The 288,358-nt window shown below is 43.7% G+C and overlaps 1 long non-coding RNA gene across 1 annotated transcript; it reads left to right on the top strand.

Annotated features, from left to right (window-relative positions):
* The first annotated feature begins 145,502 nt into the window (after positions 1-145,502).
* Positions 145,503-266,095, top strand: LOC142287816 (uncharacterized). The gene is made up of 2 exons (XR_012748725.1): positions 145,503-146,580; positions 264,358-266,095. It is a non-coding gene; the product is annotated as an uncharacterized LOC142287816 (long non-coding RNA).
* Positions 266,096-288,358: the final 22,263 nt, after the last annotated feature.

Below are 288,358 nucleotides of genomic sequence, written 5' to 3'. Positions count from 1 at the left end.
TGACCCGCCTCCGCTCCTGAGTGTGCGCAGGGCGAGGGTACCAGAGTGGTTCTCACCTGATGCGGCTCCTGGTCCTCAGCGGCGCCGTAGGAGCTACTCCGGGTACCCTCCTCGCATGAAGACTCCAGCTGTGTCTGCCCCCGATATGGAACCCTGCAGGGCCAAGCACAGCGGGGTTCGATATCGGTAGCCTCAGCAACGTGCTAGGGGGTGTACGGGATTTGTTAGACAGGGCGAGTTGGGGGGTGGTCTGGTCTCCCGTCCCGGCATGGGTACAGAGTTCTGTGGTGGCAGCATCGGCTGTTGTTCCGGTAGAGAGTGAGGTGGTTTCTAGGCATGGAGTGGCGGCACCCATGCAGAAGGAGAAGGAGAAGGAAGGAGATAGGATCATTTTGGATGATAGGGCCAGAGGGGAGGTTTACGTTTGCTTTGAGGGCCCTCTGGGGGCGCATTTGAAGAAGGAAGTGAAAGAAAAGTTCTGGAAGGATGAGTATGTGGAGATCGTTTCCCTCCTTCCTTTGGAGAACTTAAATTTAGATAAGAAGAAAAAGGACGATACCAAAAAGGAGGAGGAAGAGAAGCGGAGGTGGCAACTGATCCCTCAGACGTTCGTTAACTGGCTGCAAGCTTTCGCGATCCACTTCCCTGCCTGACCCCCCACCTAGGGGTCAGGCAGGGAAGTGGGAGGTGACAAGTCAGTTCTGTGGTAGGCCCTCGAGCAGTGAGGAGCTAGGAGGAAGCTGGGAGTTGGAGCTCCCAGGGGAGAAGTAGATTGGGTTGCAGACGTTGGTCTGGACCCGGAGGAGTCGGAGACCTGGTCGCGGGATATTGGGACTGGGTGCCTGGCCTGGTCTAGAAGGACGGTCGGCAGCTGCAGTCCAATAGCCGGTCTGGGGTCAAAAGCACGTCGGCATACTGGACCCTAGGTCGGGAAGAGGCTTCAAGCAACCCGGCAATTAACCTGCGGAGGATAGGGCCTTTATGGACTGTCCCCACAAAGCTCAGAGATCAAGGGCACTAGCGCAACGAGGGGGATAGGGCTTTCCAAGCAAAGCAGCCCACTGAAATTCCAAGCATGAGCTCCTGAGAGCAAGCCCCTCTACTACCCATAGTAGGGAGCGGGGCCCGGACAGCTTCAAGCTTACGGGCCACTTGGACACTACTAAAATTCTCTGCATGGAGGCAGGCTTCGGACCATCAGGCAGTACTGCAGGGGACAGAACCCGGACGAGCTCCCCCAAGAGGGCAGCGGCACCCAGAGACTTGGTTTACCACGTCATCAGCGGCTGCTTTCCTTCTGAGTGAGTACCTGATCAGCCCCTGCTACTAGCAAGCCTGCACTCCCCCTGCAATCCATCCCACCATCCAGAGTCCCAGGATCTTCCCCTACCTGTGGAGGGTAACATCATCTGGCTGCCTCACTCCATCACCCCGGGTACTCCCAACGGCAGCGGCGGTACTCCCCATTACCGCACACCACGGGTGGCGTCACGAACTATCTAATTCCCCTGTAAATAGTCCCCCATTCCGTTTTAGAGTGACCCTGAGCCCCCAGGTCCGGAGACCCTCGAGCCACGAGTAGCAACACCCGCATCTGAGCGGTTCGACCGCTGCTGGGGCGGTACACTGGCGCTGGAAGCGGAGTCCTCCGGCAGCATCTGACCGGCGGATCTCTTGGATTTGGTGTTCGAGAGGCGAGCTCGTTGATTAGAGCGTCATTAGCTCCTGGTACGTGGGCTGCATATGAAGCGGCTTGAAAGGAATGGACAAATTGGAGACAGGAGTTTGGGGCAGGGGAGTCTGAGGAGGATTCTGTAGGTGCCTTGCTTTGTAGGGTGGCTTCGGATCAGTGGTCATTTTCTAGGGTTAATCGGTTCATGGCGGGGGTTGCGTTTGGCAGTAAGTTCCGGGGTTTTGTTTATATAACAAAGAATTTTTTGGTTCGGCAAGCTTTTAGGGGCTTGAGGAAGGGGCTCCATAGTCTGGATAGTCATTCCAGTTGCTAGAGGAGCTGGGAGCTCAGCTGGAGCAAGTGTGCGTCTCATATTTTCAAATGGTTCTGTTTCAGCTGGCATTTTCATGGGCGTTCTTTGGAGCTACAAGACTAGGTGAATTGGTGTCGCCTGCGTCATCCAGGGAGAGGGGTGTTTTGGGACAGGACACAGTTGATTTAAGATATTCTGTTGAATTTTGGATTCGGCAGTCTAAAGGGGGCTTTACACACAGCGATATCGCTAGCGATATCGCTGGTGAAAGCACCTGCCCCCGTCGTTTGTGCGTCACGGGCAAATCGCTGCCTGTGGCGCACAAAATCATTCAGAGCCATCACACGGACTTACCTGCCTAGCGACGTCGCTATTGCCGGCAAACCGCCTCCTTTCTAAGGGGGCGGTTCATGCGGCGTCACAGCGGCGTCACTAAGTGGCCACCCAATAGATGCGAAGGGGTGGAGATGAGCGGCCGTAACATCCCGCCCACCTCCTTCCTTCCGCATTGCCGGCGGCCGCAGGTAAGCTGTAGTTCATCATTTCCGAGGTATCACACGTAGCGATGTGTGCTGCCTCGGAAACGACGAACAACCTGCGTCCTCAACAATCAACGATTATTTGAAAATGAACGACGTGTCAACGATCAACGATGAGGTGAGTATTTTTGATCGTTAACGGATGTTCGTTGGTGTCACACGCAACGACGTTGCTAACGATGCCGGATGTGCGTCACGGAATCCATGACCCCAGTGATATATCATTAGATACATCGTTGCGTGTAACGGGGCCTTAAGACGGATCAATTTGGTCGCAGGAGAAGGGTCATTTTATGTGCTTTGAGGGGGTCCTTGATGTGCCCAGTATCTTGTTTTAAACAGTATTTAGAGTTGGGGGTGGTCTGCTCGGGCCCGTTGTTGAAGCATAAGGATGGATCGTTTTTCTCTAGGTATCAGTTTGTGGCGTTTTTTTGCAAATGCCTGGAAAGGTTGGGGCTGGAGGTGGACAAGTTTTCGGCCCACTCGTTTCGGATTGTTGCTGCGACTGAGGCCGACAGGTGGGGGCTCCCGGTGGAGGCAGTGAAGAGGATAGGCAGGTGGGAGTTGAGGTGGTTCAGGCTGTATGTTGTATTTGTTGTAGAAGCCGAGGCATTTTTTCTTGGTCTGGGGGTGTATTTATATTAAAAAAGAAAAAAAATGCGGTAATGTTGTTTAAAGTAATAAAAGATCTATTGGTGCGTGTCAGATTTTCGGTTGTTACACCCTTCCCCCCATTGTTTTTTTTGTTTCCTTTTATAGGTGGCACGGCTCTGGTGTGGATTTTCGGCCATTCCTTTGTTTATTGGGGGGCACTGAGAGCTGAGGTGCGGAGCAATGATCGGCAGTTGGGTTTGTCCAGAGACGAGGTAATCGTACGTTGGATCGGGGTACGGGGCATGCACTGGCGGCAGGTGTTGGTTGATTTTCACCTGTTCGCTCGGTTAGATCGCCCCCCTGACCTGCTGGTGTTGCACGTCAGGGGAAATGATTTGGGGGCCCGTCCCTGCCGGGAGTTGATCAGGGATATCTGGCACGATCTGCTTCGCCTCTGGTCAATTTGCCCTAAACTGAAGGTAGTTTGTTCCGACATCGTCCCCAGGAAGGTATGGCGGGGAGCTCGGTCACTGGAGATGATCGACAAGTCCAGGATAAAGGTCAACAGGGTGGTTGGGAACTTTGTGGCCAGGAATGGAGGTGTTGTGGTTCGGCACAGGGACTTGTAGTCGGGGGAGGGGAATTTTTGGCGGCCAGATGGCGTACATTTGACCGCTGGGGGTATTGATTTGTGGGCCTTGAGTATTCAGGAAGGAGTGGAGCGGGCACTGGTTTTGGTGGGGTGACTCGCATTATGAGGTGTCAGGTAATGCTCGTGGTGGAGGAGGCGAGGGGGGTTCTTGGAGGCGGTGGATATGTTGGGGTGGGGGGTGGTACATCGGATAGATGGGGACCAATCCTTTCGTTTATTCTGTTATGGTAATTGCCTGGCGGACTTGGGAGGCTCTACAGGAGTGCGGGTCTCCTGAGAGTCAGTTATGGACAAGGTTTTCCGGCAAAGGTGGTGCCCCCGAGCTTGGGGTCGCGGCTGGGGGCAAATATGCTGGATGGTTTGTTAACAATATTTGATGTCCATCAGGTTTTGGGGCTCCAAGAACCCCCCTTGCATCTGTTTACAAATGGTTATTTATCCAAATAATGGTGTCACATGTTTATTAATGGTTGGGAAAGGGGATTCGAGTTTTGGGGTTTACTGAGCCGATGAAGGAAGCCTCTGCAGTAGGGCAGTCATGGCAAATGGATGAATGATTATCCGTTTTTTACATATGGCCATTCTCAACGTGGCCAAGACTGGAGAGAATCTGTAAGTGAGCAATTACATTTTCACAGCGTGATATTGAAAAAGTTTAATGTAATCCATTTCAGAAAAAGAGCAGACTAATTACATACAGACTAAGGGTACCTTCTCACTTAGCGATGCAGCAGCGATCCGACCAGCGATCTGACCTGGTCAGGATCGCTGCTGCATCGCTACATGGTCGCTGGTGAGCTGTCAAACAGGCAGATCTCACCAGCGACCAGTGAACAGCCCCCAGCCAGCAGCGACGTGCAAGCGACGCTGCGCTTGCACGGAGCCGCCGTCTGGAAGCTGCGGAGACTGGTAACTAAGGTAAACATCGGGTATGGTTACCCGATGTTTACATTAGTTACCAGCGCACACCGCTTAGCTGTGTGTGCAGGGAGCAGGGAGCCGCGCACACTGAGCGCTGGCTCCTTGCTCTCCTAGCTGCTGTACACATCGGGTTAATTAACCCGATGTGTAATGCAGCTACATGTGCAGAGAGCCGGAGCCGGCAGCACAGGCAGCGTGAGAGCTGCGGAGGCTGGTAACTAAGGTAAATATCGGGTAACCACCTTGGTTACCCGATGTTTATCTTGGTTACAAGCTTACCTCAGCTGTCAGACGCCGGCTCCTGCTCCCTGCTCGCTTCATTTGTCGCTCTCTCGCTGTCACACACAGCGATCTGTGTGTCACAGTGGGAGAGCGCCTTTGAAGAAAACGAACCAGCACTGTGTGTAACGAGCAGCGATCTCGCAGCAGGGGCCAGATCGCTGCTCAGTGTCACACACAGCGAGATCGCTAATGAGGTCACTGCTGCGTCACAAAAAGCGTGACTCAGCAGCGATCTCGGCAGCGAGCTCGCTGTGTGTGAAGCACCCCTTACACCGAATTCTCACAATATCATTCATGAAAGACGGTTATCTAACTTCACTAGTGTTAGAGTCTATTAAAATATACAAAAAGGAAGCTCATAACAGCTGCAAAGAAGCTTCTCATTACACCATTCTTTTGTACTACTAAATTAGATCAATCCTTTGTCTAGAATCATGACAGTACAAACCCTTCTGAGTCATCTGTTTGATTTCCTATTATGTAGGATCAGCGCACAATAATGAATCACTGCAAAGTAATGAGATGCTTAGAGCACCGCACCCGTATCCGGCTCACCAGAATATAAAGGCAGGATACCTCGGGCACACCAGTATATGGCATCCTGCTGGTTTCTACTTACGACAGTCGTGAGCGTGTCTTGGTCTAGCCTTTGATGCTGCAAAATTTAGCATCCGGGTACATGATGGGGAATTGCAAAATTTATATGCATATATACTATATAAGGCTCCTTTTAGACTGTGGTTTGCCTGTGAACGGAAGGCAAAACGCAGTCTGAAAGGAGCCTAAGCAGCTGCAATCCGTTTGCAAATAAGTTGTGGAAACACAACTTTGTTGTATGTTTTTAAATAACTTATTCCAGCTCCATCAATTTTCTTTTAACATTTTAGTCTATAGAAAATGGATCTGTTAATTAGCCATGCATTTTTCTTTAATTTATAAAAGATGTTTTTTGCTTACTGGATCAGTTTCAAATGGAAGATAAATAGCAATCCGTTAATGCAGGGATGGGGAACCTTTTTACTGCCAGGGGCCGCTTGGGCTTTTCTATCAACCTTTGGGGGCCGCACAAAATTATCAACTTGAATATTACCCTGCAATGTTTGGTCAAACAATTATTTTACTCACCCCTAATGTGGTGGCTGGAGCTGCTTCTCTTTGCTGCAGCTGTGATGTTATGTGGTATTGATCATATTGCTTCTCACAACTGCTTTTCCAGGTTTGTCTCTGTCTGGAGAAGCTGAGGGCATAGCCATCATAGGAGACACTGGGACATATATATGACAGGAGAAGCTGGGGCGCCTAATTTACAGGAGACGCTAGGATTAAATTATAGGAGACACTGGGGGTAGACACATCACAGGAGAGGCTGGGGGCATATATATCACAGGAGTGGCTGAGGGCATTTACATTACAGGAGGGGCTGGGGCATATACATCACAGGAGGGGCATATACATCACAGGATCGGCTGGGGGCATATACATCACAGGAAAGGCTAGGGCACAGACATCACTGGGGGGGCACAGATAGCACTGGCAGAGCACGGACAGCACTGCCGGGCATGGACAGCACTGGCGGGCACAGACAGTACTGGCGGGCACAGAAAGCACTGGTGGTGGCATGAACAGCACTAGGAATGGAACAGACAGGACTGTGGGACAAGGACAGCATTGGTGGCGGCACAGACAGAAATAGTGGCTGCACAAACAGCACTGGTGGCGGCAAAGACAGGGCTGGAGCAGCATAGACATCACCTGCGGGCATGGACAACAGTGGCGAGTACACAGAACTGGGTGGCACACAGCACAGGGGGGTAGTACACATCACTGGGTGGCATGGACAGCAATAGTGGGACAGAGATAGGACAGACCATGGCATGGACAGCACTGGCGGTGGCACGGACAGCATTAGGTGGTGCAGACAGCACTAGGGGTCACAGACAGGACTGTGTGTCACGGACAATACTTGGGAACATAGGCATCACCAGGGGGGCCCAGACAGCACCAGGGGGGTGTAGACAACAGTGGGGGTCACACAGCACTAAGGGGGTACACAGCACTTGGGGGCACACAGCACTGGGGGTGGCACACACACTACTAGGGGTACACAGCACTGGTTTGTGGCCTCACAGCACTGGGGGGGATGTATCACACAGCACAGGTCTGGGAGATCTGTGCAGCAGAAAGGCCAGTAAAGCTGCTGCTCTTCTAGTTCTTCTGTGGAACAGAAGTGCAAGTTGCACTTACCCTGTCCACAAGGTAAGCCCTGAGCATGCTGTTACAGGGAAATGTGAGGACCTCTTGGTATGCACACACAGGTGTCACTAGTCACATCACCATTTGGATTTAAAGTGCTGGCAGCCAGTAAGACTGTGGCTGCCGCACAAGCACTGCGGTCCCTCTGAATGTGCCCAGGGGCTGAAGGAAAAGTCATCGCGGGCTGCAAATGGCCCGCGGGCTGGAGGTTCCCCGCCCCTGCGTTAATGGATCCGTTTTCCATAAACTCCAATGTTAAAGCCTCAGTCCAGCGTTTTATTTTTTTATTTACACCCTGGAGTTGTGCTTTAAATCTAAATCCCCTGCCCCTAGTCTTATACTCACCTGCCACCGTCTTTTTCTGTTATCACCACCGCTCCCGTCGGTCTTCAGCAGTTTGTGATCTGCCGGATTGCTCCAGTGTTTCATGGAGCGTGCCGGAGGTCACTTTTCAATACAAGTCTATGAGATCTTTCTTCTGGCTATCACAGACTTGTATTGAGTGCTTTTGACGTAACTTCTGACTTCCGGCCAGTCAAATGTTACAGGCACAAGAAGGCGCCGCAGGCCCAGAGCGATGCTGAAAAAAGGTGAGGGTGTGTATATGAAAGGGGGTAGTGGACTTAAATTTAAAGCACCACTCAGCATTGAAGAAACCCTGAAAACAATGGAGTGGTGCTTTAAATAAAATGATCCAGCTGAAATCAATTATTTGAAAATGGACAAAACAATTGTGCCTGCAGCACTTTTAGCAACCGGATTGCTGTAAGATCTGTTCTAACTGATGATTACTGGACATGTGAACATAGCCTAACCATGCATGGGTCATACAAAAGCGCTTAATGACCTTAAAGTATACCTGACAGCTGATATGTGCTGCCAAATACATGGACAGCAGGTATCAGGTGCTGGCTGTAGGATCTCAGCCATGTATACAGTATTTTATTCTGAAACACTACGAAAGTTTAAAGACAATCATGCTTTAAAAGCTGCAAGGGATTGAGCCGCACTGGAGACAGCCCAGATAGGAGGTTTCCTGGTCTGCAGGGACAAGTCTCCGCCTATGTGCATATATAGGGGAGACCAATCCTTCATTGACAGTGTGCAGGGAGAAGCTGTTGAGCACCCGCCTCTCCAACTTTACAGTATGGTTTTAGGGGTACTTTGCACGCTGCGACATCGCTAGCCGATGCTAGCGATGCTGAGCGTGATAGTACCTGCCCCCGTCGCAGCTTCGATATCTTCTGATAGCTGCCGTAGCGAACATTATCGCTACGGCAGCTTCACACGCACTTGTCCTGCGACGTCACTCTGGCCGGCGACCCGCCTCCTTCCTAAGGGGGCAGGTCGTGCGGCGTCACAGCGACGTCAGACGGCAGCCATCCAATAGAAGCGGAGGGGCGGAGATGAGCGGGACGTAAACATCCCGCCCACCTCCTTCCTTCCGCATAGCCGGTGGAGGCAGGTAAGGAGATGTTCCTCGCTCCTGCGGCTTCACACACAGCGATGTGTGCTACCGCAGGAAAGAGGAACAACATCGTATCTCCTATTGGTGCGACATGAAAATGTCCGACGCTACACAGAACACCGATTTACAACGCTTTTGCGATCGTTTATCAGCGCATCTAGGCTTTACACGTTGCGACGTCGTTACCGGCGCCGATGTGCGTCACAATTTGACCCCGACAATATCGCAGTAGCGATGTGACAACGTGCAAAGTACCCCTAAGTCTTGAATTGCTGCTGTGTTTCAGAGACAACCAATCTTGCTTAGTTCATAAATCCAGAGCCTGATACATGCTGGATTGGGCAGCATATATTGTATTCACTTTAAACATGGAACTATCCATGGCCAGCTTTACCTATGTGCGAGTGGTGCACAGGGCGTCAGCCGGCAGATAGCAGAGTAGGGAGCAGCAATTCACTCTCACTTGCTGCACCTGCAGTGCCCAGGATCCAGCAGGGGGCACCCTCCCCTCCTCTGTGCTCTGCATCTTGTCTTCTTCCGTCTTCACTAGAGAGAGAGAGGGGAGGGGCGCCTGCTCTTCTCTGGCTTGAGAAGCTGCTGTCCTAAGATGCAACACTATAGAAACAGTTATAGACTTTCCCAATCAGATTCCTAGATCACCAACAAAGCGGTCACCAATTGGAGGTAGGTACACTGCTAAATATCTACTCATAAGATGGCCATATTGGAGTCATAAAACATTTATTAATCAAAGCAATACTCCAAATATAAAATATAACCTTTCATAATCATGTTTAAAATACACCTTCACAGGGGTGTGGCGTGAAAAGTCAAATTGTCAACACTGATATATTCTCAAAGTGACAGCCAGGGTTAACTCTTGCTGCTCTTATAGGGTTAAACAATGATAAAACCAAGTAGCAAATGTCCCTCAATAATGGAGTAGGGAAATCTACTAATATTTATTCAAAACAGCAATAAGATCCGAAAAAATGCAACCCCTGTGGGCTTTTTTATCTTATTGGATGAATGCAGAAAAAAAACGGGATTAGAGGTAAAAGATATATACATCAGTAGATAATAGCCGCTGATGGAATGTAACCCATCAAATGCACAAGACTACATCTGAGTTGAATAATCAACACCGATATATTCTCAAAGTAGTGGTCAGGATCCCCCCCATCTCTGTGAAGGGATTGACGGACTTATAACGTTCCCATATCTAATAATAGACTAATAGACCTTTTAGAGATATAGGGCTGAATAGGGTAAGACAAGGGAAGCCGCCGTTGAGTGGGGGGACAAATATAGTCACCTCCGCTGTCAGGAAGACATCTTTGCTAGGAGTTTATAAGGAGAGGCGGAACTGTGGATTTTTTTAGATAAACATGTATATGTATATACAGTATATATATATATATATATATATATATATATATATATATATAGATATTGTGACAAGGCGACCAGCCTGATTGTGAATGGTCGGTAAGTACCACGGAAGTGGTGTGATTCTGGAACTCCATGCTGGTACCTGTAGTGCCACAGGTTCTTATTATGCTGTTCATATGGCCCAGTATCATGAATGGCAGGACAGGAGAGATGGGTGGGTCTGGCCATCCACATACCCCGCCCATGGGTGTGTTGGAGGTGTCACTGCTGACTTCTAAAATGGAGTCTAATGTTTGGCACATGGCAGAGAGTGTGTATGTCTATAAATAATCGCACACACACCGGCACTACAGCCCCCATCATCATCGCACACACCCCGGCACTACTGCACCCATCATCACCGCACACACCCCGGCACTACCGCCCCCATCATCACCGCACACACGTCGGCACTACAGCCTCCATCATCACTGCACACACCCCGGCACTACTGCACCCATCATCACCGCACACAACCCAGCACTACTGCACCCATCATCACCGCGCATACGCAGGCACTACCGCACCCATCATCACCGCACACACGCAGGCACTACAGCCTCCATCATCGCCGCACACGAGAGAGTGAGAGTGAGAGAGAGAGAGAGAGATCGCAAGAGCTGACTCTGAGTCAGTGGGATACTCTTGGAGAAAGTGTAATTATATATATATATATATATATATATATAAAACATATCCATAGTCCATTATGTTATGGTTGGGTTTTCTACATTAAATCACTTTGGTGTATTTTAAATTTGATTATTAATGGTTATATTTTATATTTGGAGTATTACTTTGATTAATAGATACAAGGCGAGGAACATTTGAAGCAGAGACATAGAGATGGATTCTTGGGCCATTGCTCGAAAAGTGATCAAAATGCACATTATCAGAGGAGGATACAAAGAGATAATCAGAAGACAGACAAGTTGTAAAATATGGGACAACAATGCAAATGGGAGAGAAAAAGGCAAAGTCAAAAAGTACAGGTCAAGACCAGGGTCTGGATAAGAATAAATTGAAAACCAATAGGTGATACCTATATAGGCAACTATGTCAGCCTGGATTCCATAGGTTATTGGGGCTGAATGATTTGGGTGTACTAATTACTATAGCAATGTTTTTCAGTTGGCAGGTAGGAAAAGAAAAAGTAAAACTACCAGTTTGCCCCTTTAAAATAATAACAATCATACCAACCTCTGGTGCCAACGACATTCCAGGATGTCGTCACTGGCTCTCCTGGAGATCACGTGACAATACTATGTCACGTGATTCCTGCGGCCAATCAGCCCTGGCTTCACTCTCTCCACCCTGGACAAATGACATACATCCAGAGGAAGCGATATGTTATATAAATCCCACGAGAGCCAGGGCCAATGACAGAAAGTGTGGACCCTGGGCCGCGAGGGCTCCGCACTCCTTCGCTAGAGAAGGCGAGTGCTTGCGAATCGCTTTGGGGGGTCTGCAACACTTACTGTATTCTTCAGGGCAGCATCCACCACCTGTAGCCAATCGCCATTGTAGATGTAGTAGATAGACACAAGACACTGGAGAACTCTTGGCAAAATAACTGTAAACAGTTTATTACTTCTTGTACCATTACAACATTAATGTCCCCACTTAGTGGCAGTAGAACTGTATGTTTCCTGGAGGAACAGTCTTCTGGTACAACCTACTCTGGTCCCAGAATACCTTCTTCTTGCCGAACTTGGAGGTATACTTCTCAGCAAGGTCCCTCGACGCCTCTAGACAGGCATCAGAATTCAGTGCCACCCAGAACTGCTGACAATAAGTAGACAGAAGCAACATTAAGGCCCCAACATCACTGGAACCATCTGAGGTCTGCTCTGGGTCAGTAACTGGTTCTGTTATCCAGCAGGATGATGAGGGTCCAGAAGGCAGTGCGTTACCTGCGTTCTAGAAACTCTGTGGGTGACCGTGGCTTTTTAGGCCGTCTTCCTGGAGAATAACACCACTTTCCCACCCTCCTGACAGGCTGCAGATAACACTTTCCCATTATCCTGACAGACTGCGAATAACACTTTCCCATCATCCCATAATACCTCAGGATCAGTACTAATCATGGGGCAGCTACCACCAGTCATGTCACAGTCTGTCATGACACTAGCCAGCTGCATGTGACCACCTTCCTCCTGATTCATCTTGCCTGCTCCCATTGGCCTTAGCACTGATTCTCACTTCTGGTAGGGAATCTTCCTCAACATCACCCTACAGCGTGACATGGCTGAGTTCTCTTCTACAACAGAACACATTATCTTCCTTCACAACATTGATATCTACATTATCAACAATTTGATTACATGAAGTACAAGATCTGGGAGGGTTTTCAGCAACTTATTGAGCGATCTACCATCCAAGATTGGTCCACAATAAAACATTTGTGGGGAGGTTCTCAGACACCACCACTTCCCTCAACCACATCCCAGGATCCAGTCTAGGAAAACCCAGGCGAGCGATAAAGGTCGGTGAACATTCTTAATCTCAGGGGCAGTCAGGGTCTTCCTAGGGATAAAGTCTATAGGGGACATTAATTGCGGGGGAATAAGGGTTCGTCCGGCCCTGGTGTTAGCCCCACAGTGATCGTGTCACCCACGGTAACTTGCAAACAGTATTTGGCTGCAAGTTCTCACAGCCACATTTCAATGGACACTGTAGGATTTCATTTGATGCTGCAGAAATTTAAACATTTACTTGAGGTTCTCCAATATTCGCTGGGTTCCATCTGTTACCAGATTATTGTCATTGCAGCCATTTGTTGCAGTGGCCAGTTTATGTGTTTGACAGTTTTGATAAATGAGGTCCATATTAATGGTTTGTCAGGATAACAGCTGTATGGCTGTGTAAGGGCGGCGTTACACGGTACGATATATCATGCGATATGTTGTCGGGGTCACGGAATTCGTGACGCACATCCAGCTTTAGAGATGTCGTACCGTGTGACACCTCCAAACAACTGTTAACGAACAAAAATACTTATCGTTGCTCGTTGACACGTCGTTCATTTCCATAATGTCGTTCCTGCTTCTGCAGCACACATCGCTACGTGTGACACCCCGGGAATGATGAACAACAACTTACCTGCGTCCCGCCGGCAATGAGGAAGGAAAGAGGTGGGCGGGATGTTACGTCCCGCTCAGCTCCGCTTCTATTGGGCGGATGCTGTATGACGTCGCTTTGACGCCGAATGTCCCTCCCCCTTCAGGAAGAGGATGTTAGCCGCCCACAGCAACGTCGTTAGGGAGTACGTGTGACGGGGGTTTAACGACTTTGTGCGACACGGGCAATAAATTGCTCGTGACGCACAAACGACGGGGGCGGGTGCAATCGCTCATGCGATCGCACGATATATCGTCTCGTGTAATGCCGTCCTAAGGTGATACACTTGTCTAAGGATGAAAGGTATTCAGAGCAGTTCTTGCTCAAGTATTATTGGCAAATGTCTTTATGGTCCATCAGTGGTGGTAATAGCTATGAGAAGAGTTGCTGTGAATGTCATGTATATCATTGCCTTAGAATCTTTTTGCCTTTGCCTTTGGATAATTTTGTCAAAACATTACTTTTGGAAAACAGTACTAAAAATTACTAAAAACAATAAAGGGAGAGAAGTACCAAGTGAAATTATGGTGCAATTTGCACAAAAAAAATGGGGTTTCAAATTTCTGGCACTAAGTATGCCATCTACTAGATGGACTAAACACAGTCTGCTCTTATCAATCCTCTGTAATCCTCAATCCCCAAGTACACAACATCACTGTTCTCACTCTCCTGAGCTTTGTGCTTCTGCAAATACCCTATTAGGCTATGTGCGCACGTGTGCGCTCTGCACCGCACCTAAAAGGTGTGCTTCAGAGCGCAGCTGAAAAGCTCCGTTCTGAAGCGCATGGTGCCGGCAGAGAACGTGCGCTCTGCATGCAGCTCCTGCCATAGACAGAGCAGGAGCTGCCGGCAAAGCGCACGGAAGAAGTGACATGTCACTTCTTAGAACGCGCGCTCCGGGCAGCAGCCGAAGCGCTGCGCTCTAAGACATCACGTGCGCACGGCCCCTGCACAATCTCCATAGATTGTGCAGGGGACACAGGACGCATGCAGTTACGCTGCGCTGTAGAGCGCAGCATAACTGCATGAATTACGCACACGTGCGCACATAGCCTTACAGTGCCTTGCAAAAGTATTCATTCCAACTGGATTTTGCCACATTTTTTTTTACATTACACCACGATATTAATTTATTTTAATGAGATTTTATGGGATACACCAACACAAACTAGCAAGTATTTGTGAAGTGTAAGGGAATGATACATGGTTTTTTAAAAATCTTAAAAATATAAATCTGAAACCCTGATGTGTATTTGTATTTACCCACCCTTTAGTCTGATACCCATAAAAAAAATCCTGTGTGACCAATTGCATCAAGAAATCACCCAATTAGTAAATTGAGTGCACCCATATGAGTCTGGGTGTAATTTATTCTAAGAATAACTACAGCTGTTCTGTGAGGATCTCGCATATGTATCTTTGAGAACATTGGGCATTAAACAGAATGAACACCAAGTAACCCAAGCTTTGAACATCTCAATCCATCATTCAAAAATGGAAGGAGTATGTCTCAACTACTACCCCACGAAGTCATGTCCCCCTAAACTGACATTCTAAGCAAGGAGAACACTAAGCTCGTGTAGGACAATCTGTCCTTAGTACTACTATTAGTTGTATACCCCACAAATCTGGCCTTTATGGAAGAGAGGTAAGAAAAAAGCCATTTTTTAAAAGTAAGCCATAAGTTTGCAAAAAGCTATATAGGCGAAGCAGCATGTGGAAGAAGGTGCTCTGGTCAGATGAGACACACGTAGAACTTTTTGGGCTAAATGCTATATGTGGCAGAAAGTTAACACTGCACATCACTTTGAAAACTCCATCCCCACTGTGAAAAATGGTGGTGGCTGTGTCATGCTATGAGGATGCTTTTCTTCACCAGGTACAGGGAAGCTCGTGAGAGGGAATGGGAAGATGGATGGGGCTAAATACAGTGAAATCCTGAAGGAAAACCTGTCACACAACATTTGGCTGAAAACTCACCAATTGTCATGGCGGTAACTGGTGCTGATCACACTACAGACTCTGACACTACACACTGTGGTTTCTCTGCTATATGTTCAAAGACCTTCCTGCACAAATTGTGTTATGCGGGCGTAACACGAGACGAGCTATCGCGCAATGCATCGTCGGGGTCACGGTTTTCATGACGCACATCCGGCATCGCTTGCGACGTCATTTCGTGTGACACCTCCGAGCGACACAGAATCGCTCACAAATCGTGAGTCGTATACTCGTCGATTATTTTTAAAAAATTGTTTATTTTTAATGGCGCCGGTTGTTCATCGTACCCGGGGCAGCACACATCGCTCCGTGTGATACCCTGGGAACGATGAACATAGCTTACCTGCGTCCCGAGGCTCCCGCCGGCAATGCGGAAGGAAGGAGGTGGGCGGGATGTTTACATCGGGGGCATGTACGATCGCTCGTGCAATCGCACGATAGATCGTACCATGTGAAGCCCGCATTAGGCTTCTCTTGGTTTACATTACCTAACCCGGTCATTGACTGCAAAACCCAGGACATTATTAAATGGAGCTCTTACTGTAATGAACATTTTCTAGGGACCTGTATCTCAGCGATAACCAGTTTATTCTGGAGCCATTCTCAGAGTTTGGTGATACAATCTCTGAAAAGGGCTGCCTGGAACTACTGCCGCACAGACCTTATGACTGCACCATAAAGTTGAAGCCTGGGACCAAGATGCCCAAGTGCATACTGTACAATTTTATGGTCCTCAGAGACAAGCTCTCAAGGAATACATAACAGGCAGTTTCGCTAATGGTCAAATTAGGCCATCTTCGTCCCTTGTGGCTGCGTGTTTCTTCTGTGTGAAAAAGAAGGATAGTGGGCTACATCCGTGTCTGGATTTCCATGAGCTTAACTAGATTACGGTTCGTGTCCTGTATCCTATGCCACTCATTCCGGATCTATTCAATCAGATTTCCAGTGCTAAATGGAGCTCCAAACTCGCTCTGATTCAGGTTCAACAACAGAATAAGTGGAAGACTGCATTCAACACGCTAGAAGCTTACTTCGAAAACCAGGTGATGCTATTTAGCCTGAATGACGCGCTTGCAGTTTTTCAACACTTTATTAATGACGTATTTGTTCACCTATTGGGAAAATTGTTATCATTTATTTGGATGATATTTCCATTTTTTTATAGGACAATTCCATCCTGGCTGGCCACCCAGGGGTGAAAGGTACTCTGAATATCCTATTGCATCATTATTGGTGTACAAAAATCTGGAGGGATGTGTTGTCCTGTGTCTGCATGTGCCACCTGTGCGCAATCTAAAGCGCGCTACACACGCTTCAATATATCTCACAATCCGTCGTTGGGGTCAAGTTGTAAGTGACGCACATCCGGCATCGTTTGTGAGGTATCTGCGTGTGACAGCTACGTGCGATCAGGATTGAACGCAAAACCGTTGATCGCAAACACATCGTATCTTTCTCTAGAATTGAGCGTTTTGTTGCACGAACCTAGTCAATTGTAACGTGTGACATCCCTCATACGATTTTGATGTCTGATGCTATGTGCGCAAGTGTGCGCTCTGCACCGCAGCTTAAAAAAGGTCCGCTTCAGAGCGCAGCTGAAAAGCTGCGTTCTGAAGCGCCTCACAATGTCTGTCATTCACTAATCTCTGTCAGTCGGTCACTATGTCAGTCGGTCACTATCTCTGTCCCTCACTCTCTGTCCATGTCAGTCTATCCCCCTCTCTCATATACTCACCGATCCCCGATCGCCGGCGCTGCACGGCATTCACACTGCTCCGGCGGCTTTTACTGTTTTGAAAAAGCCGGCCGCCCATTAAACAATCTCGTATTCCCTGCTTTCCCCGCCCACCGGCGCCTATGATTGGTTACAGTGAGACACGCCCCCACGCTGAGTGACAGGTGTCACACTGCACCCAATCACAGCAGCCGGTGGGCGTGTCTATACTGTGTAGTGAAATAAATAATTAAATAATTAAAAAAAACGGCGTGCGGTCCCCCCCAATTTTAAAACCAGCCAGATAAAGCCATACGGCTGAAGGCTGGTATTCTCAGGATGGGGAGCTCCACGTTATGGGGAGCCCCCCAGCCTAACAATATCAGCTAACAGCCGCCCAGAATTGCCGCATACATTAGATGCGACAGTTCTGGGACTGTACCCGGCTCTTCCCGATTTGCCCTGGTGCGTTGGCAAATCGGGGTAATAAGGAGTTATTGGCAGCCCATAGCTGCCAATAAGTCCTAGATTAATCATGTTAAGCGTCTATGAGACACCTTCCATGATTAATCTGTAAATTACAGTAAATAAACACACACACCCGAAAAATCCTTTATTAGAAATAAAAAACACAAACATATTCCCTGGTTAACCACTTTAATCAGCCCCAAAAAGCCCTCCATGTCCGGCGTAATCCAGGATGCTCCAGAGTCGCTTCCAGCGCTGCTGCATGGAGGTGACCGGAGCTGCAGAATACACAGCCGCTCCGGTCACCTCCACGCAGGTAATGAAGACAGCCGTGCGATCAGCTGAGCTGTCAGTGAGGTTACCCGCTGTCACTGGATCCAGCGGTGGCCGCGGGTAACCTCAGTGACAGCTCAGCTGATCGCGCTACTCACCTCAGTTGCTGCGTGGAGGTGATAGGAGCGGCGGTGAGTAGCGCGATCAGCTGAGCTGTCACTGAGGTTACCCACGGCCACCGCTGCATCCACCGCTGGATCCAGTGACAGCGGGTAACCTCAGTGACAGCTCAGCTGATCGCGCGGCTGTCTTCATTAGCTGTGTGGAGGTGACAGGAGCGGCTGTGTCTTCTGCAGCTCAGGTCACCTCCATGCAGCAGCGACGCAGGAGCATCCTGGATTACGCCGGACATGGAGGGCTTTTTGGGGCTGATTAAAGTGGTTAACCAGGGTATATGTTTGTGTTTTTTATTTCTAATAAAGGATTTTTTTCGGGTGTGTGTGTTTATTTACTGTAATTTACAGATTAATCATGGAAGGTGTCTCATAGACGCCTGACATGATTAATCTAGAATTTAGTGGCAGCTATGGGCTTCCAATAACTCCTTATTACCCCGATTTGCCAACGCACCAGGGCAAATCGGGAAGAGCCGGGTACAGTCCCAGAACTGTCGCATATAATGTATGCGGCAATTCTGGGCGGCTGTTGGCTGATATTGTTAGGCTGGGGGGCTCCCCATAACGTGGAGCTCCCCATCCTGAGAATACCAGCCTTCAGCCGTATGGCTTTATCTGGCTGATTTTAAAATTGGGGGGGACCGCACGCCGTTTTTTTTATTTATTTAATTATTTATTTCACTACACAGTATAGACATGCCCACCGGCTGCTGTTATTGGGTGCAGTGTGACACCTGTCACTCAGCGTGGGGGCGTGTCTCACTGTAACCAATCATAGGCGCCGGTGGGCGGGGAAAGCAGGGAATACGAGATTGTTTAATGGGCGGCCGGCTTTTTCAAAACAGTAAAAGCCGCCGGAGCAGTGTGAACGCCATGCAGTGCCGGGGATCGGGGATTGGTGAGTATGAGAGAGGGCTGCTAACTTCAGTCACTTAGGAGATTAGCGGTCACCGGTGAGCCCTTCACAGGTGACCGCTAATCAGGACGCGACACAGACAGAGCCGCAGCATGACAATGAAGTTGGGTGAAGTTCACCCGAGTTCATTCTGACAGTGCGGCTCTGTCTGTGTCTGCTGTCATCTGCCATTCAGCTCTGCTACATGGCTGTCTGTGTCTGCTATTAGCGGCCATGTAGCAGAGCTGAACGGCAGATGACATAGTAAAAACGCATCCCTACACATTACACACGCTTGGCAAGTCAATAAATAAATTAAAAAAAAAAAAAGGGGCCCAATGCATACGTCACAGAACACATGATCTAAAGGATCGCACACAAAATTGATCAATTTAACATAGACTACTAACGCTCGTGTGACAGCAAATGAACGACCTACGTGCAATCTCATAAGATCCCGTATGCAACCTGGGCGTGTCACATCGCAAATGCGATTGTACAACTAATTGCAACGTGTAAAATGGGCTTTAGACATCACAATCTTGTCCGTCAGGTTGCCAGCAGCCACATAGGGGCACTTTGCACACTGCGACATCGCAGGCCGATGCTGCGATGCAGAGTGCGAGAGTGCCCGCCCCCGTCGCAGCAGCGATATGTGGTGATAGCTGGCGTAGCAAAAATTATCGCTACGCCAGCTTCACACACACACTCACCTGCCGTGCGACGTCCCTGTGGCCGGCGACCCACCTCCTTGTTAAGGGGGCGGGTCGTGCGGCGTCACTGCGACGTCACACGGCAGGCGGCCAATCGGAGCGGAGGGGCGGAGATGAGCAGGATGTAAACATCCTGCCCACCTCCTTCCTTCCGCATATCCTACGGAAGCCGCAGTGACGCCGGTAGGAGATGTTCCTCGCTCCTGCGGCTTCACACACAGCGATGTGTGCTGCCGCAGGAGCGAGGAACAACATCGGACCGTCGCGTCAGCGTAATTATGAATTACGCCGACGCTGTACCGATGATACGATTACGACGCTTTTGCGCTCGTTAATCGTATCATCCAGGCTTTACACACTGCGATGTCGCATGCGATGCCGGATGTGCGTCACTTTCAATTTGACCCCACCGACATCGCACCTGCGATGTCGCAGTGTGCAAAGCCCGCCTTAGTGTCCCTAGCAAGCCTTAGACAGATATCTCAATGGACTTTATTACAGGTCTTCCTCCCTCTGCTGGTAATATTGTACTTTTTGTTGTGGTGGATAGATTTTCAAAGATGACACATTTTATCGCCTTACCATCATTACATAATGCTAAAACTCTGGCTAAGGTATTTATATATGAAATTATTGGACTTCATGGAGTACCGTCTGATAGAGGGACTCAATTCATTACTAATTTTTCAAAGGCTTTCTGGTCTCACTTAGGCCCCCTTCACACGTCCGTGAAAATCACGCACGTGTTTCACGGACGTGTCAAAGGTGCGTATTGCCCTCCGTGTGCCGTGTTTATGGCACTACGTGTGTTCTCCGTGTGTTATCCATGATAACACACGGAGAATGAGAACTTTAAACTCACCTGTCCCTGGCGTCGCTGTCTGTGGTGCTGAACTTCGGTCTCCAGCCCTGCCGACTCCCCGCTGCTACTGCTCCCGCTGCAGTGAAGTGAATATTAAATGAGCATAATGAGCGTCGGTCGGCAGCAAGTGACAGCAGTGGCAGAGACAGGATGGCTGGAGAAGGTGAGTAAAGATTTGTTATTTTTTTCTCTGACACGCAAGTTTTCTCCGACGCGTGTCACACAGGACCGCATCCACACTACATCCGTGTGGTCCGTATGCCGGCCGTGTGACACCCGTGATGCCGAAGAAAATGTGGACATGTCTATGTGCTCCACACGTGCACACGTTCCATGGCAAAACCCGCACATGTGCGCAGACCCATTGATTTTAATTGGTCTACGTGTACCCGTGTCTCCGGTACGTGCAGGAACGGACCTAACACGTACCGGAAACACATGCATGTGAAGGGGGCCTTAGGGATTAATCTTTCACACTTGTGTTTCCATCCGCAGTCCAATGGACAAATGGACCACAGGAATCAGAATTTTGAATCAGTATTTGCACTGTTTTGTCTCTGATAATCAGGAGGAGTGGTCCGCGTCCTCTGGCAGAGTTTGCTATCAATAATCGCCGCCATGAGTCCTCTGGTATATCCCACTCCTTTTGTGTTTATGGTCACTATCCCCAGTTCTGTACATTTCTGGAGGGGCACTCGTAGAGGGTACCTAAGGAGGACCAATTGGGCTCAGCACTATTGTTTATATGGGAAAAGGTGCAGCAGCACTTGCATAACATGTGCTCTAAGTATAAGCGTGTGGCTGACTGTAGAGGTGTGCCTGGTCCGGACCTGAATTTGGGTGATCTGTGTGGTTGTCCACAAAAAAAAATTAATCTTAAAGTACTGTAATTTAAGTTTAGTCCTCGGTTCATCGGTCAATTTAAAATTATGCTATTATCTACAGTATCTGTTGGCTTACTGTCTGGCCTTACCTGCATCATATAAAATCCATAATGTTTTCCACAAATCTCTGTTAAAAACATTTGTGGGTTTGGGAGCTCCTCATCCCGCTCCTCCACCTCCCGTCTTAGTTGATAGATCGTTGGAGTCTCAGGTATCAAGAATTTCGGGTTGTTCAACGTTCTTTACAGTATTTGTTTCACTGGCTGGGTTATGGTCCTGAGGAAAGGTCTTGGGCGCCAGCCATGAAAAACCTATCACAGCTTCTCCCCACCTTTAGTGTCAAGTGTCATGGCGGTAACTGGCTCTGTTCACACCACAGACTCTCACACTCAACACTGTGGTTTCTCTTAAGCTTCTGAGTTGCACAGGCAGTCTAGGACGTCGACAGCTGTGTGCTCATTAGTGATCGGTCTGTCAGAGCTTCATTTCTCCTGGCCTGCTGGTTACCTCTAGTATCACATGTTATGAGAAACCATCTCCCCCCCTTTTTATGATGGTGAAAACTGACATCCTATGTCAACTATAGCTTTAAGTGATACCGGTCCATGTGCTGTTGGGTTCCAATTGCTGGTGAACTACTAAGTGCTGTTTGATGTGTTGTGGGAATTCTCTTGTCATTTGTTTATTCCCTCCCTGCTTTTTATTTACTTCTGATCACGTATTGTCTAATACCTCTGTGTATGATTGCTGTGAGTTAGAGATTTGCTTTTCCCGTTTGTCTATTTGTAGGAGTTTAACCACTCCAGTCCCTGTCCTACCCTGGGTGAGGGAAGAGGGGGTATTAGAGCAGGGTTAGCCAGGAGCATGGCTAGGTTGGCGGTCCAGACCTCTTCACCATCAAAAGAACCTAAGGGACATCCAGGGCCCCCTAAACTGAGGATCAGTCTAGGAGCCTCAGTCCCCAGTTATCCCCTTATACTGAATGACAAAACCTGTTAGAAACTGCACTTGAGACTGGGGTGTAGGTTCATCTTCCAGCAGGACAATGACTCTACACATAATGCTACAGCTACAAAGGAATAGTTTAGATCAAAGCATAGTCTAGTGTCTGAATGGTTCAGTCAAAGTCCAGACCTAAAACCCATTGAAAATTTGCGGCAAAGATTTGAAAATAGTTGTTCAGTTGCTCTCCATCCAATCTCACTGAGCTAGAACTAGTTTGCAAAGAAGAATGGGAAAATGTTTTAGCCTCTAGATGTGCAAACCTGGGAGTCACATACCCCCAAAAGACTTGCAGCAGTAAATACAGTAAAAGGCGGTCCTAAAATCCTAAAAGGTATTGACTCAGGGGGTTGAATATAAATGCACATGACAATTTTCAGACTTATAGTTTTTAAATATTTAGAAAACCGTGTATCATTTATTTTATGCTTCATAAGTACTTGGTATTCAGGGTTGGTATATCACATACAATCCCAATAAAATACATTTAAGTTACACAGTTAAGGCCCTGTCACACACAGAGATAAATGTGCGGCAGATCTGTGGTTGCAGTGAAATTGTGGACAATCAGTGCCAGGTTTCTGGCTGTGCACAAATGGAACAATATGTCCATGATTTCACTGCAACCACAGATCTGCCAAAGATTTATCTCTGTGTGTGACGGGGCCTTTACATAGTTACATAGGTTGAAAAAAGACCTAGGTCCATCTAGTTCAACCTTCCTCAAGTTTGTGGGTGTGACTTGAAAAAATGTAGAAATGTTGACAGGTTATGAATACTTTTGCAACAATCTGTATCCCTATATGTAAATACAGCGATTGCAGTGTACACTCCAGAATAAACCACTGATGGCTGAAGATGTTACAGTAAAATTTGTGCTGAGCTTTATAGTTCTACTATTACTAATGCTCTGCTACTTAGCAGAACTGTCACACAAATAGGAGAGCCCGCCCTGCCAGAAACCGAGAAGTAAGAAGAATGAAGAGTTAGGAGCTGCTCAAGAGATAACTTAAGAATAACACTAACTAATATGACCTCACAGCACTGAATACTGGAACCTTCATGTGCAGAAAGAATAAAACATTTACACGAGAGGCTGAAAGTGGAGCCGACACTGAAGAAATTTCACACGTGGCAGCAATGTTTGTGTCATGAGGTCAGCAGATTGTGACACTTCAGATGCCAGTGAACTTCAGTGTCAAAGAATTACATGGAAACCAGGCATTTCAATTTAAAGTTTATTCCCTCATGTCATAAACAGTAAAAACAACTTTACCAGGTAATGGAAAAAAGACATATGTAGCGAGATGAAAATATTAATCTTCTCTGACACAGGCTGTGTAACCAGTCCAGAAATGTTCACATTACTAGGAGACTTACTCATATAGATGCTTCCCTTGATTCATTGTAACAGTTACACAATAATTACCCAATCCTTGACATATGGCAAAGCTCGGGGGGTCTTCGTGGTGTCGATCGCTCCTCTGTAGCCTCTGGCCCTGCCAAAGGCTTCTTTATAGCAATCTGCAAACTGCATATGATTTGCAAAAGAGTGAAGTAATTCATGGTGTATAGCCCGGTGATGGGATTTTAGAGTAATTAGTGGTCAACCATATTTCCTGAGACCATTCTTCATTAATATCATAGTTAAGATAATAACTATGTATCAAATAATGGATTTTAACTCTGCTGAATGAATATATACAATGGTTGTCAGTGCTGCCTGTATTATGCTGTATGTGAGATACCTTAACCAGGCAGAATGACATTAGCAAGAAGGGTCACCTGTCTTGTTCACACGCTGTGTGCTTTGTACTGCAGCTTAGCCCCATTCTAGTGAAAGACACCCCCGGAGCACTAAGCAAAGGGGGACATGACTTTGGGAGGGGGGGACCATAACTCCTGTAGTTTTGTTGTACAGCTGGGTAGACTTTAAGCAAAGGTGTTTCTGCTTTATGATGAAGGAGCACAGTATCTCTGTGCCTTGAGTCTTACCGCAAGGGTGGGGTTCAGTGGCGTAGCTAGGGGTTCAACTCAGGGGTGGCAAAACATCTGAGTGGGCCCCTAACCATGTAACCATGATAACTTCAGTGACGCAGACTAATCATGGGTATAGGGGAACCTCAGCAGATGACACTGTTATTACCGCTATGTGGTGACTATATAGTGACAGATATCAGTCCTGCAGCACATACAAAAGATCACAGTGCAGTTATAGATGGTGACTTACAGTTGATGTTCTTTCAGATGGAATTGTTCACCTTTTCCGTCTTTTCCATCTGGCCCAAACCGACATGACCACTTCTTCCAGCCACAACTCGTCTACAGATATTACAGCAAAGACACATTTGACTTCTCACATTTCCGACACTGTCCCCATCTAATCCAAACCTGCACAAACTCCTCATCCTGCTGTCACCCCAATACTGAGCCACTGCTGTCTGTGTTCCTGTTACTGCACCTGGTGTGTGGCAATAAAAAACATGCTCCTATTACTGCCCCACATAGTAATGCCACCACTGGACCCCCACATGGTAATAATGCCACCACTGTGCCCCCCACATACAGTATTAATGCTAACACTGTGCCCTTTACATGGTAAAATGCTTCCTTTAAGCCCTCTAGATGGTAAAATTGCCCCCTAGAAAATATTAATGTCTTGTGTAAGTGTCCTATAAAAGTGCCCACATATTGCTCCTAGAAAGTAACAATGCCCCCAGTGTGCCTGTGACGGTCATAATACCCTGAGTGGCCCTGTGAGGGGAATCCGGAGATATGACGATAAATTATGATATTCAGTCATGTCAGTCAGCCCTCCTGATGTCACCCCCCTCCCTTCTCACACAGAGATCCATCTCAGATGCCCAGCATCTGGAAAGGTGTCAAACCCAATTATACAGCCAAGCTAGAGGAAGACCCCCTGGGGGGTGGTGTCCATTCATCAAAGAGAGTGGACAGGAATTAGCAACACAAAAGGAAGCTTCAAGAGACTTCTATGAAACTGATCACAGCAGAAGTGCACATTCCTGGCTCCGTAATATCATACACAGTTATGATATTACCGTGCATCTCAGCCATACACCCCCTACATCGTTAGAATCGGGACGTTGAGCCGCATCTCTGCATACCCTCGAATTCTTTGTTGCACCCTGGGGCGGCGAGATACAGAGAACTGTGTGTAGGAGTCCGGTAGATGAATCGTGCTTGGACTCAAAATAGAGAGGGGACCCGGGGGGATCTGATGACACCAGAACCGTCCCGATCGGACCTCCCAGTCCGGAGTTGCAGATAATATTCCCTTTTGGGATATTATGTTGGACTCCAGCCAGTGGAGTGGCAGTGCTTACCTCTGAGGTCACTAAGGTAGGAGGGGACATGGATTGAGCCAGGTTGATAACCTCAGTGCAGCCATTTTCAGCTTGTTCTTGCTCGGGGGTCTGTGTCTGAACACATGTGAGGAAGTTTCTGGAAACCTGGTCGAACAGTGCCCCCCTGTGGCCAGACGCACAAGGTAACTGCTTGAACTGTATGCTTGTTTGTAAACCATGTTTTATTTGTAACTGTACTCTGACCTTTGTATATCCTGTAGATTCCATATTGTATATATTGTAGTTTCTAGTGTGCCTTAGGCTGATTAAAATATATAATTAATCTTGGGCTGTTCTGTTATCTCGATCTTGAATCCCACGTCTGTGTGCTCGGTTAATAGTTACCGTAAATCGGTTGGTGGCAGCGAGTTTGTGCCAAGGATCATTGTGGGGCGGCCAGTGAGATTTGGGGAGGTTTTTATATATTCCGTCCGCGGAGGTCGGGGGAATATATACCCTACTCTCACCGGGAGCCCTTCAAGCATCGGCACAGTAGAATAGCGGCCTCCTTGCTTATTGTCGGGCAATTCCATAATTGGCCTGACTATAAGTGGGGCGTTAGAGAGCGCGTCACGTGCTCTGTCTGTCGGTCGGACGGGTGGTAGAAAGGAAGGACATAATTCCTGCTTCCTATATCCCCTTTTCGTGACATATTCCTGACAGGCCCTATAACAATAATGGTTCTTAAGTGTCCTCATAACATTTAATAATGTCCCCCCTCATGTACAGTTCATCTATACACAGTATGAAGCCCCCATTCCTCCCCTATGCACAGTATGATGTTCCCGTAGCTCCCCTATACACAGTATGATACTTCTAGACCTCCCCTATACACAGAATGATACCTCTACACCTCCCCTATACACAGAATGATAACACTACACCTCACCTATACACAGTACGATACCTCTACACCTCACCTATACAGAGTATGAAAGGCCCACAGCTCCTCCAAAACAATGGTCCACATACTGTATAATGGCTACCACAGTAGCCGACACACTGATTAATTGTTCCAACAGCAGCCCCCACATTGTATAATGGTTTCAATAGTAGCCCCCCCACACTGTATGAGGGCCCCCAAATAGTCTCCACAGTATATGATGAAACAAAAATTGAACTTTTTGGGCACAATGCCAAACGATATGTTTGGCGTAAAAGCAACACAGCTCATCACCCTGAACACACCATCCCCACTGTCAAACATGGTGGGGGCAATATCATGGTTTGGGCCTGCTTTTCTTCAGCAGGGACAGGGAAGATGGTTAAAATTGATGAAAAGATGGATGGAGCCAAATACGGGACCATTCTTAAAGAAAACCTGTTGGAGTCTGCAAAAGACCTGAGACTGGGACAGAGATTTGCCTTTCAACAAGACAATGATCCCAAACATAAAGCAAAATCTACAATGGAATGGTTCACAAATAAACGTATCCAGGTGTTAGAAGGGCCAAGTCAAAGTCCAGACCTGAATCCAATCGAGAATCTATGAAATAGCTAAAAACTGCCGTTCACAAACGCTCTCCATCCAACCGCACTCAGATCGAGCTGTTTGCATAGGAAGAATGGGCAAGAATTTCAGTCTCTCAATGTGCAAAACTGATAGACACATACCCCAAGCGACTTGCAGCTGTAATCACTGCAAAAGGTGGTGCTACAAAGTATTAACTTAAAGGGGCTGAATAATATTGCACACCCCATTTTTCAGTTTATTATTTTTTATAAAAGTTTAAAATAAGCAATAAATATCATTCAACTTCACAATTGTGTCCCACTTGTTGTTGATTCGTCACCATAAAATTTAAATTTTTTATCTTTATGTTTGAAGCCTGAAATGTGGGAACAGGATGAAAAATTCGAGGGGGCGGAATACTTTCGCAAGGCACTGGCGTTCTCACCTGTCTGGGCGTCCTGCTGCGGGGTTCCCATCCCTGTCTCATGCTGCAGCCTCCCGGAGTGTCTGTGCACCTTGCAGATCTCCAGTCTCTGCCTGTAGGGCGCACCCTCAACCATACCCTTTTTCTTAAAAGGCCAGTACCCTTTTACCCGGAAGTGCTTCCCAGGTCATCTGGGAAGCTGTAGGTATTTAAGGCACCTTAGCTCTATGCTAGGTGCCTGGGCAATGAGTTTAGTCATTGCTAGTTGTCAGGTCACCTAGCCCTGCACTGCTGTTGCTGTTCCGCTGTGCTAGACATATTGTTTATACTTGTCTGTATTTTAGAGTGCCGCTTCCACTACCAGCTGCTACTGCTGTGAGCCTCCACATAAGTTGCCTTCCACGATACTTGGTGCCACGAAGTATTATCACACCTGCTGCCATCCATCTATCCATCCATCCTGGACGGATCTGCTTCTCCAGCTGCTGTCATCCATCCATCCACTGTCCATCCATCCATCACGGATGGAACCTCTATACCAGCTGCTGCCGCAACTCTATACCAGAGATTTTTGCTCCAATACCCCTAGGGCCAGCCAAAGCAAGACCAGTCTTCTTGAGTGGCACCCGGATTCTACCTACAGCTTAACACCTCCACCATCATGAGCTCTGGTGAAAACGAGGGTTGGGTCCATAGTCAAGCCCCTCTGGGTTTTCTGTGTGTTGCGGCCCAGTGGGTATACTAAAATTCCTGCTTGCCCGGAGAGCCTAACACTCTGTTAGTCAACAGAGTCCTCTTTCTGGGGTAGAGTGTAAGCCCTTATGGCCATTGGAGTCTTGTCTCTCACCTTTCACCCATTTTCTGGAGCAATTCCAAGTTTACCATTATTCAGATTCACACAAATTTATTCACTGCTAAACTAATTTTTGGGGTAAATTCATCAAAGTTGGTGAAATTAAATTTCAAAAGATTCATCATCTGTATTTTATACTAATAAATTTATATTTTAAATAATTTAGCGTTTGGTACCTACCTTGTTTTTGTTAAAAACCAATGAAAATAGCAAGAATAAAATAAAATTTTTTTATTGAGAACATTATTTTTAAATTTTTTTTTAAAAAACATTATATGAATATATAGAACAACAACAACAACAACAACTTTGCACTGACGAGGGGCAAGCACCCCGAAACACCGTGTCTGCAAATTGGGATTCTGATCTGGCTTATATATCCTGAGTCATATTGCAAAGGATTGTTGAAAATCCACTTGTGACTTTTAGGATCGCTACTTCCAATAGGTGGCGCTGTGCTAGAGTTTGTCTCCTTTACTGGAGAGACAATTTGTATATAGAACAATACAGTCAATAATGTGAAAAATAATACTGCCTCATCTATTTCATCCATGGAGGAAGACTCTGAATCCTCTGACTGGAGACCCAATAACCCTCGAAGACTTGGTAAACGGAAGGCTAAGAATAACAACTGGTCTTATAAAAAGAAACAGAATCCCTCTACTTCTAAATTACAGGTAGTTAATCTGTGTGAAATCGAGTTAACTCCAGCACAAACTGAGGTTTTAAGCCTTGGTCTGACCTTTTCACCTACAGCTGGTTTCGATTTTTTCTCCACAGTGAAGAATCTTCATTTATTTGCCCGTAAACTTGTACTTAAGAAACTTCATGAGAGATCGGGTGATGAAATATGTTGGAGTACACAAGAAAAAGAAGCTCTGGATATTCTTGAAGAGTTGTGTGATGAATCTGATCCATTGTCACGAGGTAAATTCATTTTTCCTAAAGTTAAAAAATTTCCGCCCCTTAAATTGTTCCCTAACATTGAACTTTTTGTTCAACTTGTTACTAAGGAGCTGGAACAAATTTCTGCTTCAAGAATAGGGGATAACCTATTAACCAGAGACAGGCCCTTAATGAACTGAAACACCTTAAAAATGTTGTCATTAAACCATCAGATAAAGGGGGGAACATTGTTTTGTGGCCCACTCATTTATATGAGAAAGAGGCATTCAGCCAATTAAGGGATAGTAAGTGTTATCGGAGACTAACATTTAATCCCACTTCTTCCTTTCAGAAGGAATTATATGGAATCTTGGATACTGCCTTTCAAAATGGTGTGATAGATAAAGAAACTAAAGAAGGTCTTTTTCTGAACTCTCCACGTACTGCGTGTTTGTACTTACTACCTAAAACCCATAAGAACTTACGTATGCCACCCGGTCGGCCTATCGTCTCGGGGAATGGCAGCATGTGTGAAACTGTGGGTAAGTTTCTTGACTTCCACCTGAAACCGCTGGTAGAATCACTACCTTCATTTTTGAAGGATACTAATGATTTCTTAAACAAAGTATCTAATATTCATTTGGAGGAGGATATGTGGCTGGTTGTACTTGATGTAGAGTCACTATATACATCGATTCGCCATGAGGATGGCATTGGAGCTGTTCAGTTTTTTCTGAATACCACGAACTTTGAACCATCTTTTAGGGCATTTTTGATATCTTTGCTTGATATTTCTCTCAAGCACAATTTTTTTCTGTTCAAGGATGTCCCCTACCTGCAGCTCCAGGGCACAGCTATGGGGGCGTCTTTTGCGCCCTCATACGCTAATTTGTTCCTGGGGCTGTGGGAAAGGGAGATTTTTCAATCACATCCGTTACCAGGGACAGAATATGTGTTAATGTGGACAAGATACATTGACGATGTATTCATGATTTGTCAAGGTAATTAGGAGGATTTATTGATGTTCACAGGACAACTGAATGATAATCAAATTAATGTGAAAATGACTTCCCATCATGACCAATCCACTATCGACTTCTTGGATGTTCGCCTGAAAAAGGATAATGAGGTACAGAGGTATTTACCTTCAGACAGAGGTATTTAGGAAAATTACAGCAGTAAACTCCCTCTTACATGCGACCTCATCCCATCCACAGGTCCTAATTCAAAGTATTCCAACAGGTCAATTTCTCAGAACACGTCGGATATGTTCATCGAAGGCTACATTTCTAAAACAAGCTGAAGACTTGACCTCCAGGTTCCATGATAGAGGATATTCTAGAAGATCTATCAAGAGGGGATACCAGCGTGCAATAAAGAGTAATAGAGACGAACTGCTTTGCCCGAGACGACGAGAGGAGTCTACACAGCAGGTAAGATTCATTTCAACCTACAGTTGTAGATGGAAGGAGGTGGCAGGAGCTCTTCAAAAATTTTGGCCTATTATTCGGGCAGACAATACCCTGAATAAATGTACCACGAATAGACCAAACATCACCTACAGGAGGTCTAATAACCTAAAGGATTTATTGACACATAGCAATTATGGGGGACCTAAATCATCAGTGATCTTTGGATCCAAGGGACCCAAATGGGGTTTTTATCCCTGTGGGACATGTATTGCATGTCCTAACATGGTAAGGAATACTCACTTTACATCTGCAAGTGGACTGCGAGAATTCAGGATCACCAGACATATCACATGTAACACTACTCATGTGGTGTACTGTGCTTCTTGTCCCTGTAAGAAGATGTATGTAGGATTAACTTCTCGACCCCTTAAAGTACGAATACGGGAACATGTTAGGGACATCAATCATGCCATAGATGTCGATGATCCTTCTATTTTGAAACCTTTAGCGAAACATTTTAAAATGAAACATGCCTGTAATGGCAGTCTCCTGCGAGCATTTGGTATTGACTGCATCTCCCAAGACCAACGTGGAGGGGATATGAAGAAAAAGCTTTCACAATTAGAGACGAGGTGGATCATGACAATTGATAGTATCCGACCAAACGGCCTTAACGAAGTACTCAGTTTTGCGCCATTTTTGTAAATACCACTTAATTAATAGGGTGTCGTTTTTTAACCTTTTATTCTGTTTTTAATTAATAAATATTTTTATAAAAAAAATATCTTTGTTAATTATATATTTTTTCTGTTTTTAATTCTCACCTTTTTTTCATACAGATATTGCCTTGGAGGAATAAATTTTTAGGAAGAACTTATCACATATGGAGGAATTGTATGTGTATGGTGTAGTGAGTGTATGTATTGTGGAGTTTGTGTATGTATATATGTATGTGTGTGTTTGTATGTATGCGCATGTGCGTGTGCTTGCATATGTGTGCACATGTGCGTGTGCAGATGTGCATGTGGGTGCATACGTGTGTGTGTGTGTGTGAATGTGTTCCTTTGTGCACATTTATTATATATATATTTTTATATATATATTCTTATATATATTTTTTTTATATTTCATATTGATTCCTTATAAATTAATTTTTTAAAATTAAGAAAAGATATAGCATTTTTTTCACTATTTACATAGCACATATAATTTTTAATTGTGCACACATGTATGTGTGTGTGTGTGTGTGTGTGGTAGATCACACACACATGTATGTGTGTGTATGTGTGTGTGTGTGTGTGTGTGTGTGTGTGTGTGTGTGTGTGTGTGTGGCAGATCACATATGTCCTGCACGGTTGTGGCTGCACATGTATGTGTGCATGCATGTATCATTATGGCACCTTTATGGTATAATGTATTTAATTATAGAACTATTGTCACTTTATTCATTATTACACCTTCCTCTCCTTCTTATTTTTTAACTTTCATTCACTTTCTCATTTATTCACATTATTTTGATTATATGGGATATTGAATATATGTATATATACTCTTGTTGTATGAATAACACTATTTTCACTTATCCACTATTGTTTGTCCTCCTCCTATGTGACTTATCCTTATCCCCTGCTTGTATTAATTGGATTCAAGACACTGTGTGGCCTGCATCCCTGCGTCTCTCCCCTCGGAGTGAGGCAGCGATTCATGCTGCACATTGTCCTTTTGCCGGTGCGCGTTCTGCCTGCTACTCATGTGACCGTTACCATGCCGATGCGTCCTGCGCTTGCTTCCCTCCCCTCTGCGTTCAGAGCGGGCGGAAGTGACTTCGGACGCCGAGGCATGTGCTTCCGGTGCGGGGTCGCAGACACGAGCGCCGACGCTACTGCCTGGGTGAGTGTTATAAAAACCCCTGCATACACACCCCTTGTTACCCTCACAAAGAAGCCCTAGGCGAAACGGCCGTCAGGGTATTTGTCCATTCCATCCGCTTCCAGTATGGTATATGGCAGTCAGGCATCTGTTCTATATTGACTGCTTGTGTATCCTGCTCTCTCCTTTCTGCATTTATCTTTGGCTGGTATTTTTTCCATGCACTTTTCTACTTAGTACTTCTTTTTTGGACATGATTATTTCTTTATGAATTGTGTTATCACTACCCTCTTATTTATAGATCCCCTTTGGGCATTCTTATCTTTGTTTATGTGGGCAAGTGAACTATAATCCTTATAATTTCTGTCCATAAGGAAGTTACATCTGAAATGAGCTCTATAATATGCACTGGTTTGTGAATTTTTGCTGTATTGATGGGAGAGTGCAATATTAATTTATTTATTGTCATTCTGAGGTTCATTAAACCACTGTTGTTCATGTTTCCTGGGGCTGTGCAATTACCTTCTCTGGGATAGTGCAATACATTATGGGAGATTTTCTTGCGTAGAGCATGTTATTTAATTCCCCTCTTTTTTGATGCACATTTATAAGTGAATATCAGTGGTTCATTTGTGTTACACACATACGTAAAGTGAAGCAGTGATTGGATTGGTTATTTTTTGGCAGACATCCCCTGTATTGTTCTATATATTCATATAATGTTTTTTAAAAAAATGTTTTCAAAATAATGTTCTCAATAAAAATTTTTTATTTTATTCTTGCTATTTACTCTGGTTATTTCATTGGTTTTTCTGGATTCTAGAGTTAGCACTACTGTGATTGGGCCAATAATTTGGTGTTCTTGTTTTTGTTAGTTGTTCATTGGAGCTGCAGAGTGATTTAGCCATGTGTCATTACAGCATCTAGACATTAATAGGTGGCTATGGGATGACTCAAAGTAATAGACAAGTGTCGCACTACTGCTGCCACATAGCATATGCTGACTAAAAACTTGCGATGGGGCTTTAATCAGTAAGAATAAATAGGCTCTTGCTTTATTTATACACACGTGGTCAAAATTGTTGATATCTTTCTGTTAAAGAAAACAAAACGCAATGGTCTCTGAAAAAACTGAAGGCTATGTGCCCATGCTGCGGAAAATGCGCGGATTTTGCCGCGGATTTCTCGCGGAAAAGCCGCGGATTTTCCGAAAATCTGCAGCAGCGGCACTTCCAAGCCATTTCAATGGCATTTTGGAAATGCTGTGTCCATGCTGCGGATTTTTCCGCGGCAGATTTGCCGCGGATTTTGATCCGGAAAAATCTGCAGCATGTCAATTATTGTTGCGGATTTTGATCCAGATTTTGGCTATAGAATGGGGGAAAAAAAAAATCCGCATCAAAATCCGCGGCAATTCCGCGGTAAATCCGCGGCAAATCCGCGGCAAAAAAAAGGTGCGGATTTGCCGCGAAAGTCGCGGATTTTCATGCAGAAAAATCCGCAGCAACATTCTACCGTGGACACATAGCCTAAAACTACCAAAAGTATTTCTAAATTAAATTTGATAAATATCAAACAATGAAAATCAGACATTGCTGTTGAATTGTGGCTCAACTGAAAAATTAAAAGAAAACAAGCTAATAAAATTGGCTTGGATAAAATGATTCACCTAGAAAAGATCGAATATAATTTGACCATAAGGACATATTAGACTAAGGTGTGCACTGTAACTAGTATCACAGGTGTCTACAACCATGTACTCAGTCAGTCTGCCTATTTCACTGGTGAAAAGTAGTCATTGTGCTGTTTGGTATCATTGTATTTACATGGATCAAAGAAAACTATGGAGAGAGTTGTCTCAGAAGATTGGAAAGAAAATTATAGACAAATTTATTAAATGTAAAGGCTATAAAACCATTGTTAAACAGCCTGAAGATTCTGTTACTACAGTTGCACATATTATTCAGAAGTTTAAGGTCTATGGGTCTGTGGTTAACCTTCCCTGGACATGGTTACAACTCACTAGAGGAAAATTGTTAACAAACTGAAAAGATGTATAATACGAATGGTAACCAAAGAGCCGACAACAGCTTGCAAAGAGAGTAGAGATGAACTCCAATATCAAGGTACATCAGTGTCAGATTGCACCATTCATTACTCTGTTGCTCTGTTGATCAAAGTGAACATCATGGAAGTTGACCGAGGTATTGAAAAGGAAATATTACAAAAGCAAAACTGCAATTTGCCAAAATGCATTATTGACAAGCCAGAAAGCTTCAGGGAGAATGTACTTTGGACAGATTAGACAAAAATGGAGCTTTTTGGCAAGGTAGATCAGCTCTATATTGACAGATGCAAAAAGGAAGCATACAAAGAAAAGAACCTTGTACCTACTATGAAACATGGAGGAGGCTCTATTATGTTCTGGGGCTGTTTTGCTTCATCTGTCACAGGGTGTCTTAAATCTGTGCAATGTACAATTAAATCTCAAGACTATCAAGTCATTCCGGAGGAGTGAAATGTGCTTCCCAGTGTCAGAAAGTTTCATCTGAGTTGGACGTCATGAAACCTCCAACAGGATAATGACCCAAAATACACAGCTTGTAATACTATTGTATGAACTGAGGATTTTGATTGCGTTAGGGCAATGACAACCAGAGACGGGTTCTTGGTGCAAAGAAGTTTTATAATATGCAACCAACAATATGTACACAGGAAAGAACACAAACACAGTAAATACCTGCCAGGTTTGCAGCAAAGGGGAATTCCCGGGACCACGCACCGGACTCCCCAGGGAGGCCACCAGCAGCGAACCCCTATACAGGGGCTGTCTGGCGATCACCCCAGAAGGCCTAAATGCGCACGAAAGGGCAACAGGTTATAGTCCAAAAATGTCCGTACTGGATGTGGAACACGGGTCCTAGGGTGGATATGTACCAGAAGGGACCGGGCACAAGCACCAACCAGAGATGGCACACAGAGTCCGGGACCAGTGAGGGCACAGCTCGATGAGATCAGGTGGAGTCCAGGGCCGGTGTCAGGTGATTCACCAGGATCCAAAATAGCAACCAGGAAATGGGAGCAGCAAGGCAGGAGTAGACAGGAAGCAGTATACTCAAGCAACTAGACTAAGCTTAGGGGCGGGCTTTTAAACAGATGAACAAGAAGTAGGGCAACAGAACAGAAAACTCCATGTTAACAAAGGGCAAGATCCTTCAAAAGCAAGCTGGAAATCCCAGAACACTGATACAGCTGAACATATCTAAGAATGGCTTATATTCTAAGAACAAACCATTGGACTATTCTGGAGTGGCTTCTATGAGCCTTGATCTAAATCCTATTGAACGTCTGTGAGAGTAGCTCTAACCTGCAGTATGGAGAAGGCACCCTTCACATCTGAGACAGCTGGAGCAGTTTGCCCACAAGGATTGGACCAAAATACTTGTGCAAAAGTCTCACTGAGGGTTACAGAAGTGATTTGCTTGTAGTGATTGCCTCTAATGTTTGTGCAACAAAATATTAAATGGTAAATGTTCTTTCTAAATATCTATCTTTGCACAATAACCACTTTTGTAATTTGCAATACCTTACACTTTTCCCTACCTAGCTAATCTCTATATGTGTTTCTTTTACTGCACTCCTCATGACATTTTATTTTAAATGTGACGACATAGGAGGATGAGGCTGCACTCGGTGCCCGCAGCATCTATCACCTGTCCAAGAGCATCACCACAGGGGTGGAGCTCCAACTATTTATTAGTTTCTTGCATACCCTGAAGATGTCCTGGATATATAGTGATAGATGACGCACCCCAGGGCTTTGGGATACTCGTTACGGGGGAGTATATTTACTGGGACAGTTCACTGGGTGGCTGTTGCCCGGTTCCGTGACCCTGGAGGTCGCTTAAAAGGGGTTATGTACATGGGAATGATTATAAAGTTTTTGTCATGATGCCACTTTCGGGTTGTGGCTATATAGATGGAGCCACTGCTGCACAGTCTCTCACTGCTGGGGCTGATGTTAATGGCAGCCTGGATGTTGCGGCCCTCCTCAAGTAGGGCCAGACCCCAGGGGATAGATGATGGTGGTTGTAGTCGCTGGAGCGCGAGATGGCGTCACCGGTAAATAATGGAAACGAAGCAAGAGCTCCAGTTCAGGTGTTTTACTCACTGGTTAGGAGATTGCCCGAGAGCGTACTGGTTCACTGCTGGTGAGTCTCTGGTTATCCGGTGCAAGATCCAGGTGGTTACCAGTGTCAGTTTAAATGTCCTGTTTGTCCTCGCTATCCAGCGATCAGCAGAAGGAACCTGAGCTGAGCTCCAGCTCACAAGCTTCAGGCTCCACAATGGAAAGAAAAGCTGTGTGTCGTCCCACCAGCACTGGTGCTCTCCTGCACCCAGTCTGGTCTCATGAGACGTCCCTCCAGAAAGCTCTCTATGTGTCATGGCTACCTCCTCTTATACCCCATGCGGCGCCCGCCCCCCCAGTGGTTGTCCTGGTGACCGGGAAGTCCCATACTACTGGATGGCCAACTCTCCCTGCGCACCCCAGTCCACCTTACCGTGGGGAAGACACCTAACTGCATGTGAAAAATGTCTGGTGTAAGCACCAGCAAACCTTCTGTCACTTACCCCAGATAGATACTGCTCCTTAACTCAGTTGCAATACCCTGTAGCAACCAGAACCTCAGGGGCGCCACATAGACACTGTGTGAGATGAGAGTGCAGCGTCTGCCCTCTGCTTCTATATCTACTGCAGCTATACAGTTAGGTCCAGAAATATTTGGACAGTGACACAAGTTTTGTTATTTTAGCTGTTTACAAAAACATGTTCAGAAATACAATTATATATATAATATGGGCTGAAAGTGCACACTCCCAGCTGCAATATGAGAGTTTTCACATCCAAATCGGAGAAAGGGTTTAGGAATCATAGCTCTGTAATGCATAGCCTCCTCTTTTTCAAGGGACCAAAAGTAATTGGACAAGGGACTCTAAGGCCTGCAATTAACTCTGAAGGCATCTCCCTCGTTAACCTGTAATCAATGAAGTAGTTAAAAGGTCTGGGGTTGATTACAGGTGTGTGGTTTTGCATTTGGAAGCTGTTGCTGTGACCAGACAACATGCGGTCTAAGGAACTCTCAATTGAGGTGAAGCAGAACATCCTGAGGCTGAAAAAAAAGAAAAAATCCATCAGAGAGATAGCAGACATGCTTGGAGTAGCAAAATCAACAGTCGGGTACATTCTGAGAAAAAAGGAATTGACTGGTGAGCTTGGGAACTCAAAAAGGCCTGGGCGTCCACGGATGACAACAGTGGTGGATGATCGCCGCATACTTTCTTTGGTGAAGAAGAACCCGTCCACAACATCAACTGAAGTCCAGAACACTCTCAGTGAAGTAGGTGTATCTGTCTCTAAGTCAACAGTAAAGAGAAGACTCCATGAAAGTAAATACAAAGGGTTCACATCTAGATGCAAACCATTCATCAATTCCAAAAATAGACAGGCCAGAGTTAAATTTGCTGAAAAACACCTCATGAAGCCAGCTCAGTTCTGGAAAAGTATTCTATGGACAGATGAGACAAAGATCAACCTGTACCAGAATGATGGGAAGAAAAAAGTTTGGAGAAGAAAGGGAACGGCACATGATCCAAGGGAAACCACATCCTCTGTAAAACATGGTGGAGGCAACGTGATGGCATGGGCATGCATGGCTTTCAATGGCACTGGGTCACTTGTGTTTATTGATGACATAACAGCAGACAAGAGTAGCCGGATGAATTCTGAAGTGTACCGGGATATACTTTCAGCCCAGATTCAGCCAAATGCCGCAAAGTTGATCGGACGGCGCTTCATAGTACAGATGGACAATGACCCCAAGCATACAGCCAAAGCTACCCAGGAGTTCATGAGTGCAAAAAAGTGGAACATTCTGCAATGGCCAAGTCAATCACCAGATCTTAACCCAATTGAGCATGCATTTCACTTGCTCAAATCCAGACTTAAGACGGAAAGACCCACAAACAAGCAAGACCTGAAGGCTGCAGCTGTAAAGGCCTGGCAAAGCATTAAGAAGGAGGAAACCCAGCGTTTGGTGATGTCCATGGGTTCCAGACTTAAGGCAGTGATTGCCTCCAAAGGATTCGCAACAAAATATTGAAAATAAAAATATGTTGTTTGGGTTTGGTTTATTTGTCCAATTACTTTTGACCTCCTAAAATGTGGAGTGTTTGTAAAGAAATGTGTACAATTCCTACAATTTCTATCAGATATTTTTGTGCAAACCTTCAAATTAAACGTTACAATTTGCACTTGAATTTTGTTGTAGAGATTTCATTTCAAATCCAATGTGGTGGCATGCAGAGCCCAACTCGCGAAAATTGTGTCACTGTCCAAATATTTCTGGACCTAACTGTATATGCTACAAAAACACGTTATCAAGGGGCAGAAGTAGAAGCAGTGAGCTTCTTGCACCATCCTCAAACGTATCATCATCATGGAGCGGTGCTGGTGTCACTCACTGCATCTATCACCTCCCCCTGATAACGATTTGTATGAAGGCGATCATAAAGTAAATTAAATAAAGCAGTTAAGCCCCCGTCACACATAGCGATATCGCTAGCGAGATCGCTGAAAAGTCACAGGTTTTGTGACGTATCAGCGACCTCGCCAGCGATGTTGCTGTGTGTGACATGTAGCTTTGCTTGGTTACCCGCTATTTACCCTGGTTACCAGCGTACGCCACTGGCTGCCAGCACTGGCTCCCTGCACACGTAGCCAGGGTAAATATTGGGTAGATAAGCAAAGCACTTTGCTTAGTATCCCGATGTATACCCTAGCTATGTATACAGAGAGCCAGCGCTGGCAGCCTGTAAGTGGCGTATGCTTGTAACCAGGGTAAATATCGGATAACCAAGCAAAGTGCTTTGCTTAGTTACCCGATATTTACCCTGGTTACCAAGCGCAGCATCGTTACACGAGTCGCTGGTGAGATATGCCTGATTGACAACTCACCAGCGACCATGTAGCGATGCACCAACGATCCCTGCCAGGTTGGATCGCTGGTGGGATTGTTGGTGCGTCGCTACATGTGACGGGACCCTTAAGGCCCCATTACACACAACCACGTATCTAATGATATATCGCCTGGGTCACGGATTTTGTGACGCACATCCGGCATCGTTAGCGACGTCGTTGCGTGTGACACAATGAACGGCCATTAACGATCAAAAATACTCACCTTATCGTTGATCGTTGACACGTCGTTCATTTTCTAAAGATCGTTGATTGTTGCAGGACGGAGGTTGTTCGTCGTTCCCGAAGCAGCACACATCGCTACGTGTGACACCGCAGGAACGACAAACTACAGCTTACCTGCGGCCGCCGGCAATGAGGAAGGAAGGAGGTGGGCGGGATATTACGGCTGCTCATCTCCGCCCCTCTGCTTCTATTGGGCGGCCGCTCACTGACACCGCTGTGACTCCGCACGAATTGTCCCCTTAGAGAGGAGACGGTTCGTCAGCAACAGCAACATCGCTAGGCAGGTAAGTACGTGTGACGGCTCCTAACGATTTTGTGCGCCACGGGCAGCGATTTGCCCGTGACGCACAAACGATGGGGGCGGGTGCTTTCACCAGCGATATCGCTAGCAATGTGTGTAAAGCTCCCTTTAGAGCAGAGAGGTAACAATAGGAACTTTTTAGTTTGTTTATATTAGAAAAGTGATTAAATTATCACATTAAATAGACATTTAGGATTAAAATCAATATCCTCGTTGTGGACTACTCCTTTAATTATGGCTCGGTTAGGAGTTCTAAGTGGCTGATAAATAGAAGAACAATAAAATAGCCTCATAAGACCATGAGAAAGGGCATTTCAATCTGGAATGGCTATATGTCATTCTGGGAGACTATTCTTTCTATCCATGAATAACAGAAATTGGATGGACATTTGGTAAGTCCTGTGGACTACATTTTCTGAAATTGGATTATAGTTTGAATTGTGATTAAAAATCTGTAAATGTGAAGGAAAAAAAAGTTTTTACATGCAAGCAATACTACTAAAAGATAGATTGTGCAGCTGTAAATTCAATGACTGGTTGTAGAGTGTATTTCCAACTGGTTTCCACTAGATGGTGCTAGAACACAACACTCATGTACTATTGCTACTCGCTAGTGATGGGAAACTGGAGGGGAGTTTTGTATAAGGCTGGACTCACACAGGCAGTTTTCTTGGCATTTATTGAAGCTGTTTTTTAAACCAAACTAGGAATTAATCTGAAAAAAAATGAAACATATTAACCCCTAAAGCCCGCTTTACACGCTACAATATATCTTACGATGTGTCGGCGGGGTCACATCGTAAGTGACGCACATCCGGAATCGTAAGGTACATTGTAGTGTGTGACAGGTACGTGCGATTGAACGTTAAAACGTTCATCGCGTACACGTCGTTGAATCCTGACGAATTGCACATCAGGTTGTTCAATGTTCCCGAGGCAGCACACATCGCAGTGTGTGACACCCGGGGAACATTGAACAGATCTTACCTGCCTCCCGCGGCTCCAGCCGGCAATGCGGAAGGAAAGAGGTGGGCGGGATGTTTACGTCCCGCTCATCTCCGCCCCTCCTCTTCTATTGGCCGGCTGCCGCGTGACGTCGATGTGAGACCGAACATCCCTCCCACTCAAGGAAGTGGACGATCGCCGCCCACATCGAGGTCGTATGGACGGGTAAGTATGTGTGACGGGGGTTAATCATTTGTGCGGCACGTTCAACAAATTGAACGTGCCACACATACGATGGGGGCATTGCAAATCGCATACGATATCGTATGCGAAATTGCAACGTGTAAAGCAGGCTTTACCAGCCTCCTCTGTCTTTGATGTGTAGAGATGAGCGAACCAGTCGCGGTTCGGCTCGAGGTCGGTTCGCCGAACGGGGGTCCCGTTCGAGTTCGGTTCGTCGAACGTTCGACGAACCGAACTCGAACCAATAGGCTATAATGGGAGGCAATCACAAACACATAAAAATGCATTATAAATGTACACAAACAGTTAATAAACATTGCCATAACACTTACCGGTCCCCGCGATCCCTCCTGCACTCTGTCTCCTGCCGCTATTCCATCCGATGATCGCTGAATCCTCCCGGTGACGGCACTGCCAGCAGAGATGCAGGACCTATCGTGACGTCAAAATAGCCATGTGACCAGTCACGTGGCTATTATCTCATTGGCTACAGACTGGTCACATGACTATGACGCGTCATGTAGGACCTGCGAGTGCATCTCTCCGGTACACGGTGCACATATGTGTATCGCCGTGTACCGGCGACATGCTCTAGCACACGGTCGACTCCCCGTTCCGTTAGGGACCGGCTGACACAGCCGGTCATTAACGGAGATCACCGTTGCCATAGCAACGCAGTTAGCGGTGACATCACCGCTAACCGCGGCTCCGAGAGCACCGTTGCTATGGTAACACGTCTGTCAGCGTTACCGCTGTTACCGCTGACAGCCAGCACTGATCACTCACGGAGTGAAGGCTGCACGCTGCTTCCCGATTGTAGTGAGGATTGTAGTGAGGATGAGGTTCCCCAGCCCCAAGTGATGAGCTGGTGAACCTCATCCTCACTACAATCGTCACTACTACTACACTAGTGAGGATTGTAGTGAGGATGAGGTTCCCCAGCCCCAAGTGATGAGCTGGTGAACCTCATCCTCACTACAATCGTCACTACTACTACACTAGAAAGAAAGAAGACAGAAGAGCAGGATCGTGGAGGGCTGACAGGGGGTAATAAAGATGGAGTCTCTAATGTGTCTGTGTATTTATTTCTATTAAAGTATTTTTTCTCTGTGTGGTGTTTTTTTTTAACCCTTTATTGGAGATTCTTAATGGCCGGGTCAAACGTGCCTGACATTAAGAATCTCTGGCTTAATACTGGCTAGTAAAACAAAGCCAGTATTAACTCATGATTACCCAACAAGCCACCCGGCTCCAGGGCTGTTGGAACAGTTGGATACAGCGCCAGATGATGGCGCTTCTATGAGAGCGCCATTTTCTGGGACGGCTGCGGACTGAAATCCGCAGCAGAGGCGCCCAGAAACCTTGGGCTAACCTGTGCTGCGGATTCCAATCCCCAGCTGCCTAGTTGTACCCGGCTGGACACAAAAATGGGGCGAAGCCCACGTAATTTGTTTTTTAATTATTTCATGAAATAAGTGAAATAATTAAAAAAAAACGGGCTTCCCTATATTTTTGGTTCCCAGCCGGGTACAAATAGGCAACTGGGGGTTGGAGGCAGCCCGTGGCTGCCTGCTGTACCTGGGCTAGCATACAAAAATATGGCGAAGCCCACGTCATTTTTTTGGTGGCAAAAAAATTCTGCATACAGTCCTGGATGGAGTATGCTGAGCCTTGTAGTTCTGCAGCTGCTGTCTGCTCTTCTCCATACAGACAGCCAGCAGCTGCAGAACTACAAGGCTCAGCATACTCCATCCAGGACTGTATGCAGAAGTTTTTTGCCCCCTGAAAAAATTATGTGGGCTTCGCCATATTTTTGTATGCTAGCCAGGTACAGCAGGCAGGTACGGCTGCCCCCAACCCCCAGTTGCCTATTTGTACCCGGCTGGGAACCAAAAATAAAGGGAAGCCCTTTTTTTTATTATTTCATGAATTTCATGAAATAATTAGAAAACAAATGACGTAGGCTTCGCCCCATTTTTGTATCCAGCCAGGTACAACAAGGCAGCTGGGGATTGGAATCCGCAGCACAGGTTGGCCTGAGATTTCTGGGCCCCACTGCTGCGAATTGTAGTCTGCAGCCACCTCAGAAAATGGCACTTTCATAGAAGCGCCATCTTCTGGCGCTGTATCCAACTCTTCCAGCACCTGCCTGCTATACCTGGCTAGCATACAAAAATATGGCGAAGCTCACGTCCTTTTTTTGTAGTTTTTTGGCAAAAAAAATAAAAAATGCTTCCCTGGATTTTCCATTGCCAGTGAAGGTAACACCAAGCAGTGGGGGTTAGCAGCCAGTAGCTGCTTGGATTACCCTTAGCTAGCAATACAAAAAATGCAGCGGGAGCCCATATATATTTTTTTTAATTATTTATTTAAATAACTAAAAATAAAATGGGCTTACCTGTATTTTGATTGCTGGACATCACAGTGCTGTAAAAAAAAAATCTTTAAAAAAATGACGTAGCGCTCCGCGGTATTTTTGATTGTCAGCGCAGATAAAGCAGACAGCTATGGGTTGCCACCCCCATCTGCCTGCCGTTACCTTGGTTGGCAATCAAAATACAGGGAAGCCCATTAATTTTTTCTATTTAAAAAATAGTTAAAAAAAAAAATGACTTTGGGTCCCCCCATTTTTGATAGCCAGCTAGGGTAAAGCAGACGGCTTTAGCCTGAAAACCACAGCTGGCAGCTTTACCGTGGTTGGGGATCCAATGTGGAGGTCCCCTCAGGCTCTTTTTTCTAATTATTTTATAAATATTAATAATTACACAATAAAAGTAGGGTCCCCCCCCAAATTGGATCACCAGCCAAGGTAAAGCGGACAGCTGTGGTCTGGTATTCTCAGGGTGGGAAGGTCCATAGTTATTGGGCCTTCACAGCCTAAAAATAGCAGGCCGCAGGCACCCCACACGTGGCGCATCCACTAGATGCGCCAATCCTGGCGCTTCACCCCAGCTCATCCCATGCCCTGGTGCAGTGGCAAACGGGGTAATAAATCGGGTTGATACTAGCTGTAAAGTAACCTGAGATCAAGCCCAGCAGTTTGTGATGTCATGGCGTCTATTAGATACCCAACATCATAAACTGTAAGTACTAACAAAAAAAAAAAAAAAATCGACAAAAGAAACTTATTTGAAAAAACAGTCCCCAAAACATTTCCTCTTTCACCAATTTATTGTAAGAAAAAAAATAAAGGGGTCCCACGACGACTCTGGACCGTCTAGAATATGGGGGGGAGACACTCAGGGAACGTATCCCCCATTTTCTAGGAGTGCGGACCCTTCATGTGAGGAGTGTGGGTGCAATGAATCTGCACTCACTCTTCTCGGGTCCACAGCAGCAGAGTCCATGTCGTAATGGTTGCTACCAAAGCTGCAATGCCCTGCTCATGAGGTAAGGGCATGCCTAATCAGGAGAACTACTGTAGAGGAAGCTCTGCTCACTGGTATATAGGTGCTCAGAGGTAATAATAGATAAAATTAGTGAGTAACCTCGGCACTCTAAATCTCCCAGACTAAGTCAGTAAGTCACAACGGATAGTAATGCAAAATCACTCTTTATTGGTTCGTATTAAGAAAAATTTTTTTTTCATAAGCATATATGTTTTTGTCCAAAACAAGTTACAAATGACATATCGGCCTGAGCCTTCGTCAGATTGGACTTATCTGCATGTAATCATGAAAAATGACAATAATCAGTATCACATAAGAGTGAGAGAACAATAACATAAACTCGAACAATGTAGAGGTACAATTGGGATGCAGCAAAAAAATTGCAACACAGCAAGAAATGAAACACATGATACAAATGTCATAATACAGTACAAGGACAATATAGTAATGACAAATATGGGGTCAGAGTAGGCTTAGACAGCTCTGGTACGAAAGAGATGTCAATCATAAAGTAACATGTGCAGTAGGTGTAGAGCTACAGTATGCATGGCAGAGCTAATGGGTAGACCGACCATAGAAAAAGAACGGAGAAAAAGTGGAGAAAAAGTGGAGAAAAAATGGAGAAAAAAATGGAGAAAAAGTGGAGAAAAAGTGGAGAAAAAGTGGAGAAAAAGTGGAGAAAAGTGGAGAAAAAGTGGAGAAAAGTGGAGAAAAAAATGGAGACAAAGTGGAGAAAAAGTGGAGAAAAAGTGGAGAATAAGTGGAGAAAAAGTGGAGAAAAAGTGGAGAAAAAAATGGAGAAAAAGTGGAGAAAAAGTGGAGAAAAAGTGGAGAAAAAGTGGAGAAAAAGTGGAGAAAAAAATGGAGAAAAAGTGGAGAAAAAGTGGAGAAAAAGTGGAGAATAAGTGGAGAAAAAGTGGAGAAAAAGTGGAGAAAAAAATGGAGAAAAAGTGGAGAAAAAGTGGAGAAAAGTGGAGAAAAAAATGGAGAAAAAGTGGAGAAAAAGTGGAGAAAAAGTGGAGAATAAGTGGAGAAAAAGTGGAGAAAAAGTGGGAAAAAAATGGAGAAAAAATGGAGAAAAAGTGGAGAAAAAGTGGAGAAAAAATGGAGAAAAAAAATGGAGAAAAAGTGGAGAAAAAGTGGAGAAAAAAATGGAGAAAAAGTGGAGAAAAAGTGGAGAAAAAAATGGAGAAAAAGTGGAGAAAAAGTGGAGAAAAAGTGGAGAATAAGTGGAGAAAAAGTGGAGAAAAAGTGGAGAAAAAGTGGAGAAAAAGTGGAGAAAAAGTGGAGAAAAAGTGGAGAAAAAGTGGAGGAAAAAATGGAGAAAAAGTGGAGAAAAAGTGGAGAAAAAGTGGAGAAAAAGTGGAGAAAAAGTGGAGAAAAAAATGGAGAAAAAGTTAAGAAAAAGTGGAGAAAAAGTGGAGAAAAAATGGAGAAAAAAATGGAGAAAAAGTGGAGAAAAAGTGGAGAAAAAGTGGAGAAAAAGTGGAGAAAAAAATGGAGAAAAAGTGGAGAAAAAGTGGAGAAAAGTGGAGAAAAAAATGGAGAAAAAGTGGAGAAAAAGTGGAGAAAAAGTGGAGAAAAAGTGGAGAAAAAAATGGAGAAAAAGTGAAGAAAAAGTGGAGCACCCTTTGGTGCCTTTCATGTGGCACTAAGGGGTGCTTAGCTTTGTATTTAGCCAAAAAAATGAAAAAAAAAATGACGTAGGGTTCCCCCTAGTTTTGTAGCCAGCTAGGGTAAAGCAGACGGCTGCAGCCTGCAGACCACAGCTGGCAACCTCACCTTGGCTGGTAATCCAAAACTGAGGGCACCCCACGCTGTTATTTTAAATTAAATAAATAATTTAAAAAAAAAACACGTAGGGGTCCCCCAAAATTGGATCACCAGCCAAGGTAAAGCAGACAGCTGGGGCCTGATATTCTCAGACTAGGGAGGTCCATAGTTATTGGACTCTCCCCAGCCTAAAAATAGCAGGCAGCAGCCGCCCCAGAAGTGGCGCATCCATTAGATGCGCCAATCCTGGTGCTTCGCCCCAGCTCATCCCGCGCCCTGGTGCGGTGGTAAATGGGGTAATATATGGGGTTAATACCAGATGTGTAATGTCACCTGGCATCAAGCCCTGGGGTTGGTGAGGTCAGGCGTCTATCAGATACCCGACATCACCAACCCAGTCAGTAATAAAAAAAAATAGACGACAAACACATTTTTATTTGAAAAAGCACTCACCAAAACATTCCCTCTTTAACCAATTTATTAGAATGAAAAACAAATCCAGGTCTGGTGTAATCCAAGGGGTTGCCATGACGATCCACACTGTCCCAGTCAATGAAGAGCAGGATGTTCCCCATTGGCTGGGAGAGCAGTGCAGTGACCTGAGCTAACATCAATGGGTCAGCCCAGGTCACTGCAGGGCATGACAAGTGCTGCTGTCAGCGAGGTACATTACCTGCGCTGATCTCCTGCACACTGACAGCACCTGTCACTGAGTTCAATGACCGGCGCCTTCACACCAAGTATCGCGAGAGGCCCGTGACGTCACCGCTAGTCAGTCTTGGGTCGGAAGCGAGAGGTGATGTGACAAGCGGCGGCCATGGAGGACAGTGACAGCGCTGAGGTCGGGATGGCGGGACTTCATCACCGCAGGTAAGCCGAGCGGGACCATGTGTGTGTGTGTGTGTGTGTGTGTGTGTGTACACGTACAATACATGCCGCGGGCAGGAGGGGGCGGAGCAAGCTGAGCGGGGAAGTGTGGGCTTCCTGCACGTAACTAGGATAAACATCGGGTTACTAACCAAAGCGCTTTGGTTGGATACCCGATGTTTATCTTGGTTACCAGCTTCTGGCAAGCTGCCAGGATTGCTCCCTGCACACTGTAGCTGTAAAAAGCCCTGCTTTTTGCTGCTAGAACCGTTCTCGAACGTATCTAGAACTAGTGAGCTTTTGCAAAAAGCTCGAGTTCTAGTTCGATCTCGAACAGCCCCCAAAATCACTCGAGCCTAGAACTGGAGAACCTCGAACCTCGAACCGCGCTCAACTCTATTGATGTGGGCTTGTGTGCCGCTCCTGTGCCAGCAGTCGGCGCTGCTCGGATCCGGACCCACTGCGTGGCTTGAGGGATCCTCTGGACCCGGGGGTCACGCGGACACGCCGAATGAAAAGGGGGACGTAGTTGTACGGCCTTGACCGTATTGGTTCGTGACGCCACTGACTGTGTGTAGTGAAGTGGGACACCACCACTGCTGTTGTGGGGCACCCGGGGGAGATGTAATGGCTGTGGGATGTTAACCCCTCCGTGGCTAGGGATGGTTTCCCCGGGCCCCGTGTCTCTGTGCAGGGTATGGCGATGGCAGGGGCCTGCGCGCCCGGACGTACCAGGGGATATTTGGTTGCTCACAAGTAAATGAATCACACAAGTCTTTTGGTAAACCAAGGTGCTGGTGGCTGGCAGCCGTGGCCGGTTGTACTCTGGTCCCCCACCCGGGCTGATGGTTGCCGCCTCTTGTTCTGCACTGGTTGTAATTGTGTGTTTGGACTTCCCGGTGCGAAACACGGGAGTCAACTCCCAGCTCGCTCTGTGCCTGAGGAGCCATGCCCGCTGACGCCGACCCGTGGGATCTATGGGCCCTGGCGGTTGCCCTATCCCTATCTGTGGGTGGTTGTCTGCTTTTGGGACTTTGATTGGGACAAGACCTATAATCCTGCCCTCAATCGGTTGATTAGTTAGGCCGTTGGTTCCGGTCCTGGCTTCAGGGTCCGAGTACCCCCTCTGTGCACGGTTTCCGGTCAGGTTTCCGGTGTCGGTACCGGCGGGCTCCAACCCTGCTCCGGTCCTCCTCAGATCTGCCGAGCTGTCTTCCCGTCTTCTGCTGATGGAGACCACCATCTGCCACCTAGCCAAGGTACCAGGTCTCTGACTCTGGCACCGTTCAACTTGAACTTCTCCTCTGCTGGAGCTACATCTAGCTCCAGCCCACACTCCTCTCAACTTGAACTACCAAACTAATCTGCTTGCTTTCCTGCCCCGGGCTGTCAAGACCCCTAGGTGGGCGTTCCCTAACCACCTGGTCCCGCCCACTGGTGTGCCTGTCTTGCCCTGATGGGGGGTGACTAGGGTTTCAGGTGGCTGTATGTGACCTAGGTGAGGGAAGGTGTTATGCGGGGGCCTAATGTGTGACTACCTGGTTTTGCAGAGCGTCACACTTGCAACCGAGCACGCTAGCAGGGGGCATGCCAATTTAACAGCCCATTGGTGCCAACGCAATTGCAGGATACCAATGAGTGGCTGTGACAGGCAAGGGTCTATTGAAAGCACCCCACCTGTTATGACCGTACTCCTGTGAAATCAAGTCCATGGGTGGCGTTCATAGCAGACCATGATTTTTGCTATAGGCAGCAATACTGTGGTATTGCTATATATAGGACAAGCGATCAGATGATTGCAGATTCAAATCCATTAGGGGGACTAACAAATAAAATAAAAAAGTAAAAATATTTGTAAAAAATATACTGTATATATATTGTGAGACTGTGACCGGGGTTATCTATGACGGCCGGTATGTCTCGCCCCGGTTGTGCTCACTCCATGATAGAAAGCAACTCCACTCCAGGGTTAATGCTGTTTCCCTACAGGCTGAAAGAAGGGTTAAAAGGAAACAGGAACAAGGGCGGGGTGTGCCGAGTGAGAGGGAGTGAACACAACTCCCTGAGTTCTCTGCCGGGGAGGCACATGTGTACTGTTGTGGACTTTTGTTTGAGTATTAAACCGTGTGCTGTGAACCTTGGTGCCTGGATCCCGTGTCTTCTGCTGCGCAGCCGACCACGCTACCTCACATATGGTGGAGAATGCGGGCATGCCAGCCCGGTGAGGTGTAGCATCCATCCCTGGTGACCCAGCAGCGCATGTCCTGGATTCGAGCGGCTATACTACAGCCCAAACCCGGCGACGCCATGGAGGACATACTAAAGCAGCTGGCTCAGGCTACTGCACAGCAACAACAGACGAATACACACCTGCTCCGGACGTTGGATCATCAGCAGCAATCCTTGAAATTGCAGGAACAGAGGCACCAAGAGCAGATGGTCCTCCTGGCCAAGTCGATCCGTGCCGGACCGGCAGCAACAACCCTGGGACCGGGTGACGACGGCAGCGTCCGGAAAGCGGTGAGACAAGCGTTGCAAAAGATGACCCCGGGGGATGATGTGGAAGCGTTCCTGGCGGTGTTTGAGCGGGTGGCCGAGCGGGAAAAGCTGCCGACCTCCCAGTGGGCTGAGGTATTGTCGCCCTATCTGACGGGGGAGCCCCAAAAAGAATACCTAGACCTCTGTACCGAGGATGCCATAGAATATGCGTCTTTGAAAGCTGAAATACTGGCTCGGTTGGGGGTGAATACCTATGTACGGGCTCAGCGGGTAAATCAGTGGTTCTATGAGGAAGCCAAACCCGTACGCTCCCAGGCCTATGACTTGTTGCATCTCGTAAAAAAGTGGTTGCAGCCTGACACGCTGAGCCCGGCGCAAATGGTGGAAAGGGTAGTAGTTGATCGTTTTGTGCGTACTTTACCCGTCACCATTCAACGGTGGGTAGGACAGGGCGACCCGAGTACCCTGGACCAATTAGTGTCCCTGGTAGAGCGGCATGTGGCTACGCAGGACTTGATACGGGACACTGAGACTTTGCGTACCGCCCGTCGGTCCGGCCCCTCGAAGCCTAGGGCCAAGGACCCACCGCCGACACCGGTGCAGGAGTCCGCTACCGTCCCGTCTGAGGCCGCGCCCGCCGTCCCTGAGGTCCGGAAGGGTCTGTACCCTAAACGACAACTCGTCAAGGGGGTTTCCTTCCCTATTAGATGTTGGCGGTGCCAGCGGGTGGGACATATGGAAGCCCAGTGTCCACTCACCACGGAGCCCATGGATTGTGGGGTTACCCGGCGGGGTTCAATGTATGCTCAGGTGGTGTGTACCGCTGACCTGGTCTCCCCAGAGACTGAGCCCCACTTGTGCCAAATACAGGTGAATGGATGTCCGGTTACAGGCTTGTTGGATTCCGGAAGCTTAGTGACCCTTGTGCGATCAACCCTAAGGGCTAAAGTAAAGGCCACAGGACGTACCGTGGGGGTGGTTTGCATACATGGGGACCGCCGAGACTATCCCACGGGGATTGTCACCATCATCGCACCTTGCGGTCAAGTGCAACATGAGGTGGGACTTATTAACACTCTTCCCTATGACGTGATCCTAGGAAGGGATCTGCCCTATTTTTGGACTTTATGGAAGGGACCTCCTAAGGCCCCTCAGATATTGGTCAGTCCGGGACCTGAGCCCTACAATCCTAAATCCGGGACGCCTGCCGTAGGGGTTCCCATGATAGGGACAGAATGTGAACCTGATAGGTCGCCCCTAGAGGTATTGGCAGGAGAGGCTGAGACGGTCGAGCCCATCCCGGAGTTGGAGGCGGCCCCGGATACATTTGGAACAGCCCAACTCCAGGACCCTACATTAATACATGCCCAGAGTCGGGTGACAGTAGTTGACGGGGTGGCACAGCTGCCCGGTGCCCAGGTAAGGTACCCCCATTTCGCTCTTAAGCAGGATTTACTCTACCGGGTAGATGAAATACGGGGCGTGGGGGTAGAGCAGTTGGTGGTGCCCCAGCCGTATCGCCAGCGGGTCCTTGACTTGGCTCATAAACACCTGATGAGTGGCCACCTAGGGGTCAAGAAAACGCAGGAGCGAATATTGCAAAGGTTCTATTGGCCCGGGGTCTTTGGGGAGGTAAAACGGTTCTGCGAAACCTGCCTGGAGTGTCAGCTTACCGCACCCCTGACCCACTTTCGCAGTCCGTTGGTGCCCTTACCCATTATAGAAGTCCCTTTTGAACGGATAGGGATGGATCTGGTGGGGCCCCTCGTAAAGTCTGCTCGAGGGCACCAACACATCCTAGTGATTGTTGACTATGCCACCCGGTATCCAGAGGCAATACCTCTCAGACATACTGCAGCGAAGCTTATAGCTCGGGAGTTGTTTGCTGTGTTCTGCCGGGTGGGGTTGCCCAAGGAGATCCTTATGGATCAGGGGACCCCATTCATGTCTAAAGTGACCAAAGAGCTATGCCGGCTACTCCAGATCAAGCAGTTGCGTACGTCTGTGTATCATCCTCAGACGGATGGGTTAGTAGAACGATTCAATAAAACCCTGAAAACCATGCTCAAAAGGGTGATCTCCAAAGACGGGAAAGACTGGGATATGATGCTTCCCTATTTGATGTTTGCCATACGAGAGGTGCCACAGGCATCCACGGGGTTTTCGCCTTTTGAGTTGTTATACGGGCGACATCCCCGGGGATTGTTGGACCTGGCAAAGGAAACATGGGAGCAAGAGCCCACCCCCCATAAAAGTGTGATTGAACACATTTTAGGAATGCAGAACCGCATAAGCGCGGTCATGCCAATTGTGAAGGAGCATTTACAGGAGGCTCAGGCCGCGCAAAGCGGCCGCTACAATAGACAAGCCACCGTGCGGACCTTTAAACCCGGGGATCGGGTGTTGGTATTGATCCCCACGGCGGAGAGTAAATTCCTGGCTCAGTGGCAAGGCCCCTACGAGATAAAGGAAAGAGTCGGGGTGGTCAATTATAAGGTATTGCAGCCCGGTAGGCGGAAACCTGAACAAATATATCATGTCAACCTATTAAAACCGTGGCAGGAACGTGAAAGCCTGATGGTTGATTTTCCCCCATCTCCCTCCTCTTCGGGTCGTTCAAACCCGGCTCCAGCAACCTCCGGAGAGGACGAACCGGAAGTAAGGATTGGAGAAGCCCTCACCAAGCAACAGAGGCGAGAGGCCAGACGGCTGGTTCAGCAGAACCCCGATGTCTTCTCCGAGTTGCCGGGTAGGACCAGTCTGATACGACATGACATTGTCACCGAGCCTCACCTGAAGGTACGCCTGAAGTCATACCGGGTGCCGGAGGCTCGAAGACAAGCCATATCAGAGGAAGTGAAGACAATGCTACGCCTGGGGGTCATCGAAAAATCCCGGAGTGAATGGGCTAGTCCCATTGTCCTAATACCAAAACCCGATGGCTCCTTAAGGTTCTGCAATGACTTTAGGAGATTGAACGAAATATCCAAGTTCGATCTCTACTAGAGTTGAGCGCGGTTCGTGGTTCGTGGTTCTCCAGTTCGCGGCTCGAGTGATTTTGGGGCATGTTCTAGATCGAACTAGAACTCGAGCTTTTTGCAAAAGCTCGATAGTTCTAGAAACGTTCGAGAACGGTTCTAGCAGCCAAAAAACAGCTAAATCCTAGCTTGGTTTCTGCTGTAATAGTGTAAGTCACTCTGTGAATCAAACTATTATCACATTTCAGTGTATAGTGTGCGTGAACAGCGCCTTCAGATCACTGCTGTTTCTATAATGGCGATCGCCATTTTTTTTTTTTTTTTTCTTGTCTTCCTTCCCTAAGCGCGCGCGTCTTGTGGGGCGGGCCAGCATGTCAGCCAATCACAGACACACACACACCTAAGTGGACTTTGAGCCAGAGAAGCAACGGCATGTGTGATAGGATCTGCATGTCACATGTCCCTGCATTATAAAACCGGACATTTTCTTCACGAACGCCATTATCTGCCTTCTGCGTCTTTGGTGTCAGACATCAGTGTCGCAGCTCCGTCCTCCTGAGTCCTATAGCCGATACAGCTGTATGCGCTGCATACACAGCGTTAGACAGCTTAGGGAGAGCACATTCTAGCAGTCCTTTTAAGGGCTCAAAGCGGCAGGGTCAGAGAGCCATAAGTGACAGGTCCTGCAAACAGCAACAGCGTCTGTGTAGCCCAGGTCAGGGATTTCCTCCCTGCATTTCACCATTAGGAGGGAATAGAAAGGCAGGCTTCCATTCCTCTACCCAGAGCACCACAATCCTGCCACTGTACCCTCTTGTCCTCTGCACACTCCAACTCATTCTAAGTAAGCCATTATACTAGCAAACACTCAGTGTACCTAGTGGCATCCTAAACGTGGCTATTGGACTTTGCTATAGTCCCACTAGTGCAAAGACATTAGCAGAGCACATCTGCCTGCATTGCACACTCCAACTTTTTTAAACTAAGCAATTTTACTAGCAAACACTCAGTGTACCTAGTGGCATCCTATACGTGGCTATTGGACTTTGCTATAGTCCCACTAGTGCAAATACATTTGCAGAGCACGTCTGCCTGCATTGCACACTCCAACTTTTTTAAACTAAGCAATTTTACTAGCAAACACTCAGTGTACCTAGTGGCATCCTATACGTGGCTATTGGACTTTGCTATAGTCCCACTAGTGCAAATACATTTGCAGAGCACGTCTGCCTGCATTGCACACTACAACTTTTTTAAACTAAGCAATTTTACTAGCAAACACTCAGTGTACCTAGTGGCATCCTATACGTGGCTATTGGACTTTGCTATAGTCCCACTAGTGCAAAGACATTTGCAGAGCACGTCTGCCTGCATTGCACACTACAACTTTTTTAAACTAAGCAATTTTACTAGCAAACACTCAGTGTACCTAGTGGCATCCTATACGTGGCTATTGGACTTTGCTATAGTCCCACTAGTGCCAAGACATTTGCAGAGCGCATCTGCCTGCGTTGCACACTCCAACTAATTATAACGAAGCCATTATACTAGCAAACACTCAGTGTACCTAGTGGCATCCTATACGTGGCTATTGGACTTTGCTATAGTCCCACTAGTGCAAAGACATTAGCAGAGCACATCTGCCTGCATTGCACACTCCAAGTTTTTTAAACTAAGCAATTTTACTAGCAAACACTCAGTGTACCTAGTGGCATCCTATACGTGGCTATTGGACTTTGCTATAGTCCCACTAGTGCAAAGACATTTGCAGAGCACGTCTGCCTGCATTGCACACTACAACTTTTTTAAACTAATCAATTTTACTAGCAAACACTCAGTGTACCTAGTGGCATCCTAAACGTGGCTATTGGACTTTGCTATAGTCCCACTAGTGCAAAGACATTAGCAGAGCACATCTGCCTGCATTGCACACTCCAAGTTTTTTAAACTAAGCAATTTTACTAGCAAACACTCAGTGTACCTAGTGGCATCCTATACGTGGCTATTGGACTTTGCTATAGTCCCACTAGTGCAAAGACATTTGCAGAGCACGTCTGCCTGCATTGCACACTACAACTTTTTTAAACTAAGCAATTTTACTAGCAAACACTCAGTGTACCTAGTGGCATCCTATACGTGGCTATTGGACTTTGCTATAGTCCCACTAGTGCAAAGACATTTGCAGAGCACGTCTGCCTGCATTGCACACTACAACTTTTTTAAACTAAGCAATTTTACTAGCAAACACTCAGTGTACCTAGTGGCATCCTATACGTGGCTATTGGACTTTGCTATAGTCCCACTAGTGCCAAGACATTTGCAGAGCGCATCTGCCTGCGTTGCACACTCCAACTAATTATAACGAAGCCATTATACTAGCAAACACTCAGTGTACCTAGTGGCATCCTATACGTGGCTATTGGACTTTTGTCAATTCACAGTATTGGAACGTTATTTGCATGACATCTGCCTGCATTGCACACTCTAACTTTTTTAAACTCAGCCATTATACTAGCAAACACTCACTGTACCTAGTTGTATCCTAAACGTGGCTATTGTACTTTTGTCAATTCACAGTATTGGAACGTTATTTGCAGGACATCTGCCTGCCTTGCACACTCAAACTTTTTTAAACTCAGCCATTATACTAGCAAACACTCACTGTACCTAGTTGTATCCTAAACGTGGCTATTGTACTTTTGTCAATTCACAGTATTGGAACGTTATTTGCAGGACGTCTGCCTGCATTGCACACTCAAACTTTTTTAAACTCAGCCATTATACTAGCAAACACTCACTGTACCTAGTTGTATCCTAAACGTGGCTATTGTACTTTTGTCAATTCACAGTATTGGAACGTTATTTGCAGGACGTCTGCCTGCATTGCACACTCAAACTTTTTTAAACTCAGCCATTATACTAGCAAACACTCACTGTACCTAGTTGTATCCTAAACGTGGCTATTGTACTTTTGTCAATTCGCAGTATTGGAACGTTATTTGCAGCACGTCTGCCTGCATTGCACACTCAAACTTTTTTAAACTCAGCCATTATACTAGCAAACACTCACTGTACCTAGTTGTATCCTAAACGTGGCTATTGTACTTTTGTCAATTCACAGTATTGGAACGATATTTGCAGCACGTCTGCCTGCATTGCACACTCAAACTTTTTTAAACTCGGCCATTATACTAGCAAACACTCACTGTACCTAGTTGTATCCTAAACGTGGCTATTGTACTTTTGTCAATTCACAGTATTGGAACGTTATTTGCAGCACGTCTGCCTGCATTGCACACTCAAACTTTTTTAAACTCAGCCATTATACTAGCAAACACTCACTGTACCTAGTTGTATCCTAAACGTGGCTATTGTACTTTTGTCAATTCACAGTATTGGAACGTTATTTGCAGCACGTCTGCCTGCATTGCACACTCAAACTTTTTTAAACTCAGCCATTATACTAGCAAACACTCACTGTACCTAGTTGTATCCTAAACGTGGCTATTGTACTTTTGTCAATTCACACTACAGCAAATCTATGTGCAGCACCTCTGCATGACAACCTCGTGCTCTGTTTTTAATAAGCTATAATGATAGCACAAAATACTGCCATTTTGTGGCATCATAGAACTGGCTGTTGTATTCCATTAGTGCCCCACTGGTGACAAGCTATTTCTAGCACCTCTACATCACACCCTCATGCACATTTTGCTACGCTAATGTTATAGCAAACTCATGGAATTCATTGCTGCATTTCATAATTCGGAGGGATAGAAAGTCAGGCTTCCTTTAGCTTTTCCTTCTGTTCATAGACAGCATCTCCAAGACAAATTTCCCCTCCACGTCTAAGTGTGGAGAGGCAGCTAGTGCGCATGCGTGTGCCGATGTACCCCAGCTGCAGCATAATTACAGTGTTTCGCCTAGTGAGTATGCTCAGCCTGACTGTGCCATTCCTGACGCTAAGTTTTCATTTCGGGATACAGCGCATGCTCCCACACTAAGTGTGAAAAGCCTCTTTGCACAGGTGCTTGCATTCCGTGCCGGGTATAAGTCCTGTTTTGGGCATAGACACCATGCTAAAGCTGATAGTCTATTTTCAGAGACTGTATTTCATGCTACTGAGCATGCTCAGGCACTTCCTGCATCAGAGACTAGGTCCGGTAATGAACTCTTTGGCCCTGGCCCTGATGTGGGGGTCCCATATAGACCACAGGGCATCAGGTGTCCTCCCAAATGGCTTGCAGAGGCCCACACCTATGACTTGTCACCGCATTATTGATGCTCAGACGATGACTGGTGAGGTGTTTGGGTCATGGCAGCCATGAGGTCATCATTGAAGTTGCGTTTCCAAATAGGACGCTAGTTATGCCACTCATGACGTGTCACTCTACTTTTGTCTCCAGGAGGTGCATTGTGGTTCACCCTGGTTTGGGGCGGACCCAGGTTATAAAAGGGGCTGGAGCCAACAAGGAGGTGCGCAGTCTTCTATTATGCTCCGAAAGAGCATACCTCCATGTGTTGAACCCATTGCGGCTTTAGGCCAGAGGTAGGCAGGGATCGGGTGGTGGATGCAGGCCACCACCACAGTTGGTAACGCAGAACGGTTAAGACCAGCTCCTGTCCTAACAGTCCTGCTTGTGCAGCCCAGTGGCATTAACAGGCCTGCTGCTGCTGATGCGCCTGCTGTCCACAGGTGTGGCCCCTACGCACACGGTCAGCGTACTCAATGGCCCCTGTGTTGTTAACAGGGAGTTCCTGGGCTGGGTGGGCATGTGGACCCTGTGACGCTAACAGGGCTCACAGTCTCCAGATCCGAATGGCGTCTAACTCGGTTCAGGCTACTATTAGTTTCATAGCCACACAGCTCTGTATCCTCCACCAAACCTTCAAGTTGCCAACCTCTCCTTTTCCAACTGGGAGCACGGTGGACACTGACTGCTGATGGGGATATATACCTTTCTCTTTCTTTTCTTATTAATTTTCGTTATATAGCGGTCACAGATTATATACCACTTTATCCAAATCTGCCAGTCCCACTGTAACAGATGTTGTTTCTTCAGCAAATGTTACAGTTCCTTAACCACCAAATCCACGGACCAAAACTTTTTTCCCCTTTCCAACACACCTGTTCCCCTTTCCAACAGCATCTGTCCTTTTTCAACTCATTTTGGGATATGACCAAAAGTGCAACTGTGCAGGGACACCGTACTCAACGCCATCTCAGCACAGCAGCCATCCCTCGGTCCCTCCGATGTGGACAAGTAAAAGACCATTTCCTCCTATCCATGACAAAGCGTTGAGATTCACTCTGTGCAGCACTGGTGTTTAGTGGACAAGTAGATCTAAGATTGCGTACCACATTCTGCAGATACTCCTGTATACGTGCGTCTATTTCTATGGCAGGAATTAGTTCGCCAAATTTTGTCTTGTACCGGGGATCTAACAGTGTGGCAACCCAGTATTCAGGATTAGTTCAAATTCATACAATCCGAGGGTCATGTAGGTAGTGCAGCAAGAAGGCGCTCATGTGTCTTGTGCATCCAGGAGGACCAAGTCCTTGGTGTGTTGGTGGCAGAGCGGTGAGAATCGTGCATCCTTCCTCTGCCCTCTCCCCCCAACCTCGCACAACCGAAATGTGAGCAAGCTCTCACTCATCTGCTGAGTCTTCCATGCCCATCGCCAGTTCGTCCTCCATTTCTTCATGGGCTCCTGCACTTTCATCAACACTTTTTGCTGATACTATGCGCCCTTGTTAATCCCTCTCCCTCACCATGACTGCCGCATAGGTGCCGCTGACCATCTGGACCTCGTAGATCTTGTTATCCCTTCCGCATATGACTCCTCCTGTACTTCCTCCCCTTCCTCTTGTCCCAACACCTGACTCCGAATAATAATTACAGTGTGCTCCATCATGTAGATGACCAGAATTGTCACGCTGAGAATGACATTGCCAGTGCTAAACATCTTCGTCGACATTTCAAAACTGTGTAGCAGGGTGCATAGGTCCTTGATCTGACACCACTCCAGCAGCGTGATCTGCACCACCTCTGGATCAAGTTATCCCAGGCTATATGTCTTACCGTATTTCAGCAGGGCTCTGCGGTGCTGCCACACACGCTGCAACATGTGCAGATTCCAATTCCTGCGTGTCGAAACATCGCATTTACGGCGTTTAACTGCCATACCCTAAGACTTCCGGAGTGATGAAAGTTGTTGAGCTGCTGTGTGCGCACGATGGAAGTGAGCACATAGCGAGCGTGCCCACTGCACAAGGCCATGTAGGCCGTGATGGTGTTTTAAAAATTGCTGGCGAATTCGGTTCAACACGTGAGCCCTAAAAGGCACGTGTATCACATTGCCCTGAGGATGGCCCGCAGCCAGGTTTGCATCATTGCCGCACACGGCTGTTAAGTCACCAACGGAGTCCGCTCCGTCAATTTGTACTCCGGTCGCCAGGTGACAACGTGTTCCTTTCATGAATAGTGCTGATGATGGGAGAGTAGTCGATGCCAGCGGCGCAGGTGGACGCAGGTTATGCTCACCCACTGGGCTGCATTACCTTGACAGATGCAGAATCTCTGGCTGAATGTAGCTGGTGGGTATCTCACAGATGAAATACCATCATTCAGCTACAACCAATGGGAAGACACCACACCCTTTTTTATGCCCATCCTGTCTGCAGACCACTGCCAGACATAGCTATGAACCTCTGGTTAATTTTACCCCCAGTTCAGTTTTATGATTTTGTGTGCTTGTTACCTGACTACTTTTCCTGCTTGCTGTTTATGTACCTTGTTGGCCGATACGCATTTCACCTCTGCTTGTTTTCTGATTCTTTCCTGGCCGTCCCATTCTGTTCCTGTTCCTCAATTAATGTTTTGACCCTGCCTGACTACTATTCTCTGTAATAGCGGTGTGACTCACATTTCCCATACATTTCAAAGTAAAACTTTGACCGCCTGATGGCATTGAGCTCTGCTGCCAGCATAGTAAGGAGGTGTGTGGTAGTCCTTGTGCGCAGTTGCAAGGAAGGGTGGCCTGACCACACAGGGTTTGCGCCAAGGTAGAGGACCCACACGAGGTTGAAGAGGCAGAAGCAGTGTATTAACTTCTACATACAGAACAAGGATTGAAACAACTCGTGGGGACGGCAAGACTTGTACAGCAGACCCTTCTCCATCTCTCACCATAGTTTGCCAGTGCCCAGTCAGTGACATGTAATGACCCTGTCTATGCTTACTGGTCCAAGTATCTGTGTTGAAATGCACCCTGTCGCACACAGATTTTCTCAAGGAAGTGGTGATGTTGTGTGCGACATGCTGGTGTAGCGCGGGCATGCTTTTCTTGGAGAAGCAGTGGTGATTGGGCATCTGGTACTGGGGCACAGCGACAGACATAAGGTCTGTAAAATCCTGTGTGTCCACTACGCGTAAAGGCAGCATTTCGGTAGCCAACAGCTTACAGAGGGATAGAGTCAACCACTTAGCTTTGTCATGGGTCGCAGTAAGTGGCCTTTTATTTGACCACATCTGAGGGACAGAGATCTGGCTGCTGTCTGTAGACGGTGTTGAGTAGGGTGTCCCTGGAAAAATGCAGGTTTGTGAGAAAAGTGCAGGCGGAGACATGATGTTGCCTTCATCTTGCCTTCAGATCTGTTCATCTTGTATCATTTTTAAAAAACACAGCAAGCAAGGGTTACTCCAAGCGGAGTCTACCTTTTTTCCCCAAATTGGGCACACAGACACCCCATCAGTGGCAGGACTTGTGCCCTAGTTGCAAACAGGATGTTTTGATTTGCATCAAGCACATTCCAAATCCACAAGCATTTACTCTCCCCAGGATGACACAGGGGTAGTAAATTCCTTCTGGATCCATGACTTGTTCATTTTGATGAACGTCAGTCTGTCCACATTGTCACTGGACAGACGCGTGCGCTTATCTGTCAGCACACACCCAGCAGCACTGAAGACACGTTCAGAGACAACGCTGGCAGCTGGACACGACAAAATCTTCAAGGCGTAACTGGAGAGCTCTTGACATTTTTCTAGATTTGAAGCACAAAAGGAGCAAGGCTCCATTTGCAAAGTCATTGCATCGATGTTCATTTGGAGATACTCCTGTATCATCCTCTCCATCCGTTGACTATGTGACACACTTGATGTCTCTGGTGGCCTTGCAAAGGAGGGTCTAAAAAAATTATGAAAAGATTCCATAAAATTGCTGTTACCAGCACCAGATACGGTCCTACTGGTACGGGTAGACTGTTGAAGATGACGAGGCCGTCCCATGTTTGTCAAGTTACAACTGGGAGAATCACTCCCTTCACCTGCACGGTTGTTTGGTGGAAAAGCCGAGCTAAGATCGAGTAACAGCTTCTGCTGATACTCCTGCATACGTGCGTCCCTTTCTATGGGTGGAATTATGTCACAAAATTTGGACTTGTCCCGGGGATCTAATAGTGTGGCAAGCCAGTAGTCATCATCACTTCTAATTTTGACAATACGAGGGTCATGTTGGAGGTAGTGCAACAAGAAGGCACTCATGTGTCTTGCGCAGCCATGCGGACCAAGTCCACGCTGTGTTTGTGGCATAGAGGTGCTAACCGTTCTTTCTTCCTCTGTCATCTCCCCCCAACCTCTTTCAACTTAAATTTGACCAAGGTCCCCCTCATCAGCTGAGTCTTCCATGTCCATGGACAGTTCGTCCTCCATATCTTCATGTCCTCCTGCACCTTCCTCAACATCTCGCCTGCTACCATGCGCCCTTGTTGATCCCTGTCCCCCATGGTCCCATGCCTGCCGCGTTGGTGATGATGAACGTCTGGACCTTGGTGATGTTGTTGTGTCTTGCGCATATGAATCCTCCTATAGTTCCTCCCCTTCCTGTTGTCCCACCCCCTGACTCCGAATAGTGTTTAGCGTGTGCTCCAGCATGTAAATGACTGTAATCGTCATGCTGATAATGGCATTGTCAGCGCTAAACATATTCGTCGCCATGTCGAAACTGTGCAGAAGGGTGCATAGGTCCGTGATCTGAGATCACTCCATCAGGGTGATCTGCCCCACCTCTGCATCTCGTTGGCCCAGGCTATACGTCATGACGTATTGCACCAGGGCTCTGCGGTGCTGCCACAGTCGCTGTAACATGTGGAGAGTTGAATTCCAGCGTGTCGCCACATCGCATTTCAGGCGATGAACCGGCAGGCCGAAAGACTTCTGGAGCGATGCAAGTCGCTCAGCTGCGGCGCTTGAACGCCGGAAGTGAGCACTGCAGACAGTTTCCGTGCCCTGGTCAGAAGGCCATCTAGGCCGGGATAGTGTGTTAAAAATTGCTGGACAACAAGGTTCAACACGTGAGCCATACAAGGCACGTGTGTCACCTTGCCCAGGCGAAGGGCCGCACCCAGGTTTGCAGCATTGTCGCACACGGCCTTACCAGGCTGCAGGTTGAGTGGAGACAACCATTTATTAAACTCGGACCGCAGAGCTGACCACAACTCCTCAGCTGTGTGACTCTTATTCCCAAGACATGTCAAGCTAAAGACCGCCTGATGCCGTTGCGCTCTGCTGCCAGCATAGTAATGAGGGGTGCGTGATTCCTTCTGCGCAGTGAGAACGCTGGTGGCCTGACCAGGCAGGCTTGGGGCGGAGGTGGAGGACCCAGATGAGGTGGAGGATGCAGAAGCAGTGGCGGAACTTGGACAGACAGAGGATTGACACACAAGTCGTGGGGACGGCAAGACTTGTGCAGCAGACCCTTCACCATCTATCACCATAGTTACCCAGTGCCCAGTCAGCGACATGTAACGTCCCTGTCCATGCTTACTGGTCCAAGTATCGGTGCTGAAATTCACCCGTTCACACACAGAGTTTCTCAAGGAAGCGGTGATATTGTGTGCGACATGCTGGTGTAGCGCGGGCACACCTTTCTTAGAGAAGTAGTGGCGACTAGGCATCTGGTACTGGGGCACAGCGACAGATATAAGGTCTCTAAAATCCTGTGTGTCCACTAGGCGGAAAGGCAGCATTTCTGTAGCCAACAGCTTACAGAGGGATAGAGTCAACCTCTTCGCTTTGTCATGGGTCGAAGGAAGTGGCCTTTTATTTGACCACATCTGAGGGACAGAGATCTGGCTGCTGTGTGTAGACGGTGTTGAGTAGGGTGTCCCTGGAAAAATGCAGCTTTGGGAGGAAAGTGCAGGCGGAGACATGATGTTGCCTTCATCCAAAGTTGGTGCTATCGATGTCTGAGAGAGCTGTACACACTCACTTGTTTCCCCTTCCAAACCAACTGACGACCTACCAAGCAAACTGCCTGTTGCGGTTACAGTGGTGGAAGTTGTGGGTGGAAAAACAGGTGTGACAGCTGTCCCCACAGTCCTAGAAGATGACGAGCGCGCGGATGCCCTGGAAGGGGCAGGCGGTGGATGGTTGGCTCCACTAGGCCGCATTGCAGCACGGTGAGCTTCCCACCAGGCCATATGATATTTATTCATGTGACGATTCATGGAAGAAGTTGTCAAACTGCTGAGGTTTTAACCTCTACTAAGATAACCATGGCAAATGTTACAGATCACATAATTTGGCCGATCTTTTTTTATGTCAAAAAAGGACCAGGCTAGGCAAGGCTTAGAGGCCATGCGACCTGTTGATCCACCCCGAATAATGCTCAGAGGCAGAGTGGTGGCTGAGGATGCAGTTGTAGACGTGCTACCAGTGCTCCGACTGTGTCCAGGAAGGCGCCAGGTTACTTCGACGTCGGTTGCATCCTCCTCCACCGCCTCTATTGACCTCCTCGAGTGTCTGACTGTGGGTTGACAGTAGGTGGGATCTAGAACTTCATCATCAATTGTTGTGTTTGCACTCCCCTCCCCCTCAGACCGAGTTTCTTCTTGCCCTGACCGAATATTTAAGTTGTCATCCCAATCGGGTATCTGCGTCTCATCTTCATCAGTATGTTCCTCATTGCCTATAACCACAGTTGTTGGAAAGGCAGCATTTTGGTAGCCAACAGTTTGCATTTTATGAAAGTCAACCTCCAAGCCATGTCATGCCCTTCTAAAAGCATGTATAACACAGCGAGGGGACTCCAACCACAGTCTCCCTCGTTGCCACTCACTGGGCCACACACACCCCACTTGACTGGCATCGGTTGAGCCCCCTTTTGAAAAAGAAAAAGATGCTTTGCATGAAGCACTCTCAAAAATACGCGTGCCTTTCCCGTCCCCTGGCTGACCCCGGGGAAGAAAAGTCCTCTGAGAGCCATGACTTGTTCATCTTGGTTCTTTTAGAAACACAGCGAGGGGACTCCAACCACAGTCTCCCTCGTTGCCACTCACTGGGCCACACACACCCCACTTGACTGGCATCGGTTGAGCCCCCTTTTGAAAAAGAAAAAGATGCTTTGCATGAAGCACTCTCAAAAATACGCGTGCCTTTCCCGTCCCCTGGCTGACCCCGGGGAAGAAAAGTCCTCTGAGAGCCATGACTTGTTCATCTTGGTTCTTTTAGAAACACAGCGAGGGGACTCCAACCACAGTCTCCCTCGTTGCCACTCACTGGGCCACACACACCCCACTTGACTGGCATCGGTTGAGCCCCCTTTTGAAAAAGAAAAAGATGCTTTGCATGAAGCACTCTCAAAAATACGCGTGCCTTTCCCGTCCCCTGGCTGACCCCGGGGAAGAAAAGTCCTCTGAGAGCCATGACTTGTTCATCTTGGTTCTTTTAGAAACACAGCGAGGGGACTCCAACCACAGTCTCCCTCGTTGCCACTCACTGGGCCACACACACCCCACTTGACTGGCATCGGTTGAGCCCCCTTTTGAAAAAGAAAAAGATGCTTTGCATGAAGCACTCTCAAAAATACGCGTGCCTTTCCCGTCCCCTGGCTGACCCCGGGGAAGAAAAGTCCTCTGAGAGCCATGACTTGTTCATCTTGGTTCTTTTAGAAACACAGCGAGGGGACTCCAACCACAGTCTCCCTCGTTGCCACTCACTGGGCCACACACACCCCACTTGACTGGCATCGGTTGAGCCCCCTTTTGAAAAAGAAAAAGATGCTTTGCATGAAGCACTCTCAAAAATACGCGTGCCTTTCCCGTCCCCTGGCTGACCCCGGGGAAGAAAAGTCCTCTGAGAGCCATGACTTGTTCATCTTGGTTCTTTTAGAAACACAGCGAGGGGACTCCAACCACAGTCTCCCTCGTTGCCACTCACTGGGCCACACACACCCCACTTGACTGGCATCGGTTGAGCCCCCTTTTGAAAAAGAAAAAGATGCTTTGCATGAAGCACTCTCAAAAATACGCGTGCCTTTCCCGTCCCCTGGCTGACCCCGGGGAAGAAAAGTCCTCTGAGAGCCATGACTTGTTCATCTTGGTTCTTTTAGAAACACAGCGAGGGGACTCCAACCACAGTCTCCCTCATTGCCACTCACTGGGCCACACACACCCCACTTGACTGGCATCGGTTGAGCCCCCTTTTGAAAAAGAAAAAGATGCTTTGCATGAAGCACTCTCAAAAATACGCGTGCCTTTCCCGTCCCCTGGCTGACCCCGGGGAAGAAAAGTCCTCTGAGAGCCATGACTTGTTCATCTTGGTTCTTTTAGAAACACAGCGAGGGGACTCCAACCACAGTCTCCCTCGTTGCCACTCACTGGGCCACACACACCCCACTTGACTGGCATCGGTTGAGCCCCCTTTTGAAAAAGAAAAAGATGCTTTGCATGAAGCACTCTCAAAAATACGCGTGCCTTTCCCGTCCCCTGGCTGACCCCGGGGAAGAAAAGTCCTCTGAGAGCCATGACTTGTTCATCTTGGTTCTTTTAGAAACACAGCGAGGGGACTCCAACCACAGTCTCCCTCGTTGCCACTCACTGGGCCACACACACCCCACTTGACTGGCATCGGTTGAGCCCCCTTTTGAAAAAGAAAAAGATGCTTTGCATGAAGCACTCTCAAAAATACGCGTGCCTTTCCCGTCCCCTGGCTGACCCCGGGGAAGAAAAGTCCTCTGAGAGCCATGACTTGTTCATCTTGGTTCTTTTAGAAACACAGCGAGGGGACTCCAACCACAGTCTCCCTCGTTGCCACTCACTGGGCCACACACACCCCACTTGACTGGCATCGGTTGAGCCCCCTTTTGAAAAAGAAAAAGATGCTTTGCATGAAGCACTCTCAAAAATACGCGTGCCTTTCCCGTCCCCTGGCTGACCCCGGGGAAGAAAAGTCCTCTGAGAGCCATGACTTGTTCATCTTGGTTCTTTTAGAAACACAGCGAGGGGACTCCAACCACAGTCTCCCTCGTTGCCACTCACTGGGCCACACACACCCCACTTGACTGGCATCGGTTGAGCCCCCTTTTGAAAAAGAAAAAGATGCTTTGCATGAAGCACTCTCAAAAATACGCGTGCCTTTCCCGTCCCCTGGCTGACCCCGGGGAAGAAAAGTCCTCTGAGAGCCATGACTTGTTCATCTTGGTTCTTTTAGAAACACAGCGAGGGGACTCCAACCACAGTCTCCCTCGTTGCCACTCACTGGGCCACACACACCCCACTTGACTGGCATCGGTTGAGCCCCCTTTTGAAAAAGAAAAAGATGCTTTGCATGAAGCACTCTCAAAAATACGCGTGCCTTTCCCGTCCCCTGGCTGACCCCGGGGAAGAAAAGTCCTCTGAGAGCCATGACTTGTTCATCTTGGTTCTTTTAGAAACACAGCGAGGGGACTCCAACCACAGTCTCCCTCGTTGCCACTCACTGGGCCACACACACCCCACTTGACTGGCATCGGTTGAGCCCCCTTTTGAAAAAGAAAAAGATGCTTTGCATGAAGCACTCTCAAAAATACGCGTGCCTTTCCCGTCCCCTGGCTGACCCTGGGGAAGAAAAGTCCTCTGAGAGCCATGACTTGTTCATCTTGGTTCTTTTAGAAACACAGCGAGGGGACTCCAACCACAGTCTCCCTCGCTGCCACTCACTGGGCCACACACACCCCACTTGACTGGCATCGGTTGAGCCCCCTTTTGAAAAAGAAAAAGATGCTTTGCATGAAGCACTCTCAAAAATACGCGTGCCTTTCCCGTCCCCTGGCTGACCCCGGGGAAGAAAAGTCCTCTGAGAGCCATGACTTGTTCATCTTGGTTCTTTTAGAAACACAGCGAGGGGACTCCAACCACAGTCTCCCTCGTTGCCACTCACTGGGCCACACACACCCCACTTGACTGGCATCGGTTGAGCCCCCTTTTGAAAAAGAAAAAGATGCTTTGCATGAAGCACTCTCAAAAATACGCGTGCCTTTCCCGTCCCCTGGCTGACCCCGGGGAAGAAAAGTCCTCTGAGAGCCATGACTTGTTCATCTTGGTTCTTTTAGAAACACAGCGAGGGGACTCCAACCACAGTCTCCCTCGTTGCCACTCACTGGGCCACACACACCCCACTTGACTGGCATCGGTTGAGCCCCCTTTTGAAAAAGAAAAAGATGCTTTGCATGAAGCACTCTCAAAAATACGCGTGCCTTTCCCGTCCCCTGGCTGACCCCGGGGAAGAAAAGTCCTCTGAGAGCCATGACTTGTTCATCTTGGTTCTTTTAGAAACACAGCGAGGGGACTCCAACCACAGTCTCCCTCGTTGCCACTCACTGGGCCACACACACCCCACTTGACTGGCATCGGTTGAGCCCCCTTTTGAAAAAGAAAAAGATGCTTTGCATGAAGCACTCTCAAAAATACGCGTGCCTTTCCCGTCCCCTGGCTGACCCCGGGGAAGAAAAGTCCTCTGAGAGCCATGACTTGTTCATCTTGGTTCTTTTAGAAACACAGCGAGGGGACTCCAACCACAGTCTCCCTCGTTGCCACTCACTGGGCCACACACACCCCACTTGACTGGCATCGGTTGAGCCCCCTTTTGAAAAAGAAAAAGATGCTTTGCATGAAGCACTCTCAAAAATACGCGTGCCTTTCCCGTCCCCTGGCTGACCCCGGGGAAGAAAAGTCCTCTGAGAGCCATGACTTGTTCATCTTGGTTCTTTTAGAAACACAGCGAGGGGACTCCAACCACAGTCTCCCTCGTTGCCACTCACTGGGCCACACACACCCCACTTGACTGGCATCGGTTGAGCCCCCTTTTGAAAAAGAAAAAGATGCTTTGCATGAAGCACTCTCAAAAATACGCGTGCCTTTCCCGTCCCCTGGCTGACCCCGGGGAAGAAAAGTCCTCTGAGAGCCATGACTTGTTCATCTTGGTTCTTTTAGAAACACAGCGAGGGGACTCCAACCACAGTCTCCCTCGTTGCCACTCACTGGGCCACACACACCCCACTTGACTGGCATCGGTTGAGCCCCCTTTTGAAAAAGAAAAAGATGCTTTGCATGAAGCACTCTCAAAAATACGCGTGCCTTTCCCGTCCCCTGGCTTACCCCGGGGAAGAAAAGTCCTCTGAGAGCCATGTCCACATTGTCAGTGGACAGACACGTGTGCTTATCTGCCAGCAGACCCACAGCAGCACTGAAGACAGGTTCAGAGAGAACGCTGGCTGCAGGACACGACAAGATCCCCAAGACGTACGTGGCGAGCTCAGGCAATTTATCAAGATTGGAAGCCAAGAATGAGCAGGGCTCAAGTTGCACAATAATGGCATGTTTCCTTGCATATACTCATATATCTGTGTGTCCTCCTCTTTTTCCTTGTCCAGCTCTTTTGTTTTCGCATGAGTATATGTCCTTGTCACTTTCCCATGTGTTGTGAGTTGTTTGTGACCTTTTGGACACCTTTGAGGGTGTTTTCTAGGTGTTTTTCTGTGTTTGTGATTGCCTGCCATTGTTTCCTATGCAGTTCGAGTTCGGTTCGTCGAACGTTCGACGAACCGAACTCGAACGGGAGGTCCGTTCGGCGAACCAACCTCGAGCCGAACCGCGACCGGTTCGCTCATCTCTAATCTCTACCCCATGCCCCGGGTGGATGAGCTGATTGATAGGCTGGGACAGGCGCGATATTTCACCACGCTTGACCTGACCAAGGGGTACTGGCAGGTGCCACTGACGGAGTCCGCCAAGGAGAAAACCGCTTTTGTTACGCCGGAGGGTCTCTTCCACTATGTTGTCTTGCCTTTTGGGTTACATGGCGCTCCGGCCACATTCCAGAGGTTGATGGACTTGGTGCTGGAACCCCACCAGGCGTATGCATCAGCGTACCTTGATGACATCATTATTTACAGCTCCGAGTGGCAGACCCACTTGGAACAGGTACAAGCGGTGGTGGACGCGCTTCGAACAGCCGGATTGACAGCCAATCCCAAGAAATGTGCGTTGGGACTCACGGAAGCCCGCTACTTGGGCTACGTGATAGGCCAAGGAGTGATTAAGCCCCAAATTAACAAGGATGAGGCGATCCAGAAGTGGCCTAGACCCCTGACCATGAAGCAGGTTAGGGCCTTCCTGGGTATGGTGGGGTACTACAGGAGGTTTGTAAAAGATTTTGCGGGACTATCAGCCCCCTTGACGGACCTTCTCAAAGTCAAGAAGTCCGTCATGGTGCGCTGGACTCCGCAGGCCGAGGACTCCTTCCGGGCCCTGAAGGGGGTTCTGTGCGGACAGCCCGTTCTTGTTAACCCTGATTTCCGGAAGGAGTTCATAGTACAGACTGATGCCTCTGAGGTCGGCCTGAGGGCAGTGCTGTCTCAGGTGGTTCAGGGGGAGGAACACCCCGTCACCTTCTTAAGTAGGAAGCTCACCCCTCCCGAGCGGAATTATAGCGTAGTGGAGAAGGAGTGCCTGGCGATCAAGTGGGCCTTGGAGTCCCTACGCTATTACCTGCTGGGACGGCAGTTTCGCTTGGTGACGGATCACTCTCCACTGGTCTGGATGAGGTCCGCCAAGGAACGGAATGCCCGGGTTACCCGGTGGTTCCTTTCTCTGCAGAACTTCCGGTTTACGGTTGAACACCGGGCCGGTAGGTTGCTGGGCAACGCCGATGCCTTGTCCCGCGGCCCGTGTTTGATGGCGGGAGTTCAACCCCGCATGCTTGAACTGAGGGGGGGGGGTATGTGAGACTGTGACCGGGGTTATCTATGACGGCCGGTATGTCTCGCCCCGGTTGTGCTCACTCCATGATAGAAAGCAACTCCACTCCAGGGTTAATGCTGTTTCCCTACAGGCTGAAAGAAGGGTTAAAAGGAAACAGGAACAAGGGCGGGGTGTGCCGAGTGTGAGGGAGTGAACACAACTCCCTGAGTTCTCTGCCGGAGAGGCACCTGTGTACTGTTGTGGACTTTTGTTTGCGTATTAAACCGTGTGCTGTGAACCTTGGTGCCTGGATCCCGTGTCTTCTGCTGCGCAGCCGACCACGCTACCTCACAATATGTATATATATATATATATATATAACATATTTGGTATCGCTAGGTTCACAAAGGTGCATTCTATCAAAATATTAAATAAATTAGGGTCTGAAACAGCCCTCACACAGCTCTATATACAGAAAACCTAACGTTAGAGCCCTCAGAGAATGGCAACGTAAGCAATTAATTTTTTGCACCACCTAAAAAATCTATGCATGTTTGGTATTACTGTAATCATATTACAGTATCTGGAAAATTATATTACCAGGACATTTCTAACATGAAATTAATTATGTAAATATGCAGGGGTTTTTCGCTATTTCGCCATATTTCGATTTTTTGCCCCGCTTTCAAATACATCACATCATAAAATGGATGGTGTTATTCAAAAGTACAACTCTTGCAGCAAAACACAGACCATCACAGGCTATATCAGCCGAAAATAAAAAAAGATATGGCTCTTGGACTAAGAAGAGAAAATATTAAAGAGCAAAAATGGAGAATCACCTGTTCAGGAAGGGGTTAAGGAAAAATGGATAGGTTGGACGATATAGAGGTTATGCTTGTTATTAGGGTTTATTTGTCTTATGGAACTATAGCTCAGTTTTTAAAACTACCCTGTCACGGTTCCACCGCCTCTTCCACATGGCTAGGGGTCGGAGCCTTCTCCCAAGCCTCACTTCCGGAGCTTGGATGCTTTAAAAACTGACATCTTCAGTGAACCAGCACCGGCTGTAAGCTTAGTGCTGCTTTGCCTGTGATTGCTGGTCCTGTAATAAGTGTTATCCTGATCTGTTTGTGCGTGTGCACCCGTGCCCTGTCTGTGTTTCGTCCCCTAGTTGTTCCCACATTCCTCTGTCCCCTCTCCTACCTCCCCACTCGGTTGCTTCCTCTGGTACTGACCTCGGCCTGACCTCTTCTGCTCTTTCCTCTGGTCCTCCTTCTGCCCGTACTGTGCTTGACCCGACCCGCCTAACCATTCCTCGCACACCCCGCAGCTCTGCTCCCCAACTGTGCTGTGTGGCAGTGTACGAACACACACTGTGTATCTACTTCCTGGTTCTTGTTTCTCTATGTAGTGTCTTCTGCTGCAGAGCTCCAGCTCCCCCTGGTGACAGCTTGACACTCCCTACTTTGTTTACCCCTTTATTTTATGCATTTTTATGTCGATTTGAAGCAGTATTTTCTATGGGGGTTTTTTTAGTACAGAGAAGATTTGATTCTGAACTTAAAAAATGCAACTTCAATATATTTTTACATTTTTTTAGGCTCCACATAGAAGAAAACCGGAACCAAAAATATGCACAGTTCAGTAGCGTCTTGAGATGCAACAATGAGCGTGCGTTTTCATGAAATTACAGCCAACTTGCTTAGAGGGTTAAAGAGAACCTGTTAAAACATTATAACCTTGCAGATGTAGGGTTATTCTGAAGGTTAGCAGCATTTGAACCCCTTCCCAGCAGCTCCACATTGAATCCCACTGTCGGGAGAAAATGAACTTTAATCCTCCCATCAGTGTTCAGGTTTCAGTCATGGGGCGAAACCGCATCCTCCAGTATCTGGCCGCTGCGAGTCCGACCCTGTGCAGGAATAAGAAAAGGAATTAGCCAGCACCAGAATCCCCGAGAATAAAAACTTTCCTTTATTTCTTCATTTAAAAAATGTGCGACACTGCAGATAAGAACATAACGTATCCATACGCGTTTCAGACCTCATAGGGTCCTTAGTCATAGGATACAGATACAAAAATGACACACATACCGTATTTTTCGCTTTATAAGACGCACCGGATTATAAGACGCCCCCTAAATTTAGACATAAAAAAAGGTAAAAAAAAGAAAAATGGGGTCCGTCTTAAACTCCGGTGTTCTCTTACCGGAGGGGGGCAGCAGTGGTGGTGAAGCGGTGGCGTCCGTGGTTGCAGGTGCGGTGGTGGCAGGCGCGGTGGCATCCGGGGTGGCAGGAGCCGCGGGACACCGTGGTGGCAGGAGCCGCGGGGTCCGTGGTGGTGGCGGCGGTGGCGGCAGCAGCAGCGGCGGCGGGTGAGTCGTGCAGCAGGCCGGTTTAGTGAGTGTCCCAGTGTCCGTGGTCCCGGTTCTAATAATGGCGCCTGGAGCGGCGCATGCGCAGATGGAGCTCTCATCCAAGGGCTCCATCTGCGCACGCGCTCGCTCCCGGCGCCATCATTTGAAACTGGGACCGCGGACAAATTGGGTAACTTGCTGCACAGTCGCCCGCCCCGCACGCACAGAGTGGCAGCCAGCAGGCTGCCCACCCACCCTGCGTGCAAGCGGCCGGGTACCTGTGCTTGCGTGCGGGTGCCTGTGCGGCTGCCGCCCGCACACAGCACCCGGCTGCCACCCGCACACAGCACCCGGCTGCCGCCCGCACGCAGCACCTGACTGCCGCCCGCACACAGCACCCGGCTGCCGCCCGCACACAGGACTCGGCTGACACCCACACGGGCACCCAACTGCCGCCCGCACACAGCACCTGGCTGCCGCCTGCACACAGCACCCGGCTGCCGCCCGCATGCAGCCACGGGTACCCAGCTGCCACCGCACGCAAACACAGGTACCCAGCCGCTTGCACGCAGCCACAGGCACCCGGCCGCCCGATCGCTGCACAGACAGGACACCCTGGTACCACTATATTCGGATTATAAGACGCACCCCCCATTTTCCTCCCACATTTTTGGGAGGAAAAGTGCGTCTTATAAAGCGAAAAATACGTTATATACAAAACCGGAAGCAGGGAAAGTTTAGGGCGTTAACCCACATGAAAATTGTCAATGTAATAACGGTGGGGAAAATTCCCGTGTAAGAAACAAATCACGCAGGACAAATGCATGTGCTATACAAAAAGAATATGCATATTAGCCAATTCATTTCAAATAGATCTGATATGCAAACCCCAAAAAGGGCAAATGTAATGTGTTTCCCAATCCTAAATCCATTATATGTAATAAAAAAATGGTTATGGAAAAAATGTCTCCTTTCAAGGGAAGCCAAGTGGATTCTTGATCTCAATTCACGCATTCCTTGCGGCTTAAACAATTGAAATGACCTTATGTATATCTTTTAAATACAATTAGTTATGGTGTCATGTGTTTCCCCATCGTTTAATAATAGACATTACTCATTAATAAGTTTATATATATATATAACAAAAAATCTTTCTATATTTTGAGGGTTGAGATATTGATGAAATGAAATGTTATTATGAATAACCATCTTTTTATTACATATAATGGATTGTACGATTGGGAAACACATTACATGTATCTTTGCCCTTTTTGGGGTTTACATATCAGATCTATTTGAATTGAATTGGTTCATATGCATATTCTTTTTGTATAACACATGCATTTGTCCTGCATGCTTTGTTTCTTAGGCTATGTGCGCAAGTGGCGCATTTACGGCGGATTTTACCGCGGATTTGCTGCAGAAAATGTGTCTAATATTTCTGCAGTCATTCCCCAGCAAAACCTATGGGTATAAAAAAAATGCTGTGCGCACACTGCGTTTTTTGAAACCTGCGGATTTACCCGCGGAATTTCCGATGTGGAATTAATGTGCATGTCACTTCTTTTCTGCAGGTACCTGCGTTTTTTGCCAAAGATAATGGTAAAAACCCGCAGGGACCAACCAGCAGAAAAACCGCAGCAAAAATGCGGCAAATCTGCGGGTGCGGTTTTACCGCGTTTTTTGCCGCGGGTGCGGTATTCTGCCAGAGAGTGAAGATTTTTCTTAAGAAAAGTCCATTTTCTAGTGCGCACATAGCCTAACGCGAGAATTTTCCCAACTGGTATTACATTGACAATTTTCATGTGGGTTAACGCCCTAAACTTTCCCACTCCAACTTCCAAAAATATTAATCTTTGATATTTATGAGTCTTTTGGGTTGATTGAGAACATAGTTGTTGATCAATAATAAAAAAAATCCTCCAAAATACAACTTGCCTAATAATCCTGCACACAGTGTACAGTAGACTTGTATAACCTTACCCTGATAGCAAGAAAAAAGTAAAGCATTCTAAATGGTTCAATAAAAAATTTACTTTATCATTTTGTACATTTTTTAGGAAAACCAGGCGTTAAATATGATCTAGCAAATTTTATCACCGACACTACAGAACCTAACATATAGGCAGCTCCACAGGATGATTGTAATATCCACAATAGCCACATGAGAGTCCTTAACTGTTGTTAATAGGTTGAAATTAGTTCTCCTAATAATTAATTTTAACATATATATTATATTAACCCCTTCACGACGGTCAGATTTTGCGCTTTCCGTTTTTTCTTCTTCTTCCGAGAGATGTAACTTTTTTTATTTTTCAGTCAATATCGTCACGTGAGGGCTCGTTTTTTGCCGAACAAGCTGTACTTTTAAATGAAACCATGAGTTTTACCATATAGTGTACTGAAAAACGGCAAAAAAATCCAAATGCGAAAAAATTGGAAAAAAAGTGCGATTGCACGATTGTTTTTGAGATATTTTATTTACCATGTTCCCTATATGGTAAAACTGATGTGTCAGCGTGATGTCTCAGGTCAGTCAATTTGTAGACACCGAACATGTATAGGCTTACTTTAATCAAAGGGGTTAAAAAAAATCAGAAGTTTGTCCGAAAAAAGTGGCGTACGTTTTGCACCATATTCCGCGACTCGTAGCGTTCTCATTTTTTGGGATCTATGGCTCAGTGCCAGTTTATTTTTTGCGTCTCGAGCTGAAATTTTTAACAGTATCATTTTTGCGTGGATGCTACATTTTGTTTGATTGCCTGTTATTGTATTTAGCGCAAAATTTGTGGCGACCAAAAAACTTAATTTTGGCGTTTGGAATTTTTTTGCCGCTATGCCATTTACCGATCAGGTTAATTGATTTTATATTTTCACAGATCAGGCATTTCTCAACGCGGCGATACCAAATATGTAGATATTTTTTGTTTTAACCCTTTAATTTTCAATGGGGGCGAAAGGGAGGTGGTTTGAACTTTTAGGGTTTTTTTTAATTTTTTTTAATTTTTTAAAACTTCTTTTTTTTTTTTTTATTTTACTAGGTCCCCTAGGGGACTATACCGATCAGCAGTCTGATCGCTCCTTCATTTCTCCCGATCAGAGCAGCACTGCTCAGACCGGTAGAAATGATCACCTCTTGTAACAAGCAGCACTCGGCTGTTTCTTACAGGACCTGAGTCATGTGAGCACAGGAATCATCACATGACCCTGTGCTACCATGACAACCACTGGATCCACGTGATCACGTCATGTGACTTCCGGTATCGGCCTGTGAGTAAAGTTATAGCTCGATCGCTATTATATTGGCACTGTCACATACTGACAGCGCCATTTAAGGGGTTAAAAGGCATGGGCGGCTAGCGACTCCGCTCATGCCTAGCAGGCACACATGTTAGCTGTATAAATCAGCCCACTGGGATTAAGGGGGGCTTTACACGTTGCGACATCGCTTCCGAAATATCGTTGGGGTCACGTCGTTAGTGACGCATGTACAGTGCCGGTAACGAAATCGCAACGTGTAAATCCTAGATGCGCCGATAAACGATCACAAAAGCGACGAAAATCGGTGATCTGTGTAGCGTCGATCATTTTCATAATGTCGGGTCGACCGCAGGTATGATGTTGTTTGTCGTTCCTGCCGCTCCACACATCACTGTGTGTAAACCCGCAGGAACGACAAACAACTCATTACCTGCGTCCATCGGCAATGCGGAAGGAAGGGCGAGATGTTATGTCCCGCTCATCTCCGCCCCTCCGCTTCTATTGGCTGGCCGATTAGTGACGTCGCAGTGATGTCACTGTGACACCGAACGCACCTCCCCCTTGAAGGAGCGATAGTTCGGCAGTCATAGCGACGTCGCCGAGCAGATATGTGCGTGTGAAGCTGCTGTAGCGATAATGTTCGCTATGGCAGCAATCACCACATATCGCATGTGCAACGGGGGCGGGTACTATCGCGTTCGGCATCGCTAGCCGATGCTAGCTATGTCGCAACGTGTAAAGTACCCCTAACACTATGAGTGCTAGGACGTAATATTATTGCCCACAGTTGTTAAGGGGTTAATATTAATCACTTAATATTGGTCAGTATTATTAAGTATGCTGATAATCTACCATATGATCTCACACACAGCTCCCTATATACGGTAGGAGTCCACACACATCCCCCAACATACAGTATAAGCTCAAACATAGCCTCTCTATATACAATATGAGCCCCCACGCAGTCCCTCTATATACAGTATAAGCTCCCACATAACACTGACCTAAAGTATGATCCATCACATAGCTTCCCTAGATATAGCATGAGCCCCTAGATAGTACAATGTGCAATGTGGTGACGTCATCGCGTCTGCTGTCTCCTTTGAATACGCTGATTGATGGGAGAAAGAGTCGGCATCTTCATCCTACACTAATGTATTCCCCGCTATCTGCATCCTGAGGACACAAGTGTTCGGCATTGTGAGTTTTTAGCCATTCAACTGTCTTGGTCTATGGCCTGGGTTTGAATAAGCCAAAGGGGCCGGATGTGGCCCATGGGTCACACTTTGCCCAGGTCTGATCTATATTGTTTATTTTGCTTTAAAATAATAAAACACATGAACAGATAATGCAATTAGCACGAAATAATGCTAACTACACTAAGGGATATAGAAAGTTGCTGGATGGGTACCTGGTTTCATCACATGTGATATGCTCCAGCGGCTCCATCTGATTAAGTGCTATAATGATAACAAGTAATTATGTTTCACATTCTCTTACCATTTCTCAGAATGTGGAAATGTTGGTCAGTTTCAGTGACTAAATGCTTTTTGTCTCTAACTGCAGGAGAGGGTTCCCAGTGATAAGCTCTTCTATTTCTGTCTATCTGATTGCATTACTTATTGGCTCATTAAACTACTTAATCATATGACATTAGGAGGATTCCTGCTCTGTTTGTGTTTGTACCAATGTAAGGTTTGACAATCAGCTATGAATATACATTATGCAGCTACTAATACATTTTAGTGATATATTATTAGCAGCAAATAATAAACCTGCATCACAGGTCATTGGCATGATCAGCAACAAACACCATTCTGTCTATAGTTGAGAAAATAGTGTTATCCATGCGTGTTACTACTGTTAACCTGACATGAAAATGTAAATGTAAGTATAATAGCACTACAGTGACAATCACAATTTTGTACACTGTAAGGTTAATGCTCCATTATCTCATCTGTTCTTCTTCAAAGTCACATGTAATTTTTTCTACTTCTAAGCAAGTGCTCAGTCACAGGGATTTTGATACATAACACCCCAGTGACTTGTAATATTTTTTTATCAAGAGATAAAGACTAGGTTAACGAATCCTAAAGGTAAAGTTTGGGGTTCATACCGAACATCAGATATTTTGGTCTTGGACTGGAACATGGACATTAAAAAATGTCAGTTTCTGAGTTTGGAGTTTGGGTTCTATTTGTAATGCAATAAATTGCACAGGGCCTAATAGTAAGCGGATGTTGCCTATATGCTACTGTGAATAATAAAGAAATAAATGAAATAACTAGGTCCCACCTAGTTTTGATAACCAGTGCAGGTAAAGCAGACAACTGTGGGCTGCAACTATCAGCTATCCGCTTTACCTTGGCTGGTTATCAAAATTAGAGGGGATAGTGTCGCGGGCGGAGGAAGGGACGCTGCACTCTCCCACTGCTCGGGTCTGGCCGCTGCTGCTCGGTGGTGGCTCGAGCGGTGGGCCAGATCCCGGGGACTCGAGTGGTGTTCCTCGCCCGTGAGTGAAAAGGGGGATTTGATTGTGGGGGTTTGGTATTGTCCGTGAAGCCACCCACGGTTGTGGTGAGATTGGTGACACCACCGCTGCTCTGGACGGGGGATCCCGGGAGCGATGACAGGGAGCAGCCTGGATGTTAGTTCTCCCCTCTGTGGGTAGGGGGTTGGTTGTCCCGGGGCCCGGTGATGGGGTAGGGATGGATGGCAGGCGGGTTACGGGGCCTGGTGAGGTGCAGGGTCGCGGGGGCAGCGCTGTGCCGTACGGCACTGTGGTACTCCCTCAGCCAATAATGAGGACACAGTTCTCGGTAAAACACACGGCTGGATGGACGGGTCCCACAGACGGCTGCGGTGTTTCTCCTCCCGGCAGGTTGATGGTGACTGCCTTTCCCTGCACCTGTGTAACGTGTACGGTTCCAATGGGTTCCCACCGGTAACCCGCTCCCCAGCTTGGATGGGTGCTGAAGGAGCCCCTTTTGCCCGCAGGCTCTGGCCCTGGGAACTTTAGCCTTGGCGGTGACTATGTTTCCCTCTCTCGGTTGGACTGTTGCCTTCTGTCAGGACTTGGCTGCTGGTAAACCCAGGAGGTTCCCTTTGCTAACGGATTTGGCAAATTCACGGCGACTCCTAGCCTTGCCGGGGTCCGTAAGCCCCTGCCGGATGGTGCTGGCTTCTCTTTGCGTACCGGTCCGGTACCGCCGGGCCACCGCCCGTCCACGGTCCTTACGGCTGGCTCCAATAGGCCACTCCTGCAGACAGTCACCACCGTCTGCCAACCTTGCTGATCCGTCCGGGCCACACACCCGGACCAACTTCAGGCTTCTCTACTGCCACTTTCCTCCTTCCACTTGTACTTCAAAAACTAATCTAATCTGCTTACTTTTCCCTCCTCCAGGACTGTGAACTCCTCGGTGGGCGGGGCCAACCTCCTGGCCCACCCCCTGGTGTGAACATCAGCCCCTGGAGGAAGTCAACAAGGGTTTTTGTCTGACTTCGGTGTGCCTGACCGGGAGTGTGGGGTGTGTTGGTGTTGTTCTGTGATGACCTGGCTTGTCCAGGGCGCCACAATAGCAAATAGTTTTAAAAATGTATTTAAATAAATAATTTAAAAAAAAAACAACAACGTGGGGTCCCCCCTATTTTTGATAACCATTCATGGTAAAGCAGACAGTTGGGGGCTGCTATTATCAGGGTGTGAGGGTCAATAATTATTTGGCCCCTCCCAGCCTAACAATACCAGCCCGCCCCACCCCAGAAGTGGGGCATCCATTAGATGCACCAATTCTGACATTTTTCCTGGCTCTACCCGATTGTCCTTGTGTGGTGGCAATTCGAGTAATACTTTTGAGGTTGATGTCAGCTGTGAATTGAAATCTGGCATCAAGCCAAGCTATAGTAATGAATAGGCGTCTACCAGTAAGTAGAAAGTTAAAAAAGTACAGACAGGAAAAAAATAGTTTATTTGAAAAAAGATTCCCCCCCGCCACTCCTTCATTCACCAATTTATTGACTAAACACTTCCCCCAATACTCTTGTTGCCAATTTATTAAAAAACAAAAGTCTTCGATGTACTGACGTAATCCAGTTGGTGAATAAAGACTCCCTCACACTCCCCCGTTCATCAATGTATTAATTAAAAAGAAATTTTGGAAGTTTCGATGTAATCCAATGAAGTAATGTTCCACGACGTCCATCAATTCCTATGGAGCTTTTTTAATTTAGTCCCTATCCCCATTTGTTTGCAGGACAATTGTCCCCATATTGCTTTCTCTTGCCTCCCTTACTAGGACCATTTTTTACAGGACAGAAGTTTGGGTCTCCATTGACCTATATGGGGTTAGGGAGGTCAAGTCCAGGTCCCAAACCAAAGTTTGAACTAAGTCCGGCCGAACCTGGTGAACCTGAACTTCCACGGATTTGCTTAACCCTAATAAAAGGTACAATTTCCCTTTATAATTGATTATATGTGTATCGTGTTAACATTGTAAAAAACTACTGTAGTAAAATTCATAATAGCACACTGCTTTAACAGACTTTGGCAGCACAAAATGACTGTTCAAACCAAGTATAGACACTCTTTTAGACCCACTTCACACGTCTGTGCAAAAAATGAACGTTTTGCATGGTCCATGAGTCCGTCTGTAGGTATGTATGTTCATCTGTGCGTCCATGTGTGTGTGTTCGGTGTGCTGTTTGTATGCTATCCGTGTGACATCTGTATAGCACAAGGACAGCACGAACTTAAATACTTACCTGTGTGCCGCCCTGGAAAAACCAGGGTGTCACAGAGGTCTGCATCCATCTTTTTGATGTAGATCTCACTCTCCCTTGGGGAGTTTCCAACACAGGTACACACAACACCAGTGGGCGGAGCAGTGAGGTCTGAAGGGTCCGCGAGGGAACGCTATAGGGAGTTCCCAGTTTGCAGTGAGCAGTCTGCAGGAGGTGTGGAGTCTGGAAGGAGTTCCGCTGTGGAGCTTGGGGAGAGGGACAGTGAGGGCCACAGGAATAGGCCAGGCGCTTGCGGGGAACCTGAAGTGGACCGGTGCCGACTGTCGGGACCCAGTCCGGACCTCTGCATGGAGTAGACACAGACATCAGGCAGGAGAAAATCAACTGCATTAGACACCTGGGTGAGGGGCCCGTCCTCACAGCATCTGAGGGCACCGGTTACAAGCAACTTGGTTAATTCCTGGACTCGTGTCAGTTATTGCCTTATATCGTGAGTACTCCTGCACCACCTGGTCCAAGCCATGGACTGCACCCGTCACTCCCAATCCACTACACCGGGGTTCCCGAGACATTAACAACCTACCCGTGGCGGGAAAATCACCATCTTGCTGCCCACCACCACCCTCGGGACCCTCAGATCGGCAGCGGCGGTGCCCCACTACCACACCGCACACCACGGGTGGCGTCACAGATCATAAACTTACAAATTTCCCTTTACATAATCCCCTTTTGTTGTTGAGCCTGGGATCACAGACCGCATCACGCCACCGTGATTCCTCTAGAAGCGATTCCTTGGCCCGGTTCTGAGTACCCCCTATCCCTGGGCAACACAAATTTTGGCGTCATGAACAGGATACTTACTAGAGATGAGCGAACCAGTCGCGGTTCGGCTCGAGGTCGGTTCGCCGAGCGGAGGTCCCGTTCAAGTTCGGTTCGTCGAACGTTCAACAAACCAAACACGAACCAATAGGCTATAATGGGAGGCAATCACAAACACATAAAAATGCATTATAAATGTACACATACAGTTAATAAACATTGCCATAACACTTACCGGTCCCCGCGATCCCTCCTGCACTCTGTCTCCTGCCGCTATTCCATCCGATGATCGCTGAATCCTCCCGGTGACCGGCACTGCCAGCAGTGATGCAGGACCTATCGTGACGTCAAAATAGCCATGTGACCAGTCACGTGGCTATTATCTCATTGGCTACAGACTGGTCACATGACTATGACGCGTCATGTAGGACCTGCGAGTGCATCTCTCCGGTACACGGTGCACATTTGTGTATCGCCGTGTACCGGCGACATGCTGTAGCACACGGTCGACTCCCCGATCCGTTAGGGACCGGCTGACACAGCCGGTCATTAACTGAGATCACCGTTGCCATAGCAACGCAGTTAGCGGTGACGTCACTGCTAACCGCGGCTCCGGGAATCACATGATCGGAGCCCTGTTGCTATGGTAACGCGTCTGTCACCGCCAGCAGCACTGATCTCTCACTCCGTGAAGGCTGCAAGCTGCTTTCCGTGCAGCCATCACGGAGTGATTTCTGCACAGGAAGCAGCGTCTTCCCCCATTCAGCAGTGATGGAGCAGAGCTGCATTTGTTGAACGAGAAAGACAGAAGACCATGGATCGTGGAGGGCTGACAGGGGGTAATAAAGATGGAGTCTCTAATGTGTCTGTGTATTTATTTCTATTAAAGTATTTTTTCTCTGTGTGGTGTCTTTTTTTTAACCCTTTATTGGAGATTCTTAATGGCTGGGTCAAACGTGCCTGACATTAAGAATCTCTGGCTTAATACTAGCTAGTAAAACAAAGCCAGTATTAACTCATCATTACCCAACAAGCCACCCAGCTTCAGGGCTGTTGGAAGAGATGGATACAGCGCCAGATGACGGCGCTTCTATGAAAGCGCCATTTTCTGGGGCGGCTGCGGACTGCAATTTGCAGCAGAGGCGCCCAGAAACCTCGGGCTAACCTGTGCTGCGGATTCCAATCCCCAGCTGCCTAGTTGTACCCGGCTGGACACAAAAATGGAGCAAAGCTCACGTCGTTTTTTTTTAATTATTTCATGAAATAAGTGAAATAATTAAAAAAAATGGGCTTCCCTATATTTTTGGTTCCCAGCCGGGTACAAATAGGCAACTGGGGGTTGGAGGCAGCCCGTGGCTGCCTGCTGTACCTGGCTAGCATACAAAAATATGGCGATGCCCACGTCATTTTTTTGGTGGGCAAAAAACGTCTGCATACAGTCCTGGATGGAGTATGCTGAGCCTTGTAGTTCTGCAGCTGCTGTCTGCTCTTCTCCATACAGACAGACAGCAGCTGCAGAACTACAAGGCTCAGCATACTCCATCCAGGACTGTATGCAGAAGTTTTTTGCCCCCTGAAAAAATTATGTGGGCTTCGCCATATTTTTGTATGCTAGCCAGGTACAGCAGACAGATACGGCTGCCCCTAACCCCCAGTTGCATATTTGTACCCGGCTGGGAACCAAAAATAAAGGGAAGCCCTTTTTTTATTATTTCATGAATTTCATGAAATAATTAGAAAACAAATGACGTAGGCTTCGCCCCATTTTTGTGTCCAGCCAGGTACAACTAGGCAGCTGGGGATTGGAATACGCAGCACAGGTTGGCCTGAGCTTTCTGGGCCCCACTGCTGCGAATTGCAGTCTGCAGCCGCCTCAGAAAATAGCACTTTCATAGAAGCGCCATCTTCTGGCGCTGTATCCAACTCTTCCAGCACCTGCCTGCTATACCTGGCTAGCATACAAAAATATGGCGAAGCTCACGTCCTTTTTTTGTAGTTTTTTGGCAAAAAAAATAAAAATGCTTCCCTGGATTTTCCATTGCCAGTGAAGGTAACACCAAGCAGTGGGGGTTAGCAGCCAGTAGCTGCTTGGATTACCCTTAGCTAGCAATACAAAAAATGCAGCGGGAGCCCATATATATTTTTTTTAATTATTTATTTAAATAACTAAAAATAAAATGGGCTTCCCTGTATTTTGATTGCTGGACATCACAGTGCTGTAAAAATAAATCTTTAAAAAAAATGATGTAGCGCTCCGCGGTATTTTTGATTCTCAGCGCAGATAAAGCAGACAGCTATGGGTTGCCACCCCCATCTGCCTGCCGTTCCCTTGGTTGGCAATCAAAATACAGGGAAGCCCATTATTTTTTTTCTATTTAAAAAATAGTTAAAAAAAAATGACGTTGGGTCCCCCCATTTTTGATAGCCAGCTAGGGTAAAGCAGACGGCTGTAGCCTGAAAACCACAGCTGGCAGGTTGGGGATCCAATGTGGAGGTCCCCCCAGGCTCTTTTTTTATAATTATTTTATAAATATTAATAATTACACAAAAAAAGTAGGGTCCCCCCCAAATTGGATCACCAGCCAAGGTAAAGCGGACAGCTGTGGTCTGGTATTCTCAGGGTGTGAAGGTCCATAGTTATTGGGCCTTCACAGCCTAAAAATAGCAGGCCGCAGGCACCCCAGACGTGGCGCATCCACTAGATGCGCCAATCCTGGCGCTTCACCCCAGCTCATCCCGTGCCCTGGTGAAGTGGCAAACGGGGTAATAAATCGGGTTGATACTAGCTGTAAGGTCACCTGACATCAAGCCCAGCAGTTTGTGATGTCATGGCGTCTATTAGATACCCAACATCATAAACTGTCAGTACTAACAAACAAAAAAAAAAAAAAAAAAAAAAAAAAATCGACAAAAGAAATTTATTTGAAAAAACAGTCCCCAAAACATTCCCTCTTTCACCAATCTATTGTAAGAAAAAAAATAAAGGGGTCCCACGACGACTCTGGACCGTCTAGAATATGGGGGGGAGACACTCAGGGAATGTATCCCCCATTTTCTAGGAGTGCTGTCATGCTCCCCGGCTCCCCTGCCACGCTCCCCGGCTCCTTTGCCAGGCGTCCCCCGCTCCACGGCCTCCATGCTCCCTCACCTGCGTCCTCCAGGCAACCCGGTCCCGGCGCCCATCTGCGATGCTGAGCGCTTCTGCCTCCTGTGCACCGCTCCCTGCTCTGGCTTCTGGCACCCGGACCTCGCGCATGCGCATTAGGGCGCGCGCGCGGTCATTGACCCTTAAAGGGCCAGCGTCCTCCAACAGGATATTGAAGACTCAGGTGCAGGGTATATAGGGGGTTCCTTTCCAAGTGGGCGGGGCCTGTTCTTCGTGTTTGCTAAGCTAGGAGTCAGGTCTCCCTGTGCCATTATCTCGTACTTACCTATCTCTCTTGTAGAGCCGCTCCTGTCTCGCCAACCGGTCCTGACGGTTCCAGAACCCCGAATGGACTGTCCGCCATCTTCTCAGTTCCTATCGTCTCCGATCCCTGGATCCGTGTGGTGACCGACCTCCCTGTTTCGCTGGTTTCGGACCCTGCCTGACATCATCTCGGCCTCCGAACCTGCGCTTTGTCACCCGGACTACCTTCAGAGACTCCGTGGTCCCAGGGACTTCTACACCCACTCCTCTGAATGGACTGTCCTGCTACCCGTAGTGCTTCGGCTACCGGGCACCTTGCCCTCGGTGGGGTGATCAGTCCAGTGGATCCACCTCCTGGGCCTACCCGTCATCCTGGTCCTAACAAGTGCAGACCCTTCATGTGAGGAGTGTGGGTGCAATGAATCTGCACTCACTCTCCCCGGGTCCACAGCAGCAGAGTCCATGTCGTAATGGTTGCTACCAAAGCTGCAATGCCCTGCTCATGAGGTAAGGGCATGCCTAATCAGGAGAACTATTCTACATTTCCAAATATTGGTATTTGCTGATATTATTGCTATTCCACCTACTATATATTGGGGATAGGATCTTGGAGATGGAATACCCCTTTAAGTCCAGTTATCCAGCTGAATGAATACTTAACAACAGAGCTCGCTATTTAGATGTGTTTTCTTGTGGCGTATAACGGACTCTCATGTTTGGTAGTCATTCAGCAGGGCAACTATAAAAGCAAATCCCTCCATTTGGAAATGTAAGATAGCTCTCCTGATCAATTATGTTCCTTACCTCATGAGCAGGGCATTGCAGTAATAATAATAATTTATTCATTTATATAGCGTTATTAATTCCATAGCGCTGTATGCGAGGAAACCGGAGTACCCGGAGGAAACCCACGCAAACACGGGGAGAACAAACAAACTCCTTGCAGATGGTGTCCTTGGTGAGAATTGAACCCAGGACCTCAGCGCTGCAAGACTGCAGTGCTAACCACTGAGCCACCGTGCCGCCCATTTAGCTTACAGATGCATAACCACCACTCACTGTGTCTGAACACAGGAAGCTGAGCTGACAGCCGCTCTGTGCATGCGGCAGCGTCTATTGTGAAGGAGAGGGCCGCGGGGGATCAACGCTGCACAGGTACCGTGGGACACCGGGGAACACCGGTGGGGTTATAGGGGGTGACCTGGCAGGGCCTGGGGAGGAGTTTTCTGTCGCATGTGTCATGGCACATGCGACAGAAATCAGAGGAGTAGGGTGAATGCGGCCGGCGCGCTGCTGTGCGCGCGGCCATCTTGGATTTCTGGGAGGGCATCAGGGGGGGCACTTTGGCGACACCGGGGGATCGGAGGGGACCGGGGAGGAGATTTATCATGTTTGCTCATGCCAGATGGGAGATAAATAATTTTTTACCTTCGCTGTCATTTACTGTAACGTGATCATTGGTGTACGGTGTATACCAGAAATCACGTGAGCGGGGACTGGAAAAACTGTCCTGAATCATGATCTCCAGGGTCTCAGCTAGCCCTGAAACCCCGGAGATTTTCTGATGCTGGGGGGCGCTATTCACTTATTTCTGCCTGCTGTTTATAAACGGCAGATCAGAATAAGGCTACATTAACACGACCGATCCATTTTTGCGGTCTGCAAAAAACAGTCCGTTTTTTTCACGGGTGCATCCGTGTGGCATCCGTTTCCGTTCCGTAGACGGTCCGTATGTCATCTGTTTGTCATCCGTGTGCCTTCCGTTTTTTTGTGTACTGCAAAAAAACTGAAGGAGGGTAAATGCATAAATTTACCCAGGATCCATAGCTTCATCCTACATGAGGCGGTCACATGTTCACTCCAGTGCCATTTTCTACTGCTTTTCACAGCGTAGAGCGCTCTGGTGATTTTCTTGTGCTTGTGCACTTCATATCAGTCTTTTCTGTCATTATAATGGCAGAAAGACACATAATGTCCCACTCTCCTGCATTTTGTAATTTTGCACCCTTTGGTGCCTTTCATGTGGCACTAAGGGGTGCTTAGCTTTGTTTTTAGCCAAAAAAATGAAAAAAAAAATGACGTAGGGTTCCCCCCTAGTTTTGTAGCCAGCTAGGGTAAAGCAGACAGCTGCAGCCTGCAGACCACAGCTGGCAACCTCACCTTGGCTGGTAATCCAAAACTGAGGGCACCCCACGCTGTTAGTTTAAATGAAATAAATAATTAAAAAAAAAAAAAACACGTAGGGGTCCCCCCAAAATTGGATCACCAGCCAAGGTAAAGCAGACAGCTGGGGTCTGATATTCTCAGACTAGGGAGGTCCATGGTTATTGGACTCTCCCCAGCCTAAAAATAGCAGGCCGCAGCCGCCCCAGAAGTGGCGCATCCATTAGATGCGCCAATCCTGGTGCTTCGCCCCAGCTCATCCCGCGCCCTGGTGCGGTGGCAAACGGGGTAATATATGGGGTTAATACCAGATGTGCAATGTCACCTGGCATCAAGCCCTGGGGTTGGTGAGGTCAGGCGTCTATCAGATACCCGACATCACCAACCCAGTCAGTAATAAAAAAAAATAGACGACAAACACATTTTTATTTGAAAAAACACTCCACAAAACATTCCCTCTTTAACCAATTTATTAGAAAGAAAAACAAATCCAGATCTGGTGTAATCCAAGGGGTTGCCATGACGATCCACACTGTCCCAGTCAATGAAGAGCAGAATGTTCCCCATTGGCTGGGAGAGCAATGCAGTGACCTGAGCTAACATCAATGGGTCAGCCCAGGTCACTGCAGGGCATGACAAGTGCTGCTGTCAGCGAGGTACATTACCTGCGCTGATCTCCAGCACACTGACAGCACCTGTCACTGAGTTCAATGACCGCCGCCTTCGCAGCCAAGTATCACGAGAGGCCCGTGACGTCACCGCTAGTCAGTCTCGGGTCGGAAGCGAGAGAAGGTGATGTGACAAGCGGCGGCCATGGAGGACAGTGACAGCGCTGAGGTCGGGATGGCGGGACTTCATCACCGCAGGTAAGCCAAGCAGGACCATGTGTGCAGAGTGTTTGTGCAGAGTGTGTGTGCAGAGTGTGTGTGTGTGTGTGTGTGTGTGTGTGTGTACGTGTGTACATGCCGCGGGCTTCCTGCACGTAACTAGGATAAACATCGGGTTACTAACCAAAGTGCTTTGGTTGGATACCCGATGTTTATCTTGGTTACCAGCTTCTGGCAGGCTGCCAGCGATGGCTCCTGCACACTGTAGCTGTAAAAAGCCCTGCTTTTTGCTGCTAGAACCGTTCTCGAACGTATCTAGAACTATCGAATTTTAGCAAAAAAGCTCGAGTTCTAGTTCGATCTAGAACAGCCCCAAAATCACTCGAACCGCGAACTGGAGAACCGCGAACCGCGAACCGCGCTCAACTCTAATACTTACCCATCCACTTATCTGGAGGAAGTGTGCCTTGTTTTCTTGGACGGTAAACGGTGCTCCGTTTCAAAATTTTCAGTTGCCGCCATCTTTTCTAGCCGGTCCCTTGCGCCAAAAAGTTTGTCCCGCCCTCTTCATCTCCAGAAAGAGCGAGAATTTCAGCCCCGCCCTCCATCCAGCAAGAGGAGGCGGAACCCGGTAACCTCTGACGTAGGACTTTGAAAAGCATTGTGGGTCCCGCGAGAGTTGGGCTGAGGAAAAACCAAGGGGGAAAGACGGAAATAAGATGCCAGCGTCCATCGTGGAAAGCGTCAGCACCACCGGGCTCGCTCCGGTCGCACAAGCGGCACCCGTGACGAGCCAGTGAGGATGAGACGTTGGCGCACTACAAGGCGCAGCGCCGCCACTTCCAGGATGCGAGCGGCAAACCGGAGAAGGATGGAGGCTAGACCAGAAGCGGTCACATCACCTTCCCCGCTGGGGAAGGATTAAGTCCTTTCCACTGTTGCCCAGATTACCCATTTGTTTTAGTGACTGCCTACAACCCTTGTTTAACCTCCCCACTTTCCCCGGGAGAGGCCATCCTGAATTCCAGGTGGAAGGTGGTAGAGGCCCGTCGTTGTTGTTGAACCCCTCTGGTGGGAGCCAGATGGGGTAATCTGGGTCGTGAATGGTGTGTGACATGTCGGTGTCACTGGGGACCCTAGGTGGAGGATGATGGTCAGTTAACCCGTTGGTGTCTGATGTGCAACATGTAAAGTAACTGTTTTGGTAACAGAACTCGGCTACCCCTTTTGCCCTGTTATGCCCCACCAGAGCTGTAGCACAACATTGAGTGGACTGTCGGAGGAGAGGCCTGTGGAGAAGATGGCCAAGGTCCAGTCACCATGAGGACCGGTGACCTGCTTGTTGCTGTGGACTGGTGGGAGGTGGGCTGTGGGCGCCATATGGCGCCGATGTGGGAAAATGCATGCTTGTAATGTTTTAACTTTTCTTTCCCGTTAAAAAAAAAAACAAATACGCTGGTAGTTGGCCAGCCCTAGGATGGCCTGTGGTTAACCAAGGGGGAGTGTGCCACCCTGGCAAAACCAGGGTGTCACAGAGGTCTGCATCCATCTTTTTGGTTCAGATCTCACTCTCCCTTGGGGAGTTAACAACACAAACAGGTACACACAACACCAGTGGGCGGAGCAGTGAGGTCTGAAGTGTCTGGGAGCGAACTATATAGGGAGTTCACAGTTTGCAGTGAGCAGTCTGCAGGAGGTTTGGAGTCTGGAAGGAGCTCCGGTGTGGAGCTTGGGGAGAGGGGCAGTGAGGGCCACAGGAATAGCTCAGGCGCTTGCGGGGAACCCGAAGTGGACAGGGGCAGGGTAGTGGCCCGCCGGTTCCAACTGTCGGGACCCGTTCCGGACCTGTGCACGGAGCAGACACAGACATCAGGCAGGAGAAAAGTACCTGTATTACAAACCTGGGTGAGAGGCCCGTCCTCACAGCATCCGAAGGCACCAGTTACCAGCAACTTGGTTAATTCCTGGACTTGTGTCAGTTATTGCCTTATATTGTGAGTACTCCTGCACCACCTGGTCCAAGCAGTGAACTGCACCCGTCACTCCCAATCCACTACACCGGGGTCCCGGGACATCAACATCCTACCCGTGGAGGGAAAATCCCCTGTTGTGGGTTGCCTTGGATCACAGATCGGGTCACGCCACCGTGATACCTCTAGAAGCGACTCCTTTGCCTGGTTCTGAGTACCCCCTATCCCTGGGTGACACACCTGTCTTCGACGCTGCTGTCACACTTGCTTCCAAGTCTGCAGTCAGTACAGTGAATATTCATGAGCATAATGAGCAGGCCCGGAAGTAAGTGTAAAAGCAGGGATGGACACAGCAGCATGAGAGACAGGTAAGTATAAAAAAAAAAAAAATATTTCTCAGTGACGTGTTTTCTCTGGTACGTGTCACACTGATGTCACACAGATTACATCAGTGTGCGGTCCATGTGACATTCATGCTGCAGCCAGAAAACGGACAGGCATGTGTGTGCTTCATACGGACTCACAGTCCATGTCAAAACACAGATGTGTGCGCAAGCTCATTGATTTTAATGGGTCTACATGTGTCTGTGTTTCCGGTATGTGTAAAAACAGACATCACACATACTGGAGACATGGATGTATGAAGGAGGCCTTAGCTGTACTCTTCGAATGGCATACCAGTTAATTTACTTCATTTATCGCTGGCCTTCTCTGCCTTCTGTAAAGAGAGGGGCGGTGGGGATACATTCACACAGATAGGAAAGCGGATTGAATTACGACGCCAAGGTTATACCTAATTCCTCTGCTTTATTTAAACAGTAATTTTGTGCTGATATACTATATGTTTTGCAAAAATAACTTTTCAGGATATACAGGAATTTTACTGCAGAGGAAAAATTAAAGTTCTTTTGTCTGATGAAGCCCCCTTTAGACTATTTAGGCCATCTACACCATGTGCAGAATTATTAGGCAAGTTGTATTTTAGAGAATTTTTTTTATTATTAATCAACAACTACGTTTTCAATCAACCCAAAAGACTCATAAATATCAAAGCTTAATATTTTTGCAAGTTGGAGTGGATTTTTTTTAGACTTGGCTATCTTAGGCTAGTTTCACACTTGCGTTGAACGGTATCCGTTGCATTGCGTTGTGTAACGGATGCAACGGATGTGTTGCATATAGTGGCACAACGGATGCAACGGATGCTGCAAAACAACACAATTCGTTTTGATTTTTTTTTTTTTTTTTACAGTTTTACCAGCGGCAGACTATTGTGAACGATCAGCTGATCGCTCCCTGCAGCCGGCTGCCGGGTGATCAGCTGATCGCTCCCTGCAGCCGGCCGCCGGGTGATCAGCTGATCGCTCCCTGCAGCCGACCGCCGGGTGATCAGCTGAGCGCTGTCACTTGCCGGCCGCCGGGTGATAAGCTGATCGCTCCCTGCAGCCGGGTGATCAGCTGATCGCTCCCGGTAGCCGGCCGCCGGGTGATCAGCTGATCGCTCCCTGCAGCCGGCTGCCGGGTGATCAGCTGATCGCTCCCTGCAGCCGGCCGCCGGGTGATCAGCTGATCGCTCCCTGCAGCCGACCGCCGGGTGATCAGCTGAGCGCTGTCACTTGCCGGCCGCCGGGTGATAAGCTGATCGCTCCCTGCAGCCGGGTGATCAGCTGATCGCTCCCGGTAGCCGGCCGCCGGGTGATCAGCTGATCGCTCCCAGTAGCCGGCCGCCGGGTGATCAGCTGATCGCTCCCGGACGCCGGGTGATCAGCTGATCGCTCCCAGCCGCTGGATGATCAGCTGATCGCTCCCTGCAGCCGACCGCCGGGTGATCAGCTGAGCGCTGTCGCTTGCCGACGGCCGGGCGCTCAGCTGAACGTTCGGCCACCGCGAGCCAAAATAAAAAGTTTGATTTAAAAAAAAAAAAAAAAAAAAAAAAAGAAAAATGCATGCGCAGTGAAATCCAGAGGATTCCGCTGCTGAAAACAACGTTACATGCTGCGTTCCTCCCGCTGGGCGGAAGCAACGGAGCGTCGCCCAGCGGAAGCAACGCAGGTCCTTTTAGTACAATCCGTCAACCATACAAGTCTATGGGAAACAGCGGAATCCGTTAATGGATTCCGCTGTTTTCCAAAAGGGCGGATTGTAACGAAAGGAAAACAACAAAGTGTGAAAGTACCCTTAGGAGGATATCTGTTTTTGCAGGTAACTATTACTGTGCAGAATTATTAGGCAACTTAATAAAAACCAAATATATTCCCATCTCACTTGTTTATTTTCACCAGGTAAACCAATATAACTGCACTAAATTTAGAAATAAACATTTCTGACATGCAAAATCAAAACCCAAAAAATTTAGTGACCAATATAGACACCTTTCTTTATGATAACACTCAGCAGCCTACTATCCATAGATTCTGTCAGTTGCTTGACCTGTTTACGATCAACATTGCATGCAGCAGCCACCACAGCCTCCCAGACACTGTTCCGAGAGGTGTTTTCCCTCTCTGTAGATCTCACATTTTATAAGGGACCACAGGTTCTTTATGGGGTTCAGATCAGGTGAACAAGGGGGCCATGTCAATATTTTTTCATCTTTTAGACCTTTACTGGCCAGCCACGCTGTGGAGTAGTTGGATGCATGTGATGGAGCATTGTCCTGAATGAAAATCATGTTTTTCTTGAAAGATACCGACTTCTTCCTGTTTCGCTGCTTGAAGAAGTTGTCTTCCAGAAACTGGCAGTAGGTCTGGGAGTTGAGCTTCACTCCATGCTCAACCCGAAAAGGTCCCAGAAGTTCATCTTTGATGATACCAGCCCATACTAGTACCCCACCTTCACCTTGCTGGCGTTTGGGTCGAAGTGGAGCTCTCTGCCTTTTACTGATTCAGCCTCTGGCCCATCCATCTGGCCCATCAAGAGTCACTCTCATTTCATCAGTCCATAAAACCTTTGAAAAATATTTCTTGGTCCAGTCTTGACGTTTTATCTTATGTTGCTTGTTCAAAGGTGGTCGTTTTTCAGCCTTCCTTACCTTAGCCATGTCCCTGAGTATGGCACACCTTGTGCTTTTTGATACTCCAGTAATGTTGCAGCTCTGAAATATGGCCAAACTGGTGGCAAATGGTATCTTGTAGCAGTAGCAAGAGCAGATACCCAAAGGGTTAAATGTGAAATAGCAGGGTAAAATATTAAAATGTAACTTTTAATGGTAATTTAAAAACAGGGGAAAATTCACAGTCAATAAACACATAAAGTGACGATCCGCTGTGTGGGGAGGTACAGCAATAGTCAGCTGACCTCTGTCGGAAAGTCACAACAAAAGCCTATTCGCAACATAAAATTGCAGAGGCAAACAAAAACCTTAAATGAAAGGCAAATAAATTGGAGTGATCTCACCGGTATGTCTTTTGTTCATAACCCTGGTGGTGGAAGGATCGCACAGGGGGAGCTATTTAATGCTTAGCTACCACCAACCCCTCAAATTGAGATCCATTAGTGGTGTACTCTAGTCTCCCTACGCGTTTCGTAACAGCAAACTCATCAGGGGAGCCTTTACTGGATTGTGAAGCCAAGGGTATAACACCTCTTGTGCAGAGGTAGACGCCTGACCAGATTGAAAGGAATCAAAAGTTTAAATAGAGACGGGGAACACCAGTTGTGCTCTCATTGGCTGAACAGAGTCATGTGACCTCCTCGGGCCCAAAACGTCTACTGCGCATGCGCCCGCAACGATAGTGTAATTCTAGAATAAATGACAAGATTCAAGATAGTAATTGAAATAGCGTGCAGCGATGTGTTGCACACTGCAGACTGAAAGCTGTTGTGCATAGTAAGACCGGATTATAGACGGGGCTTATCGCACGTGCGCTCCCGGCCAGGAGGGTGGGATGCAACAGCGCATGCGCGCCCGGGTATTGATGAAATACCCAGCAGCAGAGCCCATGACAGCTAGAACACGTGGGGCGATCACGTGAGTAAGTAATACGTTCCACTGAGGGAACACATAATGATGATAATCACCCTAAGAATGGCAGGTACCACGCAAGCGCATCCCATCGATCTAGCATCACAGTAAATCAGAAACCCAGACAGCAGTTTTTCCTGCTATATACCCATGAGCTCTAACCATGTTCCAATATTGATTTGGTTCATTTCAGGCCAAAAACAATCATTATCAGCGGGCATGATATTTACCCGTTTCTATGATATAAGTGCGGTTTTTGTTAGCCCTTTTTTCTTGGGGTGATTCTAATTGCATGTTACGTGACCACTTTTCTCTATAGCACTCTGTTGTGCCTTTTTACTCCATGCCTGTATCACAGTTTGTCCCCTTCTTTTTCACAGGACTGTTCCACTATGTGATTATGTCTGGGTTTCTGTTTTACTGTGATGCTAGATCAATGGGATGCGCTTGCGCGGTACCTCCCATTCTTAGGGTGATTACCATCATTATGTGTTCCCTCAGTGGAACGTATTGTTTACTCACGTGATCGCCCCACGTGTTCTAGCTGTCATGGGCTCTGCTGCTGGGTATTTCATCAATACCTGGGCGTGCATGCGCTGTTGCGTCCCGTCCTCCTGGCTGGGAGCGCACGTGCAATAAGCCCCGTCTATAATCCGGTCTTACTGTGCACAACAGCTTTCAGTATGCAGCGTGCAACACATCGCTGCACGCTATTTCAATTACTATCTTGAATCTTGTCATTTATTCTAGATTTACACTATCGTTGCAGACGCATGCGCAGTAGACGTTTTGGGCCTGATGAGGTCACATGACTGTTCAGCCAATGAGAGCACAACTGGTGTTCCCTGCCTCAATTTAAACTTTTGATTCCTTTCAATCTGGTCAGGCGTCTACCTCTGCACAAGAGGTGTTATACCCTTGGCTTCACAATCCAGTAAAGGCTCCCCTGATGAGTTTGCTGTTCCGAAACGCGTAGGGAGACTGGAGTATGCCGCTAATGGATCTCAATTTGAGGGGTTGGTGGTAGCTAAGCAGTAAATAGCTTCCCCTCTGCGATCCTTCCACCACCTGGGTTATGAACAAAAGACATACCGGTGAGACCACTCCAATTTATTTGCCTTTCATTTAAGGTTTTTGTTTCCCTCTGCAATTTTATATTGCGAATAGGCTTTTGTTGTGACTTTCCGACAAAGGTCAGCTGACTATTGCTGTACCTCCCCACGCAGCGGATCGTCACTTTATGTGTTTATTGACTGTGAATTTTCCCATGTTTTTAAATTACCATTAAAAGTTACATTTTAATATTTTACGCTGCTATTTCACAAATGGCATCTTGGCAGCTTCACACTTGATTTTCCTCAATTCATAGGCAGTTATTTTGCGCCTTTTTTTGTCCAACACGCTTCTTGCAACCCTGGTGGCTATTTGCCATGAAATGCTTGATTGTTCGGTGATCACGCTTAAAACGTTTGGCGACTTCAAGACTGCTGCATCCCTCTGCAAGACATCTCACAATTTTGGACTTTTCAGAGCCCGTCAAATCTCTCTTCTGACCCATTTTGCCAAAGGAAAAGGAAGTTACCTAAAAATTAAGTACACCTTATATAGGGTGTTGATGTCATTAGACCACACCCCTCCTCATTACAGAGATGCACATCACCTGATTTACTCAATTGGTAGTTGGCTCTCAAGCCTATACAGCTTGGAGAAGGACAACATGTATAAAAATTATCATGTGATCAAAATACTCACTTGCCTAATAATTCTGCACACGGGGTATAGGAGTGATTGTCTAGAGAAGAAAAGGGGAGCACTAACATCAGTCTTAAGTTATTCCAACAGTAAAGCATCCTGTGTTGGTTTTAGTGCTTGGGTGCTTGGTACTTGTAAAGAGCAGTTGGATGCTTAGATGGGCTCGACTTGTGTACTGAGTATAATGGAAGTTGATGGGAAACTTAAGCATTTTTTCAGAAGATCTTACAGAAAAATACTCGAGTTCCCCATTGACTTCCATTATATCTGGTACACCAGTCGAGCCGGTCCGAGCGTCTGACCGCTAGTCACGCGTACCGAGCACCTGAGCATGGTAGTGCTTACTCATCACTAGTAGGTTTCTATTTCATCAAGGGGCGTAGACTCAGTCCCAATTTTGCCTAAGTACACTGTCATGAATAAACAATTGGATCTAAACATCCTTCAATGGTACCTTCTCCCAACAATCCAGGAGAAATTTGTTGATGAACAATGCTTTTTACAGCATCATGGAGCACCAAGTAACAAAGCAAAAATGACAGCTAAGTGGATTGGTGAACAAAATATTGAAATTTTTGGATCTATGACCGGTAAAGACCAGTCAGTCTCAAAAACGTATGGCCACGGCTGTAGATGATGTCACAGTTGACCCTCCTAGCTCAGAAGTCTCAAACACGCAGCCCCTCAGGCTGCTTCTTGTGGCCCCCAGGCCCGTGCCCGTTAAATATCGCGTCCGGTGCAGAGGCCGCAGCCACTATCTGTGCTTTATGTCAGATGAATGTTTTGCCGGCGCTGCGCTCTCAGAGTCAAGCACTCTGTGCACAGCTATTCCTCCAAAGGAAACTGCCTGACCACAGCTGCTTACCTCTGATTGGCGGATGGTTACAGCTGCATTTTTAAACGTTGTACGCAGAGAGCTTGACTCTGTGCGCAGCATCGGCAAAACAATCATCTGACATAAAGCGCTGACAGTAGCTGCGGCCCCTGCACTGGCTACAATTGTCAACGGGGCCACAGGCCAGCAGACAGGAAGAAGCAGAGATGAGGCAGCTGAGGGAGCGGGGCACAGGTGAGAAGAAAGTTTTGGGGTTTTTTTTGTGTGTGTGTATTTAAAGAACAGCACATTAAGGGACCAGTATGGGAAATAACTACAAGCAGAGGACCAGGAAATGGCACATTACTACAAGAAAAGGACCTGCATGGGCAGATTAGTAAAAGGGGACAGTGATGGGACACATTACTACAGGATGGGCACATTACTATAGGATGGAGACAAGACTGGAGACATTAATATAGGATGGGGACATTACTATAGGATGGGGACAAGGCTGGTGATATTAATATGGGATGGGGACATTACTATAGGATGAGGACAAGGTGGGCACATTACTATAGGATGGGGACAAGGCTGGGTGCATTACTATAGGATAGGGACAAGGCTGGGAACATTACTATAGGATAGGGACAAGGTGGGCACATTACTATAGGATGGGGACAAAGCTGGGAACATTACTATAGGATAGGGACAAGGTGGGCACATTACTATAGGATGGGGACATTACTATAGGATTACTATAGGATGGGCACCTTACTATTGGATGGGGACATTACTACAGAATGGGGACAAGGATGGGTACATTACTACAGGATGGGGACAAGGATGGTCACATTACTACAGGATGGGGACAAGGATGTGCACATTACTACAGGATGGAGACAAGGATGGTCACATTATTACAAGATGGGGACAAAGATGGGCACATTACTATAGGATGGGGACATTACTATGGGATGGGGACTAGAATGGGCACAGTACGACAGGATAGGGACATTACTACAAGGGGACAAAAAAGGGGAACATTACTATAGGATGGGAATAAGGCTGGGGACATTACTATAGACTGGGGACAAGGTGGGCACATTACTATAGGATGGGGACATTACTATAGGATGGGCTCTTTACTATAGAATGGGACATTACTATAGGATGGGGACATTATTACAGGATGGGGACAAAGATGGGCACATTACTATAGGATGGGGACATTACTATAGGATGGGCACAGTACTACAGGATAGGGACATTACTACAAGGGTACAAGGATGGGGAACATTACTATAAGATGGGGACAAGGATAGAAACATTGCTACAGGATGGGCACATTATCATAGGATGGGGATATTACTATAGGATGAAGACAAGGATGGACACATTGCTATAGGATGGACACATTACTATAGGATGGGGACAAGGATGGACACATTACTACAGGATGGGGACAAGGCTAGGGACATTACTATAGGATGGGGACAAGGATGGACACATTACTACAGGATGGGGACAAGGCTAGGGACATTACTATAGGATGGGGACATTACTATAGGATGGGGAAAAGGCTGGGGACATTACTATAGGATGGGGACAAGGATGAGGCACATTTCTACAAGATGGGGACAAAGATGGACACATTACTACAAGATGGGGAACATTACTAAAAGATATTGGCCAAAATTACTATATGGTGCTAATTGTAACACTGTTAGTTATAAGAAAGGGATAAAATGTTTGTTTTTCTTTTATATATTTAAACAAAGAAAGTGCACATTTGTTATAATAAACAAGTGCAAAATGTTCAAAACCAGTGATCCAAAGATGTGGGTTAAAAAAAATAAAAATAAATATGGTACCAATAAAAATGTCACTTTATCCTGCAAAGAATGCGGCTCCCCAAAATATTTTTTTTCCTCTGTGTGGCCCATACACCCAGCCAAGTTTGAGACCCCTGTCCTAGCTTCTCAATAACCTTTGCTTAGACTCAAACACTTCAGTACAACATATAGGTTCAGGTCAATATTATTGTGGCTATGTATATGTGGCCAGTGTGAAAATTGCGAGATCTCTATTTTTTTTTATCACAGATTGTGATATGTAAAACAAATTGCCTAAAATAAAAAAAATATATACCATATTTTTCGGACCATAAGACGCACTTTTTTCCCCCCAAATGTTGGGGGAAAGTTGGGGGTGCGTCTTATGGTCTGACTATAGGGCTGCGGCCGGGAACGAGGGTGCTGCGGTGGAGCGGGTCATCGGGGGCACGAGCAGGCAGCAGCAGCGCCTGCCGTGACCACGTGGGCCTGCTCATTACATATGCACGCCCATCCTCCCGCCCATCTCTCAGCGCTGAAGCCGGCACTGATAGGTGGGCGGGAGGATGAGCGGGGACGCGCGCATAGTAAAGAGCCGATCCGCATGATCACCCCTGGCAATTACAGCCTGGAGTGATCATGTGCGGCTGTATTCACTGCCCCCCGCGCGTCATCATCAGCGCGGGGTGCAGTGAATCAGTGCACTCACCCGTCCCCGTGTGTGGAGCCGCCCCCCTGCAGCACGCGATGTCTTCCTGTCTGTGCCGGTCAGCTGATCTGTGCTGGTCAGCTGATCGACACAGACAGGAAGACATCGCGTGCTGCAGGGGAACGGCTCCACACACACAGGTCATTGCTGCTGAGAGGAAGATGATCGGTGCTGGAGGGAGTGAGGAAAAGGTGAGTATAAACGTTTATTTTTTTTCTCTGTGCTATAGGATACAGGTCATATACCAGGATGGTATATGAGCACGATGGGGGCATATAGCAGGATGGGAGTATATGAGGAGGATGGATGGGGATATATGAACAGGATGGGGGTATATGAACAGGATGGGGGTATATGAACAGGATGGGGTATATGAACAGGATGGGAGTATATGAGCACGATGGGGGCATATAGCAGGATGGGAGTATATGAGCAGGATGGATGGGGGGTATATGAACAGGATGGGGGTATATGAACAGGATGGGGTATATGAACAGGATGGGAGTATATGAGCACGATGGGGGCATATAGCAGGATGGGAGTATATGAGCAGGATGGATGGGGGGTATATGAACAGGATGGGGGTATATGAACAGGATGGGGGTATATGAACAGGATGGGAGTATATGAGCAGGATGGGGGTATATGAACAGGATGGGGGTATATGAACAGGATGGGAGTATATGAGCATGATGGGAGTATATGAGCAGGATGGGAGTATATGAGCAGGATGGGAGTATATGAGCAGGATGGATGGGGGAAATATCAATAGGATGGATGGGGGGTATATCAATAGGATGAGGGTATATGAACAGGATGAGGGAATATGAGCAGGATGCTGGTATATGAGCAGGATGGGGGTTTATAGCAGGATCATATACAAGGCAGGAGGATTATTACCAGGATGGGGTACCTTAGTAGAGAATTTGGGGACATTACCCCCATAACAGTGTCAGCAGCAGATCCTCGCCCCATAACAGTGTGTCATGACCACATTTTTTTGCTTAAAATTTTATTTTCCTATTTTCCTCCTCTAAAACCAGGGTGCGTCTTATAGTCCGGTGTGTCTTATTGTCCGAAAAATACGGTATGTAACACAAAATCTCAATTTAAACTGTTATTTTCTGCTGAAGATTTCCCCTTTATCGAATGCCTTTTTCAGCTTCTTCTGAGCTGCTGCAATACACATTTATCGTACGTTCATTACAATAAATAAGCAGCAAACCCTGCATGTCAATGTACAGAATTCTCCATCTGTATGCCATAAGTAGAATACAAATATTGCCATAAAAACATCCAAAAGCTGCATATACTCCACTTGTGTGTTATACAGTTATGACCAAATTTATTTTTACTTTACAAAACAATAAAGAATGTAATAATTAGAACAAACTGCAAAATCATAATGTATTGGTTAACAAAAAAAAAAAATAATATATATATATATATATATATATATATATATATATATATATATATATATATATATATATATATATATATATATATATGTATCTATATATACAGTTAAGGCCAGAAATATTTGGACAGTGACACAAGTTTTGTTATTTTAGCTGCCTCCAAAGGATTCGCAACAAAATATTGAAAATAAAAATATTTTGTTTGGGTTTGGTTTATTTGTCCAATTACTTTTGACCTCCTAAAATGTGGAGTGTTTGTAAAGAAATGTGTACAATTCCTACAATTTCTATCAGATATTTTTGTTCAAACCTTCAAATTAAACGTTACAATCTGCACTTGAATTCTGTTGTAGAGGTTTCATTTCAAATCCAATGTGGTGGCATGCAGAGCCCAACTCGCGAAAATTGTGTCACTGTCCAAATATTTCTGGACCTAACTGTATATATATATATATATATATATATACAAATATAATATAATGCTTAATGCAGAGCCAACATTAGTTTGTCATGGAACTAGTCAGGCAAACTTAAAGGTGGTCCACCTATGAGACCCCCCCATTACCAATCTGTCAGTGAAAAGGAATAAACACAAACACCCCAAAAATCCTTTATTTGGCATAAAAGACAAAAAAGCACACTCTTTCACCACTTTGTTAACCCCCAAAACACCCCTGCAGGTCTGACATAATCCAGGGCCTATGATGATTCTAGCTCTGCTACATCTAAATTCACAGTGTGCGATCATGGAACATGAGTGCCCGCTGTGAGCTTCAGGCACAGACTGGGTGAGCTGCGTGATCAGCAGTGACATCACTCAGTGGCCACAGCTGGAGGTTCCCACGGCCCTCCACCTCTGATCGCAGGTTATCTGACCCAGGGAACCTCAATGAACTCAGTGACCTCGTCACTTGAGATCAAGTTATCTGTGGTCACAGGAGGAGGGCCGTGGGAACCCCCAGTTGTGGCTGAGAGTAACCAAATATTGCATAATGGGTCCCATATTGCATTCCGTATAGTATATAGCACCCCCCATTGTCCTCTATATAGTATAATGGGCCCTACTTTGCCTTTCATATAGTGTAATGCACCCTTCATAGTCCTCCATATAGTATAACGGGCCCCACATAGTCCTTCTTATAGTATAATGTACCCAAAGTCCTCCATGTAGTATAATGCACCCCATAGCCCTCCATGTATTATAAAACCCTCCATAGTCCTCCATATAGTATAATGCACCCATATAGTCTTTCATATAGTATAATGAGCACCACATTGCCTTCTCTATAGTATAATGCACCCCATAGTCCTCTATATAGTACAATGGACCCCACATTGCCTTCCATATAATATTATGCAGCCCCATAGTCCTCCATATAGTATCATGCAACTAATTATAGTCTTCCATGTCGTATAAGGTACCCCATAGTCCTCCATATCGTATAATACACCTCATACTCCATATATTATCATGCATCCCCCATAGTCTTCCAAATATTTTAATGCACTCCCATAGTCCTCCATATATTATAATGCATTCGTGTTGCCGATACAGTTGAAAGTGTGATGCCGGGTGAAAGGGGCCCAGCGTTGATGCTGGCACCAGGCTCTCCCAATTCACGGGCTCCATAGCGGCCATGTAGCCTGCCACCATTGGCGATATGCTGCTGTCCCTGCCTCTGGGTGCAACAGTTAAAGATTTACATTTTTTCCTGCCCCAAATTGAGCAGAATTCAGTTTTTTTGAGCTGTGTATAACCCACCCACTCCACAACCTTTTGTGTACACTGTATAGTGACAAATAACTGCTAATAGGTGCTGGGGGTGTGGCTGGACTACCCTGCACCTGCCAAGTTGTAGTGTAGTGATAATCTCCTGCTGATAAAATGATGATTGTATTGAAACAGCAAAACACAGTCTAATAATTAGGGACTCTGCTCCTACATTATGGTACTCTCAGCTTACATAGCAAAATCCTCCTGACAGATTCCCTTTAAGGAATTGCTGGTTATGTAATTCCCTATGATTATATACAAAGAGGCTTAAGCTTAGAAGTCACTGTCTTGTTTATCAGATGGTAGAAATAGAAACACTGCATTGCACATCATATAGGTTTTATCCATATGCTATATATACTAACATATGCATGGACAAAATGTCATTTTTTTCCAGAGCATTTTATTTCTGAGTTACTTTTCAGCTCTCTTCTTGATAACTGTATTACCACATTCGTCTTTTACATCAAATTCAACACCTACAGACAATTTCTAGAGAAAATAGTACAGTAATGCAATTACCAGGGAGAGAGACTGTAAAGCCGGGAATGGGTGATGACAGGTGACCGTGTGCTGTAGATTGAATAGGGAAAGTACAGAAATTGTGTTTGACCTCTTGAAAGGTTTTATAAATTCAAGAGCATTTTGTTTATATTTAATATGTTTCTTAATGGACTCCAGTAACACAGTATAAGTAATAAACACTACTAATAAGATGTACTTCAGCAGCCATAAACAGCTCTAAAGCTATGGAAAAGTAAATGATAGGTAAGATTTCTTTAATTTTTCTCCTCTATTCACTGATGCATACATAAATGCTTTATTGGTTATTAGGTGGAAAATTAATGATTGTCTAACATAGAATCAGTAAAGCAACTTGGACCCTTACAAGAAATGTTTTTTTATGACCAGGGCAAAGTAGGGAATGAAACTATAACAAGTGTGTCATGGCCTGACGTGGTCTAGTAGGGAACTGGGATCAGAAGGTCATAGCATATTGTTGATTGCAGATCTGCTTTAGTGCCTGTATGACATTTATCCTGAGTTGGAGTGTATTTAATTCCTTCTGGTACAAAGGGGTTAAGGTTCATTTCTATCCTGCAGTGATCTAACAGACAGTTGTAACCTCAGCTGCAGCCACTCTCTTCTGCTATAAATATCCACTTCTCACTCCTCCCTGTGCCGGCAATAGCTCAAACTTATGCTGTCCACTTTAAAGGAGCCAGTCTCTTGAGAAGCTATGGTGTCGCTTCTGTTGCAGTTGAGAAGATCCTGCTGGAGAAGCTGTAGGATGTTGTTTTGTTTTTCCTCACCTGCCTGTCTTACCTTCCTCATGTTGTCATATTGCAGTGGCTAGATTAGCGCCTCGATGTCCTTCACTAGTCAGGGTGAGTTCAGGGCTAGCAAAGGCATGGGGAAAGACCTGTCTAAGGATGTTAGGACATGCATCGATCAGGATCAGGTGAGTGTTCGGTAGTGACCCCCGCTCCCCTCTTCCTAGCACCAGGGTCTTTCATTGTATTTTTACCCTGGGGTTTCATATGTGTTGCATCACTCACTGAGAGTCTTCTCGTTCCTGGCTTGCTACCTGCATTCACATTGTGACACAAATTTTCTACTACTACTTGAAAATCAGTCAGCATTAGTCAGTGTCTGCTGGAGAGATGTAGCGCCCCTGAAGCCATCAGGGTGCTACAAGGTTCTGCATCTCCACCAGGATGCAGGGCCTACCCCCTTAGGGACCCAGAACCCCAGTGCCGGTAACACCAAAAACCCAGGTAATCCCAGTTTTCCCCAACAATCCCCCATACAATGGTACCCAGCTAGGGTGGGACCAATAGATGGCCGCCTAGAGGTGGAGCCACTCCAGTCCACTAGTTGACCAGGTGGGAGGGTCAGGCTGTGGAGAGTAGTCAGTTTAGTAGTGACTGTAGAGGTGTAAAGGTGGAAGTAAAGTGATTCCCTGACTCAGGTTAATGGTGACCTGGTACCCAGGAGAAGTGGTTGCCGGTGGAGTACGGTGGAGTACTCCCAGAATTATGCACCGACGGGGTACAGGGCCCTAGGACAGGAAAGAGCTTCAAGCTGACCTGTTAACACCTGCACAGCAAAAAGGACCATCAAGGACCTTGATGACCCTAAAGAATCCGAAGACTCAGTAGTAAAGGGAGAACTGGGGACAGGACAAGAGACTCCAACCCCACAGAGTTCACGCTACCGTCAGGCGGAAAGAAGTGGACAAACCACAGAACGGGGACCCCCAGTGTTCTATACCATGGGGACCCACTTACCAGAGACAGGTGCAGGGGAGGAAGGTACCAGAGAACCAGACTGGCACTGGGATGAAGGGGACCTGGAGGCGAAACCAGCCAGCCTCGGGCAACCAGTTAAGGTCCCAAGTGAGTAAACCAGTTGCACTGAATACCTGTCTGGACACCCTTCTTCCGATACCCACTGCACCATACACCCGCTGGGGCAATACCCTACTTGTGGAGGGACTACCATACTAGCTGCCCATACCATCAGCCCCAGTAGAGACATTCTGCAGCAGCAGCTCCCTATACTTAGCCGCAACACCGCAAGTGGTGCCACAAATAAACATTTTCTCAACATCCCCTGTAAATATCCCCATTACAACAAGGGCCCAGGGCACGGAACCGGGTAACAGCCACAACTGTAACATTACCCAGATGTACACTGCCCAGAACCGAGTACCCCATATCTCTGGGTGCTACAATCGTTTTTCCTGGCGTCACAAACAGGATTGAACTGGACCCGGTCAAACCGGGTGACATGTGCCTTAAAAACTGTGTTCTATGGACTGCACTTTATTGTTTGAAAAAAAAACCAAAATGCCGCCATTATGCTGTGAAAAATAACTGCGCCACAGCAGACTAAAAGATGTGAAAAGAAAGCCCTGCCCCCTGGGAGTATCCGGAATGTAAAATGAAACCAGAAGCAGAGAGCCCAGAGGCTCTGCACTAGAATTCCTCCAGGACTGCAACAAGCAACATGTCTGCACCAGGGGATCATGCCAGTGTCCCAGTTCAACCATGGACCTGGACCGCGGAAAGGCTAGAGGTGGAGGTCCAGCGGCTGTGCTGGACTCTACGAGCGGAGCACTTGCATCGAGATCAGGAGTGGAAGGCGGAGATGATGGAGGTGGTGGCAGCCATTCGGGCTCAAGTGGGTGGCATGTGTCTTCCAGCTGAAGTTGCCAGCATTCAGCTACAGCCAATGGGAAGACACCACACCCTTCTTATTTCCCCTCCTGTCACATGATTACTGCCAGATATAGTTCTGATTTTCCTGGCTCCTGTTACGTCCTATTCTGTTGATGATTCCTGTGTTGACTTCTGCGTGTTTTGACTACCCTTCTGCCTACTGTTTTTGTATCTTGCTGCCCGACCCGAATCTGACCTCTGCTACGTTTGCTGACTACGTCACTGCCTGCTGATTCTGTCCCTGTTCCGCAATTCCTGGTTTGACCCTGCCTAACTACTACTATCATCGAACTGCAGCCTTCCACAGGTAGTGATCTCCAGTTCCCTGTGTAATTCCAAATCCCTGTATAGGGGTTAAAGGGTTTCAGGGTTCTGGGGGTCCTACTTGGTGAGTGGCTTCCTTCTAGCCTCCCCTTTACAGCCCATCTGAGTCTGTGGATCCAGGCAGGCGTCACATTATATCTGACCATCTAACCAGAAGAAAAAAAAATAAATAAAAAATGGATTCTATCCATGCTGTGCTAAATCAGGTGCACACCCTTTCCGGGCTTGTACATGGACTGACACAGCAAGTGCAGGATCTCAGGTCTGCTCAGGTCCAAGCCCCCACTGCAGTACCTACCTCAGCATGTCCAGAGTCCCGTCGACTGCAAGGGAGCAGATCACGTAGTGGAGTGCCTGGATCAGAGAGGCAATCACTTCCAAGGCAGCAGAACCACCTGATCGGACCCCAGGATACCCGCTCAGGTGCCCAGGTACTTCCTGCAGACCCTATGAGGTTAATGTTACCTGTCTCATTGTCTCACCAGGGAAAATCTGTACGGCTGCAGGCCTTTGTTGATTGTGGCTCTGCTGCTAATTTTATAGACACTATTGTAGCAAAAGAGCTGGGTTTGACTTTGCTAAGGTTAAATGCACCTGTTAGAATCTCTGCTATTGACAGTACACCTCTCACGCAGGGTGTGCTTACTTTTGTAACTCCAGAGATCTCCATGCTTGTTGGTGCTCTGCATGTAGAATCTGTGTCATTTTTTGTTCTTGAGAATCTGATGTCAGCAGTGGTATTGGGCATGCCTTGGCTGCGTAAACATAACCCGGTCATAGACTGGCATCAGGGTGAGATTGTGCGCTGGAGCCCTGAGTGTCAGGAGACGTGCATGTCTTTATCTGTGAACCTGACTAGAGCTGAACCTATCTTCATACCTTATGCATTCAGGGAATTTGCTGAGGTGTTTTCTGAATCTGAAAAATTACCTCCGCACAGAGATTATGACTGTCCCATAGATTTGGTCCCCAATTCCCGACTCCCCAAGGGTAAAATGTATAATCTTTCTGGTCCGGAGCGTAAGGCCATGAAAGATTATATAGCAGACAGTCTGCAGAAAGGGTTCATCAGACCATCCAGGTCACCAGTCAGCGCTGGATTCTTTTTTGTTGATAAGAAAGATGGTGGCCTCAGACCTTATATTGACTACAGTGAACTGAATGCTATTACTGTAAAGAATCAGTACCCTCTGCCACTCATCCCCAATCTGTTTAACCAGCTCATAGGAGCCCGGTGGTTCACCAAGCTGGATCTCAGGGGTGCATATAACCTCATCCGTATCAGAGAAGGGGATGAGTGGAAAACTGCATTTAATACTCCAGAGGGACACTATGAGTACCTAGTAATGCCTTTTGGATTAAGTAATGCGTCGGCAGTGTTCCAGAAATTTGTTAATGACATTTTCAGAGATATTTGTGGTCAATATGTGGTGGTCCCACAGAGAGAAATTATGACATTGGTAATCGTGAGCTGTTGGCAATTAAATGGGCCTTCGAGGAATGGCGCCACTTCCTCGAAGGTGCCAAACATAAGGTTACAGTCATCACAGACCATAAGAACCTCACTTATCTGGAATCTGCTAAGAGACTCAATCCTAGGCAAGCTAGGTGGGCATTGTTCTTCTCCAGATTTTATTTTGTGGTAACATTCCAGCCCGGTACCAAGAACACCAGAGCTGATGCCCTTCCCATAGCTTCTGTCCCTCTTAGTCCAAAGACTCTGAACCAGTGCATATTTTAGCTAAAGGCATTATTATGTCATCGGTTTCCTTAGATTTGATAGAAGAGGTCCATAATACCCAAGACCAAGCTCCTGAAACCACCCGTGTCCATAAACTGTTTGTCGCCCCCTCACGGGTACTCCAGGAATCCCACAATTCTGTGCTGGCAGGTCACCCTGGTATCGGCAATACCCTCCGATTAGTATCCAGGAATTTTTGGTGGCCAACCGTAGCGAAATTTTGTAAGGAATATGTACTGGCTTGTGAAACTTGTGCTCGAGCCAAGACACCCCGTACCCACCCTGCCAGATTTCTCCAGTCCCTACCTACTCCAGTAAGCCCTTGGACACATCTCTCCATGGACTTCATCACTGACCTTCCACCCTCAGAAGGGAAGACTTGTATCTGGGTAGTAGTGGATAGATTCAGCAAACAGTGTCATTTTGTTCCTCTGTCCGGATTACCCAATTCTGAAACTCTTAGCAAGTTGTTTATTAGGCATATTGTGCGGTTACACGGGGTTCCAGAAAATATTGTTTCTGACCGAGGAACACAGTTCGTCTCGAAATTCTGGAGGGCGTTTTGTAATAAGATCAATATAGAGCTATCTTTTTCTTCTGCCTACCACTCAGAAACCAATGGTCAGACCAAACATTCCAATCAAACCCTTGAACAATATCTCCGGTGTTATGTGTCTGACCGTCAGTCTGACTGGGTGGAATATCTGCCGCTAGCTGAGTTCGCTATCAATAATGAGTATCAGGAGTCCATCAAGACTACCCCCTTTTTCTGAAATTTAGGGTTGCATCCACGTTTTGGTTCTTTTTCTTCTGCTGTGGTGGATACTCCTGAGGCTGACTCAACTGTGGACAAATTAAAGGCTATCTGGTCTGAGGTGAAAGAGAACCTGAAGAAGGCAAAGGTTGGTCAAGCCTCCTCTGCTAATAAGAGACGTTCCAAGGACCCTAGCCTTGGAGTTGGGGACAAGGTATGGTTATCCACACAGAATATGAAACTCAAGGTCCCTTCTGCTAAGTTGGGTCCGAGATTTATTGGACCTTACGAGAAAATTGAGGTAATTAATCCCACAGATTTCCGCCTGCAACTCCCCCCATCCTTCAAGATATCAAATGTGTTCCATAAGTCCCTCCTCAAGTTATATCGTGTCCCCATTCACCCAGTCAGTGACCCTCCTCCTCCTGTTTTGGTGGAAGGTAACTTGGAGTATGAGGTACAGAGAATACTTGATTCCCGTATTGCCAGAGGGGCGGTACAGTATGTGGTGCATTGGAGGGGTTACGGCCCCGAGGAGAGGTCATGGGTCCCTGCAAGCGATGTTCATGCTAGGGGTCCGGTCCAACGGTTTCACCTCCAATTTCCTGGGAAGCCGGGTTTTGAGGGTCCGGAGGCCCCTCATGGACGGGGGGGGTACTGTTACGTCACCGCCGGAGTCTGCTCCAGCGACTTCTGCTCCGATCGCCAGGCGATGCCGTGTTCCTGCCGTGGATGGTGCTGGTGATGGGAGAGAAGTCGATGCCAGCGACACCAGTGGGTGCAGGCTCAGATCATCCACTGGGCTGGGTTAGCTTGGGATCTGCAGTACCGCTGGCTGACTGTGGGTGGCATGTGTCTTCCAGCTGAAGTTGCCAGTGTTCAGCTACAGCCAATGGGAAGACACCACACCCTTCTTATTTCCCCTCCTGTCACATGATTACTGCCAGATATAGTTCTGATTTTCCTGGCTCCTGTTACGTCCTATTCTGTTGGTGATTCCTGTGTTGACTTCTGCGTGTTTTGACTACCCTTCTGCCTACTGTTTTTGTACCTTGCTGCCCGGCCAGGATCTGACCTCTGCTACGTTTGCTGACTACGTCACTGCCTGCCGATTCTGTCCCTGTTCCGCAATTCCTGGTTTGACCCTGCCTAACTACTACTCTCATCGGACTGCAGCCTTCCACAGGTAGTGATCTCCAGTTCCCTGTGTAATTCCAAATCCCTGTATAGGGGTTAAAGGGTTTCAGGGTTCTGGGGGTCCTACTTGGTGAGTGGCTTCCCTCTAGCCTCCCCTTTACAGCCCATCTGAGTCTGTGGATCTAGGCAGGCGTTACAACCATACACCTGCTGAGGCAATACCCTACTTGCAGAAGGACTACCATACTAGCTGCCCATATCATCAGCCCTAGTAGAGACATTCTGCAGCGGCGGCTCCCTATACTTAGCCGTAAAAAACCGCAAGTGTCGTCACAAATAAACATTTTCTCAACATCCCCTGTAAATAACCCCATTCCAAAAAGGGCCCCGGGCACGGAATCGGGTAACGGCCACCACTGTGACATTCCCCAGGCGTACACTGCCCAGAATCGAGTACCCCATATCCCTGGGTGCTACAGAGACACCACACCAAACTGAAATACCCTCTGTCTGCCTTGCTAGATTCGCAAACTGTTCCTTATCCAACACACTCCCACTTTGGCACCTTACTTTTGGTCTCTTTTCTGATTATATCATAGCTTTCTACACCATAGACTTCTATTAGTCGGTGTGTGCCAAATTTGTTCCCGTTTGACAGATCTTTCACCAAATATTTTAAATGCCTGCGTCATAATCACTAAGTCTTTCTCTGTTCAGCTCTGACATCTGCGATGTTCCGCAGTGATAAGCACTGCAGAACATTGCAACTCCGGTCAGAGCACTGTAGGGTAGTGTTCCATAAAGGGACTAAGTGAAAAAGTAAAAATATATTAAAAAGTCAGAAAATAAAACCAAAAAAATAAAAAACAAAAGGAGCTGAAAAGACAAAAAGAGGCAAACCTGACATCTTATCCTGCTGAAACCAGTGTTAAGCCTTCTTTACACGCTGCAATGTGTCTTACAATGTTTTGGCGGGGTCACGTCGTAAGTGACACACATCCGGCATCGTAAGTTACATTGCAGTGTGTGACAGGTACGTGCGATTGCGATTGAACGGTAACATGTTCATCGCATACACATCGTACCTTTCTCTAGAATTGCACGTCAGATTGTTCATCGTACCCGGGGTAGCACACATTGCAGTGTGTGACACCCCGGGAACGATGAAAAGATCTTACCTATGTCCTGCGGCTACCGGCCCACAATGCGGAAGGAAGGATGTGGGCGGGATGTTTACGTCCCACTCAGCTCCGCCCCTCCACTTCTATTGGCCGGCTGCCGCGTGACGTCGATGTGACGCCGAACGTCCCTCCCACTCCAGGAAGTGGATGTTCACCACCCACATTGAGGTCGTATGGAAGGTAAGTACGTGTGACGGGGGTTAATCGTTAGTGCGGCACGTTCAACAAATTGAACTAGCCACACATACGATGGTGGCGTTGCAAATCGCATACGATATCGTATGCGAAATTGCAAAGTGTAAAGCAGGCTTAAGAGGGTGTAGGGAATTACTCACTTGGGTAAGTTGTGCAAGTTACAACTCCTGTAAATCATTTGTTAGCGTGGAAAACTGGCTCCTGTAATGAGGCAGAGGGAGTCAATTTGATCTCTGGCCTGTGGTCCTGCGGTGTCCATATTTTTACACCTCTTTGTAGGAGTGCACAAAAGTGCGGTCATCAACAGTTTTGTTCACCTTTGAAAAAACAGACACCACTAAACAGGGCTCAAACAGAGCTCGTAGTCACTCATTAGTGAAAGGATCTGTCGCGAGTTTCACCTGAATCACATATTTCGGAATTGTATATGGAAACCTCAACATAGAGGACAAGATAAATGTGAACTGATCCAAAATGTTCTGTACCAAAATAGCCACCAAATAACATTCAACTCAATCTACCAAAACACAAGTCCCCACTCAACGGAAATATAGGGTGCTTTCAAATTACTGGTAGCACAAAGGCTCTGGAAAAATGCAATGGCTTCTCCCTCAAAAAAGAAATCCAGCAAAATCTGAGCTCACAAATCCAAATGCCCTCCTTTCTTCTAAGCTCCACAGTGTGCCTAAGGGCTCCGATACACATCCGTGAAAAACACGCATGTGTGTTACGTTCCGTTTTTCAGGTCCGTTTTCCGTTTTTAAGTCCGTTTTTATGGTACGTATGGCATCCGTGTCTATTGCATATGCTAGCCGTGTGTGTGTGTTGAATGTCCATGTGTGCGTGAGATACGTAAGTGACATGTCTGTGTGTTGCCCGTGTGAAATGTTTCGTGTGTGATGCACAATGTCATTGATACATACCCGCTGACAGCAGACAGCGAAGCGCGATGAGAATGAACTCGGGTGAACTTCACCCAACTTCATTGTCATATCGCGGCTCTGTCTGTGTCGCGTACTGATTAGCGGTCACCTGTGAAGGACTCACCGGTGACCGCTAATCCCCTGAGTCACTGAAGTAAGCAGCGCGATTAGCACTGCTGTCACTCAGGTTACCCGTGGCTAGCTGGATCCTCCACCCGTGACCGCAACTCACCTGTGACTTCATCGCTGTCACTCGGGTGACTTGCAGTCACAGTTGTAGGATCCAGCGGTGGCCGCGAGTAACCTGAGTGACATCATCGCTGATCACGCTTCTCACTGCAGTTGCTGTGTGGAGTTGACAGGAGCGGCGGTGTTTTTCTGCAGCTCTTGTCACCTTCATGTTGCAGAGCTGGAACGACGCGGCACCTCCGTGGATTACACCGGACATGGATGGATTTTTCGGTCTTAATAAAGTGGTGAACGAGGGAATTTGTTAGTGTTTATTATTCCAAATAAAGGATTTCTTCAGGTGTATGTGTTTATTTACTGTAACTTACAGATTAATCATGGAAGGTATCTTGGGGAGACGCCTGACATGATTAATCTTGGGCTTAGTGGCAGCTATGGGCTGCTGCCATTAATTCCTTATTACCCAGATTGCCAACGCACCAGGGCAAATCGGGAAGAGCCGGGTAGAGTCCCAGAACTGTCGCAACTAATGCATGCGGCTATTCTGGGCGGCTGCTGGCTGTTATTGTTAGGCTGGGGGGCTCCCCATAATGTGGGGCTCCCCATCCTGAGAATACCAGCCTTCAGCCATTTGACTTTACCCTGGCTGGTATCAAAATGAGGAGGACCGCACGTCGTTTTTTTAAAATTAATTATTTATTTATTTTACTGCTCGATATTGACACGCCCACCGGCGGCTGTGATTGGTTGCAGTGAGACAGCTGGCACTCAGCGTGGGGGCGTGTCTCACTGCAACCAATCATAGGCGCCGGTGGGTGGGGAAAGCAATGAATACGAGATTGATTAATGAGCGGCCGGCTTTTTCAAAATGGTAAACGCCGCCGGAGTTTTTTTAACAGCTGTGCAGTGCCACGCCGGTGATCGGCGAACGGTGAGTATGAGAGAGGCAGGAGACTGACCGACAGACAGAGAGGGACAGACAAGACAGAGAGACCTACCGACGGACTGAGGGAGATTGACCGACATACATAGAAAAAGAAAGAATGACCGACATCTCTAGAAAAAAGCACAAAATGTACACAGAGCAAACGGAGATGCATCCGTGTCACGTACGTGTGCTCACGAACCCAGAGACTTCCATTGGGTCCATGTGTGCGTGTTCCGTGCAGAAAACGGACATGCTTCCGTGCAAAACGGATACACATATGTATTATGAACACGGACACAAGGACCATACGGAATAACGCACGTGTGACCTCAAACATAGCATAACTTTGGTGCACGTTTGTCCGTGTCTCCGGTATAAATGGAAACGGACCAAACACACACGTGTTTCACGGATGTGTCGGAGGCCTAAACCACAGTTAACATCCACATGTTTGGCATTTTTATAACGTTGCAAGCCCATTTAAATGTACAGGGTGCAGGTTTCCAAAAGCAAGAGCTGGGTACAATCTACAGGCACTACAATGTACTGGGCACATCAAGGACTTATTTGCAATTTTTAATTTTGCAACATTCACTGCGTTTGACACCATGAGTGTTTTCCAGAGACTACATTGTCCCTACACCCGTAGATGAATTCCCAGAGGGGTATCATTTTAAAAATGTGGTGACTTGAGGGGATTTCTTCTGTTCTTAGGGGCTCTACAAATGGAGTCTGCAAACTATTCTAGGAAAATCTCTGGTCCAAAAATCAAATGGCGCTCCTTCCATTCCAAGCCCTGTGGTGATGCCAAACAGTATTGTACAGTCAGATGTGGGCTATTGCCATGTTCAGGAGTAATTGTGGAACACATCATGTGGCTTTTTTTACCTATTTCCCCTGTGGAAACTGGAAATCTGGTGTTAAAATAACATTTTAGTGGTAAAAATGTAGTCATTCTTTGTTCACTGCTCAGTAGTATAACATTTTGTGACACACCTGTAGTGTCAATATACTCACTGCACTGTTGGATGAATTTATTGAGCGTTGCAGTTTCTAAAATGGGGTCATTTGTGGTGGGGTTTCTGCTGTTATGGCACCTCAGGGATTCTGCCAATGTGACATGCACCCTCAAACCATTCCAACTAAATGTGAACTCAAATATCTCACTCATTCCCTTCTTCACTTTGTACTGTGCCTCAAAAGTAGTGTTCAACCACATATGGGGTATTGTCGTACTCAAGGGAAATTGCACAGCAAATTGTTTTGTCCATTGCCTCCCGTTACTGTAGTGAATGTGAAAAATGTGAGGTTAAAGCAACATTTTTGAGGTTAAAAATGTATTTTTTTTTTCATTTTCACGGCTCAATGTTATAAAATTCTGCGACGCACCTGGAGGTTCAAGGTGCTCACTAAACATCTAGATAAATTCCTTGAGGGGTCTAATTTCCGAAATGGCATCACTTGTGAGGAAGCTTCACTATTTAGGCACATCAGGGATTCTCCAAACGTTACCTGATTCCAGCCAATTTTGCTGTCAAATGATGCTCGTTCCCTTCCGAGCCCTGCCATGCATCCAAACAGTTGATTTCCACCATATATGAGGTATCAGCGTACTCAGGAGAAATTACACAATAAATTGTATGGTGCATTTTTTACTGTTACATTTGTGAAAAAAAGCTATTTGGTTGAAATAATTTTGTCGTAAAAATCTATTTTTTTTATTTTCATGGCTCAATGTTACAAAATTCTGTGAAGCACCCAGGGGTTCAAGGTGGTTACCAAACATCTAGATAAATTCCTTGAGGGGTCTAGTTTGAGTCTGCCATCAGGGGCTCTCCAAACGCAACATGGCGTCCGGTAAAGATTGCAGCTACTGTATTCTAACATTCAAAAAGTGTAATGGAGCGCCTTCCCTACCGATCACTGCTGTGCGCCAAAAGTTGATTTCCACCACATATGAGATATCAGCATACTCAGGAGAAATTGCACAATAACTTGTAGGGTGAATTTTTTCCTCTTACCTTTGTGAAAAAAATGCTATCTAATTGAAGAAACAATTTTGTGGTAAATATTTTTTTTTTATTTTCAACGTTAAACGCTCAACGTTATGAAATTCTGGGAAACACCCAGGGGTTTAAGGTGCTCATCAAACATCTAGATAAATTCCTTTAGGGGTCTAATTTTCAAAATGGGATCAATTGTGGAGGAACACCACTGTTTAGGAACATCAGGGGTTTTCCAAACATGACATGCGTCCACTGTCTACTCCAGACAATTTTGCACTCTAAAATTCAGATGGTGCTCCTTCCCTTCCAAGCACTGCCGGGTGCCCAAACAGTTGATGTCCACCACATATGAGGTATCAGCATGGCGTCCGCTAACAATTGCAACTATTTTGGCATTCAAAAAGAGAACTGGCACTGCTTTCCTTCCAAGCCCTATTGTGCACCAAAACAGTTGATTTTCACCACATATTAGGTATCAGCCTACTTAAGAGAAATTGTACAATGAATTGTTTGGTGCATTTTTTCCTGTTACCCTTTTGAAAAAAAGCTATCTGGTCGAAGTAACAATCTTGTGGTATAAATATTTTTTTATTTATTTTCATGTCTCAGTGTTATAAACTTTCTTACAGCACCCTGGGTTCAAGATGGTCACCAAACGTCTAGATAAATTCCTTGAGGTGTCTAGTTTCCAAAATGGGGTCACTTGTGGGGGAGTACCACTGTTTATGCACATGATGGGCTCTTGAAACACGACATGGCGTCCGCTAATGATTCCAGCTAATTTTGCATTCAAAAATTCAAAAGGTGGTTCTTTTCTTCCAAAACCTGCTGTGCGTCCAAAGAGTACATTTACACCATATGTGGGGGATCGGTGTACTCAGGAGAAATTGCACAACAAATTTTATGGTGCATTTTCTTCTGTGACACTTCTAAAAATGCTAAATTTTATGGCTAAAGTAACATTTTTGTGGGAAAAATTTAAATTTTCATTTTTTCCTTCACGTTGCTTTAGTTTCTGTGTACCACCTAAAGGGTCAATAAACTTCTTGGATGTGGTTTTGAGCAGTTTGAGGGTTACAGTTTTAGAATAGTGTCACTTTTGGGTATTTTCTGTCACCTAGGCCTCGCAAAGCAAGTTCAATTGTGATGGTCCCCTAAAAAAAAAAAAATGGTTTTGTAAATTTTGTTGCAAAAATGAGAAATTGCTGATAAACTTTGAAACGTTCTAACATTCTAACCCCAAAAATGTTTCAGAAATTGCGCTGATGTAGGGTAGACATGTGGGAATGTTATTTATTAATTATTTTGTGTGACATATCTTTTGGTTTAAAGACACAAAAACTCAAAGTTTGAAAATTGTGAAATTTTCAACATTTTCGCCAAATCTCCAATATATTCACAGATAAATGCAAAAAGTATGTCTTAATTTACAACTATCATGAAGTAGTTTGCTGGTTGATATTGTTCTGATGCCATGCGGTTCCAAGGGTTTACCAAACAGAAGACACCCATATCCAATATCCCACTGCATTTGCAGATAAACAGAAACATCTGCTGGTAAACCAGAACCCATGGGCACTAAAGTGTAAGGAGTGTGGTTACTTGAGGAAACAGTTAGAAGGTAACGCCGATTAAGGCGACAACTGTGCATAGTTACTAAATATGAAAGGCTGGGTCGGAAGCAAGGAGGCGGAGCTAGGTCAATGTCTAACAGGGAAGAAGGCATATACACAGCAGAACAGGCCCATGTCATCTGTAGTTGAAGCATCTGGAAGTGCACTGAGCCAAGAAAGACCTGAGCCTTACCGTCACCAGAGAAACCTGAAAAACAGACACTGAATACCGTCGTAAGAGGAACCTGAAGATTGAATACCATCGACAGAGGAAACAGAAGACTCAATACTGTCGCCAGAGGAATCTGAAGACTGAATACCTGCCCCAGAGTATGACCAGACTGCGCGGTAGAGCATTGAAGACAGAACACCATGCACCATCTCCAGGGAAGAACCAGACTACGCAGTCAAGCACTGAGAACTGGAGACTGAGAAATGAAAATTCGCTCCACTGCAATGTCCAAGTAAATTGGGCCATTACATCCCACCTTGATGTATGCTACGAAGAGAGAATAAATAAATACCAAAGTGAGACTGTTAATGTAGTGAGCTGTAATGCAACTGCACCAGGTTTAGCGTGCTGTTAGAATAGATGAACTAAAGTTTACTTGTGTAGTACCCAATGGGGCAAGGGGTTAACTGTTAATCGTCGCTGGGCCAGTAATGTTGGGTCTAGGGATGTCACAGGTGGCCCTTGCCCGGCTTCGTGGCCCCGAGGTGTACAGTAAAAGGGAAAATGATGGTGGATGAAGGTGGGCATAGTTTGTCTCGTGACGCCACCTGTGGTACGTGGCCAGGGATTAGCCACCGCTGCGGGTGATGACCTCCGGAGCTGATGGTGTCGCAGCAAGGGTGGTTCTGCTCCCAGTCCCTACAGATGTCGCGGTGCCTGGGAAGGTGATGGGGAGACGGTGGACATTGGCGCCGAAGCGCGGGGCAGCGGCAATAAAGGAGTGACAGGCAATTGCAGTTCCAGGTCTATTACACACAGTTCGTAGATTGCCCGGAGGCACTGATCCCTGCTGCAATTAAGCTCCAGCCGATCCCGGGTAAATCAAAGGTCAGAACCGGTGTGGTAGTCTGTGGGCCCTTACTCCTTGAGCTTTTTAGTGTGGATCCTTGTTACCTGAAGTGCTTGGGGACCCTGGTGTAGTGTTAAAGTTCCTGTCCCTTCTGCAGATGCTGTGGGTCCGTGGTGGGGCCTGACTTAGATCACTCTATGTAGAACTGTGCTCCGGGTACTGTGGTGGCCAGAGGGACATCCAATCCCCCTGTCCTGCAGATTCTGGTGATCCAACGTGAAGTCTGTTCCACCTTAGGGCTCTGCACCTTGATTAGCGCTGGTTTCAAGGGAACAATGAAGCTCTCCCCTTCGTCCCACAGGAGCTACTGGTCAGCCAGCTCCTCCACTGTCATCGTCTGCTCCTTCAAGTCTGCCCGGTCCTAACTATAGAAGCTCTGAAGCACACACTATAGCGACCGTGTTCTTCTGAGTCTCAGACTATTCTAAGGTGAATGTGTGTGTGTTCTCTCTCTTCCCCTGTGCTACCCCCTCCTTCCTGATGACTTACTGGCGGCTGGGAAAATCCCATTGTTATGGTGGCCACCTTTAGCCCAGTTTCAGCGGGGCTGCTAAGTTGTGTGTGTGTTGTGTAAGTGAAAACCAGTGGTTAACCTATTCCTAACCTGGGATGAATGTTGCACCTTAAGTCAGATGCAATACCCTGTGGCGACTGAAGCCTCAGGGGCACCACACCAGTACCTGTAGTGAACACAGCATCATCACTGCAGCCAAATAAATAGTGATAGTCAGGGTGGACAAGAGCAGCAGCATCGATAATGGCAGGGGGATTTAGCAAATGAGTACTTGGACTTATATTATTACATACGGACAATGTTTGCACATTCCCAAAAAAAACTTTAAGCGTTCCCTCTTGGGAAATATGCAACAGAGGTACTGTAATAGAGTAGAAGATATTTATAGGCAATGTCTAATTCAAAAAAAATAAAATAGGAAGATGGAAGTTTCATTTATTGGACTTTAATGTTTATTTATGGTCTCAAAGCTTACAACTATTAACATACAAATTAAAATGTGAGGCATACAAAATTTAAACTGCAACTAAAAGAAATAGTCAATGCATAAAAATATTCCTGTTGAGTAATATTTAGATGTGCTTGTGGAAATAATATCCAAATCAGCACCATGTATTAAACTCATATGGCTGCTGTATGAAACCAACCAGACCTGCTCAGCTGTCTAAATATTCAGTATGTTTTCCTGCAAAAATATTAATTCAGCAACTGAAAAGTTATCAACTATGACTGGTGCACATAGAAATTACCCTGAACTATAGATCCGCTCAGAAAAAAAATAATGGTTGATCATAAAAAAGGAAATGATATATGCAAGGTTAACCACACCCTGAGTGAGATAGGTATTATCAATAGCAGAGATTTTAATGGGAGAGTTCAGTCTCAGCAAAGGCAAACCCAGCTCTTTTGCTACATCAGAATTTATGAAATTAGCAGCAGAGCCACAATCAACAAAAGCCTGCAGCCACACAGCTTTTCCCTGGTGAGATAATGAGACAGGTAACATTAACTTTATAGGGTCTGCAGGGAGTACCTGGGCGCCTGAGTGAGTATCCTGGGGCTCACTCAGGTGCAGTTGCTGCTCTGGAAGCGATTGTCTCTGATATCCAGGCTCTCCATGACGGTCTCCCCAATGTGATCTGCTCCCTTGACATCGACGGGACTCTGGACATGATGAGGAAGGTGCTGCAGAAGCTTGAACCTGGGCAGATTGGAGCTCTTGTACTTGCTGTGCGAGTCCCCGAACCAAGCCAGACAGGGTCAGCACCGGGTCCATCACAGTTTGGAGAGGATCCATCTCTTTTTTTTTTTTTTTTTTTGTGTTAGTGGGCCAGAGATAATGTAATGCCTGATTGGAGCCACAGACTCAGACTGGCTGTAAGGGGAGTCTAGAGAGAAGTCGCTCACCAAGTAGGACCCCAGGAACTCTGCAACCCTTTAACCCCTATACAGGGGTTAAATCCGGAACTGGCAACAAGGTACAAAAACGACAGGCAGGAGGGTAGTCAAAAAACAAGCAAAGGTCAGTGCACAGGAATCAACATACAAACCGCACATGAGCCAGGAGTACAGAACTATCTCTAGCAGTGGTCATGTGAAGGGGGGGATAAGAAGGGTGTGATGTCTTCCCATTGGCTGCAAGTGAATGTTGGCAACTTCAGCTGGAAGACACACACGCCACCTACAGTCAGCCAGTGGTACTGCAGGTTTCAGGGAAACCCAGCCTAGTGGATGAGCGGAGCCTGTGCTCCGCAGAGCCATGGGCACCGACTCCTCTCCCATCACCAGCACTATGCATGGTTGGAACCATGGCGTTGTCTGGCGATCGGAGCAGAAGTCGCAGGAGCGGGCTCCGGTGGGGACGTGACACATATGCTGGCAAGATGGACGGCTGAGATGAGGGATCTGGCTGCAGCTGTCCGGGCACGCGAAGAGGAGATGGCCTCGGAGGAGCAGGTAAGCGACCCACACCCCTATGTTCCACCGGAACCGGCCCAACTGGCTGAGGAGCTTAGTCTGCCCTCGTCCGCCATGTCGCCTCCCTCACCGCCCGCACCTGCAGTTAGTGCCCCGCTCGGTCCGCTGCCCCAAGCTACGGCAGCGGTACCCGTTACATCTGCCCGCGAGGACCCGGCAACGGGGTCCTCGGGCCATGAGCATGCCACTGCTCCGGCACCCGTACCAGCCCTGCGCAAGGCCAAAGCCCGGAAGACATCTCCTCCGAGCCCGGCCGCACCAAAGATGACATCACCCCCGGTCCCGAAGATGGCTGCGTACTTGATGACGTCAGCCCCGGCAGTCCGTCCGGCCGCAACAGAAGTGACACCCGACCGGAAATCGGCCCCAGCAAGGACGCCGGCCGCTCCCTAGTACCTGGTCCCAGCTGAGGCGCAGCCGGGATGAACCTGTAGGGCGGCAGAGCAGGCCGCAGAACATCGGAGCCCTCCACTTCAAGGGAGGCCGGTTGTAGCTGGCAGCGAGGGTATCCGGATGGGCCAAGCCCCTGAACAGGAGGAAGCAGAGCACAAATCCAGTGCCCCGTACTGGGAGCGGCAACGGCAGCAGCTGAAGACCGAGATCGCTGCCCGAGAAAAGCAGAACGCAGAGGTGTTAACCCATACCTACCGAGAAAAGGACAATCTCCGGCAATCCGGGTGCGGGGCCCGACCTTGGTTTACCATTGGACTTGTGTGATTCATTTAATCGTGAGTAAACAAACATCCCCCGGTCTGACCGGGCGCACCAGCCCCTGCAGTCACCATCCTCAGCATAAGAGACACTGGGCCCCGGGGCATCCATCCCTACCCACGGAGGGGTTAACATCCAGCTGCCATCCCATCGTCCCCTGGGTGCCCCACAACAGTAGCAGTGGTGCCACATTTCACCACACACCGTGGGTGGCGTCACAGACAGTTTACGGCAAATCCCGTACAAATACGTCCCCTTTTTATTTGAAGTGTCCGCGCGACCCCCGGGTCCGGTAGAATCCCTCAAGCCACACTGCGGATCCGGATCCGAGCAGCCCAGATGCTGGCACGGGGGGGTACCGCCCACACGCCTGTAGCAGCCGGGCTGCTCGGATCCGGACCCGCTGTGTGGCTCGAGGGATCCTCCGGACCCGGGGATCACGCCAAATAAAAATGGGACGTAGTTGTACGGGCTTGGCCGTATTCAGTTCGTGACACCACCCACGGTGTGTGTTGAAAGGTGGCACCACTGCTGCTGTTGTGGGACACCCCGGGGGAGATGTAATGGCAGCTGGATGTTAATTCCACCGTGGGTAGGGTTGGTTGCCCCGTGGCCCAGTGGCTCTGTGCAGGGGATGGCGATGGCAGGGGCCTGCACGCCCGGACGTACCAGGGGATGTTTGGTTACTCACAGTTGAACAAATCACATGAGTCTTTTGGTAAACCAAGGTGCTGGTGGCCGGCTGCCACGGCCGGTTGTACTCTGGTCCCCCACCCGGGCTGGTGGTCACCGTCTTTTCCCTCTGCACTGTTTTTGCTTGTGTTAGACTTCCCGGTATGGAGCACAGGAGTCCACTCCCAGCTTGTTGTGTACCTGAGGAGCCGTGCTCGCTGACGCTGACTTGTGGGATCTACCGGGCCCTGGCGGCTGCCCTATCCCTCTCTGTGGGTGGTTGTCTGCTTTTGGGACTTTGGTTGGGACAGGACCTAAAATACTGCCCTCAATTGGTTAATTAGCTAGGCTATTGGTTCCGGTCCTGGCTTCAGGGTCCAAGTACCCCCTCTGTGCACGGTTTCTGGGTCAGTTCTCCGGTATCGGTACTGGCGGGCTGCAACCCTGTCCCGGTCCACCTCGGATCTCCGGCTGCCGTCTTCCCGTCGCCTGCTGATGGGGACCATCGTCTGCCACCTAGCCAAGGCACCAGGGCTCCAACCCTGGCACCAGTCAACTTGAGCTTCACCACCGCTGGAGCTACGCCTAGCCCCAACCTCCCAACTTGAACTCTAGACTTCAACTCCTGGTTTTCCCACCCCGGGCTGTCTAGACCCCTAGGTGGGCGTTTCCTAACCACCTGGTCCCGCCCACTGGTGTGTCTGTCTTGCCCTGAGGGGGGTTGGCTAGGGTTTCAGGTCGGCTGTATGTAACCCTGTGAGGGATGGTGTTATGCGGGGCCTTTTGTGTGACTACCTGGTTCTGCCAGGGTGTCACAGCGGCATACCTCTTTCAGTCCAAATATATATGGACGTAACGTAACTATATATATATATATATATATATATATATATACTGTGCCTATATATATATATATATATATATATATATATATATATATATATATATATATTATACACAGTATATGTATTACAATCTGGTAATGTTATTGTGGAGAAGTAAATCAATGAAGTTTGAAGGGGTTAGATAACTTTAAGTAAAAATGTCTGAAACGTGTTATGAAGCAGTTACCAGCTGATGTAAAGCATTCATGTAAGGGCAATAACTAAGGGTAAGATCTGTGGAAGCAATCTGATGATGGATTGGAAAAACATTTTTTTCACTGTCAGTTCATCCATCAGTCAGAACATTCATTGAAACTGATTTCTCTGTTCGACCGCATAGAGAATTGTGTATTTGTTATTCTGCTGCACAGTCCTCCCGACCTCTGATCGTGGAGATCCGTGTAGGACAAGATTAGAGTCAACAAGGCAGACTTTACAGTTGTCATAGAATACAGGACACAAGTTAAACCCTTAGACCACTACAGACTAACTCTGGAACAGGAATTTCTGTATTAACTCTGGTTCTTATGACACCATTACAACAAGGTTTTATAGAAATAGTTTGCATGTCGTATTACTGGGATGTTTTCCACATAAGCAGGCTGTGTTCACTCCCCTTTATAAATAAGGAATAACGTTTGGAACTCCATTCTATGTCTGAACTGGGTGCAAAAACCTAAAAAACATCACTATATGGAGAGAAAGTATGCACACCAGTGACTTTCTGCTATTACATGTATTCCCCTTGCATAGTCACTGGTGTGCATACCTTCTCTCCATATAGTGATGTTTTTTAGGTTTTTGCACCCAGTTCAGACATAGAATGGAGTTCCAAACGTTATTCCTTATTTGTTAGTAGTTTTTCGTTTGTGAACCCACCCCACTCACACCTATTACCAATCCACATCGTATATATAGCCTGGGTCTCAGCTTCCCATACACGGTAAGTTTTTTAACTGAATGAGAGGACACACACAAGCTAGGGACCCCAACGTAGAGAAATACTTTGGCGTAGTGTTGAGGCTCTATTGCATTGATCAATTCAGTAGCTAAATTTCTCTTTACTCATATATTCATGGCAGTAATGCAGGTTCCATTTTTCCAATTTCATTCTTACATATAGCTATTAAATTTTTCATGTCAGTATTCACACAGCAGTTTCTGCTTTTACATGCACTCCCCTTTATAGCAGGAATCTAGCTGCCCAGACATGGAGGTTTTAAGCCAGATAGTGGCATTTCAAGTTAGGTTTTTAGTCTAGCTGCCCAGGCATGTAGGTTTTTAACCCGGATAGTGGCATTTCAGGTTAGGTTCCCCGTATACAGGGATTACCTTGCCGTGGGTACCGGGCTCACATGCATTCGCCAATACATATGCTAAATATCTCTTTTTTTTTTTTCAAATATTCCTATAGCAGTAATGCAATACCAGAGTTCCCTTATTAATTGTTAGCATTTCAGTGTGGAGCTATATATGTTTTTGTAGTTATAATTTGTTTTCAGCTAACACCTGTTCACACCTGCTGGATGTGCGGGTCAGTCTTTTTGTATATTTATAGTGTATCTCTTTCTTCATTGAACATTCTGCCCTATAACTAGGCTGTGTTCACTCCCCTTAATAGCTGGAATCTAGCTGCCCAGATAGTAGCATTTCAAGTTAGGTTTTTTGTCTAGCTGCCCAGACATGAAGGATTTTAACCTAGATAGTGGCATTTCAGGTTAGGTTACAAGTATACAGAGATTACCTTGACGTGCTGACGGGGCTCACACGCATTGGCCAATACATATGCTAAATATCTCTCTTTTTTCAAATATTCCTATAGCAATAATGCAATACAAGAAAAGAGTTCCCTTATTCATTGTTAGCATTTCAGTGTGCAGCTGTATGTGTTTTTGTAGTTATGCGTATATGCAGTCATGATAGACACTGCTAGCTATGGCTGTGAGTTAGCTTGGACAGTGGACCTTATTCTCTGGATCACAATATGTCCCCTGAAGAGTCCCTTCGGACGAAATAAGTCGGGACAGATGTAGGGCCATTGTAGAAAAGTAGTTAAGTAGAACCAGCTGTGGACCATTCTTGTAAGGACAGGAGTCTATGGGTGCTACTAAAGGGTGTCAATTCCTCAGGGTAGGTTAAGTCAGCTCCATCTGTGGTAACTGGAGGACCTTATCCTGGTGGAAATGTCCTGACTCATATGGACTCCGTGAGACCATTCAATTTTTTACTCAAATTCTTATATAGTTGACCATTGTTACTGCTAAAGGATACATTTCATTTGAGTATATTGTGTTTTTGTCTTTTGCTTTATTTGGGTGCGGGGGGACCACTGTCTATCCACTAGAGATTGAGATAACACATTTTTTTGTATACTGTGTGTTTTCTTTTGTTTGTTGTGTTTTTTGAATCAGTGGTTTCCTAGGTAGGCTTTGACCAAGATTTTGGAGTGGCCTAAAATAATGACTCATGGCTCTTTATAGTCAGTATTTCTTCAACTATTACCTCCCTAGGAGCTTTGTGGTATATGTGTGTCCGTGATGTCATTTAAATTTTATGAGTAATTTTTAAAAGTTAAATTTTAGTCATTTGGTGATTTCCCCTGCTTTATATGACTGTTGAGAATACCTATTGGTTTCTGTATTGTCTCTAATGCTCTTTTTTTGCACACTGCTCTAGGTCTCTCATATTTGAAGGGTGCCTTCTCCCAACTGCAGTTTTATAACCTCTGCATTGTTGTTCATTGGGATTTAAACCTTGACTTGCTGCCACTTCAGAACTCTCCAGTACTTTCTTTCCATCCATTTCTGGGTGATTTTTTTTAATGTTTGGGGTCATTGTCCTGCTAGAAGGCCCATCACCTAGCACTCAAAAGCAGCTTTCTGACACTGGGCACTACAATGAAAACCAAAATCCTTTGGTAATCTTCAGATTTCATGGAGCCTTGCACACAGTTAAGTAACAAGTGCCAGAGGCAGCAAAACAACTCCAAAACATCTTAGAACCTGCACCATATTTGACTATAGGTACTTTGTTATTTTATTTGTACACCTCATTCTGTTTTCTGTAATCAATAGAATTATGTGCTTTACCAAAATCCTCTATCTTGGTCTCTTTTATCCACAAGATGCTTTCCTAGAAGGATTTTGGCTTACTCACATACATTTTGGCAAACTATAGTCTAGCTTTTTTATGACTCTGTCGGCAGTGGTGTCCTCCTGGGTCTCCTGCCATAGCGTTTTATTTCATTCAAATGTCATTGGATAGTTTGCGCTGACACTGATGCACCCTGAGCCTAGAGGACACCATGAATTTCTTTGCTGCTATTCCACCATCTGGTCTATTCTGCGTTGCAACCTTTCATCAATTATTCTCTGCCATCCATGTCCAGGGAGATTGGATACAGTGCCATGGTTGTAAAGCTCTTGATTATGTTGCACACCAGGGACAAAAGAACATAAAGATCTCTGGAGAGGGACTTCAAACCTAGAGATTGTTGATATTTTTCAACAACTTTGGTTATCAAGCATTCGGAAAGTTCTATTCTCTTTCTGTTCTCCATGCTTAGTGTGGAACTCCCAGACACACAATGTAAAGATTAAGTGAACTTTTCCCCTCTTAATCTGGTTTTAGATGTGATTTTCATATTGCCCACACCTGTTACTTTCTAAAGATGAGCTTGAACCAGCTTCACATGCTTAAAAAAAGTTGTTTACCTAAAATTTTGGAAAGATGATAATATTTTTGTTCTGCCCATTTTTAAGATTTCGTGTGAAATTTTGTCTAAATTGTCTTTTTTTCTGTTTTTTTGTGCTGTTCCAATGCACACAAAGGAAAAAAAGAACAAAATATGGGTAATTGCAATAATCTTCTGAATGAAATACTTCATTTTCTAGAACAATTTAAAAGGTGCCAACACTTTCAACTATGACTGCATATAATATAGAGCATACAGGCTGCTGGTTGTATATATAAGTCAAAAGTTACATCACAAACGCTCAGTGCAACTCTATGAGAGCCAGAACGAGGCAAGAAGGAGGCTACAACAAGGTGTAAAGATGCATTGATTTGTCACCTCTGGGGCACTCCATGAAACACCGGAGCTATCGGCAGGTCAATAATCAATGGAAAAAGATGAAGAGAGAGGCAGATAATTATAACACAGGGGGCAGGGGACTTACATACAAAGCACCTCTCTAGAGGTGAAATAAAAACAAAACGCTGGAGTGGTGCTTTAAGCATGCTGTGGTATTTTGTCTGACAATTTTGACGGATACTGCGACAGGGCCTTCTAACAATAGCCTCCGATGTAGATGTGAATGAGGACTTAGAAGTATTTCTCTACAGTGGCAAGACACGGAACAAACAGTTGAATTTCCACATTAATTACGTACATTTTTGTAATTACTGAATCTTACTTAGCAGCTAGAACAAAATTTTCTGCTTCTGCTTCCTCTCTTGTTCTCTATCAAAGCATCATAGCTGCTGTATAATATAAAGGTTACATAGAATACATTTGTAGGATTATGAAATCAACATGAGAACGTATCATTGCTCATTTGCAATGCAGAACCTATTCCCTCAGAAACCCAATCATCTGAGCATATATTCATCTGCAGTCAACAATGGCAGTATTATGGTTCAATGTGGGATTCATGTTCTTGAAGATATACTACTCTATCAAGCTATATTGGTGTATAAAAAGTGAAAAAAAATGCACAATAGTCAGAAAAAAAGAGACAGACAACAAGGCAGATAGAATAGATAGACAGATAAATAAGATAGACAGACAGATAGATAAAATAGATAAGATAGATAGATTGATTAGATAAACAGACTGATAGATAGATCAGGTGAAATAAGTATTGAACACATCACTAATTATCTAAGTAAAAATATTTCTAAAGATGCTATTGGTGTGAAATTATCACCAGATGTTAGTAACAACCCATCCAATCCACATAGGCAAATAAATCAAAGAATTGATTTCCATAAATTAAGTTATGTGTAATAATGAGAAGTGAGAGAGGGAAAGAGTATTGAACACATGCAGAAAGAGAGATACAAAGCTGAAATCTACCACTACTTAGAAAGCAATCCTGCCACTTAGTGAAAAATAATATCAGCTTGTTCAACTAATGGTCTATATAAAGGTGTCTCATTTTCAAAGTGACACACAAGAAACATCTCACAATGGGTAAAACCAATAAGCTGTCTCAAGACCTTTGCAACCTTGATGTTATAAAACATAGTGATGGCATGGGTTACAAATAATTTCTAAACTACTGAAGGTTCCAGTGAGCACTGTTGGGGCCATAATCTGGAAGTGGAAAATACATAATTTCACCCTAAACCTGTCACAATTCTGTGCTCCCTGCAAGATTTTAGGCAGAAGAGTGACAAGAATTATCAGAAAAGTTGTCAAAAAGCCAAAGACCACTGGTGGAGAACTTTAGAAAGACCTGAAATCAGCAGGTACATTTGTTTCAACCTCCATGTCCTGTATGCACACTCACTATGCAAGACTCCATTGCTGAACAAAAAGCATGGTCAAGCACGTTTAAGTTTGATCAACAACATTTAGACAAGCCTATGAAATACTGGAATAATATAGTTGGGTAAGATGAGACCAAAATGGAACTCTTTGGATGTCATAATACACATAATGTTTGGAGGCTTTTATCACCATGCCAACAATGAAGTTTAGAGTTGGGAAAATCATGGTGTGAGTATATGGCACTGGCAAATGTCATGTAATTGATGGAATGATGAATGGACAAATGTACTGAGGCATTCTTGATAAAAATCTGCTGCCATTTACCATGATAATGAAGATGAAGGTGGAAAATTCAACAAGATAATTATACCATACACAGAGCCAAGGAAACTTTCAATTGTTTTCAGCAAAAGAAAATAAAGGTGCTGTAGTGGTCCAGCCAATCACCTGACCTGAATACAATAAGGTCACCTGAGGTCAGGTTACCTGTGATCACAGGTGAAGGACAGTGGGATCCTCCAGCTGTGACGGCAAAAATTCTGAGTGACATACGCTCACTGCTTGGCTTAGTCTCTACCTGAAGCTTACAGCGGACGGTCATGTTCCATGGCTGCACACTATGCCTTCAGATGTAGCAGTGCTGAAATTGTCATGGGACCTCGTGTGGATTATGTATGACCTCGGTGATTCTGGGGTTAATACATTGGTGAAAGAGGGGTTTTTTTTGTATTTTATTTGAAACAAAGGATTTTTTCAGTGTTTGTATTATTTACTTTCAGTTACAGATTAGTAATTTGATGAGGCTCATAGATGCCTCCCATTACTAATCTAGAGCTTACTGGCAACTGTGGGCTGTTTTTAACCCCTTACTACCCCAATTGCCACTGCATCTGGACAATCAGGAAGAGCTGGGTAAAGTTTCGAGATATTCAAATCTAATGGATGCAACAATCCTGGGCAGCTGCAGGCTGCTTTTTTTAGGCTGGTAGGGCCTAATAAGGATGAGTCTCCTCAGCCTAAGAATACCAGCCCCCAGCTGTTGGGATTTATCATGGCTTGGTATCAAAATTGGGGGGGGACCACTTGCCGTTTTTTAAAATTATGTATCAAAATTGGAGGGAGACCACTTGCCGTTTTTTTAAAATTATTTATTTAAATAATAAAAACATGAAATAAATAAATAAAGCTGCATGAGGTTCCTCTTATTTTGATACACAGCCAAGATAAGCGCATGGTTGGGGGCTGCAGCCTGTAGCCATATGCTTTATCTGTGCTAGGTATTATAATACAGGGGGACCCTATGACAATTGTTTTATGTATTTATTGTTATACCTTGATAGCGACAGTTACAATCACACCAGAGACTCGGTAAGTATAGTGCACTTGCTTTAATCCCCCTTATACCTTTTAACACCATTTTAAGCACCAGATTCTGGTCCTGATAGACTTATATGGTGTCTGCATCCAGCCAGATATCAATTCCGGGCCAGAGCAGATTTTTTTTTAAGTACAGTTAGTCCCGTTGATCCTGGATATCTGGGAGTTCGCCCATCACTATTTGGGATTTAATTAAAATTGGTATTTAAACAGTCCTCATCCTGGTGTTCCCATTTTGACATCATGAGATGAAGATGACACCACACAAATTAATCAACAGTACTTCGAGATTGTGAAGCTTTAAGCAGGATGTTCTCAATGGGAAGTGGTCACTAAGCCACTGAATGTCTCCGAGTGTCATAAGCAGGTTGCAAAACTAAACAGGAGAGAAAAGGCGCAATAGGGTCTTACCCGATATACTGGGCAAAAAACATATAGAAGTGGTGCACTCACCTGATCGGGTTGTGCCAGTCACAACTCCTTCAACAGCATAAGTGAGTGCCTGAGCGGTCCAGCAGCAGCCCTGTTGCACAAGTAGATCATCAAAAGGAAACTGGAGGAAAAACAGTTTTTTTCGCCGCGCTTGAAGACCACAAACAGTGTCAAACAGATGATTGTTTTTATTTATATATATATATTTATATGACTGGAATAGTCACAGAAAGTCAAAAAAGTGGACAGCCTTTGACCACATCACACACTAATGACTAATTAATTGGGGACAATGCTCTTTAGAACCAGATGATGACTGTGACACAACCCCAGGACATTTAAGGGAGATGGGAGGCACCTAAGGGTCACGTCAGACCATTCTAAACTGTTTAAATCAGTGTGATGTGCGTGGTAGATTACCTACAAGGCTACCTGAGCACACACCCTGGCACAGGCACATTATCTTGCTGGACAAGGGCCCAGTGGGCCTCAATGCTGTTCACTGATTAAAGTCATTTCATGAAGGTCCCAATTATTTCTGGTCCACAGGGTCTACAGAAAACCAAAACGGTTATTTAAAATGAAACAGAACTGACGATAAATGTTCAAAGTGCCGGAGGGAGGGTGCAGATTTGCTTCAAATGTTCTGGTCGTGCTCCTATTTAACTGATCTCTGGGAAAAGATAGGCAACTTGATAGAGAGAGTATTCAATGTAGATATATGCTTGAACCCTAAATTGGGCATCTTGGGAGTAGTAGAAGAGGAGGTGGGTCCTGCTGCTACACAATTCGCAATATCAAAAATTCTGTACGAGTTTCACAAGAGGAAAATGATTGCTAGACACTGGTTGGCCTCTAGTCCACCTGGGATGTCCGAGATAATTGCTAGCCTAAATAATTCCAATTTAATGGAGAAAAAAATTTATATCAAAAGAGGCACCAGTCCCAAGTTCAGTAAACAATGGGGTCAGTGGATTTGAAGTCCTTCAGTGGTTTCTGATGAGCTTGCCAGTGATGTGCTCTTTAATTGTTTGCTTTTATGATCTTGTATATTTGCTATGACTTGTATTGTAAATTTTCCTCACCGGGGTTTTAGTTAAGGGGATAGTGGGACAGGGTTGGGGTAAAAGAGATGTGCTGTTTTTGGTTATATAAATAATATGATGAACCTTGATAAAGACTGCATTCTGATAATGCAATGATCTGTTATGACTATAATGTGCCTAATAAAATTTGTTTAACTTTAAAAAAACAGTTGTTTCATGCTGAGCAGAAATGATGGCCGCCAATGATGTCAGCCACTGTTGTCATCAGATGAGCCTTTGATGATGGTGGTTTTACAGTGTGGGCAGGTGTCTAGTCAATACAGAACTACCTTACACTTTGTGAATGGTCCAGTGACAGGCCCCTACTACTTGAATAACATCATTAATCCAGTTATTGTGCCTCTACATGAGTAACACAGGCCTAGTTTCATCTTCATGGATAACAATGCTCCAGCTCATTGAGGTTGCATCATTAGGAAACAGCTTGTGGAGACTGGGGTTCTTGAAATTGAGTGTCCTGCATTTTCTCCAGACCTAAATCCCATAAAAAAAATCTATGGGATCAGCTGAGTCGCCATGTAGAGGCTCGTAACTCTATACCTCAGAATCTGATTGACCTGAGGACCACCATTCAAGAAGAGTGGGATGATATATCTTATATCTATCTAGTGCGTATTTATCTATCTATTTGAGCATCTTGAATCTTGTCTTGTACCTTGTCTAACAGTTCTTTGGATTCTATTAGTCCTATGCTTTTTGATTGGTGCAGCTGTCAAAACTGAGCAGCTCTCGATATTGCTGACTCAGTTTAACTGAGCTTCTGACCTCTTTTTTACACCAGTTGTCAATGAACATATCGCCGCATGTGCACAGCTCTCTCTGTTGAGTTTTATGGGTGTTCTGAAATAGAGAAACAAGCGTGCATAACTGTATTTGGAACACTCATGGAAGTGAATGGAGAAATCTGAACCACATTTCTGTGCACATCTTCTACTAAACGTATAGTGTTACAATGAAGGGAGTGCAGTTCTTGCCCAACTGGGGTCCATCAAATGGCTAATAGTACATGACTTTTAATGAACTGGAAAGCCTTTTTAGTGCTTAAATATTCAGAAAAGGAAAGGTGAAAAATAGCTTGAGAAGAGGTTCTGGGATTATTGGTGACCAAAACAGAACTCCCAAATCAAAGAGGTCTTATTGGTGAAAGGATTGGTCCTCTGAGCTATTTTAGTGAATGTTTGCCAAGACCAAGAACATCAGAAGAATAGTTTATAAAAATATAGTACACAGTAAATATGCTAGAAATGTCTCAGATAGCATCAATACAATTTTCATGTGGATTACTCTTCTTTCTGAATTGTATTTTCCTAATCTCTAAATTAGCTTTAATCTTCACTAAATCTGTTCAGACCCAACCATGAATGAGTATAAGAATCCATAATTGGAAAACTGTAAAATAAACTCCAATTGCAATATCAAGCAAAATAAATATAGCAGTAAAATTGAAGCTCTCATATATTTGGAAAAAGGTAAAACACAATGTTATACAGTTATTAACCCCTTAATGCAATATCAATTATGTACACATACATAATTGCAGGGAACTCTGCGTGTGGGTAGGGCTCAGGAGAGCTATTACATAGCAGGCATCTGTGGCTATTACAGTGGCTCATAGCTGGGGTCTAATCGATACTATTAGCCATTTCATATTAGCTTTTAACCCCCAAAATGTTAACTAAACCACTTATACAAGTAGGTAGAGGACTTTGGTCCTATAAAAGTCATACCAATATTACAACTTTTAGTGGTTTAGTTGCCATAAAAAAAAACTATATTTTAAATGCATACAGTTAGGTCCAGAAATATTTGGACAGTGACACAAGTTTTGTTATTTTAGCTGTTTACAAAAACATGTTCAGAAATACAATTATATATATAATATGGGCTGAAAGTGCACACTCCCAGCTGCAATATGAGAGTTTTCACATCCAAATCGGAGAAAGGGTTTAGGAATCATAGCTCTGTAATGCATAGCCTCCTCTTTTTCAAGGGACCAAAAGTAATTGGACAAGGGACTCCAAGGGCTACAATTAACTCTGAAGGCGTCTCCCTCGTTAACCTGTAATCAATGAAGTAGTTAAAAGGTCTGGGGTTGATTACAGGTGTGTGGTTTTGCATTTGGAAGCTGTTGCTGTGACCAGACAACATGCGGTCTAAGGAACTCTCAATTGAGGTGAAGCAGAACATCCTGAGGCTGAAAAAAAAGAAAAAATCCATCAGAGAGATAGCAGACATGCTTGGAGTAGCAAAATCAACAGTCGGGTACATTCTGAGAAAAAAGGAATTGACTGGTGAGCTTGGGAACTCAAAAAGGCCTGGGCGTCCACGGATGACAACAGTGGTGGATGATCGCCGCATACTTTCTTTGGTGAAGAAGAACCCGTTCACAACATCAACTGAAGTCCAGAACACTCTCAGTGAAGTAGATGTATCTGTCTCTAAGTCAACAGTAAAGAGAAGACTCCATGAAAGTAAATACAAAGGGTTCACATCTAGATGCAAACCATTCATCAATTCCAAAAATAGACAGGCCAGAGTTAAATTTGCTGAAAAACACCTCATGAAGCCAGCTCAGTTCTGGAAAAGTATTCTATGGACAGATGAGACAAAGATCAACCTGTACCAGAATGATGGGAAGAAAAAAGTTTGGAGAAGAAAGGGAACGGCACATGATCCAAGGCACACCACATCCTCTGTAAAACATGGTGGAGGCAACGTGATGGCATGGGCATGCATGGCTTTCAATGGCACTGGGTCACTTGTGTTTATTGATGACATAACAGCAGACAAGAGTAGCCGGATGAATTCTGAAGTGTACCGGGATATACTTTCAGCCCAGATTCAGCCAAATGCCGCAAAGTTGATCGGACGGCGCTTCATAGTACAGATGGACAATGACCCCAAGCATACAGCCAAAGCTACCCAGAAGTTCATGAGTGCAAAAAAGTGGAACATTCTGCAATGGCCAAGTCAATCACCAGATCTTAACCCAATTGAGCATGCATTTCACTTGCTCAAATCCAGACTTAAGACGGAAAGACCCACAAACAAGCAAGACCTGAAGGCTGCGGCTGTAAAGGCCTGGCAAAGAATTAAGAAGGAGGAAACCCAGCGTTTGGTGATGTCCATGGGTTCCAGACTTAAGGCAGTGATTGCCTCCAAAGGATTCGCAACAAAATATTGAAAATAAAAATATTTTGTTTGGGTTTGGTTTATTTGTCCAATTACTTTTGACCTCCTAAAATGTGGAGTGTTTGTAAAGAAATGTGTACAATTCCTACAATTTCTATCAGATATTTTTGTTCAAACCTTCAAATTAAACGTTACAATCTGCACTTGAATTCTGTTGTAGAGGTTTCATTTCAAATCCAATGTGGTGGCATGCAGAGCCCAACTCGCGAAAATTGTGTCACTGTCCAAATATTTCTGGACCTAACTGTATATGAGGTCTTCAGTGCCCACTTGGTGTGGTCAGAGGGTTTAGTGCATCATTATGCCCCCTCACATTCATACTGAGCACTGAAATAACTGGATTGAGATAACCTGTCAAGATGATAACTTAGTAATACTGAATAGGGGCTTCTAAACTGGCCCTCAGGCTAGGGGGCTCTAACTGTCCCTTATACCCAGAGGTACTTCTGAAGGTAAAGAGGTCTGGACCACCAGCATAGCCCTGACTCCTGATCAGCCAAAGGTCTAATACCCCCTCACCCCCAACCCAGGAGAGAACCTAGACTGGAATGGTAAATCCCACACAAAAAGACAGGGGAAAACAAAAACTCAAACTCCCAGATATGACTCACAGAGGTATAGACAAAACATGCTCAGGAGGAAATAAAGAAAAGGAAGGAAATAATCAAACAACAAGAGTATTTCTACAACACACCACAATCGCATACAGCAGTTTCACCAGAACCTGGATTACCATTCACATAGACTGGAATCGCATAAAGCTATTATTGGCATGGAGGAACAGATTCCACCATCTTGTAAAGGGCAGAGGCTGCCGTAATAGGCCTCCAGAAACCTATGACCCTAGCAGCAACTCACATGCGAGCAGAAATTAGCTCCTGCTAGACCGATCATTAGTAAGAACATATCAATTCATTAAAGGTGAGAAGGGCAGGGCACTACTCAGTATGCAGAGATGCATATCCATGTTCATACACAGCGTTTTACCACTGGTTATTTGCAACAATCCGATGGCAACAGAGACACTAAAACAAGTTCTCCACAGCTACGGGGTGCTGATTCAAAAGCACAACAAAATCCCCAATAGATGAAGATAGAAAAAATGAATAGCACTCACCGATAGTTGCTGTGAAAAATGTGGATATTTTATTCACATGTGCAGGTTAACATGCTGTGGGCCAAGCGGGGAGGGAGTGAGACGGGACAGCATGTCAGACGACGGCCGTTTCGCACCCTATACTGGTGTTCGATGGGTCTGACCGGTCGAAGCACCAGTATAGGGTGCGAAACGGCCGTCGTCTGACATGCTGTCCCGTCTCACTCCCTTCCCGCTTGGCCCACAGCATGTTAACCTGCACATGTGAAAAAATTATATCCACATTTTTCACAGCAACTATCGGTGAGTGCTATTCATTTTTTCTATCTTCACCTCAGTAAGAACATATCAGGTTGACACCTGGCTCTAATTAAGCAACTCTAAAGCACCAGGTGGCGTGTCAACACTTTTCATCCAACATTTTCAATAACATAAAAAAAATAATAAAAAAATGTACCTTTTCTAAATAAACCACAAAACCTATTCTGTAAGAATCAGTTGCAGTTACTTTGAAACATGAGTGTGTGTTAATTATTCAGGGCAGTCTACTGGAACAAAATGGCTGACAATTGCATCTTAATTATTATGGTGTCCTACCTCATCCAATTATTAAAATAGTTTCCTTGTATAAAGCCATCAGATGAAATGTGAGGTGCTCCCTCTTGAATTGGAGTTTAACACGATTAGTTTTTCTCATTCCTTTTTAGTATGTACGATAATACTAAAGAACACAGAACTAAATAAAGATAGCAGATTATGGGACTCTCGAGTGCAATCTAGACCATTAATAGCCATTTCTGTGTTGGACAATTTACCCATACTACAGTTATTTTACTTTAAATTGACTTTCCATAAGATATAGCTATTACTGATAACATTTATTTGAGATTAATATTGAAACTCATTTACCATGTGGTAGATAAAAAGCTAAAAGGTAGGTAATGATAGACATTTTTTTTCTGATAAAATACAATAGCACTAGTAGATGCAGTCCAAACACAATAAAATAGAGAAGTGGGATTTATATGCAATTAATACTTTAGCTTTATATCTAATTATGAAAATCACAGGATCAATATACATGTTAATAGTATGCACATGATGGAAAAATGGTAGACAACATTTCAAAACATTTTGGTTTATTTAGTATTGCATATGAGTACCATGCACAGAAATACATGCACTTACACTATTTGGCATCGATGGCTGTCTGAGGAATGTTTTGCCATGTTTAAGGCACTTGGGCATGAAAATAATCAAAATCCACTGCTGGCAGCTCCCATTGCAATTCCCGATCAATATTTTTTAAGTATTTACTGTCATATATTATAAATGCATGCATGGATATTTAACTGTTTTAGAATGGAATACTCTTAGAATGTAGCAGAACTAGGATGGTTCATTCGAAGATTGTTCATGTGGTCAGGTTAGCCAGTGGAAAAGAGAGCTTAGAAGAGGTGATGGATAGGATAAGCTTAAAGTAGTTAAGGGAGGAGTGAGAAATGGCAGGGCGGATGGTTGAGAAGGGGAGTTCAAGAGGGATTCACTCAAGAATTGAGTTCAGAGTGAGAAGACGTAGCCTTGGTGCTAGGGCCAGTCATGTAACCTCTGGAGGACTGGAGTCTACAGTTTACCCTGGCGGGGTTAGAGAGTCACTCTGACAGCTAGTGAGGCATTGGGGCCCAGCAGCGGACAAAGGTGTGCGGTATTAGGTGGATGGAGGCACCAAAGTATTGAAGATGCCACTCCAAGATAGTGAGAGACAGCACGAAGAGTAGTACCCCATAGAGAGAGGAAGGCCATGTCTGTCATAATGGTGTAAAGAATAGAATTAAACAAACTGGTTGAATAAGTAAACTCTGGTCTAACTACATCAAGGACTGGCAGCAGGGGTGACTGACATCGGTGTGAAGCAGCAAGTAAGTGTTGTGCACCCCTGCCGAAGTCAGTTCCACACACAGAGTCTCCTTGGTGAAGGAGAGTGACACCCATGCTGCACGGGGCTGACACTCTCCTTCAGGCTGCTTACAGTACCATGAGAAAAGCATGGCCTTGTGTGTTCGTGTTGAAAAATGACTCCTTGGACACTGAATAAATCGAGATGTCTTGAAAATATTGTTTCAACTTTTTATCATTTGTATATTATTGTCAGGTTTACCATCTTTTTCGGACTATAAGACGCACTTTTTTCCCCCCAAATGTTGGGGGAAAGAGGGGAGTGCGTCTTATAGTCTGAATGTGGCTGCGGGGAATGAGGGTGCTGCAATGCAGCGGGTCATCGGTGGCATGAGCAGGCTGTAGCAGCCTGCCGTGACCATGTGGGCCCGCTCATTTTATATGCATGCCCATCCTCCCGCCCATCATCTCTCAGGGCTGAAGCCGGCGCTGACAGGTGGGCGGGATGATGGGCGGGGGGGTACGTGCATAATTAACAGCCGGCCCGCATGATCACCCCTGGCAACTACAGCCTGGAGTGATCATGTGCGGCTATATTCACTGCACCCCACGCATCATCATCAGCACAGGGGCAGTGAATAAGTACTGTATACTCACCTGTCACCGTTGTCTGCAGCATCGCAATCTCATCCTGTCTGCCGGGCAGCTGATCTGTGTAGAGATCGGTGAGCACAGCGATGATGTCATCGCTGTGTGCAGCGCTATTCTCCACACAGGTCAGCTGACAGGCAGACAGGAGGAGATCGCGATGGTGCAGACAATGGTGACGGCTCCACACTCCAGCGGCGCTGCTGCTGGCACTGACAGGAGGAGGAGCGATGCTGCATGGAGCGAGGAAAGGTGAGTATAAATGTTTACTTTTTTTATGTGCCACAGGATACAGGCCATTTAGCAGGATGGGGGTATATAGCAGGATGGATGGGGGTATATAGCAGGATGGATGATAGTATATAGCAGGATGGGGGTATATAGCATGATTGATGGGGGTATATAGCAGGATGGGGGTATATAGCAGGATGGATGGGGTATACAGCAGGATGGATTTGGGTAAATAGGAGGATGGATGAGGATATATAGCAAGATGGGGGTATATAGCAGGATAAGGGCATATTCCAGGATGGCGCTATGTAGCAGGATGGGGGCTATACCATGATGGCGGTATATAGCAGGATGGGAATAAATACCATCATGGTGATATATAGCAGGATGGGAATATATACCAGGATGGGGTACATATATACAAGGATGGGGATCATATACAAGGCAGGAGGATCATTACCAGGATGGGGTACCTTAGTCGAGAATTTGGGGACATTGCCCCCATAACAGTGTGTCATGGCCACATTTTTTGCTTAAAATTTTATTTTCCTATTTTCCTCCTCTAAAACAATTGTGCGTCTTATGGTCCGGTGTGTCTTATAGTCCGAAAAATACTGTATCCACCCATTGATTTTCATATTTTCATAATTTTACGACTTTTTCTTCTTAGTGTTACCATTTCAATGTTGTAAGCTAACACGGTAGATGCAACTTTACCTGTGCAGACTTCAAAGTAAGGGCCACTTTACACGCTGCGACATCGCTAGCGATAGCACCTGCCCCCATCGTGTGTGAGTCACGGGCAAATCGCTGCCCATGGCGAACAATATCACTAGTACGCGTCACATGCACATACCTTCCTAATGACTTCGCTGTGGCCAGTGAACAAACTCTTTTTTTTTAAGGGAGAGGTTCAAGCGGCGTCACAGCCACATTACACAGCGGGCCACCTATAGAAGTGGAGGGGCATTAACGTCACTCCCACCTTGTTGCCAGAGGACGCAAAAAAAAAAGAGCAACGATATTTGGGAAAGGAACGACGTGTCAACAATCAACGATTTTTGCCATTTTTCAGATCGTTAGTGGTTGCTCGTAAGTGTGACACGCAACGACGTCGCTAACGACGACGGATGTGTGTCACGAATTCTGTGACCCCAGCGATATCTCGTTAGAGATGTCGTTGCATGTAACGGGGCCTTTAGTCACTAGTAACCTATCTGCCATTTGGCTGTTTCTGACAGCCAAATAATAGCTCTAACATAGTAGCAAAAAAGAAAGTTACAGAGAAGTCGCACAAATAATTTTGGCTACGTGTTTCAGAATTGATGTTGGAAGAAACGTGTCATGCACTAGGCTTAAAGTAAGACACAAGCTTTAATTCTGTTTTTTTTTAAATCTCAACCAAAGCATCACCTGTCCATTTGTAGAATGGGATGTATATAAACTGATGGTAAAATGCAGAGCAACTTGAAACAATGGCAGATAGGTAATTGTACTATATGTGATAAGCTCTTAGAACGCTTAATATATAACAAGATCAGTTTAAAGATTTTCGACTCAATACCTATAGAGCAAGCCGGCTTCAGACCTGCTCGAAACTGTAGTGACCAAGTCTTAGCTTTGACAACTCTCATTGAAGCTGAATTCCAGAAGAACAAGAAAGTTTCAGTGGCGTTTATCGATTTCTCTGCCGCATATCATACTGTGTGGAGGGAAGGACTTTTATATAAATTTTTGAAGGTGATTCCATGTAAGAATATGATGTACCTCTTGAACAATATGATTGCAAATCAAACTTTTCATCTTATTATGGGCGATTCAACCAGTTGTAAGTAATCTTTAAACAACGGACTGGCCCAGGGATCAGTGCTGGCACCTCTCCTGTTTGCCCTGTACCTAGCTGATATTCCGAAAACAGTGTCATGGAAATTTGGATATGCCGATGACTGGGCACTTGCTATGGTAAGCAAAACAATGGAGGAAGCAGAGGATGTTCTTACAAAAGATCTTAATGTAATGGGAAAGAACTTCCGACAATGGAGATTAAAACCTAACCCATCGAAAACAGAAGTTTGTTGCTTTTATTTACACAATGCAAGTGCTAAGACTGAACTTAAAGTACAATTTGAAGGCCAATCTGTTAAACACAATTTCAATCTAAGTACTTAATTGTAACCCTTGATAGAAGTCTAACTTTTAAATCCCATCTGGATAAATTGGGCAGAAACTGAAAGCACGAATAATATTATTCAGAAACTTTGTGGATCCTCCTGGGGCTCGGCAACATCTGTTTTGAGAACATCTACTCTTGCCCTGGTGTACTCTGCTGCAGAATACTGTGCTCCAGCATGGTTAAATAGCAGTCATGTAAACTTAATTGACACTCAGCTGAACAACTCTTTGCGTATACTATCTGGTGCTATTAGACCTACACCTGTTCACTGGTTACCTGTGCTGGGTCATATCGCACCCGCAAATCTAAGAAGACAAAAGCTCCTACTTAAAGAATACACTAAAGTAGTGAATAATGAAAAACTTCCAATACACCAAAATATCAGAGATGTTACAATACAACGATTGAAATCAAGACACCCACCCATCCGAACTGCAATCACCTTGCATGAACAAGACTTCAATTTAGAGTAGAAACGGCGAGAACTTTGGGTCAATGTAGTAGACGGTGATCCCCAAATGTTCCCTAATTTACAAAACCCTCCACCAGGCTTCAATCTACCAAGGAAAACATGGGTTACTCTAAATCGTATCAGAACAAACTTTGGCGTCTGTGCAGATTTTATGTATAAGTGGGGAAAATATGACTCTCCGACCTGTGACTTTGGAGCAGATCGTCAAACTATCCAGCACATTGTTGAGGAGCCCCCTGAGATCCTACCATGGTGACAAGAATGATTTCTATATTGTAAATAATAATGCTATTGCATATATAGAAAATCTTGATATTCAACTTTGATTTTTATTCTTTTGATATTTTTCAATCACTGTCTATTGTCTGGTGTCTGTCTGGTTTATATGATGGTAAGGTATACATTCATACGATTAAATAAACTACATGTGATGATGACATAGTGATTGTAAAAAAATTGTTTAAGAGAACTAAGAGTCCTCAGTGATTGATACCTTTTAATGGCTTACTGAAAAGATGGTAATAATAGCAAGCTTTCGAGACTACTCTGGTCTCTTCATCAGGCTCAGTGTAACAAAATCTGAAGAGCCTCATATTTATACACAACAGGACATAGAATAGTGCAGTAAATAAGATAAATTAAGTGAATTACAAAAATGTTTGGCCACAGGTAGATCTATCATTTTTTCTCTAATTGTGTGGCGATGATAATTCAAACTTGTTCTGAGCTGTTGTCCTGTCTCCCCTACATACAGACCCCCAGTTGGACATTTGGTACATATAATTAAGTACACCATACTAGTTGTGGTGCAGCTGGTGTACTTAATTATATGTACCAAATTTCCAACTGGGGGTCTGTATGTAGAGGAGACAGTACAACAGCTCAGAACAAGGATGAATTCTCATCGCCAAAACAATTAGATAAAAAAGGATAAATCTTCCTGTGGCCAAACATTTTTGTAACTCAGACCACGGCTTCATGGACATAAAATTGCTGGTATTGAAAGGAAACTTCAAATCCCAGAGAGACAAGAAACTTTGGGAGTACAAACTTATGATGACCTTTGACACATTCAGAGCAGGAATTAATCTGTCACATGGATTTATGTCTTTTTACATCAATTAAAAAAAGAAATGTGCTCCTCAGACCATCTGGGGGCATCACAACTCTGGGCCAGACCTCAATCAGAGCTCAATAAAACTTTTACACTCCTTATTGTTACGCTCACCGAGGAGCGTCGAGCTTCCGGAGGTGGACTCACTGGACCGTGCCCCGGACTCCCCTGAGAAGGCGACCAGCAGCGAACCCCTATACAGGGACTGTGCGGTGCCTCCCCAGAAGGCCTAGAAGCACGGCAGCCAGGAACCGGTGGTAGGAGTCTCTGTACGGTCAGGCGTAGCTCGGGTACGATGTCCGCAGCAGGCAGAACACGGGTGTGGCACCAGAGATGGTCACAGTAGGTGGCACGGAGACGTTCTCTGCAAGTAAAGCTGGTGACGTCCACTGCGGGTATGGCGGGTGACGTCCACTGCGGGTATGGCGGGTGCAGATGGTACTACGGTGAGATAGAGTATTAGTAACGGGAAGGTAACACACAGATAACAGTAGTACAAAGGGGCCTGAAGACTAGCAGGGCTTTAGTAGAAGCGTTGCTCGGGCGCCTGCTGCCGGGGGAGATGAACCTAAATATTCGTTAGGCAACAGGTGGCCTCTGAGGTCACTTCCAGAAAATGAGGCACTGTTGCTTTAAGAAAGGGGGCGTGGCCTCGCACGCAGCCTAGAGGTGCTCACTGCAGAATTGTGTGTGGAGGAAGAGACTGCAGCAGCTCCAGGAAGAGGGCACCTGTCCCCGGAGTGAGCAGAGCCATGGGACTGGTAAGAGGAAGCACGTCGCTGCCGGGGGCTGGGACCAGGAGTGCACGTGGGGGCCATGCTGGGACTGGGCAGATGTGAGGGAGAGCGCCCCCCTCGGAATCTGACGGGACCTGGCGCTACACTTATCTATGAACTGCTGTAATATTTACTGCCACAACTGTTTGTCCCCTTGCCATGCTAATAATTCTTCTTCACATAACGTTTCTTATTTACTGCTCTATTCTATGTCCTGTTGTGTATAAATATGTGACTTCAGATTTTGTGTTATACTGAGCCTGATGAAGAGACCAGAGTAGTCTCGAAAGCTTGCTATATATGACCATCTTTTCAGTTAGCCATTAAAAGGTCTCAACCACTGAGGACTCTCAGTTTTTTTAAACAATTTTTTTATCTCTACTGGCTAACACGGTACAAAGATATATTTTACCTGTATCATAGTGATTCTACAAAGTCATAGTTGAGCATGGCCAAAGGCCCCATCACACACAGAGATAAATCTTTGGCAGATCTGTGGTTGCAGTGAAATCATGGACATATTGTTCCATTTGTTCACAGCCACAAACCTGGCACTGATTGTCCACAATTTCACTGCAACCACAGATCTGCCGCAGATTTATCTCTGTGTGTGACAGGGCCTTTAGTCATAGACACAGAGGGTAGCATGACCAGCTGCTAAAGGTGGAATGTTAACGAGGTTGTAGGGAATACTTTACTAATGATAGCTACAAGGCTTTCTATCTAAATGTAGGTAGGCCTGTATAGATATGGGCTCCACTAGATGGATGTACAGGTAGAGTAACATGCTATATTTTACAGGCCATAGAAAACAATGACAAATCTGTAGAGTTTCAGAGTGTCCTTAAGGGATAATCCTGAGGAATATATATTAACACTAGAACTACTGGACTCGTGACACCTATATAGAAATACATGGTGCAAAGTAGTCAAAATGACTACCTCAGAAGTTCTAGTGTTAAATGGGAAATATCCCAGTAGAGAATACTAAAACACATGGAATTTCACACGTTATCTTGTTCAGTCCTGCCCAGACAGATAAAAATATATGATCATATGAACAGAATTTAGTGTGTATATAGATATATAGATAGATATAGCAGTCATTTATTTTTACTCTTATTCTGATATTAGTCGCACTTACACTTGTTCATAATTTTAGGCATCGCTGTACATAAAAGATATAAGATGAATAGATAATACATATGTAAAAATAGCAACATACAGTAATAGCTTGCAATCCTGTAGATGCCCTACATGCTATTTTCTACTTATTGACCGAGAACTTTAAACTTGCCTCAAACCAATTTCACACCTCAAGGTATAATCTGTAGGTAACAAATTTACTGTCATTGACAATTGAAGGTCAATAACCCTATTCTAACTACTAAAGATGTGCTAGCTAAGCTTAATTCTCCATTACTAGGCTGCAACCATGAATTACACCTCCTAATAACCAGAAACCATGTTTTTTTCTTTACTTAATGTTTCTCCCTTTTGCCAGTTGCTGATGTCTTTAGTACTTAAAGGGAACTTGTCAGGTGCAATATGCCCCCAGAACCACGAGCATTTCTGGGTGCATATTGCTAATCCCTGCCAAGCCACCACTGTATACACTAGCATAGATAAAGACTAAAGGCTGCTTTATACGCAACGACATTGCTAACGAGATATTGTTGGGGTCATGGAATTTGTGATGCACATCCGGCCTCGTTAACGACGTCGTTGCGTGTGACATATACGAGCGACCGCTAACGATCAGAAATACTCACCAAATCGTTGATCGTGCTGGACGCAGGTTGTTCGTTGTTCCTGAGGCAGCACATATCGCTACGTGAGACACCCCGAGAACAACGAACAACAGCGTTCCTGCGTCCTTCGGCAATGAGGTGGGAGTGACGTGAATGCAGCTGCTCTCCACCCCTCCGCTCCTATTGGTGGCCCACTGATTGACGTCGCTTTGACACCGCATGAACCGCCCCCTTAAAAAAGAGGTTGTTCGCCACCCACAGCGGTATTGTTCGCCACGGGCAGTGATTTGCCCGTGATGCACAAATGACGGGGGCGGGTGCGATTGCTAGTGACATCGCCAGCGATGTCCCAGCGTGTAAAGCGGCCTTAAGAGATCTTTAGAAAAAGTATTTCTAAAGATCTTTTATCTTATGCTAATGACGTTAGGGGCTAGTTTTAAGAGCATTAGTTCCTGCACTCATTCCGCCCTTTTAGCATGTTAGCATGCCCACAGGGGTGTACTAACATGCTATTCAATGCAGCATCACCAGCAGTGATGCACGTACCTGTGTTCACTGTGTCTGCTCATCTGAATGCCGGGCACTTCCAGTCGTGCGCAGTATGAAGCTGGGTGTACGCATCCCGGCTTCAGAGAGGTCTAGTGCGCATGACCGAAAGTGCCAGGACTTCTGATCAGTGGTGACAGCAGACACAAGTACATGCGTCACCACTGGTGATGCTGCATTGAATAGCATGTTAGCACGCCCCTGTGGGCATGCTGCCATGCTAAGAGGCTGGAATGAGCGCAGGAACTAATGCCCTTGTGCTCATTAGCATATCATAAAAGATCTTTAGAAATACTTTTTCTAAATATCTCTTTATCTATGCTAGTGTATACAGGGATGGTTAGGCAGGTATTAGGAATATGCACCCAGAACTGCTCGTGGTTTTGGATGCATATTGCACATGACAGGTTCCCTTTACTCACAAGAAATGTGTTAAAATAATAAATAATTCTCATCTTATTCTTTCGCCTGTTTCTCCACATCACTTCTGCAGTGATGATACATCATTCACTGCATTTCGCTGCTGAGATCAGTGATTGGCTGCAGCAGTCAATGATAGACATGACTTCTGTAATGGCATCACTGGCAGAATTCATCCGAGTAGTTTCACTAGAGCGGTGGAATAATGTAATGATTGATTATTATTTTATTATTTTAAAGCATTTCCTGTTCTTAGATAATTTTTTTAAGAAAATTCTGGACAGCTTTAATTAATTAAGGTAGCACAGTTTGTGATTTAAAGAATGGATGAAATACAAGCAATGATGAGTTTCTTAACTCCCACCATAAAGTAAGATATCCTCATAAGAGCGGCAGCCTTCAATATATTCCCATAATTAAGCAAATTAGTTTACATCTACTGTGAATGTGGATTGGAGCATTGCAAGAGCGTGTAGCGCTAACACTGACACTTTACATAATCAATTGACTTCAACACCTATTTTCACTCTCTAGATATATGGGAAAGCTTCTATGGTTGTTCTGTTGATCCATTCATATTTACAGTGACGGGTCCCAATGTAAAATATCCAACATGGCCACCAACTACTGTGAGTCTTTATAAGTATATTGGTCTTCTGATATGGGCTAAAGGGACATTTTCGTCATCGTAGATTGTGCAATCTCTGCACCCACTATAGTTACCCCTTACCTGTATATACAGTAAGTTTAGTAAGATATGCACATGTGTAGTAGCTCTACTAATAGAGGTTTACAGTCACTGTGTCCATTTAGGTTACTCATTCGTATAGCTGTTATTTGTAACTGAAATAGCAAGGGGTAAGTGCCATGACATTGCTATGGGGTATAGGACTTGTCATGGCACCTGATGCACAAAGAAGTGTGCTAATGTAAATCCCATTCATATTACAGCGTGATGTCTGCACAACGTCAGCACGCTACACCACGAGCCGTATTTATATTGTGACCTCCAGCACGCTGTTTAATCACAACATAATAATGACACCGGAGGATGGGGGTGAGTGACTGAATGACAGCGAAGAAAGGGAGGAGTTTTGCAGGGAGAAAGGGGGAGGATAGAGGGAGATATTGAGGTAGGAGAAGGAGGGAGAGACATTGCTGGGTGGAATACTAATCAAGCTAGTTCTCAGTCTGCAGCAGCCTAGCTGCAGACATACACACACACAAGAGACTCTCACACTACACATGAAGCCATTCTCTGTCATGCATGCCTATTGATTACGCACCACTCACAGTTATGCCAGCTCTATTTCGCGAACGGTGGTACTTCATTTGCCACCAGTGACTCATGACCTCCAGCACTTTGTCTTCTAAGCTCTAGTGGTAAACCATACACCTCTGACCCTCTACATCTCTGCTCCTACAACTTTTTATGCCTCTTTCCAGTTATTCCACAGCCTCATCTCTGTTTTCGGCTGATGGCTTTTGATGGCAGCGACAGCAGGAGCTCACGTCAACTCCAATTCAACTCTTCTCACTCTTTTTTGTTCTTCAAGTTTGACTGCATCTTGTGTCATCTGCTAGAAAAAAGGAAGTCTGGAGGATCAGGACTGCTCCCATGGCAGGATTATTAGCATCATTAAGTTTCCTCTGCGCAGTCCCTCTCTTTGCTCTAGTTAAAGCTTTGATCTCTTGTACTGGAGACTCAGATGGACGTGTGCAGAGCAGATTTTGAATCTGTTATAGACGAGCTGTCATTTTCTTTCCCTTTTCTCTGTCAAGTGGAATAAAGCACCATTTGTACATCTCATTCAACTTGGCACGAAGCAATGCAGATGATCCACAGGTCCTAGTTGGTACCTTGCTCAACAGCAGTTGCATCTTGGTGCCAGAGACCATCGGTGAACCTTTGCTTCATTAATCACAGTAATTGCAAACTATTCTTCTCAGTCTGAACCTGTAGGTGACATGCAGTCCCTCATATCTCCTGTGACCAAGGCTATTTTAGTAGCTTTGTTCATTTTTGCCATTTTGCTGATTCTATATGTGATTTTGTGGTATATATGCCGAGATGTCGATTGTGATCATGGGATTTAATCTAGAATATTGGGCATTGGATTAGACAACAGATTTGACCACGTAAGGAATAAATGAACTTCTCAATAACCACTATTTTTCATGAAAAGCAAAGACCAGAAACTGACCTTCAGAACTCAGGGTGACCTGGTAAGTCATGCTTTGTCATTCCAAGGAAAATGTATCTAACTTAATACTAAGGGGTGTGAGTAGGTGTGGATGTTCCTACATGAATGAGATTATTCAAAATACGTGAAAAATGACAATGTTACTACATACATAAACTCAACCTTTATTATATATTTCATAAAACAGTAACAATTTCTTTAAAACTTGGCAATCGAAGGAAAGGTCTATAATTGTATTAAAGTGGGGGTAAATATACAAAATAAGAACCTTTTTATGAGAATGAGACAATCTCAAGGTTCCTACAAGAGGTTAGAGGTCATTTAGGACAACTCGTAAGGTTAACAGGTGCAATATCCATGTAGTCGCTAGAGCTACTTCACATTTCACATAATGTCTTTGGTTGCAATTTGGAATGCAAAAGCTGAAATTATTCTACAATACTATTGATATCACAATACGATAATGTATCTATAACAATGAATATATCTTGAATTAAAAATCCAACATGAACGTGACTTTAGAATTCCCAAATGGTACATTTTCCTTGGTAAACATATCCATATCTTGTTTGCCAACAGAAATGTTTATAACGTTCCCATATTTAACCCAAGGTGTCAAGAATATGTCAATGATTTAAATATTTCAATGCCATCTTGTTCTAAACATGATTCTCATAGCATACACATGATTTGTTTAGTCTTGGAATATTAAGGGAGACAGGGAAGGACGAGAAGCATGACAATGCTTTGCAGTCCACATTGATATGCAAGAGATAACAACGTTCTCGAGCTGATGATGAAGGCTAACCCTTGCAATACATGCAGAAGAGTAAATGCAAAAGCATATAGTTTATCAACATGTAGCCTGAAATGCTCACAGCAAAGATGGCGAGGCAGAAAGACTGGACAAAGCTTCTTTGCATGGGGTATATTTATCAAAATACACTCCGTCTTCAAGAAAAGCGAAGCTCAGGCATTACCATTTTATACAGCGCTCTATCAAAGCCTCCGGCACTGGCAGCTTCACTGTGCATGATAAACACACACCATACAGGTACCAAAATGACTGTAATTTAGACTTCTCATAAAGACATTGCAGAAAAAGCAATGTAGATTTAGTGAACAAGCTTAATGTTTTGCTTCAGCCCGGTTAAAAAGTTTATAAAAGATATTAACTATTTGTAGGGATGCACAATTAAAATCATCCATAATAAAGAGTGCATTTGACACAGGCACATTACCAATATCTTGAATGCATGATTTGTTTAATCCTACAAGACAAAAAAATTTGCTTAGTGATTAACCCTGATATTTATAATAAGCGTTACCATATTTCGAGATTACCTAAAACACCCACTTTTTTACATTCCTAAATTATGAACAAGAATTATGTTAATAGATACTTCCTAACAGAATGTTTATCAGTAAGACGATAACTAAAGGCCACAATGGCCATAATAATGGTCAAGGCAGGGGCTGCTTGGGTCACCAAGGCTCCTTCCTTTCCAAACATCCTTGAAAATATATTACAACATAAACTCATATAAGAAAATGAATGATAAGAGAATAAGAACAGAATAAGATATATCGACGACACATCAAATCCAATGTTTACATTCCCGATCAAGAAATCCAAAAATACCTGCATGCCCATAAGAAACACACAGTGTTTTATAATGTGGAGCTACAACTAACCTGTTGCATACTGTATGAATGTGTCTCCTTGAAAACTGTTGATTTAATGATTCGTGGGCTAATAGGAGGTTTCCCTGAACACACATTTAATGGATTTCCTCTGCCAGTTGACAGCTGTCAAAAAGACTGCTGTTTGGGCAGCCAGCTGATATTGTCTGCAGCAGGAACGCTAGCTGAACTACAAAATTCTCCTTGTTTGTAGTGTATAAATTATATAAATGGTTCTGCGCCATGATATTTTCATCAGTCGTGTATTCTCTAGTACTGGACATTATTAAGATTTATGAGATATTTAAATTGACTGACAGAATAGACATGTCGTGTTTATAGTGTTTAATATCCTTTGGGTTTGTACTTCTAGTTAGTAGTGAATTGATAAATATCTACAAATGATTATTGTGTCTAGTAGACTATTTTTACATAGCACAATTTAGAACAAAAAACATCCTATAATTAAAAGAACAAAATAATATATTAAAACAAACATATTGTAAGCTTTATCCTGACCCTCTAATAAATATCTAATAATCATTGAGGATATCCCCTGTTTATGTGACTTATTGAGCCATAGGGACATCATGGAGATTGGTCCAATGCTTGAGACCCCCTTTGTAGGCTAGAATGTAGAGCTGTCCTATACAAGTAGCTTCCATCTCATGAATGCAAGACCTCCTTGTATTATATTCACCAGAATGGCTGTTATGTATAGTAACACTAAATTTTCCGGCAGCATTTTTCCCTCACAAAATTGGGTGTTTGCTGGGGATGCTGGATTTGGGGTCGTCTTTGGTAATAAGCACCTTTAATAGAATTAATCAGCAGTCTCCATAAACATCTAGTTAAAATCTGATTAGAGTGGAGCAAAAAGATTCTCAGGAACCTGGAACAGCGTGCGAACATAGCCTTATTCTACTAAACAGATTTTTCCAAAGTGACAAAGTCCCTCGCCTACAGATGCGGAAAGACAAGTCTGCCAATAGAAAAGAGTTACGTTTTCTGCTATGTGTAGAAGATTAGTACCAGTATCCGTAGCAAGGATAGCAATTGTGTGAAAGGCACCAATATTAGCAGAATAGAGTATGTTATCAGGCACCTATTGTAGAAGAGATGAGATTCCAATACCACAAGGATTCACCAATATGGGAAGTGGTTGCAGATAGCTGAATACCAGGGTTGTTTGCTGAAGAGTAAAGCAATTTAGAGAAGTGGACAATGATACAAATATTGTATTACATATAGTAGCTGAATGCTATGCTTACTGACAACACATAGCCTGAAAGAGCCTTGGGTGATGATGTCAGAGGTGTGTGCTAGGTAACCATAGTAACCTAGCATGGACAGACACAAGGGATGCTGGCCCTAGTGGCAGGAAATAAGGCCTGGTGCTTGAGCCAGGACAGGTGAATAACAGCTCATACCTATTCTGCAAGGAAAACAGTGAAGTTAGAAGGTTGCAGTAACTTTCATTTTCGCTGGACTCCTTTCTGTGCATGGCTTGAGAATCAAATAAGTAGGGAAACCCTGGTGGGAATTGTTGCTGGTTGCGCCAAAAACGCCAATCACTGTTTAATGCTCACTATAGCACTATCCCCAATGCCATGAAAGGGAAGCATTCTGAAAGTCATAGTGACATTAGTTTACCAAGCTTATGAAGCACAAAGTTTGACATATTTGAACAATATATAGTGATGGGCGAGCATGCTCGTCACTGCTTGACACTTGATCGAGCATCGGGGTGCTCAGGCACGCTTATTATTCAATAAAGTATTGAAGGTGCTTGAGCGCCATGTGTGTGTTCCGCCCCACATATTTTGAGGCTGTTTTTCAGCTACTAAAGATGCCATGTTTGCTACTGGTATAACTGAGATTGGACGGCCACATCACGTCATCGAGTCTACACTGTGTGCAGAATTATTAGGCAAGTTGTAGTTTAGAGGATTTTTTTATTATTGATCAACAACTATGTTCTCAATCAATCCAAAAGACTCAAATATCAAAGCTTAATATTTTTGGAAGTTGGAGTGGGTTTTTTTAGATTACTGTGCAGGATTATTAGGCAACTTAATAAAAACCAAATATTTTCCCATCTCACTTGTTTATTTTCACCAGGTAAACCAATATATTCCCTATATTTGACCTGTAGTCATACATATTTAAAATAATTAATTATTCTGAGTAGAAATTATTATCAATGAATTCCTTTTATTAAATATAAATGGGTATCACACAGTGCAAAGAAGTGAAAATGTTAAAATTGCTATATAAAACAATTAGAGGGAAACCTCAACACAGGGTAGCGTGATCCACACAAATTCATATGTATAATTTATATTGTATTGTTCACATGAGACAATATTGGTGGTCAGTTACATAGAAATTCATATATTCAGTACATATAAAGTGCATAGCATAGTGCAAAATCAATAACATATATGATTCTCTGATTACATCGCCTCATGTAATCATAGTAACTACATAGAATCAATGCAACATAGCTCACCAAAATTATTCAACAGTGGTTTAGGGTTTTGCAATATTTCTTAGTAGATTACCCACCAACTGTTTTGTATTATTGTGTAGATCACGCTGCCCTGCACCTCGACGTGTTTCGCCAAAGCTTCGTCCGTGCAGGGCGGCATGGTCTAAACAATAATTTTGGTGAGCTTTGTTGCATTGATTTGGTGAGTTTTGTTACATTTGCTTCTTTGCACTGTGTGATACCCATTTATATTTATATTTAATAAAAGGAATTCATTGATAATAATCTCTACTCAGAATAATTAATTCTTTTAAAAATGTATCACTATATGTCAAATATAGGGAATATATGCTAATAAGGATCTAGTCTAGAAACATATTGTTAAAATGGACCTATATATTCTAATTATAATAAAAGGTAAACCAATATAACACAAAAAAAACCCAATATAACACAAAATTTAGAAATAAACATTTCTGACATGCAAAAACAAAACCCCAAAAAATTAGTGACCAATATAGCCACCTTTCTTTATGATGACACTCAACAGCCTACCATCCATAGATTCTGTCAGTTGCTTGACCTGTTACTATCAACATTGCGTGCAGCAGCCACTACAGCCTCCAAGACACTGTTCCGAGAGGTGTACTGTTTTCCCTCCCTCTAGATCTTACATTTTATGATCAACCACAGGTTCTCTATGGGGTTTAGATCAGGTGAACAAGGGGGCCATGTCATTATTTTTTCATCTTCTAGACCTTTACTGGCTAGCCACGCTGTGGAGTAGTTGGATGCATGTGATGGAGCATTGTTCTGCATGAAAATTATATTTTTCTTGAACGATACCAACTTCTTCCTGTACCACTGCTTGAAGAAGTTGTCTTCCAGAAACTGATAGTAGGTCTGGGAGTTGAGCTTCACTCCATCCTCAACCCAAAAAGGTCCCACAAGTTCATCTTTGATGATACTAGCCCAAACCAGTACCTCACCTCCACTTTGCTGGCGTCTGAGTCGGAGTGGAGCTCTCTGCCCTTTACTGATCAAGCCTCTGGCCCATCCATCTGGCCCATCAAGAGTCACTCTCATTTCATCAGTCCATAAAACCTTTGAAAAATCAGTCTTAAGATATTTCTTGGCCCAGTTTTGACATTTTATCTTATGTTTCTTGTACAAAGGTGGTCGTTTTTCAGTCTTCCTTACCTTGGCCATGTACCTGAGTATGGCACACCTTATGCTTTTTGATACTCCAGTAATGTTGCAGCTCTGATATATGGACAAACTGGTAGCAAATGGCATCTTGGCAGCTTCACGCTTGATTTTCCTCAATTTATGGGCAGTTATTTTGCGCCTTTTTTGCCCAACACACTTTTTGCAACCCTGTTGGCTATTTGCCATAAAATGCTTGATTGTTTGATGATCACACTTCAAAAGTTTGGCAATTTCAAGACTGCTGCATCCGTCTGCAAGACATCTCACAATTTTGGACTTTTCAGAACCCGTCAAATCTCTCTTCTGACCCACTTTGCCAAAGGAAATTGCCTAATAATTAAGCACACCTTATATAGGGTGTTGATGTCATTACACCACACCCCTCCTCATTACAGAGATGCACATCACCTGATTTACTTAATTGGTAGTTGGCTCTCAAGCCTATACAGCTTGGAGTAGGACAACATGTATAAAAATTATCATGTGATGAAAATACTCATTTGCCTAATAATTCTGCACAGTGTATATAAGAACCGATAATGCGACACTCAGCACACTCTACCCAGGAAACAGTGTAGGGATAGCTGCTGGAAGTGGGATGAATTTTGATTAGAGGCATATAGACAGCAATTATTGCCTTACAGTCCTTGCTGCTGCACCCTAAAACCAAAAGTCCCTTGTCAGGACTAGATCTATTCTATTCCCTATAAATACCATAAAGTTTGCAGACATATACAATCTACCTAATTTAATATGCGCCAGGTGTGTGGTAAGGGACGGTGAAGTGGATGTGCTGCTGATGGTGCATGCAGAGGATGAGGCCATGGGCCAGCTGAAACTGCACCTTCTACGGGAGCACAAGAAATACGTTCATCCATGAAACCTATCTTCCACGAGACCCTCCTTCTAATTTTTGGCAGGCCTTGCACATAGTGCATAGGCTTTACTAGTCTAAAGGGTGCTTTACACGCAGCGACATCGCTAACGATATATCGTCAGGGTCACGGTGTCTGTGACGCACATCCGGCTTTGTTAGTGACATCGCAGCGCGTGACAGCTAGGAGCGACCTTAAATGATCGCAAAAGAGTTAAAAATCGTTGGTCTGTGACACCTCGTTCATTTACCAAAAATCGTTGTCTGGTCAGTAGCGAGGTTATTCGTCGTTCCTGCGGCACCACACATCGCTATGTGAGACACCGCAGGAACGACGAACATCTCCTTACCTGCCATCCACCGGCAATGAGGAAGGAAGGAGGTGGGTGACATGTTCCGGCCGCTCATCTCCTCCCCTCCTCTGCTATTGGGTGTCCGCTTAGTGACACCGCTGTGACGTCACTATGATGCCGAACGCACCTCCCCCTTGAAGGAGGGATTGTTAAGCGGTGACAGCGACGTCGCTGAAAAGGTATGTGCATGTGACGCTGCCGTAGCGATAATTTTCGCTATCGCTAGCGATGTTGCAACGTGTAAAGCACCCTTAATAGTCCCACTCTTTAATAATGAGAAAAATTGTATTCAGAGGCCCTCCTCTACATGTCTTCCAAGATGTATTGCAAGTTCCTCCTTCTAATTTTTGGCAGCCCTTGCACATAGTACACAGGCTTTACTAGTCAAAGAGTCCCAGTCCTAAATAATGGGAAAAAATTGTATTCTGAGGCCCTCCTCTACAAGTCTTCAGTGGTCGAGCAAAGAGCCTCATGGTTAAACTTAGAGTCTCATACTGGGCAGCACTGGACAAGGTATAAAATTAACCCTCCAGTGTGGCCCCGAGACAGCACACTCCAAAAGTAATCCGAAAAAACAAGAGCACTGGGAGTATTCATGCAAAAGTAGAAATTTATTATAAATAATTAACAACAAGTAAGACAAAGGACATTTAGCAAGCAAGATAGAGGGAATGAAAATCTGGGTCCCATAAATCATACTACCAAAACTTTTTGTGGGATCAGGTATCTGAGGATTAAGTCAGGCTGGTTCACAGGTGATCAAGATCAACATACAGTTAAATAGGATGCGGAATCATATAGATCCTAAAAAGGTAGATCTTGTGAATCAAGCCTCAATTATCAAACACCCCCATACTGATACATATATGGTTGCCAGGACATCCAGTTACATGTAGGATATTCAAACAATCAGATGTATATAAAAGGGACTAGAATCAGGTTGGTTCACAGGTGATCTAAGTCAATATACAGTTATGTAGAGTATTTGAATCACATAAATCCCAATAATAGGGCAATGGATCCTGCGAATCAAACCCAATTTGTCTGATGCCCCCATAATATTACACACATGGTTGTCAAACAAACCAGGAGTAGCGGCAGACCTACGTTCACAAGGTAATATTTGCAAGGCAACCATTAAGTACCCATACGGTGGGAATAAAGTGCTTACCTAATTATGATGGTAGTTTAGGGGAGCCAGGCCAGACCAGAGGGAACCTCCGACGGCCGTTTCGCGGTTGACACCGCTTCTTCCGGGAGGGGTGAGTGCCATGTGTGTAATATTATGGGGGCATCAGACAAATTGGGTTTGATTCGCAGGATCCATTGCCCTATTATTGGGATTTATGTGATTCAAATACTCTACATAACTGTATATTGACTTAGATCACCTGTGAACCAACCTGATTCTAGTCCCTTTTATATACATCTGATTGTTTCAATATCCTACATGTAACTGGATGTCCTGGCAACCATATATGTATCAGTATGGGGGTGTTTGATAATTGAGGCTTGATTCACAAGATCTACCTTTTTAGGATCTATATGATTCCGCATCCTATTTAACTGTATGTTGATCTTGATCACCTGTGAACCAGCCTGACTTAATCCTCAGATACCTGATCCCACAAAAAGTTTTGGTAGTATGATTTATGGGACCCAGATTTTCATTCCCTCTATCTTGCTTGCTAAATGTCCTTTGTCTTACTTGTTGTTAATTATTTATAATAAATTTCTACTTTTGCATGAATACTCCCAGTGCTCTTGTTTTTTCGGAAGTCTTCAGTGGTGTATTGCAGCCCATTCTTCTAAATTTTGACAGCCCTTGCACATGATGCATAGGTTTTAGGAGTCTAGGAGTCCTGTTACCTAACAATTTTAACAGAATGCATATGAGGCCCTCCTTTATGTCTAATACAGGGTGTATTGGAGTCCCTCTTCCTTCTAATTATTGGCAGTCCTTACATTGTCCCCCCCAGGCTTTGTGAGTTTCAGAGAACCTCCTTCATAAATTAAACAGGATGTGTCTGACTATGTCACACACACCACATGCCCATATAAGATAGTAAAATGTTAAAATTACATTTACCGATGACTACCAGAGGGTGTAGTTTTATTTTCCCATCTACTATGTCATTTACTGTACTCATAAGTGACAGAGAAATACAGAGAAAAGTGACCCGGCTATTAAGGTTATGCTCACATGTTGCATTTTTGCTGCACTTTTTTGCAGCTTTTTTTCATGTGTTTTATTCAAATTAAAAGCTGATTTTTACAGTATCAGCAAAAGCTAGAAGATTTCATAAATCTAATGTTGTTTTTTATTTCTTGACTGAAATGGAAAAGTTCTGCGTTTTTAAAAGAAGCAATGAGTCAACATTTTTGCAGTGTTTTTTCAGCATTGAACGCAATGAGAAGGTGCTAAAACACAGCAAAAATGCCAAGGGTGAACATAGCCTACGGAGTGGAGGAGACATTTTTTAATCTCTTTTTCATTTTGCCTTAAATATGTTATTAATTATACATTTTTTCCAATAAAATGCATTTTATCTTTGGTTTGGTATGTTTTATTGTCAGTCCGTAAAAGTGGAGTAATACTCTAACAACATTGTTCCCAGCAGTAACCTGGGAGTCAGAGATGCATCTTGACGTCTTCCCCATGCTGTTCCCATTCCATTTGAGCACTATTTCCATCAATTTTCCTGCCCCTAAGCTCTCCTGGGGGATCTACCAGAAAAATGCTTGAGTTTCCTATTGACTTCCATTATACTCATTACTCAAAATGAGTCTGACCTGCTTGATTCAAGTATCGAGCTATCAAGCATTTTAGTGCTTGTTCATCACTAAAGGGTACTTTACATGCTGCGATATCACTATCGATATCACTAGCGAGTGTACCCGCGCCCGTCAGTTGTGCGTCATGGGCAAATCGCTGCCCGTGGCGCACAACATCGCTTACTCCCGTCACACATACTTACCTTCCCTGCGACGTCGCTGTGGCCGGTGAACCGCCTCCTTTCTAAGGGGGCGGTTCGTGCGGCGTCACAGCGACGTCACACGGCACCTGTCCAATAGAAGCGGAGGGGCGGAGATGAGCGGGCGGAATATCCCACCCACCTCCTTCCTTCCTCATTGCCTGTGGACGCAGGTAAGGAGATGTTCATCATTCCTGCGGTGTCACACATAGCAATGTGTGATGCTGCAGGAACGACGAACAACCAGCGGCATGCACCACCAACGATATTATGAAAAGGAGCGACGTGTCAACGATCAACGATTTTTGACGTTTTTGCGATCGTTGATCGTCGCTCATAACTGTCACACGCTGTGATGTCTCTAACCACGCCGGATGTGCGTCACAAACACTGTGACCCCGACGATATATCGTTAGCGATGTCGCAGCGTGTGAAGCACCCCTTAACTATATCATTTTCAAGACATAAGAGTATATTCCCATGGAGTGTTTATTTCTTTTTGAAGCATATCCAGTTCAAAGTCCACAATAAGAACCACTTCAGATAATCTTTAACCTCTTATCAACATATGACGATCTAGGAGCAGGCTATTCTACCTGTCCATTGGTGAACCAGTGATGCAATCACAGAATGTCAATAAGTTGCCATGTTGACAATAGAACTGAAGACCTCTGTGTCTGTGAAGATATTACTTTTATTAAAGCCAACCTATAGCTTCCATTCATAGGAGACTGTGATTTTTGCTACACAGAGCAACACTGCCATATTGCTGTATATAGTACAAGCGATCAGATGATTGCACGTTCAGCTCCACTAAGGGGATCAGAAAATGTAAAAATAGACTAAAAAAAAGTTTTAAGAAATATGAAAATAAATATAAGTTTGGATTACTCCCCTTTCGTCCATTGAAAATAAATTAACAAAAAAATACACATGTTTCCATGTCCATAAAAGTTCAACCTATCAAAATATAACATTTATTCACCGAATTAAACACTGTAATGAGAAAAAAATCTAAATGTCAGAATTGCAGTTTTTTGTCCTATTTTATGATACGATAAAATGAATGGTACAGCTATGTCGAAAGAAAAATGCAAAGAGGGGAAAGAAGGGGAAAAAAAACTAAAATGCAAAAATGGAAATTCACCTGGAAAGGAGTTATATTAGATTTTGGAGTGAATCTGTTTTAAATTTCTTGTCAAAAAACTCAATATGAACATATCCAAAAATGTCCTCATAGAGGCTGCAGCTGAATTCTTAGACATAACCATGGAGCAGTGATGTCGTGAGCGTATGACACCTGTCCGCTGCTTCACACAATGTCAATGTGATTACTGAGCTGCACTACCATGCTTCTCAGACATTTATATAGGATATTCGCTAGTTAAAACTCATGCTTCTGTGGCCACAATGTCCATTAGGGTTCATGCAGACATTCATAAAACTCGATTCGCGCACAAACTGCAAAGTATGGGAGTTTACATGGGTCTCCTGACCCTAAGGCTATGTGCCCACGGGACTTGGTATCTGCGGATTTTTCTGCATCAAAATCCGCAGCTTTCCCCCGGAATCCGCACCTTTTCATAGGTGCGTATTTGATGCGTATTTGATGCGGATTTGACGCGGATTTTGTTGCGGATTTTGCGATTTTTTTTTTTTTTTTTAATTCAATTGAATAGGCAAAATCCGCACGAAAATCCGCAACAATAATTGACATGCTGCAGATTTTTCCGCACGAAAATTGCACGATTTCCGCTGCGGAAAAATCCGCAGCGTGGGCATAGTATTTCCCAAATGCCATAGAAATGGCTGGGGAGTAGCTGTGCTGCAGATTTCTGGAAAATCCGCGGCTTTTCTGCGAGAAATCTGCGGCAAAATATGCGCATTTTCCGCAGCGTGGGCACATAGCCTAAATCGACAGCCTCATATACGTATGTATTAACCCTTTAAGGACAGTTTTTTATTTTTTTTTTAACTTTTTTATTTTTCCGTCAATATTGCCATATGAGGGCTAGTTTTTTGCGGGTCAAGTTGTACTTTTGAATGAAACCATTAGTTTTACCATATATATTGTACTGGAAAATGGGAAAAAATTCTAAGTACAGTGAAATTGCAAAAAAAAGTGCAATTGCATGATTGTTTTTGGTATATTTTATTCACCATGTTCAATATATGGTAAAACGGATGTGTCAGTTTGATATCTCAGGTCGGTATGAGTTTGTAGATACCAAATATGTATACTTTTACTTAAGGGGTTAAAGAAATTCAGAAATTTGTCCAAAAAAAGAATTGTGCTTTTGGCGCCATTTTCTGAGATCCGTAGCATTCTCATTTTTTGGGGTCTGGAGCTCAGTGAGTGCTTATTTTTTGCATCTTCAGCTGATATTTTTAATTATACTATTATTGTGGGATGCTACATTTTGATCGCCTGTTATTGCATTTTTAAAAAATTTTGCGGCGACCAAACAATGTAATTTTGGCATTTGAGATTTTTTTTCTCACCATGCCATGTACCAATCATCTTAATTGATTTTATATTTTGCTAAATCAGGCATTTCTGAATGTGGCGATACAAAAATGTATATATTTTTCATTTTTTTAATTTTTATCTTCAATGGGGCAAATGGGGGTGATTTGAGCTTTTAGGGTTTTTTTTCATATTTTTTAAAAGTTTTTTTTACATTTTTTATTTACTTTACTAGTCCCCCTAGAGGACTTTATGGATCAGTAGTCCAATTGCCTAATCATTTCTGTTGATCAGAGCAGCACATTTTGACAGCGCAATCTAAGGGGTAATCAGGCACGTGTGGATCGTGGATCCACCTGTGCCTTTTAGCAGCACATGTTTGCTGTTCAAATAAGCAGACATGTGCAGGGCTCACCGCAGCAGCCGGTGGTAATTACCCTGACATGATCAAGGACGTACCAGTACATCTTCAGTCATTAAGGGGTTAATGATGAGTGAGCTCTAAAGTGCTCAAGTGCTCTTTACGCGAGTTGAGCTAGATGGACACTGATTGGCTCAACTTGCGTAGCGAGTATAATGGAAGACAATTATTGGGCAGTCTGGCTTTCCACCTACAGAGATAAATAAAGTATTTCCTTTGGAGGGTGGGCATTTTTTACTTTTTTTTTTTGACACATATTATATGAACACGCTGTTTTTACCCCCATTGAGAGCCATTCAGAGACTGCAAGCGGCTCTTCCTGGGGTGCCTGAATACATCATTCAATAAAGGGAGCCGATTCTGTGTCGGATCGTTTATGAACAACTCATCTAAGCACCCACGATACTCAGCTGAGTATCAAGCATGCCCGAGCATCCCAATGCTCCATCGCGTATCAAGAAGTGGCAAGCACGCTCATTAATATGTATGCCTACAAAGCTGTCAAGGTCTGGCTGCAAGTCTCATCAACAGTGCATGAATTGCAGTTGGGTTTTAGACCGAGTTTCACTTCATAAAAAAATGGTGCAGTTTAGAGCTAAAACATTTGTATGCAGTAGCCAAATGCAAATTTCAACAGTATATAGTGCTAAAGTTCAAACTGCTTGTTCTCACCCACAAAGCTCTCCACACTGCGGCACCCCCCTATAGCTCCACCCTCCTCTCTGTTTATCACCTCACCCGTTCTCTACACTCTGCAAATGACATTCAACTAACATCCACACTAATCCGAACCTCCCACTCCCGGATCCAAGACTTCTCCCGAGCCGCACCAATCCTCTGGAACGCTCTACCCCAAGAAGTTAGGATGAATCACAACTCACTCAGCTTCAGACGCTCCCTAAAAACACATCTTTTCAGGGCGGCCTATCACAGTCCCTAGCCAAACTTCCCTAGCCAAATTCACATAGTCCCTCCACAACTTCTCAGAACATAACCCCACGTCAAACTCCATGGTACCCAAATGCATCTCAAAGTTCTGGCCAACTGGTCCAGGAAGCCATTATTTATCCCACATTTCCTTGAGATGGCTGGATTGTCATTGTAAATAAGCACTTGTACCTTGCCCCCCCATCTCATTGTAGATTGTAAGCTCTCACGAGCAGGGTTGTCTTTTTTTTCCCTCTAAATATTGTATTTTCTATAACTGTTACTTGTTTGTATACAGGGTCGGACTGGGGTGTGAGGGGCCTACCAGGGAAATTGCCTCAAGGGGCCCACACTATGGCTACCATTAACGTTTTTATTACTTGTACATTTCCGGCTTCTCTCAGTATAATGTGCACCTTTTAGCAAACTCTACAGTGTGCAGAAGAGACCCGTATTGTGCCTGCAGATAGCACAGGATTTCTTGTAGCCTCTTATTTATTGTAGTTAATAATGGAATCTGTTATTTACAGTCAGTCGCAGATTTTCTTACACACGGACACTCCTTGTCCTAGGAAAACCACAGAGTCCATCAGCCAAACAATATTCAAAGAGAAGCAGAACGTTATCCAGCATCTTCACATGGAAACATTTACTAACATTAATCCCCCTCTGCCTCCATCTATCTGGGAAATCCCCTGTAAGGGTGCGTGCCCAGCCGTCCACGATCAGTGGTTGCAGCATGTTGGCTGTAGCATGGTTCAGCTGCATCCAAAACGCTGCGTTGTAAGTACAAGCAGTGGATGGATTTCTAGAAATCCCGTGCCCAATGTGCTTCTTTTTTCCGCAGCAAACACTGACCTGCGGATCTTCTTTCTAGACCGCAGCATGACAATTGTTTGCTGTGTAATCGCATGCTCCTCCGTATGGAGAACACAAGTGAAAGACCGCAGCACACTGAAGCCTGATCGTGGGTACAAGCAGCTGCGGTCTCCTGCGGAGGAGACGGGCGGCCCCGCAGGTCAGGACCCGCTCAATGCAGAACACAGTGAGTCCTGATCGTGGGCACATGCCCTAAGAGTCAGTATGTGGTGGTGTGAAGCATTACCAACCAATACACTTTTCCATTTGGAGACTCTGGTGAATATTTGTCTTCACTGTGGTTTCCAAACTAGTGTTACATGTTGGAGAAACCCTTCTCTAGTCCTGTGTATTCTGATAACACTGCTCTATAGGCAGATCAGGCTTTTTTTTTTTACATATACAGTATTTACAGTGAAACTCCTCCTGTACTATCATCACATATAGAGACCCCTGAAGAGTAATTAAATATAGCCTAAGATAATAGCACTGACACTGGGGGTACAGGACACTGACACTGGGGGTACAGGATAATGATAATGACACTGACACTGGGGGTACAGGATAATGACACTGACACTGGAGGTACAAGATAATGACCCTGACACTGGGGGTACAGGATAATGACACTGGGAGTACAGGATAATGACACTGGGGGTACAGGATACTTACACTGGGGGTACAGGATAATGACACTGACACTGGGGGTACAGGATAATGACACTGACACTGGGGGTACAGGATAATGACACTGACACTGGGGGTACAGGATAATGACACTGACACTGGGGGTACAGGATAATGACACTGACACTGGAGGTACAAGATAATGACCCTGACACTGGGGGTACAGGATAATGACACTGGGAGTACAGGATAATGACACTGGGGGTACAGGATAATGATAATGACACTGACACTGAGGGTACAGGATAATGACACTGACACTGGAGGTACAAGATAATGACACTGACACTGGGGGTACAGGATAATGACACTGACACTGGGGGTACAGGATAATGACACTGACACTGGGGGTACTGGATAATGACACTGACACTGGGGGTACAGGATAATGACACTGACACTGGGGTACAGGATAATGACACTGACACTGGAGGTACAGGATAATGACACTGACACTGGAGGTACAGGATAATGACACTGGGAGTACAGGATCATGACACTGACACTGGGGGTACAGGATAATGACACTGACACTGGGGGTACAGGATAATGACACTGACACTGGAGGTACAGGATAATGACACTGACACTGGGGGTACTGGATAATGACACTGACACTGGGGGTACAGGATAATGACACTGACACTGGGGGTACAGGATAATGACACTGACACTGGGGGTACAGGATAATGACACTGACACTGGGGGTACAGGATAATGACACTGACACTGGGGGTACAGGATAATGACACTGACACTGGGGGTACAGGATACTGACACTGGGGGTACAGGATAATGACACTGACACTGGGGGTACAGGATAATGACACTGACACTGGGGGTTCAGGATAATGACACTGACACTGGGGGTACAGGATAATGACACTGACACTGGGGGTACAGGATAATGACACTGACACTGGGGGTACAGGATAATGACACTGACACTGGGGGTACAGGATAATGACACTGACACTGGGGGTACAGGATAATGACACTGACACTGGAGGCACAGGAGATGACACTGACACTGGGGGTACAGGATAATGACACTGACACTGGAGGTACAGGATACTGACACTGGGGGTACAGGATAATGACACTGACACTGGGGGTACAGAATAATGACAATGACACTGGAGGTACAGGATACTGACACTGGGGGTACAGGATAATGACACTGACGCTGGGGGTACAGGATAATGATAATGACACTGACACTGGGAGTACAGGATAATGACATTGACACTGGGGGTACAGGATAATGACACTGACACTGGGGGTACAGGATAATGACACTGGGGATAGCAATGGGCCCCCCAGCCTTGTGTCCTGTAGCAATGGGCCCCCCAGCCTTGTATACTGTAGCAATGGGCCCCCCAGCCTTGTGTACTGTAGCAATGGGCCACCCAGCCTTGTGTCCTGTAGCAATGGGTCCCCCAGCCTTGTGTACTGTAGCAATGGGCCTCTCTTCCTGTCCCCCATTATGCCATTGTTCACACACATACGTTCTCACCTGTCCTCCGTTCCTGCGCTGTCCTTACTTTACCAGTCCACAGGCTCATGGACCCCTCCATGATCTCGTCCAGTGCACGGAGCCGCCGCCGCAGGATGCCATCATGGCTTTACTGCAGTTAAATGCTTTGCGGCGCCGTAAAGCATTTAACTGCAGTAAAGCAATGAAGTCAGCCTGCAGCGGCGGCTCCGTGCACTGGACGGGTCACTGAGGGGGTCTGTGGCTTGCGGTCTGGAGCGCAGGTGAGAATGATTACTTTTTTTTTTTCTTCGGCTCCTTCTGAGCGCTTACCTCTCCTCTGCAGCCCTGCGCGTCCTCTTCTCTGCTGCTCCGGCGGCGGCAGTGTGATGACGGCCGCTGTGTCAGTGCGGGGCTCAGCAGCTCCTCCGCCTCCTGTCACCGGCCGCACTCCTTCACATGTACGCGCGTCTGAAGGATGCACGTACATTTGAATAGCGCGCGGTGCAGGACCTACGGTGAGTCACATGACTGTCTGTGATGTCACCACAGGTCCTTCTGCACCCGCAAAAACTGCAGCGATAGTACAGAACTTGTGCTATCGCTGCAGTTTGTAATTGAAAGGCTGGGGGCCCTCAGAGTGTGGGAGGGGGGCCCATTAGAGTGTGGGGGCCCTGTCCAGTCTGCCGCACATAACGCCGGCCGTGAAAAACCGGCGGCCCCGCAGCGCTGTACACAGCTCTGCACTAATTAAGGCACGTGGGGCCCACTGAGGGCCCAAGGCCTACCGGGGGATTCCCTGGTACCCCGGCGGGCCAGACCGAGCCTGTTTGTATCTGATCCTCCTGAATTGTAAAGTGCTGCAGAATATGTTAGCTCTATAGAAATAAAGATTGTTATTATATTATTATTAAAGTAACAGTAAAACTCATTGTTTACTAGTGATTAGAGAGCACTAAGATGCTTGGGTGCTCGGTACTCGAAACAAGCAGGTTGGACGCTCAGATGGGCTCAACTCAATTAGAGAGTATAATGGAAGTGAATGGGAAACTCTTTTGAGTTTCCCATTTACTTCCATTATACTCGGTATTAGAGTCGAGCTCGTCCGAGCATCCGTCCTGCTCGTTTCGAGTACCGAGCACTCAAGCATTTTAGTGCTTGCTCATCACTAATGTGTACATAATATATATAATGCTGAATAATTTTCTGTATGTAGAACAATGCAATTCATAAATTCCATACACTGGACAATGTCTAAATTAAGATCTATTACTAGTGCTGAGCGAACCTGTAGATATTTGAGTTTGGTGAACCAGCATGGACTAAAAAAAAACGGGTTTGGTAGCCTAGTTGACCCCGAACTTAACCCCGGGCAACGAACTCCATACAAGTTAATGGAGGTGAGAAGTTCTGGGCTATAAAATGGCCATAGTAAGCGCTAAGGGGCTACAAATGGAAGTTAAATGGTAGTAACAGCAGGACAGTTACACATACTGTGTTTCCCAGAGGATCACACTGCAGTCAGACTCTCCTCTTGGCCCATTTATTAAGGCTTATCAATATTCACTGCTTCCCCAGTCCACCCTCTGTGTCATTGTCTGTGAGTGGCTGCAAAGTGCTATTCATGCCCCCCACCCTGTGTCTGCGTTTGTGATTTATTACAGTCAGTTTGCTGTAAGGTTGTGTAACAAGAAAAAAGAAAAAAATTTAAAAAAATTACGTGGGCTCCTGACATATTTTGATAGCCAGCACGTGTAACACAACAGCTACAGGCTGTAGCCCCCACCTGTGAGCTTTACTGTGGCTGGATATCAAAATAGAAGGAACCCTAAGACGTTTTTGTTTTATTATATAAATCATTTTTAAAAAAGGCGTAGGGCCCCCCATTTTTAATATCCAGCCACGGTAAAGCAGACAGGTTGGGGCAGGTATTGTCAGGATTGGAGGAGCCATAAATATTGGTCTGCCCCAGCCTAAAAACACAGCTGCCCGCCCTCTGCTACACAGAAATGGCACCTCACATTAGATGTGCCAATCCTGGCACTTTTCCTGGGTCATCCCAATTGCCCTGGTGCAGTGGCAATTGGAGGAATATAAGGGGTTAATTACAGATGTGATTTGTCAAGAAATGATAGCTGTGATCAAGCCCTGGATTAGTAATTGGAGGCATCTATGAGACACCCCATTACTAATCCTGTAAGTGAAGAGAAATAAAACACAAACAAAAAAAAATCCTTTACCATATTTGAAGTAAAGTACTCACACCCTCTTTCACCCCTTTTATAACCCTCAAAACACCCTTGCAAATCCAACATAATCCATACGAAGTCCCACGAGAATCCTGGCTCTGCAAAATCCAGTGCCAGCAGAGAGCGAAAACATGTCCACTCTCCGCAGGCTCCAAAAATCACTGACAGCCGAGGGGGACTATGAGCAGGTGACGTCACTCAGTTCACCATAGGTCATATTCAGCTTCCCCCGCTGCTCTCAGTGAAAGTGCTGTCAAATTGCCGGATTGTGGGTCATGGCCGAAACTACAACCTGACTGTTCAGCAGTGTTCGGCGGCTGTAACCAAATCCCGGCACTGATAGACAGTCGGCTCTGTACTGATGCAATGTTGAGTTGACTGTCAGTGTCAGGGTGTGGTGACAGCTGCCTCTGACAATGCACTGAGCGGTGATTGAATCTGCATTGGCCAGACCCCTATAAATGAAAACCTAAGGCTGCTGGCATGGTTAAAGTTAATTTCCTTCATGGAAAGGGGCTTCCAGTGTGGTAGCTACACGGCCTCAGAATGCTATTATCCTGCAGATTAATCACATATCTGAAGGTTAAAAGCAGTTTTTTTACATGATAGGTTCTTTTTAAGACAGTAAAAGGGAGATATTGTCTTTCTTAGGCTGTAGTTACACTTGAGTGTTACTCTGACAAGGATCAAATCACACTCGCGGGACCATCCAGTGGGTCTCTTGACAGGATTGTGCAGTTTCATGTATTTCTAGGCAGCTGCATGCTTCTGTCAGCAGAACGGGTGGCTAGTCCAGGTGATGCGATGCGATGCTCAAGTGAGTCACATGCAAGTGTGACTCCAGCCTTAAAAGTAATCAGTCACAAGGCTTTTGCTACCTCAACTGAGAGAAGCATAATGTAGAGACTGAGACCCTGAGTCCAGCGATGTCACTTACTGAGCTGTTTGCTGTCATTTTGATTTGTGGTCCTCTAATAATAATCTACTGCTGATTAAACTGTGATTTTATCAAAATTACACTAACCAGCCCAGTAAGTGAAACACCGCTGGAATCAGGATCTCTGCCCCTACATTATACTCCTTTCAGATTAGGTGGCAAAAACCTGGTGACAGATTCCCTTTAAGAGAAAATCCATCTGGGGCCCCTAAGCTGTCCCTAAGCTAGGGTGCCCTGCTCCTGATGAGTCCTGATCTAATTCCCTCTCTCCCCTCCCCCCAGGGAGGAATGGGACAGGAGTGTGTTGAAACCACAGATAAAAACAGACAAGGGGAAAAACAAAACTTTGTCACACAGCACACACACACACACACACACACACACGATAACACAATAAGAGATTCAGGAGGAAAAAAAGAGCAGAAAGGAAGTACATAACAACAGGGGTAAACTCCACAACTGCACCAAGCAATAATCAACAACCAAGCACAACTTTCACCAGAGAGAGTCTGAGACAGCACACCAACACAAAATAAACTATAGCAGGCATGTGTAGTAGGATTCCAAATGTATAAATAGGAGAGGAGCAGACGTGATAGGTCTCCCCATAACATGTGATTAAAGGAGCAAGCAGACTAGAACAATCGGTTGGAGTGCCAGAATCTGTAATCTGAACATAGTCCAATACCACCACGACAGTCTACGAAGTTTGTGCAAAACTCCATGTGACACCTGCGCCTCTGACCATTGTCTTTACATGTCTATGCAGGTTAAGTGAACACTGAGCAGAGAATCCTCCAGCACAAGCACAGCGCTCTGCACTGGCAGAACTGCCACAGTATTTGATTTCTATCTCTTTGGCGGCCCTTGTCCTTGAGACAGACAGAGACACTCATATGGCTGGATGTGATCCACTCCTGATGTAGAGGAGGGTAGAAAAAACATGAGCATCTAGCCTAAAGAGGAAACACAATGATTATGTGACAAGCCAGCATGAACATCAAGGTGGGCTGAGTTTGGCAGAACTGGAGCACAGGATTTGGGGGAGTAAAACTTTATTTTTTTGATTTATAGAATATTTCTTCACCCTTTAAAATAACCTTAACCCCTAAAAATAGTTGTTCTTATTCTTCTTTTTGCTCGTGTTCTTATTGTTCTTGTGTTATCGCTCTTTTTGTTTTTATTGTTCTTGTTGTTCTTGTTCTTATTATTCAAGTTATTGTTCTTTTTGTTCTTCTTGTTATTGTTCTTCTTGTTCTTTATTGTTGTTTTTTTGCTGTTCTTGTTGTTGTTATATAGCCCTAATTCACATTAGTCTACCAGGTATAGTAAAAGGAATCCGCTGTATAAATCATGAGGTAGACAACATGTTGCTTTGTTAACAGGTTAATTTCAAATAAGTGAAATGTAAGAAATATTTGATAACATTCTGAACAACTTGCAAGTAACTTCCTTCCTATAAATCTCCATTGAAGAGCTTTAAATCATGGTGGTATAAATCCATATAGTATACAACTGAACTGCTTTGGGATGAGGGTGGTAATAATGCCAAAAGCCAACATTTCTTGTGGTTCAGCTGTTCTCTTATGCAGTTGCATCTATATAAGATTGTAGTCATTCTGCGCTACTAGTTTCTTTTTAGAATCAGGTCACAGATGGGAACCCTGATGTTATTATGCAGAATCTGTTGGCACAAAAACCAAGCTTTCCTTTAATAATTATCCACTATCGGGTTCTGAGGACTGTGAAGCAGCTCCGGAGCACGCAGGTCACTCATCATAGTTGAATTTCAGTGCTTTCCTTAGTAATCACTGCAATCATCCTTGCATGCTTTGGCAAGGGGAAGTTGGACAGAACAATCGTTTTTTGTTTTTTCTTTGTTTCATCAGAGATGATTTTTTTGGATTTCATGCATAAACACTACTATAACTTATTGGTGTGAAATGAATTGTTAACTTAACTTACACTCTTTTTTTGTGGATACTATAGAATTTAAAGGGAACCTGTCATCAGAAATTTCGCCCAAAAGCTAAAAGATTCACCCTCTGCAGCTCCTGGGCTGCATTCTAGGAAGGTCCCTGTTATTATTGTGCCCCATGTGAGACCAAAATAAAGCCTTTATAAAGTTCTACCTTTTTGTATGCAGCTTCTGTAAATGTGTCACGGGGGCGGGCTCTCTGCCGTCCGTTATTCTGCCTCCTGGTCCTGTATGCCGCCCCCATCGCTCCTTTCCATATCTGATGCACCGCCCACTGCTCCAGCCATCCCCGCGCATGCCCAGTGCCAGTCTCACAGGACTGAGCAGTGTGACCGCTGGTGACGTGTGCGCAGGGAAGTGATTATGGGCGGGACTGTGACTGTTATCAGCAAGTACCCGCCCATAATCTCGTGAGCGCGCAAACCTCTCCAGCATTCACACTGAGCTCAGTGTAGATGCTAGACTGTATGGGCTGCTTCCAGGGATGACGTCCCTTTGTCACGTGATAGTATTTTGAACACGCCCCTATCACATGACAAAGGGACGTCATCCCTGGAAGCAGCCCATACAGTCTAGCATCTACTCTGAGCACAGTGTGACCGCTGGAGAGGTTTGCGCGCTCACGAGATTATGGGCGGGTACTTGTTGATAACAGTCACAGTCCCGCCCATCATCACTTGCCTGCGCACACGTCACCAGCGGTCACACTGCTCAGTCCCGTGAGACTGGCACTGGGCATGCGCGGGGATGGCTGGAGCAGTGGGCGGTGCATCAGATATGGAAAGGAGCGATGGGGGCGGCATACAGGACCAGGAGGCAGAATAACGGATGGCAGAGAGCCCGCCCCCGTGACACATTTACAGAAGCTGCATACAAAAAGGTAGAACTTTATAAAGGCTTTATTTTGGTCTCACATGGGGCACAATAATAACAGGGACCTTCCTAGAATGCAGCCCAGGAGCTGCAGAGGGGGAATCTTTTAGCTTTTGGGCGAAATTTCTGATGACAGGTTCCCTTTAATCACGATATGGCAGTTTTCATTTATATAATGACACAATTGTGAGAAATAATCATGGTAGCCATATTGTAAAAGAATGGATAATGCAGTAACGTCGCTTAGTCTACTGTACATCACCTTTGGATCAACTAATATATTTTATAGAATAGTTCCTAATTATACTTCTTACCTTTTACATGGTGCAGATCATCTATGTCACATCACAATAGACAAAAGGTGGGTTGATACACCTCCAACTGATATGGCAAAGAAGAGAATGGGTGTTTATTCCACTGGAGCAGAACTGTCACAGCCGGGGATATAACCTAAACCAGCATACCGTCCGTAAAGGAGGCACACACAGGCAGGGGGAAGGAATGTCTTATAGCTAGGTAATGGGGGAAGTGGTGACCTCTGACTATGACCTGCAGCTCACCCTCACAGTCTTAACAGACCCTATACAAGTTCCGAAACTGTCGCCAAGCTGGAATACCTGTGGCCTTATTTCACTCTAGTAAATGGGCCCTAAGTAAGGATGGAAGGTATGAGCTCTTCGTCAAGACCACTATCACTAAAGGAGGACACAAGGGAACAATACAGGCAGGGCCGGATTATAGGCAGGGCAGGCGGGGCTGCCGCCCAGGGGCCCCCACCACAAGAGCCTCCAAGGGGGCCCCCACCACCATCTGTCTTCGGCTCCCTGTGTTGGCGGCCCCCATGATCATAGCTGGCTTTATCTATATGTGAGTAGTGCAGTTGCACAGTGTGCCGTCCGCCAGGCTCCAGAGGGGGGCGGTGCAGGGAGACAGATGTCATTTTGATTTTCAGTTTCCTCTCTGCCGCGGCTGTTATCTGCCCGAGAGGATTGTGGGGGCGGGAAATTCATCGTCTCTGATGTGTCACGGCCATTCCTGCTGCTGTGGATGCAGCTAGAGCCTGAACCGTCCATGAGAGATGCAGGCTGTGATAGAAGGACGCGCGGGATGTCAGCTGTGAGAGTAAGGTCACTCAGCAGGGCAGGGGGAGGGGGGTGTAGAGGGGGCTACAGTGCTCTCCAAGTAACTCCAAAACAGAGCTATCAGTAAGGGGGAATAACTGTATATAGCTGTACATGAAAGGTGGAGACTGGGACATTTTATTGCAAGTGGTGTATATTTTGTTCCTGGAGTTTGGGGGGGGTGTCATTTTACTGCAAGAGGTGAAGTGTGTATGAATGACCTACATAGGAGCTACATTGCAGTATAATCCCTGACACCCATCAATGTTTAAACCTACCTACACCTCCTTAATTACACTATTCCCTTTTCATATAATCAGAATTTAAGCCCCTTCCCTAGATTATAATCATATAATAATGCCCCCTCCCCCACTAGATTGTAATCTTATAATAATGTCCCCTCCCCCACTGGAGTATAATCATATAATAATGCCCCCTCCCCCACTGGAGTATAATCATATAATAATGCCCCCTCCCCCACTAGATTGTAATCTTATAATAATGCCCCCTCCCCCACTAGATTGTAATCTTATAATAATGCCCCCTCCCCCACTGGAGTATAATTATACAATAACACCCTCCCCACACTAATATATAATCATAGCATAAGGCTCCCACAGAGATTATAATCATATAATAATGCCCCCCAAGTAGATTATAATCATATACTAATGCCCCCTCCCCCACTGGAGTATAATCATAGGATAACACTCCCCTCACCTGGAGAGCAATCATAAAATAATGCCCCCCCCCCTTCCCCTGAAATATAATAGAGTAAAACACCTCACTAATGGAGTATAATCATAAAATCACGCCCCCTCCCTAGAGTGGAGTATAATCATAGAATAATGTCCCCCATCCCTTTGACTATAATCATTATCCCCTTTTTGAGTATATTCATACACTACCTTATTGTGATATAACCGCCTCCTGGAGTATAATTACATACACCCCTTGCAGTAAAATGATGCCCCCCCGGAGTTTAATGTGTTCTTTCCATGTACATGTGCCAGACGTATTGCTGAGTGCCATTCACTGACAGCTATCAGTTTTGTTATTCATATTGACTTCATAAAATTTTGTCATAGTATTATAGTACTCAAAATTTAACTCCTTCACCCCGATTTTCCGTTTTTTTTTGTTTGTTTTTTTTTCTCCCCTTCTTCCGAGAGCCGTAACTTTTTTTATTTTTCCATCAATCTTGCCATATAAGGGCTTATTTTTTGCGTGACAAATTGTACTTTTGAGTGAAATCATCAGTTTTACCATATATTGTACTAGGAAACAGGAAAAAAATCCAAGTGCGATAAAATTGCAAAAAAAGTGCAATTGCACGATTGTTTTTGGGTTATTTTATTCACCATGTTCACTATATTGTAAAACTACCATGTCAGTATGATGCCGAGTTCATAGATACCAAACAGGTATACTCTTACTTTTATCTAAGGGGTTAAAAAATATTCAGAAGTTTGTTAAAAAAAAGAATTGTGCTTTTGGTGCCATTTTTTGAAACCCGTAGTGTTCTAATTTTTTGGGATGTGAGGCTCAGTGACTGCTAATATTTTTGCGTCTTGAGCTGGTGTTTTCAATTATACAATTTTTATGTAGTTGCTACTTTTTGATCGCCCGTTATTGGATCTTTTTAAAAATTTTGTGGCGACCCAAAAACATAATTTTGGCATTTGGATTTTTTTCTCGCTACACCATTTACCGATCTGATTAATTGATTTTATATTTTTATTGATCGGGCATTTCTGGACTCTGAGATATCAAATATGTGTATATTTTTTTTAACTGTTTTATTTTCAGTGGGGCGAATGAGGCATGATTTGAACTTTTTATTTATTTTTTTACATTTTGTATTTATTTTACTAGTCCCCTTGAGAGCTATAAGCATCAGCAGTCTGATCGCTTGTGCATCCCTGTTGATCAGAGCTGTACAGCTCTGATTAGCAGAAATACAGGATTCCTGTGTGAGTCGGCGCTCTATCGACTGTGACAGAAAATATGTCATGATAGCAACAGGGGTCATTACATGGCCCGCCGCTACCATAGCAACCATCGACTTCCCGTGATCGTGTCAAGGGGCCACCGATGGCGGCAGGGAACAGCGCGATCCTCGATCTTTCTGTGTGTAAGTGGACAGCTGTGAGTTATCCTGGACTGTATCTGTATTGTAGTACTGGAAATCTGAATGTGGTAGATCAGGATAAGACACATGTTCATTGGATTTATAGCTAAATGCTACAGTTCGCGCTCTACTGTTATGGCTAAAAATGTTAACATTTATGGGGCCCCCACCAGATTTTCTGCCCAGGGGCCCCCACCAACCTTAATCCGGCTCTGAATACAGGGGAAACACAACAGCTATCACCAGAGCCCTGGTTGACAGCAAAGACACACTTATCTGAGCTGCAGCAACCACAGGAGTCTGGAGCAAAAGAACAATACAACTTCTCCACAGCTCAGTCAGGAACAAACTATAGGCTATGTTCACACACTGCATCTTTTCTAAACCACAAAGATGCAGCGTTTTAGGCCTCAAAAAACGCACCCGCAGCAAAAACGCATGTGGTGCGGCATCCATCTCAGGTAAGGGGGGGTAATCACCAGTGTTCCACATTCACACTTAACATACAGCTTAGGAGCCTTCTCACAGGGGGTTTGGCTCAAGGTAGATAGGGGGTGTCCATCACGATGCATGTGACTTCCCCGGTCACTGAAGCCAGCCACCTAGGGTGCGGGTTCCACTTGGGGGTAGAAGTAAGTGTAACACACTCACATACAAAGAGATGAGTCGGGACCAAAGTTCTGACATAACACTTCTTGAACTCTTGGACTTTACTAGGCCCAGGGCCTGGAGCGGGAGCTCAGTACCGGTACCTAACTGCTGAGGGGGACATCCTAGGAAAAGGACACTCTCTCTCTCTCTTTCTTTAAACACCAGTGGTGGCCCCTTACTTGCTTGGGATTGATCAGAGCCCACGATGGCAGAGAACAGCACCCAGGTGCAGCTTTAAATCAGTGAGTAAAAGAATCTGGAACCGCAGTTGCCAACTCAGACTCTGATTAGCGACGCAGTCGCCTCACACTTCGTCGCTTCCAAGGGACTGTAATTTCCCCGTCTTCCACCCGGGGCCCGCTCCGGCTATGGGGAGCTATACCATCCCGGCTGCCATAACACCTGCCCCAGCAAGGAATTCTGCAGCGGCGGCTACTCCCTGGCCAAAAACCACATGTGGAGTCACAACAAACTTTCCAAACCACTCCTTCCTTTTACTGTATGCCTTGGGGCAACGGAACCGGGCAAGGCCACCCGTGACATCACCTGACCCGACCCGTAATGGCCTGGCAACGAGTAAGTTAACCACCTGCTCTGAGGAGTGCTACATGAACATAGCCTTAAACTGTACCCAAAATATCCCCAGAGTGAAGTTTATAAAGGGAGTCAGAGGCTGACAACAAAGAGATAAAACTGACAGATTCCCAGGGTCCTAGATTCTGCAGCTGCAGAAACAGGGAACTGTCAGATAACAATACATGCTGCCAATCTATGGGATTTTCTTACACTTGCTCCCACAGGATTGTCAGCTGGCCTTAACGCATCTGTAACAAGAACACGTTGCGTTAGTTGTGTTAGCACATGGAAGAATAACACATCAAAAATAGGCACAAAAAGCAGCGTTTTTTAATGCTTTTTATTTTGCTTCTCTCATATTCCAAAAAAATACAGTAGAAAGAAAAGGGTGATGTATCCTTCGTCAGGCTGTGAATAGGATATGTAGGGGTATTCCTTATGGATGGAAAAGGGAATGTCCACTTATACCAGTATATGAAAATATCACTAGGCTGACTAGGAATCCAGAAAGATAGAGTGTGGAAATTAGTATTACCCATAGTAGAAAAGATTCAGTGGTACAAAGAGCAGTGGATATAGAGGGACATTGTTTGACATGGTTACATCCACAAAAACTCCTTATATAAAATGGACAGCATGTGATTAAGTCAGGATGTTGTCATTATATGTGAGACACGTGATAATAATTTACTTTCATATCTCCTGGTAGAAGGAGATATTTCTTTTTTCATCGGAGAAGAATATCTCATAAACATCCTATTTCAAGCCTGATGAAGGGTACAGCTCCTGAAACGTAGCGCGACTTCACTTTGTGGTGTAATTTTTTTTTTATATAAGGGAAGAAAATAAAAGGTATTCAAATGTTCCTTTTTGTGCCTATTTTTGGTGGGCTATTCCTCCATATATCTATGGGGTAACGTTTCTCTTTGTAGAGAGCGACATGTTTTACATGTCAGTGTAAGGAGAGTACTTTAACTCTAGTGCCACCTATTGGAAGAAATAATTCTTCAATTCAATAGTGACCCTTTAATGAGCCTTGTCACATGACTAAAGCCCGCTTTACACGCTGCAATATCGTTACCGATATCACTAGCATGCGTACCCGCCCCCATCGGTTGTGCGACACGGGCAAATCGCTGCCCGTGGCGTACAACATCGCTCAGACCCATCACACTATTTACCTGGCTAGAGACGTCGCTGTGACCGGCAAACTGCCTCCTTGCTAAGGGGGCGGTTTGTTCAGCGTCACGGCGACGTCACTAAGCGGTCGCCCAATCAAAGCGGAGGGGCGGAGATGAGCGGGACATAACATCCCGCCCACCTCCTTCCTTCCTCATTGCGGGCGGCCGCAGGTAAGGTGAGGTTCCTCGTTCCTGTGGTGTCACACATAGCGATGTGTGTTGCCGCAGGAGCAACGAACTACATCGTACACGCAGCAGCAACGATAATTGAGATTAGGGGGGATGTCACCGATTAGCGATTTTGAACGTTTTTGCAACGATTCAAAATCGCTAATAGGTGTCACACGCAACGACATCACTAACGCGGCCGGATGTGCGTCACAAAATCTGTGACCCCAACAACATCGCTTTAGCGATGTCATAGCGTGTAAAGCGGCCTTTAGGATAAATTCCAAGCCAGAATCTCAATTTTCAGACATGGTGTTTCAGGGTGTTGCCCCTCATCAGTGCAAACTATGAGGTCTGATTTGACTGTAGGAGAGGCACTAAGGTCTAAGGGGTAGCATTTCTTCCTGTGGAGAGTGACATGCCTGACATGCCAATGTAAGGAAGCTTATAAGCCATGCAATGCTCCTCTTGGAAGTTAAGTATGTTGAAGAGGCAGAACACAATTATGACAGAGCAAGTCACATAGCAAAATATATTATCTTCAATAACTGTCCTAAAGAAAGTGATCCAAATAACTCAATCACCTAACTCCTCCTAGTACTGTTACATCTAGTGGCGATTTATCTTGAAGTGACAGCTGCCATGCTCTTTTATCAAACTGAACTGTAAAAAGAGTGACTATTGTTGGATACACATTTATCGCACAGTACTTTTCTTTACAGGAAGCCTTTTATAGGGAAGCAGACACTTACCAGCCACAAGTTAGCTTAAAGATATACTCTTATTATCCATTCTATTGTTTATAATTGTGAGTTGTGTAATATTAAACTTAAAAAAGTTCTCAGATGAAAATAATCACCCATCCAAAAGTGTGGTCCGGCCATTGGGATCGATAAAATGGTGAACCTTTATCCCCCATGGAATGGAGCATCAGTGTACATGCTCCTTTTAATCGCTATAGAGCTGCTAAGTACTGTACTCAGCAATCTCCACAGTCCCATAGAGAATAAGTGGACTGACATTCCTCTATGCACACTGCCTCTCCAAAATTTACATGTTTAGCCAATCGGTGGTGTGCTAGCAGTCAGACACCCACTGACCAATCAGTTTCCCCCTATCCTGTGCATAAGCGATAACTTGTTTTCTTTGGAGAACACCTTTAAACTTTAAAGTCTTATGCAATAAAACAATTATGAACAATGGAGAGGGTATAAGGATGGGTTTTTTAGGTTTTTTTTGCCCTAGCTAAAGCATGCAAACAATGAATGCAAAAATATAGATATCCATTACTGCTTAAGAAAATCTAGGAAAAATTGAGATATTTAGCATACAAAAATGGCCATTTCTATATCTGCCCAGTAGCCATGTCAAGGTAAATCTCGTTTACTGGTTTACTGCATTAGCTTTTCAGAGTGCAACTGTCTTTTATTACATGTCATGTTCAATTTTCAGTTTTTGCACCTGTTCAGATTGCAAGTGCCCTCAGTCTTTTTTTCTAGATTATGGAGTCCCCCATTAGCTACGGGTGATTTTATTCTAGGTTTCTACATGCCCATACACATGGAGGTTTGTAACCCAGAGAGACTTCAGTTCAGTCTAGGTTCCCAGTAAATGAGATATGCCGTGACGTGGCTACTGGGCAGATAGAGAAATGGCTATTTTTGTATGCTAAATATCTCATTTTTTTTCTATATTTTCTTAAGCAGTAACGAATGTCTATATTCTTGCATTCATTGTCACTTGAGCCCCAGGAGAGCAAGTGCCGACACTGCCGGACGGTGAGTATAAGTGTAGCTATTTTAACAGGGATGTTATTTTAACAGAGGCAAACATGGTTATTGAGATGGGGTTGGCGAGTAATGGACAACCCCATTAAAGCAGGTAACATATCCCATGATACATCTGAATTTGCAGAGAGTTTAGCATTTCACTATACTTGTTCTGATGCGTTCTATCTAAGGGCAGTCAGTGAGAGATCAGTAACAGAATTCATGATTTCTCAAGCTGAAGAGTCTCAGTGTTTTCCTATGTGATTCAGCTAATAGAATATTGCTGGTAGGTTAACATTGTAAGTGTATAACAAAATTTAGCTTGAGTGCTACAATATACAGTGGGTGAAATAAGTATTAAACACCACCAATTTTCGAAGTAAATATATTTCTAAAGGTGCTATTGACATGAATTTCCCATCAAATGTTGGTAACAATCCAATCCATACAGGCAAAGAAATCAATCCATAGCCATAGATGTCCATAAATTAAAGAGGTTGTCCACTGCTTAAACAATGATGACCTATCCTTAAGCGGGCTTTACACGCTACAATATATCTAACGATGTGTCGGCGGGCTCACATCGTAAGGGACGCACATCCGGCATCGTTAGTGTTGTTGTAGCATGTGAAACCTACGTGCGATTCCAATTGTACACAAAAACGTTGATCGCATACACATCGCTCATTTTCTAAAAATTGAACGTCCGGTTGTTCAATGTTCCCGAGGCAGCACACATCACTGTGTGTGACACCCCAGGAACACCGCTTACCTGCGTCCCGCCAACAATGCGGAAGGAAGGAGGTGGGCGGGATGTTTACGTCCCGCTCATCTCCACCACCCCGCTTCTATTGGCCGGTCACTGTGTGATGTCGCTGTGACACCGAACGTCCCTCCCCCTTCAGGAAGTGGATGTTCGCCGCCCACAGTGAGGTCGTTTGAAAGGTAAGTACGTGTGACGGGGGTTACAGCATTGTGCGACACGGGCAACAAATTGCCCGTGCCGCACAAACGATGGGGGCGGGTTAATTGAAACGTGTAAAGCAGGCTTTAGGCTAGGTCATCAATATCTAATGGACCAGGGTCGAACACCCGGCACCCCCACCAATCAGCTCTTATCAGTGCAGGCAGCAGCAGGTAGACGGATATGCTCAGTTTTGGTGCTGCTCCATCTTCTGATAGCAGCCATGGATCGGTACTGCACATCCCCCTTCATTCAGATGAACCATGAACCCCAGCCAATCACACATTGATGACATATCCTAAGGGGTACTTTGCACACTACGACATCGCAGCTGCGATGTCGGTGGGGTCAAATCGAAAGTGACTCACAGCCGGCGTCGCTGTCGATATCGTAGTGTATCGTAGCATTTTTGATACAATTAACGAGCACAAAAGCGTCGTTATCATATCATTGGTGTAGTGTCCGACATTTTCATAATTGCGCGGCAGCGACGGTACGATGTTGTTCCTCGTTCTCCTGCGGCAGCACACATCGCTGTGTAAGAAGCCGCAGGAGCGAGGAATATCTCCTACTTGGGTCACCGCGGCTCACGCCGGCTATGCGGAAGGACGGAGGTGGGCGGGATGTTTACGTCCCGCTCATCTCTGCCCCTCTGCTTCTATTGGCTGCCTGCCGTGTGAAGTCGATGTGACACCGCACGACCCGCCCCCTTAGGAAGGAGGCGGATCGCCGGTGTTGTAGCTGTTCTGTTTCAAAAGTCAGCTTATGGGATCACCAGTGAGGTCCTCTGAATTAGGCCTCTTCAGGCCTAATCAAGATTGAGCGCTCTGAGAAAAGACCTGCATTCATGTGAGCATGATCAGTTTTCTGTTTATTCAGCCAAGGTACAGTTTATTTATACCATTTACAGATCAATGTGATATTGCAAAAAAAGGCTTCTAGCTGGAATTTACAAGTTGATTATATGACCTTTAAGTTTTAGAAAAACAAAAATGTAGAGCCATGCATATGAGATAAGAAGAACATTTAGCAGACAATAATAATCCTTGAGCTAGTTTCTTATAGGGAAGGCTCCATAATGACTATGAACTAACACCAGATATACTTACTAATGGAACAATAAAATCAAGAAATAGAGAGACTATTAACCCTTTTATATCAATTTCCCCCTTTTTAAATGGTATAACCTTCACTACAGGGTCAGTAGGCGTCCAAACAGGAGCTGCTGGCTCATGGGCCTAGTACCCATAAGGGGTCTTACTACCACTTCACCCATCCACCCTCAGTGTGGACACCTACTCCCCGTCAGCAGAGGCCATTTGGGGTCCGTAGTAAACTACAGAGGGTTCAATACTGGGACTCTTAGCACATACATTATTCAGTAGTTTAGGTAATGCATATATCAATGCTTTTACAGCTACATAAAGCAATAGACAGAATAACAATATTTGCATACAGGTTTGTATAATGCCAGAAACCCAACCTGCTAGGCCCTTAAACCAATTGGCTGGATTCATAAAAGAAAATGTAGTTCCCCACCAAGAGTCCTTGTTGGCATCGTGCTCTTTTAACCATTCATCCCTAAATTCACTTCTTTTCTGTATATCTGCTCTAACCTGGAGGTTGCCTGCAGGGTCAATGTAATGGCAACAGGCAGGACCAATTATTTGACAAATTCCGCCGTCTTTTGCTGTCACAAAGTCTAGCACTATAGTATGCTGGTTAGTGACTACAATTAATTGTTTTTGTATAGCATTGGTAGCATTAAGAATCTCAAGAACCCGAAAAAGTTGATCATCCAGGTAGTCAGTGGACTTTATTAGCTTGTCCCACATTTGTATTAAGAAAGGGTATATGAAAATAGCACTAAATACCTTATTTGCTTTTCCCAATTCTACTACATGAGGCCTACCATTTGGCCGGGGTGTATTATCTGCTGCTCGTTTATACAATGTATGAATTGGGACAGCTGCTACTTTACTATGAGGAACTATGAAAGTGGCTGGTGTTAGTCTGGCAAGTGTGCAAACCCCTCTCATGTCAGGACTCACCCACTTGTGAGCACGATTCCCACAAACCAAAAACACTCCCTCTGGGAAAATACAAAAGTGAGTTTGACATTGTACACAATAAAGCAGATTCAGAAGCCCCTTCATGACTTTATGAGCACACCACGTATTGTTCATTTGTTTTCCGGTCATACCCGAGATACAGCTACCCCGCTCCCTCCTAAAAGTCCGTCTAGTAAATGATGATGTAGAGCCATCAATACCCTTCTGATATACTGTCTCATTGTCCTTGGTTAAGTCATGTGTATGTATATAGAAACAGTTATTGTCTTTTCCACAATTTCCAACACCATTTTATTGAAGACTGAACCATAATCCATCATGGGGAATGGGGCCCGAATGAGGACTCTTAGTCTTTATTTTGGCAATTATGCCCTTGTCTGAATCGTTTTCCATCCACCATGAGTATCCATCAGGACGGGTGATATTTAGCTGGAACCAGGGTTTAGTGACCCATCCAACTATAGTCAATGTAGCAGATACATCACAAGGCACATCTTCTCCCAAAAATCTAGATTGAGTCCAGGTTTCATTGTGTATACAGTCTGGTACCAATACCTCCTGTGGTTCCAGAGGTAAGGCTAAATATGGCATAGTCTTTGAAGAAATAGGACTGTGTGTGCAGATCCAAAAGTCTTTTGGCTTTTCTCCTTCCATGTCCTCAGTAAGAGAAATATGGTGGCGAATGAGTTTATTATCCCAGTCCGTATTTAAAAGTTCACTCAGTGTTTTTGTTTGTATTCATTGTGTGTGTGTGGTGCAGCAACCCTGCTACACCTAGCAGGATAATTAGCAGAACTGTCATTCTGCAGGTGGAGTGACCTTTTTACAGTGACTGGCGTGGATCCAGGTGGGTTTTCCCTCAAGTTTCACTGAGGTGGATGTGGTCAGCTGGACTTGGAATGGGCCATCAAAGCGTGGATCTAGGCTCCTTCTCACGTGTCTGCGCACGACCACCCAATCACCTGGATTCAGCTGATGCACATCTGCACTTGCATTGGGATTTGTAATGGATGAAAATACATGTTTATGCACCACATTAAGTCTTTCCTGTAAGGCCTGGACATAGGCTGCCATAGTGCCGTGTTGCATCTGTAACACTTGTGGAAAGTACAGACCTGTTTTTGGGGCACTACCAAACAGGACTTCAAAAGGAGACAAGCCTGTCTTTCTATTTGGAGTGTGTCTGACTGAAAAGAGTGCCAGGGATAAGCACTCTACCCAATTCTTTCCTGTCTCTGCCATGGCCTTTTGAATTTTTAGCTTAAGTGTCCCGTTTAATCTCTCTACTTTTCCACTGCTCTGCGGATGATAAGGGGTATGGAATGCCTGCTCTATTCCCAGGGCCTGCATAAATTCCTTCATTATTTCTCCAGTGAAGTGTGTACCCCTGTCACTTTCTATGGCTTCTGGGATGCCATACCGACAGACTAGTTCCATCATCAGCAGTTGGTTTAGCATTTGCACATTTTACTGGATAGGCCTCAACCCATCCTGAGAAGATATCTACACATACCAGGACGTATTCATACACTCCTACCTTGGGTAGTTGTATGTAGTCTATTTGTAGTCGTTGAAACGGGTAGAGCGGTCTGGGTGTTGCTTTCTTAGGAACTTTTACTGGTTTACCTGGGTTATGTTGTGCGCAGATAATGCAGGATTGTGTGTTTGGAGGCTACGTAACTGAAGCCAGGAGCAATCCAGAAGGCATTCACCTGGTTACACATGTGACTTTTTGAGGCGTGAGTGGGGCCATGTGTTGCTTGTGCCATCATAGGGAACAGGGACCTTGGTAAACACAACCTATCCTTACTTTCCCATACTCCATTTGAGTTCAGCCTAGCTCCCATTTTCTCCCAGTGTTCCTTCTCTGTTTGGGCAGCCTGATGCTGGAGGGATTTCAGGACATCCAGACTCACTGTGGCTGGGACTTGCTGGCTCCCTGCCACTATCCTCTGATCCCTAGGCCTCTTTGCCGCTGCTTTCGCAGCCGCATCCGCCCTTCTATTGCCCGCTACCTCCAGTGAGTCACCTTTTGTGTGTACTTTCACCTTAATGATACCAACCTGGACTGGTAACATTAGTGCCTCCATTAACCGTTTTACCAATTCTGCATTTTTAATAGGCTTACCAGCAGACGTAAGAAAAGCTGTACTTCTCCAGATAGGGCCAAAATCATGACAGATCCCAAATCCATAATTTGAGTCTGAATAAACATTAATTTTCCTACCTGATCCTGCTCTACACGCCTCAATGAGCGCTGTTAGCTCTGCCTCCTGCGCGGACATGTGCGGCTGGAGTGGTTCAGCTCGGATTACCTCATGTAAGGATACTACTGCATATCCAGTGTAGAATCTCCCATCCAGGTGGTATCTGGAGCCATCTACAAAAAACTCAAAATCTGCATTAGTAATAGGTGTATCATAGACATGTGGAAAACCTGCTGTCTCCTGACTCATCAGCTCTATGCAGTCATGTTCGTGCATCATGTCAAAGTATTCATCCTCACTTGCGACCATTGTCACCAAATTCCCCTTTTCTGAATCTACTGGCAAAAGGGTGGCTGGATTCAGAACATTACATCTTTTGAGGGAGACATACTCAGGCATCAGAAGGGCACATTCAAGTCTGAGCTGTCTGGCCATAGACAGGTGTTTCGGTTGGACTTGCACAAGTATAGCATGGATGTCATGCGGGGAGTAAATTGTTAAGGGAAATGTCAATGTGATCTCACAAGCCTTCCCTAGCAGTACTGCAGCAGCCGCTACAGCACGGACACACGTGGGAGACCCTCTGACAACTGGGTCCAATCGCGCTGAGTAGTAAGCTATTGGTCTTTGTTTGTCACCATGTTGCTGTGTGAGGACGGCTGTCGCATGCCCTCCCTGTTCTGTGCAAAACAAGAAAAATGGTTGATCGTAATTTGGAATACCTAGGGCCGGGGCCGATACAATGAGTAGTTTAAGGGAATGGAAGGAATCAATAGCTTCCTGAGTGAGGTCAAACGGGTCAGATGACAGACAATCATAGAGGGGTTGCATCATTTGTGAGGCAGACCTTATCCAAGGCCTGCAGTATGACACTAAGCCCAAAAAGGTGCACAGTCGCCGGTGGGACCTGGGTAAGGAGAGATTTTGGACTGCTTGTTTTCTCTCCTCAGTCAGGTGTCTTGTACCTTCAGAGATACAGTGACCCAAAAATGTTACCTTTTGCTTACAGTACTGTAATTTTTCACTTGAAACTTTGCAACCATTCTCTGCCAGAAAACACAGCAAAGAAATTGTAGCTTCCTTGCAGGATGTCTGGTCTGGACAGCAGAGCAAAAAGTCATCCACGTACTGCAATAGCGTAACCTGTGGATGAGGCGGTTGCCACTGTTCCAGAATTCCTGCCATAGCTGTAGAATAAATGGTAGGTGAATTCATTCCACCTTGCAGGAGGACTGTCCACATGTACTGTTTCCCTTCATGTGTGAAGGCAAAAAGATACTGACAGTCAGGGTGTAGAGGCACAGAGAAAAATGCATTTGCCAAATCAATTACTGTAAAACATTTGGAGGTCCCTGGGATTTGTGAAAGTAAGGTATGTGGGTTTGGAACAATTGGTGTTACACTCTCAGTGACAGCATTGACAGCTCTCAAATCATGCACCATTCTGTACGTGTCAGGGGAACCTTTGGGCCCTTTTTTCTTGATTGGATACAAGGGAGTGTTACAAGGGGAGGACCTTTGTACTAGATCCCCTGCTTGCACATATTCTCTTATATCTCTGGTCAGGGCCATTGATTTGGCGGGGCTTAAGGGATACTGTTTTAAACAAGGAGGAGTGGAGCCTTCTTTTAATTTTATCATGACTGGGGGAATAGGAAGCCGACCAACATCAGTTTTTCCCTTTGCCCATACAATGTCTGGAACTTGTTGCATGCTATGTCTTCACAAGTTCTGGTATCGGACACTCTCGCAGATTTGGACATGTACACCATTGCTGCAATCTTGCACAAGTGTTTGTCAGAGAGGGGACTTGTGACTGTAATACCTTCTGGGGTGTATTGTATGGTAGCCTGGATAGCACTTAATACCTTCTGGGGTGTATTGTATGGTAGCCTGGATAGCACTTAATACATCAGCCCCCAGCAAATTCATAGGAGTATTTTCACTAACAATAAGCTTTGTGAGAATTTCCTGGCTATCTTGTAATTTCAGCTTCATCTGTTTTGTCAAGGGAGTTTCAGACACCAATCCCTCCACCCCGACACACTCCACAGTCTTGTCAGTAATGATGTCTGGCTTTATCAGGTCTTTATGTACCACAGTTCCGGCTGCCCCAGTGTCAATTAAAAATTCTGCCTCTTTCCCCCCTGGCATTGTTATGGTTGTAATTAAGATGGGACCAGGTCCTGAGGGAACGAAAACAGGGTACACATTTGTCACTGGGTTGCAAGTTTCCTAGGTCAGAGGCAAGGGAGGAGGGAAATCAGTCTGCTCCCTCTCCTTTTTGGAGTTTTTGCACTGTCTGGCATAATGTCCATTCTGTCCACAATTCCAGCACTGTACGGTCGCTAGGTCACCTGATGCCCTCCCCTCTCTGCTTCCACTGTCTTCCTTGTGCTCTAGCATACATAACTGGTCGCTTGCATTTTGTCAGTTCAACCCCCTTAGCTACTTGTAGAAGGTCTGCTGGGTCCATGTTTCTCCACTCAGGTCTGGCTGTCTGTACTGCTTCTCGTAAAAACTTATTCATACCGTCAATGAATGCATTCACCAATATTTTGATATCAAGGTCATTTCTTGCACTGTACCCCATGTCTGTCCACTTCAGCTGTAACCTCCCAAAGTACGTCTCTATACTCTCCCCTTTTTGCTGTGTCACGTCAGTCATCAGTACAGACTGCTCTGTTTGTTTCTTTGTAGCCCATCCTTTCAATGCCTCACAGTACGTCATTCGAGACCTCTCAGACTGAACATCCATGACCCATGATTGCTCCTTTATCATATCAGTATGTGATTTAATTATGTGTCCCAACACGTCACCTGCCTTTGCAGTCACCAAACTCTCGAGGTCTGCCCAAGTGCTTTTATAAGTTACCTGTATTGTCTGTATTTGCCTGTAAAATGGGAAAGGTTGGTTTTCAGGATCAGGTAACTGTTTCAACATAGCTAGCTGGTCAGAGGGGCTCCAGGGATGATATTCCTGTGTCTGTCTGATTCTTGTGACCTTCCTCGGTCGGGATGTATCTGATTTTTTTGTACTGGTCCCAGGGCGTTCTTTCCTTTCCTCACCGTCAGCTTCCTCCCCAAAACTCAATTCCTTCACTACCTCTGTCTCAGAGTCAGCATCCTCTGTCATCACATGTGATCTGGTTCGAACAGGATTTAGTGCAATCCGCTTAGGGCGAGTAACATTACACGTAGCACAAGTACCTCTCCAGTCTGGGTTTTTCTGACTACAATGTTTACAAGTCCATTCATCTGGTCTGGATTTCTGCTTATGTGAAGGGGGGGGCGGTAGCAGTCACAATTCCTGCTTTTGGTGCATTAAAACATTCATAATACACCTTATCTCCTGCTGTGGTCTTTTTATATCCACAATGCTGCACCTCTTCAGCCACACGACACCATTTATTTACTTGTTGCTCTACTCTCTTGTCTTTTATCCAACCTCTCTTTTCTTCCCTGAATCTGTGCCATTTCTCAACATCCAAACATCCGTACTCTGGCATGTCTTCCTTTTTGAGTATCGGTCTGACATTTTTCACTGCTTCTTTGCCTTCCCGTTCTTGCACTATCTGTTTGGCTGTTTTGGATCCTGCTGGAGCCTCACGCTGCACACTGAACAAGTTGCCCATGGCTTCAACTTATTCCCACACAATCCACCTTTCTGCAAATGCCCTCTCAGTGTCCCTGGAACTTGTCAAACAGGCCACACTTCTCCGGCAAGTCAGAACGGGCTCTCAAGTTGTAGCCGGAAGGCTAAACTTGCAGGGTGTATTGGGAAGGGTTAAAAACACCTCTCTCACCCGATAGACCAGATGGCTAAAGCAGGAAGGACCAGGTGTGATAGTCCTCTCACCTACTAGACCACCTCCATGTAAGTGGGAAGGCCACACTGCTCTCTAACCCACTTAGACCTGATGTGCAGTTGGGTACCCCATGCTGGTCCTTTACAAAGTATTCCAGCAACGAACGTAAACTAGAGTTAAGCCAAAACAATCCTCAGAGCTGACTTCTTACAGAGGGCAGAAGACAGAAAATCGCGCAGCGCCTCACTTTCCCCCTCCCAACAGCGCACAGTTTGTTTAGCAAAAGTCTTATCTCAAAAGAATTCTTCGTCCAGATTCAGCTTTCCAAAACATCCAACTTTCTTAATACCCACTGGTATACACAATCCCAGCAAAAAATTGAGACTACTTATATACCTTCACAGCACTAATATTCTACTGAAAGGGAAACAAAATGACTTTGCTATAAAACCTTCGTCTCCATTTTGAGGGGAAGAAACACACGATATCTCACTATAAGGACAGATCCCAGGACCACTTGTCCACTCATTCATTGATTCCAGAAACATATGTAACAATACACCTTCCAAGGATCAGTTAACCTCACATGTAAATAAAATTATCTAAACCATTTTTGACACTGATGGAAAAAATACATATGTCAGGTATCCACTCAAATACTCTATATGGCTATGCCCTGTGACATTTCACAACCAGAACATTTTTCCACAGTCCACAGTATGACCTATAACCATTAAACTTATACATACATATTATTTCACCAAGTCTCTTATGTCACTTTATGTTATTCAGAGGCTTCTCATCAATATACAACAACTTACTGCCTGCCTACATTATCTAGGCATTAGTATGAAACCACTTATGAACGCATATCCCTAGACCAGTGTATTGTCCATCAAAGATGCAAAGATGGCCAAAGCAAAACACAAAACACAGCAAATATAATTATACAGAGACTGTCCCAAATTCCGTGCTATGCCATCTATGCAATCAGTTAATGAACAGACAATAGATTATCTTATTACTCTAGATTTCAACTCTCATGCAGGAGAGAAAAAAAAACAAAAAAAACAACAAAAAACAATACTCACTGGTGATGCCAGAGTTCTTGAACCGTGTGTACAGCCTTACCCAGAATATTCGTGAAATCAGAGAGAGTGAAATAAAGTGTAAGAATAAAGCTTCTCACCTTGCTGCAGCTGAAATTTCACTGTCTCAAGAGTCCCCAAAACTTCTTCCGAATAGGCTGGTTGGCCACGGCTCCACGTTGGGCACCAAAAACTGTTGTAGCTGTTCTGTTTCAAAAGTCAGCTTATGGGATCACCAGTGAGGTCCTCTGAATTAGGCCTCTTCAGGCCTATTCAAGATCGAGCGCTCTGAGAAAAGACCTGCATTCATGTGAGCATGATCAGTTTTCTGTTTATTCAGCCAAGGTACAGTTTATTTATACCATTTACAGATCAATGTGATATTGCAAAAAAAGGCTTCTAGCTGGAATTTACAAGTTGATTATATGACCTTTAAGTTTTAGAAAAACAAAAATGTAGAGTCATGCATATGAGATAAGAAGAACATTTAGCAGACAATAATAATCCTTGAGCTAGTTTCTTATAGGGAAGGCTCCATGATGACTATGAACTAACACCAGATATACTTACTAATGGAACAATAAAATCAAGAAATAGAGACTATTAACCCTTCTATATCACCGGACAGAGCGACGTCGCAGGGCAGGTGAGTGCATGTGAAGCTGCCATATCAACAATGTTCGCTACAGCAGCAATAACAAGATATCGCATGTGCGACGGGGGCGGGACTATCGCGCTTGGCATCGCAAGCATTGGCTTGCGATGTCGTAGTGTGCAAAGTACCCCTTAGAGTCGTGGACAACCTCTTTAATTTATGTGTAATAATAAGAAATGACACAGGGAAAAAGTAATTGACAACACTCACTAAAATTTATTTAACACTTTGTATAATAGCCTTTATTGTGATGACAGCTTCAAGACACCTCCTGTAGTCGCCTGCATTGCTCAAGTGTGATTATGGACCATTCTTCCACACAAACATTCTTCAAATCCTGAAGGTTCCATTGGTTCCTTCTATGAACTCTGAACATAAGTTCCTTCCATACATTTTATTTTATATTGAATTCAGGTCAGGTGATTGGCTGGGCTATTCTTGAAACTTTATTTTCTTTCTCTGAAACCAAATTAGTTTCCTTGTTTCAGCGTCATCATCTTTGTAGATGGTAGTAGAATATTATCAAGAATGTCTTGGTATATTTGTCCATTCATCCGTCCTTCAATTATATGACGTTTGCCAGTGCTGCATGCTGTAAAACAACCCCACAGGGTTAAAAGCCTCCAAACATTTTGTATATTATGGCATCTAAAGAATTCAATTTTGGTTTCACCTGACCAGACTATATTCTCCTAGTGTTTTACAGGCTTGTCTAAATGTTGTTGAGCAAACTTTAAATGCTCTTGGACATGCATTTTGTTCAGCAATGGGGTCTTGCATGGTGAGCGTCCATACAGGCCATGGAGGTTGAATGCATTTCTTATTGTTTTCTTTGAAACAATTGTATCTGCTGATCTTAGGTCTTTCTGTAGCTTTCAGACTGGACAGAACCACAAGTCCCAGGAATAAAATAGGATTGATACTATAAAGCATCACAACAACAGAGCGGCGCCACTTGGCAGCCGAAGCAGAAGCCGGCACAGATGTTACAGCTTCTAGCATAGGCCACTTTGCCTCTGTAGTATGAGAGAAACGCAGAAACTTTGACCTGCTATCTTCAGAGCAGCGCTTGCAGATTCTAAAGTAATGTTAGGGCGCTTTCACACTTGCGTTGAACGGCATCCGTTCCATTGCGTTGTGTGACGGCTGCAATGGATGCGTTACATATTGTGGCACAACGGATGCAACGGATCGTACAAAATAACGCAATCCGTTATAGTTGTTTTTTCTTGACTTTACATATCTGGGCATGTGCAGTTGTGTAAAGACGGATGCGTTAACGGAATCCGTCAATGACGGATTGTAACGGAATCCGTCACCATAGGCGTCCATTATTAAAAACAACGGACGCCGACGGAATCCTGCAGGTTGCGTTTTTTTGACAGTCAGCCAAGCGCAGAAAAACGCTAAATGCAGCGTTCCATCCGCCAGGTGGATGCAACGCTGCATTGGCTGATGGATGCAACGCAAGGCCATCAATTGCTATCCGTAGCTAATAGAAGTCTATGAGGAAGAAAACGGTTTCCTGCAATGGTTACCGTAATTCCTCAAGGCGGTGGATAGCAATGGATGCCGTTCAACGCAAGTGTGAAAGCGCCTTTACCCAACTCCTGTCCTCACAGCCCCTTAATGGATGACATATTCAGGATTTCCTTAGTATTGCACATGAGAAGGAATTATTATGAAGCAAATTCTCTGACCTGTGAGATACTACGGAAATGCTGAAAACCTGACCTGTTGGTGGACTGTAAGGATTGGGAGTTGGGAAAAACTGTTTTAAAGCATTGAGCCTGCAAGTGCGGCACACTCCTTACCCAGGTAAACTGCCAGAGACTGTAGGGTGAATGGGAACCCAAGCAATGGGCTATAAACTATGAAATAAAAAATTGTAAAGTTGATTGTTCTTAGAAGCACTTTGCCATATTAAGCAAAGTGCTTCTAAGAACAATCAAACTGCATCTAACAAACTTGAGACAAACCCTCTGAAATCATTATATGGTCCTAATTCTTACCAAGTACATCAATCCTTCCCTAGACAATAATTCATTTACTGCTAATCCTTACAATGGCAAAGTAAGCAGCAATGGTCAGTCTTTTGATTACAATACAAACAGTACAACAATAATTTAATAAGAATATGGTTATTGATTGGGTCTCGTATTAATACTGACAAAGTTCCTATTTTGAACCGGTCATCTATAATTAAAACATAGATCATTATTATGTGTCCTTCAAATACAAAGAGCCATCTACCAGCGAGTGCACTGTGTAAAGGCCCCGTCACACACAGAGATAAATCTTTGTCAGATCTGTGGTTGCAGTGAAATCATGGACATATTGTTCCATTTGTACACAGCCACAAACCTGGCACTGATTGTCCACAATTTCACTGCAACCACAGATCTGCCGCAGATTTATCTCTATGTGTGACAGGGCCTTTTGGCCTCATAGCATAATTCTTCCTTGTACAACCTTTGAGTAATATAATGTGGAACCTGGAGCACTTTCTTCTCTAATGTTATATGGAGCTGCAATTTTTCTCTCTGTGCCTTCACCAAAATAAACAATCACAATCTGCTCTAATTATTATGTTTTCTGCGTTTTCCATTATCAGTGCATTTTCGGTGCAGATTTGACTCAGTATTTGTTTTTTTAGGCCGGAGTCACACTTGCGAGTGCCTTGCGTGTAAATCGCGCGAGTCTCTCATTGCATCTCCCGTCACGGCTGCACACTCTCCGGACACGAGCGTCTCAGTTGCATAGAGATGCATGCAACCGACCCGCTACTGTCCGGAGAGTGTGAGTCCGTGCCGGATGATTCAGTGAAAGACTCGAGCGAGTTACACGCGAGGCACTTACAAGTGTGACATTGGCCTTATTACAGAAATCTTGGGAATCTGCACTTAAGGATACAATTACGGTATGTTTTTTACATGCATTTTTTTTCAGACTCCCTATAAAATCCTATAGGAATAAACATGCACAAATAATGTCCAGTTCAGCATTGTCTTTAATTCACACTGTGCATGAGTCTTCATGGAATTACTTTCCTTAAACTGTTAAAAGCAATAGATTTTCTGCACTAAACATTGCAGCTGAAAAAAACAGAGCATTTAACCCTTTTGGGACCATGACCCCATTGTTTTTTTTTCACATCTTCCATATAAATTTAATTTAAAGTCATTTGTGGCATGCTCGATCAGATACTATATAAAAGAGGTATTCTCTCATAGACACTTTGCAGTGATTTATTGCAGCAGACGATTGTACGATTCCAGACAGAAGTCTTTTATATACCCGAGTCCCTGGGGCTGGTCCCCTTTACTGCCTAATCAGAGAAGCCAAGCACGGCTTCTATCTAAAGAAGATTATATGAAGTTTAGTACAGAATATAAATATTATCGGCAAGGAAAATAAATAATTTGTGATTATAACCATAGTTGGAAGGATCAGACCTGGGAACCCTCTATTATTATTGCATTTTCGTAAATGTAATAAAAGTTTAATGCAATTATTTGTGAAGGCAAAAAAAAAGTTTATTTCCCGATTGCACAGCAAAAACAGGAAAAAGCAATCTGTGGATGTGGGAACACACCGAATGCCGACCATGCATTATTCATTTCCTATTTTGATTTCACAGCCGTATGAGGAATGCATTTGTTTTATCACAAACCCTTTGAAGCATAAGATTTTACAGTGTTTAGATACAAGAATGTAAAGGTTAATAAAATACACAATTGCTTACGTTTTCCCTTTATAGCTCATACACAATGTAGGTATTTGGATGCTTTCAGTGCATTCAGGTTTGAGATTTCACCGAGGAATTACAGTTTTATAACGCAAATCAAGACCTAATGAATGAGCAATTATGAGAAGGTCACTGGGGCAATGTCCATGTTTTCTACCATATATTGTACTGAATAAACAAAGAGAATTAAGCAGAATTACCTGGAGTCATTTAAAGAACACCACAGCCTATTGTTTGGTTCTTCGGCCAAGATCTTGAGACTGCACTGTATGCAGATTTGTGGATTTGCTTACATATTCAGTCAGTCTTGAGTCTATGGAAGTGCTCCAAAGATTCTGTGAAGGAAATAATTATTTGATCCCTTGCTAATTTTGTAATTTTGCCCAATGACAAAGACATGAACAGTCTATAATTTTAAGGACAGGTTAATTTTAACAGTGAGAGATAGAATATGCAAAATAGCATCCAGAAAATCACATTGTATAAATTATATAAATTTATTTGCATTCAGATTAAGTAAAAGGCTGGACCATTCTAGCAACTTTGTTTTCGTTCCCTGAAACCATTTGAGACTTTCCTTGGCTGTGTGTTTGGTATCATTGTCTTGCTGAAGTGTCCACCCTTGTTTCATCTTCATCATCCTGATAGATGGCAGCAGATTTTTATCAAAAATGTCTTGATACATTTGTCTATTCATCCTTCCATCAATTACATGAAGTTTGCCAGGGCTGTATGCTGAAAAACTGCCCCACACCATGATGTTCCCATCTCCAAACTTCACTGTTGGTATGGTGTTTTGGGGGTGATATGCAGTGCCTTTTGGCCTCCAAACACAATGTGTATTTTGGAGTCCAAAGAGTTAAAAAATTTTGGTCATATCTGACTATATTTTGACAGTATTTCACAGGCTTGTCTAAATGTTGCTGATCAAACTTTAAACACTCTTGAACATGCTTTTTGTTCAGCAATGGAGTCTTGCATGGTGAGTGTGCATACAGGACATGGAGGTTGAGTGCATAACTTATTGTTTTCTTTTAAACAATTGTACATGCTGATTCCAGAGCCTTCTGTAACTCCCCACAGGTGATTCTTGGCTCTTGGACAACTCTTCTGATAATTTTTTTTTTACTCTTTGTCTAAAATCTTACATGTAGCACCTGGTCGAGCCTGGTTTATGGTGAAATGTTGGGCATTCCAGTTTCGGATTATGACTCCAAAAGTGCTCACTGGAACCTTCTGTAGTTTAGAAATTATTCTGTAACAAATGAAATCAGTATGTTTTGCAACAATAAAGTTGCGAAGGTCTTGAGACAGCTCACTGGTTTTACCCATCATGACATGTTTCTTGTATGTCACCTTGGTAATGAGACACTTTTTTATAGGCCATCTGTTGAACCAGCTGATTTTATTTTTCAGGATTCTCTTTATTTACTGATAAATTCAATACTTTCCATGGCTTTTTGTACCTCTTTCTTCACGTGTTCATCACTTTTTCCCTGTGTCATTTTTAATTATTAGACATAACTTAATTTATGGACATCTATTGTTTGTTTTATTTGCCTTTGTGGATTGGATGGGTTGTTACTGACAATTGGTGACAAATTCATACCAATAGCACTTTTAGAAATATATTTACTTGGAAAATTGGTGACATGTTTGATACTTATTTACCCGCTGTATGGTACATAGACACAAACAATTATGGCCTTTTTAGTAAAAATGCTCACAGGTTTTCATATTCACAGTATGCATCCTATGTATTTGTTCTGGTGTATCATGGAAATGTATAGCAACAGTGCATTTAAGGAAACTAGTGGTAAATAATTCAGCCAAATTGCACCCCCTGATTTGACCCCACATTTTATCCCCTAGTCTACGCTATTGTCAGAAGTAATAGGATGTGTAGAACTCAGCTATACTAAGCTTTCTATGTCCCATAGGAATCAATACAGATGTTCTGCTTGCATTTTTCATTCTGCAAGGAACATTTGCTAAACTAGAAAGAAACTATGAGTGCTGGTTCATGCCCTGACAATATAGCTTAAAAAAGCAGATCCAAATATAAATGTACAGCCACTGGCAATTTTCATTCCCTCACCTTAGATAATCAGCTTTTTTTCTGAACTTTCATTTGGCACGTAGAAGACAGTGAATGCAGCATAACACATATTAACACTGATAAAGGAAACAAAGTCATAAGAGAAATATCCTGCAACATACAATATGAGTACATTGTATATAGTAAAGAATATGTGTATAATGGATAAAATGTACAATGCAGACATCTATCTGCAACATGTATGTATACTATCTACAATATACAATAAGTGTATACTATCTGCAATATATGCATACTATTTAAAACATACAATATGTAAATACTATCTACAAAATATAATGTCTGTATACTATCTACAACATGCAATATATGCATACTATCTACAATATAAAATAAGTGTATGCTAACTACAATATACAATGTATATGATATACAGTATGTGTATACTATCTAAAATATACAATATGTGTATACTATCTGCAATATACAATATATACATACTATCTACAATATACAGAAGTGTATACTATCTACAATATATAACATTTGTATACTATCTAAAATATACAATATATATGCTCTCTACAATATTCAATATACTGTATGTATACTATATACAATATGTGTATATTATCCATAATATACAATGTATGTATACGATCTATAATATACAATGTGTATATACTATCTACAAAATACTATATTTATACTAGTTACAATATATGTATACTATCTACAAAATATGATGTATATACACTTAGCTTACAGTGACACAAGTTTTGGCATTTTAGATGTTTACCAAAACATATTGCAGATACAGTTATATAATCAACTAGCTGTACTACCCGGCTTCGCCCGGGTTAATAACTGTTGTTTCCCTGTCTGTCTATCTATCTCTGTCACTTTCCCTGTCTGTCTCTTTCCCTGTCTGTCTCTTTCCCTCTCTTTCCCTGTCTGTCTCTTTCCCTTTGTCTCTTTCCCTGTGTCTGTCTCTTTGTCTGTCTCTTTACCTGTCTTTGTCTGTCTCTTAACCTGTCTCTCTCTTTCCCTCTCTTTCCCTGTCAGTCTGTCTCTTTGTCGGTGTCTGTCTCTTTGTGTCTGCCTCTTTCCCTGTCTGTGTCTGCTTCGCCCAGGTTAATAACTGCTGTTAACAAAATAGAATGTATTAACAAAAATGTATTCTGCACACAAAAAACACAAAACAAATAGATATAAATGTAATTATAATGTCTGTCTCCCCCTCTGTATATATCTCTCTGTCTCTCTCTCTATCTCTTTGTCTGTCTGTCTCTTTCCCTGTCTGTCTCTGACTGTCTGTCTCTTTCTCTGTCTGTCTCAATCTCTTTCCCTGTCTGTCTATCTCCCTGTCTGTCTATCTATGTCACTTTCCCTGTCTGTCTCTTTCCCTCTCTTTCCCTGTCTGTCTATTTCCCTCTTTCTCTGTCTGCCTATTTCCCTGTGTCTCTGTTTCTTTGTCTGTCTCTTACCCTGTCTGTCTCTTTCCCTCTCTTTCCCTGTCTGTCTGTTTCCCTGTGTCTGTCTCTTTACCTGTCTCTCTCTTTCCCTCTCTTTCCCTGTCTGTCTCTTTCCTTGTCAGTCTGTCTCTTTGTCTGTGTCTGTCTCTTTGTGTCTGTCTTTTACCCTGTCTATGTCTGTTTCTTACCTGGTATGTGTCTGCCTCTTTCTCTGTCTGTGTCTGTCTCTTTCCCTGGCTGCATTGTGACAAGCCAACATTCCATTTAAGGGCGTGGCTGCGCATTCTTCTGAAGTTCTGGCTGCACTGTGGCTCCCAGCTCCATTCGCTTTAATGGAGGCAGGTTTTTTGGTGAATAACTGTAAAGCGCGGGTTTACAATTTCCCCTCAAAACATAGCCTATGACAAAATAGACAGGTCATGTGACTGACAGCTGCCGTATTTCCTATATGGTACATTTGTTGCTCTTGTAATTTGGCTGCTTATTAATCAGATTTTTATTTTTGAAGGATAATACCAGACTTGTGTGTGTTTTAGGGCGATTATATGGTGAGGTTGGTGTATGTGTGGTGAAATGTGTGCTGAGGGTGGCATATGTGTTCAAGCACGTGATAGTGTGTGGTGCATTTTGTGTGTGTGTTCATATCCCCGAGTGTGGTGAGTATCCCATGTCGGGGCCCCACCTTAGCAACTGTACGGTATATACTCTTTGGCGCCATCACTCTCATTCTTTAAGTCGCCCTTGTTCACATCTGGCAGCTGTCAATTTGCCCCCAACACTTTTTGTTTCACTTTTTCCCCATTATGTAGATAGGGGCAAAATTGATTAGTAAATTGGAACGCGCGGGGTTAAAATTTCGCCTCACAACATAGCACCCGGCGCTGCCCGGGATAGTAACTGTCTCTCTGTTTCTCTCCCATTCTCTGTCTGTCTCCCCCTCTGTATATATCTCTCTGTCTCTCTCTCTATCTCTTTGTCTGTCTGTCTTTTCCCTGTCTGTCTCTTTCTCCGTCTGTCTCAATCTCTTTCTCCGTCTGTCTCAATCTCTTTCTCTGTCTGTCTCAATCTCTTTCCCTGTCTGTCTATCTATCTCTTTCCCTGTCTATCTATCTCTGTCAATTTCCCTGTCTGTCACTTTCCCTGTCTCTCTCTTTCCCTCTCTTTCCCTGTCTGTCTCTTTCCCTGTCATTCTGTCTCTTTGTCTGTGTCTGTCTCTTACCCTGTCTATGTCTGTTTCCTACCCTGTCTGTGTCTGTCTCTTTCCCTGTCTATGTCTGTCTCTTTCCCTGGCTGCATTGTGACACGCCAACATTCCATATAAGGGCGTGGCTGCGCATTCTTCTGAAGTTCTGGCTGCACTGTAGCTCCCAGCTCCATTCTTTTTAATGGAGCCAGGTTTTTTGGTGAATAACTGTAAAGAGCGGGGTTAAAATTTCCCCTCAAAACATAGCCTATGACGCTCTCGGGGTCCAGAAGTGTGAGTGTGCAAACTTTTGTGGCTGTAGCTGCCAATCCCGGACATACACTCACACATACATACACACATACACACACACACACACACACACACACACACACTGACACACATTCAGTTTTATATATTAGATATGGGCTTAAAATGCAGACTCAGCCTTAATTTGAGATTATTAACATTCTAATTGGAGTAAGGGTTTAGGAATTACTTCTTTTTAATATGTAGCTGCATCTTTTTCCATGGACCAAAGGTAATTGGACAATTATCTCAAAAGCTCTTTAATGGGCTGCATGGGTTATTTCCTCATTAATCCATCATCAGCTGGGCAAGTAAAAGGTCTGGTGCTGATTCCAGGTGTGAACATAGTGGCTATGCTAATTGTTCTTGTAAGTGGAGGAATCAGGAGACATAGCTGTTTGCTGAACAATCAGCCCTAATAAATAGTATATTTTTGGCTTAAGTGTGTCCTGTGTGTGGCATTAATTTGGTCAACTAAGCTGACAAACAAAAGTATATTCCAGGGAAAAACTTCCAACAAACATACAAACATAGAGAAAATAGGGGAACAGGAGGGCTGAGCAATGAATAAGGATAGAGGGCAACAGAGTTTCAAGGGAGACACCCACTCCTGGATAGAACTGCTGGGATGAGTTGGACTGTCTGACTTCATGCATTGTCAATAGTTTGCTTAGTTGCTAAAAAATATTGAAGAAACAAGGGTTCTAGCATCCCTGGGACCATCTGGAATATTTTTATGGATAAAACCTTCCAAAAATTTTTGGTGAGGCTGTGGTCTGTAATGAAGAAAATAATCAAGTAAACCCTATTCCCAAGCCTGCAAACTTTGCAGCAAAGTCACCATATATGGTACATCTCTGGGGTTCCGACTTCTTATAGAGAAGTTAGGTAAGTCATTAGTAGTTGCCTTTGCTATCCTAGCTGAGGTTGCGTACAGCTGCAAGATAACCTTATAATTGTTGTCTAATATCAGAATATTAAGTAATATTTTAGAATTGGATGACCAAAGGGGAGAGAGGCACCACGGTCAGATTTCCATCTGGAAACATAAGTGAGATGTCACCTGTTAGGTTAGATGCATAAATCCAAGTGTGTAATGGGGTACATATCTTTAGAGAATGACACAAAATAGGATTAACAACTTGAGTTAATTATTTTGGTGGGAACAAAAGTACAGCGTCTAAAGATAGGGGGTCTCATTCTGGGGCTTACAGAGAAAACCATAATGCATTTTGCACCAGCAGTCAATTTGTGGCCAAGAACTCTCTGCTGTTTGTGTGGAAGGCTGCACTAACAAGTAAAGAAGAATACTGATATATTAAAAAAAGGTCAAATTTCGTTAAAATAATATGTTAAAATTGTTAAAATATAGATAAGGTGGCCAACTTGTTTACCAAAACATGATAAATATTACAAAAAACATTACAATTTAAGAGAGAAAAGATGACATAATTGTACACAGAACAATATAGAAATACAGTACCAGCTGCCAGTCAACATTATCTATTGAACATAAATGTCAGCCTAATTAATAGTACAGCTAGGTATTTAAGCAATGCCAAAAAATGATTGTAAGGGCACGTTAAGGATGTCTAGTCAAACCTCAAACACCAAGGAAAAACTGGTACAAAGTAAGATAAAAACTAATCTCAGCAGATCTCTAAATGTCAGTATGGAGATATATCCAGGTGTGAACTTCTAAAGCAATAATGTATATACATGGGTGGTAAATCCAATCCTTTACCAAGAGTGGATCTGTTCTTCTTTCCCCTTTTTCACATTTATAATCAGCTTATAAGGTGTAACGGGTACTTCGCACGCTGCGACATCGCTAGCATCGGTTAGCGATGCCGAGCGCGATAGTACCCGCCCCCGTCGCACATGCGATATCTTGTGATAGATGCCGTAGCGAACATTATCGCTACAGCAGCTTCACACGCACTTACCTGACCTGCGATGTCGCTCTGGCCGGCAACCTGCCTCCTTACTAAGGGGGCGGGTCGTGCGGCGTCACAGCGACGTCACACAGCAGGCGGCCAATAGAAGCGGAGGGGCGGAGATGAGCGGGACGTAAACATCCCGCCCACCTCCTTCCTTCCGCATGGCCGGTGGAGGCAGGTAAGGAGAAGTTCCTCGCTCCTGCGGCTTCACACACAGCGATGTGTGCTGCCGCAGGAACGAGGAACAACATCGTATCTCCTATTGGTGCGACATTAAGAAAATGACCGGCGCTACACAGATCACCGATTTTCGACGCTTTTGCGATCGTTTATCGGTGCATCTAGGCTTTGCACGTTGCGACGTCGTTACCGGCGCCGGATGTGCGTCACTTTCGATTTGACCCCTACGATATCGCAATAGCGATGTCCCAGCGTGCAAAGTACCCCTAACACTGTTGTATTGTCTAGCAGCGTTGGAGTGGGGTTCATTGGACCACCGTAAGAGATTATAGGATTATATACAAGTCTAAAGGCCACGTCTCACTAAGCAACATCGCTAGCAACATCGCTGCTGAGTCACGTTTTTTGTGACGCAACAGCGATCTTGCTAGCGATGTCGCTGTGTGTGACATCCAGCAACGACCTAGCCCCTGCTGTGAGGTCACCGGTCATTGCTGAATGTCCTGGACCATTTTTTGGTTCTTGCTCTCCCGCTGTGAAGCACACATCACTGTGTTTGACAGCGAGAGAGCAACGATCTGAATGTGCAGGGAGCAGGGAGCCAGCTTCTGCGGATGCTGGTAACCAAGGTACACATCGGGTAACCATGCAAAGAGCTTTGCTTGGTTACCCGATATTTACCTTGGTTACTAACGTCCGCAGCTTCTAGAAGCCGGCTCCCTGCTCCCTGCACACGTAGCCAAGGTACACATCGGGTAACTATAAGCAAAACACTTTGCTTAGTAACCCGATGTGTACCATGGTTATGAAGCACAGCGTCGTTACACGGGTCGCTGGTGGCTGGTCACTGGTCGCTGATGAGATCTGCCTGTTTGACAGCTCACCAGCGACCATGTAGCGACGCTCCAGCAATCCCTGCCAGGTTAGATCGCTGGTGGGATCGCTGGAGCGTCGCTTAGTGTGACGGTATCTTAATTTTCATTGCATTGTAAACTTTGTCATTGTTATTGTACACACATGACATATCAACAGTAAGGTCTAATTCATGATTTGTAAATTAACCCATAAAAATAGGCCAATAGTGGCAAGTGACTAAAGGCTGCTTTACACGGTACGACCAATTGTGCAATTTCACAATCGATCGTACCCGCCCCCGTCCTTTTTGCGTCACGGGCAAATCACTGCCCGTGTCGCACAAAGTCAGTAACCCCCATCACACATACTTAACTCTCGTGCGACCACGCTGTGGGCGGCGAACGTCCACTTCCTGGAGTGGGAGGGACGTTCGGCGTCACAGCGACGTCACACGGCCGCCGGCCAATGGAAGCGGAGGGGCGGAGATGAGCGGGACGTAAACATCCCGCCCACCTCCTTCCTTCACATAGCCGGCTGCGGCCGCGTGACGCAGGTGAGCTGCTGTTCATCGTTCCCGGGGTGTCACACAGAGCGGCGTGTGCTACCCCGGAAATGATGAACTACTAAATTAAACGATATTATGGAACCTAGCGAGCAGTACACGACTCACGATTTGTGAGCGATACTGCGTCGCTAGGAGGTGTCACACAGGCCGGCATCGCCAGCGATGCCGGATGTGCGTCACAAAAACCGTGACCCCGACGATCTATCGCACGATAGATTGTCTGGTGTAAAGCAGCCTTAACTCAAAATTGGGCCTAAGTCCACCAGTTATGATACTCTAGAATACCAGTCAACAACCACATTGATATGACCTGTAGGCTTTTCAAGTGTTAGATTAATAATGTTGCATATAATAACACATAACATACAATAGTACAAAATGCCAAAGGTTATGCGTTTTGGCATTGAAAACCATGGAAATGTTGGCTTCTCCTTTTGCAGGCAATGTAGCCATTGAAATAACTTTAATCTGGCCAGTAGCACATTTTTTGGGACAACACAATACCACTCTATAGAACTATATTAGCCATATTGCCTAGTGTAACCCCTACTGTATAGTTGCCAGACTGTAACAAACTGGACAGAGGGGATAAGGAATCCATTTTTCTTAACAAAGAGGGCTATACTTGCAGACCTAACAGAAGAATACTGCCATTAACATTCAGTGAAGCAAAAGTTTTATAGCTCTCTACTTTAAAGAAGTGGTCCATTTGTGAACTAAGAATGCAGAGCCAGTTTTCAAATTTGGCATGTGACTCTTTACATAACAATAACTTCTGATAATACTTTTTGTACTTTACGTTAATATTAAATTTAGGATCATGTGTTTTGAATTTATTAAAGAAAAACCCTCAAATTTACCCCAAAATTTGAAAAATTTGCACTTTTCAAATTTTTAATTTGTCAGCCCTTATTAGTCAAAAAACATACAAAATAGTTATTAATTAACAATTCCCAAATTTCTGCTTTATGTTGGCATCAAATTTTATATCCATTAATTTTTCTGAGACATTAGACAGCTTTTAAATTGCCAACAATTTTTCACATTTTAAAGAAATTTGCAGAAATCTATTTTTTAAGGGCCAATTGATTTCTCAAGTTCTTATATTTTAAATACAAGTCACCGCATTTCAAAAAGTCTTAAAGTATTTACAATACCATTTAGGAACCATTAACCCTGCAGGAGTTTCAGCTGAATGAACACAAAGTTTAATGAAAAAATGAAAAATTTATTTTTTTCATTAAAATTACATTTTAGTTCCATATTTTTAATTTCCTCAATGAGTAATAGAAGAAAAAGTACATTCGGTCAAAAACCACTGTTGGGCCACACATTAAGGCTCAGAAGGGAAGGTGCATCATTTGGCTTTTGGAGTGCAGATTTCACTGGAATATTTTGCAGGCACTGTATCACATTTGTTGCATTTGCAGAGATCTAAAGGTGCCAAAATAACTGCAATGTCGAAAAGTAACTCCATCGTGTTAAGATACTGCCATCAAGGATTTCATTTAAGGATCTAGTGAGCACTTTGACCCCAGAGTTGTTTGATAGATTCCTTTACCTCCTTTACCATTGAGCTGTGGAAATGAAAAAATATATTCTTTAACCCCTTCAGCCCCAAGCCTATTTTGACCCTAAAGACCAGGCCATTTTTTACAATTCTCACCAGTGTCACTTTATGAGGTTATAACTCTGGAACGCTTCAGCGGATCCCGGTGATTCTGAGATTGTTTTTTCGTGACATATTGGGCTTCATGTTAGTGGTAAATTTAGGCCGATATTTTTTGCATTTCTTTGTGAAAAAAACGGAAATTTCGCGAAAATTTTGAAAATTTTGTAATTTTCAAACTTTGAATTTTTATGCTCTAAAACCAACGAGACATATGACACAAAATAATTAATAAATAACATTTCCCACATGTCTACTTTACATCAGAACAATTTTGGGAAAAAAAAAAATTTAAGGAAGTTATAGGGGTTCAAAGTTTATGAGCAATTTCTCATTTTTACAACAAAATTTACAAAGCCACTTTTTTTAGGGACCACATCACAATTGAAGCAATTTTGAAAGGTCTACATGACACAGAACACCCAAAAGTGACACCATTCCAAAAATGGCACCTCTCAGGATACTCAAAACCACATTCAAGAAGGTTATTAACCCTTCAGGTGCTTCACAGTAACTAAAGCAATGTGGAAGGAAAAAATGAACATTTTACTTTTTGCAACAAAAATGTTAATTTAGCCTCAAATATTGCATATTCACAAGGGTAGCAGGATTTAATGAACCCCCAAAATTTGTTGGGCAATTTCTACTGAACACGCAGATACCTCATATGTGGCGAAAAACCACTGTTTGGGCGCACGGCAGGACTCGGAAGGGAAGGAGCGCCATTTGACTTTTTTGAACAGAAAATTAGCTGGAATCGTTAGTCGCACCATGTTGCGTTTGAAGAGCCCCTGAGGTGCCGAAACAGTGGAGCTCCCCCACATGTGACCCCATTTTGGAAACTAGACCCCTCATGGAATTTATCTAGATGTTTATTGAGCACTTTGAGCCTCTGGGGGCTTCACAAAAGTTAATAGAGTTGAGCTGTGAAAATAAAAAAATTTTTTTTTACCACAAAATTGTTACTTCAACCAGGTAGCTTTTTTTTCACAAGGGTATCTGGAAAAATTGCACCATAAAATGTATTGTGCAATTTCTCCTGAGTACGCAGATACCTCATATGTGGTGGAACTCAAATGTTTGGGCGCACAGCAGGGCTCGGAAGGCAAGGAGCGTCATTTGACGTTTCAAACGCAAAATTGTCTGGGATAATTAGCGTATTCCATGCTGTTTGGAGACCCCCTGAGGTGCCGAAACAGTGGAGCTCCCCCACATGTGACCCCATTTTGGAAACTAGACCCCCATGGCATAGAAAAAAAAAAACAGCGGAAGATGGGGGGGGCAGCAGATGGGGCGGCAGCGGCATATAAAGGGAGCATCTGTGATTGTGAGACGGCGGCTGGGATAGGGTGGGGGCGGATGGGAGAGGGCGCAGTGGATACAGGAGCGGCAGAGGATGGGGGGAGGGGGCGGGTGGGGGGGATGGGTGGGAAGGGGAGTGGGAGGTGAGATTGGGGATAGTTACCCTACAGGATGGATCTAGGCAGCTGGATCACAGGAGATGAAGGAGGCAGCAGATCGGGGAGGGTGAGAGGTGGGGGAGGGAGCGCAGCGCAGATCACGGAGGAGACAGGTGAGCAGAGCACAGATCACGGAGGAGACAGGTGAGCAGAGCACAGATCACGGGGGTGAGAGGTGAGGGAGAGCGGACAGCAGATCACGGGGGTGACAGGTGAGGGAGCACAGATCACGGGGTGACAGGTGAGGGAGCACAGATCACGGGGGTGAGAGGTGAGAGAGCGCAGATCACGGGGGAGACAGGTGAGCAGAGCGCAGATCACGGGGGTGAGAGGTGGAGGGAGAGTGGACAGCAGATCACGGGGGTGACAGGTGAGGGAGCACAGATCACGGGGTGACAGGTGAGGGAGCACAGATCACGGGGTGACAGGTGAGGGAGCACAGATCACGGGGGTGAGAGGTGAGAGAGCGCAGATCACGGGGGAGACAGGTGAGCAGAGCGCAGATCACGGGGGTGAGAGGTGGAGGGAGAGTGGACAGCAGATCACGGGGGTGACAGGGGAGGGAGCACAGATCACGGGGGTGACAGGGGAGGGAGCACAGATCACGGGGGTGACAGGTGAGGGAGCACAGATCACGGGGTGACAGGTGAGGGAGCACAGATCACGGGGTGACAGGTGAGGGAGCACAGATCATGGGGGTGAGAGGTGAGAGAGCGCAGATCACGGGGGAGACAGGTGAGCAGAGCGCAGATCACGGGGGTGAGAGGTGGAGGGAGAGTGGACAGCAGATCACGGGGATGACAGGGGAGGGAGCACAGATCACGGGGGTGACAGGGGAGGGAGCACAGATCACGGGGGTGACAGGGGAGGGAGCACAGATCACGGGGGTGACAGGGGAGGGAGCACAGATCACGGGGGTGACAGGGGAGGGAGCACAGATCACGGGGGTGACAGGGGAGGGAGCGCACATCACGGGGGTGACAGGGGAGGGAGCGCACATCAAGGCGGTGAGAGGGGAGGGAGCGCACATCACGGCGGTGACAGGGGAGGGAGCGCACATCACGGCGGTGACAGGGGAGGGAGCGCACATCACGGCGGTGACAGGGGAGGGAGCGCACATCACGGTGGTGACAGGGGAGGGAGCGCACATCACGGCGATGACAGGGGAGGGAGCGCACATCACGGCGGTGACAGGGGAGGGAGCGCACATCACGGCGGTGACAGGGAAGGGAGCGCACATCACGGCGGTGACAGGGGTGGGAGCGCACATCACGGCGGTGACAGGGGAGGGAGCGCACATCACGGCGGTGACAGGGGAGGGAGCGCACATCACGGCGGTGACAGGGGAGGGAGCGCACATCACGGCGGTGACAGGGGAGGGAGGACACATCATGGCGGTGACAGGTGTGGGAGCGCACATCACGGCGGTGACAGGGGAGGGGGCGGGTAACTGACCACGGGGGTGAGAAGAGGGGGAAGCGTGCAGCACATCACGTAGGGGAGGGGGCGAGCAGCACATCACGGAGAAGAGGGGGCGAGCAGCACATCACGGAGGGGAGGGGGCGAGCAGCACATCACGGAGGGGAGGGGGCGGGCAACGATCACGAGGGGTGAGGGGCCGGGCAGCAGATTGGGGGGAGCGGTGGCACTGTGGCAGATGGAGGGCGGCGGCGGCAGCGGATCGGGAGGTGTGGGGGTGAGGGTGCGGGCAGGAGATCGGAGAGACAGGTGGCAGATCGCGGAGGGCAGCGGCGGCGGCAGATCGGGACGCTTTTCGCCGGTTTCATACAGTGCAATGGCAGCGCGGCAACTTCCGGGTCCCATGCTCTGGTCTCATAACAGCATGGGATCGGAGCTTGTCGCCCTGCCATTGCACTGTGTACACTCACTGTGCTCAGTGTGCTGGCGTGCTGCAGGGACAAGTGAAGCTGATGGGGGCGGTCACCGGCAACAGGTCCACTGTGATTGGAGAAATCGGTCACAAGGCCGATCTCTCCAATCAGAGCATTGGAGCTGGGGGAGGGTGATCCAGTGAGGTCACCCAGCTCCAGCCAATGGCCAGTGCTACAGCTGCACTGGCCAGGGCTGGATTTCAATGTTTCAGTCATTTTAAATGGCTGGAACATTACAGTGGCTGTGATTGGTTGAGCGGCGTTCGTCAGCCAATCACAGCCTCTGTAGGTCCGGGGAGGAGGCACCACCCCTCCTAAGGTCAAGAACAGGTCCCCTCCTCCCCGAATCTGCGGTTTGCTTTTTTATGGTGTTCGCTAAGCAGTATAGAATGCTTATTTTATAGTTTGGATCATTACAGAAACTGTAAAACCAAACATTTATAATTTATCTACATCTTATTATTTAAAGTAGGTAACCTAAAACAGCATTTGTAGCTTTGTTTTATTTTCTTTTTTGGAGTTGTGGTGTTGACAGAGTGGGATAAATAGCATGCTCATTTGTTAGATTGAAACCTTACAGACACAGTGATACCAAATATGTGAAAATTTTTAAATTTCAGTAACTTAAAAATAATTTTATTTATTTTTCTAAAGCATTTTTATTTTAATAATTGACTTTTCCCACTGTGGGACTTGCACATTTACCCGTTTGATTGCTAGGTATAATTTACTATAAGACTTCTATCACATTCAGCCCAATAGATCCTTTTGTTAGCAGGATCTAATAGCCTTCCATAGCAGGTATTTCCAGAGACTGTAAAGGTACCGTCACACATAACGAGATCGCTAGCAAGATCGCAGCTGAGTCACGGTTTCTGTGACGCAGTAGTGATCCCGTTAGCGATCTTGTTATGTGTGACATCTACCAGCGATCAGGCCCCTGTTGTGAGATCTCTAGTCGTTGCAGAATGGTCCAGGCCAGTTTCTTCAAAGGCGATGTCCTGCTGGGCAGCACACATCGCTGTGTTTGACACTGTGTGACAGGGTCACAGTGACTGCTGAGATCATTTTACAGGTCGCTACTGCGACCTGTATCGTTCCTGCATCGCTGGCAAGATCCGACTGTGTGACATCTCACCTGCGACCTCCCAGCGACTTACCAGCGATCCCTATCAAGTCGCATCGTTTTCGGGATCACTGGTAAGTCGTTGTGTGTGACTGGGCCTTTACAATAACTAGAGATAAACAAATCTTTTGGAATCTGATTTAACCTACTTTCGCAAATTGTTCCCAAAAATTTGATTTGTGGTGAATAAATTTGCATGAATCTCAATACTGGAAACCTTGAAATTACTCTGAAAATATACATGGGGAGAGGAGAGAGAGAGAGAGAAGAGTACTGACCATAAGAGCTTAAACTCTACAGCAGAGTTACCAACTTGACTCTTTTTCTAAGACAGCTTTATCACAAAATTGCAGCCAGACAATATTTTTTTACGAATATATTGAAAAACCATAATAAATTATTAAGATAATAAGTGAAACATGTCTACAGCCAGAATTCTGATAGGAAAACATTAGCTGTATTAACTGTAGAATGATAACAATTAAAGTCAATATAATCCATATACGTTTTTTCAGCCTAAAAAAAATTACAGATGACTTAAATTGTTTTAAGGACAGTGCAAAAAAGTGACACATTTTTACGTACTGTAGTGGAATTTCTGGATGATTGGCAATCCTGTTCTACGAGAGAGAGAACGAGGTCTCCGCTGACCATAGAAGCTTACACTACAGAGAAGAAAGGATCCCGCTGATCATAACAGCTTTTGCTTTACAGGAGAAAGAGAGAGGACCCCACTGATCAAAATAACTTACACACTACAGAAGAAATAGACTTAACTAGTGGAGATGGAAAATTACTCTACTGTACAAGTGTGCTCTCCTGGAACCGCTGAACTATGATGGGCCAGGAACTGATCACCACTGTACAAGGTATAACTTGTCATATGTCATAGCTGCTGGGAATTATGGGGAGGCCTGCATGACAAAGCAAAATGGCTTCAGCAGTGTGGGAAATGGTACCGGACAAGTGTTCGAATTCAAATGAAAGCACAAATTTCAGAAAATTTGACTGAAACACAATTCCCCGTAAATCAATCCGATCATCTGTAATGAAAACTATCACCATCTTAACAACGTGAAGCTGAAGGAGGTACAGAGGGCATTCCATGGCCAAAATGACAGCAGCATTATGGGTTAACAGCAGCAGTCGAAGCTCAGATCCAAACTTTACTATTATAGGCAGATGCTGAGTGTGTAACATATCTGCAGGGTATCGTACGGGCTCAGCTGTAGCGTGTGCCCATACAATGATCCCATGTTGGAAATGGGTTAAGGGCCAAGGCTAGCATTTGTCATCTGGCAGGTATTATAAATACTTGTTATACTAATTTAAATAGTTGTTTCTTAGTTTGTCGTCTAGTACGTCACTCGATGGCCAATGTGGAAATGAAAGGTCCTGCACACACCTTGAAGCTTGAAAAGTGAAGTTGGTGTCTTTAATTTGATTGTTTTAGGGGGTGATAGTGCTATTATTTAAGAGGGTAATATTGCTCTATATGCATCAGATTCATGGCAAGAAATACATCCAGCTGACTAGATAGCTAGATTTCTAATTGTAAAGTAAATCGTTCCGGCATTTTATACCTGCAAAATAATAAGGTGGTGCTTGATTGAAAGTAAAGATAACAAGAAAGTCCACAATTAACTGGATAAATGATAATGCAACCTCTAGTGACTACGACCTAAGTCAAAGTTGACGATGCTGAATAACCAAGGAATCTGCTACAAAGATGTTAAATAACAAAGCGCTTGGAATAGTAATGAGGATATTTAATTGGATCTCCCATCTGGCCACTTTTTAATAATGTTGTTGGCATGCCTCCATGTGTCCTACTATGCTACCAGAAAATGAGAAAATCCCCAATGTGGGGAAGAACACGTCTGACTTTCAAGCTACTGACATATTATTCAGTAGGATATACAATTAGGTCCAGAAATATTTGGACACTGACCGAATCTTCGGGGTTTCGACTCTGAATGGCATTATTTTTTGTTTAACCCTTGGTCATTTTATTTGGTAAAAATACTGGAATGATTCTACATATCTCAGTGATTCTGAGACTGTGACACATTATACTTTATGGAAGTAGTAAATTTAGGTTGATATGATTTGGATATAATTATGAAAATCTAAAAAATCTGACAAAAATGTTGGAAAATTTTTCATTTTAAAACTTAATTTTTATGGTTAAACCACACAAAATTATTTTTTTATTAAAATACTGCTTTAGTCTCAAACTTTTCATTTTTACAATGGTAAAAGGAAAACATTAACCACACAATTTGTTCTGCAATTTCTTCTGAATATGCCGATACCCTTTATGTGTTTGGAAACTAATAGTTGGGTACGTCAGGACTTGGATTGGAAGGAGCATTATTTGATTTTTAGACCGTAAATTTGGCTTCAGTAGATTATGGACACCATGTAACATTTGCAGAGCCCCTTAAGAAACAAAAAGTAACACAATTTTGGAAACTACACCCATTGAAGAATTTATCTGCTGATGTGATGACCATCTTGATACTTCAGGCGGTTCACAGAATTTTATAATATTGTGTCGTGAAAATTACATTTCATGTGATTTTCCATGAAAATGTTAATTAAGCTCCATATTTCTCATTTTGACAAGGGTAAAAGGAGAAAACTTGTAGTTCAATTTCTCTTGAGTACTTCAATACCCCACATATGGATGGAAACTAATATTTGGGCACAAGGCAGAGCTCGGAAGTGACGGAGCACATGTCCACTTCTGCAGCACAATTTTTCTGGAGGAGCTTGTGGATGCTATGTTGCATTTAAAAAGCCTCTAAGGTGCCAGGACAGCAGAAACCCACACAAGTGACCCCCATTTTGAAAACTGCCCCCTTTAAGGAATTTATAAGGGTGCAGTGAGCATTTTGAATCCACATTGAACTATGAAAATTAAATACACAGTATTAATTTTTTTCCCCAGAAAATGTTGCTTTACCTCATATGTGGTAAGAAATTACTGTTAGGGAATGCAGCAGGGCTCAGAAGGGGCAGGGTGCTATTTGATTTTTAGAGTGAAAATTTGGCTGGAATAGATTGTGGATGTCATGTTGCATTTCGGAGACTCAGAAGTAACTAAACAGTAGAAAAAAGTCCTCCAAAAGTGACCGCATTTTGTAAACTACGAACCACATATAAATCATCTAGTGATGGCATGAGCATCATACACCTCCTGATGCTTCACAGAATTTTAAAATATTGCGATTTAAAAATTAAATATTTTTTCTTTCACAAAAATGTTGACTAAAGGTACCTTCACACATAACGACTTACCTGCGATCCCAAAAACGATGCGACCTGATAGGGATCGCAGGTAAGTCGCTGGGAGGTCGCAGGTGAGATGTCACACAGTGAGATCTTACCAGCGATGCAGAACAATACAGATCGCAGTAGCGACCTGTATAACGATCTCAGCAGTCACTGTGATCCTGTTACACAGTGTCAAACACAGCGATGTGTCCTGCCCAGCAGGACATCGCCTTTGAAGAAAATGACCTGGACCATTCTGCAACGACTAGAGATCTCACAGCAGGGGCCTGATCGCTGGTAAGTGTCACACATAACGAGATCGCTAACGGGATCGCAACTGCGTCACCAAACGATGACTCAGCTGCGATCTCGCTAGCGATCTCGTTATGTGTGACAGTACCTTTAGCCTCAAATTTCCAATTTTCACAAGGGTAACAGCAAACAATGGACTCACAATTGATTATCCAATTTCTCCTGGGTATGCTGATGCCCCATTTGTGGTCAGATACTTCTATTGGGGCAAATGGAAGGAGCAGCATTTGACTTTTAGATCACAATTTTTGCTAGAATTCCCCCACAAGTAACCTCATTTTTGAAACTGCACCACTTGAGGAATTGATTCAGAGATATAGTGATAATTTTAAAACTACAGATGATTCAGAAAATTTTATAGTAATGGGCTGTGAAAATAAAAAATACATTTTTTTCCACTGAAATATTGATTTAGATACAATTTTTAAATTTTCAAAAGGACACGAGAAAATGGACAACATAGTTTGTTATGCAATTATTTCTGAGTATGATGGGGTAAGAAAATACATTTCAGACACAGTGCAAAGCTCAAAAGGGAAGAAGCGCTGTATTGGATAGCAAATTTTGTTGGAATGGTTTAAGACTGCCATGTCACACTAGCAGAGCCTCTGAGGTGCCAGAACAGCAGACCCCTTCATAAGTGACCTCATTTTACGTCCTACTCCCATCAAAGAATTTGTCTAGTGGTGCAGTGAGCATATTTCCACAATTGTTTCATATAATTTTATACCATTGGGCAGTGAAGAAAATAATAATTACATTTCTACCACTAAAATGTTGTTTTAGCTCCAGATTTCAAATTTTTAAATAGAATTATAGAAAAAAGTAATTAACAGCCCTTTAATTATCTCACAATTTCTGCTGAATGTGGCAATACACCATATGTGGCTTCGCAGTACTGCAGGACTAAGAAAGAAAACAGAGCTATTTGACTTTTGGAATTAAGATTTTCCTAAAATAGTTTGTGGAATACATATGACGAGCCACTAAGTGGCGCTATTCTGGTCTGCAAGGTCCACACCCCCATGTATTTGTTGTAATCAATAGCTAACACAGGCTTTAAGGGTGCTTTACACGCTGTGACATCGCTAACGATCTCGTTAGCAATGTAACACGCCAGATCGCACATACGATTTGCTGAGATCGTACATGTGACCGGCGCTACAAAAAATGACCTATGTGCGATCTCGGCAAATCTTATCTCGATCTGGCGTGTCACATCACTAACGAGATCGTAAGCGATGTCGCAGAGTGTAAAGCACCCTTTAGTGCTGGAGTAGTGAGCCTTTGTTTTTCAGTAGCCAATGTGGCATCTGTGTGGATTGAGTTGAGGATAAAAATAATATTTTTATCCTTATACATGAGGACAAGCTCTCCACTGCAAACAGCTCTTGACTGCCACATTTGGAACTTTTCGCTGAATAATGTTTGTGGAAACCCCTGATAATTTTTGGGAATGGTCCCACAAGTCCCTATGAGGAGTTCAACCAGACTTTTAAAGAGATTTATGCTGGTGTAGTAAGTGTACACATACAGGTTATAGCCTTTTTTTGCATAAATGCACTTATCAGCTCCCAAACAATTTTCAAAGATATCCCCTAGAAAGTAACACATCCTAGTGCGATTAATTGTCCATCTTTCACCTCATAAATGTGAAAAATGTATGTGCATCCTGTTGAACTCTCGCACATTTTATAGAGTTTTATTCTAAACCTTGCCCTCTTAGGCTGCGCGCCCACGATCAGAGTTCACTGCGTTTTGGATGCGTGTTTTCACTGCCTCCAAAACACTGCATTGTACAGTACAAGCACAGTTGGTGAGATTTATAGAAATTCCATGGCCACTGTGCATGTACTGCCTGATCTGCGGTGTGGTTTCCCAAGCTGCAAGCATGTCAATTCTTTGCTGCAGAGTCGCAAGCGTTCTCCACAGGGAGAACACAGCAAGAGACCACAGCACTCCAAACCCTGATTGTGGGCATGAGCAGTTGTCGATTCCTGCGGATTAGACACAAGTCAGGACCTGCTGCATCCTGATTGTATGCACATACCCTTAAGAGCCATTTACACGCTGCGACATCGCTAACGATATATCGTCGGGGTCACAGTGTTTGTGACGCACATCCAGCGTTGTTAGCAACATCGCAGCGTATAATACCTATGAGCGAACGTAAACGATCTCAAAAGAGGCAAAAATCATTAGTCTGTGATATGTCTTTCATTTACCAAAAATCGTTGTCTGGTCAGTAGCGAGGTTGTTCGTCGTTCCTGCAGCAGCACAAATCGCTATGTGTGACACCGCAGGAACGAGGAACAACCTTGTACCTGCGGCCGCCCGCAATGAGGAATGAAGGAGGTTGGCAGGATGTTCATTCCGCTCATCTCTGCCCCTCCGCTTCTATTTGACGGCTGCCTTAGAAAGGAGGCGGTTCCGGCCACAGCGACGTCGCAGGGAAGGTAAGTCCGTGTGACGGGTGTAAGCAATGTTGTGCGCCACGGGCAACGATTTGCCCGTGACGCACAACAGACGGGGGCGGGTACGCTCGCTAGCAATCTCGCTAGAGAGATCGCAGCGTGTAAAGCACCCTTAAGTTGGAATAAATTGCTTGTGCATCAGTTGATGATAGGAATGTTTTGTGTTGGGGTGTATAGACTTAACCCCTTCACAACCTTGGACGTGTATACAGTGCCTTGCGAAAGTATTCGACTCCCTTGAATTTTTCAACCTTTTCCCACATTTCAGGCTTCAAACATAAAGATAACAATTTTAATATTATGGTGAAGAATCAACAAGTGGGACACAATTGTGAAGTTGAACGAAATTTATTGCTTATTTTCAACTTAAAAAAAAGATAACTGAAAATTGTGCAATATTATTCGGCCCCTTTACTTTCAGTGCAGCAAACTCACTCCAGCAGTTCATTGAGGATCTCTGAATGATCCAATGTTGTACTAAATGACTGATGATGATAAATATAAGCCACCTGTGTGTAATCAAGTCTCCATATAAATGCACCTGCTCTGTGATAGTCTCAGTGTTCTGTTTAAAGCGCAGATAGCATCATGAAAATCAAGGAACACAACAGGCAGGTGCATGATACTGTTGTGGAGAAGTTTAAAGCCGGATTTGGTTAGAAAAAGATTTCCAAAACTGTAAACATCCCAAAGAGAATTGTGCAAGTTATCCTATTGAAATGGAAGGAGTATCATACCACTGCAAATCTACCAAGACCTGGCTGTCCATCCAAACCTTCATCTCAAACAAGGAGAAGACTGATCAGAGATGCAACCAAGAGGCCCATGATCACACTGGATGAACTGCAGAGATCTACAGCTAAGGTGGGAAAGCCTGTCCATAGGACAACAATCAGTCATAGGCTATGTGCACACAGTGCGTTTTTTCTCGGCGTTTTTGCGCGTTTTTCGGGTGCGTTTTTGGCCTCAAAACTGCATGACTTTGCTTCCCCAGCAAAGTCTATGAGTTTTCATTTTTGCTGTCCCCACACAGCGTTTTTTTTCAGCTGCGTTTTTGTGGTGACCACAAAAACGCAGCATGTCAATTATTCCCGCGTTTTTCACTGCGCTTTTCATCCATTGAGTTCAATGGGATGTTGAAAGACGCAATGAGAAACGCAAATAGCTGCGTTTTGGTGCGTTTTGGTGCGTTTCTAAGACCAAAAACGCAGCTATAAGCGCAGGAGGTGGGTAGTAAAGTGACGTGTACAGGAAGAGGATTCCTTCTGTCAGTATATACAGAAGTGTGAATCCTCCCGGTAACGTCACCGTCGCTTCCACCTCCCGTCCTGTGCATGTATGCTGCCGTGCGGCGCCATGTACAGGCAGGAGCTGGAAGCGGCTGCAAAAACAGAAGTTAACAGTAGAAAAAAAAAAAAAGTTATACTCACCTGTCTGCAGACTCTCGGTGCCATGCCCGCTCCCATCTCCTCTCACGGTATCGCCACCCCCGCTCCGGCTGTGTGCAGACGGCCGGAAAAGCTCCGATGGATGCTGGACCTGGCGATGGATCACCTGATGCAGTCACCTGACGCATCAGGTGATCGTAAGTATCGCGGTGACGCGGGCGCCCGGCCGGTATCAGCGGATGCGTCAGGAGACTTCATCCCTGATTACCGGCAGCTGCTGCAGCGATTGGACAGGATCAGACTCCCGCCCCATCGCTGCAGGAGCTGCTGGTAATCAGCACATAAGTGAGTATTATTTTTTTTATTTTTTTTTTGCACCGATGCATCAGCTGATTGTATAAACGGCTTTTATGCAATCAGCTGATGTGTGATGTGATTCAGGCACTTGATCCTGACACATCTTCTGATCGCTTTGCCTTCCAGCAAACCGATCAGATGATATTGGATCTGGATTGGACGGCGCGGAACCCTGACCCAGGATTACTGCGGAGGGGGGGTTCTTTATTTCAATAAAGATGGAGTCACTAATTGTGTTGTGTTTTATTTATAATAAAAATATTTTTCTGTGTGTTGTGTTTTTTTTTATCTTTACTAGAATTTCATGGTGGCCATGTCTAATATTGGCGTGACACCATGAATTTCGGGCTTAGGGCCAGCTGATAATATACAGCTAGCCCTAACTCCATTATTACCTAGCTAGCCACCCGGCATCAGGGCAGCTAGAAGAGTTGGATACAGCGCCAGAAGATGGCGCTTCTATGAAAGTGCCATTTTCTGGGGTGGCTGCGGGACTGCAATTCACAGCGGGGGTGCCCAGAAAGCTTGGGCACCCTGCACTGTGGATTCCAATCCCCAGCTGCCTAGTTGTACCCGGCTGGACTCAAAAATTGGGCGAAGCTCACGTCATTTTTTTTTTAAAATTATTTCATGAAATTCATGAAATAATTTTAAAAAAAAGGGCTTCCCTATATTTTTGGTTCCCAGCCGGGTACAAATAGGCAGCTGGGGGTTGGGGGCAGCCCGTACCTGCCTGCTGTACCCGGCTAGCATACAATTTTTTTTGTTTGGGGGGGCAAAGAAATCCTGCATACAGTCCTGGAAGGAGGATGCTGAGCCTTGTAGTTCGACAGCTGCTGTCTGCTCTCCTGCATACACTATTGGATGGAGGATGCTGAGCCTTGTAGTTCTGCAGCTGTCTGCTCTTCTGCATACACTAGTGGAGAATGAAGAACACATTGAAGAAGGAAATGACATCAGACCTTTTTTTTTTGTTCACTGATAAAAAACGCATAAGGACGCAGTGAGCAAAAATGCAGAAAAACGCAGCAAAAAAACGCACCAAATCGCGGCAAAACGCGTGCGTTTTTTGCCGCGTTTTTTCGACGCAGGTGCGTTTTTGTGCGTTTTTAGCGGCCAAAAACGCACAAAAACGCAGCGTCAAAAAAACGCACTGTGTGCACATAGCCTTACACTGCACAAATCTGGCCTTTATAGAAGAGTGGCAAGGAGAAAGCCATTTCTCAAAGATATCCATAAAAAGTGTTGTTTAAAGTTTGCAACAAGCCACCTGAGAGACACATCAAACATGTGGAAGAAGGTGCTCTGGTCAGATGAAACCAAAATCTAACTATTTGGGCACAATGCCAAACAATATGTTTGGCGTAAAAGCAACATAGCTCATCGTCCTGAACACACCATCCCCACTGTCAAACATGGTGGTGGCAGCATCATGATTTGGGCCTGCTTTTTTTCAGCAGGGACAGGGAAGATAGTTAAAATTGATGGAAAGATGGATGGAGCAAAATACAGGACCATTCTTGAAGAAAACCTATTGGAGTCTACAAAAGACCTGAGACTGGGATGGAGATTAGTCTTCCAACAAGACAATGATACCAAACATAAAGCAAAATCTACAATGGAATGGTTCACAAATAAACATATCCATGTGTTAGAATGGCCAAGTCAAAGTCCAGACCTGAATCCAATCAAGAATCTGTGGAAAGAGCTGAAAACTTCTGTTCACAAACACTCTTCGGAAAGGATTATGACCGAAGTCCTGCGCTGTCGCCGGACGTGTGGACTTGTGTGAGGATCCTGCAGCACACAAGTCCACACGTCCGGCGACAGCGCAGGACTTCGGTCATAATCCTTTCCGGTTCTACCAGCGATATTCTACATACAGACCGCTCCTTATAGGTAATCAGCATCAGCCTGACAGCAACCAGGAGTTAACCACATCTACCTTATATGCTGCAGTCCTTGAAACATACAAATCATATCCATGTGGCATAATATGTGACTTTGCACGGATAGCATACTTCTTACGTAAATAACATTACAGTGATCCTGAACCTACATTATATTCATACTTCCACGTTAGCAGCTAGAGGCTTTTCGAAGCCATACACACGGTATTTCCCACCTATTGCAGTGATTTTGTATCTAGCATATGAACCTTGATAAAGTCCAGTCTGACGAAGGCTTGTAGCCGAAACGTCGACCTATTGTGGACGAATCACATATGCATTATTTCTACTCTTTTGAATCAAAAAAATAAAAAATTCAGCATAACATCATCATACGTCTCTTCCTTTTGGGAGTAGTAGTGTGCCGGGGTTACCTTTCCTGCTTGCTAATTTTTTACCTCCGGGCACCTACCTACCGGTGACGCAGGGCTTCCCCTCCATTTGCTATGACTGCCATATGGACTGCAAACCTCTGACATGTATTCTTGGCTATATGATGGAACTCTCTATCCAGGAGAGTCATAAGATTGCTATCACACGCATGCTGTACCAGGCACAGAAAGTCATTGCACGGTACTGGAAAGATGGCAAGATCCCTGCTATCAAAGAGTTAATTGACAACTCCACTCCTTCGGGTGGAGAAATATCAAAAGAGAAGGGCGTACAAGAAATTTAAGGATATGTGGGCCCCGTGGTTTGATACCCGAAATCTGGCTTTGGCGATGCTGACCTGGGCTAGAGCCCTGATGGCGAACCTGTCTTAGCCTGACTGCATGGGAGTAGATATGAATGTTGGGTCGGATTGTAGATGCTCAAGTTAGATCTTCTAATTAGTTGCTATTTGGTCACCAATTTATACCTAAATGTATTTTGGGATGTAAAATATGCAACTGAATATACTCATTGGGAATTCTGTTTGGGGGTGGGGGGAAGGGGGATGGGAGTTTGTTTTGCATACCTGCGTCTATGCGGAATTTACCTGTTGTTAAACTAAAATGTTAATAAAAAAATTATTTGATTTAAAAAAAAGTACAACTTGTCCCACCACAAGCCCTCATATGCCAATATTGATGGAAAAATAAAAAAAGTTATGGCCCTTGGAAGAGTGGGAGGAAAAAAACAAAAATAAAAAAACAGAAAATTGCTGGGGGGTGGGAGGTGTGTAAGTATTGAAGGCGTTTTCCTACAAAGAAAGTTGATTTTCAAGTTTATTTTAATCAATAGATCTTGGACTAATAATAAGTTCCACGGTTGGATGTATTTAAAAACTAATGTTCCTGTGCTGAGATAACCTTATAAATGTGCACCTGCTATGTACTGTGTAATAGCCTTGTCTAACCGTAGAGGAACACGGTCTGATCATACCACATCTCCTGGGCTGGGGGAACGCAAAAGACATTACAGCACAGAATCACAGCTCACTCTTTCTGTGAAGTAAAACATTTCCCTGCCTCTTTTAGGAAACCTCAAAGAAAGAATTTTTTGCAACCCTGTGCTGTAATGTCTGAATACTCTTTCATGTCCTCCCCTGTCCAGGAGATATGGTAGGTTCAGACCATGTCCCTGTACAGTCAGACACGTACATTACACAGTACATAGCAGGGTCAGATATATAAGATTATATCAACACAGGAACATTATTTTTTACACATCCAATTGTGGAACTTATTATTATTATTAGTATTAATAGTAGTGTTCTGTCCTCCCTACACAGGCCCTGGGGCATATGAAAATTGACAGGCAGCTAAACCTTTATCCACTATGGCAATAAGGAGACTGTTGCTTGAAGGAAGTGTGTATATGTTGAACATTAGTAGATGTGATTGATTGATTGATTGATTGATTAGTGAAACTAGAACAATAGGATATGTACAATCAGCACGTGTATAATACAGCAGGGAACATACATACCAAGCCTGACAATATACATAAAAATATATATAAAGGCAACTAAAATATAGCTTAATACATGCAGCTACCTAAACATTGTGAAAGTCCAGAGCTGCAGATGGCAACAAAACCATATATTTCCTTACCAGCGATGCTATCACACAGGGGTAAAATGAAGAATGTCCTCAGTTTGTGAGTCATCAGAAAATGGAGGCTTCCTACCCAGAATGCACCACATAGGGGACAAGAAAGGAAGTATGAAATACCAAGACTGGTGATGATAAAGTTTGTTCACTAGAAGGAGCTAAAATACAACCTAGTAAATCAAACATTAGTTTATAGCAAAGCAGATCAATGAAAAAACACATGAGTTTCAGAAGGCAAAAGAAGTAGTATTCCAAGATATATTGATTAAAATTAACTTTCTGGAAAAACCTCTTTAAGAACATTTCTGTCAACTCTTCTATGATGGGTCTGATTTTTTTTTTATATAGTCTGTCATGCTCTGGACCATTTCTGGGCAGGCATTGACTTTTATCATTAAAATGCCAAAATCTCATGAGAATTTCATAGTTGGTTCAAGGAAGAACAACAAAAACATAAAGTGTGGTTTGAACATGGCAGGTGGATCAGAAAGAATAATGCTCATTTTTTAACAAGCTCCAATGTTAAATGGAAGTCTTAAAAATGTTTACATTTCAGGGAGACTAGTTGGCGTCCATAAATTTGATCTAGCATAATAGGATTGCGGATTTTGATGTTGGCAGGCTTATAAATTTGTTTGGAGGACAACATGCTCTATCAACCTGTCATAAACAAATAAAACATGTTAACTTGTTCAAAACTTTCCACATTTATAGCAGGGATAGCATTAAAATCAGGGATGAATGGAGTACCCAGATCAGAAGCCTCCCATCTGGGAAATGCTGCATTGAGTGGTAAAACACCTCGTACATTGGCAAGCTCCAATTCACTAGTATTAGGTAAACTGCTTGTACACATTTCTCCACTGTCAAAATTTGTTTCTCTTGTACTGGTTCTGGTAATTTTTGAGGATGGACCAGAATGACTGCTCATTTCTGAGCTATTATTGTCGCAGAAACTAAAGCCCTAAAAATCATCATTGCCATCTAACCTTACAGTTTCTTAGTTGTCAGAACATGAAAGGGCATATGCTTCCTCTGCGGTACAAAACTGAAGTGACATTTTATTACTTTTTATATATAAAATTTATATCAACTTATATAATTAATGAGCTAAAAGAACACTCAGCAGTATTATATAGATATATTTTAGTAGAAAATACGTTCCTATAAAATTATTTCTATAGTATATATAGTATTGTACTGTATATAGCATTTTTATGTGCAAATTAGTACAAAAATGAACAAATTGATTAGTGTAACAAACTGAATAACACAACTATATAATTGTTTAACATAACTATGTTATTCACAAAATTAATTGCTTAATGGAATTAATTGATACAACTAATTGACTAATGTAACTAACTGATTAACAACTAATTTATTAATCAAATAATTGCTGGAACTATAATTAAATGATCAGTATAGCAATTGCAATTAATTTAAATGTATATATTTCATATATGTATTACTAAATAAATGATTTATTTTAATTGTAAGAATATAAATAATTTAATCATGAATAATCTAATTTATCTATCAACATATACTATACTAAACATCTACTCTATAGAAATGAGTGAACTTGATCAGTAAAGTTCGGAGTTCGTACCGAACGAACACAGACTTTACAAAAGAAATCGGTGTTCAAGTTAGGAGATCAGGTGCTGGTTGAGTACAAACCACTCAATCAAGCATTGGTGTGCTCAGGTACGCTCAGTGCTCAGCCCAGTGCGGGCCACTTTTAGTCTCGGAATGGTTCTAACTGGGATTAAAAACAGTGTTATCAGAGGTTGTGTGTACGAAAAAAAACCCGCACTCGCTCCCCTGGAAATCCTCTGTTGATGGCTGGCTGTTTATAGGCAAAGAGCCGGACTACCCAACAAGTGACTTCCAATGGAGTTCAGGTCAAGTCTGGGTCCTGAACTGAACTTTTTCTAAAGTCTGGCTAAACCTGCCGACCTTGAACTTCAACAAGTCCGCTTATCTCTATTACCCTATCTAACCCTGTATCCTAACCAATAAGTTGATGGGACTAACTGAGAAAGGGGGGGGGAATTTATTTGTGTATTTTTTACAATATTATAAGATCGTTCACTGATAAAGCTCTTGTCAGAAGCACTTGTCACACTGTTTCTCCTCTGATTGCTCCTTGGAAGAAGATGAGAGGAAAAACAGTGTTATATATATGAAGCAAATCACCCATAAAAATGTGTTACTACAACAAACTTCAAACTTTCCCAGCAATTACTGTTATTGGCTTGCATGACAATAACCTCATCAGGACCTGAACCAATAAGGTTCCGATCATATCATGGCTCCAATCCAGCATTCTGCAATGGAATCCCCACACTTGCAGGAGTCCTAATCTCTGCAAGACCGAGGACCATAAAAAAATGTCCACACTGTGCAAAGCCCAGCAAGAGAACGTTTATTTACAGTCGGCAGTCAGCAACAGGTTAAAATGAAACAACTGAGATGCAACTGAAGTGTAGACTTTCAGGTTTAATTAAAGGGGTTGAAAAAAATTCCCTATGAAATCTTTAGTAATTGCAACCATTTCTCTACAAAGCCTCCTCATTTCTGAGACTCAAAAGTAACTGAACAAATTAACTTTACCTTAAATATAATGTTCATTTTTAATACTTTGTAGAGAATCCTTTGCAGGTAATGACTGTTTGATGTTTGGAAGTCATGGACATCACCAAACACTGGGTTTCCTCCTTTCTGATGCTTCGCAGGTTTTTACGCCAGCTGACTTCTGTTGTTGCTTGCTTGTGGGACTTTCTGTCTTAAGTTTTGTCTTAAGCATGTGAAACACATGCTCCATAGGGTTGACATCTGGTTATAGACTTGACCATTACAGAATATTCTACATCTTTGCCTTAAAAAAAAATCCTGGGTTGCTTTTGCAGTTTGTTTTGGGTCACTGTCCATCTGTACTGTGAAGCGCAGTCCAATCAACCTTGCTGCATTTGGTTAAATCTGAGCTGAAAATATAGCCCTGTTGTCACCTGGAGTTTTGCACAAACTTCACCGATTATCATGGTGGCATTAGACTCAGATTGCAGATTCTGACACTCCGTTTGATAGTTTCTCGGGTGTCTGGAATCAACACAGGCAGACGTCCTGCTGTGTGCTGATTCATAGACAGGCTAGCAAGGGTTAATCTCTACTAGTCTACTTGTTCACATGTTGTGGGATGACCTATAACATCTGCTCCCCTCTTATTTATACTGTTGGAATTCTTCTACTGATGCCAGCTATATTTTATTCTGTGTTTGTCTGTGAGGTGTGGTGGCCCAGACTCTCTTTGAGTTGTGTTTAGCAGTGTCTTGCCTGGTGTGGTTGTGGAGTGTACCCCTGTTGTTTTGTACTTCCTTCATGCTCCTATTTTCCTCCTGAATGTCTTATTGTCTTATCGTGTGTGTGTGTGTGTGTGAAATTTGACAAAGTTCTTATTTTTCTGTGATTTTAACACATTCTTGTCCTGTCTAAAAGGAAAATACATTAGAGGATGTGTACTGGCTAATAATCAGAAGTATGATTGCTCCTGATTATCTACCCATGTAAACACACCAGAGATCTGTCAAGGAACAAGCAAATGGTTGTTGGCAGCACATCACCCCCAGTAAATAGTACATGCACTGCCAACAGTATGCATGCTTTGTTGGTACAGAATGAATGGTTCTGTCCCTATATAGCAGGGGCGGGCAATTAAATTTCCCATGGGGCCGCATGAGAACTTGGGATCCTTTTAGAGGGCCGGACTAATATAATTAACTCAATTCTACCCAATACTGTATATATATATGCTGAACCTGTAATAAATGACATCACTATATACTACACCAATAATACATTACATCACTATATACTGCACCTGTAATACATTACATCACTATATACTGCACATGTAATACATTACATCATTATATACTGCACATGTAATACATTACAGCACTATATACTGCACCTGTAATACATTACATCACTATATACTGCCCCTGTAATACACTACAGCACTATATACTGCCCCTGTAATACATTACATCACTATATACTGTCCCTGTAATACATTACATCACTATATACTACACCTGTAATACATTACATCACTATATACTGCACCTGTAATACATTACATCACTATATACTGTCCCTGTAATACATTACATCACTATATACTGCACCTGTAATACATTACATCACTATATACTGTCCCTGTAATACATTACATCACTATATACTGCACCTGTAATACATTACATCACTATATACTGCACCTGTAATATATTACATCACTATATACTGCACCTGTAATATATTACATCACTATATACTACACCTGTAATACATTACATCACTATATACTGCACCTGTAATATATTACATCACTATATACTACACCTGTAATACATTACATCACTATATACTGCACCTGTAATACATTACATCACTATATACTGCACCTGTAATACATTACATCACTATATACTGTCCCTGTAATACATTACATCACTATATACTGCACCTGTAATACATTACATCACTATATACTACACCTGTAATACATTACATCACTATATACTGCACCTGTAATACATTACCTCACTATATACTGCACCTGTAATACATTACATCACTATATACTGTCCCTGTAATACATTACATCACTATATACTGCACCTGTAATACATTACATCACTATATACTACACCTGTAATACATTACATCACTATATACTGCACCTGTAATGCATTACAGCACTATATACTGCCCCTGTAATACATTACATCACTATATACTGCACCTGTAATACATTACATCACTATATACTGTCCCTGTAATACATTACATCACTATATACTGCACCTGTAATACATTACATCACTATATACTGCACCTGTAATACATTACATCACTATATACTGCACCTGTAATACATTACATCACTATATACTGCACCTGTAATACATTACATCACTATATACTGCACCTGTAATACATTACATCACTATATACTGCACCTGTAATATATTACATCACTATATACTGCACCTGTAATACATTACATCACTATATACTGCCCCTGTAATACATTACATCACTATATACTACACCTGTAATACATTACATCACTATATACTGCACCTGTAATACATTACATCACTATATACTGTCCCTGTAATACATTACATCACTATATACTGCCCCTGTAATACATTACATCACTATATACTGCACATGTAATATATTACATCACTATATACTACACCTGTAATACATTACATCACTATATACTGTCCCTGTAATACATTACATCACTATATACTGCAAATGTAATGCATTACAGCTCTATATACTGCACCTGTAATACATTGCATCACTATATACTGCCCCTGTAATACATTACATCACTATATACTGTCCCTGTAATACATTACATCACTATATACTGCACCTGTAATACATTACATCACTATATACTGCCCCTGTAATGCATTACATCACTATATACTGTCCCTGTAATACATTACATCACTATATACTGTCCCTGTAATACATTACATCACTATATACTGCACATGTAATATATTACATCACTATATACTGTCCCTGTAATACATTACAGCACTATATACTGCACCTGTAATACCTTACAGCATTATATACTGCACCTGTAATACATTACATCACTATATACTGCACCTGTAATACATTACATCACTATATACTGCACCTGTAATACATTACATCACTATATACTGCACCTGTAATACATTACATCACTATATACTGTCCCTGTAATACATTACATCACTATATACTGCACATGTAATATATTACATCACTATATACTACACTTGTAATACATTACATCACTATATACTGCACCTGTAATAAATTACATCATTATATACTGCACCTGTAATACATTACATCACTATATACTGCACCTGTAATACATTACATCACTATATACTGCACCTGCAATACATTACATCACTATATACTGCACATGTAATATATTACATCACTATATACTACACCTGTAATACATTACATCACTATATACTGCACCTGTAATACATTACATCACTATATACTGCACATGTAATATATTACATCACTATATACTACACCTGTAATACATTACATCACTATATACTGCACCTGTAATACATTACATCACTATATACTACACCTGTAATACATTACATCACTATATACTGCACCTGTAATAAATTACATCATTATATACTGCACCTGTAATACATTACAGCACTATATACTGCACCTGTAATACATTACAGCACTATATACTGCACCTGTAATACCTTACAGCATTATATACTGCACCTGTAATACATTACATCACTATATACTGCACCTGTAATACATTACATCATTATATACTGCACCTGTAATACATTACAGCACTATATACTGCACCTGTAATACCTTACAGCATTATATACTGCACCTGTAATACATTACATCACTATATACTGCACCTGTAATACATTACATCACTATATACTGCACCTGTAATACATTACATCACTATATACTGCACCTGTAATACATTACATCACTATATACTGCACCTGTAATATATTACATCACTATATACTGCCCCTGTAATATATTACATCACTATATACTGCACCTGTAATACATTACATCACTATATACTGTCCCTGTAATACATTACATCACTATATACTGTCCCTGTAATACATTACATCACTATATACTGCACATGTAATATATTACATCACTATATACTGTCCCTGTAATACATTACAGCACTATATACTGCACCTGTAATACCTTACAGCATTATATACTGCACCTGTAATACATTACATCACTATATACTGCACCTGTAATACATTACATCACTATATACTGCACCTGTAATACATTACATCACTATATACTGCACCTGTAATACATTACATCACTATATACTGTCCCTGTAATACATTACATCACTATATACTGCACATGTAATATATTACATCACTATATACTACACTTGTAATACATTACATCACTATATACTGCACCTGTAATAAATTACATCATTATATACTGCACCTGTAATACATTACATCACTATATACTGCACCTGTAATACATTACATCACTATATACTGCACCTGCAATACATTACATCACTATATACTGCACATGTAATATATTACATCACTATATACTACACCTGTAATACATTACATCACTATATACTGCACCTGTAATACATTACATCACTATATACTGCACATGTAATATATTACATCACTATATACTACACCTGTAATACATTACATCACTATATACTGCACCTGTAATACATTACATCACTATATACTACACCTGTAATACATTACATCACTATATACTGCACCTGTAATAAATTACATCATTATATACTGCACCTGTAATACATTACAGCACTATATACTGCACCTGTAATACATTACAGCACTATATACTGCACCTGTAATACCTTACAGCATTATATACTGCACCTGTAATACATTACATCACTATATACTGCACCTGTAATACATTACATCATTATATACTGCACCTGTAATACATTACAGCACTATATACTGCACCTGTAATACCTTACAGCATTATATACTGCACCTGTAATACATTACATCACTATATACTGCACCTGTAATACATTACATCACTATATACTGCACCTGTAATACATTACATCACTATATACTGCACCTGTAATACATTACATCACTATATACTGCACCTGTAATATATTACATCACTATATACTGCCCCTGTAATATATTACATCACTATATACTACACCTGTAAAACATTACATCACTATATACTGCACATGTAATATATTACATCACTATATACTACACCTGTAAAACATTACATCACTATATACTGCACATGTAATATATTACATCACTATATACTACACCTGTAATACATTACATCACTATATACTGCACCTGTAATAAATTACATCATTATATACTGCACCTGTAATACATTACATCACTATATACTGCACCTGTAATATATTACATCACTATATACTACACTTGTAATACATTACATCACTATATACTGCACCTGTAATACATTACATCACTATATACTGCACCTGTAATACATTACATCACTATATACTGCACCTGTAATACATTACATCACTATATACTGCACCTGTAATACATTACATCACTATATACTGTCCCTGTAATACATTACATCACTATATACTGCACATGTAATATATTACATCACTATATACTACACTTGTAATACATTACATCACTATATACTGCACCTGTAATAAATTACATCATTATATACTGCACCTGTAATACATTACATCACTATATACTGCACCTGTAATATATTACATCACTATATACTGCACCTGTAATACATTACATCACTATATACTGTCCCTGTAATACATTACATCACTATATACTGTCCCTGTAATACATTACATCACTATATACTGCACATGTAATATATTACATCACTATATACTGTCCCTGTAATACATTACAGCACTATATACTGCACCTGTAATACCTTACAGCATTATATACTGCACCTGTAATACATTACATCACTATATACTGCACCTGTAATACATTACATCACTATATACTGCACCTGTAATACATTACATCACTATATACTGCACCTGTAATACATTACATCACTATATACTGTCCCTGTAATACATTACATCACTATATACTGCACATGTAATATATTACATCACTATATACTACACTTGTAATACATTACATCACTATATACTGCACCTGTAATAAATTACATCATTATATACTGCACCTGTAATACATTACATCACTATATACTGCACCTGTAATACATTACATCACTATATACTGCACCTGCAATACATTACATCACTATATACTGCACATGTAATATATTACATCACTATATACTACACCTGTAATACATTACATCACTATATACTGCACCTGTAATACATTACATCACTATATACTGCACATGTAATATATTACATCACTATATACTACACCTGTAATACATTACATCACTATATACTGCACCTGTAATACATTACATCACTATATACTACACCTGTAATACATTACATCACTATATACTGCACCTGTAATAAATTACATCATTATATACTGCACCTGTAATACATTACAGCACTATATACTGCACCTGTAATACATTACAGCACTATATACTGCACCTGTAATACCTTACAGCATTATATACTGCACCTGTAATACATTACATCACTATATACTGCACCTGTAATACATTACATCATTATATACTGCACCTGTAATACATTACAGCACTATATACTGCACCTGTAATACCTTACAGCATTATATACTGCACCTGTAATACATTACATCACTATATACTGCACCTGTAATACATTACATCACTATATACTGCACCTGTAATACATTACATCACTATATACTGCACCTGTAATACATTACATCACTATATACTGCACCTGTAATATATTACATCACTATATACTGCCCCTGTAATATATTACATCACTATATACTACACCTGTAAAACATTACATCACTATATACTGCACATGTAATATATTACATCACTATATACTACACCTGTAAAACATTACATCACTATATACTGCACATGTAATATATTACATCACTATATACTACACCTGTAATACATTACATCACTATATACTGCACCTGTAATAAATTACATCATTATATACTGCACCTGTAATACATTACATCACTATATACTGCACCTGTAATATATTACATCACTATATACTGCACCTGTAATACATTACAGCACTATATACTGCACCTGTAATACATTACAGCACTATATACTGCACCTGTAATACATTACATCACTATATACTGCACCTGTAATATATTACATCATTATATACTGCACCTGTAATACATTACATCACTATATTCTGCACCTGTAATACATTACATCACTATATACTGCACCTGTAATACATTACATCACTATATACTGTACCTGTAATACATTACATCACTATATACTGCACCTGTAATACATTACATCACTATTTACTGTACCTGTAATACATTACATCACTATATACTGCACCTGTAATACATTACATCACTATATACTGCACCTGTAATATATTACATCACTATATACTACACCTGTAATACATTACATCACTATATACTGCACCTGTAATACATTACATCATTATATACTGCACCTGTAATACATTACAGCACTATATACTGCACCTGTAATACATTACATCACTATATACTACACCTGTAATACATTACATCATTATATACTGCCCCTGTAATACATTACAGCACTATATACTGCACCTGTAATACCTTACAGCATTATATACTGCACCTGTAATACATTACATCACTATATACTGCACCTGTAATACATTACATCACTATATACTGCACCTGTAATACATTACATCACTATATACTGCCCCTGTAATACATTACATCACTATATACTGCACCTGTAATACATTACATCACTATATACTGCACCTGTAATATATTACATCACTATATACTGCACCTGTAATACATTACAGCACTATATACTGCACCTGTAATACATTACATCACTATATACTGCACCTGTAATATATTACATCATTATATACTGCACCTGTAATACATTACATCACTATATACTGCACCTGTAATACATTACATCACTATATACTGCACCTGTAATACATTACATCACTATATACTGTACCTGTAATACATTACATCACTATATACTGCACCTGTAATATATTACATCACTATATACTACACCTGTAATACATTACATCACTATATACTGCACCTGTAATACATTACATCATTATATACTGCACCTGTAATACATTACAGCACTATATACTGCACCTGTAATACATTACATCACTATATACTACACCTGTAATACATTACATCATTATATACTGCCCCTGTAATACATTACATCACTATATACTGCACCTGTAATAAATTACATCATTATATATTGCACCTGTAATACATTACAGCACTATATACTGCACCTGTAATATATTACATCATTATATACTGCACCTTTAATACATTACAGCACTATATACTGCATCTGTAATACATTACAGCACTATATACTGCACCTGTAATACCTTACAGCATTATATACTGCACCTGTAATACATTACATCACTATATACTGCACCTGTAATACATTACATCACTATATACTGCACCTGTAATACATTACATCACTATATACTGCCCCTGTAATACATTACATCACTATATACTGCACCTGTAATACATTACATCACTATATACTGCCCCTGTAATACATTACATCACTATATACTGCACATGTAATATATTACATCACTATATACTACACCTGTAATACATTACATCACTATATACTGCACCTGTAATAAATTACATCATTATATACTGCACCTGTAATACATTACAGCACTATATACTGCACCTGTAATACATTACATCACTATATACTGCACCTGTAATACATTACATCACTATATACTGCACCTGTAATACATTACATCACTATATACTGCACCTGTAATAAATTACATCATTATATATTGCACCTGTAATACATTACAGCACTATATACTGCATCTGTAATACATTACAGCACTATATACTGCACCTGTAATACCTTACAGCATTATATACTGCACCTGTAATACATTACATCACTATATACTGCACATGTAATACATTACATCACTATTTACTGCACCTGTAATATATTACATCATTATATACTGCACCTGTAATACATTACAGCACTATATACTGCATCTGTAATACATTACAGCACTATATACTGCACCTGTAATACCTTACAGCATTATATACTGCACCTGTAATACATTACATCACTATATACTGCACCTGTAATACATTACATCACTATTTACTGCACCTGTAATACATTACATCACTATATACTGCACCTGTAATACATTACATCACTATATACTGCCCCTGTAATACATTACATCACTATATACTGCACATGTAATATATTACATCACTATATACTACACCTGTAATACATTACATCACTATATACTGCACCTGTAATAAATTACATCATTATATACTGCACCTGTAATACATTACAGCACTATATACTGCACCTGTAATACATTACATCACTATATACTGCACCTGTAATACATTACATCACTATATACTGCACCTGTAATACATTACATCACTATATACTGCACCTGTAATACATTACATCACTATATACTGCACCTGTAATAAATTACATCATTATATACTGCACCTGTAATACATTACAGCACTATATACTGCACCTGTAATACATTACATCACTATATACTGCCCCTGTAATACATTACATCACTATATACTGCCCCTATAATACATTACATCACTATATACTGCACATGTAATATATTACATCACTATATACTACACCTGTAATACATTACATCACTATATACTGCACCTGTAATACATTACATCACTATATACTGCACCTGTAATATATTACATCACTATATACTACACCTGTAATACATTACATCACTATATACTGCCCCTGTAATACATTACATCACTATATACTGCACATGTAATATATTACATCACTATATACTACACCTGTAATACATTACATCACTATATACTGCACCTGTAATACATTACATCACTATATACTGCACCTGTAATATATTACATCACTATATACTACACCTGTAATACATTACATCACTATATACTGCATCTGTAATACATTACATCATTATATACTGCACCTGTAATACATTACATCACTATATACTGCACCTGTAATACATTACATCACTATATACTGCACCTGTAATACATTACATCATTATATACTGCACCTGTAATACATTACAGCACTATATACTGCACCTGTAATACATTACATCACTATATACTGCCCCTGTAATGCATTACAGCACTATATACTGCACCTGCAATACATTACATCACTATATACTGCCCCTGTAATGCATTACAGCACTATATACTGCACCTGTAATACATTACATCACTATATACTGCACCTGTAAAACTACATCATTACATTCCCATATACTACATCACTACACCCAAATATTACACCAGTTACCCCCGCAATTGTCCCCCCCTCAGATTATTAGTGACCGCTCACCTCTCCCTCCTCAGACACCTCCGTACGGGTCCCCCGCTGAGCTGCTTCTTCCCTGGTACGGGCCCTGTCTGCGCCGCTGTTGTTCTTGTACGGCCCCTGCCCCCGCCGCTGCGTCTCTCTGTATAGGCACCGGCTGGTGCCGCTTCTCTTGCCGGGTGGAAACTTTTCAAATGACACACACATGCTGTACTGCCGACATCAGGACGCGCGTGTGTCACAGAGAAAGGTGCCGGGCAGGGAACAGAGGACCGATCCTGAAGCTCCGCACAGTGTAGCAGCGGAACTCAGGAATCTGTCCTCTGTTCCCTGCCCAGCACCTTTCTCTGTGACACACGTGCGCCCTGATGTGGTCAGTACGGCGCGCGTGTGTCATTTGAAAAGTTCCTGCCCGGCAGGAGAAGCAGCACCACGTCTCCAACTCTGATCTAATGGGCGGGCCGTTCAGTGAGAGTAGGCGGGCTGGATGTGGCCCACGGGCCGCCCCTTGTCCAGGTCTGCTATATAGTATTGTACTATAAACATACCAACAGACTTGTATATAGTTGATTGTTGCTTGTTTATGGGCAAAAATCAGCCCTTCTAAATGGGACTTTGATCTTAGTGCCTCAATACATACACATAATCAACCTACGATTATTACTTTTCAGAGATGGAACAATCCATGTGGTAATAAGGGGGATATATACAATAAGAAATAATATTGGCTTAATGGATATTTTTCTGTTGGTAACTTTAAGTGTGAACACTTAATATTTTAAACAATTTCAAAAGAGAATATCATTCAATTTGGCAATTATACATATGATGGTGAAGATTTTATAACATCGTTCTGACTTTATAGTATATGCTCTATTTTATCCATGTGGTTTCTACAATGTAAAAAAAAAAATTAATCCTTTAGTCATACGATTCAGAGAATATTTGCACACTTTATGTTATCTACTATGGTAGTCTCAACATCTGGGCTGGGCTGTGCTGTCTTTCTCTATAGCCGCTGCCCATTGCTGTGGTCCATGTTTAGCTTTGACAGTAGCCCACTATGCTTCAATAACATCTCCAAGGACTTCGAAGTTTTATGTGTCTTTTGTTAGTGTTTACTATGTCCCCTTTAGCACCCTGCGGATATCTTTTTCATTTCAGCTGCTAATCATTATCCCTCACCCTCTGTGTCTTTGTATACCTGCATTTTCCTTGGTATATTGCTGGTGATAGCGTTAAGTTTCTATATGATCCTGATTGCAAGCAGTCAGCTTGTAATCATCTGGACAAGCATTGTTTTAAGTTGCTCTTCCTCTCCCTATTGAAACAATCCACCACAGGATTCTAAACGGAAACCATTAATGATAATCATAAGGAATCAATAATGTAATAAAACTTGTATTACTTAAAAAATATAAAAATTGTGTTGTGTTGCTGCAATAATTTTAATATGCACAAATACCAAATAATGCACAAAGGCTTTGTAATGTAAAAATAATGTATCTTATGTCACTATGGAATATTTAGTTTTATCGCTTGACTAAAATGTTTCTTTAAACTTTTTGTTTTCAATTTTTAATGAGCTGACCCATTGATGTTCGGGTTCTGCGGGTTCAGACGGACTTTAGACCTCCGACACACATCCGTGCCGCCGGTACGTGTTTTCAATTTTTTGCACGTACCGGCGGCACGGAGACACGTTCAGCAATGCTACCCTATTGTAGCAGGCACACACACGTAAAACCACACGGAACGTGTGTCCGTGTGTGTTTGTACATGTGTGCGTTTTTCTACACACTGACATGTCCAAGTTTTCTCCAGCAGCACGGGTGTCACACGGCCCGCCCCCGTACCACACGGATGTAGTGTGGATGCGGTCCCGTGTGACACGCGCCGGAGAAAACACACGTGTTAGTGAAAAAAACCCAAACATTTACTCACCTTCTCCAGCCCTCCTGTCTCTGCAGCTGCTGCCACTTGCTGTCGACCGCCGCTCATTATGCTCATTGAATATTCACTTCACTGCGGCCGGCAGCAGCAGCAGCGGGGAGACGGCAGGGCTGGAAACCGATGATCAGCACCACGGACAGCAGCGCGGACCACGTGAGTATGCAAATTACCGGTTCTACGTGTGCTATCGCGGATAGCACACGTAGAACACACGTGGACCGCACGTACCCGAGACACGTACTTACCACATGCAACACGCAGGGTAAATACGTGTCTCGCGGCACGTGCGTCTTTTTAACGGAAGTGTGTTTCAGGCCTTAGATGAAGTTTTGCTCTTATTCCGAACCCCATTAGAAGTCACTGATTGACAGTTTGGGTCTCTGCCCACATGCAGCCAGCCATAAACACAACACTTTAAGGGGAACGGATGCTTATTTTTTTTTTTTGTGCACACTACATCCGATTATGCTGTTCTTACCCCCAGTGAGAGCCAGTCAAACACTGCAAGAGGCTCTCACTGGGCCAAGCACTGAGCGTACCCGAGCACAGCGATGCACGCGCAACTTATTTGCATACTTAAAGCACCTGAAATCCAAACTTGAGCACTGATTTTTTTGTAAAAGGAGGGCATATGGATATTTCAGCTCACCCAATTGATGTATAACCTGGATCCTTGAATCCTGGACGGTGCAAGGAAGTCAGCTTCGTGTTCAGGGAAGCACAAATCCAAATGCAGAGAAAAAAAGTTATTCCAGCATCATGTCCCGTTATAATAAAAACAACTTTTAATTCATCATATTAACGCTCATCTCTAATGAAGACATCTTCAAATTACTAATGGAAAGTAACTTTAACTAAATTAGAGGCATTTGGATGGATCATTTCACAAATAGTTACAGCTGCTTAATGCTCACATATAAAGGACTACTACTTGTATACATACAAATTGTACATTTATTTTTCTTACCATGCTTTAATGGACACAGTTACCCTAGAATACTTGCTCCCAAGTGTAATAACTATCTATAACTGGTATGAGATCATACATATATACTAGAATTTATTAGAGCGTAGCAAATGAAAGGAAACATTTTCTTGGCAGGTATGGCACAAGAAAATTTACTGACTGAAAGGAACCGTTGTTGTTTTTAGTTTTTAGTGTTTTTCAACGTGGTTTAACAATTAAGTTAAGACCTTGATGGGAAATATTGTAAAAGCAAATTACAAATAGAAAAATAAACAACTGGGTCCAAAAATAGTGTGTGTCACAGATGTAGTAGCATGCTTCGTACATGCTTTCATTATTAATTTGTGTATAAGTCCCAAGTCAAAGGCATATTCTGCCCTTTTAATATTTACTGATATAACATGCTGTTGACTACAACTACAAGCTAATCCAAGCAAATGGAAATAGTAGAAACAGTGCTGAACTACAAAGCTGGGGCTCTACTAGTTACTTTACCAGTTACTCCTTTTGACAAACATACTAACATCCACACTAACCGAACCTTCCACTACCGCCTCTAAGATTTCTCCCGAGCTGTGCCAATCTTCTGGAATGCTCTACCCAAAGAAACTAGGATGATCCACAATTTACTCAGCTTCAGACGCTCATTACAAACACACCTTTTTAGGGTGGCCTATCACACTCCCTAATCTCAGAACATTAGATCTTCCTTAAACTCCACGCTACCAAAAGCATTACAAAGATTGGCTGATGACCCCTATTTTTTTGAAGATGGCTGGACTGTTGTTGTAAATAAGGCTGGTTTCACACTACGTTTATTTAACATCCGTCCATAACGTTTTTTTAACGCAGAAACGGATCCAGTGCAAATGCGTTTTCATCTCAATGCATTTGCAATGGACTCGCGTTAACATGCGTTCACCTGCGTTTGCGTGCGTTATAGTGAGGATCCAGCAACTTGCAGTTTTTTAACATCTTTCAAAAACGCTACTTGTAGCGTTTTTGAGCTGCGTCCAACTTCTGCAAATTGCTGGATCCTGACTAAACAGCATGCAAACGCAGGTGAACGCTGGCGTGCTGATAGGCAGGATCCTGCTTTCTCTACTGAGCATGCCCAGAAGCCAGCCTCCGTGATCAGTCTATCTCTCTCCTACCTCTGTCTCTCTCCCCCTCCCTCTCCTCCCTCTCTCGCCGTCTCTCCCCCTCCCTCTCCTGTCTCTCTCTCCCACCTGAGAGCTGCGGACACTCGTAACCAAGGTAAATATCGGGTAACCACTTATCTTAGTTACCCGATGTTTACGTTGGTAACGTGTGCAGGGAGCCCGGCTCCTAGCAGCTGCAGACGCTTGTAACCAAAGTAAATACCCGATGTTTACCTTGGTTACAGCCTCGCAGCTGTTAGATGCCGGCTCCCAGTCTGGCACATTCAGTTCCCCTCACTCCCGATCACATGACTCAAATGTCCGCCCCTAAACATCCAGTGACAGGATCCTGCAAAATAAGACATGCGTTTGCATGCGTTTTTTGCTGTAAAAGCAGGATCCGCTTTTGCAGCAAAAAAACGTTATGGACGGATGTTAAATAAACGTAGTGTGAAACCAGCCTAAGCAGTTGAACTTTGTGTAACCCCCACCTCACCCCATGGTGTATTATAAGCTCCCATCATGAGCAGGGTTGTCATTATTTTTGCTTTAATTATTTTATCTTCTATAACGGTTACTTATGACTGTTTGCATATGAACCTCTGAATTGCAAAGCACTGCGGAATATGTTGGCGCTATAAAAATGAAGACTATTATTATTAGTTATATAGTGCTTCTAATCATAAAATGTCCTAAACGTACATTTAAAAAATGAATTATTTTCTATACTATAAGTTTGTTTTATTTGACAACTAAAACACCTTGTAACACAAGTGTTATCCAGAAAAAACACATTGCGCTACCTTTTCCCTGGGTATCACCTAATAACCTTTTATAGTCACCTAAAATGCACTCAGAGTGTTATACAATTTAAGGTTGCCAAGATGCCAAAACAAAGGAAAAGAAACATGACTCTTGTCTAAAAGCAATATAGCTGACCTGTTTATCTGCAAGGAACCTTAGTGATTATCCCCATGACTGTTGCTAAAATGCAACACCTATCTATTGCTAAAAATAATAATAGCATACATATGGCTGAGATGTGACTTTTTATCATTGGCCAATTGTTTAAGGAGTAAACAGTAAGTAAACTTACTTTAAATTTATTTATTGATGAGCCTTTACAAATTAATTTTTGCAATGTATTCCATTACTTTATTTTGTCGTCTTCACTCCCATATACCAAGCTGCAGTGCTGTTTTAACTGCCTAGTTCAAGATCCCTAAAATCTACTTTCATCTGTTGCTCAGCAAGAATCCCTATTATATTTACAATAAGAGTACAGGACGCTCCCTGTCTAAGGGTACCGTCTCACTAAACGACGTACCAGCGATTCCGACCACGATACGACCTGGTCAGGATCGCTGGTACGTCGCTACAAGGTCCCTGGTGAGCTGTCAAACAGTCAGATCTTCCCAGAGACCAGCGACCAGCCACCAGCGACTCGTGTAACGATGCTGCGCTTGGTAACCAGGGTAAATATTGGGTAACCAAGCAAAGCGCTTTGCTTAGTTACCCAATATTTACCCTGGTTACCAGCATACAATGCTTACAGGCTGCCAGGGCTGGCTCCCTGTATACGTAGCTAGGGTACACATCGGGTTACTAAGCAAAGCACTTTGCTTAGTTACCCAATATTTACCCTGGTTACCAGAGTACGCTGCTTACAGAGAGTCAGTACAGAGCAAAAAATGAACCAGAACAGTGTGTAACGATCAGCGATTTCACAGCAGGGTCCAGGTCACTGCTTAGTGTCACACACAGCGAGATCGCTGATAAGGTCACTGGTACGTCACAAAACCTGTTACTCAGCAGCGATCTCGCTAGCGATCTCGCTATGTGAGAGGTATCCCTAAGTATCTCTGCTCCTCTCACTTTTACTCCACCAATGAATGTACTAACAGACTGTAATTAGAGAACCAATTCTTGTCGATCAGTCGTTGAAAGCAGATTGTTACGGAGTTTGAACTAGGTGGTTAAAACAGCACTGCAGCATGGTGATTGGGAGAAAAAGGCAAAATAAGGTGAGGGAAAATTCACAACCTTGAAAAGGCTGATCAAAGAGGTTGGCCACTACTTTATAAGTCCATTTATGTTAAGTAACTGCCATAGATGAGCTCTTTTGTAAATAGAAATCATTCTGTAATCTGAGATGCTATTTGGGATATGATGTGACATCACAGTCATGTGACTTTTTTTGCTGTGTGGGTGGGCGGGGCTCTATTCAGCAGAGCTCACTCACTCCTACTGTGCAATGTAGCTGCAAACACAGCTCTCCCATCTCCCTGCACATTTCTCCCACCAGAGCTCTAGCTTGTATCTGTACAGTGCTGTGTGAATGGCATTTTTCGTGTTTTGCTACCTCACAACCTGAAATTTCACTGTTTTGAGGGTTTGCATCAGTTCATGTAAAGAAAATGCCTACAACTGTGAACATTTGGATTTCTTTTTATTGTGAAACAAACAAATAGGGCAAAATAACTGAAAACTTCAGTGTGCATAACTATTCATCCACTAAAATCAGTACCTTGTAGAGCCTTTATGGCAATTACAGCTGCAAGTTGCTTTGCATAAGTCTCTATGAGCTTTCCACATCTTTCCATTGGGATATTTGTCCATTCTTCAAGGCAAAACTGCTCCAGCTCCTCCAAGTTAGAAGGTTTCCTCTGTTGAACAGCAATATTCCAGTTTGACCACTGATTCTCAATTGGATTAAGGTCTTGGATTTAACTAAACCACTCCAATACATTAACACATGTCTCCTAAAACCACTCGAGTGTTGCTTTAGCATTATGCTTTGGGTCATTGTCTTGTTGGAAAGTGAAACTCCGTTCTAGTCTCATCACTGAAAGACTGAAACAGGTTTTGCTCAAGAATATCCCTGTATTTCGTACCATTCATCTTCCTTTTGACTTGGACCATTTTCCGTGTCCCCGCTGCCGAAAAACATCATCACAGCATGTTTTACTTTGGGGGTGGTGTTCTTGGGGTCATGATGGTCTGTGTTGGTTTAGTGGCAGACATAGCATTTTCTTTGGTGGCAAAAAAGTTCAATTTTGGTCTCATTTGACCACAGCACCATCCTACATACATTTTGGGACTCTTCCACATGTCTTTTGGGAAACTGAAAATGAGCCTTCCAATTTTTGGCTTAAGAAAAGGCTTTTTTTCTCCACTCTCCAGCTGTATGGAGTGTAGGGTTTATTGTGTCCTTATGGATGGATACTCCAGTCTTTTCTTGGGAGCTCTGCAGCTCCTTCAAAGTTACCTTTGGTCTCTGTGCTGTCTGTTCGATTAATGCCCTCCTTGTCTGGGTTAAGAGTTTTGGTGGGCGGCCCTCTTTTGGTAGGTTTGTTGTCATACAATGTTCTTTCCATTTAATGATAATGGATTTGATGTTGCTCCAACGGGTTCATCAGAGATAGGGCTTTTTTTAGAACCCAACTCTGACTTGTATTTGTCAACAACTTTGTCTCTGCCTTGTTTGGAGATCTTCATGGTGTTGCAACCACTGTGGCCTTTCAATAAAGGTGCGTACAAACTGACAGACCATGGGACACTTAGATTGCACACAGGTGGAATTCCTTTCACTAGCTATGTAACTTATAAAGATATTTGCTTGCACCAGAAATTTTTAGGGGCTTCATAGCAAAATGAGTGAATACATGTGCACATGGCAATTTTTATTTACTTTATCCTATAAATGTAATTTTTGCCTATATTTATTTCACTTCACTTCCCCAACTTACACTATTTAGTGCTGATGCATCATGCACAAATTAGACTACAAAAATACTTATACACAGGTTGCAATGTAAAGCTGCTTTCACACATCCGTGTTTTCCTGTGCGGCACAATCCGGCGCTTTGCAGAAAAAATGCAACCGTTTTTTTTTGCTGCCGGTTGCGTTTTTTTTGCATAGACTTACATTAGTGCCGTATTGTGCCGCATGGGCTTGCGTTCCATCCGGTTTTTGCTGCATGCGGCAGATTTAGCCGATGCGGAGGCCGGATGGAACGTTGCCTGGCACGTTTTTTAACCGGCAAAAAAAACGCATCACACCGCATCCGGCCAATGTGGCGCGATTTGCAATGCATGCCTATGGATGCCGCATGCGGCGTCCTGCGGCAAAACCCGCATCCAGCCGCCGCATGTGTTTTTTTCCACTGCGCATGCTCAGTAGCCTGCCGCAAGCGGCAAAAAACGGACGGGCCGCATGTAAAAAACGTCTCTAAAACCTATGCAACGGTTTTGTCACCGCATCCATTGCATAGGTTTTAGAGACGGATTGGCCGGCTCTGCTAAAATCGGAGGTGTGAAAGCAGCCTAATACTGTAGAAGGCACTGCATGTGTGCAGCAAAGTGAATACAGACCCTGCTATATACCCTGTGTAATATTTCTACAGTGTTGTATTCCCTCTATTATATACATTCATATGTACTCCTCTCCACATCCATCCAACTATCTATCAATGCATCCTATTACAATAGAACATGATTAGTTAGTGAGGGGGAGTAGGGAATAAACTTTATTACCCGTGCTGCTATTCTGCTGCTGTGTGTTACATGTTTGCACCATATCAGTGACTTGCCTACAGCAATATCCTGGATGTCATGCTGAGGCTGTGTGTGATGCTGTGGAAGGAGTGGGAGGGGTTTAGGCAGAGTTACTGGCTGCACTTACTGCTGGCTGTGCTCACTGCTGGATCTTGCAGCCCAGTAAAAGGGCTGATGGGAAATGTAGTGATGGCTGTGACAACAGAGCTAGTGCCCGGGCACAGGAAGTGAAGCATGAAATTTGGCAGAAAAGTTATGTGGGATTCTTTATGGCTATTACTCTTAAACAGAGATTTGATGTTTCTTGCCAGTCTGTCCTGAGGAAGGGAGCTGTGTCTCCCGAAACGCGTTGACCTGTGCATTGAATAAAAGCAACATTAATCTACAATCTTCATGATCGGCTAGTCATTGGCGCGGCTTGGACACACTATTCTACTACTCTCTGTTATCTTAAGTTTTTTTTGGCAAAACCAGTAACTGAAATAGGGTGCTGGACAAATTCTTTAAATAAAAAAATGGTGTAGTTATTCTTTACCTTTAGAAACCTTATTAAGCATAGCTTACCTCTCCTGAAATGTTTACATTTAAATGTGCAGCTACACATGTGGTCAAAATTGTTGCTACCCCTCGTTTAATGAAAAAAAAAAAAACACATTGGTCACATAAATAACTTGAATGACAAAAGTAATAATAAATAAAAAATATATGAAAGTGAACAAATGTCAGACATTGCTTTTCAGCCATGCTTCCACATAATTTTTTTTTAAATAAAACTCATGAAATAGCACTGGACAGAAATGATGGTACCCCTGAAAATAATGTGACAAAAGGGACATGTTAAATCAAAGGTGTGTCCACTAATTAGCATCACAGGTGACTACAATCTTGTAATCATTCAGTGGGCCTGTATATAGGGCTACAGATACTCACTGTGCTGTTTGGTGACATGGTGTGTACCACACTCAACATGGACCAGAGGAAGTGAAGGAAAGAGTTATCTCAGGAGATTAGAAAGAAAACTATAGACAAGCAGGTTAAAGGTAAAGTTTATAAGACCATCTCCAAGCAGCTTGACTTGTGACAACAGTTGCACGTATTATTCAGAAATTTAAGATCCATAGGACTGTTGCCAACCTCCCTGGACGTCGCCACAGGAAAAAAATTGATGACAAATCAAAGAGACAAATATTATGAATGGTAACAAAATAGCCCTGAACAACTTCTAAAGAGATTAAAGGTGAACTTCAAGCTCAAGGAACATCAGTGTCAGATCGCACCATCCATCGTTGTTTGAACCAAAGTGGACTTCATGGGAGACAACGAAGGAGGACACCATTGTTGAAAAAAATCATAAAAAAGACAGACTGGAATTTGCCAATTTACATCATGACAAGCCACAAAGCTTCTGGGAGACCGTCCTATGGACAGATGAGACAAAAATTGAACTTTTTGGCAAAGGCACATCAGCTCTATGTTCACAGATGGAAAAATAAAGCATACTAAGAAAAGAACACTATCCCTACTGTGAAAAATGGAGGAGGCTCTATTATGTTCTGGGGCTGCTTTTCTGCATATGGAACAGGGTGTCTTGAATCTGTGGAGGGTACAATGAAATCTCAAGTTATCAAGGGATTCTAGGGAGAAATGTACTGCCCATTGTCAGAAAGCTTGGTCTCAGTCGCAGGTCATGGGTCTTGCAATAGGATAATGACCCAAAACATACAGCTAAAAACACCCAAGAATGGCTAAGAGGAAAACATTGGACTATTCTGAAGTGGGCTTCTATGAGCCCTGACCTAAATCCTATTGAGTATCTTTGGAAAGAGCTCACACATGCTGTCTGGAAAAGGCAACCCTCAAACACGAGACAGCTGAAGCAGTTTGCTCTTGAGGAGTGGGGCAAAATACCTGTCGAGAGGTGTAGTAGCCTCATTGACAGTTGCAGGAATCGTTTGATTGCAGTGATTGCCTCAAAAGGTGTACAACAAAATATACCATAATTTCTGTCCAGTCCTATTTCATGAGTTTTATTTTTTTTTAAAATTCTGTGGAAGGAGAAAAGCAATGTCTGACTTTCATTTGTTCATTTTCATAGATTTTTTTATTTATTATTACTTTTGTCAGATTCAAGTTATTTCTGTGACCATTGTGGGTTTTTCGTTCATTAAATGAGAGGTACCAACAATTTTGACCACGTGTGTATATGGCGATACTTTTCTTCAAAAAATTGAAAAAAATCCAGCACTCAAAGCATTCAACTGAAATTGTTTTATATTTTATTCATTGATCTGTGTAATTATTAAAGACGTTTCGGTCATCCGACCTTCATCAGTTTACACTACAATAAAAAGATACATAAAAATGTTTTAAGTATACAGAAATAATGGCATTATACAATCATGGTAACAAAAAAAGGCAGAAATATTCACCACATTATAATGCATGAACCATAGTATAATGCCATTATTTCTGTATACTTAAAAAATTTTTATGTATCTTTTTATTGTAGTGTAAACTGATGAAGGTCGGATGACCGAAACGTCTTTAATAATTACACAGATCAATGAATAAAATATAAAACAATTTCAGTTGAATGCTTTGAGTGCTGGATTTTTTTCAATTTTTTGATCTGGGGTGGGACCCTATCCAAGCACCAGCGACTATAGAAGGAGTGCCACATTTCTATATTCTAGATACTTTTCTTCAGCTGCAGTTTCTGGAAAATCTCTGTAATGCAGCGTTCTATGGAACAAGGCAAAGTTAAAAACCCCCAAACAAAAATATTCTCTGGAAAAAAGAGCCCTAGCCTCAACTCGCTACTCTCTAACACCTCTCTGTTCAAACACTCATTCATACAGTATATCACAAAAGTGATACTTTCTAATTATTTTATTATATATCTTCATGGGATAACACTGAAGATATCACACTTTGATACAATGTAAAGTAGTCAGTGTACAACTCAACAAACAGCCATTAATGTTTAAATCACTGGCAACAAAAGTGAGTACATCCCTAAGTGAAAATGGCCAATTTGTGCCCAAAGTGTTAATATTTTATGTGGCCATAATTATTTTCAAGCACTTCTTTAATTCTATTGGACATGGAGTTCACTAGAGCATCACTGGAGCCACTAGGATCCTCTCCCATCCTCCATAATGACATCATGTAGCCAGTGGATGTTAGAGACCTTGCGCTTCTCTATCTTTTTTTGAGGATGCCCCACAGATGCTCGATAGAGTTTAGGTTTGAAGATATGCTTGATCAGTCCAGCACCTTTACCCTCAATTTCTTTAGCAAGGCAGTGGTCGCTATCATGTTGGAATACTGCCATAAGGCCCATGTTGGCACTCATGGTTCCCTCAATCACCTGTAGCTTTTCACCGCCTGTAGCACTTATGCAGCCCCAAACCTTGACACTCCCAACACTGTGCCGCAGCTCAATTTCAGGGTGTTAGCAATATTCTTATAGCTTATACTATCTTTATGTAGAGAAACAATTATTTTTCTCGTCCTCAGATAAATCTTTGCCATGAGGTGCCATGTTGAACTTCCAGTGACCAATATTAGAGAGTGTGGGATAGATAACACCAAATTTAACAGATCTGCTCCCCATTTACACCTGAGACCTTGTAACACTAATGAGTAACATGACAAATGGGAGGGGCAATGGCTAACTGGGCAAAATTTTACCATTTAGCGGTGTGTACTCACTTTGATTTCCAGTGGTTTAGAAATTAATGGATGTGTGTTGAGTTACAGTTAGGTCCAGAAATATTTGGACAGTGACACAATTTTCGCGAGTTGGGCTCTGCATGCCACCACATTGGATTTGAAATGAAACCTCTACAACAGAATTCAAGTGCAGATTGTAACGTTTAATTTGAAGGTTTGAACAAAAATATCTGATAGAAATTGTAGGAATTGTACACATTTCTTTACAAACACTACACATTTTAGGAGATCAAAAGTAATTGGACAAATAAACCAAACCCAAACAAAATATTTTTATTTTCAATATTTTGTTGCGAATCCTTTGGAGGCAATAACTGCCTTAAGTCTGGAACCCATGGACATCACCAAACGCTGGGTTTCCTCCTTCTTAATGCTTTGCCAGGCCTTTACAGCCGCAGCCTTCAGGTCTTGCTTGTTTGTGGGTCTTTCCGTCTTAAGTCTGGATTTGAGCAAGTGAAATGCATGCTCAATTGGGTTAAGATCTGGTGATTGACTTGGCCATTGCAGAATGTTCCACTTTTTTGCACTCATGAACTCCTGGGTAGCTTTGGCTGTATGCTTGGGGTCATTGTCCATCTGTACTATGAAGCGCCGTTCGATCAACTTTGCGGCATTTGGCTGAATCTGGGCTGAAAGTATATCCCGGTACACTTCAGAATTCATCCGGCTACTCTTGTCTGCTGTTATGTCATCAATAAACACAAGTGGCCCAGTGCCATTGAAAGCCATGCATGCCCATGCCATCACGTTGCCTCCACCATGTTTTACAGAGGATGTGGTGTGCCTTGGATCATGTGCCATTCTCTTTCTTCTCCAAACTTTTTTCTTCCCATCATTCTGGTACAGGTTGATCTTTGTCTCATCTGTCCATAGAATACTTTTCCAGAACTGAGCTGGCTTCATGAGGTGTTTTTCAGCAAATTTAACTCTGGCATGTCTATTTTTGGAATTGATGAATGGTTTGTATCTAGATGTGAACCCTTTGTATTTACTTTCATGGAGTCTTCTCTTTACTGTTGACTTAGAGACAGATACACCTACTTCATTGAGAGTGTTCTGGATTTCAGTTGATGTTGTGAACGGGTTCTTCTTCACCAAAGAAAGTATGTGGCGATCATCCACCACTGTTGTCATCCGTGGACGCCCAGGCCTTTTTGAGTTCCCAAGCTCACCAGTCAATTCCTTTTTTCTCAGAATGTACCCGACTGTTGATTTTGCTACTCCAAGCATGTCTGCTATCTCTCTGATGGATTTTTTCAGCCTCAGGATGTTCTGCTTCACCTCAATTGAGAGTTCCTTAGACCGCATGTTGTCTGGTCACAGCAACAGTTTCCAAATGCAAAACCACACACCTGTAATCAACCCCAGACCTTTTAACTACTTCATTGATTACAGGTTAACGAGGGAGACGCCTTCAGAGTTAATTGCAGCCCTTAGAGTCCCTTGTCCAATTACTTTTGGTCCCTTGAAAAAGAGGAGGCTATGCATTAAAGAGCTATGATTCCTAAACCCTTTCTCCGATTTGGATGTGAAAACTCTCATATTGCAGCTGGGAGTGTGCACTTTCAGCCCATATTATATATATAATTGTATTTCTGAACATGTTTTTGTAAACAGCTAAAATAACAAAACTTGTGTCACTGTCCAAATATTTCTGGACCTAACTATATCTAGAGGGCACTCCAAACTTACACTGTTATACAACTTGTACTCTGACTACTTTACATTATATCAAAGTGTAATATCTTCAGTGTTGTCCCAGGAAAAGATATAATAAAATATTTACAAAAAAATGTGATGGGCATACTCATTTTTTGTGATATACTGTATACGATAGGAAATTCAGATTTATGTACGGTAACTCTCTCACTTCCAATCTAATCCTTACTCTTCACACCTAATGTTTTTATTGCATTGGGTGTGATAAAAAAAGACCTGATTATTATTTTTCAGGTCAGTGTGATTATGTTGAACCAAAAAATATATTTTTTTACATATTTTACCGGTTATAAAAATACACACATCTCTTGTACACATCCATGTTCTGTCCAATTTTTTTTTTGACTGACAGTAAATTGACCGATAAAGTTTCATTGATCCATACACAAATTCATGTTAAATTTGGATCAGTGTGTCCAATCAGTGAGACACAGAGCATGTCCTATTCTTATCCATTTTTTTTTATAAGGCGTGGCCATGAAGGTATAAGGAAACCTGTTAAATACAGATTAAATATGAAAGACATCCTTTCCTTCAATGTTCCATCCGTGTTTCATCTGCTATAAAGTCATTAATTGTTGACTTAGTGGATAAATAAAAGTTCAGATCGTTTATCTCCATTAGTTTTTAAAAATAGATCAGAAAAAAATGGTAACAGTCGAGAAAAACAGTCCATTTTAAACAGACTTAGGCCTCTTATACACATACTTGTCTCCAGTGTGTGTTTGGTCCTTTTCCTCACGTGTCAGAGACACGGGCACACGTAGACCCACTAAAATCAATGGGTCTGCGCTCATGTGCGTGTTCTGCCATGGACCATGTGTACGTGTGGAGCATACGTGTGTCCGTGTGCTCCACACGTCAACATGTCCGTTTTTCTCCGGCAGCACGGGTGTCACACGGAACGCAAACGGACCACACGGAGGTGTTCCGTGTGAAACGCGCCGGAGAAAACACACGTGTTTGAGAAAATAAAAAAAAAACTTTACTCACCTTCTCCAGCCCTCCTGTCTCTGCCGCTGCTGTCACTTGCTTCCGACCGCCGCTCATTAAATATTCACTTCACTGTGGCCGGAAACAGCAGCAGCGGGAAGTGGGCAGGACCGGAGACCGAAGATCAGCACCACGGACAGCGACACCAGGGACAGGTGAGCAGAAAGTTCCCGTTCTCCGTGTGTTATCACGGATAACAGACGGAGAACACACTTAGGCCATAAACACGGCTCACGGAGGGCAAAACGCACCTCTGACACGTCCGTGAAAAACGTGCGTGGTTTTTCACGAACGTGTGAAAGAGGCCTTAAAAATAGACATTGATTAGTGACTGTAGCCTAACTAATATTTTTCTATCAATGGAGTTATGTCTACTCGCTTTCTGTGCACTACACAGCGGTTTTGATACCATTTATGGTACTTTTAATGTTTTAGGTCAGTGCTTGAAAAATTGCATTTCTATTATTTGAACTTAAAATTTTGATTCCAACAGCAGCTGTTTCATAGACGTTCATTCACGCTTTTGGTAATTAGCACCCATTCATGCCAATTTCACTCCCGATGTTGTAAAGCACATTTTTATAACCTTTTGTTGAAATTCTAATTATTTGGGAAAAGTTCAAATGTAGTAATATAATAATAGTAAAATACTGTAAAGTTGCCAAAGAACAGTTGCAAGTAGAAGAGAGAGGCACTAAGGCAGGAATGAAAAAATAGTTATATACTGAAGATCTTCCAGTTAGTTAAAAGGCACAGGCAGTAACCATTAAGTATAACGTTGCGATCTTTTCATATAAAATGTTGCACAGGGAAATATGGCTCAATGAACTCACTTTGCAGCATTTGCAGTCAACAAATAGCATACAATTCACTTGTGTGGAGCGAGGCCATGCTTGTCTGATCGGAATGTGGTCAGAAGTAAGCCTGGTCTCGCCACCGATATCAGGAAATCCGGAAAACATACATGATGTGAGAATTAAGAAGTTTGAATTCATATAGAGTGACTTCAGACTTTTGTGAAAAACCTGAGCAACCCCTTTAATGATTGGTTTTGGCCCCTCTAGCTGTTCTCACCTCATCCTCAGAAAATGATATCCTCATTGACCTCTGTCTTCCCTCTGCTGCACCAGAAGTTGTCCATGTTGGAATAAATCTTTCAGCGCTGATGGCTTTGCACATCATCTCTCTATAGACACTAAAATGCCCACTTTTATGCCCACACTGGAGTGACATTAAGGCGGGCTTTGTAAGTTGCAACATCGCAAGCTGATGCTGCGATGTCGCACGTGATAGTCCCCGCCCCCATCGCAGGTACGATATCTTGTGATAGCTGGCGTAGTGAAAATTATCTCTACGCCAGCTTCACATGCACTCACCTGCCCTGCGACCGTCGCTCTGGCTGGCGACCCGCCTCCTTCCTAAGGGGGCGGGTCATGCGGCAACATAGCGACATCACACGGCAGGCGGCCAATAGCGGTGGAGGGGCGGAGATGAGCTGATGTAAACATCCCGCCCACCTCCTTCCTTCCGTAGAGCCGCCGGCGGCAGGTAAGGGGAAGTTCCTCGCTCCTGCGGCGTAACACACAGCGATGTGCGCTGCTGCAGGAATGAGGAACAGCATCGTACCTGTTGCGGCAGCATAATTATGGAAAAGTCGGAGCCTGCAACGATGATACGCTAATGACACTTTTGCGCTCGTTCATCGTATCATCTAGAATTTACACATAACGATGTCGAAAGTGACGCCGGATGTGCGTCACTTTTGATTTGACCCCACCGACATCGCACGTGCGATGTTGCAACGTGCAAAGCCGCCCTAAGGCTATGTACAACTCCCTATCAATATGCCTACTGTCCCAGTACTTACTCTAACATGGCTCTCTGACAGGGCATGATGGACAAATAAAGCTCTTCACATGGCACCCATTCATTCCTATCCTAACCAGGCCAGCATCCACCTCCTCAAACCCAATTATTTACAGTTTAATAGCAGAGTATATACAGGGTGGGCCATTTATATGGATGCACCTAAAGAAAATGGGAATGGTTGGTGATATCAACTTCCTGTTTGTGGCTCATTAGTATATGGGAGGGAGGAAACTTTTCAAGATGGGTGGTGATCATGGCAACAATTTTGAAGTTGGCCATTTTAGAGTCAACTTTATTTTTTCCAATAACACAGGGTCATGTAACACATCAAACGTATTGAGAATTTCACAAGAAAAACAATGGTGTGCTTAGTTTTAACATAACTTTATTCATTCATTAGTTATTTACACTTCTATGACCACTTATAACGTGTTCAAAGTGCTGCCCATTGTGTTGGATTGTCAATGCAACCCTCTTCTCACACTCTTGACACACTGATAGCAAAACCACAGAAGACATGCTAGCACCGGCTTCCAGTATCCGTTCTTTATGCGCTGAAGATGGCACGTTCCCTGAGTTTTCCCAGCAAGATGGTGCACCACCACATTATGGGCGTCAGGTCCGAGCATTCCTACATGAACAGTTTCCTGGAAAGTGGATTGGTCATCGGGGGCCAGTTGAATGGCCACCAAGGTCTCCCGATCTGAAGCCCTTAGACTTTTATCTTTGGGGTCATCTAAAGGCAATTGTCTATGTTGTGAAGATACAAGATGTGTAGCACCTGAAACAACGGATACTGGAAGCCTGTGTTAACATTTCTTCTTCAGTGTTGCTATCTGTGTGTTAAGAGTGGGAGAAGAGGGTTGCATTGACAATTTAACACAATGGGCAGCACTTTGAACACATTTTATAAGAGGTCATAAAATTGTAAATAACTAATGAACAAATAAAGTTACGTTAAAACCAAGAACACCATTGTTTTTCTTGTGAAATTCTCAATATGTTTGATGTGTTACATGACCCTCTTCCCATTGAAAAAAATAAAGTTGTATCCAAAATGGCCAACTTCAAAATGGCCGCCATGGTCACCACCCATCTTGAAAGTTTTCCACCCTCCCATATACTAATGAGCCACAAACAGGAAGTTGATATCACCAACCATTCCCATTTTATTTAGGTGTATCCATATAAATGGCCCACCCTGTACATTGCATTCCTGGTTATTATGCAAATTGGATTTAAGTATCATAAAGATTTCATTTTTTGTTTTTCAAATAAAGACATGGATGGTCTTGTGTGTGTGTCTCAGGGCTCTTTGGATCACTGATATTAATCTCAAACACCTGTGATAATGAGTTTGTCAGGTGGGCCAAATTAAAGGGAAACCTTAAGGAAAAATTTCCACAAACAGGGTGCTGTGTCGGGATAGACCCAAACAGCACTCTTAGCCTAACACCACTTTCTTAGACCTATCCTACCCTGGGACCACGGACCATGCAATTTGCTGAGTATCACTTGTGGAATCATCTGCTACTCCAACATATCCTGCAGAACATCCCTTGTGTGGTGAACCTTTCCTGGATAGTGGGCTGTACTATCTTGAACAAATGACCATTTCCTGTTCTTTACAATCTATAAAATGTTTGGAAATTCTGTCATATATAATTTGGAAGAGTGGGTGTTGAACTTAGTTCTGAAAAAAAAATACGTTATCGTTGGGAGTTTGTCCAATGAAATTTAATTTATACTCTAACAGTTGATGATTCGAACATTATACTGACTCATTTGTATCAAACACATAGGAAAATCAGAAAAAAATAGCATTCGCATAATAATTTGGAATGTGGTATAAAGAACAGTATAGACTTGTAAAATAATTTTTGCATTTACTACATGAAATATGTTTTTCATTCAATTTTAAACTGATAGAAATGTCTACTTACATGTATCCTAGATTTCAAATCTCATCTTCCCTCCAAGACTGACATCAGAGCCTTTAGAACAACACAGATTCCAGTGTGCTAGCTGTCAGCACTGCAAGACCCTATGCCCAGACATGTATGATCCCGAGAACTAGTGTACCGATAGAATTAAGTCTTCCTGAGAGAACTGGTAGCTCTGGCAGCACTTGGGAGATATGAAGGGACATTTGAATTCTATAAATCAACATTTATATACCAGTTTTTTGTGTAAATAATAAAATGTTACTTTTTCAAAGCATCCATTTATTTAGGTTATACAAAAAAAAAATTAAAAAAAATCTAACAAATATTTTGGAAATACAATTGGACTGGATTAACTAAAAATTGAATTTAAAAAGCGTCAAAGTGATCAAAGTGATTCCTAATTTGATTCATTGTATCAATTAAAAATGTCTCAAGACCTCATACAGGGATTGTAATGCATTAGAACATTTTCTAGCAGTCCATTATCATTCTGCATGAACCATGCTTTTTTATTGTACCTCCAATGTATTTCTAGAGCAATGCATAATCTGCCAAGATGGGGTGCAGAGTGTACATTAATGAGAAAAAAAATGAACTTTTTTGAATTTACCAAATGGCTGCAATGAAACAAAAAGTGAAAAATTTAAAGGAGTCTGAATATCCACTGTATATTAGGAAAGTGTTAGTTAGGAAGAGTTAGGACAAAAGAAAGGGGATCACATTAGTAGTTGAAAACGTCTTAAAGCAAGTTTTTAAAATGGCTTAAATGCAACCAAAAATATAAATTGATTGTTGCTGTCGAGCTGCAGAAACATTGAATTAAAGCATAACATTTGTTCAATGCTAGTATCTACTAAGAGTTTACTGCACACTGCAATATTATTGAGCTCAGTGTACATACTAAGTTAAAGAGTATGCACTATGCTCCTACACTGTGACAGTGCGAGAAAGCCAGTATGTACAGCACAAGGCTTTCTGTAGCCACTTTGGTTCACTAGTCCTCACTACAATCATTGTGTGGTGGCCAGTCTATAGTTTAGTTGTATAAATTTTGAATAATATGGCAACTAAAAATATAATTTGTCTTTCAAATTTTTAGAATTAGGTCATTATACTAAGGATTAAAGAAACCAAGTTGGCTTGAGGAGACTGAAATCTCATCTTTGCTTTGCTCTGTAATTTGAGCTGCTATGAAAGTGGCTGACCAATATTTTCCAAGTATTCTTACCAACAAAACTCTAATACGACCAGCTTTCCATGAATATCTGTTTGGCATCTTACACACTTTTTATGGTGGTGCATAGTGGAGCTTCATGAACTATGATGGCAGGGCAAATGGGTATTCAGAAGCATGGAGAATAGTGATAATTACGGCATAAACTATCAATTCTGTCTCAAAATAAATTAGGTCCTATGTTTGCAAAATAAGGTCTAGATGGATTCCAGGTACATTTTTAATCAAAACAAAACTATAGAAGCAATTCATGAACATTTTCATTTAATCGCCCCTGGCAGATTAAGATACTAAGCAGTAAGAATATCATTTAAACTTGAAAGAAACAGCAGTTTGCCTTACTGTGACGAGTGTTATCGTGGTTTACAGCGACACATATGTACACGAAATTACCTGCAAGCGGTATCCTATTGCACAGCATAATATGGAATAGAAATATCATTTTCAGAAATGTGACTGTGTTTTCAAGCTGCTTTCTTTTCACTTCCTAAACAAAAGTATATAAAGTTGCCGTCTTCCAAATTTTTAATATGTTGTGAAATCCTTGTGGATACACACCGCTTTCTTTCAATACCAATACTTTACTATGGAGAATAGTAAAAAGAACAATCACCTGCCAAGGAGAAAGATTAACATTCAGACAGTCACAATATGTTTTCTTTTATGTAATAATGTTGTACAATGAAGAAAGTTTGTTGTTTTTTTGTTTTTTTTAAATACATTAAAATAAGACTGACAGTAATTTTTAAGTGTAGAGAGGTTGAAAATTGTAATTATACTGTAGTATTAAAACATTACAGCGGTGTTTTCTAATGAGACTTATTATACTCATTTAGGGGTTTTTTTGTGTTTTTTTGTGTTTTTGTTTAAATCCGGGTGAATTTAGAAAAAGCAAACCACTTTATTGAACTGCTTGTAGAAAAATAAAACATCTTTCAACTATATTACTTCACATCATATCCATTTGGATTCACATGACTTGATGGTGAAAGCTAAACAAGGCACAAAATAGTAACATGTAAACCCTTTTCTGTGTAGGCAAATATTTAGAAATCTTTTTCCCCACAAAATTAATCTCATAAATATGCAATAGATAACAATGGGGACAACGTCAAAGACAACGGAACATTCAGGTGTAAAGACAAAAGCAGTTTTCGCTGATGTTTTGTTTAATAATTTCCTTTACGCAGCACTCAATGCGTATTATTCCCACTATTGATCCTACTGAACTGTTAGGATCTCAGCACACAAAAAGTGAGTGCTTGGTCTATCTTGATCTAGCATAGCCCTAGCACAGTGACTACCGGACTAACTGCCCCTGAAACTCGGGCAACTATGAAGCCCCAGTAATAGTGGTAATTCAGACTGACAAAAAACAAAATGATAAATTAATAAAACACTTAACTAGTTTTTTCTAAAGATTGTAAATAAAAGTCTGAAAAGGGGGAAAATATAAGTAAACTCCAAGCTCCACATCTTGTCCTGTAGTGGTAACACTGACCTAATTACCGTAAAGTGTACTTCTAGTTTTTAGTTATTCTTTAGAATAAGCTGTCATGTGTTGGTACATGAGAAAAAATTTTTTATGACTCATATCAAGGATTTTTCACCAGTTTTATCCTTTGTACACTCTGTTTAAAATTTCTGTTATCTCTGAGTTAGTGGGTGTAGACTAGCTGCTATGGTACATACACGCTGTAACGTCTCTTTGGATATAGACTAGCTGCTATCGTACATACATACTGTAACATCTCTGTATAAACACACTCCTGCCATGTCTACTAGGCAGTGAGGTATAACAGTTACTGTTGATGCTGGGCAACACAGTTAAACCTTGGCCTGCTAAGACTTGTGTTCTTTCTATTTTTTGTTTGTTCTGGCACTTCAGTGCTTAACTTCAATTAGTTCTCTCCTGGAGCCAGGAGTGGGGTTTCTTGCTATTTAAACCCTCAGCAGTCAGTCCATGGCTGCCACTTATAGCTTTGCTTCTAGTTCTATTGTATTTCTGTTGCATTTGTGAATCTTCTATTATTGACCCTGGCTTGATTTCTGACTACCCTCTTGCTTAACAATTCTTCCTACATTTCTGGGTTTCCTGACTTCACCTTGCTTGGCTGTCCTGCTCGCCAGCAATCTGGCACTACTACCCTTCATTTTAATACTGGCCTAAAAAAGTCAAATATCAACTCCAATAGGTTGTTGAGCAGATGCAACTTCTCACCCAGCTCGATCAGGACCTGGTGGTTCCTCCTCCAGCTTCATGACACCACTCAGGCCCAAACTGCTGCAGCAGCACTAGCAACCACAGAACCCAAGACGAACTTATCAAACCGTTTTTCTGGTGACAGCAATTTTTTTTTTACATTCAAAGAAAGTTGCAAATTATATTTTCTGGAAGACAAAAGAGGAGCACTGCATAGTGAAGTCCTCATGATAAGAAACATGGAAGAGTAGATGGAAACTGCTCACTTGGTGGAGTTCGGCAGGTCAGGCATAACTCTGACAATAGGAGTAATGAAGTGTTATTACTTGTATAGACTGCTGCTCCACCCGTTAAAGCCGACTGAGTGGCTCATTAAAACAATTGCAAGGAAAAAAATATAAGAAAAAAAACATTGTGGTTAGTGCTGCCACGATGAAGGCAAGAATGAGAAGGTGAACATACCAAGTAAAAGTCGTAATCAAAAAATCAAAAGTCATGCCCACTAAAGAGGCATAGTGCTGGAGGTATATACATAGGAGTAAACAATTAACCATCATAACACATGAATAAGCTGCCCATGGGGGAACATATGTGAAAGAACCTGCCAATTAAATAATGAACAGTACCACAAATGGTTAGTGCACTCACCAATAACTCTGCTATGCAATGGCTCAGGAGGCAGGTGCCCACCTCGACGTACATTTCAGCGTCTGCCCCCTCACTGGATCAGTACTCACATGTCACCCGTTGATAACCAGGAATTTTCAGTGACCTATCATTGTTTGAGATTGCAAGGAATACAATATTGTATGTCACGTCTCTGCCCAGGCCAAAACGCTCTGAGCCCATCCACCGAAACATCTTCAGTTAATACATACCCCCAAAAGTGCATGGACGTGCCTCTCCATGGACTTCATTACTTAATTGCCATCCTCTGATGAAAAGACTGCTATTTGGGTTCTAGTTGAAAGGTTTAGTAAACAGTGCCATTTCATTCCCCATTGTGTTGCCTAACTCCGAAATCTTTAGCAAATCTTTCATTAAACACGTTGTGCGTGTACATGGCATTCCAGAAAATATTTTCTCTTGCTGAGGAGCTTAGTTTGTGTCCCGATTCTGGACAGTGTTCTGTAATAAGATGAAGTAGAATAGTCCTTTTCTTCTGGTTAGAACCCGGAGACCAATGTCAGACTGAACGTGCCAATCGTCCACACCATACACAGTCATAAGGCATTTATGTTCTCTTGTTTCTATGTAATGCATGTTCAGAAACATCAGCATGGATGACAGTATATATTAGTACTATGCTGTGCACTTGTGAAACCAGTTCAAAGGTGAGATAAAATAATAGAAAGCAGGAGCTTTGCCCTTTTATTGGCTGCATGGAGAATCTAACCAAATAAACAGCTGATGCAACATGGGATTGAAAGTACAGAGGAATAACATGCAGAATAAAAGTTAGGAATCAAATTGGAGATTTAAAGGAAGAAAAACAAGGTTGAACTATAGGAAAATAAGCGCAATGATGAAAGAAAAGTGTAGTGAAGGACAGACAATCAAGTGGCGGGGGAGCTATAAAAGAAAAAAATGGGAATGCTTCTTTATTCTCCATTTTCCCCCAAAAAAGGCGCCATGGATCTATTTCCAGCCCTGGTAATATAGTGGTGCAGGAAATGTCAGTTCCTTGTCACAGCCTACAAAACAATTTCTAATTGGTGTATTATCCTTGGTTACTCGCTATGCTTTTCTCTTCCTGACTTCTCTATTATAATGAAATATTGTGTCGTTTTTGGATGATTTCATAAGCCAAGCACAGTCGAATAATGCATATTCCAGCAGGTGATGATTGTTCTTCTGTGTTTATCCAACTCGTTATCACTGCAATATTCATATGTGCTGAATATATAATCAGTGAGAAAAAGAAATATTTGCATAAAATTTAATATTGTTCTAGATAAGTATCTTTTTTTCTGAATACAAAATTGGTTATTACTGAATATATGCAAGCTTCCATGTGAGTGATACTAGAATGAGAGTCATGACCTCAATGTACTGTTTTATGTTTAACCATCATTTACTACAGAGCAGTGCTACTTGACAGAAACATTATTGTCAAAGGAGAACTTCACCTTCAATCAAGTCTAAATAATTGACGTCTCTAATACATTCAGCTTTGAATTATCAGATTATATATTATCAGTATACGGTCTAAGGACATAGTCATGGCTGCATTGAAATTGTTCCAGAAAATGAAGTATTTCTCCCAGAAAAATATTGCAATTACACATGTATTATAATACAAATGTTTGCACTGACGAGCAAAAGGGTAACAATGTATTGAACGTTTTACTTTCGGGCTCCATATCTCACCATTCACTACAGCTTTGAGTGTGAGATTACCTTCATTTTATCAACAATCTACATCATCAACATTATCGTCATCATCATATTGGCTATCTCATACATATTAGACTTGCAACTATTTAGCATATGATTAATCATGCAGGTTCCTGTCATGTCACTTTTACTATTCTGCTCCTAAAAATCCAAATCAAAATTATTATTATTTTATTAGAATTTTGTAAATCCACCTCTGACTTTCAACACTGCTTGAACACTTCTAGGCATGCTCTTGATCAAATTCAAGCCTGTCTCAACTGAAGTCTGTTCTCAGGTCTCTTCTACACGTTCCCAATGTTGAATGCATGCTGGTTGATTCACTTGGGTATATATACAGCTTTTTCTTCAACTCTAACAAAAAGTGTTCAATTGGGTTGAGGTCTGGAGATTGTGTGGGCCAATACAGCACCTCTACTTTATTGTCATTGAACAATTTCTTCACCAATCTTGATGTATCCTTCAAGTCAGTATCTTGCTGGAACACTATGTTGTCCTTTTCATACCCATAGTACTCAAGTGTATGCAGTAACTTGTCTTGTAAGATACTCACATATACTGTAGCTCACCATTGAGATCACTATCGATCCTAGTCAAGTATCCAAAGCCTTTGGCTGTGAAATAACCCCATATCATCAGGCTTCTGCCATCGATCTTGATAGTTCCGTCAATGTCTTGATCTGTTAGCCCCTTTCTCCCTTGTTCCTTCCTGACCCATTTGCATCCATCAGACCCTAGTCTATTGACTTTTCTCTCACCAGTCTAAATCACCCATTACCAATCTGCTACTATCCACTTTCTGTAATCTCTTGCAAACTCGAGACGATGCTCCTCAGCCAATATTAGTTAGGTTTCTTCACCTTTTTTTGGGCCACCATTCCAGACTTGTGTTATGTGCATAGCATGGTGCTTGCATGGACATCTGTGATCCCACTATTACAAAGCATACGAGTCACCTCCACTGCTGTGTTTGAACAGTGCCTTGTGAAAGTATTCAGCTCCCTTGAATTTTTCAACCTTTTCCCACATTTCAGGCTTCAAACATAAAGATAAAAATTTTAATGCTATGATATAGAATCAACAAGTGGGACACAATTGTTAAGTTGAACGAAATTTATTACTTAAACTTTTTTAAAAAATAAATAACTGAAAAGTGGGGCATGCAATATTATTCGTCCCCTTTACTTTCAGTACAACAAACTCACTCCAGAAGCTCACTGAGAATCTCTGAATGATCCAATGTTGTCCTAAATGACTGATGATGATAAATATATGCCACCTCTGTGTAATAAAGTCTCAATATAAATGCACCTGCTCTGTGATAGTCTCAGTGTTCTGTTTAAAGCACAGATAGCGCATCAGGAAGACCAAGGAACACAACAGGCAGGTCTGTGATACTGTTGTGGAGAAGTTTAAAGCCGGATTTGGTTACAAAAAGATTTCAAAAACTTTAAACATCCCAAAGAGCACTGTGCAAGCAATCATATTGAAATGGAAGGAAATCATACCACTGCAATCTACCAAGACCCGGCCGTCCATTCAAACTTTCATCTCAGACAAGGAAAAGACTGATCAGAGATGCAGCCAAGAGGCCTATAATCGCTCTGGATGAACTGCAGAGATCTACAGCTGAGGTGGGAGAGTCTGTCTATAGGACAACAATCAGTCGTACATGGCACATATTTGGCTTTTATGGAAGAGTAGCAAAGGAGAAAGCTATTTCTCAAAGATATCCATAAAAAGTGTGGTTTAAAGTTTGCTACAAGCCACCTGGGAGACACACCAAACATGTGGAAGAAGGTGCTCTGGTCAGATGAAACCAAATTCGAACTATTTGGGCACAATGTCAAGCGATATGTTTGTCGTAAAAGCAACACAGCTAATCACCCTGAAGACAACATCCCCACTGTCAAACATGGTGGTGGCAGCATCATGGTTTGGGCCTGCTTTTCTTCATCAGGGACAGGGAAGATGGTTAAAATTGATGGGAAGATGGATGGAACCAAATACAGGACCATTCTTGAAGAAAAGCTGTTGGAGTCTGCAAAAGACGTGAGACTGGAACGGAGATTTGTCTTCCTACAAGACAATGATGCTAAACATACAGCAAATTCTACAATGGAATGGATCACAAATAAACTTATCCAGGTGTTAAAATAGTCGAGTTAAAGTCCAGACCTGAATCCAATCGAGAATCTGTGGAAAGAGCTGAAAACTGCTGTTCACAAACGGTCTCCATCCAACCTCAGTTAGATCGAGCTATTTGCAAAGAAAGAATGGGCAAGAATTTCAGTCTCTCGATGTGCAAAACTGATAGAGACATACCCCAAGCGACTTGCAGCTGTAATCGCAGCAAAAGGTGGCGCTACAAAGTATTAAATTAAAGGGGACGAAAAATATTGCACGCCCCAATTTTCAATTATTTATTTTAAAAAAAAAAATTAAAATAAGCAACAAATTTTGTTCAACTTCACAATTCTGTCCCACTTGTTGTTGATTCTTCACCATAACATTAACATTTTTAACTTTGTTTGAAGCCTGAAATGTGGGAAAAGGTGGAAAAATTAAAGGGGGTCGAATACTTTCGCAAGGCACTGTAGCACCAGAACTGATAGAGCTTGTGATGAGCCAACTTGTTAACTCTGATATTTTGCCTGGATGTCCACCACTTGGCTTTTGAATGAATGGACAGACACCATTTCATATTCTTCTAACTGTCATGGCACTCACATGATGCAGTTTGGCAATTTTCTTAGCCAAGAGACTACTATCGATGAGGTGAATGATGCCGTTTCTCTTTTCTTGGGAAATATCTTTCATGGCTGCTCCTTGATTAGAAACAGTGACCTTTCACTTGGGAATCAACCTAATAACATAGTAGGCTATTAGGGAATGTGAGAACAGGTTGTATTTTGTAGTATAGAGGAAGAAAAAGATTTTTGAAAATCTAAGCGAAATGGGAAGAATGCAGTGACAAGATAAGAATCTGCATATCTAATCGTATGCTAAATAATTGAAAAATGAAGGCAGTCTCATGCTCAAATCTGTAGTGGATGGTGAGATATGCAACCTGAAAATCAAAAGTTCAAAACATTGCTAACTTTTTGTTCATCAGTACTTAAGAAGCACAATTACCTTTATTGTGGAATCAACAATGTGTCTGGTGTCTTAAATGTGTAATGTCTCTCATTGATGCCCTTTAACCCCTTAACGACCGCGGGCAGTAATATTACGTCCTAAATGTCATAATGTTACTACCCGCGGTCCTCCGGCGGCATGCCGCGATCGGCGCACATCTCAGCTGATTTTCACAGCTGAGATGTGTGCCTGCTAGGCACGAGCAGAATCGTTATCTGCTCGTGCCGATTAACCCCTTAAATGGCACTGTCAATACGTGACAGCGCCATTATAAGCGCGATCGCGGCAAACATTTACTTACCGCCCGATACTGGAAGTCACGTGACGCGATCACGTGACTTCCGATAGTTGTCATGGTAGCACAGGGTCATGTGATGACTCCTGTACTACACATGACTTGCTTTTACTTTCGCTGTGCCCGCTGCACAGCAAAAGAGAAAGAGAGCGTATCTGCTGTTTACAGCTGTGCAGCTGTGATCAGCAGATACTGCAGAGTGATCGGATTGCTGATCGCAATAGCCCCCTAGGGGGACTAGTAAAATAAAAAAAAAAGTTAAAAAAAAGTTTTAAAAAATTAAAAAAAACCAAAAAAACCTAAAAGTTCAATTCACCCCCCATTCGCCCCATTGAAAATTAAAGGGTTCAAAAAATAAAAAATATACACACTTTTGGTATCGCCGCGTTCAGAAACGCCCGATCTATCAAAATATAAAATCAATTACTCTGGTCAGTATACGGCGTAGTGGCAGAAAAAAATTCCAAACGCCAAAACGACTTTTTTTGTCGCCACAACTTTTGCGCAAAATGCAATAAGAGGCGATCAAAACGTAGCATCTGCGCAAAAATGGTACCGTTAAAAATGTCAGCTCGAGACGCAAAAAATAAGCTGTCACTGAGCCATAGATCCCGAAAAATGAGAACGCTACGGGTCACGGAATATGGCGTAAAACGTGTGCCACTTTTTTCGGACAAACTTCCAATTTTTTTTAACCCCTTTATATAAAAGTAAACCTATACATGTTTGGTGTCTATGAACTCGCACTGACCTGAGGCATCACACCCACACATCAGTTTTACCATATAGTGAACACAGTGAATAAAATATCTCAAAAACCATAGTGCTATTGCACTTTTTTTGCAATTTTTCTGCATTTTGAATTTTTTTGCCGTTTTCCAGTACACTATATGGTAAAACGGATGGTTTCCTTTAAAAGTACAGCTCGTTCCTCAAAAAATGAGCTCTCACATGACCATATTGACTAAAAAATAAAAAAGTTACGTCTCTCAGAAAAAGAATGGTGAAAAAAAAAACGGAAAGCGAAAAATCGGCCGGTCGTGAAGGGGTTAAACTCATTACACACAATTTAGCAGCTTTAACACTTAGAACAATTTTTACTTACAGTGCCTTGTGAAAGTATTGGGCTCCCTTGAATTTTTCAACCTTTTCCCACATTCAGGCTTTAAACATAAAGATAAAAATGTTAATGTTATGGTGAAGAATCAACAACAAGTGGGACACAATTGTGAAGTTCAACAAAATTTATTGCTTAATTTAAACTTTTTTAAAAAATAAATAACTGAAAAAATCAACTCCACAATTGTGTCCCACTTGTTGTTGATTCTTCACCATAACATTAACATTTTTATCTTCATGTTTGAAGCCTGAAATGTGGGAAAGGGTTGAAAAATTCAAGGGAGCCGAATACTTTTGCAAGGCACTGTAAGTGCTGAGTGCTTCTTGTAGGATATTTGGGGTCACAGTCCTGCTGGAAGACCCATTACTTAGGACGCAAACCCAGCTTTCTGACACTGGGCACTACGTTGTCACCCAAAATCCTTTGGTAATCTTCAAATTTCATGATGCATTGCACACAGTCAAGGCAACAAGTGCTAGAGGCAGCAGAACAACTCCAAAACATCTTTGAACCTCCACCATATTTGACTGTAAGTATTGTGTTCTTTTCTTTGTAGGCCTCATTCAGTTTTCAGTAAACAGCAGAATGATGTGCTTTATGAAAAAGCTCTTTCTTGATCTCATCTCTCTATAAGATGCTTTCCCAGAGGGATTTTGGCTTACTCAAGCACATTTTGGCAAACTGCAGTCTAGCTTTTTATTTCTCTGTGTGAGAAGTGGGGTCCTACTGGGTCTCCTACCAAAACATGTAATATAATTTATATGTCGATGGATAGTTCGCACTGACACTGATGTACCCTGAGCCTGTAGAACAGCATGAATTTCTTTGGAACTTAATTGGGGCTGTTTATCCATCATCTGGACTATCCTGCTTTGCAACCAATCATCAGTTTTCATGTCCAGGGAGATTAGTTATCACTGTCATGGGTTATAAACTTCTTGATAATGTTGCGCATCGTGGACAAGAGAATTTCAAGCTCTCTGGAGATGGACTTGTAACCTTGATATTGTTGATATTTTTCAGCAAAAGTCCTCAGACATTTTTCTCCTCATCTTGCTGTTCTCCATGCTTAGTGTGGCACACAATCCAAAGATTGAGTCAACTTTTTCCCTTTTTTTCTGGTTTCAAATGTGATTTTTATATTGCCCACACCTGTTACTTGCCATAGGAGAGTTTGAATGAGCATCACATGCTTGAAACAAATTTGTTTACCTACAATTTTTGAAAAGTGCAAAATTTTGTACTACCCCCTTATTGAGTTTTTGTGTGACATGGTGTCTAATTTGCCTTTTTTCAGTTTTTGTTGTGTTGTTTCAAATATTAATAAACACAAAGGAGATAAACATATGTATAACAAAAAAAATGTGTAATTGCAATAATTTTCTAGGAGAAATTTTCAACCTATCATCATCAACCTATCAATTTTCTGAAAAATTTTCAAGGGTGCCAACACTTGTGGCCATGATTGTATGTACCCTATATGTTGCACAGAGAGTGTAAATGCAGGGGATCGGCTTTTGTCTGAGAGACCGAGACTCTTCTGTTAAGTGTAAATCAACTTCTTATTTACATATTACAGTTTTATTTTTCTTTAACCTGTGCATCAAAGATTCATTTTATTAACCCTCGTGTGGACACAAGCTTTACCTAACCTGACAGCAACATCAGTGCAGTCTCTCCTGGTCAGCATTAATTAGAGAGGAACAGTGTAGCTGCTTAGTTACGGTATATCGGCGATGATAACTGCACTTATGAATGCTCTACCCTATGATTTAAGATTGATTTAAGAAGCAGCCTGAGATATCTGGCAGTGCTGACCTTACTGATTGCGGACTATAAGACTCACATAAATTTTAGCAATAAGTTATCTTGCTAAAAAAATAATCTTATAGTCAGAAAAATATAGTAATATAAGGGAAAAACTTGAATTGCCTTTTTCAGTTTTCATACGACAATATCATATTTATCAATGTAACATAATATACAGAACATAATATACTACTTACATCAGATAATCACAGTAAACAGGGTCAATATCAAAGCAAAATACTTGTGTTAAGTGACGTAAGTGAGTACAGTTGTCTCCATGTCGAATATGCATTGAAAACAGAATTATAAAAGATAGACCTAAAGTATCATGGTGGGTGTTTTATTAGAGACATCACAGGGTGTATGTCTATAGTGCATCAGCAGGGGGGTATCTATAGTGCGTCAGAAGAGGGTGTGTCTATAGTGCATCATAAGGGGGTGTTTCAATAGTGCATCATAAGGAGGCGTTTATAGTGCATCAGAAGAAGGTGTGTCTATAGTGCATCATAAAGGTGTGTGTCTATAGTGCTTCAGAAGGGGGTTTGTCTAAAGTGCATCAAACGTTGGTGTGCCTATAGTGCATCAGAAGGGGGGTGTCTATAGTGCGTCAGAAGAGGGTGTGTCTATAGTGCGTCAGAAGAGGGGTGTCTATAGTTGCTATATTGCTCAAAACGCGGTGATCATAATTAGAGAACAGCAAAGACTGAAGCACAGAGAAAGATTAAAACTACATTTTCTGAAGGTAACAACAGACACCAATCAGTAGGAAGTGTACAAGCCTTTGCTTTGAATGTTGAATGTTTCTGTTTCAAGGAACTGCTTTACCCGTTTTGCTGTGTGACAGGGGGCATTGTCCTGCATGAAAATTGCTGGCTAATTGTGTGATGAACACAAGTAAGGAACCATGTGTTGTTGAAGAAGGTTCTGATACACACTTGCATTCACTCTGCCATGTAACTGTATGAGAGGTCCAAGTCCTGCTGCAGAAAACACTCCCCAAACTATAACACTTTCCCCAGTTTGTCAATGAACATAATGTTTCCCATCAGACTGAAATAACTTAAACTTTCTTTCATCACTAAAATGAACTGTGGACCACTTCTCTGTCCACACAACATTCTCCTCACCAAAGGTGGGTTTAGCCTTTTAATTTTTTCTGCAGAGAGGTTTGGTCACTACAGAGTGGGCTTTCAGTCTAAATGCTCTTAAATGTCGTGACAATGTATGACGAGACAGATCCTTACCCTGTTCAGTGCTGAACTGCAATTCCAGCTGCAGTGTTGAAATGATTATCCATGGAGAGTTTCCACATTATCCTGTCCTCTCTTGCATTTGTCTTTCGAAGGCGACCAACCTTCTTGGGGAACTTGAAAGAGTTTGTAATGTTATGAAGATTCAATATTCTCAAAATCACAGACTTGGAACAAGCAACTTCTCTTGCGTTGTGCTGGGCAGCTGCTTAGAACAACCCATGGCTGTGTGTTTTTTGGCACAAGGTTAGAGGAGGCTGGATTTTATAAAGCTGTGAAATTTTCTTCACCTAGGCTTTCTTAACGATGATAGTGAAAAGTTATAAACCTAACAAGCCTGAAAAGTCATAACACTTATTAAAGTCTGAAACCTTGGTGAAAGTTATCTGAGCACACAATTTTTCCAAGGGTGCCCAAACTTTTGCATTGGCCCATTTTCCTTTTTGTAATTTTTAAAATGTAAAATATCAAAATATATATATTTTTTGCCTAAAATACAAAGGAAATGTGTCATCTTTAACTTAACTGTTCAGAATAACAGTAATTTTGACCAAACCTTTACATGCCAATGCACATGGATATTTATAATGTACCAAGTGATGTAGTAGGTGAACAAATGTTTATGTAACATATATCATACATTACTTTTATAGAGACATATGGATCAGGGTATAAAACACAAAGTGCATAGCTATAGTAATGATTCCACTGCCAGAAGATAAAGTGTCTAGTGCCATATAAAAATGAACATAATTTGAAATGCTGAGCATGATTACATGAAGTGCAAAAAATAAACCCATACAGAATGTGGCTGTATAACTGCAATGGCTTCAGCCCCAACGCACGTTTCTGCACTGCCTTTTCAAGGGGCATTAGAAACCAGCGCCAAAACATGCATTGGGGCTGATGACATTGCAGTTCTACAGGCCCATTCTGGTATGAGTTCATTTTATTTAATGTAGTGTATTACTCCTGGAATGTATGAAAGTTATACGACTACTATGACATGTCGTTCCCTTTTGCTTATGTATTACCTTATTTGATCTTGTATCTTTGCTCTAAAGTCTTTAATTCAGTATAGTTTCTTTCTTTTTGTTTTTAGTTCTTTTTCGGCTGGGACACTTAAAACTTGTACGTCTACATTATGATGGAGAGTGATCCACTTTGTATACGACTGCCAGTAATATTTGGAAGAACTCTATGGACAAAGGATGTCTTTGTTTTTGTTCTGATTTGTTAAGTGTCTTTTTATTGTGTATGTTCTTTAATGCCCATGAATGTTACAACTAATCAGAATTTAACTTTAACACAACTAAAAACTGAACAGTAAAAGTGAAATGAAATCTGCTAATACGTTGCATTTAGAAAGCACACATTGCTTATTAAACCAATTAACAAGGAAATGTGCTTTATGCTAGCACCTTGCTTAAAATGCTGTGCGGCATAACACAAGCCATAAATGACAGTACAGAGAGCAACAGTCCACTACCTGCCCCAGCTATAGCCATCAAAATGCCCGTGTGTGTCTGTTGGCTGCTTAAAGGAGAACAGCCTATTGTTTTGTCTGCTAAAGTGATACAGAACAGGACATGGATTCAACATATCCTACACATTTTACACAACTCTGTGTTATGAAATCTAACAAAGTACACTATATATAAAGTATGTTTACTGTTCTTTCCATCCTGGCACATTGTCAGCTTTGGCAATACTTTACTATCCATGCTGCATCTTTAAAGGGGAAATGAATATTGGCACAACATGTGGTGTAGAAACAATAAAATAAAGCCTATTTTTATGCATTATTTTGTAATATTTTCCTGATTTAAGACATCATATATTTCCTACATCCAGTGGAGTGTACGCACTGTTTTGTCAGATTGTCCACCATTCACGTCATTTATATTTCTTCACTAAATCACCTAATAATTGAATAGCGATGAATGAATCCTTATAGGCAATATTTCAGCGATATGTCCCCTTTAAGGGAAGCCATCAATACATGTCCGCTAATGTGCAGTACAAATTGCCACAAATGTGATACTGTGAAATTATCATTTTGTTAGAAAATCTTCATTTTGTCTACTATTTATATTATTTTTCTGTGTCAGGAGGTATAAGAATTATTGTACCTACATGTGTTGTTATCATTTTATATACTTGCAATAAACGCCAGTTCTACAAAAGTATTGTAAAACATTGTGGGAGAAAATATTGTGAGCCTCTGATTTAAAGGGGGTTTCTAGTTTTAATACATGATAGGAATCCCACCACTTTCTTTCCTTGTAATTGATAAAAATCTGAACCTCCTCGCCACAAAAGAGTACAAAAACCTATTCAAGGGGTTGTCCAAACATGGCGGCCTTTTTTTTTTTTTTTTTACTAAAACACTACACCTGCCCGTAGATTGTTTCTGGTAATGCTGCTCAGCTCCACTGTAGTAAATGAGGCTGAAATGCAATACCACACATAACCTGTAAACAAGCGTGGCGCTGTTTTGTGGGGCCCTTGTTCTGTGTAATAATGGAAGCTTGCACAAATACAAATGTCAGGTGCCAATATGAGCCATAAAAAGTCTGGTCACTTATTAAATGCCCAGACCCCTTTGTTTAAGGCACTCTATCACCTGTACAACCTGTAATGTCATTTTCTGTCATTACTAAGATGTCAAAAACTGTTAAAACTGGAGATTCCCTTTAACAAAACAGAGGCTACACAGTTTTACATGGTATTTTTTATTTTTTTGTGTGTATAAAGATGTCTCTTATTCTGATTTGTCCTTTGCCGCTTAATTTACATGTTTCTTCTAAATAAAAGGATTTTATATTTATTAAATACTATGATGTGTTTTTGTGTCTAATTGCATGTGACTTCATGTTGGTTTATTTCATTAAATTAATTTTCTAATTTAAATTTAAACTGGAACTCTATGAACTATAATTTTGATTAGATAACACTTATCTTTATAGGATTATTTCCATTGTCATGACTGGATATTGATGGACAAAGCTTCTAAATGCAAGCAATTTTCAATTTAGGCTCCTTTCACACATCAGTTTTTTGCTGTCAGTCCCAATCCGTCGAATGTTGAAAAAATGGATCTGGCGACTGATGCTGCTGGATCCGTTTTTTTTTTCATCGACTTGTATTAGCGATGGATTGCGACGGATGGCCTCACGTTTCATCCGTCGTTAAACTGATCCATCTAAAATTATTTGTCCAGCCGATGGAGACAACGGCCAAAGTAACGTTTATTGTCTACGTCGAAAAAACGAACGGCGACGGATTCGTCGCCATCCGTTGTTAGGTAGATTGAAAGCCTATGGGCTCAGGATCCATCGTAATCTGTCAAATGACGGAATCCGGAGACGGATTCCATTTTTTTAAACTGAGTATGCTCATATTATTATTGAGGCTACATTCACACGACCGTAAAAACGGTCCTGTTTTTTCATGGATGCATCCATATGGCATCCGTGTGACATCCGTTCAGTTCCGTATACGGGCTGTGTGTTATCCGTGTGCCTTCTGTTTTTTTTGCGGACCGCAAAAAGCAGAATCAGCTAGATAGATAAATAAATGGATAGATAGATAGATAGAGTGATAGAGAGACAGAGATAGAGGGATAAACAGAGATAGAGGGATGGATGAATGAATGAATGAATGGAGGGATAGATGCCTTTTATGTGGCACTAAAGGGTGCTTAGCCTTGCATTTAGCAAAAAAAAAAATAATTAAAGAAAACAACGTGGGGTCCCCCTATCTTTTGTAGCCAGCTCAGGTAAAGCAGACGGCTGCAGTGTGCACACCACAGCTGGCAGCTTCATCCCGATGCCCTGGTGCGGTGGCAAAAGGGGTAATATATGGGGTTGATACCAGATGTGTAATGTCACCTGTCATCTAGCCCAGAGGTTAGTGATGTCACGGCATTTATCAGATACCTGACATCACTAACCCAGTCAGTAATAAAAAAAAAATTTATGACAAATTTTTATTTGAAAAAACACTCCCGAACAGATTCCCTCTTTCACCAATTTATTGGAAAGACAAATCAAATCCGGGTCCGGCGTAATCCAATAAGGGGGTCCCACGATGATCCATACTTACTGTCCCAGTCAATGAAGAACAGAATGTTCTCCATTGGTTGGTAGCGTAGTGCAGTGACCTGAGCTAACATCATGAGGTCAGCCCAGGTCACTGCAGGGCATGACCAGCGCTGACTTCAGGAGGTTAGCTAGGTACATTACCTGCTGTGATGGAAGCCACTGAAATCCTGACGTCAGCGCTGGTCACTGAGATCAATGACTGCCGCGTTCACAAACTAGGTATCGCAAGGGGCCCGTGACGTCACCGCTAGTCACAGTCTCGGGTAGCCCACGAGAGGGGATCTGAGGACTCGGCGGGCATAGAAGTCAGTAAGTCAGTGACAAGTGCTGACATCAGGAGTGCAGGACTTCATCATCGTAGGTAATGAACTTTATTAACCTCCTGAAGGCAGCACTCATCATCCCTGAGGCTGCTCGCACACTGCTGTGCGGGCAACTGCTGACACACTGCAATGCGAGCAGCAGCGAGGCTGGCGGGGGAGCGGGACACAGACTGCAGGGGCACCCAACAGAATTCTCACGGAAGTGCTTCCGTGTGGCTTCTGGGGATTTTGCGGACCCATTGACTTGTATTGAGTCATGGTCCATTATTACGGAACAGAATAGGACATGTTCCATAATAACGGAATGGACATGCAGCATGCAATCTTTTTTTTTGTAGGATCGGATGCACACGGAAGTGCTTCCGTGTGCCATTCAATCCTACACAAAAGACATTGAAAAGATGGTCCATTCCGCAAAAAAACAGGAAAACCCCCAGTTAGTCGGATCCGTCGAAAAACGGATCCGTCGAGAAAACGGATTGTGACTGATGGCGAAAAACTGATGTGTGAAAGAGTCCTTACTGTTATTACAATTTTTAGCCATTTTTGAGGTATGAATGTTTTTCTTATGTTTATAGCTCTATGGTTGCTTGGAGAACAACCACTACTGTCAAACTACTTAAAATACTTACAGGCTCTTTTCTTTTGAGCTTTTAATCACTTAAGCACTGTTTATTAGCTGGTCCAAATTGCTGGGGCGGACTGCTACCTCCTGAACTCAGCCAGCTTCAGTGCACTGCTTACAAGCTAGACTCCAGAATTGGTCAGTTTCCTAGGCTACAAGTTCAAAACAAAAGAAGTCTGAAGAACAGCTTCAAGGATTAGTAAGCAGTAAGTTACTTGGGGAATAGTGATCACAAAATAATAAGTTTTCATGTATTCTTTAGTAACATGTATAGTAGAGGGGCTACAAGGACACTAAACTTCAGGAAAGCAAATTTTAAATGGTTGAGAGATGATCTTAGTGCAATAAACTGGGATGATGTACTAAGTAATAAAAGTACACAAAGCAAATGGGAGACATTTATGAGCATCCTGAATAGGGCTTGTGCAGAAAATATACCCTATGGGAACAAACATGCTAGAAATAGGAGGAAACCCCTATGGCTAAATAGAGCTGTAAGGGAAGCAATAAAAGAAAAACAGAAAGCCTTAAAAGAATTAAAGAGGGTAGGTAGTGATGAGGCATTATATAATTATAGAAAATTAAATAAAATATGTAAAAAGCAAATTAAGTTAGCTAAGTTTGAGACAGAGAGACTCATTGCGAGAGAAAGTAAAAATAATCCTAAAATATTCTTTAACTACATAAACAGTAAAAAACTGAAAAGCGATAGTGTTGGCCCCCTTAAAAATAATCTTGGTGAAATGATGGAGGGGGATGAGGGTAAAGCCAACCTGCTGAATGACTTTTTTTCTACAGTTTTTATACAAGAAAATGCCATGGCAGATGACATGACCAGTGATACCATAAATTCACCGTTGAATATTACCTGCTTAACCCAGCAGGAAGTACGCCGCTGCCTCGAAATCACTAAGGTTGACAAATCTCTGGGCCCAGATCGCATACACCCCAGAGTACTACAGGAATTGAGTTCTGTGATAGATAGACCATTATTTTTAATCTTCACAGATTCCTTAATAACAGGGTCAGTACCGCAGGACTGGTACATAGCAAATGTGGTGCCAATATTCAAAAAGGGGACAAAAACTGAGCTGGGAAATTATAGGCCGGTAAGTTTAACCTCTACGGTTGGTAAAATCCTTGAGGGTTTCTTGAGAGATGCTATACTGGAGTATCTCAAGAAAAATAACCTTATGACAGAGTATCAACATGGGTTTATGAGGGATCGATCCTGTCAAACTAATTTGATCAGCTTCTATGAAGAGGTAAGTTCAAGCCGGGACCAGGGAAATGCAGTGGATGTTGGGTATATGGACTTTTCAAAAGCTTTTGATACGGTGCCACACAAAAGGTTGGTACATAACATGAGAATAATGGGGATAGGGGAAAATATGTGTAACTGGGTTTAAAAACTGGCTCAATGATAGGAAACAAAGGGTGGTTATTAATAGTATGTACTCAGACTGGGTCTCAGTTCATAGTGGGGTACCACAGGGGTCAGTATTGGGCCCGCTTCTTTTCAACATATTTATTAATGACCTTGTTGGGGGCATGAGGAGTAGAATTTCAATATTTGCAGATGATACTAAACTCTGCAGGGTAATCAATACAGAGGAGGATAATTTTATATTACAGGGAGATTTATGTAAATTGGAGGATTGGGCTGAGAAGTGGCAGTTGAAGTTTAATGTAGATAAATGTAAGGTCATGCACATGGGTAGAGGAAATAAAATTTATAATTATGTACTTAATTGTAGAACACTGGGTAAAACAGACACAGAAAAAGACTTGGGTGTATGGGTGGATGGTAAACTTAACTTTAGTGGACAGTGTCAGGCAACTGCTGCCAGGGCTAATAAAATAATGGGATGTATTAAAAGAGGTATAAGTGTTCATGAAAAAAATATAGTTCTACCTCTGTACAAGTCACTAGTGCGACCGCACTTAGAATATTGTGTACAATTCTGGTCACCGATATATAAGAAGGACATAGCTGAACTGGAGAGGGTGCAGAGAAGAGCGACCAAGATTATTAGAGGAATGGGTGGGCTGCAATACCAAGGCAGGTTATTAAACTTGGGGTTATTTAGTTTGGAAAAATGAAGGCTTAGGGGGGATCTAATCACAATGTATAAATATATGAGGGGACAGTACAGAGACCTTTCCAAAGATCTTTTTACACCTAGGCCTGCGACTGGAACACGGGGGCATCCACTACGTCTTGAGGAAAGAAGGTTTAATCATAATCACAGACGAGGATTCTTTACTGTACAAGCAGTGAGACTATGGAACTCTCTGCCGCATGATGTTGTAATGAGTGATTCACTACTAACATTTAAGCAGAGCCTGGACGCCTTTCTTGAAAAATGTAATATTACCAGTTATGTATATTAGATTTTATGACAGGGTGTTGATCCAGAGAACTAGTCTGATTGCCGTATGTGGAGTCAGGAAGGAATTTTTTTCCCCATTGGAGCTTGTTTGCCACATTGTTTTGTTTTTTTTTTCCTTCTTCTGGATCAACATATTAGGCTACGGGTTGAACTAGATGGACTTAGGGACACTTTGCACACTACGACATCACAGGGTCAAATTGAAAGTGACGCACATCTGGCGTCGCAGGCGATATCGTAGTGTGTAAAGCCTTTTTGATACGATTAACGAGCGCAAAATCGTCGTAATCGTATCATCCATGTAGCGTCGGTCATTTCCATAATTTGGAAATGACCGATGTTACGTTGTTGTTCCTCGTTCCAGCGGCATCACACATCGCTGTGTGTGAAGCCGCAGGAGGGAGGAACATCTCCTACCTGCGTCCTGCGGCTCACACCAGCTATGCGGAAGGGGGTGGGCGGGATGTTTACGTCCCGCTCATCTCCGCCCCTCTGCTTCTATTGGCCGCCTGCCATGTGAAGTCGCTATGATGCCGCAAGACCCGCCCCCTTAAAAAGGAGGCGGGTCGCCGGCCAGAGCGACGTCGCAGGGCAGGTGAGTGCATTTGAAGCTGGCGTAGCGATAGTGTTCGCTACGCCAACTATCACCATGATATCGCAGCTGCGACAGGGGCGGGGACTATCGCGCTCGGCATCGCAAGCATCGGCGATGTTGTAGTGTGCAAAGTGCCCCTTAGAGTCTCCCTTCAACCTTAAAAAACTATGATACTATGAAATTATAAGAGTGGTTGTTTTTACAAACACTATCTTACAAAATGCATCTGTAAGTATAGGAAAAACCCTTTAAGGCTACATGCGCACGCTGCGTTTTTTGCTGTGTATTTGGCTGCAGTTTTGTTGTCAGAACTTTCTGACATTTGACTTCCCAGCAAAGTCTATGAGAAGTCAGATTTGCTATGCGCACATTGCAGTTTATTTGTCAGCGTTTTATTTGTCAAATGTTTGTGACAAAAAAAATGCAGCATGTTCATTCTTCCTGTGTTTTTGTCAACATTTGTCACAAAAATGCAGCAAAAATGCATGTGGTGATAAGCGCACCAAACACGCACCAAAAACACACAGACAAAGCAGCAAAAAAGCACCTACAATTACAAGCATTTTTTGTGACATTTCCAGACTCTCTCTGAGAACGTGCAGTATTGGCTGCAGTTTGTGAACACAAAAATATGCAGCGTGCGCATGTAGCCTAAAACATAAGTGGTGAACATTATTAACTATTCACTAGAGAGCGAGTAAAGATGTGTTTTACATAAATGTCTTGCTTTCCTGTCTGCAGAAGCCTCTTGCATATATTGCATTTAAATCATGTTAATCTTTTTTATTGATGCAGCAGGTACCGGTAGAAATTAAGTCACAATCTGCCTGTCGCTGCTTGCATCCAGTCATCATGGTGGAGCAGGGGGTTGTTACAGTCACTGCTCATGCAATATTGAGTGCACTGTGATCATTCCCCTTGAACTTTACTCTGCAGCATTTTTGTGCAGCGAATACTGTCAGTCAAGAAACAGAGAATTGATTATAGCACAGTCACTGCAAAATAGTGATTTTAGAGATGTATTTTATTTACCATTTTCCAAATTAGTTAATTTTTTTCAAATTAAATTTTCAAATTCTGACGTGTTCTCTTGTGGAAAAATATAGCTATAGAGTCTTCCCAGTCGTTGCATTCTTGTTTTCTTTTTATTTTACACAGTTTTCCAACTTTTTTGGAAATGGGGTTGCAATACCCATAACTAGTGATGGATGGACCTAGACTGTAAAAATTGAGGTCACTGAGTTCACAGACCTGCATCTTCTGGCAGAAAACTGTGTTTTTCTTTGCCAAGAAATGCAGATTTGGTGCTGAAATTTCTACACCTAATCTGAATCTTCTGGCAAAACAAAAATCATGTTTTGATGCAATAGTCATGCGATTTTTTTTTGCCAGGAATGCAGATTGGGTGCAGGAATATGGTGTAAAAATTTCAGCACCAAATCTGCATCTCTTGGTCAAAAAACAAATAAAAACAATTTTGATGCCGTTTCGGTGCTGTTTTCTGTCAGGAGGTGCAAATTTGGTGCTGAAATGTTCACAGACCTGCATCCCCTGGCATAATACCATGTTGTGTTTGCCAAGAGACGCAGATTTGGTGCTGAAATTTATATACCATATTCCTGCACCAAATCTCCATCTCATGGCAAAACAAAATGCATCAAAACCACACCATAATGCATGATGGTGGCCTCAGGCTCCTATTTTTAGGCTGGTGGGGGGGGGGCAATAACCATGGGCCTCCCTAGCCTGAGAATACCAGCCCCCAGCTGTTGGGTTTATCATGGCTTGGTATCAAAATTGAAGGGGATCACATGCCATTTTTTAAAGTTATTTATTTAAATAAATTTAAGAAAAAGCTGCATACAGTCCATCTTATTTTGATACACAGCCAAGAAAAGCACACGGCTGGGGGCTGCAGCCTGTAGCCGTATGCTTTATCTGTGCAGGATATCATAATATGGGAGGACCCTACGCCAATTTTTTAATTTATTTTTACACTAATATAGACATGCACACAGTGTCTGTGATTGAAAGCAGTCAGACACATTGTCACACAGGGTGGGGGCACTGTATGACTGCAATTAATCAGAGATGCTGGGACTGACAGTTGTCAGTGCATATGCATGAGGTTAATGAGAAGCCCCGGAAGTAGCGTTGCTGCTACAAACGAGAATGGTAAGTATAACGCACCTTCTCTAATCCCTCTATATCTTCTACCACCATTTTAAAGTACTGGATTAGGGTCCCCATAGACTTATATGAGGACCTGCATCCGGGCAGATATTTGGGATCAATGTCGGGTCAGAACTGTTTTTTTTAAATAAAACAAACAACTCTGTTGGCCGATCCCGGGTATCTGTGGGTCCACCGATCACTACCCATAACATATGATGTTTTTCCAGAAAGGCATCAAGGTCACAGTGTAGGCCCTACTATACATTGTAGGGACTACTGTGCAGGCTTCATACAATGTGGGGTACTTATACTGCGTATATGAAGCTGTGAGCCTAAAATATTGTGTGTAGGGGAGCTGTGGGGGCATCATACTGTGTATAGGGGAGCTTCTGGCTCATCATACTGTGTATAAGGGAGCTATGGGCCATCATAATGTGTATAGGAAACTGTGAGGGTATACTGTATACAAGTGAGCTGAACAGGGGGGACTTGGGACACTGGGAACTTATAGTTATAATGGAACTCAGGGTATTGTGACTGCGAAACTTTCATACATTATTACTTTTTGAGGGCAAAATATGGGAAACATTTCTCGGGAACTTGCATGGTGCATTAATATTTTCAGGAAAGAATTTTGCCATCTAGAGGGCACAATGTAGGAATTATTTTTGTAAGGGGCACTGTGGTGGGCATTATTATATAGGGCACTAAAAGGAGCACTGTTTTTGTGCCACATAGCATTTGATATGACATTGACCCATACGGTGAAGCAGGCTCAGCATTGGGATGAGGAGTTTTTGCAGGTTGGGAATAGATGAGGACAGTGTTGGAAATGTAAAGTCAAATGTGTCTTTTTTGTAATCTTTGCAGATGAGTCGTGGCTGGAAGAAGTTATCATGTACACCAAATGAAAGGTAAACTCCAACAGAAAGAAGATCACTTTTATGTCACTATATAAACCGTGTGCAGAATTATTAGGCAAATGAGTATTTTGATCACATGATACTTTTTATACATGCATCTCTGTAATGGGGAGGGGTGTAGTGTAATGACATCAACACCCTATATAAGATGCTTAATTATTAGGCAACTTCCTTTCCTTTGGGAAAATGGGTCAAAAGAGAGATTTGACGGGCTCTGAAAAGTCCCAAATTGTGAGATGTCTTGCAGAGGGATGCAGCAGTCTTGAAATTGCCAAACTTTTGAAGTGTGATCACCAAACAATCATGCAATTCATGGCAAATAGCCAACAGGGTCGCAAGAAGTATGTTGGGCAAAAAAGGCGCAAAATAACTGCTCATGAATTTAGGGAAAATCAAGCGTGAAGCTGCCAAGATGCCATTTGCCACCAGTTTGGCCATATTTCAGAGCTGCAATGTTACTAGAGTATCAAAAAGCACAAGGTGTGCCATACTCAGGGACATGGCCAAGGTAAGGAAGGCTGAAAAATGACCACGACAGAATGGATGCCTCTGTATGAACTTGGGTCAATGTAATAAACCCCACGTATAATAAGGTATGTAAAGATAGAAATGGAACAATCTCCGGTATGAAGTCCTGGTCCGGTGTAGATATTCATGAGAGGATGCTGAATCTCAAAGGTGAAGCTAATATATATAGCTACACCATACCCTTTCATTTCTGACCAGCAAGTGGCGTGCTCGAAAGGGCTTTTCCTCTTTCGAAAATGGCTGCTGCTCATTATTCAATCTGGTATTCCCTGCTTTTCCCGCCCACTGGCACCCATGAATGGTTGCAGTCAGAGACGCCCCCACGCTGAGTGACAGCTGTCTCATTGCAACCAATCACAGCCGCTGGCGGGCGGGTCTATATCGTGCAGTAAAATAAATAATTAAAAAAAAAAAACAAAAAAAACCTGCCGTCCCCCCCAATTTTGATACCAGCCAAGATAAAGCCACACGGCTGGAGGATGGTATTGTCAGGATGGGGAGCGCCACGTTATGGGGAGCCCACCACCCTAACAATATCAGCCAGCAGCCACCCGGAATGGCCACATCCATTAGATGCGCCAGTCCCAGAACTCTACCCGGCTCATCCCGAATTGCCCTGGTGCGGTGGCAGTCGGGGTAGTAAGGTTAGGTTAATCATGACAGGCGTCTCCCCGAGATACGTTCCATGATTAACCTGTAAGTGAAACTAATTAAACACACACAACGAAAAATCCTTTATTTGGAATAAAAGACAAAAAAACCACCCTCTTTTACCACTTTATTAATGCCCAAACAGACATCCAGGTCCGAAGTAATCCACACGACGCTTTCAGCTCTGCTACACGAAGCTGACAGGGAGTGCCGTAGAACACCAGCGCTCTGTGTCAGCTCCACGCAGCAACTGAAGTGAGCCACGCTGTCACCGGAGACTTCATTCAGGTAGTGCCTGTGTGTCTCTCTCTCTCTTCTCTTTCTTCTCTCTCTCTTCTCTCTCCTCTCACTCTTTTCTCTCTCTCTCTCCTCTCTCTTCTCTCTCCTCTCTGCTCTCTCTCTCTCCCCTCTCTCCCCTCTCTGCTCTCTCTCTCTCTCTCTTCTCTCTCTCTTTTCTCTGCCACTCATCTCACTCTCTCACTCATCTTTCTCTCTCTCTCTGTCTCATCTCTCTCTCATGTTTGTAGCTGAATAATCTACTTCTGGTATCTCTACTGCAATACAGAGGTCAAGATAACCAAATCTTCCTATGCTTTTCATTACAGGCAGTGGCTCAATGGGTAGAGCTGCTGCCTAAGGAGAATTAGTTCACGAGTTCGAGTCCCGGCCGTCCCGGAAAATAATTTAATTTATTTATAATTTTAAATTATAATTATTATTTATTTATAATTTAATTTAATTATGCACTGAGGGGAGGAGATGGACATCAGCTGTGAGCCGTGGGACACACCTCTAAAATCGGAGCAGTTCACGGAATGAGGCTGCATTGCTCTCTCCTCTCTCTCTCTCTCCTCTCTCTCTCTTCTCTCTCTCTCTCTCTCTCTCAGACCTGGCGATGATCAGCTGACACTATAAGTCGAGCGGTGAGGCCAGCTTTTTACCGCCCGGCCGGTTAAACTATCAGTTGATGCTGTCGGACAGGAGTCTGCACAGAAGTGTGTAGTTTTTGGGGTTTTTTTGCACTGATGCATCAGCTGATTGTATAAAAGCCATTTATACAATCAGCTGCTGTCATGTGATTCAGGCCCTTAAACCTGACACATCATCTGATCACTTTGCCTTCCACCAAACCGATCAGATGATATTGGATCCGGATTGGACGGCGCGGGACCCTTGACCCAGGATTACTGAGGAGGGGGGTTCTTTATTTCAATAAAGATGGAGTCACTAATTGTGTTGTGTTTTATTTCTAATAAAAATATTTTTCTGTGTGTTGTGTTTTTTTTTTTATCTGTACTAGAAATTCATGGTGGCCATGTCTAATATTGGCGTGACACCATGAATTTTGGGCTTATGGCCAGTTGATAATATACAGCTAGCCCTAACCCCATTATTACCCAGCGAGCCACCCGTCACCAGGGCAGCTGGAAGAGTTGGATACAGCGCCAGAAGATGGCGCTTCTATGAAAGCGCCATTTTTTGTGGCGGCTGCGGACTGCAATTCGCAGCAGGGGTGCCCAGAAAGCTTCGGCACCCTGCGCTGCGGATTCCAATCCCCAGCTGCCTAGTTGTACCTGGCTGGACACAAAAATTGGGTGGAGCCCACGTCATTTTTTTTTTTAATTATTTCATGAAATTTATGACATAACTAAAAAAAAAAAGGGGGCTTCCCTATATTTTTGGTTCCCAGCCGGGTACAAATAGGCAGCTGGGGGTTGGGAGCAGCCAGCCCGTAGCTGCCTGCTGTACCTGGCTAGCATACAAAAATATGGAGAAGCCCACGTAATTTTTTTGGGGGGCAAAAAACTCCTGCATACAGTCCTGGATGGAGTATGCTGAGCCTTGTAGTACTGCAGCTACTGTCTGCTGTCTGCCTGGAGGAGAGCAGACAGCATCTGCAGAACTACAAGGCTCAGCATCCTCCATCCAGGACTGTATGCTGGAGGGAGAAACAGGGGGAGCAGAACTACAAGGCTCAGCGTGCTCCATTCACTAGTGTATGCAGGAGAGCAGACAGCAGCTGCAGAACTACAAGGCTCAGCATACTCCATCCAGGACTGTATGCAGCAGTTTTTTGCCCACCAAAAAAATGACGTGGGCTTCGCCATATTTTTGTATGCTAGCCAGGTACAGCAGGCAGGTACGGTTACCCCCAACTGCCTATTTGTACCCGGCTGGGAACTAAAAATATAGGGAAGCCCTTTTTTTTAATTATTTCATGAATTTCATGAAATAATTAAAAAAAAACATGGGCTTCACCCCATTTTTGTGTCCAGCCAGGTACAACTAGGCAGCTGGGGATTGGAATCCGCAGCACAGGTTGGCCCGAGCTTTATGGGGCCCTCTGCTGTGAATTGTAGTCCGCAGCCGCCCCAGAAAATGGCGCTTTCATAGAAGCGCCATCATCTGGCGCTGTATCCAACTCTTCTAGCAGCCCTGATGCCGGGTGGCTTTCTGGGTAATTAAGGGTTAATACTAGCTTTGTTTTACTAGCTAGTATTAAGCCAGAGATTCTTAATGTCATCCAAGTTTGACCCAGCCATTAAGAATCTCCAATAAAGGGTTAAAAAACACCACACAGAGAAAATACTTTATAGAAATAAAAAATAAATACATAGACACACTTAGAGACTCCATGTTTATTACTCCCTCTCACCCCTCCACGATCCTGGTCTTCTGTTTTCTTTCTCCTTCAACCCATGCAGCTCTGCTACATCAGACAACACTGCATGGGAGGAAGATGCTGCTGCTCCCGTGCAGTCTAATCAGTCAGTGAGTGAGCAGAGGCTGCGGGTTGTAAGCGGTGATGTCACCGCTGCCACCGTTGCATTAGTAATCTGACAGGCGGGTTACTATAGCAACGGTGATTTCCGATCACCTGATTCCTGGTGCCGCTATTCACCGGCTGTGGCATCCAGTCCCTGCATGTGGGCTGACTCTGTAAAGAGCGCCGACATGCAGGAACGGGGAGCCAAGCATGTGCCCAAGCATTTCGCCGGTACATGTGCCCAAGCATACCGGAGAGATGCACTGACAGGACCCAGTATGACGTCTAGCCATGTGACCAGTCTGTAGCCAATGAGATAATACACACGTGACTGGTCACATGCTATGATGACGTCACGGAAAGGTCCTATCATCAATGCTGGTTACCGGGAGGGCACAGCGATGTTCGGAAGGAAAAGCGGCGGGAGACAGAGTCTGCAGGATGCATCGCGGGGACCTGTAAGTATAATAGCAATGTTTATTAACTGTATGTGTACATGTATAATGTGTTTGTATGTGTTTGTGTTTGCCTGTCATTGTTTTCAATGGGGTTCGAAGGTGATCGTCGAACGTTCGTTGAATGTTCGCCAAACACACCCGCCGTTCGATGAACCGAACTCAAACACTAGGGGGGTGGCTCATCTATAATTGGGAGACAGATTTTAAGAAAGAAACTTGAAAAACCGGGTGTACATTCATGGTCCTAGGCAGCTTTAGACGATCGGCCACAGAGCTCGTGATACCGTTGATCTTGAAAGGACCAATGAATTTCTGTCCGAGTTTTCGAGAAGGAATGTTTAATTTCAGATTCTTAGTGGACAACCACACAAAGTCTCCCACCTTGAACATGGGTGCTGGTTTTCTGGATTCTATCAGCTGCTCTCTTGTAACGTTCTTGAGCTGCGGTCAGAGACTCCTTCAAAACCTCTAGATTTTGTCTTAAAGTAGTAAACCTCTCCTCCACTGCCGGAACCGGAGACTCAATCAGAGACCTAGGCAGGATACTTGGATGGTAACCCAGATTGGCAAAGAAAGGTGTTACCTTAGTAGAGGCACTCTGAGAGTTGTTGTAGGAGAATTCAGCTAGTGGAAGTAACTCCAACCAATCATCCTGAAGATGGCTGATGTAGCACCGTAAGTATTGTTCCAGAGTCTGATTGGTACGTTCCGTCTGATCGTTCGTCTGAGGGGGAAAAGCGAAAGAAATACAGACATTAATATTCAGTGCAGAACAAAACCCCTTCCAGAATCTGGAGGTAAACTGTACTCCTCGGTCCAAGATGATCTCATCCGGAACCCCAATGCAGCCAAAAAACGTTCTGAATGACCAAGTTTACTGTATCCTTAGCTGAGGGGAGGCCTGCACATGGAACAAAATCAGCAGCCTTAGTCAGGCGATAAACCACCACCAGGATCGCAGTCATGTCACCCGATGTAGGCAGCTCTACAATGAAGTCCATAGAGATAGACCCCAAGGGCGGGATGGAATAGGCAGTGGTTGAAGAAGACCTGTAGGAGAAGCACGAGGAGTCTTAAATTGAGCACAGACCTCACAAGAGAGAACATAGTCTTTAACATCCTTCAAGCAAGTCGGCCATCAAAAAAATCTGCTTAAGAACTCTTGTTCTTCTGTACCCCCCTATGACCAGCCAACTTGGAGTCATGGACCAACTTGAGAATCTGCAGTCGGACAGCCTCAGGGATGTAAATACGTCACTCTCGGAACCACATGCCACCCTTAAGGACTAGATTGAGGTCAATGGGTGGAGTAGCCAGAATTACATCACCATCATAGGCCTCCTTGATCTCCTTCCACAAGTCCTGATCGTGGATCACTCCGATGAAGTTGGCATCAGATAAAATGGTCTCGGATGGAGCTCCAGGTATGGAATCCGCAGCATGGATTTGAGATAAAGCATCAGCCTTCCCATTATGAGAACCTGGACGGTACAAGATAACAAAATTAAATTGATTTAAAAATAAATTCCAACGAGCCTGACGAGGAGACAGACATTTAGCATATCTTAAGAACTCTAAATTGTGGTGGTCAGTCAGCACTATGACCTGTTGTGCGGCTCCCTGCAGATGGTGCCTCCACTGCTTGAAAGTGGCAATAATAGCCAGCATTTCCTTGTTTCCTACATCGTAGTTCTTTTCTGCAGGGGAAAGTCTATGAGAAAAGAAAGCACAAGGGTGTAGCAGACCCTTTTCTCCAGTTCTTTGGGATAGAATGGCCCCCAAAGCGTCCACTTCCATGATGAAGTTATGAGCTGTGTCCGGGTGGATCAACAGTGGCGCCGAGGTGAAACAGGTCTTAAGCCCACCAGAAGCTTCCTGAGCCTTTAATGACCACTTAAAGGGTTTCTCCTTTTTAGTCAAGGAAGTGATGGGACGAACAATCTCTGAAAAATTTCTAATAAAACGTCTATAGAAATTTGCAAAGCCAATAAAACGTTGAACCTCTTTAACGTTCCTGGGTACCAGCCAATCTAGGATTGCCTGAATTTTTCTGGATTCTATGTTCAGCCCCTGAAGAGAGATGACATAACCTAAGAATTGTATCTCAGAACGATGGAACTCACACTTCTCCAGCTTGATATAAAGATGCTTTTCTTTCAGATCTTTCAAGACAGATTTTACATGCTCTTCATGTTCCTGTAAAGAGTCAAAAAAAAAAAAAATATCATCCAAATAGATTACCACAAACTGGTCCAGTAAATCTCTAAAAATGTCATTAGCAAGATGTTGAAATGTTGCAGGGGCATTATAAAGTCAAAAGAGCATCACAAAATATTCAAAATGTCCATACCGACATTTAAATGCTGTTTTCCACTCATCCCCGGGGCGGATACGAACCAAATTATAAGCCCCGCGAAGACCCAACTTAGAGAATACCTTGGCATGACGGACTATCTCCAATAATTCGGGAATCAAAGGCAAAGGATAACGATTCCGGATGGTCACCTTATTGAGTTCCTGATAGTCGATACAGGGCCTGAGGGTCCCATCCTTCTTTTTGACAAAAAAGATAGGTGCCCCTGCTGGTGATGAAGAAGGGCGTATGAAGCCCTTAGCTAAGTTTTCATCAATATAGTCCTTCAGGGCTTGTAGCTCAGGTGCTGCCAAAGGGTAAACATGACTAAAAGGAATAGCTGCCCCTGGAAGCAATTCAATAGGACAGTCATAATGCCTATGTGGAGGGAGCTGATCAGCGATCTTCTTGTCACAAATGTCAGAAAATTCTTTATACACAGAAGGTAACGTAGATAGATACCTGTACAGGAGGTTTCAAATCCGGAGACTCTGAGACTGCTTCAGTTATGGCTGAATTGCTCCTTGCTGGGAAGGTTATCTCCTTGGTCTCCCAGTTGATGGTTGGATTCTGAGAACGCCACCAAGTGATGCCTAGAATCACAGGGAAATGAGGACAAGAGATTAACAAGAAGGAAATCTGCTACTGATTTGGCTGCAATAAAATGGTTAGAGGTACAGTCTCCTGGTCTACTGGCCCAGAAATTAAGGGTGACCCATCCACTGTTTCCATGATAATTGGAGAAGCTTTTTGTTGTACCTCAATACCATCTTCTTTGGCAAACGAAATATATATAAAGTTACCCCCTGCGCCAGAGTCAATCATAGCGGCACTGGAAATCCACTGTCCTGAACACGATATCTTAATTGAGAGAGAACAGTGAGAGTTCCTTTCCTTCAGCTCCCTGGGAGGTGTAGCCACAGAAAGAACGTGAAATACAGCATTCAACGGCAGGCTAAATTCTGAGGCGTCAGATTCATCATCACAGTTTTCAAATTCCCCTACTACTGCTACCATTTTGTTAGGCCGCTTAGGACAGTTAATTAAGAAGTGGTCAGATTGGCTGCAGTATAAGCACAGACCTTCCCGGAGTCGGTGCACCCAGCGCTCAATACTTTCACGCCTCTGCACTGAGTCAATCTGCATAGGCACCTCCTCCGCCTCCCGAGATGTTTTACCTGCAGATTCTTTGGGAGGAATAGAAAAGTTAGACATACGATTAAATACAACCATCTTCTCCTGCCTACGCTCAGTAAGGCGAATGTCTATGCATACACAATGTTGAATAAACGTTTCTAGTTCTTGTGGTGACTCTGAGTGGGCTAATTCATTCTTTATAATGCTAGACAGACCTTTCCTAAAAATAGGCAATTGTGCATTACTGTCCCAATCAGTATCCACTGCTAGCCTCCTAAATTCAGTAGCATATTCAATAACTGAACGTTTACCCTGGAGCAAAGATAAACAGGCTGTTTCAGCTGTGGCACGGCGGTTAGGATCATCAAACATTAATGCCATAGTGGCTACAAATTCATCCAAATCATTTAACCGTGGATCACGAGACTCGATCATCGGATTCGCCCAGGCAAGCGCTCGTGAGGTGAGCATAATTATAATTAACTCTTTGGATCTATCAGTAGGAAAACGGTCAGCGTGTACATCAAAATATAACAGACATTGATTCACAAATCCACGAAATTTGTCGATATCTCCATTAAATCTGAACGGTGGCAATTTGGTAATCCAGCTGTTGGCAGAGACCCAGAGGGAGATGCTACTTGTGTCGCCATTTGCTTATTTATGTCCCGAAAAGCCTGTCCGGACCGGAACTCTAAACCAGCAAGTTTGTTTTCCTGATCTGCCATTCGTGTACTCAGGTCCTGTAAAGATTGTGCAAACACTTGCCCATTGTGTTCAATGGCTCCAACTTTGTTCTGCAGACCTTGCATATCTTTCTGCAGGGATCTAATCATGGAGAACACCTGCCCTAATTTAGGTTCAGTAGCCATTGCTCCAGCAGACTCTTTTTTTTTTTTTTTTTTTTAGGCTTGAGTATCCTGTAACAATTATAATGGATTACTCAGGAATCTCTTTGCGTGGAGCAATTACACAACTGAACCCAGTTTATAGGTGATAATAAAGTTTATATTGTAACACACGTGATAAACAAACAAGTGCAAAAAACAAGTAGCAGAGCAATTTGCAAGTGTCCATAGAAAACAAAAAACAGAGAAAAGTAACCAGAGAAAACAAGGGGTGGGGGGAGAGGGAAAAAAGGGGAGTGAGGAGAGGGAGAAGGAAGAAGGGGAAATTAAAGAGTGAGAAAAGAGAGGGGGGCCAGAAGGACGACCTGTTCCTGCTACAGGGAACATGGAAGACATGGAGGAAGAGAAGATGGCACAGATAACACAAAAGGGAGGGGGACAGGATACAGGGGGGCCAGGATATCGGGGGTAGATCAGAACCAATGGGGAAGGGAGGACCCGATCTCCCCCACCATTGGCCGCAGACAAAATCCACCAAACCAAGTTCCATGAGGTCTAGGGAGGGGCCCATCAACATGGAGAACTCAGAAAAGTCTCTAAATATCATCTAGTCCTTCCAAGTTTGGAAAAATTTATCAAAGCTATTCTCACCGTGAGCCGACAGTTTCTCCCTGCAGAACAAGAAGTCCATCTCGGAAGCCCAGTCCGTAAGAGTAGGAGCCTCCCTAGAGTGCCAGCGTCTGGGAATACCTGGTCTGTGAGAGGCAATGCCTGAATAGGTCCTTTTTGATGATCTTAAGAGAACCTGGTATCATAGACATCAGACCGACCTGAGGAGTGATACAGCAATCATCTCCTGTGATGTGTTTAAAGACATGAGAAATTTTATTCCATAGTGAGCGTATAGAGGGACACTCCCACCATATATGCAGCAGTGTGCTCACAGCCGACTCACACCTCCAGCACAAGTCTGGGACGATTGGGTAGATTTTATGCAGGTCTACGGGACACCGGAGATAATTTAAAAGTTTCTTTCCTGCAGTTTACAGGCCATTGGTAACTTATGTGCACACAGGAAAGACCTGTCCCACTCTTCTTCCAAGAAGGATAAGCCCAAATCCCATTCCCACTCCCTAACAAACCAAAGTGGTCTGAGGCTAGGCTGTGAGATTAGGATGGAGTATATTTGGGACACAGTGTGTACCGATGTGGCATCCTGCATCAGCAAGGAATCAAACTCAGTGAGGGCAGAATTGAGCACAGAGCCTGGCTGAAAGGTCACAAGGAATAATTGAAGCTGGAGATACAAGAACCATGGTAATAACCTACCTGGGCAAAGAGCTTTCAAATCATTTAGTGGCGGTAGAGCAAGTAATCCCATGAGGGTCTGCAGAATCCTGGTTTTGTGATGGAAGGGCCACATCAAGAAGTCCTTCACACCCACAGCCAGGGAAAATGCAAGGTTGTCAAAAACGGGTGTCATTGGTCCCGCAAGTTCAAATATTCTAAATTTGGGGAGAATTCGGTTCCAGATGCGTTAAGACGGACATTAAGGACTCAACAGAGACCTATCGCCTCTGATAAGATCCATGAAACCAGTCCACCATTCTAGCGAGGATGGATGCCACATAATAGAGATGACCAAGCCAGTTTTGACCTTAACCTCTTCATAACCTTGCCATTTTTTCCCCCTTTTAGTCTTCCAAGAGCAATAACTTTGTTTTTAATTTTTCTGTTTGTATAGCCATATGATGGCTTTATTTTTGCAGGACGAGCCGTACTTTTGAATAAATCTCATGAAATTAATTTTACATTACAGTGTACTGGAAAACTAGAAAAAAATATTCCAAGTGCAGTGAAATTGCAAAAAAAAAAAGTGCAATTCCACAACTATTTTTTTTTTTTAATTTATTTACCATGTTCACTATACAGTAAACTGACCTAGAAACAGGATTCCCCAGGTCAGTATGAGTATGGATGAGAAAACGAAAATGGAATTTTTTTGGGTAAAATTTTGTTTTAGCCACAAATTTGGAATTGTTCACAACGGATAAAAAAAAAAAAAATAGACCCCATATAATTTGTTAAACAATTTCTCCCGCATGTGACAATACCCCATAAGTTGTCAAAAACTGCTGTTTGGGCTATTTGATTCTTGGAGAGTAAATATGCCTGGTATTGAGAACCTCTTTTCGGCAAATTTCTTCTGAATTCAGAAAGCACAGAAATCATTGACAACAATCAATCAGATTCCAGCTTGAAGAGGCTCATCATTGATTTTGCACCTTTCATTCTGCAATAAATATTTTCCAATAATTGCCTATTCCTTTGCACCTGGTTATTTAATTTCAACCTTTTAAAGTTACCTTTAAATCACTTTTGTCACTTTATATTATGGGAGTGGTTTGGTTTATACAGATGTTTCAGCCTAATTCATTTACAAGCATACAAGACTGCAACGTTTTTACACAATTGTAGTCCAGCACACGAGAGGATAGTAAAATTGGTCTAATTTTATGTTTTATGCACAATTGAAAAGTAACCCATGTTTCTTTTATAATGTATTGAAAGAATTGTGCGTTTTCTTATGCTAAGGCTAAGTTCGTTTTTTTTCGATTTGCAAACAGTGTCTTACAGTTCCAGCAAGGTGAATAGAATTTATAAAGATCTCATGCCCACGATGATTATTGTTTTCTATGCAGCATAAATGGACCTGCGGTACGATTTGCAAGTCCGCAACACGTACATTTCTCTCTGCGGTAAATTTGCATTTGTTTTGCATATTTTCCTCATAAGACTTGAATATTAGGAAGATCTGCCCATAAAAAAACGCATCTAGCCCACACGTAACTATCAATAAAATTTTTTCAAAGTTAAATAATAGGATATATTCAAAACAATAAGTAGTTTTATTTAAAACATGAAATACCAAAAACAGACAAATCCCAAAGGAGGAAAAGAACATGATAAATACAAGTAAAAGTGCACTAAAAACTGCAATATTTTTACACAAGCAACCAAATATATTTAATAACAGCAGAAATGCTGCAATTTAAAAAATGCACCAAATTCTTATAAAAAGAATTTTGCTAAGAGGGCAAAACACAAAAAATATGCATATATGGGTTGGCACTAGTGTTCAGCGAGTAGTTAGCGAGTACTGTCCGCTACTTGCATATTTGTTACAAGTAGTGGGTGCAATGTAAGTCAATGGGAAATACTCGCGTAGCGAGTAACCCAAAAGCTGTAGCGAGTTACGAACAGTGCGGCTTTCGGGTTATTTGCTACTTAGCGAGTATTCCCCATTGACTTACATTGTGCCCGCTACTCGTAACGAATATGCGAGTAGCAGGCAGTACTCGCTAACAGTATATCGAGTATGAATAGTTAAATACTCGCTCAACACTAGTTGACGCCAATTCAGCAAAAGTTTTACACCCATTTTGATGAATCTAGCTATATACATGCATACGTCTTAAACTCGGGCAAACAAGCCAAGCTTTTTAAAGAAGCCACTTCAAGCGCCAAGCCAGATTTATTTATTTTTTTAGCGCTGGAGTGACGCTTTAAATGTAAGCCCCCTGCCCCATCATATACTTACCTCTGGGTAACCAGGGCTGTGGAGTCGGCGACGCCGATTCCTCAATTTCCCTTGCACCGACTCCACGACTCCCACATATATTGCTTATATTTAAGTGAAAAATGTATTGTTGTGCAATGTAAACATCAGACATTTAATCATTTTTGTGATACAATAATCAAGATATTTAGATAGAACATAAAATATATTTATTGGAATACAACTTTAGAACACAAGTCCTTTGCGTCTGGCAGTTCTGTAGGCCACTCATCCTAACTGCTACCTCAGTCAGAGCTTCTTTTTTTTTAGTAAGCTGTTGATCATCAAGCAGTAAACAATGACTTGGGTCCACATAAACAGCTGCCAGAAGAATTTTATTTTCCAATAGCTGTGTCTCTCTCCGTTTCATGGAAGCAGAAATGCCATTTGCGATTAAACCTGCTCTTTGAGACAGGTAAAATAGCAAGTTCTTCTACTCCCTTATGAAAATGCCAGGAGTTAAATCCTCAGCTTGTAATTTTTTACTCACAGTAAATAGGTGATTAAAGAATTCCTTCAATTCAGCCACCTGTGTCCATTGACCTTCATTTTAGGGTTACTTGAGGGATCGCCATATCTATAAGAAACAGTTTTAGTTCAAGCAATCAACCTATCATTAAATAAGTGCTGCCCCATCTAGTAGCTTGATCGACAATTGCCCCTTTTCCTAGCACGTCTATTCAAGATGGAATCACTTTTAGGGGTTCTGGCGGCAATAACCAATTTCCACACTTTCCCAATCAGATTTCCAGCATGTCCCTCTTGCAGACTATCTCTTATTGCCAGCTGCAGCGTGTGCACAACACAGCGCATATGATGAATATAAAAGTGTTTTGAAGCAGCTTCAACAAGATCATCTAATTCTAAAGTATCATTTTGCTGTTCTTCTATTGTAATATCTGTTTGTTCCTCAGTTACATGAACAGCACTGTGGATTTCCATCTCAAACATACTGAATCCTAAATTTTCTTCTAGCTGTTGTTCATTACTCTCATTCATCAGTTTAATTGTACTTATCATGTTTCATGCATTGTCCGTTACAATAGCAAGAACCTGTTCTGTTTTGAGCTCGTAATATTGCAGAACTTTTTCCACTGGAGAAACTGGAGGCCTCAAAAACGGATCCTCACAAAGAATGAGCATGTCAGTTTGTGGCGGTTTTCTAATCTGCTTTGCTACCGAAATCATTATCTATGAGCTCAAAAACCTTTCAGGTGATGCGTTTTTTTAAAAAGCTGATCTGCTTTTGCAGCTGAAAAACGTATCCTCAAAAAGCGCTGCAAAAATGCTGTGTGAATGTAGCCTTAGATCAGGAATAGAACAGCCATTGATAGGACATTTCGTAACTTTCCCAAATTCATATGAAAAAATATTCAGCACATTCTGCATTGAACTACTGTCCCCAATTTATTATATATTTTAGGACGACTCCGACTCCAGAGCCCTGTGTCTAACTTCCCTATTTTCAGCGTCGCTCTGGTCCCCCGTCACCATCTTGCGACTGTAACTTCTGACTGGCCAGAAGTTAAAGTCACAAGCTCTCAATACAAGTCTATGAGAGCCAGAGCGAGGCTCTAATAGAGATGTATTGAGTTGTGATGT

This window comes from Anomaloglossus baeobatrachus, chromosome 2 (assembly GCF_048569485.1).
Source record: "Anomaloglossus baeobatrachus isolate aAnoBae1 chromosome 2, aAnoBae1.hap1, whole genome shotgun sequence".
Lineage (NCBI taxonomy): Eukaryota > Metazoa > Chordata > Amphibia > Anura > Aromobatidae > Anomaloglossus > Anomaloglossus baeobatrachus.
The sequence above is the reverse complement of the archived record's forward strand: the minus strand, read 5'-3'. Positions and strand labels throughout refer to the sequence as shown.